The 246,564-nt window shown below is 41.6% G+C and overlaps 7 protein-coding genes and 1 long non-coding RNA gene across 10 annotated transcripts; 3 read left to right on the top strand and 5 right to left on the bottom strand.

The window, feature by feature from the left end:
- Positions 1–13,518: 13,518 nt before the first annotated feature.
- Positions 13,519–53,257, bottom strand: LOC128439063 (tyrosine-protein kinase CSK). Of its 2 annotated transcripts, none has more exons than XM_053421890.1 (13): positions 53,025–53,257; positions 29,069–29,152; positions 28,154–28,267; positions 27,454–27,566; positions 23,451–23,670; positions 19,326–19,419; positions 18,402–18,467; positions 18,171–18,270; positions 17,940–18,030; positions 17,070–17,143; positions 16,344–16,539; positions 15,440–15,526; positions 13,519–14,983 (listed from the first exon to the last, which is right to left on the bottom strand). In XM_053421890.1, the coding sequence occupies exons 2-13, from the start codon at positions 29,081–29,083 to the stop codon at positions 14,801–14,803; spliced, it is 1,353 nt and encodes a 450-aa protein (XP_053277865.1). In that variant the 5' UTR covers positions 29,084–29,152; positions 53,025–53,257; the 3' UTR covers positions 13,519–14,800. The 2 variants fall into 2 exon arrangements, with proteins under 2 accessions (XP_053277865.1, XP_053277873.1); XM_053421898.1 differs by lacking the exon at positions 53,025–53,257 and adding an exon at positions 31,167–31,190.
- Positions 53,258–56,147: 2,890 nt separating this feature from the next.
- Positions 56,148–75,721, bottom strand: LOC128441527 (enhancer of mRNA-decapping protein 3). Of its 2 annotated transcripts, none has more exons than XM_053423773.1 (7): positions 75,615–75,721; positions 74,137–74,316; positions 73,281–73,480; positions 66,958–67,320; positions 60,547–60,700; positions 58,065–58,282; positions 56,148–57,549 (listed from the first exon to the last, which is right to left on the bottom strand). In XM_053423773.1, the coding sequence occupies exons 2-7, from the start codon at positions 74,298–74,300 to the stop codon at positions 57,212–57,214; spliced, it is 1,437 nt and encodes a 478-aa protein (XP_053279748.1). In that variant the 5' UTR covers positions 74,301–74,316; positions 75,615–75,721; the 3' UTR covers positions 56,148–57,211. The 2 variants fall into 2 exon arrangements, with proteins under 2 accessions (XP_053279748.1, XP_053279749.1); XM_053423774.1 differs by lacking the exon at positions 75,615–75,721 and adding an exon at positions 75,451–75,608.
- Positions 75,722–75,871: 150 nt separating this feature from the next.
- On the bottom strand, positions 75,872–79,611 carry LOC128441420 (cytochrome P450 1A1-like). The gene is made up of 7 exons (XM_053423766.1): positions 79,412–79,611; positions 78,133–79,006; positions 77,915–78,041; positions 77,733–77,822; positions 77,470–77,593; positions 77,218–77,304; positions 75,872–76,936 (listed from the first exon to the last, which is right to left on the bottom strand). Exons 2-7 carry the CDS (start codon positions 78,970–78,972, stop codon positions 76,639–76,641), a joined length of 1,566 nt encoding a protein of 521 aa, XP_053279741.1. The 5' UTR covers positions 78,973–79,006; positions 79,412–79,611; the 3' UTR covers positions 75,872–76,638.
- Positions 79,612–92,197: 12,586 nt separating this feature from the next.
- LOC128441516 (uncharacterized) lies at positions 92,198–117,507 on the top strand. The gene is made up of 3 exons (XR_008338748.1): positions 92,198–92,326; positions 104,175–104,241; positions 117,236–117,507. It is a non-coding gene; the product is annotated as an uncharacterized LOC128441516 (long non-coding RNA).
- Positions 108,427–141,141, bottom strand: LOC128441500 (collagen and calcium-binding EGF domain-containing protein 1). Its single transcript, XM_053423771.1, has 11 exons — positions 140,524–141,141; positions 138,506–138,586; positions 114,316–114,368; positions 112,982–113,116; positions 112,288–112,425; positions 111,785–111,918; positions 111,504–111,618; positions 111,095–111,234; positions 110,452–110,487; positions 110,060–110,095; positions 108,427–109,642 (listed from the first exon to the last, which is right to left on the bottom strand). Exons 1-11 carry the CDS (start codon positions 140,634–140,636, stop codon positions 109,454–109,456), a joined length of 1,170 nt encoding a protein of 389 aa, XP_053279746.1. The 5' UTR covers positions 140,637–141,141; the 3' UTR covers positions 108,427–109,453.
- A 26,972-nt stretch (positions 141,142–168,113) lies between these two features.
- LOC128439559 (uncharacterized) lies at positions 168,114–173,727 on the top strand. The gene is made up of 3 exons (XM_053421937.1): positions 168,114–169,530; positions 169,930–171,372; positions 172,221–173,727. The coding sequence occupies exons 1-3, from the start codon at positions 168,114–168,116 to the stop codon at positions 172,796–172,798; spliced, it is 3,438 nt and encodes a 1,145-aa protein (XP_053277912.1). The 3' UTR covers positions 172,799–173,727.
- A 42,472-nt stretch (positions 173,728–216,199) lies between these two features.
- On the bottom strand, positions 216,200–227,304 carry LOC128440283 (synaptotagmin-5). Its single transcript, XM_053422956.1, has 5 exons — positions 227,193–227,304; positions 224,076–225,079; positions 219,699–219,870; positions 218,066–218,232; positions 216,200–217,951 (listed from the first exon to the last, which is right to left on the bottom strand). The coding sequence occupies exons 1-5, from the start codon at positions 227,212–227,214 to the stop codon at positions 217,802–217,804; spliced, it is 1,515 nt and encodes a 504-aa protein (XP_053278931.1). The 5' UTR covers positions 227,215–227,304; the 3' UTR covers positions 216,200–217,801.
- Positions 227,305–242,247: 14,943 nt separating this feature from the next.
- LOC128437926 (uncharacterized) lies at positions 242,248–246,124 on the top strand. Its single transcript, XM_053420223.1, has 7 exons — positions 242,248–242,835; positions 243,754–243,887; positions 244,002–244,046; positions 244,135–244,233; positions 244,513–244,621; positions 245,381–245,488; positions 245,916–246,124. Exons 1-7 carry the CDS (start codon positions 242,730–242,732, stop codon positions 246,107–246,109), a joined length of 795 nt encoding a protein of 264 aa, XP_053276198.1. The 5' UTR covers positions 242,248–242,729; the 3' UTR covers positions 246,110–246,124.
- Positions 246,125–246,564: the final 440 nt, after the last annotated feature.

Here is a 246,564-nt window from a genome sequence, read left to right as displayed (position 1 = left end):
CTAACTATGCAACCTGTCACGCTCCAACACGACACACCTGGCTGACACATCACACGACACACATCACAGGAGGACAAGCTTCAGAAATAAAGAGCACGATACAAACCATTTAAAACTGTGATAGAGACCCACTTTGATCAAGAATCAAGAAAACTAATGACATGTAAAGATGTAGCACATTACATGAACATGAACATATAGGTGGTAATCCATGAGAGCAGGTTTCACTTTGAAAATAACATTCTTCCTACCCCCTCCCGTCAGCTTGAATAAAAAGCGGTGTAGAAAGTAGATCCCCCCCAGATACCTATGATGTGGTCACTTTTCATTTAATGAATGAATACGAGTGTGTGGACGTTACAAACCAGAGCTGTGGAGTGGTCGGCTTTACCAGCTATTATTTAGTGGATATACATTTGCTGCAACATCTTGAAACCTAATGCATTCACACACAGTCACAAGCAGTAGCATCACAACATGAATAATTAGAATAGCAGTCAGTAGAGAGTAAACCTCAACCAACGCCCAACAGTGCCTTTAAATGAAATAGATTGAAATAAATGGAATCAGGCAGCACCGAATGGTACACAGCTACCTAAATGCGCCAGATTTTCTCAACAAAACAAACAAAACCCATGAATTATCCACACATAATTCAGTGAGTTCTTTCTTGACCCATGAGTAATCTTGCAACCAACAAACACACAAACCAACAAAGGGACAGGGGTGAAAAAATAACCTCCTATGCAGAGGTTATTAAAGTCAAGGGAAGGGGGAAATTCTTTATCACGATATATACTTCTACATCACATCTAGGACTTGTGTGTCTGTCCTCTGCACTGGTGTGTGTTTGTTGTATAATTTGTATGTTATTTTATCGAGCACATTTTACTTGTTCGTACCGGTGTAATGTGACTGACAGCAGCAGAGCTTTCACAGCCTTTCTATTCACATGTCAGTTAAGATGATAGACAGTCTCTCGTTCTTTTCCTCTCAGGGCTCCTCAGGTGTAAAGCTGATCCGCCCGCTGTCGTCCTCCTTCATTATACAAATTGTTCATAGGGCACAAAGCACAAAGGATGATGCACAGTTTGAAGGAAGAAGCAGGTACTTGATTTATCTACTGAGGCACCATTGAAAGGAACTCAACCACTTACAAGTGCATCGAGCTTGTATTTTTGTGGTAGACATCTGGTAGTTATTGCTGTGGAAAACAATGGGACACTGAAGAGGACATGATGCATTTTAAGGAAGCGTCCTGTAGTGAAGCAACAATTTTTTTTGTGTGAATTTACAGACAACATGCACTCAGTGAAAATGTTATGAAATTTTAATCTAATCTGGCTGAAAGCATGTGTTTTACCACTTAAAGGGATAGTTCACTGAAAAATGAAAATTCAATGATTATCTACTCACCACTATGCCATTGGAGGGGAGGGTGAAGTGATTGAGACCAAAAAACATTTTTGGAGTTTCAGCAGTAAACAGCGTTGCAGCCATATTCAATACAATTGAAGTAACTGGCAAACAATTATTCAGACAGAATTTATTTTCATACATACTGCTCATGTGGTGTCATGCAAGTGTCCTTAAGCCCTGACAATTAAACTATCCATTTAAAAACCTCCCTGGTGGTGCTGTTATGTGCCCACTCGAGAGGAGGTCAATATGTTGTATTGGGTTACTGTCATTGTTGATGTATGAGTGTGTTTAGGTGTTGCTGTACATCTGTGGTGGCTTAGATGAATCTAACTCATATACTTACCAAGTGACTGAATGCATCAGGTCAAGGGATTCACCTTTAATGCCTCCCCGGTTCACTCAGGAGTCTTTTCTAAGTCACAAACATCTTTCATTCACCTCTAAGTTTTTCCCCTCGGCCACAGCTAATGCCAACGCCTCTTTTTTAAGCGGTGCGGTGCTAAAATCAACACTCTGAAGAGCCGTGTGAGTCACGCTCCACGTCGCTGCCCACGTCTGTGTGTGGGCACTGATGAGTAATCCAGCTTGGACTGAGGCAGGAAGCTTTGAAGCTGAGGCTCAGCAGAAAGGGGGAAATGCTTAAGCACAGGCTAAACATGGCGCTAATATAAATCTGAAGCCAGTGACATTGAGGCAGTCACCTCCGTCAAAAATTCCACCGTGCTGTGTAGATTTGATCCTGTTTAGGTTTCACAGCTCACTGTCTCAGTCTCAGTGAGCTAATGTCTTAATTATATATTAATGGGACAGTAGTTTCTTCATTACATCAGGCTGAGCAGGGGAATGAAGTCCTGACTCTTGACTCACTGAACCAGACGTCAGAGTTGTGCAGGAATGATCCGGCGCAGAGCAGCTGCAGGAACACGGCAGCAGTGATGTCAAGTTGGCCCCTGGCTGCATGAACAACAAAGGTTTGCACGTAAGTCTTACATAAAGTGTATCAGCGCACTGAGCTCGCTGCTATCAGCTGATCCAGGGTCAGACGGCAGTCGGGTCCAAACCACTCAACCATCTGACATCCCACAGCAGCAGCGGGCATCACTTAGCACAGGTTTGGATGTGACAGTTAATAAAATACAGCAGAGGTGAAATGATACTGGGGGTTTGGGTTGGGGTCTTGAGAATCGGTCACAGTAGAGCCCGACCATTTAAATGAAGTGTCTGCGTTCGTTTGCTGTTATCCATCGCTATAAATACTTTTATTTTCAGAATAAGCAGCGCAGATGTTAAAGACAAATTTATACTAGTTCTATTTGGTTGTATTTGTCTTTTATTTCTATTTATTAACTGTAAAATGTGACATTACATTTCTTTGCCATAAGTCTCTGATTATGACATATTATAGGAATCATAATCTATAATTATATTGACCGATATATCAGCCCTTTAGATTTTTTATCCTCAGACATTATTATTGAATTTGGCCCCCAAAATCCAGATTAGTCAGATTATAATTCCTCATAAACACAGGCTCCAGCCACTGAGAAAAATGAAGAACAGTACGACAGACGGAGATCTTTTGTTTTTGTTAGCAGATTAGATTATATAGATTCATCAATAATAATTGGAACAGTAGTTATTTTAATTGTAAGGAGACGGTTTCTTTCTGCCTATGTGCTGCTGACTGGGCGTGGCCCTGGTTAGTTGTCTCGTCTCAACCAATCCACTCACACACCTTATCCTTCAAGATCACCAGCCACTGCAGTGTTTGAGCACCAGCTGAACATGTGTTCTAAATATTAATTAATTATTATTTTTCTGAATGTCAAAACAGCTCTCAGCTCCTGTGTTCTACTATCAGACTCCTGCCATATTTCCAGTCCTAACATGTATCAGAATGTAGTCGCCTTTCATATCTGCTTAATCAGGATTTCAATAGAATATTCTCAAATCTCAAATCTCAATGTAAAAGTGCAGTTAATAATCAATCCTATGAGGATAGTTATAATCATGCAATTACCCAACATTTACCTGTAAACACACACTCACACACATTTGCAGTGAGGGTGGCACGCCCTAATGATCAGCATCATGATTTGAAATAGTTCATTTATTATGGTCACAACATCACAGTTTCCACACAATAAAACAGCACCAAGGCCCAGGAAGCAGCACAGAAACGCATCAGCATCAGGAGCCACTGAGGCAGTGATCCGTTAACATGGGAACACAAAGGGACAGAGTGAAAGGGTCAAGCTCTGCCCTGAGTGGATAGTGGATAGTTCATGTCAGACCCACACAGCAGCGTCATCTGTGTCAACACGAGCTTTCTTAAGCTCCCCGTCCAAACGTCGGTGCTGTGTGCCGCCTTGTTCCCCGGCCATGACGGAGAACGCGTGCGCTTGCTAACAGCTTGCTTTGCTGCGGCTATGTGATTATACATGTCTGCTCACATGTGAGTTGCCACAATGCATCAACTTAATTAATGTGAATGTGCTCGGAGCAGCCCGGGGTCATTCCTGCCCACGGTAGAGAGGCTGTTACATCACTCACACACACACACAGCTATTTTGGGACATGCTTTCCTGCCTATATATCTGTAATCATGTTCTCCGAGACAAACCTCGGCCGTGTTCGTTGTACCCAGTGAGCCATGAGCCACTCCTTCCCCTTTTCAGTTTATTACTTTTTCTTGGCTAGCCTCGGTGGGGTGGTCTGAGCCGTGGAGCTGCAGCTGCTCAGCCACACACTGACTTCTGGCTGCACTCATTAGCTCCTGTGTTTTGAAGAGGGGCTGGTAACCAGGCCTGCACAGCCTTCTAGCCCTGACCTGTGTCTCCATCTCCTCCCCCTCACCCCCGTGCCAGGCTACAAGATACATCTCACAGGGCTCGACCCGAGCTCTCTGGGTAGGCAGATGGAGGCTCTGTTTTTCTCAAAGCCATCAAAGCTCTCAACAAATCAGGTTACCTAGTTAACTTAGGCTCAGGAGCAGGGCCACGCCTCAACCACACCTCCAGCCGACATCTACCTGCTCAACCCATCACCCTCTCCCCACCCTTCATCCTCCTTCCCTCATCTCTCATCCCTGTACCCCTTTCTCCTTTATCACTACCCTAGTCCCTTCATCCATCTTACCTCATCCCTTTATCCTTCCTTCCCTCGTCCCTTCATCTTCTCCTCCCACATCCATCCATGCTCGTTCCCTGGTTTCTCCCCTCATCCTTTCATCCTCCCTCCCTCATCCCTACCTTCATCCCTACACATATCACTTTATCCCTCATCCCTACCCACATCCTTTCATCCTCTCTTCCCTCCGTCCCTCACCCATCCCATCGTATTCAGTTTGGTGTGTACACCTGCATGTCGATATCTTGGTACTGTCTGGCGAAGGAGTGTGTGTGTGTGTGTGTGTGTGTGTGTGGGGGGGGGGGGGGGGTGTAAAGTCTGACACTGAACCCTCACACTGAGTATCCCTCTGCCCTGTCATCGGTGCATCCTCGCACACCAGCCGATCAGAGACATCTTCACCTCAACATCCATTCATTTCTCCTCGATATGCAATATATCAATCTCCATTCAAACCTTTAAATCACATATAGTTGTGGCGTGGTCCTTGCTTTTTAAAGGAGAAACCACTCTTGTTCCATTGTTATTGTGATATATATTTTCTGCTGAAGGCTAATATATTTTTGGTTACCTTAATGAGACTAAATCTCCCAGACCTGAAGAAATGTTGCTGCGGGGGTGTGATAATGTGCTCTCAGGCAAACCTTCAATTACCCACATCTCCCCCCCCAAAAAACACCACAGTTTCAGAATGTGGCCGTGAACGTGTCGTTGTGACAAGCCTTTGACTGCACGGGTTCTTATTTGGAGTCTACAAGGCATTTCATGAACCTCAACATTACTCACGGTCGGCTGCAGCTCCTCATGTGTCACAACAGTTTAGAGTCTGTCCTCTGCGGATGCTCGCTCTGCGCCGCCGAAAACAAAGCCCGGCTCATTTGTGAGACGGAACATTCATTTTTGTTTCCCGAGACAGGAACTGTTCAGACGCCTCCTCCTCTTCAGTTAATCATTACATCTCTACAACTGTCACACCGGGCATGTCAGAAGGGACACTGAGTCTCCGTGGCTGTTCCCACTTCCGCCTGTGAAGGCTGACACCCCTGTATACGAGGACTTATAGAAAGTTCTGCATGCTCTTAGCAGGTTCGATTATGGTGCGGTGTTTAGCACTCTCGGAATAAATGGTATACAAGGACGCCATCCGCTCACACAGCCTGTCACACAGCCTGTCGCTCCTCTATAAAAAAGTGATAACAAACTCCTACTGCTGATTGACAGCATGACAAGTGTTCAGTGTCACACTGTTGCTCATACAACGTTATAAAACCTCACATCATCTGTCAGGCCCGTCGGGGGGAAAGACATTTTCAAGCTTTGCACAGTTGAGTCTCCACAAATTGAGTCGCCCTTGGGAAAAAAACTTTTTTTAGTTTCAAAACCCTGGTTTGGCAAAATGCTACTTTTTATTTTAGCTCTGCTTTTGTCTCCTATTTATTTCGAGAAATGTCTGTATCTTCAGCCGCTAAATTATCCAATATGTTCATCAGCACTGGTTGTTAACGTCGGCTGTTATTTACCGTGCAGCAGGTTGATCAGAGATTTTTCAGTGAAGCAGCTGTGCCCAGAAAACCAGGTCAATAAGAGAAGGCTGGCTGAAGGAAACCGCTGCAGCCTCTGAGACTACAACATCACAGGTTGCTACAGATCTCCATAGAGAGATTATCTAGAACACTTAGATTGGATGACATCAAATTCTTGGCCGATGAAGAGAATTCAGGTCACGTAAAAGGAATAGAAATCTCAGCTTTTGGGAATAAAGTTACGTTAAGACATTTTAAGTTGTAATTTTACGGGGATAAAGTTGCAAATATACGAGAATTAAGAAAAAAAATCATAAATTGACAATAAAGTCATTATTCTAGAATAAATATTGAAGAGGGAATCCTTGAATTTGAAGTAGATTGTGCTAGAAAGAGTCTAATATGAGTATATTTTCTTATATGCAATTAAAGCATGACCTTATACTCTCGTAATATAACAATACTTTGTTCTGGAAATCTTAGAATTTTGTTTTTTAATATGCCCCTAATACTGTAAAGCAATTTTTTTCTACTGGTGCAGATTTACAGTTTCTTCCTCTCTTAATTTTCTACCATATTTCTTTTTTTTTAGACAGTGAAGAGGATAATGTGCACAGGAAAGTTCCTACATGGAGAGCAGTGGTATCATAATGGTGGCTCCCAGGGGCCGCGGGGCCCTTCACCCTCTCCTCATTGGAATGTGTGTTGGCACAGTTCCCCCCCCCGCTAGTGACCAGTAGGCCAGGGGCAGGGGGGAGGTGAAATGTCAAAAGCAAAATACAAATTCATGCGGCCAATAAGAGAAGGCTGGCTGAAGGAAACCGCTGCAGCCTCTGGGACCAAAACAGTCAAAGCTGCTGCAGATCTCAATAGAGATGAGCGGAAAACCACAGTTACAAATATTAGCAGCACATCTCATATGTGAACATGTTCCATTGTTAATATGAAGTTACTGATTAAAGCAGCTTTAAAGAGATCATCTAGAACACTTAGATTGGATGACATCAAATTTGTGTCCGATGCAGAGAATTCAGGTCACGTAAAAGGAATAGAAATCTCAGCTTTCGAGAATAAAGTTACGTTAAGATATTTTGAGTTGTAATTTTACGGGGATAAAGTTGTAAATATACGAGAATTAAGAAAAAAAAATCATAAATTGACAATAAAGTCATTATTCTAGGCTAAATACTGAAGAGGGAAACTTTGACTGTGAAGTAGATCGTGCTAAAAATAGTCTAGTATGAGTCTTTTTTCTTTTATGCCATAATATTATAATATAACAACACTTTGTTCACGATATCTTAGAATTTAGTTTTTTAATATGGCCCTTATACTGTAAAGCAATTTTTTTCTACTGGTGCAGATTTACAGTTTCTTCCTCTCTTAAGTTTCTACCGTCCTCCTTTTTTTTAGACAGTGAAGAGGATAATGTGCACAGGAAAGTTCCTACATGGAGAGCAGTGGTATCATAATGGTGGCTCCCAGGGGCCGCGGGGCCCTTCACCCTCTCCTCATTGGAATGTGTGTTGGCACAGTTCCCCCCCGCCGGTGACCAGTAGGCCAGGGGCCCGGGGCAGGGGGGAGGTGAAATGTCAAAAGCAAAATGCAAATTCATGCTGACAAGCGGTGCAGAAAACATGTTCTCTGCGACTCAGGGAACCTTGATATTTCACAAAGTCAAATGAACATGTCCGCCAACACTGCAGGGCAACTTTTGGGTTATTTAAAGAGGAGGTTCAGAAAGCCGGCTGGTGTTACGTCACAGGCAGCGGGGACTGTTTGTGTGCAGCTCAGCGGACAAGACTCGCCTTTGTTGTGGTTGTTATCCTCCTTCTCCAGCCTCCCTCTGTCTGTGAGCCACCACCGCCTCTCAGAGTGAGACGCAGCGAGGCTGGGCCAGTGGAGGAGACACATACCGGGTCACATTACGTTTCATCATGGCATCACTGCTGCACACTCTCATCTGCCAGCTCCGCGGTAGGACCCAACCCGTGTGTTGTCTGCCTCCAGCTCGCCAAACCCGCTGTGAGGCCCACAGCTGGAGCTCTGATTGGCAGCAGGACACCACGGATTCTTAAGAACCACATTCAACCTCCAGCTTTAATAATTCAAATTACTTTCTGACTACAACATGTCATTGTGTGAGCATGCTCAAAATGTACAGCTCTTGTTGCTGTGCTGATTGCTAGCCCTTGGGCAGTTTGCTCCTGACGTCCTGCAGTGTTTCCAGGGGGTTTGGACGGAAAAAATAGTGCAGCATGTATTACTGCTATTTATAAATATAGTCCATTTATCATTTGCCATAATGAAACTCTGATTAGCATTGTACATGTGTTGTACTTTGGTCCGGACTGAAAATATCCCCAACTGCAGAACTCAGCATGCCTCCGCCAAGGCCCAGCAGTCCCTGTGGTGTTAGAGAAAGTAAAACATATTTCCTGGATCTATCTTGGTCCAAACCATACACAATGAGTTATTCCATGACTCACACCACATCCTTCCACCAAGTTTCATGGTAACCTGTGCAGTAGTTTTTGTGTAGTGCCACTAACTGTCAAACAAGCAAATGCTTATGAAAACATAACATCCTTGGTAGAAGTAGCAATTGTAGAGACATTCATGGTCCTCAGAAGATGAAGAACACCACTGACTCTCCCCTGACTTTTCACTCAACATAACCATGAGCCTGACATTTCTAGTCTATCAGCAAACAAACAATATGCTGATGTTCGCATTTAGCTCAATGCACTGCTGTGCTTGAGAACAGCCTCACAGAGCTGCTAGCGTGCCGTTGCACCTTTAGTATGTGGTGTCATCACGTGTTTGTGTCCGGTTTGTGTGTGTGTGTGTGTGTGTGCTCCTCTCCCTCGGCTGCAGCTCAGTCAGGAGCCACACTCCATGAAAACACAAAGTGCTAATAAAGAGAGGATTTTGGAAGATTTCCATCTAGTTTGTTGAACAAAGGCTGAAGCTGAAGCCTCACATTGGGTTTGGCTGCAGAACCAAAGACTGTAGATTTGTCCCTCTTCCATTTCACAAAGCTGGGAGGAAGTGATCTCTATACACAGATAATATGGAGAGGAGAAATTATAACAAGCTTTAAAAACTGTTTCACTGCACATGTAGACATACTGTATATGTACAATATAGTTTTGACCGAAAAAAATCTCAATCTCTCCTATAATTGAATAGAATCAGAATCAGAATCAGGTTTTATTGGCCAAGTAAGTTTGCACAAACAAGGAATTCAACTTGGTAACGCACCAAATGTAAAATAAAATATGTGTATGAAAAAAAAAGTAGAAAATCCATACATGTAATCAGTAGCTTCATATTCATTCCCTCTGCTGTACAGGATGACGCCCTCTGTCTCTCTGACGCTCTGTGGATCTGTCGCTCTGCGGAGGAGGAGCTCAGCGTACGAGGTCACGCCTCCTGCAGTCTGACATTAAAACACACGCTGAGCTGTTGGTACAACTGAAAGTCATTTGCTTCATTATATCACTTAAATATCAGAAACTCAAACACAAAACAGTGACTGTTCACATAGGTGGAATAAGCTCTGTATGTGTATGACAGATGGGGGCGTGATTCAGGCGCCTACATCTCTTCACTGCACCATTAGGCCTGACTGCAAATGACAGAGGACAAAAGAGTGTTTTCCATGACTGACAAACATCTATGCGGATATTCCCAAACACAAGCTACCTGCAGCAGGAAACAGCTCATTCATGGTTTGTTCAGCGAGATGTTGAGTGACATATCCAGCAAGAAAACAGCCCCTCGTCTCACAGGGCTTGACAAGGCACGACATCCTCTGTCCTTGACCCCCCACCAAACCCTATTAGCAGGGGAACAAAACGTAGAGCCCTCCGAGAGAACCACATGTGAGCCATCCCTCTCCCAGGACGGACAGAAGTGCGATAGATGTCTTGTGTAACTGCAACACAGCAACAAAATTACACAATGTGTCCTTGTGAAAGGATCTCTGTCACCGAGGCTGCGTGCACGTTGGCCTGATAACGTCAATGCTATTTTCCTTCGGCTCCACGGCTGCTCCCTGTCAGCGCAATGGCCTGAAAAAACGGAGAAGACCCTCGGTCACTCAGTAAGAGTGGTGGGGCTGAACAAACAAACCCCTCAGTGTGCGTCAGTAGCTCCCTCCGCCTGGTCACCAGTGCATCCTTCATGACCAGCCTACAACACACAGCTTCACCTAAACCTCTTCCCTCATAGTCCAGTCAATTCCCTCAACATCCACTATATCCACTTCAATTCAAACCTTTAAATCACATACTGTCGAGAGGTGAATCTTGCTGGTGAATAATCACCCTGAATTGCAATGAAAATCTTTCGTGAACACGTTGGGTGCGAAACATGGAGTTGGTTTCTTTGATTTACATATTTGTCAGAAATGTAAAATGCCAAAATGACTCACTGGTGTTATCATGCACTGAGGTACTTTTGAACATTTATTGTATGATCCAGTTTCTGCGGGGAAACTGGCTTTAATGACGAGTTTTCTATCGGTGTGAACACAAAGCAGGGTGCTGCCGAGATGATTCCGCTATGCTTGGGGGAAAAAGAATGTCCCTCAAATAAAACTAAGGTAAATGCTGGTTGATGAAGGCCTGACGTAGCTCACAGATGAGTCATGTGGAGTCGAGAAAATAAGCCATCACATTACCCAGCAACAGCACATGAAGCCAGGGCCGAAGGTAAAGAAATAAAGAAATAAAAATATAAACTGAATCCCCCCCCTTACCCTCATTCTGTCACACATGTACTTCTGTCAGGTCTGGCTTGATGTGCAGGGGGACAATGGTACATGTCAACTCCATAAAAATGTGCATCGCCCTTCGTCTTCCTCGGACTTACCCCCCAAAAATATTGTGTTGGCATAATCACATTAATACGTGCCTGGCTGCCGTCAGTAGCACAGATTCATAACTCATCAAAAGCTGATTAACACATCAATCCTCCCGCTGAGAATGTGGAGCTGTGTGGTTGTCAGGATTAGTTAAGTGTGAGCGGAGGAGCGAGCCGTCCAGACGTGGGAGCTGTGCATTAACTCTCCCTCCTCTCACCACAAGCCTCAACTAGGGCTTTACATTTTGAAATGTACTATCATAATTCCTCATATTTCATGACATTATAATGGTTTAATGTTCTGTAAATGTGAAAAATAAAGGAGGGACTGCAGTGAGGTGGAGGCAGAGGATCTTCAAAGCATCTTTAAACCTTGATGCCACGACCTTTGACCTCTGCCTTCAAAAGTCCCCATGTCCAGATATAAGCTGTGTTGCACTTCAGGGGGTGCATCTGAAGACCGATCACGTCACGGGCCAACCTATCCCATGGACCACTGCACTTCAGTGACAAACCAGTATTCAGAGAGGTAATGGCGCCGGTAGCTGGTGAGATGTCCAATGCTTGAATGTCAAAAAACCCAGTCTTCTCCAATTTTCTCGCTTTTTCTGACGTCAGCTCTTTTATGCAACAGCAGTACAGGTAGGACAAGCTGGTGACGCAGATCACGCAAATCCTCTGTAGATCAGATTGGTGAATTGGTTCGGCTTTCGTTGTCTATGTGGTCCATCAAGGAGGCTTCCTACGTGGGCTAAGTAGACCTCGTCCTTGGAAGGATGTCCTCTGAAGAATGCAGCCCCTGAATGCAGATACAACTTTAATGTCTTGTAAAACGTTCCAATTTAAATCTAACTCGAAGCTCCCCTTGGAACCTTGAAAAAGTGGTGTCATTTGGCCGCCAGGCGACATCCAGAAATGTTCCCCAGAACACCCAATGAGCTGTACTTTTTCCAGTGAGCCAAAGAGACACAGACTGTGTGCGTGTGTGTGTTTGTGTGTGTGTGTGTGTGTGAGGGGTGGGAGGTGGTCTCTGTGCAGCAGGCCGCTCTCGTGCAGCCATGGCGGGATGGTAAATCGGCGCTGGCATGATAGGTCCTGACAGCAGCACAGTCTTGGCCATGAGCACAAACTGCCTTGCTTATGTAACCAGGCCCAGTGCCGCCGCCCTGTCACTGCCATTACGATCCATAGGAATCTCATTGTGATTATGCCCCTTACAACCGAGGTGCTGCAGCGGCAGCAGACACAGACAGGACAGGGTTTCTATAAAGTCTAACAGATGAGAGTAGAATGAGTTTAAATTGAATCAGAGGGATCAGATTCAGGATCCCTCTCAGCCTGTAAGTCACTGCACAGGGAGGAAAGTGGACAGACTTTACCAGAGCAAAGGTGGGTGAAGCCATCTCTCTGCTGAGAACAGTTTAAAAAAGACCTAACACTAAAAGAGCTCTTCACGCCTATGAGGCTCCGCTGACACTTCCCCACCTGTTCACAGCACTCGTGTTCTCCAAAGATGATCACAGCAGATCATAGTCTGTGAAGAGATTAGGAGACAGATGCAGGACGCACGTCTTTAAATCAACGGTTGACTGTCAGTTCATGATTCTTGTCACAAGATGATGATGTAGTGTTACATAGTTAAATCAGGTTGCTTGGTGGTTTTCTACAATGATCTTTCATAACACTGAACACTTAGTTTGAGAGCTATAGAGGGGGCTAAAAAACAGTTTTTATTGAATACTTAAGTAAACATATAAAGTAGAATTACCTCCCTGCAGTTCTATGCCACCAAAAACCAGCAGTAAGAATGGGACGGACAATCCAAAAACACAATGTCTTCAGCCACTGGCTATCACAGAGGCATACAACTTTCATATCTCCATTCTGTTCAAGAATAATGTCACCTGTGGGATATGGTCTCTATTTAAAACCATGGACGGGCCAGAAACATCTGGTGGGAGGGAATGAACCGTTCCCATGATATGATGGATGATAAGGAAGGGAACATCCATCATATCATGGTGCTCTTGAACACGTTGAGCTGCTCCAGTGGATCTGCAGTGACCTGTGGTTCTGACCGGCAGCTGTCGAGCTGCAGAGTGGATGTGAGGAATAATGTGAGTATATTAAAATCAAACATAGAAACATAAGTGTTTCATTTAAGCCAAGTATTTAGTGTTCTACTGTCGCTTTTCAGTGGTGTGCATGTATGTAGTGATTTCAAAATCAAAAAATTGCCGTTATTTTTATTATTAGTATTTATCATAAAAGCGTCATCTTTTTAATTAAAATGCCACAGAAGAGGCCTTGGATTTCAGAAGAAGAGTCTTTTGAACCTTCTCTTATGCAGTTATCTTATTAACTTATTTATCATTTATTTTCTTTTTTGGTGGGGTAGGGTCAGAAAACTGTTCCCAGTTGCCACGTGCCAGTGCTCCTGATAGCACTGTCCTCACTGTCAAGTTCCTCACTCCACAAGCTCAAAATGATCGTCCCAGTACAAATACACACATGCACGAACACACGCACACACACACACACACAATCATACCCACACACACAATCCCACACACAGTTCAGATGGAATGATTTATTCATAATCATGATAGCATAATAAAACAATTAACATTGAAAGCACTGACAGTTGAACCCAAGGCCTCTCACACTCAGCATGCACCACCCTGACCCCAGCATTCACAGAGACACTGAACATTCCTAACGCCAAGAGACTCCTGGCTTCTTAAAGTCCTCCTCGTCTTAACTCTCTGCCCCAGTCAGTTTTTTCTTGTTCTTTTTTTAATCCTTTAAATATATTTTGATATAAAAACAAGCCCAAGTATGATGAATTGACCATGTTTGAGAACTGCCTTCCCCCCTTCTCCTCCTGGCATTGTCCTGCTGCCCCACCGCCGGCTCCTCTGGACTGTCTCGACCGGAGGACAAACATGATACTGGTCCCCACATCCTCCCTCCTACTGTCCAGACTCTCTCTTTTTGGACATTTGAAAAAAAATGCATACAGTCTGATGGGGACATGTTGGAGGTGGGGGAGAAAGCACTAAAATTGGTTTGATAACCTCCCTGAAAAAAAAAAAAAAAAAGCAATAAAAAAAGTTCTCTTAAAAAAAGTAATTAAAAAAAGCAAACCACAAAAAGTCCATTGAAAGAAGTGCTGGGGGAAGTCTGGAGCTCTGTAGACTGGAGGCACTTTGGCACAGAGCGAAGGCCCCACACCTGACACCACGCCGACGGGGGGAGAGATTGAGGGGAAGGATGGAATGACAAGAGAGATGGGCTGAAATGGCATGCAGAGCCACATGGTGACACGGAGAACCAGGAATGAAAGAGGGATGAGGGGAGGAAGAGAGAGCACCTGACAAACATGGAGGAAAAGGCCAGCCTCCCCTCCAGTTAATGCCATGTTCAGGAGAGGAGGAGGAAACAATAAAGAAAGAGGGATCTTCAAGAGGAGAAACCATGAGAGAGAGAGAGAGAGAGAGAGAGAGAGAGAGAGAGAGAGAGAGAGAGAGAGTGAGGTGGGAGGTAAAGCAGGAGGGAAGAGTGCTGGCCCATCGAGAGAAGAGGAAACTGGCCAAAGCTATACAACACAAACAGGAAACAGTCCGTGTGTGGATGTAGAGGAAGGCTGGTGGAAGTCCGAGGTCGAGGGAGGGTAGGGGGCACGGTGCGGCAGTCCCACAGGTCGACAGGCTGGGCGGGCAGGAGGAAGGCGCTGTGGTCCCTCTTCATCTCCTCCTCCCCCTCCTCCTCCTCCTCCTGCTGCCTTACAGCTGTGCTCGGCTGCGTCTCACGCCACCCCCCCTCCTCTCTCCCCCACCCTCTCTCGTGCCTCCTCTTCACAGGTAGAGCTCCTTGGTTCTGATATGCAGCAGCTTCTCCCTCAGCATGCGGAAGGAGGGCCGCACCACGGCGTCCAGGGTCCAGCACTGCTTCATCAGGTCATACACGACGGGCGGGCAGCCGTCCGGGGCGTCCATCTTGTAGCCCTTCTCCACCCGGGGCACCACCTCCTTCAGCGGCTGACACACAGAGACGGAGCGAAAGTACACGTCAGATTCTCAGCGGGAGCATTTCGGGGGCTGATGCAAAAGAATGACTCAACAGAAGGTTATAATAAGTATGCTAATGAGAATGTATAAAGTGGTGAGGCATGGAGAAATAATTTAATTCATAATTTACAGAACGCAACGCATCACATTTTCATCATGAGCTCCAGCAGTTAAAGGGCAGAAATCTAATTATTTTGAGGTCATCTCTGACGCACGAGACTTCATTTCATTCATCTTCTACTCAAATAAATTTTATAAAAAAAATTCTAAAACGGTCTCAGCAAATGAAGCCTGCCATCTGCTGGTACACCTAAAGCCTGCTACATCCAGAGAGACCTGGTGCTCAGGTACCTGTAAAGTAATACGAGTGGTCATCAAGACTAGAAAAGCGCTATATAAATACAGAGCATTTACCATTTTACTTACAATTCTAGGGTAAGGCACACGCCCAAACGAGTAAATCTCCCAAAGTAGGATCCCGTAACTCCACACGTCCGACTTGGTGGAAAACCTCTGTGGGACAAGAAAAAGATTAGTTGAATCCCTTAAAATCAGGCCTGTTCTCAGGCTCCTGCTCGAAAAATACATGCCCAAAATGAGTAGATTATATCTCTGCAACTACAGGGTCTATATGAATAATATTGGTATTTATATAATGGTAACTCTTATGAGATTTCTGCAGATGTGTGAGCATCAGTATAGATGCTACACCAGAGTAAATGAAGATTGGTCATAAGTATAGAAGATAAAGATGTCATGTCCCAAAACATCTGAACAGTACTGTGTGCCAGATTCTACTCAAACAAAGTGAGGCGGAGCTAAGTAACAGAGGTTTTACTGGGGATATGTAAAGATGCAATCTCCAAATGAGTTACACTGCCTTCATAACAGAGTAGAGTCAGCTGAGTCCACCTGAACATGCCAGGAGCAGAATATTGGCTAAAAGCAGTTAAATGTATTTTATATTGAGCCTCATGAAAGAACCAGTAATACCAAGTGATCCTCCCTTTATTGGCAAACATGACTGATTCAAGAGAGTTTTCATTTGCCAAGTCTTTCATACTTAATTTCTTCTTAAGTACAAACAAAATTATAAAACCTGTTTTATGAGTCCTGCACTGATAGTCTCCTCCTCTACATGATAAAACAAGAACCATAATACCTTAATCTGAAGTAAATTAAACACAATAAACATGCTTTATTAAACCACTTTATTTCTGTCACCGTATTTCTGTTACCTGCCCGGTGCTCAAGTTAAAATAGTCGAAAACAAATGCAACAAAAGCAAGATCACTTAAGTGTGATACTTGCCCAGCCTCCGTCCTCTCACCTTCTCTCTTAGTGCTTCGGGGGAGGTCCACTTGACAGGCAGCTTGGCAGTGTCCTGAATGGAGGAAGCCTCCTTGGTGAGGCCGAAGTCGCTGACCTTGGCGATGTTGTCGTCGGACACCAGCACGTTACGAGCTGCCAGGTCTCTGTGGACGAAGTTGTTGGCCTCCAGGTACTCCATGGCATCACACACGTCACTGACAGGGGAGATAAAGAGTGAGACAACTGATGACAGCCCATAGGTCGATGTCTACTTCTTAATCTACATGGACGTATCTGTGGCTACAATAGGAGGGGAAAAAACTGACTCGGATCTTCTTTGTTTGTTTCATGTTTCTATTTCTTTAATCTTTCATGATTCTCTAAAATCATGCTGAAATGAATCATGAAACTTCCCTGTGAATTCATGATTTCACGCCTACTGATCTGAGAGTAATGGTCATAATAGTTTCAACTTGTGCGACACTTCAGCTCTGAGCTCCATGACTGTTAAATACAAAATAAAAAAACACTTTAAGGCACTTGACTCGCAGATAAAGCAGCCATTTGTCCCAGCACGATGCTGCTTGTGTAAACAAATGGGTCTTTTATGTTGCCAGTCAAGTGCATTGACACTGTTCTTTTGAAATTCATTTGAAATCCTGGCAGCTAAAGAGCAGCCGTTAAGCTGTAGACCCTGATCTGTGCTGACTCAAGTCTTCTGAACAAACAAACAGAGAGGACTCACAGTGAGAACTTGAGTAAGCAGTCTCCGCCGAGCACGGTCCGTCCTCGAGAGCGCAGGTAGTCCACCAGGCTGCCCTGTGACACAGTTCACATCATCAACACATCATGTGGAGGACACAACTAAACCATGTGTGGCTGCAGTAAAGAACAAATCCCCGAGCCTCAAAGTGTGAATGTGCTCTCAAACCCAGCTACATGGGACCACGTTAGTTTTTTTAATTCACAAATTCAAGCAGGTTGGGTTCAGAAACAAATTTAGAAAGTATTTCCCGGTTTGGGCCAGGCTGGGCTGATTCTTTACACTTTACATAACTGTTATCGGGATAAACAAGCAACGACCTGTGAAGGACACGGTGACACAAAGTCAGCGCTGCTTATATCGACTGCATCGGGTCGGGTTTGGACCAAATACATATTGACTGAAGGGTTTGGATGCGACCTGAGCCTCACTCCACTTAAAATATATTCTGTGGACATTTGTCATCTTCTTTCATGTCATCTATTTTATTGATAGGACAATGGACAGCGAGCTTGAAATGGGGAGACACAACAGAGGTCGACACACAGCTAAGGGCTGGAGCAGAACCAAACCTGCTGGAGGACTCAAGCATCTGTAAGAGAGCAGTACAAAGAGGTCATGTTCTCATCTGCATTTGTTTGCTAGTTAACAGGATTACACAAGAACTGTTGAACCTATTGTCAATTTTGTGAAGCGGTCGGGCGTGATCCAAGAAAGACACCATCCAATTTTGGAGCAGATCCCGATAAACTTGTGGAATGTGGATCAATTCTTTTCCACCGCTTTCTGTAATATGACGGTGCGTTACTGTTGGGGGAAATTCAAGGAATGTTTTAAACTAATGGGACTGACCCTTGCCATGTACTCTGTGACGATGTAGAGACTGCCCCTCTCCTCGACAATTACGCCTAACAACTGCACCAGGTTGTTGTGCCTCAGTTGCCTGAAAAACACAGAAACAGAATGATGTAGAGGGTTTACCCACAAGAGCCCAATTATAAGACTGCATAGACACATGAAAGAGGACAGACGTATTTTATAGGTAGTGTGAAGGACGAAGACAGAAGAGCTGGAGGATCTTACGTCATGACAGACGCCTCAGCAATGAAAGCCTGCGCTGTGGCATCATTTTTGATACACTTGACTGCCACCTTGGTCCCTCTGTAGTCTCCCACCATCACATCTGTGAAGGACACAAACAGTGTAAGTTTCAGGACAACGTGTGCGACGACCTTGGTCCGTGTTATTAAGGCTCCCGTATATGAAATTAAATGCTGTGAATGTGATTGATCGTTGAGAAGCTCAATTGCTCACCTCCAAACTCCCCTTTGCCGATGGTCTGGATCAGTTTCAGCTCCTTTCTGTTCAAGGCCCAGCCGCCTGTCGAGAGAAGACAGAAGACGCCGTGAGCAGACGTCACAGACGAAAAATAAGATTGTCTGGTTCATTATCAACCTGTAAATGCCCTTTTTTCACTGGTCAGAAAACCATTAACACCAGCTAACTTATGGTTTGTGTCTGCAACGGGAATGGCTACAATCAGCTTTCACACCCGGGTCAAATGAATCTGCTGGAGACACGGCACAGAGATTTTAAATCGGCTCTGGCTCCGAAGCCGCAGTGATGGAAACATGACACCCAGGTGAACAAGCTATTTTGTTAAGACAGCGACCAGAGATAATTTGGGTGTAAAAGAGTTATTGTTCGATCCAGGGAAAGGCTTTTTTGTAAAAAACTAAATTCATGATTTATATTGTTATCAGAAGAAGTAGTTAAACATATTAGTTTGACAGTCGCCTTCCGGTCAGAGTAGAGGTCCCACTATTTGAATGAGGAATCTCTCATGTTGAAAAAAGTTTTAATCATTTATTGCAACATTTATCTTTTTTAATTTGTTTAGGAAAGGAATTAACCGGGTCAAACTGGTACATGTGGAGATATGAAGAGAGACAGGGGTGGATGAAGACTTGGATTGACCTTGAGAGCTGGTGAAGCCCAGCAGACGTCCCCAGACACAAAGATTAATTACCCTCTGTTGATTAATGCTATTAGGACTGGGATGATAGCAGAGACTTGAAGGAGATGAAGTATACAGTCTGTATACTGTGGGTGTATGTAAACATCTACAATCCTCTTAGTGTTTGAGAGGTTAGCGTGACATTATACACACAGACACAGTAATGCCCCTGTGTGCCAGTGTCCCTGTAGAGCAGTGTAGTGAGCTCAGTGTGTCCTTACTCCTAGAGAACTCGTCCTGCGCTGCCACTGTTCCCTCCATCAACTTGGGTTTAATCAGCCTGGTGCAAAGGCCATCAGCATCTTTGGTGTAATGCTGGAGACAGAGGGAGAGAAGATCAAACATAAACATTTAATGCAAACAATGACAATTCATATTTGAGTCATGTTACGTTTGAATACAAATTTCAATGTCTGATTTTAAAAGAATCTTAAGTGTAATAGTTTGAATTATGAAGTCGTTCCCTCTACCATCTTTAAACTGTGATGAGTGATCAGGACTGACATTCATGAATGAATTCGGATTGGTGAGACCGTACACAAGCTTTTGAAATATAAAACAAAAGCCTGGCTACTGTTTTGAGGCGCATGCGACAGCGGAACACGAAGGTAGAGATGAAAAGAAGCTTCAGACTGTGCTGGGAGTTAGATGCGAGGAGGTCCCCCTGCTTAATATGTACGAGATATCAGTGGTGCTTGCTTCCGACAAAGAGATGAAGCACAGCAGGTTTAACTTTTATCAAAACGCATCAACGTTAACAGGGATGTAGGGTTGTCCTGAGGGAAAACAGAATCCCTGCCTCGTTTCCATACAAGAGATGCGAGGGAACCAGGAGGAGGAGCAAGGCTTTGCTTTACCGTCATGTGGTGAACACCAAAATGAATATATATTTTAAAAAAGCATCTTTACAGCAAGTGCATAAGATGTTTATTCCAATATATGTTCCTGCGAAGAAAAAAAATAGTAAATAAAATATCCTCGTGGTTTGGAATGATGGACTGAACTAGGAAAACTGATTTTTGTAAATGGAATATAACTTTTAACACATTGTAAGGCCTTCAATTGAGAAAAAAACGATCTCAAGCAAACGTATCCAGTCTTTGTGTTCTTATCATAATCTCAGATTGCGAACATGACGATTAGATCCCAACATGGAGTGAACCTCACCATTCTAACATAATTCACCTGAAACGTGGAATAACCGTGAAATACTTCTACCATCAAAATGTGAATGAAAACTAACCATGAAGAGATTAAATGCAGGCACCTGCAGCACAGTCATACAGCAGTAGTGGAGACAGGATCAAACATATGAAGCTTACTTCTGCTGGAGACTAACAGTATTAATGTCATTATGTCATCCTAGACTTAAAGCTTCTGAAGAAAAGCTTGTGGAGTAACTCCCCTGCTGGGAGGTGTGGAGCTGGTGAGCATTTACTGTGGGAACCGACAGCAGAGGACGAGTGTGTGGGTGTGGGAGAGGGCAAAGCGTTTGACCTTTCACCCCAAGAATCACAAGGAACCATATAAGACCTAGTTGATATGTGCTCATTATAAAACCAGGTTAGATCCCAGCAACAATCAGGCAGATGTCTTGCGTCAGGGACATTCTCGTACATGGAAATAAATCGAAATATTAAAATAATACAAGAGACAAATATTGAATATAATAACAATAAAAAAATTCTCTCATCAACTAAACGATGGTAAAAATTGACCAGAGTGTAGGTTGCCATTACAACCACCAGGGAGCAGCATAATGCAAGAGGGGGGTCAGCTTCTTCTCCATTATTGAGCACAGCAACTGATAAATGAAGCAACAAATGTAGAATAACAACAAATAAACAAAAGAAGTGTCAGCTTGTGTCAGTGTTGAGGTAAAAGATCATTTGTTATCAAACCTGCGAGGTTTTGATATCATATCTGAACACCTTGGAGGATGTTGACCACTTAATGCACGTAAATCAATATTTTAAGGAGACAATGGAAATAGATGAATCAGGATCTTGCCTTATGTAATTAACATAGAAAGCTGTAAGCACAGAGTAAAAATACAAAACAGGCATATTAACTGACACCACATTCACTGTGCTGTTACACCCTCTAAATACCACATGGAGCCATCTTTGTTTCACTGCACGCATGTGACAGACAAAGGGGGCCTGGGTCTGTGAGTCTACATATATGCATATTGTGTGTGTGTGTGTCTATATGAAGGTATATGTGAAGCTGCTGAACAAGCAGTGGAAGAGAGAGCGAGACGGAAAACACACAAGAATGTGAGGAATCCTTCTCTCATAGGCTATTATATAGAGAGAGAGAGAGACGTAGGGAGAGAGAGACAGAGTGGGGACACGGGGGAATGCATATGGAGGAGAAGAGGGAAGACGGAAAGAGAGAGAGAGACACACAGAGAGGGACGCAAAGTAAGAGGTTGAAATGGATAACAAAGAGAGGAGGAGAATGAGCTATATGCCAGGTATCCACGAGGAAAAAAGAGAGAGAGGGCGAGGTATGGACGGAGGTGGAGAGAGGAAGTGGAGGCAGATCCATGCCTCGAGGGTGTGAACAAGAGAGAGAGAGAGGGATAGAGAGACAGAGATAGTGGGTGGCTGAAGATAAGAAGAATGCACCGGGGACCTAGATGCTCTCGGTGCCAGTTGGCACTTTCCTGTCGTCCACTTCCAACGCCCCACGAGGCAAAGAGATGAAGTCCAATTAAAAGTGTGATAGCTGCCAATCCATCTCTTTATCTGAGAGGATGAGCACCCCAGCCCCCCCTCTCTTCTTCCCTCTGCTATCGTGTCTTCCCCTGTACACACTCTGTGAACTGGCCTTCAGATAACAGGCAGGGAGTTCGAGGATCAGACGGCTTGGTGAAGAATGTACTTGATTTCGGTTTTTTTGGAAACTCACCGGGGGACGCTGAATGTGTTTGTGTTCTATTTGTGTTTATGGAGTTATGTAATCATGCTAGCAGCACAGTTAAATCACATAAATTACAGTTAATACTTAAATAAAATAATTGGAAGATGGATCCTAATGAGATACCGTATTTAGTTTATCAAGAATAAGACTGATGATTATTTACAGTATAGCCTGGTGATGGATAAGTGGGCTGATGAATACAATACATAAACAGTTGACCTGCAACAAAGTCAGAAAATCACATTCACATTGGAATGAGTTTTTACTACTTGTCTGTTAGAATTGTTACACTGTATTTTCTTGCTTCATCATTTGATCTATAGAATATTGAAATAGTGAAAAATGCACCACTGTTTTGTCCGTTAAAATATATTCAGTTTAGGATCAGATATCGCAGCAAATACCTTAACATTTGAAAGCGTATCTAGTATTTTTGCTAAATTAAAAAAATGTATTAAAGAAATAACAAAAACATATAGTTGCCAGTTGTTTTCTGCGAAACCATTTCAACTCTATTTGCACTCTGATGGGAAATAAAGTTGGTGGAAAAGCCACACTTTGGCAACCTGCCAAAGCTGCAGTTTTAGGACAGAATGTATTACCAGCATCTGGGAATCTCACGATACCAGTTAGTAGTCGATACGGATACACAATATATTAAATGTTTGTTGTGTATAAAATGTGTATGTTTGTACTTCTATCTTTGTGAGGACACTCATTGACATTAAACATTCCCTAGCCCCTTGCCCTAACCTCAACCCTCCAAACCAAATGCCCATTCCTAACATAAACCCACACCTAATTCTAACCCAAAAACTAAGTCTTTACCCTCAAACAGCCCGCTAAAAAAGTGACCTCACTTTCCAAAAATGTCCTCAGTTTGTACGGCCTATGCTTAAAATGGTCCTCACAAAGGTATAAGTACATGTGCACACACACACACTTGAGTGCAACCCCTAACCACTGCACTGGTCCCAAGAATCTGTATTTTTTTCTCTTTATTTAACATTGTGAGATGTATGAATCAAGATTTTCACAGATTTCTTAGAGAATAATTCATGGATGTTGACGAAAAGAAATCAGGCATATTTAGGGGACATTTGGTGCAGATCTAAATTAAAATCTGGATCTGGGGAATTTAAATGTGTTTTCATAAGAGGTCTGTTGGGCCTTGGCAGAGGTATGAAGTCTTCGGATTGCCATTCTAGTTCTATAATTGGGTTGTTGTAAAACCCCAATTTTCCCCATGGGAAATCAATAAAAGGACGACCTTATCTTATTTGGCACTGATAATAACAGCTGATCAGCCTTTTCAGCTGCCACGGTAGAAACCAGGGTTATTATTCGTATAAGTATTATAACGTAAAGAATAGAAAACAGGAGCTTGAATGGCAGCTATGCTCAGTTCCGTCCCTCACCTCCACCAGCTGCATGAGGTTCTCAAAGTACTCCTCTTCGTCGATGGTGAGCTTGCCGTTGTGGTAGATGATGCGGTAGTGCTCCACTTTGCCATCACAGCTGACGCACAGGGTGTAATCGCCGGGGTAGTTGGTACTCTCCCTCACCAAGTACAAGCCCGTCTCCGGAGGGTAGAGGAGCCGCTCGGCCTGCTCCCGAGTTATCTTCCCATGAAACCAGCTGCAGGGACGGAAGAGAGGCAGGCAGAGAGGGACAGGACAAAAGGGAGGGAGGAAAGAAGAGGACAGAGAGCCAAAACAGGTAATGAGTTGGTGTTTGATACAAAAACAAACTGCACATAAAAGTGAATGCTACATTGGTGGTGTGCAGCAGGAGACCAGTTTGATCCATGTATGGAATTTTCACATGTGCCTTTTTTTTGTGGAGACTGAACTTTCTCATTTCTTTTGTGTCGGTGAAAACAGCATCAGATTATTCAACAGCTCCTGCAGCGGATCACACATCCTTTTCTTCTCCTGAATCTCATTTGCAACTTCAACCCCATAAATGGATCCACTTCCACATATTAGAGACATGCAGCCTGCTCTGAAATGAGAAGTAAAAAAACAACAACAGCGGAGTGGTAATAGGAAGGTGGGAGAGGCATTTCCAGTCTGCTCAACTGAAGCAGAGCAGGGCTGTTGGGCAGCCTCGCCTTGAGGAGTCACCGAGAAAGTACCTGAACCCAAACAACAGGAAGCATGGTGCTCCAAAAAACACACACAGACACACACACACAAGAAGCCTGGGATCAGAGTCGGAAACTGACACACAGGCACTCTGCAATAACAGGAAAATGCAAAGAGTGCTCAGACAAGGTGGAGTGTAGGACAGAACCAAGTCACCCACTGACTCAGGGAGACCAACAGATGAGCTCACCATTAAAAAGATATAGCACACTTAAATCGGAGCTGTAGACGGAATTACATGACTGATCTTTGATAAAAAACATTAATGCTGGTTTTAATAGTTCTGCTGATTTTAACTGAGAACTATAAAAAGCTCCTGCCTCCTGATCTAGAAGTTCACTCTCTATCCCTGCTTCACCCTAACCATATGGCCTGGTGGTTACGTCTATAGACCACTAATGGATGGATTATACTGTCATCTCCTGCTCCATAGTTTACACAATCTCTTCTATGCCAACATAAATATTTCTGTGTCTTTAAAAGAAATAAAACAGCACATTAATAGTTACCAGTAACATGAAACTGTTTAAAAGGAATGTAGCCTCTTACTTTAAAATACAGTGTAAAATTATGAGACTTCTTTCTCATGATTCAGAATTGTGATATCACTTCTCTTCTATCTCTGTGGACCTGTGAGCTTTAAAAAAACTACCATCCAAGCAACCTCAATCCCAAAACACTGCACCACATCCCATTGATTCATGTCACTCCTTGTGTGAAAGGCTGTATTAGCTGCAAACAGTAGCAGCCCACAGGGTCTCTCTATCCATCTTGGCTGGTGCATGGGTGGTAATCAACAGCCATAATTGATTTAGCTCATTTTCCCGTGGCGGCCTCCGTCACTCCGTCCTCCAACTCCTCCCCCTCCTCCTCATCCTCAGACAGCGCAACCCTTGTGGTAAAGCAGCTTAATATGGGTTGAGTTGATTAGATCAGTGCGGGCTGCTTCTCCGATGGACAGCAGCTCCTTAACTCCCACTAATCCGAGAACAGGCGCCAAGCGCGGATGGCCAGAGAGATGCATTCCCCTCTTGGTTGACACACTGGCTGTTCAGTCCATAGAAATTAAGTGCAGTATTTTGTGTAAAAGACAGACTTAAAGAAGAGAGAGAGGGGGGGGGGGGGTGTGGCCACCAGCCTCGGTGGACACAACAGTGAACGAGGAAGAAGGACAGCAGGGTTCAACACCCCAGCTCTCGAGGGTGGTGCTGTAAACTGATGAAGATGTCTGCCACAGGGGGGCGGCAGAGAGAGCAGGCTGTTATCTGCGAATGAGGCCGGTTATGTTTGTAGCTAGTGGTCAGGATCAGTCAGTCAGAGTGACCGTGGGGACAGAGGACTACGACTGAACTCTCATGTGAACCAGAGGAGAGGGAGAGGTCTCTGAAACATCTGTTAGTCATTCATAACAGAGTCAACAAGTCACTGAGGGCTACAGCTCATTCCTCCACAGAAACAACTTGTGATGGCGGCTTTAACATTTTGAAGGCCAGGAAATCAGCAAGAGAGTCTTGTGTTATAGGATATAACATAGCATTCAGTCCTTAAAAGTGAAATGTAAAGTCAAATTCATGACAGAAGTAAGCAGGTGCTAAACGTTGTTTCTGAAGTATATCAACTGTTGATGTCAGTTAAAAGTATTTTTAAATCGGTGCTATGGCAAAGTTGTAGCTGGCATTGAACCGGAGTAATTCATCCTGTTATAGAAAGCGTGTGACACATGGTGTGGAGAGGTCGGCTGAACGGTAGAGGGACAGAGAGTTAAAGCTTTGAGCAGCAGGGGATGAAGCGAGACAAAGAGGGTCAAAGGTCCTCTTAAACGATTCCTGCTGACAAGATATTAATACAGAATGCCATACCACCAACTACTGTGAGCTCCATTCACAGTGTCATTGTCAATTAGACTGTCATACTTATCACTATTCATTCATGGGAAAATGTTTCCTATGATGACTGTTCAGGGATTTCATACATACACCATGTCCAAATGACCATTTAATAACATATTAACAAGCCTTAAAACTATATTACATGATCATGTTTACTGAGCATGCATGTGCCATGTCTTCTACGTATGTAAGTTTTGACATTGTAAAATGCAGAATTGAACTGCACAGCATCTGTTAGCAAGACCCACATGGTCAGCAGCGCTTGTAATAGATTATCCATGTAGCGTTCTAAACTGGTATCCGAGGCTACTGCTAATGTTTTGGTCATGTGATAGGAACGTGACGAATCATCGAAGGCTACGTCATAACCAAAAAGACCCAATCAGCAAGAGGTTGTGAGTGTCTACGTCATTGTTTCTGTCCTGACTAAAACGCAGCCCTGGAGCTTTCAAAACTGAAACGGGGCCAGCAGCGTTTTAGTTCACCCTAACCTTAACCCATCTCTTTTAGGAGCTCTAAAAAACAGTTTTAAAATGAAGCACCTCATTGTATTTCAATGTAATATAGATGCAGCATATCCCATAATGTTTTCAAAGTCACACACTGACTGGGAAAACAAATGGAAAAAACACAACACAATATTCAATAAAAAACACATTAACACTTGAATAAATGTGCAAATCCAGCTCAGGTCAATGAATGCAGTCCATCCTCTAACTTCACATCATCTGACATTTACCACTAGAGTTAAAAACTTTATACTAAACTGTCAAATCTGAACCCTGGAGAAGCCAGTACGCTCTCAGCTTCCCTGTCTCTGTTCATTTGCATATGCTTACATTTTCCTTTTTTTATAGCAGCACTTTCAAAATGCCTGTTTCAAAAGGAAGTGCACAGCTGGTCCTGGCCTCTGTGGCAGCAACACACTGACAAGAGGAGGCAACACAGTAAAAACCAGAAGATTTGAAGAGATGGAATTTCCTTCTTTTGAAGCTTCTGAATCAGATGTAAGTGAAGCGGTGGCACATGATCTTGTTCAGAGGGATGGAGAGCACACGTGGAAGTGATAAGAGGCACATGTCTTTATCTACAGTTCTTTTTTCTATTCCTGATGCATACTGTCACATTCTGTAATGCACTTCACTTAAGTGTCACCATGTTCATACAATGTTCTCTCTTAATACCTTTTCATCAAAGACACTATGTATTACACCTTTATTTACTCTTCTTGTGTATTTAGTCAGGACTTACAGTATATAAAACATTACATAGATTTAAACAATACCAGAACATTTCTCAGCTTTACATAAACACTATTGACGGTGACATACACAAAACTTTCAACATACTGTTTGAGCCTCCCCTGTTGCCCCTCTGGTACTTACGGCATAAGACTGAGTTTGCCTCCAGACTTGACTCCTTCCCTTTTCTGGACATAGTTGGCTGGGATGGTGCCCTCTCTGCCCGACGTGTTCCTCGCTCTGTACCAGTTTGGATCCTGAAACAGTCAAACACACCATATGCTGTCATCTCTACATAAATCAGAGTCATTCTGGAGAAACCCACAGAACACAGTGTGGAATGGATGCTGCAGTCCACTTCAACACCACTGGCTCAATCAGATATGAGTGGGAATAAGCTACTGCAAACAGTGAGCTCTGCTGTATTATCTAAAGCACCGATGGGAGCCGGAGCGGGCCTCCAGCTAAAAGAGAAGGATACTGACTGGTGCTACAAAGCTGTTTGATGGACTCACATCGCGCTCACATACTTTGTTTTGTACTGGGCTCGATTTGATAGTTTGCAGCATGTCAGGATATTTATCTATTTGAATCCCAACATGAGGAGGTGAGCTTTTCTTTCTTTTGTCTTTTAGCATCTCACTTTCGCTGTGAACGGCTTCAGAGGTGAAATGTTGAAGTATCAAAGACATGAATAGCAACATTAAAATTATGACAGGGGTCACATATTAGCATTTACAATTCAGCCAAATTCAAAAACATTGAGCAGGATAACAGTTTGGTGTGTTTATCTAGTATAATGTCCATAATTTACAGATATGCACTCAGCCACTGGCTTGCTTACCCTGGTGACTCCGATGATGGTCAGCACGTCTCCTTTACAGAAGGGCAGGTCCTGTTCATTGGCAGTTTGGAAGTTGTATTTGGCTACACACTCTGCGCCAGTCGACCATGGTGCCTGCATCACAAAGAGAGAAGGAGGAACCAGCATTTAATCACAGAGATGTAACTTAGTTCAGGACAAGGAGCTGAACTGAGTAATTTGTGAGAAAACACATAATGCTGATGGGTGCATATAAGTTATTACTCCATCTTTAACCTTTTAGTTGTAAGTTGGTAACACTACCAATAGATTACATTGCTGCCCCTTAAAATCCTGGGTTGAAAGTACCCATTGCCTTATGCCATTGTCACAGAAACCCATTGTTTGATTTTAGAACCACACTGCCATCAATGGGTGACCAGAACCACACTAAACTTACAATAGATTTATGTTGCAACAAGCCACAGGGTTTAATGTCTCAACCATCCTGATCAATCAAAATGTAACTTGTAGCATAGATTTATAGTTAAAACATCATGGAAACTCCAGAAATCAGGCAGAATGCAACCAAAGAGAAGAATGAATTCCATGTTTGAATCGCAGTCAACACAAACAGCTTCAAAGAATTCAGTGCGATCACAGCCTCTTTCTAAATTCCTAAAAATGTTTCTTTTAGACTTTCACCTGACTGTAGTGAAGTGCTGTGGTGTGACAGATGAAAACACCCTGGATCAATACGAACATGTGGAGGAAGAGGATACAGGAGAGACAGTAATCCTACCATGAGGCATTAGTCAAACCCCTGAGTCAACCTTGAAATGTGACACCACCAAAACTGAGCTGGGCAAGATTGAAGCCTACTATTTAGCAAGTGAACTGACTTCCCATATTAAACAACATTTACATGAGACGCATGACACTAAAATATGCACTTACGTGAATCCCAGACATGATGAAGGGAGTTCGGCAGCAGGTTTCCTCAGGCGGGAAGCGGTCACTGTTCAACTCGTACCATCAGAGCTGTAAAAAAAAGAAGTAAGGCATTAGAAATACCCCCAATAATGTTAATGTAAAGGAATTTACGTTATAATCTTAAACAAATACATAACAGATATGTCTTTGCAAAATATGTATGCAAGAACCGAGCTGTTGTTTAAGAAACATATAGGACCAAGACAGCAGTGGATTTCATTTACATTAAAACGTGTAAAGCTACTAATATACACAAAGAACAAATCAACACAAAGCAAGTCAGAGATAAACAAACTGAACTAAACATTTCCTCTTGCACAGGCAGTAGAATGAACATTAGAAACGACTTTACAGCATATTAAAAGTATACACTTCCTCTATATAAATGAAACATGCCTGAACTGTACATAATAGTATGATATGATATGATAATAAAAAACTGTATTTATATAGAGCTTCTCTTAACAAAGAGAAGCTCTATATAAATACTAAATTGAACATTTAGTATGACACATGAAATCGTATAAATTAAGAAATAGGAATAGTCAGTGTAAATAAGAGACAATATCAATCATTTGTAAAATCTTTCACAATAAAAGGTTTTAAGAAGAGAATGACACATGGAGATCCACGTGCGTCTTCCTTTCAAATTCATTCTAACAAAAAGAAAAAACAGAGCTGCTAATAAAACATGCATGTCTAGTTAAAAGTAGGCGTTCTAACTTTTTAATTATGCTTTTAGGGATTAATATAGTCACTGAAATAACGTAACAGTAAATTAGCAGAAGGCTTCTCTCTGTAAAAAGCTGAGTCTGTTGAGCCTCTCATTTCCGCAGCCAATTACCCGTGTTTTAGATGTGACCTTGATCCAGTGACAAGGAGACAGAAGGAGATGAAGAGGAAGAGAAAGGAAGAGGAGGGAGACATATGTGTAGTTGGGTGTGTCAACATGTGTGTGGGTGAAAGTGTGTGCCTTTTGCGGGTGTGTCTCTCCATGCTTGCCTACATTAACCTTCATCTGTGTATCTATTGTCTCTTCCTGCAGATGGTAACTGAATATGCATGTGGCCTTTTTGTGTCTCCCAACTGCTACACAGACCTAAAAACGCCTATGTGATTGTTTAAGTCATGAGAAATAACGTTTCTGTATAACATTGCTCTTGCACATATCAGTCTTTTCCTCAAGAGACACTTTACAACACACCTTGGATGTGTGAATATCTCCCATTAATAAATAACGATAGCTGTCTCCGAGCAGTCACACCATTGCTATCCAAATAGCTTTATTTTTCTGTTTGGCGAGCTCCACGCCGATGGCTTGAAACATGGTCCCACAGCTTAAACAGGGCTCTAGCCTAACTGTTTACATTGGTCAAACTGGTGCGCCCTTTCATTTAGGTGCACAGCACATAATTTAGGTAGTCCTAAAATGTTTCCCTGCTCAAAAATACCTATTATACCTTTTCTTGACAGTTCACATATACATTGGTGATTTCTTAGCTGAGGCTGGGTATCGCCACGAATTTACCAAAATGATTTGATTCAGATACACAAGGTCTAGATTTGATTTCCAATTTGATTCAATTTCGATTCAGTTAAGGATATTTCATTGTACAATACAAAATATATCAAGCATTTGGCACAGGATATATGAAACCTGCTCAGAAAACAGGATTGGATGGTTAAGATTTACGTGGTTTTAGAGGTTTGTATTGTATTAGGTTCGGGTTCCAATGAATCAATCGTTGCTATAAATATTTTTGACTCCATCCTACATCTTTCACCCAAGCTTCTCCATCTTGGTACATTCGATGTTTAGGTGACCCTGAGGACATGTTTGATTGGAGGCATCAAGTATATTGTGGAGCCTTCACTGTGCTATGTCCTCTCTCCTCCTCTGCCTTTCGTTGAAACCCTACCAGCCGGGGAGACTGCTGCCCTTCAATGAGCTGGGATCGGTTCAAGGTTTCTACAATATGAAGGAATGTGAGTCTCTCTAAATAATATTGTATAAGTACAGTCAAGACCTGCTGTGTAGGACACCTGCCCTTAGATTACTTACTTGGACTTGGTTTGAATTGACAACATCTTGATATTGTAACCGAAGGAAAATAAGGCGCCCTGCTGAAGACTCCATTAACAGGATCTCACTTCCGACCAGCTCAGAGAACAGGAAGTTGAAATGGGCAGGGAGGTGAGCGAGAAGGAGGAAGTAGCTGAAGCACATTTTCCAGTGCTTTGTATGAGGATAGGAGGGGCTGTAGCTGGAGGTCTAGTGTGATCCTAGCTTCACTCGTCACTGCTTCCCTGACTGACTGCAGCTTAATGGAGTCCGGTCAGAATAGAATCAATAAACATGGAGGATAAAAGAGCAACAAACAACCAGAGTATAATTCATAGCTCAATTATCCCATCTGAAAAGCCTCTTTTAAACTCAGTTTGATTTGCCCTGCATGTCTAAACTGTATTCTATCAATAAGAGCCTATAGATCTTAACAGAAAGTACTTCACATTAGATCCAGTATGCAAACGCTAGTTGTTTCCCACCAGCACTCTCAAAGAAACTTGTTGCACTGTGTAATTTTAGATCCATGAAAATGAAGCATCTCCTTCAGAGGGCCTGGCTACTGGCTGGCATGCTCTCTGAGAGCATCTATGGCCAAGCTCCACTGCACTTCCATATCCTGTGTTCAAACAGGAAACGGCATAATTGTAGACTATTGCAGATCTGCATTCAAACTGGCAGGGACAAATATATCTAAGGCCAGGCTGTTCTGGTGCACCCGGAGGGCACTCGCTTATTTTCTCTAAGACACTCTTTAGGTCTAAGGCAGTGCTGCTGAAACAGAGCAGCCCCACGCTCACAAGCCTACAGGCACTAGCCGGACAATAGGAGAGAGACAAGCGGAGCTATTCTTAGCGCTCTCCAGTGCTGACGGATGCCTACCAGCTACTCAAGAGCTTCAGCACCATGCTGCTCACATCACTCTTCTTAAGTTAGTCAAGTGGTACTCAGCAGGGCTAGTATTTTTTTGCACATTCAAATTAATTTGAACAAACTGCACGTCATTCAAACTTTGTTTTGAACTTGAAGACCTTGCAAAGTAAATAAGTTGACTGAAGAGTTCGTCTTCAAGTCAATGTTCCATCGCAGACTGTGGAGCAATGACACAAGGCACAAGACTTCACTGATTTCTCACAGAGAAGAATATAGTTGCAACGCCCACACTGAAATGAATATACGGTGTGTTGTCTGAGAAAGAAGGTGTGGTGCTCCTGCACTGGGTGTTATCCTACTGTATGCATCAACATAACTCCTGCTGAACATCTATGTAGAAGCCCAGGGCTCAGTTCAGTGATAATGGTACTGCTACAAAAAATAAATAAACAAGAGTGTGTTTGGGCGTGCTGCTGGAGTTGCATGCTGAAAGATGGAATCTGAAGCAGTGAGTCAGTTTTGAAAGGATTATCCGTTTATATCCCCTTTGAGACGGGATTTTACAACTTGGGAAAGTTATCATAGCAATGATATTTTACCTCAACATCATTCTTCTCAGTGCAGGGTATACTAGCTGGTGTGTGTGCTGGCATAGACTGGATTTGAGAGAATGCTCTGCTGGCTTATTTTGCCCCAGCGCTGTGGGATATGTGGAGCCAGACTCCACTCTTTTGTCAGACTATACTTTTTACTTTATTTTATCCCAAGCTGTGTTCAGAGGTACTCCTACTGCATGAATGCAATGGCCTCAATTAGATGAGCCAGGAGCTTGTATTCTCGATACAAAGCTATTACGAGTCTGAACACGGCCGTATTATTTGTATTCGAACCAAGATCAAGGACTTGCTGAGCACTTGACACCAGCACTTGATTCTTTATAATAAAAAGTAACTTCCCAGCTCTTCATGTGTTATGGTCACACATCAAAGTCTACAGCTACCAGATGTTCCATGCACAAGTGAAAGTCACTTCCTTCTCCGCTCGGCTCCTACTTGTCTCTGTGTGACAGGAGCTGCTGGTGACACTGTCATGGCAACACACCCAGTGATCTAACAGTCGTCTTTTGATATAGCGCCTCCCAGAGTGCAGCACTGCCTTGTCCTCTGCTATGCCAGATGACAGTGATATCACCACTGTTTGTGTCTTATGTGCCATTTTTCACCATCACTGTGTGCAAAATCATGTGGAACTTGACATGTTAATGTTGTGAATCTGTAAAAATCCACCATCCATCTTCCTGAGCCTGAATGTTGCTGTTTTCATTACAAATCAGTGAAAACGCGCCATATGGAAAGGAAGTTATGCGTCTTTTCTATAAGCCATCTGGGTTCCCTTTGAAAGCTACGCTGGAGTCTGATTCATGCCAGTACTCATCATATCTATTCATTCATTAATCATTTTATTTTTACACCATGCACTGATGGACTTGAACCAGGGACAGTACAGAAGATTGCTTTAAATGTCAAATTATATGTTACTTAAATTTTTCTCAAAGATAGTTTTTATTTGGTTACTGTTGGAAAACAGGGTGAAACATCATGATTGACAGCTGGGACTGACACGCGATTGCTTGTTCAATCATTATCGTACAATGGGAAGAATTAAGAGACATGTCGTCCATCTTTATTCATAATATAGGGGAATAACTCAAAGATTTGTGACTTGATGGATTAAAGCCTCTGCTCTCCATATTTCTGCGCGAGTACTAAATTACAGTTTGACATTTAGCTTCAACTCAAATCCAAGTTTGATTATCTCACAGTCAATCTAAGAATCACAGTGCTGTTAGTACTGGACTTCTACCGTGTGAATGTTCAGCTGCTTGTTGCTCTGTCAGCTTCCCCTGCATCAAAATAGCTTCAAAAGAGTTCAACTGAGACTGTTGTTGTCAGTTTCTAAAACTACTGACAAAGCTTTGAGTTATGTAAAAAGACTTCTCTGAGGCAAACCCGGTGGCCATTCACAAATTACAATGCCACTAGCACAATGTCTACTAGTGAAAGGTCTACACTGAACTCTAAAACTTCACAACTAGGCTTGTCCCAGATATATGTCTGTTTACATCAGGATGTCATCATCAGCCCTCGAGAAAATTCAAATTACCGAACCAGCATTGGAAAACAGCTGCAATCCCACTTCACCGGACAGCGCTAACTAGTAAACAACATTCCCATCAAATTCCAAGGATGGTTGGTCAAGCAATGCCACACATTAGTACTTTGTATGCTGCAGAGAGAGCACTTTACATTGCGCTTACGTTTTTTTTACACAGCAACTTTGTGTTGGTTCCTTGAGAATGATATTTGTGACTTATGTCATCACATTCAACCCCAGTTAGGCATCAGTACAAAGTTTGTATTGTAGAGTGAACTGGCAGTTAAAAGAAACGAGGGAAATATGGAAATGTGACCTACTGGGTATGCAAATATACAGTATTAGCTCACAAAAACGCTCACAGGCCTGCATGCTGTGCAAAGAGGACAGCATGGAACTGTCAACAACAGATGACTTGGGACTGCATATAATTTCCCATATGCAAAGTAGTTGAGCGCAAACACAATTTGCAACAGCATATTGACTATTATGACCATATACAGCATGACGGTTTATCAGGTGGTCGTCATGGCACAATGAAACCCTGTTGGCAAATATGCAAATACAGATGTGTGCTAAAGACTGAGGTAAGACATATTAGTGTTGCTATTCTGCACAATTTGCATTTTAGCCGTCACTGTCTCACAATTATATCAGACGTTCAGCTGAGGCTGAACCTGAGCTGCATTGAGCCAAAAAAGTGGAGGTATCAATTTTTTTTACATAACACAATCAGCCAAATCAATGATTCAACTGACAATAGTCTATTGTTTTTTCCTTCTCTTATTAGAGACCAATGATGATGATGAGCTCTAATCCTTTAGTGAAAGTAATGAATTAAAAGCTCTCCTCTTTCTGCCAATTCTAAGTGTTGTGCCCATTCTGACAAAATCCCTGCTTCTCTCTTCTCTATACAACTTCTCTCCGATCTCTACGGCATATGGCAACATCATGTTTCTGCTCAGCTGCAGCTGCCGGAGACGATCCCCTGCCATTTAACTGGGGTATGTGTACATTTGTATCCATTGGGTCTGTGAACCACACGTGACCCTGGCTCTTTTCACCACTCCCACATCTGTAGGCGTTCGGTCTATTTTTGCTTACCCAGTTTCCATTCATTATCTATACCTAGAAGGGAAGCGTGAGGCTGATATTGGCTGAGTGGAAGGACTGGTCGCCTGCCTGTCACAATGCCAACAGACAAAATAACAGTCTTGTGTAGTCAGCCGCAAAGATTCCTTTATGGTGAAAGCCTATGAGACCACCTTCATTTGTGCTCAAATAACTACTACTACTACTAACAGCAAGGAGGCTGGTGCATCACAACCGTCCGTGCAGCTCCAGATTTCACTTGGGATCACAAGATTATAGCGGGTAAAGGGTCAAGTCCAGTATGGAGCCTTTCGGGTAAGGATTGGTGAAAATTGACCCATTTGGTATTTTGCTACGATCAACAAAGAGTCTTCTATTAACCAAACCCATCGCTGCATATCCTGTGGAAGGAAACCGGAGTACCTGGTCAAATCCCACACAACACACATAGGTAGAGCAGGCAAACTACTGCACAACTGTGGAACTGCAATTGTTGTAAATTCACTTAAGAGTTTTTAAATGATACGTTTCATTTGTAACTGGCCTTTTCTCTTACACACAAATAGTAAAGCAAATCTAACATTCAAACGACATTATAATGCGATTGCGTGACCCGAACAGTCACATGTTTACATCTAAGGCCACAAGCAGACATGGCAGCCTTTGCGTGCACCATGTCTCAAGCCAACCCCGCATCAAGGAACCAAGCAGGAAGTAAGCTTCAATTGAATGCAAATGCAGAAGGATAGTGTGCCCAGAGATGGAGGCAGTTTCCCTAGACATTATTAATAAGCCTCGGTGTCCTCATGTCCTTTTCATGTGGATGAGCTGTCTCCTTGCACAGCAGCTAGCCGCTCCTGGAGCCTCCACATGCTTCAGTGATCACGTGATAAAGCAAAAACGACCACACAACACCTTTTCTCCACCACAACAAACTGAGAGATCACAATACAGTGTTTCAAAGAGATTTGTAGGAGGTGAAGTGATACTTAACAACTAAATCGTGCCCCCTGGTCGTTCATATCTACAGACACTATTGTTTAATTTAAACCACGTTCCAGAGGATTAAATATATACTCCATTAATGTTTGTATGAGAGTGCTGTTTGCTTCTTAATAGATTACAGCTGTTATACAATATTATAAAAATATGCTGCAGTATTTTTTTTCCACTGTAAAAATGTGTGGACATGCTGCGCTGGTAATTTAGACATCAGATACAACTTAATACAAATGGCATTACCTACAAGAAAAATAAAAAAGTAAAACACTTTAAGTATGGACTGATTCTTCCACCTGAAAGATATTTTTAGGATAGTACCAGAGGAAAGTTGAAGTAGGAAACTAAAGTTTGTTTAAGTACCCTGGTACGAACAGGAGCATGGAGGGGACACTGAAACCTCGAGCAGAGAGACGGGAGAGAGCTGCAAGGGATGGTAAATAATAAAGAAGATGGTAATGGCATGAACGAAGTTAAGGGAGTCTGAAGCTTACCAAGGCAGCACAACCGTGTGATTCTGCTTCTGCCATCTGCCACATGAAACATTTCTCCTGAGCTGCACCTTATTTTAAAGCTGTGGTGCCGCTTTCACTGTCCCACTGAAACTCGTCTCCCCGTTTGGCTTTTCTCTTCAACAGAGAGACAGATGGAAGCAGTCTCCTGGGTTGAGGTTTTTCAGCGGTCTTTTAAACAATTATTTAAACATTTAGTACACTAAAACTCTGCCCAGCACAACCATAGAGTTCTAGCATCCACCAGCCGCTGCACTAGAGGGTGTCATGTTGTTAATTGTTGCGGAAGGAGAGGAGTGAGAGTTTCCTTTACACAGATTAAGCAGGTGGATCAGAGGTTTTAACGAATAACCTTCAAAGTATAATTCTACAATCCTAAGACTAAAGATGGAACCAGGTATTCATTTTTCCTGCTCTTTCTCTCTAACGATTATAAGACATGATGGCTGCACAGTATGAGAATCTGCTTGAATAAATCAATCATTATCCACAGAGATGATCCCATTCTGGCATAGGTTGAAGGAATAAGGTAAAGTAGTTGTCAGAATTGGTATTGGGTCGGGAAACGGTATCGGAACATTTTGAATCATCAATGCTAGGAAGTGACAAATTAACTGCAACAAAAAACACCTAAGAGGCCTAATGATTAATAATAATAAAATATAAATGTTAATTCCTATGTTTACAGGATAAAAGACTGTTTATGCAACATTGTATAAGCAGACAAACAAAAACACACACAAGGCTGCAAACATTATCCTCGTGCAGGCCAAATGTCTGCACTACACTGAAGGTTTAAAATGATGCCAGACAACAAAAATACAAATGAGATACACTGAAATTCTGAATAGAACACAAGAGGGGGGAATAAACCCACAATGGCACCCTTTCTTTGGGGTGGAGCAGAGGAGTCATGTGCATGTCTACAGCAGTTGTGCCCTATTTTTATCTAAGTAAATGAAAAATAGAGTTGCGTGACAGATATACGTCTCGCACGCAGTCAGACAGACAGGCAGACAGGCAGACAGGTGGGTAGACAGCCATTCTTCCTCTCTCCTGCTTCTCTGACGTAACAAGTGACGGACTTGGGCTCGCCACTGATGAAAGATTACAAAACCAGGGAGGCAGGAAGTGGAAAAAAAAAGAAAGGAAGAGAGAGAGAGAGAGAGAGAGAGAGAGAAGTGCTCCCCCCTCTTGAGCTCTGGGAGGCTGCTGGACTGGAGAAAGCAGAGGGGAGGAAGGGTTGTGGTGAAGCTTATTGTTTGAGCTCTGTGTGCTGTGGTTCCAGTTTCAGCGCACACTCATCCAGCCCCGGCTATTTATATCCTCTCAATATCCGTGCAGGCGGAGGCAGGCTGCAGTCGTTTTTATCATTGCATATATTATGGAGACGCTGCATAAAAGAGTCTGCTTACTGGGGATCTTCCTGCTTCCATTACTTTCCCTACACAATTTCACCATTCATATTTGCAAAACGATGGGTGCCTATTACACATCTGTACACTGTGCTTTTTAATATAAAGTAAAGACAAATGAATCTTCTAAAAAAAGTCTAGTTGAAATCCCTTATTTTTCTGTAATCTTAGTGCTACTCAAAAATATAGGAGTAGCTTAGGAGTGGCAGTGGTTAATCCGAGCACAAGCAATATATCATTGATTTTTGCAAGTTCTTGGCCTTGTCAAGACAGATCAAAGAAAGAAAGCAGCAGAGACTGAGAAATACAGGATTTTAATCCCTCGTAGGGGTCAAGCTCAAAAGACATGGAATCCTGAATCCTGAAGCTACCATGACCTTTAGGTTTTGTTTGAGTGGCTAACTCCACAGAAGTCCTCATGGAAAATAAAGCTTTGAAAATCTACAGACTTGACCGTTACAAAACATGGTCTTTTATATTAATTCCACACAGCTCATGGAACTAGCGGTGCAGTGTAACATGGCCAATATGGGGCTGCTGCCTGGTGCTGATGACGATTAAAAGATAAAAAAAGAGCACTGGTTTGTGTCCTTCTAGGGTTATAATACAGAAATAGCTGGTTAATCTATCCGAGCACATTAGCTTATGATTAACAGAAAATTAGACCCATGTCTTGAATAGTAGGATATGAAGCTCGTCACACAAGCTTATGATGAACGTTTACTGGCGAGGGTAAAGTAATTAACAGAGAAACTGACTCATTCTCAAATGTACTGTAAATGCTGGTGTGCGTGTAGCTGCACAGACATGGCTCCATTTATCCTTTAGCTATTACAAGCGAGATGAAGAGGAAGTCTGGCTGCTGATATAGGTATGCAGGGGTGTGTGTTGCAATGCTGAATGAAACAGAGGGATAGAATAAATGAAGACGACTGTGGTTTACGTACAAAATGGTATGTTGAGGCAGACACACTCAAAAAAAAAAAAGTGGTGACACGGTGGGAGGAGGGGATGCAGGCTTGGAGCCGGAGTGTTGGGGATTCTGGGAAGCTCCGTGCTCTTCTGACAGGATATCTGCCTGGATGTCCACGCGCACAGTCGCACACACAAACACACTATCAGCCCCAGCTTATCCTGTCAATGTCACTGAACTCTCCCTGAACCACAGAGGCCCACACAACATGCCCTCATGTATATACCGTCACTTTCATACATATGCATGTACACTCTTCAACCGTGGCCTGATATGTATGCCGTCCAACAACTACTGAACTGGCTTCAAACATCCCATGGGCAAGCGAGAATGAGTGAGGAGGAAAAGGAGAAGCTGTCTGCTGTCCCTTTCATGGCCTCTCCTCCTCTTCCTCCCCCTCCTCCTTTGAAGGCCACACATGAAAACTCCTCTTTTCAGACCGGAGGAGGAAGAGGATGCAGGGAGGCAATGAACTGGGATGGAGACACAAAGAATGTCATTAGCAGCAGCCACAGCAGGGTGCTGGTACAATATGGCAGCGGCATTAGTGGTGACTGGTGCTCCAAATCTCTTTAATAAAAGAAGCATGCAGAGGCAGCAGCACTGACACCATGGAGAACATTCACACTAAAAAGAGAAGCAAGAGAGGCTCAAGGCAAAATCTAAATTTCAAATGGCACTGAAAAATATGTTTTGCTCAAAATAGAGATTATAGAGATTACCTGAGCAGTAAGTAATCCCAAACTAAGATATAAATGGCCTCTGTGCTGACTAAGCGGTTGTAGACATGGACAAAACTGAAACAGAGCTGCACTTTTTGGGGGGAAACCGAGACATTCCAGTGTTTGGTCTTATCAACCAGACCAAAGTTTTAGCAGATCACTCCATTAAATATTGGGTTGGTAATCCAGGAAAAACTATCAAGAGCAGGCTTCACTATATATATGAAAATATGCAACCGTTACATCCCAGCCCCTCAGTTCAGCCCTCTCGTCAAAGCTGTGCCCCCCCAAAAAAACATGAACGTGCACTGACTGACAACTGCTAGAAGACGACTTATCCACGACTCTAATCATGAGCAGTGAGAGCGAGGACAGGCCGGTCGCTCACTGACAGGTACACCAGCCAATCATTTCATTTGGTCCAATGGAATTGACTAGTAATGGTTATTACAGTTTGGCAATGGCCACAGAAACTGTCTTTCTTTTTCTCTCCAGATGACTATTTATTGATGACTATCGGGATATGAAAAGTATTTCTACAAATTCAATTAAAAGGTGTTATAACAAATGACGCGCTCCACCTTTCATTATTGCACATTCATTATCGTCTTTGAGTTAAATTTCAGCCCCTGCTGAATGTCTTTGCTGTTACATAACATTTTCTAACTGCAAATTATCCCCATCATTTCGGTGTTTTGTTCAACCTTGTAGGAGACCTCTTGTTCTAAAGGAAGCACATTTGAATTTCAATCAAGACTTCACAGGGAGATGGAATGAAAAGGAGATGCGAGATAGACACGGTGAGACAGAGGCATGCAGGGGGATGGAGAGACAGATATGTAGATGAGACGAAGTGAGGGAGAACGAGATGCTATAGAGGAGTGAAGGGGAGTGGTGGGTGTAGTGGCTGGAGGATGGAGACACAGACATGGAAGTGTTGAAGACTTCTTGGGTTCTTTGGCTGAAGACTGTATCTGCTGGTCCTTAATATTAACAGCAGTCATCTGTCAGTTCTAATGCCAAGCATGAATAATAGAGGCTCAACCCAACTATGCCAGCTCTCTGAATTATTAATTCACAACCACAGACTTGCATTAGCACTCGGTGTGGGGCACTTTCCACTGTGGGCTGAACGCCCGCTTAGAGGGATCCACATGTGCATCCTCACCCACAGGAAGTGACCATGCGTGTGTCTACAGAACATGAACAAAGCCATTTAACACGAGGAGATTCCTCTTTGCACGAATACTAACTGACGGGAACTGAAATTGTTCAATGACAGTATCAGATATTATAAATACAGTGATATAAAATACAAGTAGTAAAGTATTTGCTTCCCCAAATTTATATGAGATCAGAGTGATTAACTCCTGTCCTCTCAATATGTAGCAATACAATTTGTTAATCATCATTACCATTTCCACCACAATAGTAAATCCCTTGAGACAATGTTAACTAGGTCAATAGTTTCTTTTAATAGGCTACGTGAAGAATTGTAGCCTAATTAGCTGAGAGGAGATCTGCCTGACACTGCTTTGACATGTTTCACACTGTATCAGTCAAAGTGAAAATGTGAAGGCCGGGTGTCTTTGTCTAAAGCCATTTTCAGACATGACCTACGGGTAAAGTCCGGAGAACTGGGTCCGGAATTTACCCAGAGTTTTTTTTTCACACATGCACAACACAGAGGGAGGTTCTCTGCACAGACGCCTTCCCAACAGCATCAGATCCTCTGCATTATTCAGCTGAGAGGTGGAGCAGCCGGGTACAGCACGTGTTAACTCCGCTGCCAAGATGACATGATTTTCTTGACAACACACAAACATTTGACATCTTCATCTGTGCGCTTTCTAAATGAATTACGCTGCTTTCTCACCGGGAGATTTTTGTTTTCCTTTTTATGCATCTGTTGCATTTCTACAGACTTTGTACGACTAGGCCAGGCGGAGGAAGTCTGCAAATAATCCGGAGCCTCTCACTTTTACGTTCACACATGCTCCTCCTACTCCTCCGAAGAAAATATGGAAGATCTGTGGCGTTCAGAGCATGTCTGAAAGATTCTTTTAATATGTGAGAGTCAAACATACGCAGACAAAACACTGAGGCATGTATATTTAATCCTCAACAGCCTACAATAGTGGTTTGAGTTACAGGTGAGCTAAGAGGATCTTGACTCCCTTGAAAAGGACATGACCTTTTTAGAGGGAACTCCGAAACATCATTTTTGTTACAGGTTACAGACCCAGATTTTCTGTACAGTGAGGTTCAAAATCGAATGGCACTCAGAGTACATACCAGTCACTTTATTAAACAACAATTATATTCAGTAAATGCACATTTTTATTTGGATCTGCACCAAATTTCACATTCACAAAATACAAGTCCTCTAAATACTTTTTTCATCAGGACCCATGAATTATTCAATGAGAAATTAAAAAATGTTTTCAAATGCCGAAATAAAAGAAAAGTGAAAAAGAAGCATCCTGAATTCGCCCCCATCCAGATCTGCACCAACGACTTCCTCCACAAAATTTCATGATAATTGGTTTCATAGTTTTTTTAATAATCCTGCTAACAAACAAACATAGATGAATACTGTCCTTGCCAAAACTAAAAGATTTGTCCTTGTGTTTTATCAAATGTCTCCACTAATTAACACAAAGTTGTGCCTTTTCCTGCATGGCCATCCAATCACATTACACTGCCTCTTATACTTCTTTTCAACAAGTTGGGTCGGATTTGTTTGTTGCATGCAGGTCGCACAGACCGACAGATGCTCACCAGAAAATAGGTCTCCCCTGAAATCCACTGTGTAATTCAAACACTGCCTACAATGTACAAATGCACATCAACCAAAAGAACATTCTGCTGTGTTCAAGTGTAGGTTGAAAAACAGCAAATCCAGAGCCTGTGCTCACCTGTGGATGAGGACGTTGGGTGATAAGGTGATGGTAATGGCGTGGGTGAGAAACCCCATGTGGACACTGAGGCACACGTGAGGCATCACAGAGGAGAGTATCTGTGAATGCAGAGGCAGTGTTTGCAGAGGCAGTTCCTGCAAATCTTGCCTGCGGAGAACACGGCTTCGGGATTTCTTCAGTAAATTCACAGAAGCCTCACACACACACGCGCAAACTTGCACACCAGACACACAGTGCGTGCAGGGATAAGCCTCGGCCACTCTCGCAGCCCAGGGAAGGCAGCTTTAAAGAAAGTGCTGTGCAAATGGAACTAAGCAGAATGATTTTGAATTCACATTACAGTTCATTTTCAATATTTGTTAATAATAAAATAGCATACTTCATGAGAGGCAACTATGGAACTAAACAGTGTAGAATGGGACATACTGCAGAAAACATACTTTAACTGAATGAACCTCTCCCTAGGGCTGAGCAGTACGATGATTTATATCATGCCATCACAGAAATAAAAAACAACCATGGTTTCATATTATTCTATATCGTTTATTTCCTAGTGCAACAAATCACACTCTGTGATAATAACTTCTGCTATACTGTCGAGACACAATGAGGAGGTGGTAGACGGGGTTAGTGCCTTAACACAAACGTGGTTTGTTTGACACAGACAAGGAAACTGTGGTTTGAAAATAATGTTGCAGCCTGGTCCCCACACCAGACTATGAATCTCATTTACGACCTACACAAGAACCATGTCAAAACATACAGAGTCTATGAGTGAGAGCCACAACTGCAGTTGAGGGCTCAGAACAAACACAGATGTTGCAAGAAGCTTTTACCTTTGACACAACATCTGGCCAAGAACCCTGAAGACAGGAGGAGACCGTAACATCTGCAAAGACCTTTCCTCAATCTTGATATAACCTCTATCGAGATGAGATCATATTGCACCAGGCTACCTCTCCCTACTCACTCTGCCTAAATTTGCATGGTCACCTGTTTTGTAATATTTAAGGACCATTGCCGGGTCACGTGGTAGCATCAGTACGGCTAACACAGCAAAGACATACAAAAATAAAAGCAGGCCTCCAAGACAGGTTTGGTTTGTCTATCACCTGACCTGAATACTGTGCACTGATTCGCCTAAAGAAAAAACATGAACTTCCAGTGATTGGAAGAAAGAATAAAAAAATGTTTGTGTGTTTAATTACCGATTACTGCAATGACATCTCAGTGACAACATTAAGAGGCTCGTCTGCCAATATCAACACAGTCCTCTGGTTGCCCAACCAAGCTGAATGGAGGAGGTCATTTGGCACCAACCATGAAAATAATCTAAAACCCAATTTATATACAATCTCTGCCCATTACTTGACACAATGAGGTTAACAGTGAAACAAGGCGAGGGATATGCAGGGAGGGGTCCTCGTATCCTAAATGGTTGGTACATTCTTACGTTCCCAGGAGACTCAAGATGGAGTTTTGCTGAAACTTGAGACGGGTGGTTGTATTTTCCTCCGTCACTGACCCCGTCGTGGTCTACTCAGATGCTTGGACATCGCCACGAATAGCAGATAATCTCTGTGTGGGTTTGTATGTGAGTGAGTGACCAAGTAATAGTATATGGATCTGAATGGGTGTGGGTGACTGGACATGTGTGTGCATAACTCAGAGCGGTTAGAGAGCTGAATGAGACATGTTGTGTGAAAGTCAGATGTGAATGTAGAGCGAGTGGGAGAAAACAAGCTAAAGTCAGGAGGTTAGCAAAGCGCTATCAACTATAATCACCACAAAACACTCGACTGCAATAATTTCACTTCCTCATTGGGAACTGAACTAAGAAGTTTCTGAGAGGCAAAGAGAGATGCTTCAAACGGGGATGTGTATCTGGGTTTTTTCACATACAAATTCGGTTCAGTCTCGTTTATTTGGGTCCACTGAAGATTTGTTTAAAAGAAAATAAGCGATAATTTTGCAAAAATTAAGAAGAGGACATACAACTTTTTGTTACTTGTTAAAAGTATAAATAACTTAAATATAAAAATAAGTACAAAAATTTACAAAACAAACTAATATTATATATTAAACCTAACCCAACTACAATAATGTAATATTAAATAATTGTGTCAGAGCAAATAGCTCCCAATTTGTCATCAACCGTCTTTCCACATGGATGCCACTACTCCCAGATGATGTGCTCTGCATCTGAGGAGGAGACATTCCTCGATTCTAAGTTGCGGACGTGGAGGATTCTGCATCGATGCAGACAGAACATAATTTAATTATGTTTTCCTCTACGTTCATTGTTTTAGCGATGTCCCCCTACTGAAGAATTAATAACCAGAGCTGCTTCAGGATTATACAGACATACATTAAAAAGGCCTGGTGGTCCGGTGTCAGAGTCTCTGTACTCGTCACTCCCCCGCTGACCTGACCAGTCAGGACTTAAGGGTTAAGGTGATGTCATGATCCGACTTCATTCATTTATAACCAAATACATGTGGTTATCGGTTTTGTGTGTGAAGAGGGACAGAGACACACGCTATTTCAGCACAGAGCTCACCACAATGAGGTACCGAAATCTGCATTGAGATCTGGTTCCGTAGATACCAGTCGTATAGGAACCAGTGCCTGATTGGCACCGGATTTCGGTAGCCAACCAAAGCCTCACATCTCACATATTAAGCATGTGTGTTATTTAGGCGGTCACCTGACATCTAAATTCATCATGAAATGAGATGTATTGAGTTCCACCTTGATATAAAAAGTAAAGACAGTATCAGGTGGCAATTCGATAATGATATTTGTTCAAGGCGTACACTAAGCAGAGGATAGAGAGAGTCAGTGTTTACATGCACACTAATATTCACAAAAGGAGCTCTCTTCTGGATAAGGTCTTTACTGGTTGTTTCATGGATTTCCTGTTCCTAGTAAACAGTTTGTTTCAGGGAGCTGTTCAGATGGAGGTTGTTGCTCAATAGTCCTGCCGAGTTCATCGATGGCATGTTACTTAAATACTCGCAACTCGATGGAAACAGCACTTGCCCTCAATCAGCTGTAATGATTCTCATTGATTAGCACAGAATGCACAGCTTCTTCAGTGTGAGCAAAACACTTGACATTCTAGCAGCAACTCTGCCTCAAAGTGTTAAGTGCAAAAAGAAGATATAGACAATATCTCTAAATTCCCATGCCATGTAAAGAGGTTTGGGCCACAATAATCAGACAAGATTCAGGTGCTAATAGGATTTCTGTGTGCAATAAAATTCTAGATGGCCTAAAGAGGAGCACATCTGTGTACCTCTAAATCAATCATTCTGCAGCTATCTATGCATTCATATCCAGCCACATACCTCTCAGTAAATCTGGGTTCATTAACTGGTGTATGAGAAATATGCGCAGATGTAGGACACAGTCAACAATAAACATCTCTACACTGCGTAGATCTTCTGCCTTAATCTCTCATCTGAAAAACAGCAGGGGGGGAAAGTTGCCTTTATGAAAAAGACAGCCTGAGGGGAGTTCTATGCATAGATATGATCAAACAGAATTGTGCTTTAAAAAGGAAAACCCAGTGTTAAAGTAAACCTAATTCAGGTCACCCTCTGTGACGTCATCAGAGCAGACACGTTTGCTGTCACCGTATCTTTGAAGTCGATCTGACAGCTCAATTGCACAAAAATATTCCCCCCCCCCCCCCCCCCCCCCCCCCCCCCCCCCCCCCCGCTGAGACGGAATTCATTGTCACCAACATCATCATCAGTGATTCCTTCTGTATTCTTTTTAGGACCGTCACGATCATGGCAAGAGGCTTTTGTTTCTCTACAAACGGAGATATATTCCATCAACATCACACTGTGCACTTCAGTGAACTAGGAATAGGTGATCAGACAGTGGGGGTAAGCAGGGGATGTCCCAAATACAAATGACATGTTGACACAGGTCTACGGTACTTTCTACTTCCTGCTCGGCTAATGAACATTTGTCTAAAATTCAGAAATACTTGATCCTCCATATACTGTATGTACCTGACAGTGTGTATGTGACACACTCTCCACAAATAATGCAATAAAATGATCTGATGTTACAAGGTGGTCTTTGTCGTGGATGAAGCACAGATGTGTCTTTTACTGTGTGTGAGTGTGTGTATATATGCATGTAATTATATAGGAGGTAGTTGTAGAGTAGTCCAGCTCTTTTCCTAAACTGAAAATGTATCCTTCTGCTTGTTATTTCCAGTCAGCTCTTGCACAGCGCTAAAACACAGACTGATGTAATTCATCGGGCTGTAACGATTCTCAAGCCGAAATCCAAATCACGATCCAAATGTACACGGTTTTGGTTCACGATACACAAAGTCAGAACCGCAAGAGGCGCCCAATCCCAATCACTGCCCCAGCAGGTGCAGCTTGTTGTGCATGTGTGTGTGTGTGTCCAATCACACTCCGATCAAATCACAACCCCATGTAATCTCAACCAACACACAGAAGTGACTATAGTAGATTCTGAGCAGCGAGGTCAAAGAGGATCATCAGTTTTACCTTTACAAAAGCGTGTTGTCAACACTCAGGAGCAGATTCTTAATTTAATATTGTCTTAGTTATTTTTGTTGTATCGTTTTTTTGTGATTGAACTGAACTATGTTGGGCTTGTGGGACAGATGTGGAGACTCTGGGAGACACACACCCTCACCTCTTTCTTATTCTTTTGGCAATTTTTGTTTATGTAGTTTAATGGGAATTCAAGTCCAACATGTTCTTTTGTGTTCTTCTCTTTACTGTGCCACACATGTTGGTGTTTTAATAAAAGCCACAAATTTCCCCCGCTTTTTCTTAAGCACCCACTACACTGAGAATCCTGCTAATCTGTCATTCAAATAAGAATCCATTGTGTGGTGCTGGTTCGCACAGTGGGGGGCTCTGGGAATAGAGGCGGGTTGGTTAGTGAAGGACAAGCAGGGACCAATAAGCTATAACGAAGCTGCATGGTGACTTGGCAGTTTTGGGTGATTTATGATATGGGCCTGAGGAATTCTTCACTATGCCATTTCTAAATTATTACCTCAGGTAGAACATGGTTATGTGGATAATAAACCATTTCAGCTGGTTACAGGAGCTTGTGGGGGTTGTCTGGCTGTTGCCTGACAGATCAGACGTTGTTATTATTACAGCAGGCACGCTGCCACACCAAGGGATTTTAAGGGGTAAAAAAACCTACTTTGACTTTAGTCATTCACTTTTGTGGACAGTTGCATCATCCTTAAAAAGTTTATGCAAAGTGTTCAAAACAAGAACATTTCTCCTTGATGCAGGGATGAAGTCCCTACAGTTTAAACTCCAACACAGTTTCACCAGCATCAAACAGTTTAAAAAAGGAAACAAAAACAAGACATGAATTTGTCTGAAAGGCACATTCTCGTATTGCCAAATTCTTGAGTTAACAATGTCGCTGTGTGAAGCCCTTCTCAGTGAGGAAGCTTTTGGATGCTGTGGGTGTAGTGCAAGACCAGGCATGTGTCAGGCCTCGAGCTCTGCTCATTGCCTACATTGTGCAGCCAGCCAGCAGGCGTGGCGGCAGACGCCTCCCGGCCTTCAAGGGGCTGCCTAACTGACCACTCGCTGACCAGATGGAGAGGCCACACTGAGTTTGCGAGCAAGATGGCAGCTACAATGCCACTATTCTACTGAGAAGCATGATCACCAGGATGGAGGGTGTGAAGGGGGGGGGGGGGGCTATATCACAGCTCAGCGGGCGCCGCACAGAAACAAAGAAGTTGGAATGACACTTTAAGAAAGAAACAAATGAGGAACACTGATGATCTGATGTACACTTTTCCACTATTATTACAAGTGTTTGCTTGGATTACTGCTACAGTGTAGAAAGTGGTCAATGTAGTTAAAAGAGGGCAAAAACAAAACGTCAAACAGGCATGCACTAAATATGTTTGTCAAATTATATAATTCCAATGGAAACCTCAGTGATGCCCCAAATGAACTCAAGCCAAACTGTGAGAGACTTAAAGATCATAAACTTTGTTGAAATGGCCGAACAGAAACAATGAGTTGGTTAGAAGATTAGACAACCATTCATTTAAATAAACGATTAATTAATAACTTCATTTAAGCTATATCACTCAATTTTACTGGTTCCAACTTCTCTCATGTGAGTATTTACAGTTTTTAGCAGAGTTTTGAGCTGGAATGTGAGCAAAACAGGCAATTTAAACACATCAATTATGGGAAAGTGTAGCCGGCATTTGTAATTACTTTGACGTTTCATGTTATAAACAAGTCATTGACTAATAAAGACAGTAAATAAGCAGATTAATAATCATTTAGTAGCATTACTGACAATAATCTGGTTAGGAGTAGGCCTATTAGGCTTCTCCCTAACAGGAAAGAGAGAGACAGTGGTGTCTGGTATACGCAAATTACAAAAACCGCTTTGATCATCACTCAGCTGACACAATGCAACTGTTGTACAGTCCACAACAAGTGTGTACGGTGCTACTGATGCACCTACTCTGTCTCTACAGTGGTGTAAAAAGAGGAAGCAGTGCAGGTGCAGTGCAGATCTGCTGTCAGTTCCACTTTCCATCACCCTTCCTAAATAAGTAGACCGTGGCAGTGCTTGCGACTTTGCATCGTGCAATGTCTAGAATGAACTTGCATAGCTCAGAGTGGGGCACATATCTATCATACACAGTGACAGATACGATATAGTGCAAAATAATTATTAATAATAATAAAATAATAATACCTTTTACAGGTATTAAACACAGTGACCCAGGCTGCTGAAATGCAGACGATCATGTAGTGACTGACCTGAATGCCTCTACGCAGAGGGACACTGCCTACAGTGCAGAGTATAAGTCTCGCACCATCTGTGATGTCCTGTTGCTCATGAGCGTCAATATACTGTTAATCTCTGCACCAAAGGCACCATGATAAATCTCCACACTGTTGTTGTGCTGGCTGATTAAAGAGACAGTGGGCATTGGAGGAAAAAGGGCTGGAGGGGAAAAATGAACTAAATGCCGGCATTGTGTTGAGATCAGCAGGGCCTTGGACGGGCTTCAAATGTGCAATGAGATGGTCAGTGTACAGACAGAGGAACCAGCACTTCCCAGCTGAGTACATTTGACACACTCAGAGCTTAGCTTGAGACAGTAGCAGCTTAAAGGATCGACCGGACAGCGATTTGATTTTTCTCCCCCACCTCAACACAACTCATCACTGAAAAGGAAGAGAGTGGACATGAAGCCAGGCCTTCAGACTTGTCCTGTCCCTTCTAGTCCACGCCAGGCTTCATCTCGATTAGACTACTCCGATCGAGTCAGTCAGTGAAACGGAGAGAGCTATTGACAAACAGGGGACAGGTGGAGAAAGAACTGACTTCACAGATGGAGGGGTGTATGGTCTCACTACATAGAGCTGAGTCACATGGTGTTTACAACACTGGGACAGTGTGCTGAAATAAAACAATTAGAGCTATTTCTTTCTGCATAGAAAAGACGTTTAATCATACAAAGGGCCTTAATTGCCACCTATCTCATTAAAAGACCCTTCAGGCATTATGTTGGACATCCTAGCGTGACGACAGCAGGTTAGACCCGACAGACGCAGCATATGGATCTCTAACACGTTGCAGTCTAGTTCCCCATATTCTTTAGGGGATAATGAATGCAAAGCTCTCACAAACCCCACTTTGCCCCAGTCAGATTTCTCTGATGGAAAACCCAAATCCACCTTGCTGCTTCATCAGCACTCACTGGGATCCACATGGCATTTAAGACCGATAGGCTGCAATACAAGATCTATTTAGTAACAACTTGTATAGCTGATTGTTGGATGGGTTTTTAATCAACCGAAAAAAATTATATACAATCTAGATGCAATTCTGAGGACAAATTTGTGCAAGTGAGACAGAAAATAATATATCACAATTATCTATCATAACATCCCTTCCAATTGTTTCTTCATCCAAGCAAAGAAAATCCAGTTGCTTATCAGCCTCAAACTGACGGCAGTAATCAGAGATATATAATAGCTACAGGATCTGATGTGTTGGTATTTTAGATTTTGAGCAGTAACATGTCACACAGCATGTAAAGCCACGGTTTAATAACTAAATGATGAGATTTGCTCCCTTGAAACAACCCAGGAGTGAGACTGAAAGTGATTAGGTGCGTCCCTATGTAACCATACACTGCAGACCCCACTTGGCTTGGTAAGTCATGCCACAGCTTGTAAAGGTATGCACATTTCAGCATTTCACTCAGACATTTACCTTCAAACACTGGCGGAGAACATAAACAAGGCCTGAAAAACATTTGACAAAAATAACATTTGATAATAACACACGCTAGCTTTCATACAAGCACTGGACTCCGTGGTTTGTCTGTATCTTGTCTAGTATACAGTCCGTCGAAATCGAAATCCAGGAGAAGTCGATGTGTGAACCCAGCAGGGAATGCCCCACTGGATTCACCAAAGGTATATTGAAAAATATACAGAATGGATATTCTCCCAGTGAGAAAGCAGCGACACAAACACAGAAGACAGCGATGAAGATGCCATGAGAGTTTGTCGGGAGTTACATCACTGATACGCTAGTGGCGGTAGAGTTTCTATGTTGGTGTGGAGTTCCCCCAGTTTCTGGTCCACTCATTACAAATTCTCTGACGTCCCTGTTTACTTCGGAACAATGGCAAGTGTAACTAAGTGGATCGTGATGAAGTTGGACCTTATAGATATTGAAGAGCTATTTCTTTTTCTTAAAGAACTGCACTGAAAAAAAGAAAGACGTCATCCATGTTCGTTCCTTCAACTAAATTCAAAAGTGGCGCACAGTCTGCTGGAAATAGAATGCTACCAAGTGGGCCAATCACAGCTCTTGTGGACTGCTTGACGGTAGTTACATTGTTGGGGAGGTGCACATGAGAGTACGGCGTAGCTCTGCGTAGGATACAAGTATAAGCGTGGCTTCAACGCAGAGTAACGAAGTGGGCTTTACACAGAGGATTTGATGCTGTTGTGAACGTGACCCTCCCGCTGTGTTGTGCATGTGTGGTAGGCAACTCCGAGGCCAATTCTCTGAATTTTAGCCTCAGGTCATGTCTGAAAATAGATGTAGTATTTTTTCATGTCCCTTAACCTGAATACCTCTTTGTTTGCAGGCATACACCCGGCCTAGGTCTCCTTAAGCAAGACTATGGAGCTCTACCTGCTCCAGGATGGTGTTCCATAGTTTAACCTGACCTCCATGGAGCGGTGTAGGAGAAAAACTATTTCTCTTTGGAGTCAAAACATAACATGGCAGTATGATCAGCTGTTTTCATCAACAGCTACAACTTGTGTGTAGCACTTTCATAAATACTGACACACATTCTCCAGCGACCAAGATCAATGCGAAGGCTGAACCTCAGCTCCAGCCCGGTGTTTATTTTCGGACGGGACTGTCCTCAGTTCCCAGTAAAAATCCAAACCCATGAACAAGGCCACACAAAAGCAGTGCCACAACTCTACCATGCACATGGCTCTGACTTTGATGATATGCTATCCGCCTCTCTAAAGCCAGCTCCGCGAGCTTTTACTAAGACCCCGAAACGGTGCATCCGCCTGGGACACAAGGCTGCAAGGTTTCCTGTTCTATTGACTCCCAGCTCCATGGCTGCACATCCCTTCAACCCCAGACCCACTGTGGATAGAGAGGGGAGTCACAGTGGGAGGTCAAGACCAAAAGGCGTTAGCCACCATCGAGGTGTCCGATTATGGAACCAGGCGAACGGATGGGGGCTTTTGTGCAAAAAATCTCCCAAGAATATATGAGAACATGAAAGCGAACAGGAAAAAGGTGGATGAGCTACAGCCGCGTTCACTTTGTGTTTCCTGAATAAACGGGCTACAGCCTACAGGGAGTTGGGAATAAACACTCCGATGATGGATCTAGTTGCATTGTATGTTACCTAGCAGCTAAGGCTAACGCTCTCGAACAGGTTTCACGTTATCTCTGTGAAGAAAAGCCCCAGAGGACCCGGAGACCAGTTCCCCGCGGCGAGTGGCGCTGATGTAAACACCGTGTCCACACGAACAGAGACACCCGGCCGCTGGGTTCTCCACCGTCCGGCTCCGCGGGCTACAGAGAGCAGCAAAACAACAGAGACACAACAGTGGCTCTGCGCTGTGGCCAACTCACCCGAAACACAGCGGAGAGCAGCGGGGAGCAGCGGGGCAGATGTGGCTGGAGACTAGCGGCGAAGGCCCATCAGGGAGAGTCGGGCGCTGCGGGCGCATCCAGCTCGGGCAGCGGGGAGATAACACAATCCAGGACGTGGCTTCGCTTCGACGGTCGTCCGGTTGTCTGCATCTGTGTGTGAGCGTGTGACTGTGTGTGTGTTTGCAGCTCGGGCCTGCTTGCTGGAGGAAATGGTCTCCGCTCCGTCACCGCACCGCGCCTGCGCAGTGCAGCAGGCAGAGCCACGGGGGCGAGCTGTGTGTGAGCGCAGCCGTGTGGCCAACAGGTGGAGGACTGGTTACTGCTGCAGGACATGTACATAGAGTATTCTGCATTATAACATGTTGACAGTGTGTTTTATCATACCAGGTATACAGTATTCTGTAAAATAACTGGTATGCAGATGTTGTATTATACCAGGTATACAGTATTCTGTATTATAACAGGTATACAGTATTGTCGATTACACCAGGTATACAGTGTATTGTTTTATACCAGGTATACAGTGTGTTGTACTATACCAGGTATACAGTATGTTCTACTATAACAGGTATATACAGTATTCTATATTATACTAGGTATACAGCACCCTCTATTATACCAGGTATACAGTATGTTCTATTGTACCAGGTATATACAGTATTCTATATTATACTAGGTATACAGCACCCTCTATTATACCAGGTATACAGTATGTTCTATTGTACCAGGTATAAACAGTATTCTATATTATACTAGGTATACAGCATCCTGTATTATACCAGGTAGACAGTATCCTCGATTACACCAGGTATACAGTATGTTCTATTATAACATGATTAAAGTATGTTGTATTATATCAGGTATATAGGATGTTTTAATATACCAAGTATACAGTATCCTCTCGATTATACCAGCTGTACAGTATGTTTTATTGTACCAGGAATACATTGTGTTGTTTTATACCAGGACATCCAGTATTACTGTTACCAAGTGGGGATGTGGTTTTACACTGACCTATTCTTTTGTCACATATTTTGTATTGGTGGGTGTTTTTGTGTCCTAATCAGATTTCAATGCTTGGCCTTAATTAGATGATGCAAGTGTTTAGTTTGAATATATTGCAATGTGTCCTTGGGTATCCAGAGATGTCCTGAGAAATAACTTTGTTAAATAATCATTAGTATTATTAATTGGTAGCTCTTTCAGCAGCAGAATCCATTCAGAATGAAAAGTAAAATACTGGGCAGTTGTTTAGAGTTACTCTTTTAGTCATGACTCTAAATATTTCTCAGGAAAAAGTAATTTAGCAAGTTAGTGTACTTATACCTTTCATTGTGATTTCACATCCAATTATATATATATTTATACTTGCATACCTTTAAATGTAATACTAAATTGCATACTATTTTGATCGATGTTTTACCTCCAACTAAACTGAATTTGCGTTATTCTTGTTCCATGTGTGTCTCATATATGTTTGAATAATTGACTTAACTAGTCTTATTGTTCCATACATTGCATGTCAGCTATTTCAGAGATCTGAAAAGCAATCGACTCATATTCAGACCCAACTTAAGTTAAAAGCTTTGTAATTCACCTTGTAGCATTCCAGTAATGCACGTAAAAGAGGAAGTGATAGCGGAATTATTATTATTATTATTAGTATTGTTATTATTATTATTGCATGTTATATCGTGTTCTTTTCAAGTAATAGTAAAAGCACTAAATTTACCTTTGTAGTGAAGTAGAAGTAAGAAGTTTCTTTTAAATATACTCAAAGCAGTTGTGGATCTAGGATTTTTCTTAATAGGGGGCCATTCAGAGGTCCCAATTTAAACCATGTCCTGCATTGTAGAAAAGAAATATAAAAGTGGTTAGTAGTAGAAGCTGTAATCTTTTGGCCTGTTTCGCCTTAAAGGTCCAGTGTGTAAGATTTAGGTGAAAGGGAACTATTGACAGAAATGATATTTAAAATAATCCAAGTGATTTTTCAACAGTGTGTTTCATCTAAATTATACAAATTGTTGTTTTATTTACCTTAGAATGGGCCCTTTATTATTGAAATACTTAATATTTGCATCAAGGGGTCCTCTCTATGGGGGCCTCCATGTTTCTTGCCATGTAGCAGCCACGACTGGACAAACTAAACACCCTTTGAGTTTTTATGAATACTGAAGGTTACCACAGGTTCTGTTTCATGTTTGGAAGGGGAGGATGAGGTGAGGGATATTCAGCTGCCACATGCAACCTCACCACTAGATGTCACAAAATTATACACACTGCAACTTTAAGGGCAGGCTTTCCAGCTAATGTAAATATAATTTACATTTAAGGGATAGTTCACCCAAAAACGTTTTAATTAACTCTGTTCTATCCATCAATCTACTCTCCAATGGAGGAGTGGGTGAAGTGTTTGAGTCCTCAAGACTTTGAGTTTCAGGGGTAAAGAGTGTTTCAGCTAAATCCAATACAATTGAAGTAACTGCTGACCGATTCTTCAAACATATAAAAACGATTCAAAGTGGCGTAGAGAAGACTTGAAATGGCATCATTTACACCATGTTTCTATCTTAAATGTCCTTTGATATCCTCCTTGGAGCCGCATTCACGTTCGCACGCACACACGGTGCACAAGCTCATGCCCAAGGTCAAAACAGGTAAATCAGAGGAGGGCTGTTTTAGACAGGGTAAAAAGGGTGCTGTTTTAAATGATCCTTGTGGTATTTTGACCAAAATATGTTAGACATTTCATTAAGACCCCAAGGAACCATATCAACTGTGGTAAAATGGGCATAATATGTGCCCTTTACGTTAAATCTGTTCTTCCCCCCTCTGTCAGCTTTTCACATCTGGTTTTAGGCAGTTTCTGTTTTTTTCAGGAAGCTCAAGAGATAATTGAGGACATTTCATGAGCAGTCGTCGTCTAGTTTGACTCAAATAGTTTGTGCCGGTACAACCACTGGCCGTTGTTTCACTAAATCTGACCATCACACATTAACAGTGTGAACAGCAGTGTGTCCAGAAACTGCTGTTTGGTGAAGGAGGTCGACAAGTGTGAACCCTGCAAAGTGGATGAGAGCTGTCATTCATAATTGACGACAGTTTTGTTTTCAGGCGTTTAATGAAAGTAGTGATAAGAAAAAGAAAGTACATGACACAAAGATGTAACAGCCCTCAAAAATCCCTACCAGTGTAATTTAGTGAATAGCTGCCATTCTAGAAATAAGCCTGCTTCATTTGTCCTTATGAACTTGACATTGTGGTGATAAGTTTTCACACAAATGCAAAGCTGACCAGAAAAGAGGAAGTTGGTTGGAGTGGTTTTGTCACTTGATGGCTCTGAATCTCACATGTTAAAGATGTTTAATAATTAGGTTTCCCTACTCATAACAACCTTTAATCTCTGGAGAGGAACCTAGGCCGAGATGTTTTTTTGGTGCTTGGAGTTTGAGCCTCAAATTCTCATTCTTATACAGTAAATAAATCCTCCAAGATATCTGCTGCCACTTCTAATTTTCAGTGTCAGTGGCTATTCATTCTAAATGACCAGCAGAGCAGGAAGAGGACATTCTAATGCAAATATAAAGAATTCAAAGCAATAGCCCTGAGGTACATTCAAAAAAATACAAATATAAATTCTGTATAATACCATATCTTCAGTGAAATGCTACAAACGCATCCGTTTGTGATTATTAAAAAGAGAAAATCTGTTAAATTGAAAGACGTGGACGTGGAGATCAACTGTGGGGCTCATGACTGGCAGATTTAGTCTGAGCTTTGTTTCAGTTACCCGGGTCAGCACCAGACTCCACATGCAATTTAAAGGAGGAAACAGGAACTGAGTCTCTGCTGCTGTGTCAGGGGGTCAGATGTCACAGACAGACCCACAGTGGTCAGCATTTTGTAAACATAATCACATAGTCACAGAGCCCTTATCAAAACACCACAAAGAACAGGAAACCTTTCCCCTTTCAAAAACAAGGTGTCGCACGCAACATGCGGCAACACAGTAAGAGGACAAACACAGAGCACAAGCACAGATCTGTTTTTCACATGAGGCCCCTCACCGTCTTGTGAAGTCGAAAAAACGTATAATTGTAAATTGTTTTGGTCATATACTTATTTACACAATTGTATCTAGGTGTAACAAGAAGAAAGAGGGTATTCTAGTATGCTCGGTGCAGAGGAATGACAAATTTACATCCAAAGGGCGAGAGGTAGCGGATTCCAACTTCCTGGAACACCAGTTTAGGGATGCCAATGTCACAGAGGTAGACTCTGCTGTCCGTCTCGGCTAAAGGAAGAGGAAGACCTAAAGAGAGAGTCCACTTCGCCTCGACCGACTGATGCTGCTCGCCAACAGGAGGGTCGATGCTGAGGACCGGAGCCCGGTTCTGGTTGGCCCATTCAGCTGCTGATTGGTACCAGGACTTTTCTTTCAGCAGTGGCTTCTCGTGACAGTCCAGGCAGTTGATGAGCAGGTCGACTGGGCTAGCAGGAAGTTCTGAGACACAGCGTAAAGAGAGGGGGAAATAGAACAAAAACAAATGATGAACAAAGTGTTTCAAAGTGCCTCACAAAACCACAAAATAGTGTATTTTTGGTCAAAGTTAGTCTTTTCTATCTAATTACATAAGTGTCAAAGAAATTCACACATCATAAGAGGATGAAGTCTAAAAGTATGTCATATCCAAACCATATTGATATAACAAATCATAAATCACGATCAGCTTTTCTCACATTTCTTAATATCACTCAACATTCTGCAAAGATGTTAAAAACATGCTTCCAACATATCTGTATTTTTTAGCTATTTTGTATTTTTGCTTTGTTTTTTGAGGCAAAAAGCTGTTACTCCACTAGAGGGCAACATTTGCCTGTGCTAGTCTGTTCCAACAGGACAAAATGAATTCATTCTGTCTCAGTTTCTAAGACAAACTTGGTTCTTTCTTTCTGTGTCACTGAATCCTGAGTAGACAGGGATTTAATAATCTAAGTGTCCTCTGTTGCGTGTTGCACCTTTAATGCTTGCCACTTGCTGGCCACTGGTCCTGCTGTAGAGGTTGACCTCACTGGTTACCGCCTCCTGGATCTTGACAAAATTGGGCAGGAAAAGAATGACCTCCACTCCGTGGTTGGCCAAGTGTCTGCCACAGCTGATGCCCTGGGCTCCCTGGAGGTGTGGCCCGCACAGGAGAACCACAGTGGGCCGCTGGTGGACGTTTTTTGGGGTGAGTCTGGGGACATTTTAGAGAATACATACATGCTCAGCCACAAGAGCCCAACTAAAGGCAACAACAAATGCACAGTTCTACATAATCTGTATCAAATTAGACATAGAACCTTTCTATCGAAAGCCTTTGGGAACATTTTTGCAAACATTAACAATGGTGATGTGTGTTGAACGATCTGTCACAACAAGTCCTTGGGTCTTTCCTTCTTTGAGAAGCCCAGGTACTTAGGAATGTACAATGGACATCATTAAAAGACTTATAAACCTTGAATGTCCATGTCTTGTTAAAGCTGTTGCAGGATAATAAAGCTGAGAAACTATTAAAAAGAATGAACTTTTGCATGAAAAGAAAATACTTGAAACACATTTGAAAATAATTGCAATCCTATGATTGATTATTTGTCGGTAGTTCTGGTTTTAGCCACCTTCTAACCAAACTCAAATAGAGAGTCTCCAATTTAACTAATGGTATAGATTTGAAACCTTTCATTGGCTCCCAAAACAATCTCCTGTCCTAATTTACTGCTCTTGGTTGGAATAATGAGTCTTTGTTATTAGAGGTAAAACATATTTTCAGGTTACCACAGGCAAAACAGAGGTCAGATAAAAAAAGAAAATGTTGTTCCTAAAAACTATCAGAGCTACATCAGACAGTCGTGGGAAATAATAAACTTCTAGTTAACAGTAAAAAGCGGTTGATATATTGAAGATTGAAGATTGATCAGGAATTAGTTTTAGATTGGTTCAGAGTGATTCAAATAAACACTTGTCTGACTGCCGTGATATATTCAACAAGGAGCCATGCAATGTCAGAGACTAAACTAGTTGTATTGCAGAACCTTGCTGTAACTGCCAGGCCAGTTGGAGATCTTCCTAATCTCCTCCTGTTTAGTTATTTTACCATGACATTTTCTTTTACAAATTACTAAGATTATCATCTTAACACATGAACCTTTGCTATAAAAGGTGCATCCTACCAGAAAGTTCTTCAAAGAGATTATGGGCAATTTAGTAATGAAGATGGCACTTTGCTAAAGCTCATAAACTATGGTCACCATCCTATTCACCATCAGTTTTAGAACATCCCATTAGACATGAATAACTGCACATACTGTATGAGCAAAACTTTTTTGGATGCCTGATTTGAGGATTGAGTGTCTGTAGACGTAACAGGGGAAATACAAATAGAGGAACACCATTGTGGTGTCTCTGATCCTAGCATTACAATACAAAGTTAAACCCGATCTGAACTCCTGGTAGATCCAGAGAGTAAACTTGAGACTCGTAAGTATTACAGTGGTAAACTGGAGAAAAGGGATGTGAGGAAAACGAACCAGTTTGTTATATGAGCCCCTGCACTGGGGCTCTTTGATCTGAAAAGGAGACTCCACTGCTCACAAAGGTGCAGATCAACAACACCACAGGTAGCACGGGAGTCGTCAGTCTGTGAGGGCGTTCTCGACCTGACCGGTCACAGTACTGCCTCTATAAACCCTGGGGGGGAGGTCAAGGTTTACATCACCTAACGCATGTAGATACATGGTAGTAAAGCAGATTGCCATGTAAACTGGAAAACATTACACGACAACAATCAGTTGGACAGACAAGCTCAGGGATTTTTGGCACACTGTTGAAAATACTTCTTCTTCTTCTATTTATACCAGTAGCTATGCTGCTAATATTGGAGATTTCGAGAATAAAGTTGTAATATTCCAAAATAAGTTCTAAACTTCCAAGGAGAAAGTTGTAATGCTACAATAAAAGTTATACATTTACAATAATTAACTTGTAATGCTATGAGATAAAAGTTATAAATATATGATAATGAAGCCATAAGCTACATGTCATTTTAGAAGGTGTATATCAAAAGATCTGCCTCTCGCCTTATACTTCAGTGTAGGTTTCACATGTAGTGATCCATTGGCACAACAGCACCACACTGTCATGAAGTATCAGGACTTTGAAAAGATTGTGTAAGAAACTGTGTCTATTCCAAGAAAAAGAAACAAAGATTTTGGATACAGAAGAATGGAAAGTCTGTCGAGCACAAGTTCTCCTGGCTGCTTATTTGCTAAAGATTTTTTTTCTTTATTCTCGTAATATTATGACTTTTCTCATTAAATTAAACTGGACTCTCGTAATATTCTGACTTCATTCTCGTAATATTACAGAAATAGTCAAACTAGAGTTTTTTTCCTTTTTTTGCTATGGCACTTATCCTCCTTCGTTCTCCACAGCCATACCACTTTCCCGATGGGTACTCCTTACCTGTTGGGTCCACCCAGCAATGTGAGAGCCATCTGACTGGAGCAGACACCGATCATCTCTAGCCTTCGCTCAAGAGTGAGGCCCCAACGCTCTGCAGTAGCTAGTAGATGCTGATGAAATTCATAGGTCACACTGGGAACCACCAGGCCCGAGTCTGCAGAGGGAAAACATGGGGTCAGACAGAGGGAAAACATGGGGTCAGACAGAGAATAAGGTGTCTTTACTTTGTGTAATTTCGGATGTTAGCCGAACACTTGTGAGACATTGGGGTGTAGTGGTTACTACAAACATCACGTGGCAAAACATCTGCCCAAATGAGGTGTGGATAATTAAGAAAGACACAAGGCAAAGACAGAGAGTTTCACCATGACTAATTAATTAGTCATCAACATTCCTCAGTAGCTATCAATGTCACGTCACAGTCCATGCCAAAACCAGGCAGCTGAGCTTTGCCTTGCTTATTGGTAAATGTAGTCCACTTCGGACTTTCTGCATAACTGCACACTATTACTGACATCATGACACAGTGACAAGTAGGTTGGTACAGTCCTGTTCAAAATTATTGGCAGCCCTGGATTTCATGTCCACGATTCAACAAAACTTGAATTATACAAACACATAAAATGTTCCGCGGAGAACTCATCCACTGCTATGTGTTCTATCTCTTCGAAGTTTGGAGGACTTCTTTTTGCAATGACTTTGGCTCTCTCCTCAAAGGATTCCATATTTGTGTTAGGAGTTACTTTCCATCCTTTCCTTTATAACCATTCGTTTAAATTTACTCGCTCCATAGATCAGTCCTTGATCGTCTATGAGCAATCGAAAATGCTGGACTAGACTTCTCACTAGGTCAAACAGGTGGTCCCATATCACATCAGTTCTCACTCTTACATATCAATCACTGCACCTTGGAACCCCTACATATCTAACAGATCTACTCCACCCTCAGTCATCTGCTCGCTCTCTCAGATCTGACAATCAATAACTGTTAAATATCCCAGGCACTCGTCTTAAGACTTGTGTTGACAGGGCTTTTGAGACAAAAGAACCAAAGTTGTGGAATGTCCTACCGACATCTTTCAGGTTTGCTGATTTGGTGTATTCATTCAAAAACTAGTTAAAAACGTACTTGTTTAAACAGGCATTGAAGTGATTTATATGTTTCTCTATGAACTTTACTGGACTCCTTTATGTGTGTGTGTGTGTGTGTGTGTGTGTGTGTGTGTGTGTGTGTGTGTGTGTGTGTGTTTGTGTGTGTGTGTGTGTTTCATAACTTTTTACATTTGTATGGTGGAACTATGGTGTGCTAAGGATCCTAGACCTTTTTCTCGAATCTAGTTTTCTGATACTGGGTAACACATTTCCCCTTCTAATGCATAGGTTACTTTCTGATTTCATCATTCATTTGATTAAGTCAAAGCCCTACAGCATGAGTTTGCACCATGTTGTACTATGGGCCGGGTGCTCCTTTCCTTAAGGGCTTCATTTGAGATCCATTAGATTTTCTATAAGAATATGGCTTATCTATGGAATTATTCTTTTGCAAACACAAGTCTGGCCTTTTTGTGTCTTTGTCCTTGGCCCATGAAGCATTTCTTATTATAGTGTGTCATATGGTTCAGGATTGAAACCACCAAACCCAATTGCTCCAGGTCTGTCTGAAGCTCTTGTGTGGTGTGTTTTACACAACGTGTGCCAGCCTTCACAGAGAGCTCTCATTGAGTTTCTTCTTAGTAACTCACCCAAGAACATTAACAGTTCTATGATTATCATATGTCTTGATAACATAACAAACTGTTGAGGCATGGATTACAAGATCTTTGGGGATTGTTTTAGCCAGTTTCCTGTTGAACAGGAAACCTGCATCCAAATAACATCTCTGATGCGCTCAAGTCTTTGCTAATGTGAAAAAGAAATAAGATACAACCAGTTCCTTTTTTAACAGGATAACCATCATCCCTTGATTAACTCAGGTGATACAAACAGTGACAAAAGTACAGGTGAATCAATTTGTTCTGTTTTGTTTGTGAAATTAATTTAAATTCATCCATGAGATTCCAATAATTGTGTTTCCTATGTTATTCAAATCCAAAAAGCATGTTTTTCTAAATACAGTTAGTTAAGATTCAGAGTGGCAATAGGTTGGATCAGTGGTATACCGTCAGGACAAGGTAATATTTGCATAAATTCCATACTCTCGCTCTGAAACACAGAAAGGCAGAGGAGCAGGTATTGAATTTAGGGGAAAGGTTTGAATTAAAAAGCTGAATAATATTCATACACATATTTCTACTCTCATATTGTTACATTGACTACAATGGCCCGACAGATTCCAGAAAAACAATTGCATGCTGGTTTGCATTTCTAAACTAAAAGGGCACTCAGTAGAGTGCATGCCTTCGCCGAGGCCCATGCAACATTCCCTAGATACAGATTTTGATTTGGATCTGAAGCATATTGCACAAATCATATGTATCTATCTTCACCTGTGCAGCTTGAAACACAATAGCTTGACTAGAAGTAAAACCCATAACCTGACCTCGGAGATGAGGACAAACATTGGTCTAAAGATAAGAACGCTCCTAGGTTCTAAGGGGCTGGCAGTTATGTGGAAGTAACACAGATCCTCATGTGAGGAATCCATTCCTCAGGGAAAAGCCCTTCCTCCTCCTCATGACCTGATCTTGTTCCCATCACGGAAGATTCTCCATTTCCTCTCCTGTTTGTCACTGCTGTCTGCTGCAACAAAGGGAAGATTGGCAGCCTTTACAAAACATGACAAACATGAGGCAGCTCGAGTGAGACGCCTATTCCCCACCGGGGCGTGAGTTCACACGCACCATCACATGCTTTCTGACCATTCTCCAACCCCTAGCTCCGAGACAGGGCTGAACTGGGCTGGACCCCCCACACTGGCTGCCGTCTCAGTCAAAACACGCATGCAGCGGGTTAGCGTGACAGGAAACGGGGACAAACATCATATACATACGAACACCTGCACCTGTATCCCAACGGTTCATGGTGAGAGATTGGGGAGGACTAAACATGGGGGAGGTATGGAGGTGAGCGGGAGAAACTATGGGTTCAACTCAGTTTCTGAAAATAGAATGTTGACTCATCCTCCAATGACAAACAAAAGAAAACGTTCTAACTAACCATAGTCATTCTTGAACTGTCTAATTTTAGTTGGGACATGTCACCCGACCTTTTGTGTAAAGCATCTAAAAGGAACGCACTACTTTTTTTTAATTTGTCATTTATAGAGCATGTGCAGGATTTACACTCCAACCAAAATAATAGTTTTGGGATTAATGTTGATATTATCTTGTATCTTGTTGAAAACACAAACGATATCTATATTTTTTAAATAATCTATTCAATATATTATGCGTATATATCCCTCATTATTAGAGTTTTATTGTAGGATGCCTGACATCCTTAGTGTCAAAGGCCAATTTTAAGCCAGATGTTTAGCTTTCGTACAGATAATGTTGTAAGCAGGTGAGATGTAATGTATTTTTACAACAACATCTTTGATGAAAACAAATTACATTTCTACTCACTTCCAACATTTGACCCCTCATTTTCCAAGAATAGATCTCTCAGAGTTCACCTCATCTTTTGTCTTCATCTTTCTTTCAAGGAAAATGCTTAAATCCCTTTGTTAGTAAGTAACCTAACCTTTGTCGGAATTGTTCTCTTTTGTGTAGCTGTTGTATTGTTCTATTACATAATGACAATTCAGCCTTTTTAACACAGCGCAAACTAAAGTGTGCGTAAACTCTTAAAGAGCCATGTGCTAATCTCTGGCTTGTATATCGCCTGTGGCACATTAGAGGGGTAATGAAAGTCAAGCTGGGGGTACTGCGCGGCTCAGGATCCCTTTGATAAATAAAGCTACTGGGAGGCAGTTAAGTCCTTAATGGCCTCCAACAGATCTCTGGCCTGGTAGCTAACAACTTAGAGGCCTCTTTGGCATGCACAAATTCATACTGACACACACACCCATGCTAAAAAACACCTCATCCTACATCACACTCACGACATCGCAAGGTACAAACGAATATCCACCCACCCAACTTTTACAGTGGCATGCAACACGGACAGATTGACACGCACACACACACGCCCTCACAAGATATATAAACACAGAGACTTATGCCGTGCCTTATTAAAATTCTGGCTTATATAAAGGTTGACCCATCACCCCTCCCACTATTCGTTTATCGATACCGCACAAAGAACTGTTAATATGTTTCAGTGAGCAACAGAAGTTTGGAACGTGCCAATCCTCATGTGAGGTGTAAGCACAGTGAAGTTAACTGCCTCCTGTCATGCAAACGATTGCCTTGACTGCTTCGCTCAGAGGAAGTGGGTGTTGCACTAGTATGCACTAATTGCTTTTCAAGCATCCCACCAGGTGCACCTCTTAATAACCCTCTCGCTGAAGACTGCCGCTACAAGAACAAACCACTTTCCGCACACACTCACGCCATCTCTTCCCTTCTGACAGTCTCACACATGCAATGATTTACGCGCACACGCACACCCACTCACGATGTGGTGTGAAAACAAACTCAAGAGTCAACTGACTAAGCCGGGTAGCTTCGAGTATGCATCTAAAATAAACTGAGCTGGAAGCAATCCTTCAAGCATGACAAGGAAACCGATGGGACTGAAAGCAATACATGCTGGCTGGATGCAGGCCATGTGTGACTAAGAGTCGCGCCAGGGTAGGGAGAGTGAGACGAGGAGCTTCCATTCCTCTCTGCTGCACCGCAGGAGCTGCAGAGGGAGCAAGATGGGATACCGAATCCTTAGGGCATAGAAAATTTGCTCAATGCGGTGACCTGTCCGAATCCTGAGCTGGTAATAGTTGGTAATCTCATTGTTGTGGCTTTCTGCACAAATCACTTATCAATTAATCTAGGTGGCAATATTGACACTGTGTGTTCAGCCACAGTGAGTACCACTGCTGATGTCCAAACAACCTATGACTGGTATTGCTGGAAAAGTCTTACAAAGATTTTATAAACCGCAAAATCTCTTTAGCAGGTGCATCAGTTCCCGGGCTATTGACTGGGAAGAAACCAAGAATCTTGCACATAGATGATGACTTTTACTCCATTTTATAATGATTTCTTCATTAGGGTAAAGAGTACTGCAATTACAAAAATGAATTTGTATCTAGTATTGAGACATTGGAAATAAGCATTGTCTTGGTTCTTCCACAGGAAAGACAGTTTTGTAAGCGAGGCCTCCATCAAGGTGAAAAACAGAAACTTGAAATGCATCACTTTCCCATGTCTCCTGTGGTCCAAGATCGGTTGAAATGTTTTATGAGGACACAATTTTTTAAGTTTGCGTTCTGCAAAGCGATAAAGCCTAAGAATGACCAGCTGACAGTTGGCATGTTTGCGATATTTGTGTTGTGGCCCGGCTTGTTAGCATTGTAGACTGCACATCTGGAATCAATCCCCCCGCAGGAGAGCGAGACAATAACAGAACTAAACTTACACAGATTGCAACCTACACAATAAACAATGCTCTATAGAAACAGGCCTGTCAAACTTCCAATATGCCTGTGCGTTATGGCAACCCAAACATATAGTCAGGCACTTTGTTTTCATTTCTATATTCTTGTGTGGTGGATTTATCAGTTGACTGGCAAAGATTCAAGGTCATGAGTGCTGCAGTTTGTTCCTGTTTTGGAGGTGCTGTTTATGTAAGGCTGTACAGCGGCATGCTAATTACAGAGTGCAGAGGATGGGGATTATGATGACAGCCCTGGGAAGCAGATCTGCCCGCATGGTAAGAAAAGGAGGCTCTGCTTGGCAGCTGTCTGCTGATTGGTTGACTACTGCTGCTGCTCCCCCCCCCCCCCCCCCCCCCCCCAGGATTTCAAATCCTTGAAACACCGCAACCTGCCACTAACCTACTATAGAGTCTAGCTAGATTTTCATCGACTGTCATCCTTGACCTAGTCTTCACCTGCTTTTCCGACATGCACTGAAGTTCACACAAATTCCCAAAGTTCTCTGCAAGGGCTGTATGTGACAATGCACATGTCTGAGTAAGTTGCTCTGGACTTTTTATCTAACTTTTTCCTACCAGCCCCTTTGAAAGGTCCTGAGACGTAGCTTCGACGAGAGGGCTGATGGGAGGGGGTGGGCGGTATCTGTTGCATTTTGTGAGCGGTTCCAGGATTACCAACCCTATCTTTAAGTGTGCAACAAAATCCTTTTGTGGCAAACTGTAGCTGAGTGTAAAATAAAAAAAACTTGTGATTCACCGACTGTTGCTTTGCTTCCATAAAAGCTGTCAGCACCATATCAAAGACTTGCATGTAAATGTGCGTGTGTGTTTGTGTGTGTGTGTGTGTGTCCCGGTGCGGATGCATCTTGCTCTCACCGGTACAGTACTCTTTACCCCCATGCTGGGGCACTGTTATCTGTCGGTATATGACAGGCTTCACCTCCAGGACATTCTCATCATGGCGATAGGACGGTGAATGCTGGTGGGCCTGTGTGCTGTTAGGCTGCGTCCTGCTGCCATGGCTACCGGTCCCATTGACCTGGGAGAAGAAAGCGGCTTTGTTGAACAAGGCCAAATTTCCCTCGAAGTCAAAGTCAGCTTCCAGATCCTCATCGGTCCCACCTCCGAAGCACTCGTCATCCTTTGACCTCGCCAACCCAGACGTGCTTCCATTTCTTGCACTGTTCTTCTTGGGTGTGGCCTGTGTCACCCCTCTATTTTTGGACGAGCCTGTAGAGGCTGAAAAACACAAAGATTAATTTCACAAGAGCTGAAAGTTTCTGTACGTAAGGTCCAAAAACACATATCGTAAGTTTCTTCTTCATTTTGGTGACTGCTCATGTAAAACATTTCACATAATGTGGACCTTGTATTATCTCCTTACAAATAATAAACACTTCTACAGTAGATGACTTTGCATATTAACCAAAAGACCGATCTGACTAGAGATGGACATAAAAGTTGTTTCCATCATTATTTATATCCTGCTTTTTTTTCATAATCTAGAAAATGGGATATTCCTACTGACATTATTTTATAATAAAATAATGAACAGTCCATAGAATCATGAAATCAGTTTAGTTAAGGTTTACCAGCAGCTGAAAAACTTACCTTCAACTTATTGAGGATTTGGTGTATAAATAGATATGAAGGATATTATAATTAAACAAGTAATGGAAAAGTAAGAATTGTTCTTAAATAACTGTTGATTAACAAACCCTCAAATCTTTAGAGAAGGATACAATCACATTCAAGTGTGTTATTAATCGTATATCAAATGTTTCTATATCGCTAATAGAAGATTTAGATATAAACCAGAGTACAAGATGTGACAACACACAAAGAGCTTATTTATTTTTGTTCAAGCCATAATATATCGAATGTAAAAGGACAGTGAAAAGCAGGGAAAGTGTTCCCATTGAAAATGTTTTCACTCCAAATTTAATTAAAAAATATATATCTACACTACAGTTTGAGAAACATAATCATACAGTACATCCAGCTATATACATACTAAATTAATTAAACATAATCTTAGTATGAGTCTCTGGGACAAAGTTATATAAACTGAGGGTCCAAGACAGAGAGTGGGAAACTCTGCTCTGCATGGACTAATAAGACTATCCACCCCTCAAGCCCAAAATGCATGGATTACCCAGAAATCCTCTCATCTCTCAGCTCTGCTCACATCCTAATCACCAATGAGCAATGAGCTGTCACACTATACATCATGGCGTTGTAAACGCAGTATTCCATACACAGAAAGTTCCTGCACTCAGTACCAGCCGTCTCCAATTGCGACGGGATGCTCGCAACTGCTTTTATCTCGTGGAACTCTGACTAGCAACTCCTCTCACAGTTAGTTACTATAACCTGCTGAGAACAAAACGCAGCTGACACACTAAACATGAATTGGCCGCCTGAGCAGCGCTGAATAAAGTTTACATACATGTAGGCACAAACAGAAATTAAAATGAACCATGAATGAAGATAGAAAAAAAAGAAAAACCGGAAAAACCTGGCCTTCAACCCCAATCATCCTGAGCTCTCACGCTAACCTGGAGACAGAGAGGCACAGTCACACGCTACTGTCAGTGTGACAGCTAAGGTGCTTTGGACTCTCACGCAAAACAGTGGGAGGCTCAGTCATAGTACACAACCACCAGACAGCTATGAGTCTATTTGAGATCTGACTCAACACCACACCACGGCCGTACAACCACCACTCAGAGACACAAGTCATGATTTTGTTATATATTTCCTAGCTTCATTCAGCAGTTGAGCTGGTGTGTCAACAAGACATTCAGTAATATTAATGAGCCTAATTTCCCTCCGTCACAGACAATAGTTCTACTGAATATATAATTGATTTGATTTTGTAATTTCACTTCATTATGATTAAACAAAAATAATAAATATTGTAAAATCTGGTTCAACAAATCAGGCAGAAACGTGGTGGATTAGTGTGTGAACTCAGCTGTGTCAACAGGGATAAGACAACATACCTATAACCACAAGGCAGCTATGTCTTTATTAACAGGAAAGTGATTCGCTATGATTGAAAAATCTGAATGAACTGGGCAGTACTCCAAGACAAACAAGCTAATGAAAATACACCAGGAACTTCACTGATTTTAGTTTACACAGAGTAACCTGGAATGAGTAGCTCTGTGGGGCCACAAACTACGGCATATAAACAGGATGGGAATATTTCACCTGATATAAAAGGTGATGGTAAAATTCTCCCATGATCACATGGCGAAGTAATTTATTAAGAACACCATGCTAACGCTGGGTAGGGCCTCAATTTGTTTTGTGTCCTGGATTCCACAAGATGCTGGAAATGTTGCTCTGAGATTCTGCTCTATGTTCACACGACTGCACGGCATCGTCTCTGCAGATTTATCAGCTGCATGTGCACGCTGCCAAACTCCTGTTCTACTTCACACAGGTGTTCTACTGGTGGGTCCTCGGAAAGTCCCAGTTCTAATGTTAAGAATCCGTTCTGACTTTGGTGTGTCAATGAATATAGATGCTACAAAAAACATGTGTTGTTTTTTTATGTTTAGATTGAGTTACATTACACAATGACACCTATTTCCAATAACTGCATAATAATGAAGACCGAAGAAAGAAGGATCAGTTGTGACGGACATGTTTCTAAATCATAGCTCATATCAGTCGTCTGTATTGGCTAAAAAGGGCTATGTGGCTGTGAGAAATGGTTATACAGTTCAATTTAAAAGCTACGATTTAGAGCTAATTGTCAAATTAGGTTTATATGTATACAACTGCTGACGTCAGTAATTGTTCAGACTAGAGATGGTGTTCATGGGATTTTTTTTCAGTCAGTGGATAATGGATTCTGGTCTGGTGACTGGGGAGACCAACTGAGGTAACTGAACTGAAGATCCAGTTCATGAAACCAGTTTAAGATGACATTTGCTTTGTGACTTGGAGCACTACCATGCTGGAAGTAGCCATTAGAGGGTTCTTAACCTTGGCCACAACGGGCAGCACCTGGTCAACAGTAATATCAGATCACTCCACATACAGAGGTATAATACTGGGTATGGGAACAGTGTCTTCAAAAATGCCCTTCTATTGAGATCTGATTGAAATCTGGCAGAATCTAGATGCCTCTGCATTATTTACAAGATCAGCCCTTTTCTGAATTCCCATTCTACTCTCCCAGAAAGATCAGTGCAGATATTCAGAAACCATTTCTGGAATCCGTGATCTTGTATAAGCAATGGGCCACCCTGTTTTCCCTTCATTGTGGCCGAGGGGTAGTTGGTGGGGGGGGAGTGGGACCTTCTTGGAAGCATGGCATTGCGTGTGAATGGACCAGCCCTGCCCAAGCCACTCAGCACTCTGCCCCTGTGCAATTTGGGCATTAGCTCCCAGGCCGCCAGCCTGCGCGCAGGAGATTAAAATAAAAACTGCAAAGGTAAACATTGCTTCCACAATTGATATCGCTTTTGGCCTTCTGAGCTCACTGGGACGACATGGCTTCCTGTCGAGGGTGAGAAGGGGGGGCGGGGGGTTTCCTGTACTGAGCAAGAGCGAGGGAGGCAGTGGAGATGGGGGGAGTGGGAGAGAGAGAGAGGGAGGACAGGAGGGTACTGAGACACGAAAGCCAGGCTTTGCACAACCTTCTCTTTAGGAGCAGACACGGAGAGGGCGGAGGGAATGTTTATTGATCTTAGTCACACACATATTGTAAAGAGGAACTTTGGTACAGGCCTTTAGCACGCTATGGGAATCTCTGGGGGAGTCACGGCAAGACAGTGCTTGGTCCCTTGCTCAAGCTTCTCAATATGAACTAGTTGTCACAGGAAAGAGCAACAGACAGTGTTAGACGAGCCTTACTGACATGATGAAATATGCAGACTCATTTCGGAACATATTTTTTTTAATAGCGGAGTTTTTTTTCTTGTAAGATAAAACCAAAAACATGTGGTTTCCTATTGTGCAAGTTTCAACTTCCATGCACAGGAAAAGGCACTGAGGCAGAGGTCATTTTTACAACCAGGCTGAAGACTATGATCCAGTGTCCATTAGCCAAGTCTATTGGCCTCTGACTTTACCATTGTTCAGCTATCCGCGGTGTGAAAGTGAATAGACTTTAAGTGATTCCTGCAAAGGCCAGAGAGCTGTTCGAGCAGACTTCCTGCTGACTGGATGTTGATGAGAGGAAATGCCGCTTTTAACCCTTATCTAATCAGGAAGGTTGAGTGACATTCTCATTTTTACAGCTTCATGTGCGAGTTAATACAGGAGAGTGCAGAGGTGCTTGACCTCTGTGAGCTCATCTCATCACTGATTCTCAATGATCTTATTCGGTTGTTATTCGTCACCATGTTTTCATCAAATCACATTTCGGGTAAAGGGGCTCAATCATTTAAACCCTAACCCTAAAATGATTTTAAAAATTTGAGTAAAAATAAAATAAAAAGCAAAACTATATCTGTTCGGGTGCAGAGCCCTAATTATCAAAAGTATTTATAAGATAGAGAATATGAAGTATGTGAGGTACAGTTTCAATTACAGTTAGAGATGAATGAAAATGTCTCTCCGCTGCCATAGATTAAGATTTGTCACATTCACTAAAAAATGTAAGACACCAGACCAGACACCTTTGTATGACCAACACCATAATCAATGGCATCACATGTAATATATGATTATTCATATAATATATATATATATATATATACGCATATATATGGACAGTAATATATAAAATATATGTTTTTAGTTATGATATATTAGTAATATATTAGTTATTTCATCTGTTCTCTGAAAGAATAAACTGATATTGATTGATACGATTGATATTGACATATATTTATCTTGAGGATGTAACGCTTACCACCAAGTCTGGTGTTCCACTGAATTTCTTACTTACGGAATATGTAACATGTTTTTATGTGACACAGTCTTATATTTATTTATTTTATATGACCACTACTTAGTTTTAAACCATCTAAACTTTGTTGCCTGCCTTTTTTCTTTAATCCTGGCAATTGTTAATTATTTTGTTATCTCTCTTTGCCTTTTTACCTTGCTGTCAAAGCACTCTAATAAACTCAGTTTTTTTAACTTGCTGTATGAATAAAGTTAAATATACTATTATTACTGGGCATACAGCTAAGAGCCATTTACACTGCTCTTGCTTAAAATAACAAAAGCCTAAAATTCTGACAGCCTTATTGATTAAAGAAAAGCTTTATTGTCTGAAACATTCTTTTGGCGGCAGCAGAGTACTGTGGTTTGATGCAGTGTCAACTTTTTGTGGTATAAAAAACATTGCACATTTTTACTTCAGAAAAATCTTAAAAAGTGATGTTGAGTGACTTCTGTTATCTACCTTTATGCTTTGTGCCTCGTGGTGCATACGTACTTTGACAACAATCTGGGGATTAGAATGGAGTTTTGTAATATGTCACACTTTCGAGTCATACTTCCTTAGAATGGCAGAACAATATCTATTTTCTGCTCTTTAACAGAGGAGTACTGTATGAACATTGCAGTGGTTAATGAACTCAACATGAAAATATAAAATCTACAACCACAGCTTTGTTCTGTGATATGAAACTAAGGGAAAGCAGTTTCACAATGAATAAGCACAAGCCTTAAATAAACTGGACTTTCCCTACTTACAAATATCATGTGTTCATATTTCGTGACAATTGTAAAAGGTTGAGTCAGTCTTCCTCTTTTCCACTGCACAATCATAGTGTGTTTTTGAAGCTTGATTAGCACTTGCCATGTAGAGTGTAAAGGTCTTGGACTTCAGTACAGAACAGAGGTATCAGCTGCAGATGCACATAGCCAACTTAACTCATTGTTGAGAGAGCACAGTTTACATGGCTAAATGAACCGATAGTTGTAAATCACGTTCCAGATATTCCTTGTTGTATTTGTGTTTATGGAACAGTACAGTTATGCCTGTCTTAAATTAAATTGATTATAATTCAGTGGGTTCTCACTTCTTTAGCCAGAAAAAAATGACACATTGACAAACTGTTTTCAACTCATGACGAATACTCGTACAACATTCTAAAACATCACATGTTATTAGGTCTTATAACTAACTATTAGTCATAATCAACCATTATGACAGTTGTGACTCTAAACACTGTAAATACTTTTCAGTCCGGGGTGAATAAACCCGAGGCCAGCCGTCTACCTACCTCTGTGTAGGATGGTGATTGGAGGAATGTCGGAGTGAGTGCTGCTGCTGCTTGTCACAGGAGGGCGAGTGGTTCTGTTGCTTTGGCCACGCTGACCTGCTGATGTGAGGCTGGGTCCTCTTGCAGCCCCCTGACCAGAACTGGGCTTGTTGACTGTATTCTGGATATCTAGGAACTTCAGCTCCTTGATATCCATGGAACTAGAAAAAAAATATGTTGCTAATCTTTTGCAGAAATAGTGAATCAGATTTTACATGTATCAAAGTAACCCATATTCACAAATCACAATTTGCCTCATAGGGCTTAACAAAGAGTGAAATCCTCTGTCCTTAAACCATGATTAGAATGATTAAAAAAACATAAACACCTCATAGAGAGTCCCAAGTGAGGGATCCCTCTCCCAGGATGGACAGTTTCCTCTGTATAAATTGAGGTTGTATCAATGTTTAAAGTATTTATACAAAGCGAAACTATATGCCTAAAATTGGTTATATTGAAATTATTTGATTCTGATATGAATAAAAACAAAAATAACAGCAGGCAAGAGCTCCAAATATTTTTGCTGGGTTTTTCTGATCCTCATAAGTGTAATGGCCAGTCTCATATGGGAAATACTGAAGCTTTGCACACCTGGATCCAACTTCCCACCAAATGTCACTTAGACCTACAAAGTACGAGGCTGACGTGATCATTTCAAGGCCTCTGGCTTTTTATGGGAACTTTTAGAGGAAAAGTTAAAAACAAATATCCACTAGCAGCGACGTCTTAAAACACTGCATGGGGGGGATGAAAACAAAACTAGTGAAAGTGGCTGTGTTGGATGAAAACATTTGATGAAATCTTTCTTCTTTCTTACCTGAACGTGACCTCAGCGACAGGACACTTGGTGCCATTATGATAAGGCTGTTTGAGGGAGATGGTCTGGCTGGCGTGATTGACAGATGACACTTCTCCCTGATAAACCCCCAACGTCAGCCCACAGTTTATAGACACAACGCTCCCCAACCAGTCGGTGGCCATTCTGCTCACTGTGATCCTGTGATTTAAAAGACACAAACAAGACTAGTTACAATTCAATGTATCAATGTTATGTCAAACGCTATACATATGTGTTACAACTGGTTTAGGTATATTTCAGCCATGATTGTAGTTATTAGAGCTGGGAACTAAAACAATATTAACAATTATCTCTATATAATTTTCATTATTTTCATTTAAGTCCAATATATATATATATATATATATACAATGGCTTAAGCATTACGTAGCACAGTGAGGAGGTCTAAAACATAACTGATCTACCTCTGATTGGTCAAATACTTTTTGCTCTTTATCAAGTCAAATTAAAGAACAGTTTAAAAGCACAACATTCAAATAGGAGCAAAAATCCTAAATACAAAATAATATGACGTTTATAGTGATAATTATCGATATCACCAAATATGAAAATGTATATCTTGCTATAGGTCTTATATATTTTGCTCAGCCCGAGTAGCTTCACTGGTTGACAACATGGATTTAAATGGATCTGGCTACTTCTACACATTACACAGGTTTATTGAGGCAATTTAGACTCATATTCAACTGTGAATACTTGTATAAACATACATAAATACAAGTTGATGAGAGGTTAGGGTTGTTTGAGGAGGATTTGAGAAGAACAGAGTATGTCTGTGTTCATGTCCACAGCTAAGATCATCTTTCCTCCCTGACGTGAAGCTTAAAACCAAACTCTGTGCCAGTTCACTGTTGCTAAGACGTGTTTACAATGAATGTCGCGTTCTGCTACACTCGGTAAGTTGTCGTTATACAACACGTGGTTTCTTTTCAGGCTGTTGCGTGATGTTCACGTTTCTACCACCGGTTGATAAAAGAAACAGAATTAATTAAAAGGTGTTATTTCATTAGGACAGGAGTTAATGTTATGAACGGTTGGCGTAATACAATTGGATCATTTCATTATAGGGTCTTCGTTTATGTTTCCAACGCGAGCCTAATGAAAATACAAGCTAAAGCTAACTTGGCTAATAGCTAGGTTAGAGATGACTGTGTTTTTATTGTTTGGATTATTATCATTGGTTTATTCGAGTGGTTTACTTCAATTGTAAAGTGAATATGAAGGCGAGCGTTTCAGAAACACGAGGTAAATATCAAAGGTTAGCTTTACAACCAGTAAACAGTGTTGTTAGCTTCACAGCTAACGCTAGCTTCGCTCCTGTCCGCCCGGTTTGTTTCGATTTGATCTCAGCGGAGAGTTGTGAGCGTGTTCAGAGAGTCTGCTCCACAGCCCCAACACACAACCGGAGTATACTAATCGACAATGGATAGAAATACCTTGTCGATAAGTCAGTAGCGAGGTGTCAAGAAGGCCAAAGCTGCAGCTCTTATTGTCTGGGCTGCTTTCCGGGTTGCTGCGTGACGTCAGTTCCCTCATCTCCCACGTGGGTTTGTTGTGATTTTGTTCACTTCATGCGGATCATTGTGACCTGGTCCTCTTTGTGGTTTGGTGAGAAGCAAATCAATGACTGTAATGCACGGGGATGTTTTTTGTTTTTTTAAATTAAGCAAAAGAATACGAGGAAGAAGATTAATTCAAACATTAGTTTTACTTTATTTGTATTGCTGATTAAAGAATGCTCCATCCTTACATCATAGACAATCATCAATACATTAGAGAGAGAAATACAAAAATGTGTAGCATACTAATATATTTCAAACATCACTGGAACTCTTTTGGTATTCTCATAAATCATATAGATGCACAGAAAAACACTTTCACCTCAAATATATACAAACACTGGGCACAAAAAATAGTTATTTTCCAAAAATACGAAAGAACTTGATATACACACAAAATCACATTCTGGGATACAAATATATCTTCAGTGTCTTACGTCGACATTATAATGGAATTAAAAAATTGTAGCTTACAAGTATAAATGCTGTCATAAGGTGATATTTGTTCTCAATAGAAAAAAATATGTTGCGATGATAATGCCTATCAATTAAACCGTATACTGTCTATCCCAAAATTGAACAAGACAACTTCTGAATGGAAGCAGATTAGTGGACAACACAACAGAAGAACCAAGGATCTCCTTATACTTCACTGAGAAGAATCTGCCTCGTGCAGGAATATCTCTTCGACTTAAATCATAGCAGAGATATGTTCACAAAAACCCAGACACCTCTGACACTCCGCAACAGACACATGTCACTTATATGCTTCAATGCCACACGCTCTGAACATCAAATCTGGAATCAGGCCTTTTACATTCAGAGAGAGATTATTCTTCCTCCACTGACTCTTAATCTGACTGTGACCTGCTGAGTCAAAAATTGTACATGGCGATGAGCTTCAATGCTCGTTCCTCGCTCGCATCGTGGCTTTCAGGTGGCAGCGTTTGTGCTTCATTGTGAGACCGTATTCAGGTGTCATGTCTAGCTTCTCGCCTGGGATCGGGAGGAAGTGCAGCTTCTGAATGATGATCGCCAAGAAGAGGTAGACTTCATTCCGTGCGATGACCTCGCCGATGCAGCGCCGCTTTCCCATGCCAAAGGCCATCACCTTCTCGCCATCCAGCTTGTTGACCTCGGAGCCGTCGGCGCTCAGGAAGCGATCTGGGTTGAAGGAAGATGGATCTTTCCACAGCTCTCTGAAAATTGCAGCGGATGAAGAAAAACACAATTTAAAAAAGGTGTATGCATGCCCCCGAAAGAATGATGAATTAGAGGCTTGTTTTCTTGATTCAGTCAGGACAAGTGGGGAAATTAATGAAGGCTGCTATGTCTCTTCCTTTACCTCTACTAATATGGTGCCCTTGAGCAAGACTTGTAACCGTTCACAGCTTTAGTATCTCACTCTATCTCTGTCTCTCTAACAGCAATGTTCATCATATTTTAATAAAATAAATTTAATGTAACTTTTAGTACTTACGGATCATGGTTGATCTGCCACTGATTGATGAAGACACATGTGTCTTTGGGAATAAAGTAGCCATTCAGAGATGTGTCTTTAGTGGTGCTGTAAAGAAAACAAAGCGTATTGTGTATTTACAAGTTTGAACTGTGTATGTTATCGTACTGGTGAACACCATGTCTTTGTGTCTTGCCTGTGTGGTTCCATGATAACATGTCATTAATATATCATTTTTGGTAGAGTCAATCATCTAAAAGAGATGAACCTCACCAGTGTGGAATGGTGAAGGGCAGGAATGAAGAGTGGCGAAGGATCTCCAGGATAAAGGCTTCCAGGAAAGGCAGATTGGGTTTATCAGAGAGAAGAGGCATGCGATCCAGACCCACTTTGTCCTCTGAAAAGTAAAAAAATCCATTGAATACAGTTCAGGATGAGGACAGAGGCTGCAGTCCTATCTCGTAATCGTTTGCACCCTTGAATCAAGCAAGATTGAAAATCCAAGGAAGTATCTTGCCTAAAACAACAGTACTTACCTATTTCTTGATAAAGTCTCTCCTGTATCTCTGGGTGCGCCACAAGGTACATGACCGACCATGACAGGGCAGTAGAGACGGTATCGAAACCTAGATAGAGAAATATAACCTCTGTTAGGACTTTTTCATTCATTTTTGCAGAGGTCACTTATGATATACATCATTAAACATATATGGCTTACCAGCTCCAAACAGGTCATTGACAATTCCTACAATTTTCTCGTCTGACATCTGGACATTCGAGTTCTCATCCAGCTTCCTGTCCTCACAGTGATCAATAAGGGAGTCTGTGATGTCTCGAATGTTGTCCTGAAAGAATGGTTGGACAATCTCAATAAAGCTTGAATACACATTGAGTGAAAAAAATATGATTTCATGAATGTTACACCGAGTGGTGTACCTTGTTAAAAGTGGTGTAGTGCTCGGTGACGATCTTTTGCACGAATTCGGTGAAGTGCTCATTGATGCGCAAAAAGTTCTTCATTTCTGCGCTGGGCAGGTACTGAAGGATGGGGATGAAATCTGCAGGGTTTCCACTGCCCACCACCCGGCCAAACTCATCGCTGAGGGTCACCAAGCTGACCAGCTCCTGATCGTCGTGGTCGTAGCGTCGGCCAAAGCACATACCGCAGATCACATTGGCCACAGACACAACAATGTGGCGGAATGGGTCAAAGCTGCCATCGGCCTTCATGACAGTGTTGAGCTGTTTGATGAGATACTCTCCCTCTTTGCAGATGTGTTCCTCCAGAACACAGGAGTATTCTGGAGTTGTCCCCTCCAGGGTGGAGAAGGAGCGGAGGGCACTGTAGGCCAGCTTTCTGCGGGCACGCCAGACGCCGGCCTGGTCTGTGCTGAAGGCCAGACTCTTGCCGGCATTGATGAAGCGGAAGCTGTACAGGTCGGGTCTGCCTGCAAACTCGTCCCCTTGCTTGATGAGCGCCTGTCGAACCGTTTCGCTGCCGCTCAGCACCACCACAGGACGCATGCCGATCTGGATCTGGAAGACGTGGCCGTATCGCTTGCTCATGGCAGTGAGGCTCAGGTAAGGTTTGCTGCCCAATCCAAGCACATTGCCAATGATAGGCAGGGGCTTCGGCCCAGGAAGCCGACGGAGCCCTTCAGGAATCTCAGTTTGGAAAAACTTAAGAATCAGGTAGACCAGACACATCGTTGTCATGGCCACCAAACTCTCGGATACAGACACAGATCCAATGAACGGCAGCATCATTAGCATCATGATGACGACTTTTTTTTTCTGCCTTCAACACAATCTGGAAATGAAAAAGGTGGGGCATTAAAGTAGTGCAGGCAGGGAGGAGAAAAGGTGTTGTGCAACATGTTGACTATATGCACCATGAAGTTTAAAGTTACTAGAGACTCTGTCACAAACCATTTGCTTGTTATTAACCTGACTCCATGAGCTTACATGCAACACTTCTCTAAAGGTGACGGACCATGCAAAGTGATTCAGTTTATGACCGACACAATGACGCACGGAGAACCAATGAATAAAACACAACATTTTAAAATAACGAGCAAATTCAAAGCTGCAACTGCAAAGACCAAACTCCTATTCTGACACGTTTCTCTTGCAGAGCTTAACTAAGCACTTCTGCTCCTTTCTCTGACATTATGACTCTGCAGTCCGTCTTCATTTCTGCGCGTAATGAGCTTACCTCGGTGAAACGGTCAGTGAGGAGCGATGACGTGATCCCCCAAAAGTGGTTTGCAGAAAAATATAAATAGTTCAGTTGAGTAATTGTCTGAGCTTACTCTCTTAATGTTTCAAAACAGAGAATGGGCTCTGGCTTTATAGTGCGCTCCACAGCTTCATTGGCTGCTGCACATGACGTAATCTCTCTCCTTCTGTCTGTCTCTCTCTCCCTCTGTTGTCATGAATGAAGTTTAGTGCCGGGGAAAAGTGTAGGTGTGAGTGTGTGCGTGTGTGCGTGTGTGTCTGTGTGGCGTGTGTGTACGTGCGTAGGTGAGTGCTGGAATAGTTTGAAACTACCGTCTCGCGCACAATTTGTACATTTCCGAGTTGTTAAGGCAAAGTTTGAAACCACCAGGACTCAATAGCTCTTTGGTGTATATGTGTCATTTTTATAGACAGATAAGACGTAATAACCATAAAGGGCAAGTATAACCTCGACCACTATAAAACCGTTTGAAATCAGCGATAGAACTGTTTACTTTGATGCTCCGGCGGCACTCGTGCCGTCTGTGTTTTACGCCGTGTTTAGACTATTAAATAAAATATGGCTTATATATTATTTTAATTATGCGCTGTCCATATTAAAACTAGCGCTTTGACCGAGGCAAGAATCTCCTTTCAGCCAACTTTCTCATATATAATAAAATTGGCAGAGTAACGTGTGTATTGCAAATATTTTTTTCCCCATAATATTGATTAATGATCTTTTATTGATGTATAAATAAATGCAAAGGAGATTTCATTAGTGCATTGCAACGAATCAATGCTAACATGCGGCATGGTTTTTAAATAGTAAACAGTAACGTGGATATTTTGTCTTAAAAGGAAATTAATGTCAATATCAGGGAACATATGTATTAATTTAGTGCAGTTTAAGACGAGAAATAGGGAGATGATTCAAAATAATTTAATTTAAAAAATCACGCACAACTTATATTTATAACTTTATATAGCTTTAACCTCTTTAAGAGTCTTTGGGGTTTTACTTTCTGACCTCAGTCACACAACGTTTGTCCTCATGCAACAGGTTTGGTGTGAAAATGTGAGATTGTGACAACCTGCCACACGCAGCAGCCACCCGGACAACTCAGTCCTTATAAATCAGTCAAATGCCATTGCGTGCTTGTACCTGTTGGTTCTCCGCTGGAGTTAAAGATTGACCAGTTGCGTGAGAGCGCAGTGATCAAACCCTCACCTCCCCTTTGAGGGGGATGCTGGGGAGGGAGGGGGTGCACTGCTGGAGATAAAGGTTAGATTAGTTCATTACCATTCCTCCGTCTTGTCTTCTTTCTTTTTTTTCACCCTTTTGAACCTTTTAGACCGACAGATCAGTTTCTGACTTTCAAGCCACAGCACTTCCTCACATAGAAGTGAAATATGTGCCATTGCTCTGGTTTGATTCGTGGGGCTTAACATTTCTGATCGAAAAGAAAAGACAGGTTTTGATTTTCAGTAGAAAATCAGCATCATAATAAAAGTATATGACAATTTGATTTAAAATATTGAAATTGTGGCGGTATTGACTTTTCAAACTCCTACATAAATCCCACATCTGTCAAACCACTGTGTTGTGGAGACTTCACAACACATGGGAGACAGTCGGTCCTAGTTGGATTGTGCAACGGTATCTGTGGTCTGTTTCAGATTGTAGGGACGAGCAGGAAAAGAGTGATGGCTCTAAAAACAGGATTACGCACCACACTGGCCAAGTTTCCGCCATCCCTGCTGTCAAAATGCGCTACTGTTCGGGCTCGGGTGATAGTGTCTTTGACCCCAAATATATATTCGAGTAAAATACAATATTAGCGTAAACCTGCTTCTCTAATCTGCACTGTTTTTTGTGTGGTATTTGTCCAGGTTCACCAGGCCTCAGCGACAAATTTAAAACATGACAACGTTTCTTTGTAGGATTTTCAACAACTATAAGAATGTTATTTTGAAATGTTTTATCATTCTTAAAACTTGTCTCATCTTTGCTAGACTACTGGTTAATGTTTTCTCTTCAGATAAGATCGGAGGTGCTTCAGGTTAAGTTGTTCGATTTTTTATTTTACCTTTAAAAATGTTGACACTTGGGATACTGGGTTTTTATTGGACTTGAACACTCTACAATTCGGAAGATCACAGACATATGACAATTGAATACAATGGAGCAGACAGCAGGCCACTGGACACTAGTCACTTTCAATATCTTAAAAAAATGATATTTATTCATTAACAGTTGATGTAACTTTATATCTATGACAAAATGTCACAGTTCTTTTACAATAAAACGAATAAAGCATGGTCCATGTTCTACTGTTTGTCAGATAGATTGTGGTAATGGGGGCAAAATGCACAGGAGTTAATGTATAGATAAATTCAAATTTACACATGAGCTTTAAAAAATATCCAGCAGGTGTGGTTGGACTGTGCTTGAATTGTACATTTTATTTTCATGATGTAGAATTTGAGGGAGCCACAAATATCTTTGTGTCTCCTTAAATTATAAAAACTGTCCCTCACAGCCTTAATCAGAAAATACACCCAATACACTGGCCGGTGATTGGCGAATGTAAACAATGAACATTTTTTATTTTCAATAAATACAAATATAAGATAATGTGTGTCCAAGATAGATGTTTGCATTATGACTTTTGATTTTTTAAGATACAATAACAGCAGCCAGTTAGATAGAGGAGTAGTTCTAAAATTGATCAATAACAAGTTCTTCTTTTTTTGTTACCATTTTCATCTTTGGGGTTAAATGACTGTTGGCACAGTATTGGTTATCATTAATGTTGCTGGACTTAAAATAAAATTTGATTACAAAATTCAAAAACAAAGCTAATGTAGAAATGCGTAAAAGGCACATACTGTGGCGCCAGACGCGTCTTTTACCACAGCTCAACAATGTACCAGAAAAGAGAGAAGCTGTGCAGCCAAGATAAGTTTCATAACAAAAAAGTCCGACAGGTAACGTTTTGGTTGCTCATTTATTATGCGTAATCCGCACTGATCCTGCAGCACAGTGTGTGGACTCCGGGGACTCTCGACGTGCGCCGAGGCGCTGCGCCTCTGGTGCTGCAGGTTGCGTGAGAAGCGGAGCTTCAGTCCAGAGGGGAGGGTCTCGGTCTTCTGGACAATCCTAAATCTGCTTGGTCAAGTCACGCGAAGGCAGCAGCCTCTGGAAAAGACACAAGGGTCTTAAACTCCCAGAACAAAGAGCGCAGGACGCGAGAGTCCCTTTCCCCCACCGCTTGGGCACGAAGGTGCACATATTTGCGCGCTATAGCTTCTGTAAATGCGAGGATCTTGGGGCTTTGGAGTCATGCAATCTGCCACTCAGGCTTCATTCTTTGCAGTCATGCAACACGGTGGGGCAGACTGAGCAGCCACACATGCGAGAACCCACCAATCGGCAAAACAAGTTACAAAACTGAAAGTTATAAAACAAGGTGAACCAGCCCCCCTGACTCTCACCGTCCCACACAATGGAACATGAGTTTGGAGAGGGTGCAGAGGGTCATTAATTAACATTGTTTTAATACAAGACTATGTTACGTTTTTAATACAACTTCTCAGGGCAGTGGCAACAATGACCCATGGCTTCACCTTCTGAACTGTTTGTTCTCTCTATATAAAACATCTATTATACATATATGTTGAGAATCCCATTATGGGAAACAAAGCCCAGCTCCTTATCCAATCTGTTTAACAGGCTATCAGAGGTATGATAAAGTAGGCTGTAGCTCAGAGAACTTGGGTCAAATTATTATTACTGTGAATTTAAAAATATTGTTTCTCCTGTTAGTACATATGTCATATTTCTTCATCAGTGATATAATACATTGTTGTTCATACATAAGATTACTTGTTAGATGGATACATGGGAAGTGTCTTTGTATTCTATATGACATCCTATTGTTCTTGTGGTTCAGTAAGGGCAAACCCATGTTGCAGATATATGAATGAACTGAGCACACAGTAAGCAGAACAAGTGCATTGTATTGAACCTGGATAAACTGGAAACCTAGAGCATCATGTTTAAATAAACACCGGCTACTGTATTCAGCAAAAGGATTGTGAATCACATTGCTCAGTTTGTAGCATTGTGTGTGTGTGTGTGTGTGTGTGTGTGTGTGTGTGTGTGTGTGTGTGTGTGTGTGTGTGCCTGTGTGTGTACGTGCTCCCCGGGGATGAAACTGAACCTGATTAAAGATGAACGTGCCCTGTGATCGTGTGTGGACTGCCTGAGGCGGGAGCATGGCTGCATTCTCAGCGAGCGTTCAGGCTGCAGGAGTGTGTGTGTCAGATCCCTGCAGGTGAGCAGCACCCACAGCTTGAGATGGAGTAACTGTAAATGTCACCCACAAAGGACTGAAAACCATACCCCCCACCCTTTAAATTTAAAGTTCTAGGCATTTAGCAATTATTCCTCTGATCAGCCAGAGTCAACCTGACTCCTGCAAGTCGAACAATAGATAAAAAACCCTCAAAACTGAAGTGATAGTCATCTTTTGTTTCGACTGAGGAGGAAATATGTGAAGAATCGGATGTGAGTCAGTGGGGAGATTCTTTGGTGAAGTAGTCTACTAACTTCTTAAAACGATTAAAGAGATTAAAGGCTACTACAGGGAGCGAAGAGAAGTGCTGCTGCACAGATCCAAAGCCGTGTGTAAAGACTGGACCACATTAAGAGCTGGGCACTGGCCTGGGGGTCTGTTGGCTTTTGCCCTTGTCCATTTTTAACAGGAGGGAAGAAAAAAAAGTGGAAAATATGTTTTGCCCAGAGCCATATACCGCTTAAAGAATTCTTGGACATAAAAGCAGGTGTAATCACTGAGAAAGTTGTTCTACTCACGCAAAGGCTGACACGCACACACCTTCAGAGCAGGTGTGTACCTCTGCTCCACTGTGTGAATAGCTCTCTTTGCATACCGCTGCTGTCCGAGGCTGGCATTTTCTTTGTGATGGTTTTCATGATTTAGTAATAGCGGAATTTTCCTTCCGAGTTTTCATAGAGCAATAAAACCCTTAAAAATATCTAAAATTCCCAGGCCCAAAAAAACAAACAGAAGAGGCTCATTGTATTTTGCATCATTTTACACATAGTCAGTGTTGCTTTATCTGTGTTTATACATATAAACATACTTTTGCTGTTGCTTTTGAAAGGTCAAAATCAAGAATTTGCCTGATAAAGATGTACTCCAGAGTCTGCTTGGCAAAGATTACACTTTCTTTACGACTCTTTTTGAAGTGTCTACTTCATAAAAGCACTATCACCTCCTTCCTGAGGGAACACCATATTGAAACAGTACAGTTTAACCTGATCCAGGACGGCTGACCTATAAAACTGAAGGAAGTAGGAAAGAAAACATGTACAAACAGAAAACCTTCAATTATCTGTCACGTATCACATTACATTTACTGCTCCTGCAATGTGGTGCGGTGTCCCTGGTAACCAATGGCAACAATAGGCCTCTTTTGTAAGTTACACGGACATGATTCCAGGTAAAGCATCCTCATTTCTCATGTTACTTTAGACGGCAAAATCTGGTGAAACAAGGCTTTGACCTTTGACCCGTTTTACTTACTGGTTACCTGTAGGGGTCACTCTACCTGGGTAACATAGCAATTAATGGGCTACACCAGCAAATCCCTATTACACTTTGATATAATGGGGGAATTCATAAGAAGTGCATGGCAAGTTACTTTAAAACTTTAATCAATTAATCATTCCACATTTCTATTATAAAGGGTAATAACCTTAGTCTATAGAGGTCAGAAGCATGGTTCCAGAAGTAAAAATTCCATACATTTCATTATTAGCCATAATATTGTAATCATCCGATGTAGACTTACGAAAAGCTACGAAAATGGTTAACAATGTTATACACTTTTGTAGAAGCCAAAACTTCAAATTATTTCAACTGTGTTTTTAGATGAATGTTTTTTATTCACAATGTCAAGGACAAGTACACTACTCTCAATCCTCAGATGTAATGAAGACGTCTTAGATTGGTGGAGCGCACCATTACCGTAGAAGTGCTAGCACAACATCAGAAGTCATGTTGCCTATGTTTGGATGGTTAAGCATTACATTATTTACATCACAGATTATATAGATAGTGATGAGGAAAAGGGTCAAAAGGATGAAAATCACTACAACAAGTAGCAGGTAGAAGTGCTGCAAGTCGTTGGTAAGCTGGGATCATCAAGGCTTATGTGATGCATAGTTCCTTTAATCTTAAAACAATTATGTAGACAGTCTTATACTTTTCCCTTTTTTTCATTTTGCCAAATTTTTTTTCCCCTCTGAAATGTATTTGATTAATGCAAACAGATCCAGTCCCTTTATTCCCCTATATGACACTAAGGTCTGCGCTGAGACAAACTTCCTTCTTTCAACATCAGGTACCTGTGAAACCACAGAATCAACTTCCAAGGAAGCTGACCTGTAAGAAAACCTGCTTGCCTACATGTGCATTCAATTTACCAGAACCCCCCTGAACCAGCAGAGACGCCAGGTCAGCTGAGGGGTTAAGAGACATAGGAACACTAAATTGTCCTAAAATCCTAAATTGCATTCACCTTTTGTCTTCACGCAGACCCTTTTGTGTTGTTGTAGAATTACCTTTGATGTGATGGTCTAAACTCTCTTCTGACTGTTAACCAGTAGACAGACTTGTGTTGCCTTGCTGTGACGCTGTCTCCACTCTGCAGGGAGTAGCGGCCACCAGCCACAGAATTTGGACCTTAAGGAATTTTGATTCTTCCAAACTGCCTAAACCTGCGTGCAAAGCTGGTTAAAAAACAATTTGCCAAAGTTGAAGCAGCAGAGGAAGAAACACTAGAATGGGCCAAGCTCTCGGCCCCTACATTTCCCATAATGCAACTCTTCATAATTCTTCTCAGGACCCTCCCTGCTTCAACTCCTGGGCAAACTTTGCAAAGCTCCCTACACAGACACAGCGTGACTGCTGTTGTCTACTGATGCATTAATTCTGAACCTTTGTGAAATTTAAAAATAAGAATACGTAGAGTGGTTGGAAAACAATGGCTTGACCAGTAGGACATCGGTGAACAGCCTCCTGCCTGAGCCCAATCGAGCAAACCCTAATGGGATTATTTTGGACTGCAGGTCATGACACTCATGAATGTTGCCGATGACTTAATGCAAATTTACAGAATATCCAATTCACTGAATTGTAATTGGTGTATTCCTAAGAAAACCCAAGAAAACTACTTCATCAATTGGACGACATGCAAATGCAGAAAATGTGTAATAGTGTCAATCAAACCGGAAATGTTTCCAGGCGACCCAAAAAAAGTGATGAACCTAGCTGTAGTTCAATGCTTTGTGAAGTTCCATAACTATTGACCTGTAGCAAGACTTCACAAAGAATATTAGGTATTTACTGTTTCAGTCCTCTCCTGACCTAGGAGTTGCTTCTTTCTCTTCTCCCTGTCATGCTCCAGGGGCAGCACAGTGGTGCACTAGTTACTGTTGCCTTCCAATAACATTGATCTTGGCTTGAACCTGAGGGCCATATGAAGAATGGATGCAATCCTCCACCATTAAGTCAGACATAAATCAACTCAGACTAGAACAAAAAGCTGTTTCTGTCATCACCAGTTAAAATATGAAGAAATAAACAGAATAAGCAGCTCAGTGAGGGAATAATGGTGTCATTTCAATTCATTACTAAATACACTATGTAATACACATAGATTTTTATATTGTCTTTTCAGTACAACGATATTAAGTTGAGCATGACAAATTCATTCTGCTGCCACAGTATCCAGGTTTCATTCAGTCATTCCATTCATTTTTAGGCTCACAACCACTATTTTCGATGTTGTCAATTTGGTCAATAATGTTTATTTCATATTGAATTAATCTTATTCTCTGAGTTACCTTTAGTCTATTGTTTTTGTGTTGTTGTTTCTAGCTATAAATCAGTATCAAAATTATGTGGAAGATATAAGCTTGAGCTTTCAAAAAGTCAAAAAGCAATAAACCGCTTGATGTTCATTCTCTTTTTAATTGATCTCAGAATAAATAATACTGTATGATTTGAAAACACCAGTGGCTGCTGCAATAGGTGATTGCATTAAATTAAAGGACAGAGTTAAATGGATGTTAGATCAGTTAAGGTCAGAATACAAGGTACGATCAATAGATAACAGGGTCAGGATGGGTCGCCACACAAGAGTCAAAATCAGCTGAACCACCAACGAGTACACACAGACACACCATGCAGCACTATGTGTGTGTGTTTGTGTGTATGTTGTGTGTATATGTGTGTGTGTTTGTGTGTATGTGTGTATTTGTGTGTGTGTGTATGTGTGTGTACATGTGTGTGTGTATTTGTCTGTGTGCGTGTGTGTGTTTGTGTGAATGTAATGGTGGGTGGGGGTGTTGGATCACCTTCCCTTCCTGACCAGGCGTGAATACCAGATTAGTAACTGAGCTAATGGTTTCCCCTCCCTCCTCCCATCCCCACAGCCCTGCTCTGTCCTTATGCAAGCCATGTATCCGAGCTGCGCTGCAATAACAATAGTTGCGTGCAAAAATATCTCGGTCATCAATCTTTCTGTCACCTCTCCCTATCCACCGGAGCACGAAGGTGTCATAGCCGGGTGTAAATAGTCCGGGCCGGGGAGGGCCAGATCATAAAGGGGAACCCCTGAGGATGCGTGTCTGCGCAGAGTCATGACCCACACGCTGTGCGTGTGTGAACATTTTACTCATTACCAGCTTAACACGGAGAATGAATATCAATCAAGTGATGGAGCTCAGAGCATCAGTGAGACATCAACTCAAGGGACTCTGCTGCTTGTACATTGAAACCAATGGTTTGGCTGATCATCAGTGTAGAGGCCACACAGATCCACTGTAGCTACTATATATATACTATGTTTATAAATGCAAGCACAAAAATAGAGACCATTGCAGGATGATCAGTTTCTCGGTCTTATATAATAAAAATGTTTGTTCTATTCTTTTAACAACTGACAATATTTTACCTAAATTCCAAATTCAACAAACAGTGGAAAGAAACATAAATGCATGAGAGCAGATTTAAGACAAATCTGGAGTGGTGCCTCTTATAAAGCAGTGCAGATGACTGGTGATTTGTTCTTCTGCTATCTGGTTATATTGATTAATGAGGCAAATCCTTGTACAGTTTTCTTTTTAACATATAAGTTATGTTAACATCATGTATCATCGAGGTGTAACAAACGTATAATATGTTCATTTTCTTCCTCATTCAATACTTGCAGCCTTCTTCTTCTTAACACCCTGGTGTGTTAAAACCACCTGTACATTTGAGAAATTGTGCCAAATGTTAGTGAGATTCATCACCCGCATGCATGTGCACATGGTGAGGCTCTGATCGGAAAACAGCTACACGTAGTCTGACTATGTGTCAAAAACTTTTACATAAAAAACATATGATTCTCTGGAAACGTAAAGATAAAAATAAAGCATATTCATTTGGTCAAAACTTCATCGGTAGTTGCAGTTTGATTGCCTTTGTCAGCAGTAATAACAACTTCTGCTGTTCATCCATATGAGCAGTGAGTCGTTGCATCAGTTCACTGACATGCCTGTTGCCTCATGTCCTATTTACTCTCTATAGAATAAATACCAGTGTATAGTTCTGCGCCGCTATACAATCCTTTTTTTCTTTTGGGAAATAAGATATGGATAAGCTTGGCACGCAAAAGAAGTCATGCATGAATCAAGTTAACCCCTCGTGCCCCCTGAACACACACACGCACGCACGAACGCAAACACACATATATACACACACACACACACACACACACACACACACACACACACACACACACACACACACACACACACACACACACTGCCCCCACAACAACCTTCATTCTCTCTGTAAGGCAAACCAACGGGCTGTCAACCAGCCTATCATCTACGGGTTAATCCACAGGGAATGATTTCAGCAAAGAGGTCTCACTCTGACACGTTTTTTTGGAGACTATAAAGAGCGGAACACGTTATACTATTTGATTGCAGGGGATTTCCATTAATGGAAAACGTTTATTAATCACTTGAATTTATCAATTGAGGAACTCAATTGATGAATCATCAATTATATATTCATATCAAAATGGACCCAGATCGTTTTGTTAAGGCAGAAGTTATTAAGGTCACATTAGCTTTGAAACCAATACAGAGTGATGCAATTGTCAGGTGTATAATTGGAGCATGTGCAATCTAATTGTCCCAGAAAAATCAGTTTACACATTTCAGATAAAAAATTTAAAACAATAAATGCGGGAAAATTTGCAAGGGTAGATAAAGAAAGAGAGAGAGAGAGAGAGAGAGAGAGAGAGAGAGAGAGAGAGAGAGAGAGAGAGAGAGAGAGAGAGAGAGAGACTAGCAGCAGTGTGCGTGCGTGCTGTGCTCAGACGAAAGGCTCTTGTTCTGCCCACCGAGTGACTCCTCCGTCACTAGACGATCTGCGGGTTAATCATTGTGCATTGCGTGCAGACTGTGTTTGCTCGGACAGAGCCAAGGGTCGGGAGGTTGTGTACAGAAAGAGCAGAGGGAGGTATCGGGCACCCTTTTCTATCAAAACAATCAGCAGCCGTTTTTTTAGACAGCACGCTAAGTTGAGCAAAAAAAAAAAAAAAAAAGGCCAACAGCTCATTTGTTCTAAATCAACTGGATGTGCCTCGGAGCCTATACACTGCATGTTTCTATAGGTTTCCAGGCTGTCTTGTGTTTTCTCCATGTCCGTCAATGGGTTTTTAATGCATTCTATGTAAAACAAAAACAGTGTAATGCTATGGAAGAAATGAAAGCCTCCTTCAATGCAGCTCATCACAAACAAATGACAGAGTAAGGTTTAGTATTGCAAGATACCCATCCTTTTATGATTTCAAACCTCCTCATTAAGTGGTGACGAGATTTAGGCTGGTCAAAGGTTAATGAACAGTTTTGCATCTGACTTTAGGCACTCGACGGAAGGCATTGACACGTGTCACACATCCATACACCATGCTTGTTACTGCTTCCTGCCTGACAAACTACTGGTAAGTATTTAGTTTAGAGAGCTTGATGTGATTGGAGTGTGCGTGTACATTTGCAGGCTATCTTGGTTTCAGAAACTTGCAGACAACTTGGTTTTGACCATTATATTTGCAGGAGAATTTCAATAGGATTCTGTGGCCAGACACCTCTGTTGGCATTAGGGAGATGAATAATCAGCTTATTCATATTTTAGTACAAACCCAATGGAATTTTGACCCAGACAATACCAGGAATACAGCTCCAGTCAAATTAAATTGTATTGCCCTCATTCACAAACCACAATTAGCCTCCTGGAACTTAATCATCTGTTCAAGGTGTGACGTCCTCTGTCGCACCTTGAACTAAAAACTCTTTCCACAGAGCAGAAGCACAGTAACCTCAGGGAGAGTCACAGGAGAGCGATCCCTCTCTCAGGACAAACAGAAGTGCAATAGATGTCTCATGTAACAGAGCACATCAACATCAACAATACAAATATTTACAACAGTCCTATATATCTAGTACAACATGGTTGGTCAGCGGAAGGGTCAGTAAACACAATTACTTTATGAATAGATAATCATGCGGAACGTTTTGTAGATTAAGAAGATCACACATAATTTAGATAATAACACAGATATAAGAAAATCTGGTGTGAGTAAAAAGAAGATTGAAAGACCTAGATTGAGAATAAAAAGAGAAAAGGGTGAGCTATAAAAAGGGAGTTAAAAAATAAATCAAAGCTTAAAAACGTGCTGATGCGTATGAAGCTACAGAACAAATGTCCGAATTTTTGGGTGATGAGACCGACAGATGTGTGCTGGTTACAGACTCTCAACATATGAGATAGAAGTGTGTGCTTTGTTAAGGAAAATTAAATAAGCAGAAAATAAAGGGGAAAGATGGCTTCAGCTTAAAGAGATGGGATGCTTTCTTAGGGAGGATGAGCTGAGCTGAAAATGACAACAAGACAACTGCACTGCTCAGGCATCCATTAGTGTTACACTTGTACACTGAGCGTCTAGGGAGCAGGCACCTGTTTGAAGCAGAGAAACTCTCAACAATCGTGTGAACAAGAATAGCAGCAATAAGCATTACAATTATATATTTATGTCCTTACACTATTTATATATTCATCTATTCATTAGATTATTTAATTAATCACAACCCGTCCCGCTGTTAGTGATTCCTTGGCTGCTCTTCCCCCTGATTTCAACCAACTGCCTTACTGTTGGTATATTTTATGTGTGAGCTACTGAATAATGGAATTTCTTCTAGGGCATGAAATGAGTATTTTCCTATCTTCATTAATCTAGAATTAGAATTACAATACCGGGACTTTTCTGAACCTGATAGCACCATGTTACTGGTGGAGACTAAGGCTCCAAACTTCCGCTCTTTGAGTCCACAACCACCATCAAGCTGATACAACCACCACCATATTTAAGCTGCGGTATAATTATACTTGCGACTGCATCATAATAAAGAAAGAGTAGTATAAATGAAGGTGGTCTGGACTCTCCTCTCTTGTTACCGATCTTACATTGTGACAGAGAGTTCAGCTTTTTAAGGAGATGAGAGAAGCCCCTGTGAATGTCAGTGATTATAGCCAGCTGTGAACAGACCCACTGATAATGTATGATAATGGTTTCTTCCTAGGCCCAACTCGTTTCCATGTCGCCCACGGGTGCACCACACAGCCCCAGCCACACAGCTACCAGAAGTGAGCTGCACATTGTACTTTGTCCGCTTCACTGTGGTCTATGCTCTGATTGACTAAAAATAATTTTTACTGGTGAACACTACCAGGTTTGGTCTGGAGAACATAGTGTAAGGACTCATGTGAGTATTGCGTGTCAAACTGTGTATATTGACTTTAGTACGTGTTTGCAAAATAATTTAAATTTTTACATTTTCTGGTTTCATTGTCTCTTTAGTGTAACATAAACATTTTCCCTAACTTTCTATGGATATAATCCTATTCTTCTCAAATGTTGAATTTTAACAATAACGTAACATACAATGTAACAGTTTGAAGTTACTACAATACATAGTAGATCTTAGTGAATAAGAGAGCTGGCCACATTTATCTCAGTGTCCACATTTTCTGTCCTCTACATTCAAGGAATCTCTGGTGTACAGGGTGTAAGAATCCGACAAGAAAGATTGGCAGAGATGAATAATTCCCTTGCGTGAGGAAGCTCTAGTTATGCAGGTACACGTGGAGCACTGAGGCGGTTGTGTGCCAAGCTTTATCTCCTTAATCAGTTCTCTTTGCCACCAGTTAATCATTTGTGCATGCCAGGGCTCAGACACACTGGATTCATTACACGCAGTGGGAGAACAGGGGCAGGATGATGACACCATGCCTGATAATGCTGACTTAGCCGCTGGACAGTGGCGTAATGTACAGTTGCCGGCCCCATTTTCGTAACTGTGGGAATAGAGTTGAATGTGTGCATAGTGGAGCAAATGTGGACCTCTTTGTCTCAACGTGCTCTTTTTATGACAATAAGTGAATAAAAACACACAAAAAAACTTTTGAAGGATGATACATGTGGCCTTTAGGTTTGTGTGTGTTGCAAGGATCTGTGGATGTGTGTTTGTGCAGTTTCACATATTATTTTAGATCAGGAGAAGTGATCTTATATGTACAATGCACTTAAATGTAATGCAGTCCAGACAGAAGCAGATAGAAGGTGAGGAGGTAACGTAACTCCGCTGGTTGCTGTCCCGGCATGTGTGATAAGTAAAGGCAGTAATCCAGCAGCTTGCTAGCTCTCAGACCCTCACGCAGCAGGAGATTAAACATGTTGATCATGATACAGGAATGTTAAAGGATAAATCTGGTATTTTTAAACCTGGGCTCCCGGTTCCTCGTCTTTTACTTCTCAGGTTTTATTAGGGACAAAATTGGGAACATGTGCAATATTGAGAGAGAGAGAGAGTGAGAGAGAGAGAGAGAGAGAGAGAGAGAGAGAGAGAGAGAGAGAGAGAGAGAGAGAGAGAGAGAGAGAGAGAGAGAGCACTATAACCAGCAACTGAGAAATGGTTGCGTTATAATCCCATGAAGCATTTTTCTGTGTCAAGTACTGATGCCAGGTCAACAACATCAATAACTTTTCCTAATAGCATTAGCTGCGCTCCGTCTGCAGCAGTTTTTTTTTCCTGCATGAATAAAATACTTTGGTGAAGGATTTCTTCTCCTTTTTTCCAAAACCGGTCTTCATCCTGTTCAGTATAGTCAAAATAGTCATCAAGGTGCAGTGTAACAATTAAATGTGTTTCTAATCTGAAAACGGTCATCTGTGAGAGCTTTGTGTCCTGGGTCACTGTGCCACCACAAAATGAACAAACATGAACCTTTTTTTTCACGATGTATTAGACCATTATGGAATAGGCTTCTCTCAGCAAGCACTTTTACATTAAGCAAGTATTACTTACGTTTACTTGAGAACAAAATTTAATTCGGTATTTTTACGGACTTTTATTTGAGTACATTTTGTATGTTTATCTGTACTTTTACTTCCCCTTTACTTTTACCCATTAACAGGTACAGACCCATGGAAAATTAAGGTTTAAAAATACAGGAGTTATTCATGAGGAACTGCCACACCTGACATGTATATGTCGCAATACTCGTCTGTGTGTGTGTGTGTGTGTGTGTGATGGTCTATGTAGATATGTGTGGAGGTATAGATACGTGTAAAAAGCAGACCTGAGTGTGTTTGACACCGATGGGTGTAACCGTGCTTAAATAAATTTTGCTCTTCGCCAGGCAGCCCTGCTTGTCATCCACCCCTCTCTGGGATGTGAACATCTCCTAGTCATCGAAACAAAGAAATATTCTTCTTGCCTACTTTTAAGCTCCTCCTCCAAATTCACTCCTTGTACGTCTATACTCTGCAGGCCTTCTCCATTCAAGCGAATGTGCTTCACAGAAACTTATGAATGATATGGAAATCCTGTGTGATAAGTTGTATCCGTCTTATAGTTTAGATTGGGGGAAGAGAAGATCATCACTCGAGGAAAGGCTGCTTATGTCATTTTTACGTGTGGTGACAGGCGAAGAGTTCACACAGTCTAATCTCCAGTGCCACATCAAATGAAGTTACAAATAGATCTGCCAACAGCCCATTACCCTGCCAGTCAAGTGAGAAATTATTGTGATTTGATCTCAAGCCAGTTCTCAACTTTCAAATATAATTTATGAGCAATCATAATTGTAGCAGTTACAAAAAAAAAAAAAAGTTTTCTGCCTGGCCTCAGGTGAATGTACTGTAGCGTTTTACTGTCGGACTCAGTGCCTCTGATGTTTTTGATGATAATGTTTTCTGCTCACTGACACAATCTGGATACCTCTACAAACTCCCTGCTGCATTAAAAAAGTACAATATGTCATCTAAACCCATACATGTTGTACATGTAGCTTTGTTCAAAGATCATTTGTCATTCAATCAATGCTTTCTTTGTCATGTTAACCATTTAAATCGTGAAGAGGTTCTAGTATCAGCTGTTGTGTGTCATTTGATGTGTCAAATAAACACTAGACCTTTTGTTGACCCAGTGCTGACATCAGCTGAAAAGGTGAATACTATAGCCGCTGTGATAGTGAGATAAGTAGAGAAGTCACAAGCTTCAGCCTGTGTAAATATTTGCTCGGGGTCAAGAATGGGTTTCCTGTTTTGATGCGAGCTCCTGGACGGCTCTGGCAAACTGGACCTTTTTTCAAACTATGACCTTAATCGGACAATATGAGCCATGTGGCCTTAATGCAGTTTCCTTTGGAAATGGAGAGGTTGTTCATTTAAGAGCATTACCCAGTTCTGTGCTGGTGCATATGTATCCTCATATTTGCAGTGACTTTGTATTAAATCTCATCACATGGCTGAGTAGATGGTGCAGATGGTTTTGTCCGTCTTTTTCCTTAGATGTTGTACTAAATGTGAGTTTATGCCTGTGCTTACAAATGAAAAACTATTTTTATTCTTTCTTTGTTTTGCTGTGTTTTGTTGCATGTCAATATTCTCATTGTTTTATCTGTGCTCTGCTGCAAGCCAAATTTGAACTTGAACTTAATCAAACAAATTACATTCACAATTAAGATTCCCGGCTCACATTGCAGCCATGACATCATATCCTTTATATACTGAGGACAGTCTCTGTGACCTGTGAGCTCAATCTCTGCGTGTGATCGCACCACAAGTAGCAAACGTTGTTTCCCACATGATTATAATTAGTGTCTATAGTCTCAGTGACTGCACTTTCTGTCACGCCACAATGACACAACATGACCCAGTGTGTAATAGTCCAACCAACAATCACACAGCACATCCAACTATAGTATGGAGCGACAAAGTGACTGTACACGTAGACATAACACAATCATGTGTGAGTTACAGTAAAGTGTTCGACTGAAACCTGCAAGACTCCTTTCCTAAAAGGCCAGCGATTGTTTCAAAGGATAACATCGGCTCTTCCGTGTTTCCTGGGAAAATACTGGAAACCTCCCTTTAAATTTGTATCCACATATTACAACAAATCATTTCCAGTAAAAATGGCTTGTATATGTGTAAACCCCCAGAGGATCGGAGACCGGTAATTGCAGGATGACACAGTGAAAAACTACTTTCGGTCAGTCATCTTTCTCAATAGTAGAAAATATTTGTTTGCAATTCCCTACCTTAACTTTCCCCCTACCTACATACATATATACGAAAACAAACTGATCTGAGCACAAAAAAAGAGTTAAACGCTGAAACTACATCAAGCCTGCAGTCACTGATCATGCATCCGTTGATCTTTTGAATGGAAAAGTCCTGACATGGGCCACTTAAGTCCTTCTTGTGTCCCAGGATAAAATGGATGTGAGCCTAAAGTGTACCACATGTAAAATAGCAAATGTTGCTCAAATATCCTCAAACCAATGTGGGCCTTTTTCTGGCATGCACGCGGTTATCTAGGCAAGTTGTAAGCTGGATGTGAACCTAATGTGTGGCTCACGTGGAACACGGTGAATATGGCCCAAATTGCAAATATGGGATACCTTTGGTTGACATGCAGGCTTACTTGTGGCCCAGATCTGGCAATCAGGTTTCTCTGCATTGTCCCTGTCAAAAAAACTAACTATATAAGTTGATAAAATAAAGGCCAAGACAACTGTTAGGAGTTATCCTTGAAATAATTTCAAATATTTGTGATTGTAATTCAAAATATCTGTAAATATAGTGAGGTTAGTGAGGGCAATACAGGAAAGTCATAAGGAGGAATTATGTAAAAGCATAGGTGTGGCACCAACTATGTCCTTGCTAAGCATACGCCTCAGTTTCTTGTATATGCACAAAGACATGTGAGTCAATGTGTAGGTATGCCATTTCACCGTCCAGTTGCCACAGTGTAACTCATACGTACACTTTCAAGCAATCGGAACAAATGCTCCCCACTTGCAAACAGCACTTTGATATCAGGGAAACAGGTAACTTATGAAGAGAGGTGGTAGCGGCTGCAACAAAAGCTCTGTAAAATGTAGTATGATAACTTGCATAGAGACTAATGATCTGGTTAACAAAGATATGTCGACCTGGTAAAATGCACAATATATTATGTCCGTGTTTTTATTTTGATCAAAGCAAAATAAATTAAGCATCGAACAGAACAGTCGACTTGTAATTTCGGTGTTCCAAGCGCCGCAGTGAGCATGTAAACAATCGTAGAGCCACTCCCAGGAACAGATGAATGAAAAAGCTTTTTGTGAATGACAGCAGCAGCTTGACAAAGTGTTCTCTCTGTCTGTCATTCAGGATCTTTCGCACTGTTTACAAGCTGTTTTATTTGGCAGTTGTAGGGCAGAGGAGAACTCTGCCAGTAAAGACATGGGAGCTGTTTACCATTGTTATTGTCTTAACCACTCGAGTAGGTTAATTCAGTTCAACTGGTTCTCCTTGCACAAGGAACGATAAAACAATGTACTCACAGGTTTGGTAATGTTGGTCTGGATCCTCGCAGGTACAATGTAGGAACAAATAAATAGATAACTCTCCATTTTGCTTCCTCACTGATGACCAGAAGACAATAAAGATTGGGACCACTTTGAAATATGGCCTTTGATTAACAATGTAATTATTTTTGTTTGAAAGGATCTGTGTGTAAGATATAGGTGAAATGGATCTATTGGCAGAAATTAAATATAAAACAAGCCTAATGATGTTTTCACTGGTGTGTAATCATCAACATTATTTGAGTTGTTGTTTTCTTTACTCTTGAATGGGCCCTTTATATTAAAACATTTAATATTTACATTGGGAGCGGGGGCCGCCATGTTTTTATGAGAAATGGCTACCAGAGGTTCTCCTTCATGATTGGAAGGGGAGGGTGAGGGGAGGGGTATTTAGCTGCAACATGCAACTTCACCACTAGGTGTCACGAAATTCTACACAGTGGACCTTTAATCAGGTACCAATGAAATACTTGGTGATTCTTACTGGCACTCTGGTAAATATTCTGGAGTTAAGTATTATACTATACTTTGACGGATGCACACTCAATATACTATACTATGCTATAGTACACTGTAGAAAAAATATAAAATAAAGCACCATATTAAGAGTACTTTTGTAGTTACCCGGGGAACAAAACTGCAGTTTGGGGATAATTGTGATTGGAATGACAATGTATTAAAAAGGATAATAATCCTGGGAGAGGAAAGGTGACGTGTAACTGTAAGGTACTGACATCATCTCTTCATGTCAGTGTTGAGGTCATTGCCCAAATAAGCCAATGAATAATCTCATGCATGACTTTACATTCTACATATTGACATTGTCCAACATGCTGAATTACAACGTCTCCTTTCTTTAGTCTTTGGCAGTCTGTCAAAGACTTGTGCCCACATTTTTTTTCTGATTTTTCGACCACAGTCATTTTCCGAACTGTATACAACTACTATAGCAGTCTTTTCCTTGCGTTTATCCATGTGAATTCACCTGGCCAATGCTAAGTGTTTGCATGTTTGCTACGCAGTGGAGAGTGACTGGTGCAACAAAAACACTATCTCTTATGGGCCTGCCTGCAATAAAAACCACCAGTTGTACTCAGTGGAGCTGGAGGCACTGCAGACCAGACTGAACCCAGATCTCGTGTTGCATTAAAAAAAACTAATTGTAACATACTTGATTGAACAAGTCGTGTTTATATGGTGTAATTATCAGACGAGGGAAGCAAAACAAGCAAAGTAAAATCAATTTTCGCTGCAGAAAATGTACTAAAAGTTGATTGAGCCTGACAGATGATGTGTCCAGCTGTGACAGTCCAATGTGTGATATGATGGTAAGAATCAAATATATTAAAGTATTGTCTGCCCCGACCAACTGAATGTATGAATATCACATATTAAAGAGGTGACAACCTTGCCAGAATCCAGTGCCCATTCCCGACATGCCCCACTTCCTGCCAAGAATGTAAACATACAGCTCTGACTTTCAACACCCAGTTAATGAATGTATTGCTAAAGCAACCTTAGTATACGCCGGTAAATCCCACACTTCAACCACCTCTGTCCAAACTGAAATATCTCAACACCTAATGAATGTGAATATGAAATTAGCTACAGCTATTACTACTCATATGTTCAGTATCTACAATCAAACATAGGTCATCAATCACACAGGTAAATAATACATAAATACATCTTTATTTTTTTTTAACCTATGTCTGATGACCTATATTTGACTTTATAATGTTGATCTTGATGTTTTTAGTGGCCTCTGCCCCTCTCATAGTGGCGTGCTCTGTCCCTCATGTGGGAGTATAGGACAGTGTTGTCCATCTCTGCTCTGATTGGTCCAGCCTGAGAGTTAATTGTTTACCAGTCATGCACATTCCAAACACGTGAGTGATGAATGTGTCTGCATCTATACGTACCGCCTCATTCTGCATTTGATGGATGGTGATTCGATACCGCCTGATGAAAATGTCTGGTAGATCGAAAAGATGCTCAATTAAAATTGTTTGAAGCTATTAGCACAGTCTGTGAACCTTTTGTTTGATTCTTGCCGTCAGTAAATCTTTGTTTCCTGTGTCTAAGTACATCCTCACATGGCCACTGGCGTGTCTGTAAACGCTAATTTCACCGTCTTCTTTGCAAATCTGAGGCCACTGTCCCACAAATATGTGTCATCCGTGACATAACAACAACAATGAAAGCGGTCAGCCTCTATTGGCCTGTTAATACTGGGTACAAGGTGTTCTTGAATCATCCCATCTGGTTCGTCAACTGGGACTCATTTGCCTTGGTTCACCTTGACAGAAGATTCAGGTTCCAAGAACATGGTACCCAGAACAGACGAGTAACAGAGACCTGGAATATTTCAAAGGTGAAAAGGACCAGATTTTACATTATTCAGGGGACAGGACAGCGACAATTGTCTATTTCCTCGCAACGAAAACAAAAAACGTATTATAATTATCACCTTCACTGCATGAGTCAACAGCAAGTGTGTATGAATCACAGTTATGCAACAGAGATGATTAATGTATCCTGTTGCTGTCAATGGCATTCATGTTTTGTACTTAACCCTCAGTCACTGCTCTACACCTCATTGTGGCTAATCGCAGTATAACTGTAAGCACAAATCAAAAATACCATTGAGAGCTGCGCCAGGCTTATTATATAGTCATGTTTTATTAACAAACATGACCCAGCAGGCACTCCTCTGTTTTACCTTAATAGACAAATAGGAAAGGCATGATCTCTCTCTTTCAATGTGTGTGTGTTTGTTTGTGTGTTAACTTTTGAGTATGTGTGAAACCATGTATGAATAAGAAAAGAAAGAAAGACAGAAATGAAACATTATTCTTTAAACAACCTCTTCAGTGTCACTGTAGCAAAACCATTAAGATCTAAAAGACCAGCAACATTAATTACTTTTATATGCTTGGATTAATTTCATTAGTCATAGGTTTCACAGAGCAAACTGTCAAGGGGATGCCAATGTGCCCCCAGAAAGAATCCATCAAGACAGACTCGAGGAAGTGCACCCACAGCCTGTTAATGTAGCCTGTTTACACGATGGCCTGTAAATCAAAACATCTTTCTAACTGTCACAAAACATTTTTATAAGAGGACAGTATCCTGCAGGACTATTCACAGATGAAAAGCTCCACCTTCAGTATGCACACGTGTTGATAGATGAACATCAGCACCCAAGCACAGGCACCAACATACAAACATCTACCTACCTACCCACCCAATGAAAGACCTACCTACCAATGTACCCATCTACCCACCCACCTAGCTACCTACCTGCTACTTACCTACTTACCCAATGAATGACCTACCAACTTACCTACCTACCAACCTACCTATACATTTAAATGAAACTGAAGGTGTTTGGTGTTGAGTTCTTTATTGGCTCTTATATTGTTGGTATTTTGTTCTCATTAAACATTTCAGTGTTAATCACGTGGTAGCGCTGCTTTTTGTCTCCAAGGACCTGTCATATTTTTATTCACATCTTCATTATTGCATGTTTTAATTATTGTGTCAGTAAGGCAAGTTTAGTGAAAATTTAAACAAGATAGGAAGTCCTAGATTAACCCGAAGGCAAGTCTCTGCAAGTTGATTCATAAGAAAACCACTGCCTGGCAGGTAAAAGAAGCCGTCAACAACCTTTAACACTACTGCATAACAAGAGGGAGCATTGGCAGTATGGATAAATAACGATTCAAAGAGAGGCAGGGGAGTCGTTTCGTAATGCTACTAGTGACTGCACATTGGTTGCCAAGTTCAAATTGAATTATCAGCCTGTCTTCCAAAAGGAGGCCACTTGGAACTTCCATTATTATAGATACCCATATCATGCCAAAAATCCCAGCTTGCTGGAGCCAAAAACAACAGTCAGGGACGTTGCGCTGTGTGTGGGGGGTCTGTATATATGTGTGTGTGTGTGTGTGTGTTTTGTGTCCATTTGTCCGCACTGTCAGCAGGATGAATGACGGTGGATGTATCAGTTTTGACAATCAAGGTGATTTCTATTTGAGATTGAACGCTTCAGGTGTCTTAAACAGATAATTTGTTTTGCCTCCATGTGTGCGATGGGTTGATTTAGGGATTTGTCAGCATGCCACTGCAGTTATCTAGCTGTGGTTTGGCCCAAGCACATCAACACGTCCTCAAATTCACAGAACAACTAACTGGGAAGAACACAGAAGATTAACTGCCATTGCAAAGCGAAACACTGTTGACAGGAGATGTTACAACTTGCATTTGTTTTGAAGAATGTGAAGACTGTAGGAACAGACGTCATCAAAGCAACATTGCTATTTTCATAATCATAAAACAAGCCAGCGTAAAATACTCCTATTATGTTGCTGACAGCAAAATGACTGACAGACTGCAAAGAGTGGCTGCGGCTGTGGGAAAACTGTTGATCTCTAAACATTAATCAGTGTTCATCATGTGCACAAGACACTGGTGACATTGTGAAATAGGCTAATAGATGTTTTTGATGGATTGAAGTGGAAGAGAAGCAAGTTTCCATTTAACTAATTGCAGATAGGTGATATGTGCAAAAATTGGCTATGTATTCCTGCATCCAACAAAAACAAGTTCAGAGTGTAAATGTGAGGGTAAAGGCCTCCCTCAGCTACCTTCTGATTGGATTAAGTAACAATCTGTCTATACAACCGAGTCACAGTCACTCCTCTATCCTGGGACTGACCTTGCAGCAAAGGTCACATATGACAAAGTTAGTGCAAGGGACAAGATGTTTGGCAGAAAGCTGAAAGTTTCCATTTCTAGTTTGACCAATCACGTTTGAGCAGGCTTTAGTTGGTTTGGTAGTCCATGTAAGGCGAGCAAGGGAGGCTGGACCATTAGAGATTAGCCAAAATGTTGCATGGATCTAAAACATTTACAGAAAACATCAGTTTTTGTGTTTTGTGTAAACAGAACTAATCGGATAGTTAAAAGTGTACGACAAACAGAGTCTTGGACTGGTTTTCTACACCAGGAGCCCTAAAACATTGTCTGTTGTCCCCAGAGGCTAATTCGTTGTCAGACACTAGCTCATATGGCCTCTGAGCTTGGCTAATCATGAAACTGTTTGGTTAGCTTAAATGCCTGCATGTTGTGTCCGGAAACATGTTAACAATAGTAAATAGCAGTCTAATGGCCCATGAAATCAAAACAATTGTTAAAAGTCACTAAAGCTGTTTGTGCAGCAGAGGGCAACAGCAGACTTCATGTCTGTGCAGCTTTTTTAGGATGCAAGCCTGGTTCTTCTCATAACTGAGTAGTGTCCCTACTGTTTTGAGGAAGGCTGTCCTGGGACCTAATTTGTTTTAACACCCTCAATAAGGGCCCTGAGGGCCTATTGTAAACTTTTGACCAGGTTCAGACATTGAATAACTCCTCCACAGTTTTGTTGAATGGATTGCTGCTCACATGACAAACGTGCATCTGTCAACGTGTAACTGAAATACATGCACGTTAACACCTGTCATTGAGAATATGTATGCCTCTGAGCCTTCAAAAAGAAGAAAAGCAAGGTGTAAACGTGCTGCTGCCACGGGCCAGGTCAGGAGGTCTAAATTGATGAAGCTGTTGTCCTCACGCAAGCATGCAACTCTTTAACCAGAGGCAACGCTCTCCTTCTTCCCAAAAGACAAGAGACCTGTGGACTTGCTCATCCGGTTTTTTCACACTCTTGGCTCTGCTACGCGCATGAAAACAGCTTGTTAATGACAGAGGAAGCCAAGGTGTATAAAGACCAAGTGCCTCGGGCAAGGGGAGTTTACACAGCGTGTTGCCATTAATCCGCCCTCTCAGATTCTTCTTTCCTATTCTGCCATAACGATGCCAATCAAGTGCAACTGTCCTGTGAAGCAAAGTGAAACCTCTTGGCAATTCTTTGCTATGCATTATTAAACTTATATGGTATAGTACTTATGTTAAATCTGGAGAATCAAGTCATACGTGTTATTCACATGATATATAAATCTGGCTTTTCAAACTGTGAGAAAATGTGGGAAGCTTGCGGTTTGGCAGCCACAACCACACACATTTTTACATTGAAACAATGTGTCTTTTAACTATTTGTTTGCACACTGAGCTTCAATGAGCTTCAGAGGGACATGCAAAGAAATCCTCCAAGGCACCACCAATGACACTGGGGCGGCTAAGTTCAGCCACCGCTGGTCAGGTCTTGACTGATGTATCAATGCTTCTGACAGAGTCTCATCTAGTAGCTTCTTGAAGAGACACCTGCAGGACAACAGATAATACATACTGATCATGGGATTGGTGGCATGCTTTTGACACAGCTAATAAGGCCATTACTCATCAGACGAGCTCATATTCTCAGGCCTCTTAGCCGCTCCATTATGAGCAGAGTGACAGAAGTTAGCCTACAATCGGAAGAGGGTGTGCCCAGAGACACGGACTGGAAGAGGAACAGGCTTCAGAGAGTAAACTAGGATTCTCAGTACTCTGCCTCAGGCATGTAACTCAGATTTAAGAATGAGTTAGCGTGTCAAGATAGCGTGTCTCGCAGCAGACCACGCCTGCACCTGTCAGGTGTTCTGCTGCATGCCTGTGTTTCGTGCGGGAGATCATGTGTGTGTGTGCGAGGCTGCATGTTAGATAGTAAGACATGTTTTCATATGTGTGTGCTTCTTTTCTTGTTGCACGCAGCTGCATACCCCAGTGATGATGGACACCTGTGATTTACCTAACGCCCGCGATGGCTGCGGACCCTCAGGTATTTACAAAAGATGTGGAGAGCTTCCCCTGCTGGGCCAGGCAACTTCCTCGCCCTTTTGCTGACTCATTAAATCTGACTACATACACGTTTAGGTTGTCACCTCTGAATATTACAATAGCCGATTATCACAATATCTTTAGTTTTCCAATCTTAGTCATGGAGTCAGACTGAAGCTGCACCAACCAGTACTGTCTGCAGCTGTTGTTAGTTGCTGGTTTTCCTTATGTAACTTGAACTTGTTATAGTACATGTATGTTACATATATTACACATATATTCAATGATAAAATTATTTGGCCTACACATTATAATTTGATCCTTTATAATGCAAAAAATATTAATTACTGCAGCTTTGAACGTGTACAATATGTAACTTCAGCTGCTATGGGTCTCTCAATCAGGACAAAGACCTGTTTGATGATGAGGATTTGTTGTCTTCACCACCATTGCGGATGAAAATCTACCTTATGTGACTCGGGCACAAATAATGTTTGCTGATGAGGTAATATATTAAATGTTACTCAGCAAATAATAGGGATCCATTCAAGCGACAAATTCAAATAGTGGAAGGAAAAAGCCGCTGACTGGCTATTTGGCTAATTGGCTAGCAGTGTGATATTCCTTTGTCATACTTTGTTTGCTACGAAGGTTACAGCAGAAATGGCCAGAGCTAATATGACTCAAATAAAAGTCAAACAAAATAACACACAAACTAAACTTCACTACTGTTGAGGTCCTATAACTTAAAGTGTAAAATGAGCGCAGGTCAATGGGTGATTGGCGAGGTGTGTGTTTCCTCGGCGACAGGCCACTGCTGCAAACTGAGCATAGTGGAAACCTTGCCTACCTAAATTTGGACAAAGTACGCTTTAAAAAGACATATTAATGAGAATTATTTAATATTTTCCCAAAGCCCACAGAATGTTGCTGTTAAGGCTTTCAGGGGGTCTCAAGTGTCAATCAAGCAGTCACGTAGACGTCCTGAGACCCCCTGTATATAGTAAAATAGTAGATTTTAACTGTAACATTGTTATGTGTGTTGGACCTTTGATGAGTGGGAACCTGACCTTGATGTGCCTGATACATTTGTGGTATTTCCTCGAAAGATCAGCACAATTTCCATCTATCTTTTCTTTCTCTCACTAGGCGTTGCCTTCACGTATTACAAAGAAACGATTGATGATAAACTTGCAGCTCTGCTGACTTGCTACTGAAGCCTGCAATCATTCTGAAAACAATTTTGATAATTCTCACGTAGGCTCACATATGACAGGATAACCAATAGTACTGTGAGGCTTTAATATAACAGTGCCAGGAGCTTTCAGGAAGCCCACACATAGATATTAACATGACCTCATCTGATTTTGAGCATTAAGTGAAGAGGAATGATCAACCAGTGTTTATAGAAAAACTAAATCATTATTGTACAATGTAGACATTTTCAAGATTATTTTTGAATATGATTATATTTTTTATGCGTATTATATAATTAACAGTAGTGAAATGACAGGACAGCCACATTTTAAATGTGTTTTCTAAGGAAGGCAAGAATTACTTTGTAATTCGGCAAAAAGTATAACTGACTTGAACGGCTTGAAATAGATTACATTGTTATTGTGGCGTAAAAAATATATACAAATATACATTTAAAAATATCACTACGGTAGATTATCTATAACAATCTATTACACAGGTTCTCAGTGTCAATTTTGTGTGTTGATTATATTTAGTAGCTTACTACTGCTGACAACAGTTCTCACCTGGAATCAATAAATGTAAATCCCATAATTTGTACTATGGGTGATTCATAGTATATTTTAAATTTGCTCTTTTACAGTAATAATAACTGGTGCACAGTGAGATGGAGAAAAATAAACAATGCACATTAACTGAAAGCAGCCCAAAAAGACTCAGACACAGATCAGCAGAGGAGCCCATAACAACTGCATTAATTGAGCTGAGTGTGTACTTAAATGCCCTCAATTGTATTTCCGATAACACTACAGTACACACACACACCCACTCACAGACACGCTAACTCGTTCGCTCCCATAAGCTGCTTCCCACATAAACACACACGCACACACACACAGTGAGGCCCAGACTGTTTGAAGTGACAGCCCTGTCGTGCATGAGGTGTATTTATGGTTGGCCATTGTGTGCCAGTGCGGAAATTCCCCTCATACTCGGAAATATCTGGCCAAATTTGATCTGTTGTGTGTTTATTCTCATCTGAAGATGCCAGCAAATAGTTGCACAACTCTGCTCGCAGTGCAACATCAGTGAGGCTTGTAACTGACAGTCACAGATATGATCATATGAGGAGCAAAACGAAAATACATCTACATTAACTCTATAGATAATAAAAGACAATGACTCTTACAAGCTGACGTGAGATATTAGTTCTACGTGTGCGGTACGTCTGCCTCACTGACAGTAAGACAGCCCCTGCTCTGAGTGCTGATCTGATAATGAACAGCTACTTTGACGCGGGTGAACTTTTTGCTTCCACTTGGACTCTGGTGACCTCCTCTCTGCTGTCCCCTACAGGCTGAGCGCAGCGCCTCCAGTTGCATGACAAGTGGTGAAGGAAATAAGATAATCTCTTTCTCTCACTGACATGGTTCTTAAATTGTTTCATGTTGTTTTTCCTGATCCTGGTTGCCCTGGCAACGACTGCACTGTGAGCAGTGACCGCACGACAGGGGGCGGAGCTGTTAGGTGAGAAGCCTGTCAAGTAAAACACAGACACACACACATACACTTACAGACACACACACACACACACACACACACACACACACAGTTTCGCTGAGATCTGTGCGTCAGGATCAAAGAATCAAAGGCATCAGAAAGGCCAGAGAGAGTGAACTCAGCCACAGCAGATCAAACATGTGTGTGTGTTCTCCTTTTCTGAACACCCTCTGCTTGGTGGTGGGTACGAGCCCAGACAGGCCCACTTCAGAAAGCCCGCGGCCTATAATTATCCCTCCAGCTGTTTATGCCCAGGCATTTGACCTGTGATCTCTGACCTCTGATTCTTACACCTATAATGACACCTAGCCACGCTACAGTCCCACAGTTAGTGGCAGTCAAATGAGGAGGGGGCATGAGCCTCGCACATAAATGCTAGGATGATTTACTTATTTTCTATAAGTTGCATGATTGGGATGCATTGGATATTTTTAGGATGTTTTATGGATAGTTACTATAATTACTCATAAGGGAAATAGTGCTGTGAGAACACTTACCTTGCTTGTGTTCAGAGAGATTAACTTTAGAAGGGGGGATTATCTGTGTATTAGTTCCCTCTGCTGGTGGCACTGAGTAAAAAATCATTTAGGTAACAGGGATAAGGTAGAACAGCTCGTGGTTGAGAACTCTACACAAATTCTGCATCAGGGCTTATCAACAGCACATTGTTGCTCATCCACTCGTCTTGGGTTTTGAATCCGTTCAGATTTTGTGGATCTGTTGCCCGCTTTTGATATTCAAGGTTTGATTTCTCATTCTGCTTTGAAAAAGAAGAGAATCCAGCAGTTATCATCTGAAACGGGCAGCTAAGTTGGCTCTGACTACATGTTTATAACTCAGCTCCTCTGAGGCTGAGTAATGACATTAAATCTCCTTTATTGTACAGACGCCTGCTTTCAGTCTTCATGCAAAGCTTGTTTAATTGGTGCAGATGATAACTTCATATTTCATTGACATGAGTCGTAGAAATCTTCGCTTGATGATGCAAATAATCACATTTCCCTAAAACGTTGAACTGCTACTATGTCTCTCTCTTTGTAAATATAATTTCCTAGAAAAAGCATCTAGTACAGCTACAAACATTAATTACATCCGCCGAGGACGTTATGTTTTCATCTGCATTTTTTTGTTTGTTATTCAGCGGTATTACCTACTGGACAGATTATCAGGGAAGATGCCATTAGATTTTGGTGTAGATTAAGATCAGGGGGGATACAGGATTTTTATTTTTTATTTGAACCAATTAAAAATCTGGATCATGTGAATTTATTTCATGAGAAGTCTGCTGGGCCTTGGTGGAGGTATGCTCTCTACTGACATTCTAGTTTTTGATGCAATAACTAGATCTTAAATCTTGATCATTTGCAATTTGACGATCAACGTAACATAATAACTCTGAACATTATGAATAAAAATCCACATTAAACAGTTAAAATCTATATTAGGCAAAACCTTTATTGAGCAATGGGTTGATCCTTCTTGGCAGCTGCTGCTTCACAGTAAGAAACTTTAAAGTTGCCTTCCTTCTTCATGTCGAACATGTTTCTGACAAACTACTGACAGAAAGATGTGTACAGTATGGAAACATGGAAACCAAATTCCATGAAACTTTTCCTTTTAGACAATTTCAGTTATTGTATGTTCATTCATTATAGTTTTAAAGCTTTTTTTGTGTCTTTTTCATAAGAAGCAGATTCTGCTTATGTGAACAAGTCACAAGATTGACTCTGTTGTATATGTGACATTTATATTATTTTTAAATGAATGTATTGCTCCATTAAATGTTTCTTTAATCATACTTGAATTGAGATGTTAATGGCATTATCAACATTACATCAGGCGTTACTGTTACTGTCAACATTACGGTTGTCTGCATTGAGTTTGTGTCTGAAGTCTGTGCCTCGGAGTGGAAAGTATCTCTGACTCGAGGGCTGAATGCTTCAGTTAGGTGCAGGGGAGGCTCAGGGCGCGGGTCCTGGGTCTTTGTACCAGTGCCCTGCAGGCACACTGTCAGCGGCTGCACAGCTTCCACGGACAGACTCAGGAACAGGAAGAGATGTAGACGATAAAGTTCATCGTTTGAAGTGGTTCAGCTCAGAGGCACAGCTCAGAGACTCAGACATGAAGGCTCACACTGTCTTTCTCACTCTATGTCCCGCACGCAATTCCCTCACTCACACATATGAGCATATGAGCGGCAGCGAGGAGACTCACTCGCTTGCAGAGAGAATGCGTTTTATTTCGTAATCCTTGGATCTCCCCGTGTTACAGACTGTGGCAACGTTGAGGGTGTAACCGCTGAGGCTCCCTGCCCACTTCATCCCAGCTGTGATTTTAAGAATTATTTACATTTTGGCTCTTTGACCACCAATGTCCTTTATCAGTGAAGAAAAGAGTCAAGTTTGGGGATTTTGTTGCTGGGCTTTTGTAACCGCTACTGAGACCGAGGTCAAAGGTCAAGTATTGACCGTCAGATCTCCTTGGCCTGAGCCCCAATCTACAAAATCCACATCCCCGCTGGACTGAGGAGGACTGTCCAGAGAGATGCCTCGCCGCTCGCCAAACACCTTCTCCTGCAGTTCAATGATGTCATTACGGATGTCCGCCATCATCAGCAGCAGGAAGTCAAAGGAGCCGGGAGGTCCCTGGAGACAGACGGGAAGTTCAGGAATCGAAGCCGCACATTTTCAAAAAAATTATTTTTTCTTTTAGAGGTTTAGAAGTACAATATATAGGAGTAGTAACAATGATAATAATTTAAACAATAGAGCACAGAACAAGGTGCTTCACAATGAGAAAACAAATGGTTAAAATAAAGAAAGAAGATAATAAATAATAGTAATATTAATGATAAAAATAGAGATAGGAAACCAAGATACCTTCTGAGAAAATATGTTTTAGGCGCGCCTTAAAAGAAGACTGTCTCAGACAGCCTTATCTACTCAGGCAATTTATTCCAGAGTCTTGAAGCCCTGATGGCAGACACACTGTCCCTCCTAGTTTTCTAACTAGATTCAGAAAGTAAAATATGAATACATGTTTTTACTACAGCATAAACTCACAGGTGGGCCTCTCAGACCTGGAACTCCTCTTTCACCCTGTAGATGACAAACAGCACAAATTATCCCTAGTTCAACATGAAGAGCTTCCCAAGAGCCAGAACCATTCAAATACTTTCAGGACACAAGCACACATATTAAACTATATTATTATATATTGTCCTGAACACAGTTACTCAGGTTCAATTGAACGTCAGTATATATTTGCAGCAATTGTCAATGAATCCTCTGGAAGGGAAGAAGCAAACAGGACAAAGTTACTTTAGATATAGAGACACTAAATGATGCATGTTAAAATGACTTCTGACACTAGATGGCAACAGTGGAGCTTGCACAGACACACGGAGAGACAAGAAGTCCAACACATGTAGAAAATAAAACTTTGTTATAATGACCTTTAATCCATCTCTTCCTGCTGCTCCAGGTGGTCCCTGTAGAAATGACAGGAATGAGGACATGGGTAATAAGCTGTGACAGTGGCTCAATGAGGAGAAATGAGCCGTCATGCTGCAGACTAATAAGTACACTTGTTTACACATTCATGTATGATGTTACACGTGTAGAGCCGTGGATGTGTTTGTAATTAGAGCAACATTTGTTCATGCCCATTATTATAAAGTCATTATTATGGCATATGGGATGACTTCACACACATAAAATGAGCTTTTCCAGAGGTTTTACAATTATAAAACCTTTATGGTTTACAAATTCATAATAGTTGTATTTGACCTTGTTGGCTGTTTGATTTAGTTACAGATGCTTCTTTGAAAATGGCTGTTTACAGACAAAATGGTTTTTGGGCTGTAAGGAATTTGTTTTCAGTTTGTACTGCAACTGCAGCTGGTTACAAAGCAGGTAGGAGAATGCAATGAGTAATCTACCTGGTGACAATATGATTTTAGTGTTGGGTAAATCTCTCAAAAATGATTATATACAATTATAATTTGACATATTGTATTAAAGAGGTTTTGGGGAGATTTGTCTTTATGTCACTTTGAGAGTGTGAACTAAGTCTTGTTACAACTCATTCCTTCTTACCACTGCCCCTCTGCGGCCTCTTTTGATATGTTTCAAATCAGGCTCTGGACCCATGGGGCCCATGTCCCCTCGAGGACCCAGAGGGCCAAGCGGGCCCCTGTCCCCTGGGTCGCCTTGCTTTCCTGGTTCACCTGGGTGTCCTGGTGAGGACAGGTGGTTAAAGAGATAAGTAGGGAGGAAACTTTAGATAATTATTAAAATAACAGCAATGTCATAATAGAAAACCGTAATATCTTCTTGGATGGGTCATATGTTACACTGCTCACATTAAAACTTTGGTTTTTCGAAATCAATAGTCTAAAGGAGACTAAAGCTCTGTAAAGTGGATTAACCAGTAACTCTCCCTCTTCATACTTCGGGACCAGTAGATTTGATTCTGTGTCTCCTATTACTGTTATCCTAACCTTACCTGGGACCCCAGGAGCTCCTGGAGGACCGGGTAGACCAGGATGACAAGGACTATCAGGACTTTTTCCTGCCCTCCCCAGAGACGGCTTGTCACTTCTGTTAGCCAGGCCTGGCACCTGCAAACATAAAAAATGTTATAAATAAACTTTAGATAGATGGATAGATGAATAGATGAATAGATGAATAGATGAATAGATAGATGTTTAAGGACGGTCTGCTCTGTCTTTACTGGTCAAAAGTGGGAAACATAGATTAAATATTGCTCTAAAGTGAACATGTTACCTGGTTCGGTGACTGCGTGTTGCCCAGTCTCAGTTTCAGCTGCAGCAAACTGTTTTTCATGTTCATAAAATCCTGACAGGTGAATGAACAAGAACCAGCACTCATCAAGGTGTCTGACTTCCCAGATGAGCTCACTGCAAGACAAAACATTCACATAAAACTATATTTACATACAAATTCAGGAAGGGCAACAAATGCTCTTCTTTAAAAGTCACTGCTTAACAATTACACTGAAAAAATATAAATTGGTAGTTGTCATTATGAGCTGATCAATTAACATCTTCGTTTTGACATGTAACAGTTTGACATCTAGTTATGCTTAAACAATATTTTACTGACTTTAAGCAGGTGGAAGGAAAAAACGAATAAATAAGCTCACAATTTGCAAGAATTTTATCCATATTATCTTGTATCAGCCAAACACCTTCACAGATCAAAGAACCATAATGCTGGATCCTGACTCGGTTTCCTATCCAGACTTATTAATCCCAACAAGAACTTACAGTTGTGTACAGGGATGCAGGAGCGTTGGTCCGGGGCCAGTATGTAGCCACTGCGACAGCGACACAGGAAGCTTCCCGCTGTGTTCACACAGTCGTGGTCACACACACTGCTGCCTGGGTGCTCACACTCATCAATGTCTGCATGAGATGATCCATCCAATTAAAATCCAGTCGTTGTTATGATATAAATACTATTCATTCATTGACACAAATTGAAATGACAGACAGGCAGAAAGAGAGCAAGCATCTTTTCATGTGGAACTCAGTTGTAATCCTCCCTTGGACATTCAGTAGGTGCAGGAATATTTTATTGTATATATCTTAGGAGCTGATAAACCCTAGAGCAATAAGAGCCTTGCTGAGACATCACATAGTATGACTGCAGGTCAATAGCATTTACATAATGTAAATACAGGGTGCAGATTTGGAAGGAAATCTGCTGATTTGCTTTATGCTGCATCAAACAGGAGAAGGCCACTGTTTCACAGCTATGGAAAATCAATGTGTGTTGATGCTATTTGAAGAAACACCTATGAGGTTATTCTTTTGAAGAATGTCCACTTAATCTTTGTTTTAAGTTTAAAAAAGCCCTGTGGGGTGCTGGGATAAGTGAGACATACTCTCTCTACCACACCAGTAGTAGACATGGCAGTCAGGATCATTAACTGAGAGATGGGTGTGGTGCAGTACTGACCCAGACAGTAAGGGGATTTGTGGCTGCGGTGTCTTTCCCGGTCAAAGCGATAGCCGGGGTAACACGTGCAGACAACTCGTCCAAAGTTGTCAGTGCACTGCTGCTCGCAGGGCGATGCATCACACATGTCTACACCTACAGAGACAGAGAGAAAAGGGAGAGTGTGCGTGAACTAAGTATTATAAAGTTATTCAGGATCAAATCATAACTGTAATCCCCTGCAACTGCTTTTTTATTACCACCTCCTTACATTCAGAAAGTTCCACATTAACATGGAAACTGACCAATACAGCCTCTACTGTGCTTTGGTGAAGAGACATATTGACGTGTCAGAGTAGAAACAGCACAAGTGTAAATAACTAAATGAAATGTTCATTTCAGCAGCTTCAGGTGCTGGTTTCTGGGTCATTCTCACATAGTCCTGGCTCACAGGGACACTCACGCTTCCATAATAAAACAAAGCCATTGTTTAGGTGCTTTTCTTATAATGACACATTATAAAAAAACCTCTGTTAACTGCTACCTTTGACGAGTTTATTGTCACAGGACTGTAATTTGTTTTTCTCAACTATGAAATGCTTTCCACATGTCTGTACCCAAATCTTTATAGGGGGAAGTTTTACAATGGTTTCTGTCTCTCAATCATATAGCCAACATGTATGGTTTGAAATAGGACTATTAGAATGATTTAAGCGTTTAATTATTGGTTGATTAAAAGAAAACGAAAAATAGTCTTGCATCATAAAACATTCAATTCATTCATGAATCCAGGGCCTCGATTAAAGCCTCGGACTATAGTTATTTTGAAATCAAACGGAAAACACATATTTAAAATATTTGTTTTTATTGTATGTGAGCCTATTTATACTGTATACTGAAAAAATGCTTTGTGGTTTAACCGTTTTTACTTTATACTAGAAGCATCAGCTGACGCTCTTTGAACATCCAGCTTAAACAAGGTGGGGTACAGTGCCTTCTAGTGGTCAGAGTAAGTCACTGTTACTCTGTATTGGCATGTTCACAGTTGATCATGGAAAGTCCAATGATCACAATAACAAGATGCTTTTATATCGATGACCAGAACACCATGTAGCAGCTGTTTGTGTCAAAACTATGGGAGATTATTTTTTGGCTCAGTGAATCGCGGAAATGTGCAAGGGCTCCTTAAACATAATTACTTCAAACTGACAAAGATCAGTCCTAAGAACAAAAACATTATCTCTGTAGATACACATGGACCAATTTTTTTCATATCGTATTGCAGACTGTTGTAATCAACCACTGTCAGATTAAGAGCATATGAAGTCAAGAGTCACTGTGTATGGTTTACCTACTTTCAGGTATGCACTGGCCCATCACAAACCTGAAACCTTCACAGCATTTCTTCCTGAAAAAAAAGAGAGAGTGTATTCAGATGTTTGTAGCGCCATTTTCTTTCAGTGTTTGTAAATATGCTTAGATTAGAGTTAGAGGAGGAGATTGATATCACTCTCTGACCAGTTGGGAGGCTCGGAACAGTTGATCTGGCTCAGGTAAGACAAGTAACATCCAGCAACTCGAAAGCTTACTAATCAATAATGCTACTGATAATTATATCATTATTTGTATAATACCTTTCAAAACAGCCATTAAAAGTGGTAACACAAATTCATAACCCCAAAGACAGCACACACAATAATCCATTAAAACATTCAAATCAAAGACAGCAAATTATATAATACAATATATTTAAAATCAATGACAAAAGAATAGCATAGGTAACAGAAACATAATAATAATTAATGGTGATTTGAATGATTGTTTACATTTTTCTGTAGTTGCAGTTTAAACTGAACTTGTTCTAATTTCTCTTCTGGTTCCCGGCACAGTATTTGCTCTCTGACCAAATAAACAAGAAAGTAACTATCAGTAAAAGTTATTAGTTACTGCTTTTGTGATGTAACACATTGGTGGATGTATTTTTATTTTTCAAGTACAGAATTGTGCAACAAAAACTGGGCAATGATTCCTCCCAGAATTGATTCATGGTGTTTGGCAGCAACACTTATCCAACCATCCCACAACAATTCACCACATGTTACACACATCACAGATGGAAAAACAGAGAGGAAATGGCTCAGAAACTGGAGCGGCACAGCCACGCAACAAATATCACACACACACTCTCAGACAGACAGACACACAAACATGCACAAGAAATGCAAATGTCCTAAAAATGGCATGCTGTTACGGGAGGGTGATGTAGCATGCTGCCTCATTCACGGCCCCCTCGAGGCAACTAGTTGCTTTTATTCTCCTCCAGCCTCCATGCATCGAAACCCTAAATCACTCTATGATCCCTCCTCCTCCTGCTGAATGAAAAATAACCTGTAAAATGTCGAGCTTGGCCTAAACTGATGAGATCCAGATGAGAGCTGCTTTAATCTGCAGCCTGTTAGCTGAGAGTGTTGAGAAAGGGCAGCGCACGGAGCTGAGGTGCAGACAGGAGGGTGAAGACTGAGACGAACACCGTCAGTCTGTCAGTCAGATGATCAATCAATCAATCCATCAGTCATCTAGCAAGGGGATAATGAGTTGCAGATGCAGGTCTTTCCTGCGGAGGTGCTCCTTACGCTCATACCTTTGCTGCCACATTGATGTGTCAGCAGTATCAGCCATGATGTGGTGTCTCTTTGTTTCTTTGTCAATGACATCATCAAACTGAGAGTTGTAGCATAGACAGGTAGACGGGGCACAGGCAGCCACAGCACATCAGTGGCCCAACACTTGATCTAAACTAGCTACACACATTGTGATGAACTGATTTTAACAACAGGGAAAATTAGCATTGATGTCACATCAGCATCCCCATTAAAAGCATGTGCTTTATTGTGAGATGATCTAATTACATGTTGGGTGGATTAAGTTTTTTGAGGAACAGAGATTGATTTCCTGGCAATCCCAGTATAAATGTGTTGCAGCTGAGCATTCTTGAGAACAGTTAGGCCATGAGAGACATGTGACAAATGTGGACTGATGTCTGTTTTCTTCTAATGATCAACAAATGATCCTGTAAGAAAGTGGAACCAGCTTTAAAGCAATGATTGGTAAAGAGTGTGAACTTTAGGGGACTGTTGCTGTTTCTTTTCATTTGACAAGGTGCATCACTATGAACTCTTACAGGAGAGACTGAAAATGTCGCTCCTTCCTCCTTTTCTTGAGACATCTTTACTGTCCATCTTTAGGTGTGGCTGTTCACAACAGTTATGAACACATTGGGCCTTGTAAGTAGTCACGCTTCATCCTGTATCAATTAAATCTTCTTTTTTTAGCATGACCTAACCCTGTGCTCTACGGCCATGCTAGGTCTTATAACAGTCCCTCCTGAGTCCCAATTATATCTCCAAATAAACAAAATAGTCCTGGTGGCACAAAGTCAGAGGATCATCAAAGTCAGCTTCCCTTGAGCACCATGACCATCCATCCAGTAGAGAAATTTCAGTCCAGATGTTTCCATCCCACAAGCTAAGCTGCTAGTGTGGCTTACAATCCTGCACACTGCTGCAGAGGGTAACAGCCTTTAGTATTTAAAGAACAGAAGATCCACGTACATCGACAGGTCAGTCAGTCAGAAATGCGGCGGCCTCAGCAGCTCTCCCCTGGGTGTCCCTGAAGGGCATGGGAGGACGAGCGGACGAGGGTGAAGGGAGAAGTGACCCGTGTGTTTTTGTTTTGGAATGTGAAAGTATGTTGGTCAGATAGGCAACAGGCCCGGTCAACATGACACTAAAACACACACCATTACACCCAGTGAATCTAGAATGTGTGTGTGCTAGCACATTGTAGATTGAAAATGCCATCAACCTGCCTTCAAAAACCCAAAACTATGTAGCTGTGTGTGTGTGTGTGAGTGTGTGTGTGTGTGTGTGTCTGTGTGTTTGTGTGTGTGTGTGTGTGTGTGTGTGTGCGTGTGTGTGTCAGGGAGTCTGTGTGAGGGCTGGGACAGCTTCCAGTAATTTGGTACAGCCTTTTAATGTCAGTCATGGTTTATTAGTGAGAGCGATGCATGACGCTAGCAAGCTCCCTCACCTCCTCTCTCCTTTTTCATGTCCTCTCTGTGCACTTTGCTTCACTCGCCGTACACTGTGCATCTGATTTGAAAACATGTCGATTCATATTCAGGTCGTCCTATTGACCCCTTGTTTTACTGCGGATGTCATTGGTTCACAGTTTGTTGACATAATCTCTGTCCTTCTCTCGCTCTCTTCTCCGCAGACGGACATGTTGTCGGCCTCAGTGTTGCCCCCTGTCCATGAAACTCCACGAGGTGTTGGCCATTTCCATCTTTATTTCGTTCACAGGGATAGTTTTCTGTCCTCTGAAGGTTTGCTGAGGCCAAAAAGCTGCAAGCCGCAAACAGCCGTGTTTACACTAAACAGGGGTATCTATCTGCAAGGCTTCAAATGTCGACCCCCCCCCACGATCAAAAGTTCTTCTTTTATTTACAAATGCTGTCAATAAAATTTTGCAGAGGGAGAACAAATCTCACTACCTGAGGAATTTCACTTTATGTTGCGTTTAATGCACTTTACAGATGTGTACATGTTCCACAGGGGACAAATTGCTAGGACATTGATATCTTGTTATTTCCCTAATCACCATCTACACACCAGGACACATTGTTAAAATACAGGTAGCGTTGTGAGAATGTTAGAATGTCGATATGAGCATTTTGCCTATAAACTGATGGACCACACATCTTAACTTCCTCCCACAGCCTTTAAATGAAGACAAAAAATCCAAAATAGGACTGTTGCCATTTTTGAGGTGCTGCCGATACCACGCTCGACCAATCACTAGTCAGTCTCAGCTTTCAATCATGATGTTTCACTACACTTTTATAGCAACAAATAACAAAAACAATCTTTGGAAAGAAATGCATTTTGTATTCTGCTTAAATTTTTAGAAAGGTCCATGTTCCATCAACTAACATGGAGGAAGCCGGATTCATGACCTAAACTGCATCAAGCCACCAGGGGGCAATCAAGATGTTTTGGCTTCACCTTTTGCCTCACAGAGATGCATAGCTGTAAAGTCTTGGTAATACAGTGACCATTCCAAATTTGTCTTAAAATCTGAGGATTTTGACCAAAATAACACAGTTCACAGTTCAGACATGTAACAGGATAATTATCTCTTATGTTGTTGGCAGTTTATCTGTTTTTTTTCTGTTCAGCTCATGTCAGCTATGGTTCAGACTAAAAGTGCTACTTTTTAATAGGCTGTCCCACTCTATCGACTTTTCTGGCTTCGTAAGTCCACATTAAAATCCATGTGTGTAGTAATTTGCACATTTCAGTGCTGATTAGCTGCAGACTTAGATAATGCATGATGATAGAAAGGTTTGGACAGGGGTTGAACGGCCCGTCTTGGCTTTGGCTAACACTCTGTCAGTGTGGATATCACAAAATGTGACAGCTGGCTGCTGTTTTTGACAGCTCCTGTACCCAGTGTAATAGATTATAATTTACAAAGAAGTGGAAATGTTTTGGACTTTACTGATCCACTACAAAGGCCTTGATTGACACTGATGTAGAGCCTGATGGGGACTTCAATAAAACTTTAGCAACCAGTGAATGGTCTTTTTCGTACCACTGCCGAAATTATTAAAAAAATGTTAACAGTGGAATGACTCGGAATCTTATTGCTGTTCAAAAGAAATAAAGAAGACGATACAAAGGATCCTTACATGGACCCATTAATCAAAGCATCATATACCTCAACCCTGCTCATCCTCCTCTCTGAACATACGGTACCAATTTTCACCAACCAGTCAATTGTTGTGCTGGTGGATGACCAAGCAGCTTCCTGCTCATTCAGGGGTGCAGGCAGGATCACACACAACCCCAGTCTGCTGCTGCAGCTGCTTCCAAAATCAGCACAGAGGCACTGGGAGGAAACGCAGAGATGGTGTCCAGAGGCAGGCCTGGGCCTGGATCGCCTTACACTGAAGATTATATTCTTAAGCAAGGGGTCTCAATCCAGAGGGGGAATGCTCACTCTTAAGGTTCCCCATTCAGTGTGTCTGGGATTTATTTGTGCATTTGCAGGCAGGAATAAGAAGATGGGATAACCCCACCAACCCCCAATACATCCTCAGTCCTCAACCTAGACAGTGCTCCTCCAGTGAACAGGGCAAAGCATGGATGATGCATTATACTGCAGGCACTCTGCATTATGAATCCAGCTCACATTACATATCTACACTCTAGAAATGAAAGCACTTAGTAGAACCATAGAGGGTTCTTTAGCTTGTCCCCATCTGGGTACCCTTTTTGGTTCCCAGTATAACCTTATTATTAAGGTTTGATCGGGAACCCTTTCAAATGGTTCTAACAACAACCCATCACAAAGGTTTACACCGACAAGCAACTGTGAAAGGTTCCGCCCAGAACCGCCTGTGTGAGGTTTTAAAGATAACCCTTTCAGGATGTAATGGTTCCACCAAGAACCTTCCTTGGGGTTTCTATCAAGAACCGTTCCACCTTATAGGGTTTTCATGTCACATCTACCCAAGGCATGAAATTATGGGAATGATGTCAAATATGACAGAACCCAAGTTCAACTGATTGACAGTAGGGATTCCAGATACTGTACATATAAATTTAAAACTTCTCAAACATGGGTAAATCTTGAATATTCAAGTTCAGAGTGTTACAACCCCTATGATTTTGACAATTCGTTTTTTTTAAAGGTTCCTTTAAAAGCAAATAGTTGTGGATTGAAGTACTCTTTGGGTTAGGTCTCTTGTCAAATCCCTCTTTTTCGGTGCATCGTCTTCACAGCAAAAATGTTGGATGATGGGAGGGGGTGAAGAGGGAGGAAATACCACAAGTAAGAAATGAGGGAGGACACTGAAAGGAGGAAGAGGAGAATGGTTTGAAGACAGGGATGAAGGTTGCTGTCAGCTCAGACTGTTTCCTCTTGGGCATCTCTGGTAAGAGGAACACAGGAAGTGAAGCCTGGTGGGGGTCAATGGCCTATTGACACGCCAAGACAGGAGAGTGGCCATGTGTGCGTGTACGTTCCGTCATTTTGATGGATGCTTCTCACTGAAGTGGCTTATACATGTTACAACTACAGCATGCTGCATTCATCAACCATGCTGTAATTGATTTATTTGCTCTGCAGAGCTCACAGTTGAAAGCAGTTTAGAGAAACATGGCTGGTCGTGTTGTATATGATGGTGTGATGATGGATTAGACCGAAACACATTAGTTTGATGAATCCAACACTAAAACTTTGCTATAACACATGTTAATTTATTGCATATTTTCTTATGGGAGTAAGCCCGGTTATTTCTGATGTTGAATTTATTGCTGCTGCTTGAACTAGAGGGAGTTTTATACAGTTTTTCATAAGGCGTTCTATCCATTCACCGTTTGTGTTTCTTTTTTAATCCTCAGTGAAAGTCTATTCATAAACAAGTTAAACGAATTATTACCTTCCAACCATTTCTCCCACAATACTACCAAGAAACACAACACATTCCTACTTTGACCTGTATCAAAATATCCTAAATTAACAACAATCCACAGAAAACCAATCAGCTTCCCTCGAAAAGCTGCGAAAGTGCAGTGTACAGCCATATGATAAACCCTTCTGGTGTTGCCGTGCAATAGCGTTAATGTGTGTGTTCGTTTTAACTTGTGTGAGTATACATATGTAAAGGTGTTAGTGTGGCGAGTGTGAGCACCTCCCCTCTGTTTATTTGCTCAGCTATATCCCACTTCCAGGTCTCAGGCCTCAGGGGAAACATCAGAGCTCTGGTCTAACAGAGAAAGCTTTGACTGGGAACACAGGAGGTCTGAACCACTTCCACCAGAACACAGGCTGACCTGAACCCTTCCTCCGCCTCCTCCATGTTATGCCTCACCTCTCGCCTCGTCTTTCCATTACTTCTCCTACCATTCTCTCGTTCTGATCGCCTCTTTGAAAACACCCTTTAACCTTGGATCCCTTGGGGGGGGGATTTTGTTTTGTAAAACCAAATCAAGTTATCTTAAGGTTTAAAGGTATAGTTTAGTATTATAGGTGATTCATCATTTGCTGTCTTGCAGAGAGTTACATTTTAATGAATTTATGGTTACTGGAGCCAGGTGGTGATTAGCTTAGCTTAGCATAAAGACTGAAAACATTAGGAAAGAGTAACCCTGAAAAATCTTATCACATCAATTTGTGGGTTATATTTCTAGCTGTTAATTTGTCAAAAAACAATCCAGCGTTATAACTCAAATTTGTATTTCACTTATTTAGAATATCCCTTTTTTCTATGATTATAAGGACTTTTTAAAGATCACTAAAGGAGTAGTTAAATATTTTGGGAAATACGCTAATCTCAAAAGGAGCTAGAAAATCGCTTACCTCCACCAAGACTAAGTAGTGTTAATTACCTCCATATTCCAATTTGTCCTGCCACGGTTTCATGATGAACCGATTTTTTATTTTACACTTTTCATAATTACATAAGAGATCTCTAATTTGGCCATGTGATCGTTCATGACCAAAGGTAGAACCTGTTCCATTTTATAGAACATCAGAATAAATGGGCAGAAGCAGGAATTTAGTTTCACTTTCTTTACAGTGTTTTGCACAGAATGACCGTTGCTTGAGAGAGAAAACTGCATTGGATGCCATTGACTAGTACCTTGAAACTAAGGTTTGACAGTCTGCATTAATGATAAAAACATTACGGACAATGGCCCCTCAGCAAAATTTCATGGAAATCAGCTCAGCAGAGTTTGTGTTATCCTGCACAGACTAAAACAAAAAAAATAATCCTATTGGCAGATTATATGACAAACAACAGTCTCCATCCATCACTTTTGTGTAGCATTCTGGAGAAAGTCCAAGATTCCAGGTAGAGTTTGTTAGATTAGTAAGTGGTACCAGATCTGTCAACCATATGATAACACGACTTCAGTCCCAGAACAAAGCAGAAAAACATCCTGACTGCTCTTCCTCTAAAAAGCTGGTGGAACCTTACAAATGTAAACCTTAAAATAAGATGAATAACAAGCAAAACAAGTGAAATCATCTCATTGGAATGGTTGTTTGAGGAGTGAGAGTGAGACCAGGCCTCTTTCTTCCTGCTCGTCCAGGAAACCTCAGACACCACAGACCAGATTTCCATCTAAACTTGATGATGGAGGATGATGCAGCATCTCACCACATCACCGTGACATTTTGTAAATGATCCTGCCTCGTTTCGTCAGGCACGATTTCCCGGTAAAAGCTAAGCAGAGTTTAATGAACCAGAGGCGAAAGCTGCAATTTCACACTTTTAAGTACTATTGTTTCAGGTCAAAGTGTTCTGCAGCTATGGGACTGGAACTTGAATGTTTACTGCTGTCTGTGTTTTACTTGCTTTGAGGAGATTCTGATGATTTTGTGATGCTGTGTGCGTGCGTGTGTGTGTGTTTGTGTTTCTCTGTGTGTGTCTCTGTCTGACAGAGTCTCTCCCAGTGGTCTCTGGCCTCTGTGACCTGTCTCGGCTCAGTGTCACTGCAGGAATGTGGCATCTCTGACCCTCTGAGCTGCTTTCTGTGACAGGCACACACGTGTTTTCCTCTTTTTGCAGAGATCTGGAGATTTAGTATCATACATGACACATACAAATCTGTTTACATAATCATGAACAACCTAACGAGAAAACACATTAACCTCATGATTATTGTTATCTATTAATTAGTATTGATCTTTCGGGTCAGCAAAACTCGTTGGCAGATGTTTTCAGAGGCATTGTTTTGTCTAGGACCAGATGTTAGGGTCCTCTGCTTATATTGTGACGATAGCTGCAACATCACTATTTACCACACCAATCTGCAACATCTGTATAACTGCTTTCAGACATACACTGAACGCTGAAGGACATTTTCGGAGGGGCCGAATGTGAGAACGAAAATGTCTGATTGAGTTGCTCTGGCGAAGATGTCAACTTGGAAAGACAACGAGATTCGAGGGGTTTTGGTGATAAGGATAATCGCCAGTGTTGTTACACTGCTGTGCTCTTCATGTGTCAGAGGCAACCACCAGATCATTTCCAGATTCCATTGTCTGGACATTATTTAGAGTTAATGTCTGCAAAAGGACGTGCGTGTAACACAGAAAAACACTTGGAAAATGATATTTACATGTAATGCAAATGAAACACACCAAACTGGATGAATTGAGCAAGAGACAGTGACGGATGGTCCGATGTGGCGATAAGGAAACAGAGGGGAGGCCAAAGAGGGACTGAAGTGTGACGGGTAAGTGCCAGATAACAGTGAGTGAAAGCAGCTAAGCCGTGAGTTCAAGCTAACGACAGATCCCTCATAATGACGCGTCTGGTTAAGTTTTCATGCCAGACAGGAAGGCTGTTTCAAGACAAAGAAGGTCTTCCAAGTCTTCGTAATGGCTCCGGGAGTGCCTTGATGTCGGAAAATCCTGGAGGTGAGACATTCATAACTGTTTTCAGTTGTGGAGCCCCAGCTGTTACACTGCGCACACTTCCTCCATATTCTCCGTTTTCAGTTTTGCAACATGAGCCAATGCTTCATAAAGGCAAACACATACGTCTCGCCGGGCTCGTCGACTTTAAACAAGGGCGCAACAACGATGTCGTTCCGGTCTGTTATCAATTGGCCAGTGATTTGTTTTGTTGAGGTATTAACAGTGACAGAGCAGCCATAAAAAAAGGCGCTGGAAAAAAAAGCTCCCACTAATCTATCGCAGACTTTATGCAAAAAAAACAGCCATTGTGTTTGTCCAGAGGGCCGTTCAGGTGCACGCTAATCAGTAAAAGGTGGAAGATGATGACTGGAATTTTTTTGGGGAGGTCCGTCTCTGCTCTATACTGCTCTACGAAGACAATTATACATCCATTAAACGCAGGAAGCGAAGGACTCATAAAGTCCTCTCTGAGAAAATGAAGATGGGGACAGCGGTAAGTGCTTCTCAGTGTAATGAAAGAGCAGAACGAGCGGTATAGCTTTGCTGAAAGAATCTTGTGGCTGATCCAGTGTGAGAAAAATGAACAGGTTACTGTTCCCACAGCTTGAGCTTTGTTGATCACCATCCAAAGTACACAGAGGGAAATCGCTGCGGGGAGAAAAGAGAGCGATAGTTTGAACAGGACGCCCGAGAGGACTCCTGGGTGCAATGCAAACAATCCACGAGCTGAGCACGTTCATTTCGAATGTGCTGAACTTAAAGTGCGAGTTGACTATTAGTTTCTCCCTTGGCGACATTTCTGAGATCTCACTGAGCATTTTATGATCCCAGCTCGTGAGCTGGAGGTGAAAAATGACTTTATCCACCGTGTTAATGACGAGGACTGAGCTGAAGACAGAGCTGTCAGTAAGTCAGCTAAATCCTTAGATGATAAACAGAAGAATGCAGGCAGTGCACATGTGAGTTTAAAAAACACAGGCACCAGGCATCTAAAAAGTGAAGAAAGTTTAGCAAGCTTAACACACACACACGCACACACCCGATTGCCTGTCCTTTCCTTTTTAGGACTTCACATTGAAATCGAATTATTGGTGACAGCCTATAGTCTAAACCTCATCCATAGCCTTAACCATGAGTAATTCATTCCTAACCTTTATCCATCGAATAATTCACATCTCGCCCTTAACCAGGACTTCAGAGATGAAGTTTTGCCACATGAGGACGAGGCTTTGGTCCCTCTGAGGTCTACTGTTTCTGATGAATTCAGATTTTATTCTGGAAAAGGTTCTAATGAGGAAACAAAAACAAGAACACACTTAGATACCCTTAATTACCTGAGAGTTGACATAGACTAACTTCCTGGGGACCTACACTTATCTGAACCTAACATTGGCTTATGCAATGACATTACGTTAAAAGTTGTTCCATAAGGAGTAATACCTAGACCACACACAAATAAATAAATAAATACAAACACACACTAACAGGAATAAGGATGATGTCGGCCATGTGCACCTGTGTTTGCGTGCACACAAAGACAGACACACATTAAAGTATCACAGGTTGTGCTATTTAGTCCAGACATCTACAAAACATTAACATATACACGTGGACACTTTCACAAACATATTCCCATACTACTCATAAACACGTGTCCAAACACACGACACACACAGTGACGGAGGCATCTGGTCCTTGTTATCCATTTCAGAGCAAAGTCAAATCACCTCCTATTCTTTAGACAGAGGTTTCTTACTGTTTCACCTAAACCTAATTTCTCTGTTTTCTGTTTGATTATTTCTGTATTTTACACCCACACCGAGTCAAATATGAAGTCAAGCGGGTTTACAAGCAACAGATTTGTCAGGAGGGGAGACAGGGCATTTATGGACTGTGAGAGACGATGAAATTCACGCAACACGTGGATAAAACTGCACATTTTCATTCATAGTCAGAAAAACTGAAACCTTGTTCTTGCAGCAGGATTGTTTTTCCAGCAACAGCACCGTTACAATAGCTTGTTTTATGGCTCGTAAGAGGGGGACCACCGACTGCAGATCCCAGCAGGCCCTGATTGTCCAGCTCGGCAGTGAACGAGCTACGCAAACACAACCTACAGAACATGTGGACACGCATACGCCTGCCTCTCATCACCTGCTATAGAAAACAGCCCTCTGTGTCCTCAGCCAGATACAGATGAACAGCTCTTCAGCCATGTGATACGTTCTGCCTGTTTCCCACTTCCTAACTGCATCTGTCTGTTACACACATCTGTCCACTGCATGAAAGCGACTCTGCTAACAATCCCACAGTGTCATGCTCTTCCTGTAGATCTGAAAATAACATGTGTGGATTAATACAAATACATGCAATCTCAATTTACCGCACAATGTAGTGTAGATACTTAGTGTATATTACAAAGAGAGTCGTGAGTAATTTTTGATATATCCTTGGTAAAATGGAGACATTAATGATACCCTATTAATGATAGGTTTCTTACCATGACAAGTCTAAATAGCTGCAATGGAAAATGGCCTATCATAGATCTGCCTTCTGGGTAATGTAGTTTTACATTACCCATGTACTTATCAAAGTGGGACGCCAATTAAAGTAGAGTGGGTGAACAAAAGAACTCATCAGTTTCTCTAATTTCCCCTTCCTGCTTTTTTTATAGACCTTCACATGGTTTTCCAGGCAAACCCCCCGCTGAGAGCAGCACTCAGCCAGGGAGCAGCTTTATTTCGTTTGGATCAAATAAAATACCTCCATTTCCAACTGCGCCCCCACTGCCCCGCCTCACTTTATTTCCTTGCCACCTTCCTGCTGTTCTCCCTGCTGTGAATATTTTTGTATTTTTTTTTTATTATATTTTTGTTTTAATCTCCCTATGCTGTTTGTTAATGGCCCAGGAGCTTCCATGTGCTAACTAAAAGATGGGTGATTATGCAACAAAGTAAATCAGATGGAATAACATTTACTTTCTTCAAACTGCTCAGTCTTTTTGTGCTTATGAGAGATAAAATATCAAAGAATAGAGGGGAGGACAAGAAAGACACCTGCTGGGTAAAAAAAATTATAAATAGTTTCTGGTAGAGGATCCTATTCTTAAATTCCAAAGTTTTAGTCGCCAACAATTCATGAGATGTCACAACCCTTTTCTAAACAGATACACAGTACTTCAACATGAGCCATGTCCCAATTCAGGGGCTGCCGCCTTTGGAGGATGCAGTGCTAAACTCAAAATGAAATAGTTTAGTCTACTCTATGGAGGACTTTTGGGATTGGTATCCCCAGCTTGTAGTGACCTTACTGTTGACATTAAGCAACAGAGCTATTTTATTTTTTTTATGTGTAACGTTAGCGGTTTGGCTGAGTTTAACTTTGATACTAAAGCATCGGACATCTCGTTACCTCCTGGTGCCAATACCTCGTTGTTATGGAACATCTCCAAGGCCAATAAACCTGGGATAGGTTGGAGCCTCTGTTTCTCTGGGATGAAAGTACACATTTGTCAGTCGCATTTGAAGGAGCCTTCGAAATGGGACGGTATAGTTTTGCCGCTGTGATGCAATCTCTGTTTGAATGCAGCCTCCAAAGGATGCAGACCTTACCTATTCTAGAAACATAGATAACACAAATGTAAAAGTACAGTAAAGCTGTGATAAATGAGGAGCATAGAAATTAAAGAACAAAGAATATAATGTGATTATTGTTAATGTAAAAATATAGAAAAAGAAAAACTGAGGTTTTAGAGGTTATTTAAAAGCTGCTACAGAGTTCACTCTAGTCTGAGACATTATCAATCTTGTGTCTCATCTGCATCACCCCACAGCGCCTAGTGTTTGAGGAACTGTCAAAAGTATGTATCAACTTTGCTTATGGAGTCAAATCTGAACTGGCCAGTGCCAACTGTATTCTGGATTGAAGACTGAGTTAACAGAGTTATTCTTTCATCCGTGTCTCCTGCAGCTCCCTCAGTTTCTAATTTTCTGTGTTGCAAGTGTCAGATTACTCTCAAAGATTAATGCGTCTGCACTTTGCTGGTCTTGAATTCCTGAAATAACTGTTATGCATGCTTTGTGTCGAGTAAATGAGTAATTCGCTGGTGAGTGCATTAACAGCAGACATGGTGTTTGTGGTTCACCCCTATACAGCAGTTTACCATGTTGTGTCTTTCGTATTTCTATGGGATGATGTCTCTGGCTTTCATCTTTGTATCTATGCTTTCCATCTGTGTGCTGTGTCACCCTCAGGGACTGTCAGCATTCTCTTAGCTGGATAACTTCACTTTATTTCCAACTTTCTGGATTTTTCCTCTTCTCTGATCTGAACAAGGTTTTTGGCTCTTTTCTCTGCAAACTTTTGTTTGGCCTGTATTACCTTCTTTTACACTGACTAATGTGCAATTTTATGAAGCTTGAACAACAATTTTGAGGCTTGGCTGAGAGCGTAATAATGTGTATATGTGTGAGTGTGTGGGGCAAAGTTTAGCAGCTTTGAAAGTACGTACAAAGAATATGTAAGATCTAGATATAAGGTAGGAACCAAGTGTACTGCCATAACTCCAGAAGGAAACAAAGGAGATGAGAGGAAATTTAACAATCTGATATACTCCGGCTTTATCTGTGGTCCTGCACTGAAGGTGTCAATGAGCAAAGTTCACATGCACACATTCATCACATACCTGGATCCCAGCTAACAGCTGTCAGTGAGTTAATGAGTCATCAAACCAGTCAATCAGTCCGTTTGTTCATTCATTAAAATGGTCAATCATGTAGTGTGTGAGGGATTGAAGCCATGGTGTCATTCACCTTGAAGCCAGACTCTCTGTCTCCCAGCTGAGTGTTATTGTAGAGGTTTAACTGCTGAGAGTCTACACATCCTCATCTCTCAGGGGGACCATGACGCGAGAAACGATCCCCTGTGGTCTCTTCCTTCTGTCCCATCCCTGGGCACCACTTTCCCAGGGGGAGGGATAAACAGGTCATGTAATGGCTGCTGGTGCTCAGCTCAAATCAAGACTGACACTAATGTTTCATGTCATTCAGATTTATTTTGCCCTGAAACAACCTGACACGATCACACATGATTACTTATGACAAGGATAAGGACAGGATCAATTTCTCAACACTGACCTTGTTGACCTTATCTGGATAACACAGCGCTGTCAAAGTTCACTTCAAAAAACATTTAACGTGTAAGAACCATGTTTATTCCACTCGACCTGACCTCAACCCTCAGCATTAATACTCAGGCTACTAGACAGAGGCCTGGCTTCTGTCTCTGCAGAGCTAAATACAGAGGCTCAAGAAAACAAGAGAGGAGGAGGAAGCTGTGGAGTGGAGGTGGAGATGGTGTGCAGGCCCGCATCTGAGTCAGTCTCAGTAATGACCACTTTAAATGTTTCTGGGTGACATACGGGGCAAGTTTGGTTTGGGTGAGTCGGTTGGTGGAGGGGTTTGTGAAGGATTCTACAACACTCACAAGGTAATTTACAGTTATTCCTCATCCTTTCCGACCAAACAGCAAAACCAGAATAACACTCAGTAGAGCACATACCTTCGTCAAGGCCCAACAGGCCCTTTAAAATCAATCAAGCTGCACCAAATCTTTCACACACGTAGATATCAGTTTCCTGACTGTGCCTGATTTCTTTTCACCAAGATCCATGAATTATTCTCAGAGAAAACATTGAAAACCTTAAAAATTATTAGGAAAGTGCATAAAATTATTGGATCTGGAATAAAATTGCATAGCTTCTCGCTGACTCTTAACACATCCCCAAGCATTTTTTATAATCTTCATGTACAAACCTAACCTAAGTAACACAATTATTCTGAACTTTTGTTTGGCAAAATATTCTAAACCTGCTATAATCATGCACAGTGGCATGACCTTCAAAATTGCTGGTAACCCTCTCCAGGTCTTTATGTCCGTGACAGAACACGATTACATGTGCTGTCATGGTCTGTGTCATCAGTTCGTGCTTTATTGGAAGAAAGGGAGTGACAACAAATGGGTAACCTTCAGTAACCCCTCTGAGGAAGTCCGAGTGCATGAAACACAAAACAAAGACCAGAGCTGTGGACCACTAACTCAACCCAGCAGAGACCCACACTGTGGTTCACTTGGTGGAACAAACAGATCCCATCTGTTCAGTTAACAACTCAAACCAGCCACGATTTCAGGTCCCTGAGTCAAGACCACAACAATGTTCATAGGCTAAAAGCAACCAAATGCAAGACTGATATTTATATGATCTTTACAGAGTTATGGCTACGCATGTTAAACAAGAAGGATGATACTAGTGAAGTATCTGTTCTCAACCTGCCGGTTTGGAATGGGCTGTTTGCTTGGCCTGTGGTAAAAGTTGCACTGTTTTTTCAAAGTTTGTTAATTTTGAACATACCAAGAGTGAAAATTGCACCAAATTCCACATTGCAATTCCTTTGGCCCTTAACAATTCACATTGTAAGTCTGAAACCAGTAAGATGAACAGTTCTCTAGATATACAGTACGTTACACATACAGGCAGAGATTTCTAGAATCATTAGACAGATAGCATACCTCAGAATCACATTGTCATTTTGTTAATCACTTCCTCTTTTAAGTGCCATGTTTTTCAAATAGATTTTTTACATTTCAATAAAAGGGAATAATTATTCCAGATAATTGTTCCTTGTGTTTGGTTGAAGTTGTTGGGGACAACAGGTGGGAACCAGATTTTATCCTCAGGGATCAGCTTTAGTTGATTTTAAATGAGCTACAATTAAGCTCACAAATGATGTGAAGATTTTTTCATTTTTTTTTCATTCCTGAGGCGACTGAATGAGTATTCAGACCACATACAGACAATACATACTGCAGATAGACACAAACAAAATTATCCACATCCAGCAGAGCAGCACAGACAAACAAGAGTAAGAACCACATAGAAGATTTTTAAGCTTGATGGTTTTAGCTAAAAGCCAAAATAAACAGGTCAACATGTACAAAATGACATGCTAATGGGTTACAGGCATAATGTTCACAATCATTTGCTAATTAGCATTAAACACAAAGCATATGGGAATGTAATTCGTTCTGCAAGTATTTGGTCATAAACCAAAGAATTGGAAGAAACAAATTTGGCACAAGGGTGTCAGGAGAGAAAAGATACCAAAGATACAACAGTTCATCCTGTGGGTCACATCACTGTGTGTAGACATGTCCAAAAGATGTCAAAACATTCCACTCAAAACAACATATGTAAACCTCATTAGGTTTTGTGGTATGAGAACCATTACTCTCTTCAGTGAATACTGTCGTACCAATCTTCAGTGGACGAATATACATGGGAAGAGAAGTTACATTTTGGCCTGATGGTGGCGCTAAAGGAAAATTCAGTGCATTATCCTCTGGGAACCATAAATTAAATACCAAATTTCATGGTGGTCAATCAGATACCTGCTGAATAATAGGAGCAGAGTTGTTGCCAATCCACAGGCCAACACTGTCGTCCCAGTAGAGCCACGCTACTACTGTGACTGAACACAACTTGGATGGATTGCTACTTAGTGTATTTTCAGGATACATGTGTATCGATTTAAAGTACGAAAATCAAAAAGGAAACCCCAGTTCAAACTGCATTTGTTCAAAGGAAAGAGGAAATTAATGCAATAAATCTGCACTGAACACAATACACATGTAAGAGGCATGTGAATGCCAGGTGTGAAGAGGCCTTCCTGCCTGACCACCAGTCAGCATGTGATCACACGTCTGCAGAGTTAAAGCCTACATGAGTAGTATAATGAGTCAAGACAGGAGGTGGTTGTAGTTATAATCTAAGGTTGACTGAAACCAAACACATACATTGTTAAAGGTTGCATTATGTCTTTGACCAGCGGGGCTCTTTTGTACTGTTACAGTTGTTGGTCATAATACACAGCATGTATGGGGAAGAGTTTAATGTATATATTTATATGTTTTTTTTCCTATCTTTATTAAAGAGAATGGTCTTTCAGTGTGAGGGCTGGACTATTTTCTGTCTGATTTCAAATTCAGATTTGGCAATGCTTTCACTCAAAGGTGAAATCAATAAGGCCAGCTCTCCAACCTGAAAGACCAAACTCCTGAATAAAGATAGGGGGAAAAAAACATGGCCTCCATGCCAACTATAAAGTGTTGGCTACTATCAATTGAAGGCAAAATGTAAATCGTTAGATCTGTCGATGTGGACAGCTGGTGAACGAGAATCTCTGGAAGTTTTCTCAGGCTAATAAATCAGCAGATATGGAGCCAACGGTGAAGTAATATCAGAGACTCCCACAAAGATGCTTCTGAGACAAGAACTCTGTCAAAATGACCAAAGCATGTTTGATTCGGCCTTGACATATTCGTGCAAAGTCCAGAAACACTGATTGTAAGCATTCATATTATTGTCTCCCTCTAAAATGTATAGCCCTGTTTTCATCCAACCACTGCTCTGCTCTTTGTTGTACTGGAGGTGTGTGTTTGTGATTTTTAAATATGAAATGGAAGGGTGCAGCCCAGAAGTTGGACACATGACCCCACTTTCCCTGTCTTATCATTTGTTCATAATCTTGTGAAGGCAAACTGACTGGACCAGCACAGAGAGAAGACTCCTATGAACACAAATGTCTGCAGCACACTCAGTTAGGGATGATGTTACACAATAAGTCAGCCGGATGTCACGTGACAGAGTATTACATGGAGTGTTACAGAAATCTGGATTTCATCAGTGCAGAGCAGCAGATTGGAAATGACTTGGATGTAACCCCTGGTAAACATTAGGTGTAAAATCAGATACGTCTCCTTTGATGGGGAATTACATTGAAAAAAATAAATGTGAGGATAGAGAGTAGAAGAGAAGCAAACAGGTAAAGGGCTAGATCAGCAGACACTTGACAAAGGATAAGCTCATTAGCAGATAGCTACATATGGTGACATTTAGTTACTTTTCAAGCAGAGTGTAATTACTTTCCAATAAAATCAGCTGTTTACATGAGAGTTTCACAATAGTTCTTCACTACATTCTCAATTTCACAAACCCATATCGGTCCAGCCATGGGTTTTGAATTTGTGGTAGATAGATTGATTGATGCTCTCACGTTTTCTGCTATGTGTTTACAGTTTACAGTAATTACCTCGACATAGAGGTTTCTATTGGTTGTGGTGGAGTCTGTCAGTCCTGCATTCAGATTCCCTGCCTCAGCATGTGGGATTCACTGGAAACGATTCAGTGTGTAATCCAGTCCAATTTTATGTCAGTGATAATAGCCTCACTGTTCAGTGTTTACTCTTGTCACATTGTGTCAAGTCGTATTAAGTTTCTGTTAATGTAAACTGAACATCCTACTGCTGCTGCTTCATATTAAATTCGTATGTCGAAGTTCAACAGTGTTTTGACATTTGGGTTACATACCATCATTAAGATTTCAAAGCAGTAATACATAGCATTTGGTTTTTACACCAGAATATTTAAAATATTTAATGGAGGTGTGAGAATAACTAAAAATCAGCTTGACCATGAACACTGAGGACTGGTTTCAGTGAGCACTGCTGTTCAGTGATACCATTAAGAAACCAGAACAGTCAGTGGGTTCCAGTGTGGCTGTGCTGCTGCTAAATGTTTGCATGTGATGTATGCCTTTCATTGGTTGAGTGTGAATTACAGTTATCAGCTAGAGCCATAGCCATTTCTAAGTTCAGTCTCTCAAACAATGAATATATTCTCTGCAATATCAACCACTTGTGTTCACTCCATCACTCTGCCAGCAGACACCACTAATATACCCTGACCACTGCCTCTGTAGAAATAGATCAGCTTGGATCATTGGGCACAAACCAGAACCTTAAGCCAATCGAGTGAAAGGTTTGTTCCTAGATTACTGGAGCCCACAGGTCCTGTCAGACTCTACAGCTGAGAGTGTTTAGAGGCCTAAGAAAGGATCAGAAAATCCACTGCTCTAACTTCCTGCACAGACAATACAGAGACATTTCATACTGATGCATAAATAAACATGCAAGCTCACGCACACACATCACACAGATACTCGATACAAGCTATGTATATTTTGCTTGGCACGGACTGAAATCCGACCTCCAGCAAAGACAGAATAAGAAACACAAAACAAGCAAAACAATAGAAATTGCGCTGATTCAACGTCATCATTGTGAGAGCCACAGCAGAGGGGGTGGGAGACCTGCGGCTCGCCGGGCCTGTGTTTAGATGGTGAGATCAGCAAAAGGTTTACGTCTGCACAACGCCCCCAAAACCATCTGAGACAGACACACAATCATGTTGCAGGCATTTAACAAACAACTCTTCTCCACCAAAAAGCATTTTGATTTGAGCATGAAAAGACATTGGGAAGATCAGCAAAGACAAAAGCGACTGAGGGCAAGAAGTGAAGAGAGTTAAGAGTCGTAGTGCGCTGGCAACAGGTTTGGGGAATCTGGATTCATTTCTAAACGGCAGTTTCTACTTTGACAAAGTCAACATCATTAGAAATTCAGTATATATATCATCTATAATAGGATTGCTAGGCTTTTCTATAAAAGGATCACTTTCCTGGAATTTCACAGAGAAAAGCAACTTCAATGTTAAGTGTTACAATAATTTAAGAACCATCATTTGCTTCAGTGTTTTCATTGCAACTGAACCCACTTTCTTTGGGAAGGTGTGAACTTTTCCAAATCGTTAAAATGCCACATTCAATCAAAACTCTATAGATATATGCAGGGTATTTCTTTTCCCAGATTATTTGAATATGAGAACATAGTGCCAGGTGCAGAAATAAGAGAAGATAATCAGTTATTATTGGAAAATGCAGCCTGTCGACATGGCAGCCCTGTGGTTAGAGCGACCAGTTCTGGGTCAACTACAGTTTACGAACTTCAATTGTCCAATCCAAATTTAGCAGCCATAATGGCAGTCATCTTAACCCTTGGATTTCTTCACATGTAGCAAAAACAACACTACATATGTCGGGAGGATGGTGTTTTTTTAATCTCTCCTCCAAAACCATAATCAAATCACTTGTTAACCTGTCAGGTTAAGAAGCTTTTATACCTTAATGTTACCTCTACGGCCAAGGACCACATCCACTGTGTGGATGCAACCCACTGATGCAGTCAGTGTTATTGACAACTGGAAGTACTGTTCATTGCTTTATTCTATTCAGCCCCAGTGTACAAGTACATTGCTTTATTATCTGACCTACCACCGGAGCGGATACTTTTACCTCTTTCATAAAATACTTGAAATGAGATACGTAGTTCTTCTTGAAATAGTGCTTTCAACCGATTCAGCTTCAGCCTAATTAGATGGTTGGCCGCATGTGATCAAATTTGACAGAGATCATTGCTGGAGCAACTAAAACTATTGTACACCAACTAGAAATGAGAAGCCTGTTTTATTTACATCTGCATGAAATTGAGGACCCATTGCTTAAAAAAGCACATTTCCTGTTGTCCTGAGGGTCAACGTTTGCATGCGCAGCTAAGAGTCAACAGTGATAACAGACCTCATCAGGCGCCACACTTGCTAGAGTGTCAAGAACTAAATAAAAAAAGGGAAATGGGAAAATCGTTGTGAAAGAAGAAGAGAAAAAAGAAAAAGGGAAAATGGAGCAGAGAAAAGGAAATATAAAATATAGGCTCTTTGTCATAGATGCAGCTATATGATGCAAAAAACTAAATATTTGCTAATAAGAGACCTGGTCAGTCATTGTTATGACCTCACTCTACTAACAATGGCTCAGTTTGAGACTGACACATATGAGAAAGGACACCAAGACAATGGAAGTGCCATTAAAAAAAGCAAAACAATAATCAAACTCAAATCACAACAAAATCAAGAAACCAAATGGGTTGGAGATGTCAACCAAAAGGAACAAAGAGGGGAAAACACTGAGCCAGCCACACATTGGCCCATGGCACACAGCTCATCCTCCTCAATAACCTAAAGAAAGGTCTGGACTGCTGAAGACCTCCAGCCCTCACTAGTCCTCTTCAATGCAGTCTCCTACATGGGCCTGCTTTTCATCAAGACACATTAATTATTCTCTGGGAAATCAATAAAAATGTTTAAAAAAAGCACTATGTTAGAAACAAAGGGCATTAAAGTGTAGGCAGGCTCAAACGAAAACAGTCATAAACACCAGCTAAACTCACATCGTTGAGAGCTCGATGTTCAGTGATCTGAAGTATCAAATCCTATGGTTTCTTTATGTTTGAATATAAAGTTAATACTTTAAACAATACAGATAACACCATCTCATAGTCTTTGTATATATACATATAGATTTATATTAGCTTTGATTAATGTATTCCTGAGGGTTTTTGAGGTTTGATGAATAGCTATAGTATACATTGAAACCATAGTACGCTACTCGTTGGTCTGTCCCAAATGTTTGCATTTTGGAATCTGGATAATGTTCCACCCAGATGAACATTAGCTGCCAGATTTATAACTGGTCTGGTATAAAATCAACATACAAAGTTGGCTTATAAATTAGTGGTCTGGTGGTTTGCATGAACATGGCGGCCTGGGATTGAGTAAAATTCCCTGCCAGTATTAATCTTTCAGTCCGCTGTTGACAGACAGGATGAATTATCAAGAAAACCTAGAACAACATGGTCAGTAAGAATCCAATCCAGTTAACTATGTAAGCATTATTCTTCGATAGGCCTTAGGGCAACCTGTTTAAAAAATACACATCAATCCTTATAAATGACAACTTTCAACTAGTTCAAATGAAAAAATGCGATGGCCTCTTCAACGTGCTCCTCTCTGACTTGAATGTAATATTCACGTACATATCGACATATTAGATCAATCTGTTTTTCCCTGTAGTTAAATGCAAACACTCTAACTGATCCAGATCTTTGCTTAACCACCTTGAGAAACATGTAAAAGGAAAATACCCATCTCCTCGAGCACCGCACATCTCTTATATAGCCAGAAATTCAACAAGACACAGAGCCTGTTCCAGTCTAACTTTGAAGGTAAACAGATCAGATGGTCTGGCCTCACACCAGACCTGGTGAATCATGTATTAAAGGATCTTCTCATGACAAAAAACAACTCCAGGCCAGGCAAGTTTGGATTATAAAGAAAGTTATGTCAAAATGAGGGATTTACGTGGAATTTCTCCTGTTGTGTGTGATGTATCTCCGGCTCAAAGTCTTACAGCCTGCCATCGCATCTGCATCGGATCCATCACTTACCTTTAACATATGTTGACCTCCACAAGCTCATATGATATAATGGAGTAGCGATATGATACACCCCTTGAGACTGTTAATGTTTCAAAGAAGAGCAAGAAGAAACCAATTTCTTCAAGTAATATGTCACACCTTTCAAACCCTGGCCCCAGATTCCCTTTTTAAGGCTCATTTAGGCTCATGGTCAGATATGGACTTTGAGAATTGGTAAGAAACTAGAGGCGTCATTACGATGTAACTTAGTTAACAATGCAGATCATTTGCCTCTTTATAAAAGTTGTTTTTTATACCTTCAAATTATAATGGTGTACCGTCTAGGAACAACCTGTTTTGAGCCAGAGCTAGCAGCTAGAGACAGCTAGCTGCCATGCTCAATACGGACATCCCGGTAGTGCCACCAAAGAAACTGAAGTTTGCTTTGACTTGTGCTTTTCTGCTCGATGATGGGCAGTGTAACTGAAGACAAAAGCCAAGTAAACTTATTTTGAAATTAGCCAAACAATTCACTCTGATTTGATACACTTGCTCAAGCATCGATAACTGTGTCAGCTACTTGCTGCTTAAGCTTGTTACCTTGTGAGCTACTGTTCTACTCTGATTCTCGGCAAACACCCCGAAAAACCTTTTCAGTCGATGTGGTTCTTTGTCTTCTGAGGTCCCCTGTTTAATCTCTGTCGGCTTGTTAAAAAACGCACCCGTGTAGAGCTGTGTGCATCAGAAGGCTCGGAAAGCAACTTGTAATTACGACAATGAAGTCGGATCCCACCTGTAGGGGAAGCCCGAGTGTAGCCGAGAGAGAATCTCGCATTGTGTAGCTTTAAGAGGTAAATTATCTCAACCTCCTCCACCATCGACATGTTTGTTACTATCAGACAATCACAATTTATGCTCTGTTGCCCTCTAGTGGATTTGTAGATAAGCATTGGAACTATGGGTAGTGATGTTTCCATGGTTTGAAATGGACCTATTTCTTTTCAAACAGACGGCAGCATGAATTAACCTTTAGATTTTCTACTCTCTAATGTCTGTAAATGTATATATGAACACAATTCTCTGTGAGCCTATAGTTAAAACAGCCTTGCTGCTGATAATCACTTCTGGAAATGACTATAAACAGTCCGATGTCCATAGCTTCCCCTGGATGGATGCAATGGAATAAAAATAACTGATCACATCCTCTCCTGTCAGACTACTTCTACTTTTTAGGTTACGATGCAGGCCTGTCTCCCTGGGGGGGGGACTCCTTCCCTCAACGTTTGAGCTCTGGTCCCAAGCTGAGAAAGTTCAAGTTCAAGTTTTGTTTCACTGTCACAGAGCCAGGCTGGTTGGATTCAGTTCAGCACAGATGGAAACTGCAGTCCAAGGGAAAGTTATAAGTCTTCATAAAAGTGACCATGCTGCACACTACAAAGGGAGGTTAGAATAAATGGTTCTACAATGAATGTGTCTTTGGCCATGTTCAGACTGTGGTTTGGTTATTAAAAAAGAGTTAGCAATAAAAGATAAGGGGAAAAGGGGGGAGTAGCTGCTGTGGGTGGACAAATTATGGTGGTTATACCAAGTGCATCTTCCCTCTATGAATAATGGTTCACAGAAAATTACTATTTTCTCTATGAAGAGGATATTTCAGTTTCCCAGAGTGGGATTTACAGTGTGGAGTTCTGGAAATGACTTTGCGGGGTGGTTAAGTGGTTAAAGAAATCTTCCCATAATCCCAGAATGTTTCAGGTTAAATTCTCCTCAGTATCAAATTGTAAATACATACATAAAGTACAGTGACTGTGGATTCAATCAGTGGCTCAAGGAGAGCTAGTGTCCTACCTGAAACAAGTGCTGTTCTTCCCTCCTGCTCTGACACAGGGATACTCCACAGTCAGGATCTTACTCTCTGGACACTCCGCTCTGAGAAAACAAAGACACACGGAAACAGATGTAATTGATCTGCTCTTTTACACAGTTGCTACACAGTTTGCCTCCAACTGGAAGGGGACAGAGTGAGATGGGGAATGACACTGAACAGAGGTCGTGGGCTGGCGGCTCATGGTCGGCACGTTAACCTCTAATCCAGCAGGGCTCCCCCCCTGCTCGTAGTTTAAACACTTTCACCTGGTGGGTGATGAGTGCCTCATGAAGATTAACACCAAAAGTGGTTTGACCTAAATGTCCCTGGACATTGCAAAATATTATATATACATAGTGTTATAGTGGAGCCCTGCTGATACTGCAGTTGTCAGGCCAATATCGACATTGATAGAGAAATGAAAGATCATAGCCCATTGATGAAATAAAATGTTCGCAACATCCTTCACAATCTGTTCAATATTTTTAAACGTACAATATATAACTTTGGCCTTGACAATAACAAATGATGTTGAAGCAGTGTGTGATCATGGGAGTGGTCTTCACCACCACTGCTCAGGCAACAGCTTGTGCTGGTATTGGCTTTAGCCATTTAAAAAAGTCACACGGTCCTTGAGTAGTATACATGGTATAGGTAATCGATGGCTCTTCACCATGATGATAGATTTCCCTATTTAATACTTTATAATTTAATATCAGGATATGGGTTTTATTGAACAGTTTTTTAGACCCAGCAAGAAATGTAATGGCGTATCTTGGCCTCTGTCAAATTGTGACATGCATTGATCCCTATTTTGTGACATTTTATGGCCAAATTGTTAATCAATTCATGAGGAAATTAACAGATACCTCAAATAATTGTTAAAGACAATAACAGTTAGAATTAAGATTTATTACAGGTAAAGAATCGGGATGAAATTGGTCGGGGCTCAAACTGGTTAGGCTTATAATGTAGCACAAAGAAAATGAGGAAAACTAGAAGTGATTTATTGATCTAGCTGAAGAACTTATGTCATACAGATTTCAAGATGTAAACCCAGCTAACAACATACAAGCTCCTCATATGATTTGCGTTACAGTGCAGTGGTAGCCTACACATTTGTTTCAACTAAACCATGTCCAGGCTCTTGAAGATATTAACTTCTGTATGGTTGTATTTGACTGGGGGCATCAGTGGATGATTTCATCCCACCGCAACAAAACCCAGTGAGTTTAAACTGAAGCTCTACAAAAATAAACCTGATGTGGCTCCTTGTAATTGGAAAAGCCGAAAAAGAATAACTATAGGAATAAAAAAATGATAGGCTACTGTTGGTTTATTATCTGAGGTTTAAGCTGCTGCTCAGCAGTTTGCACCTCAGTGGTTCCTCGGTATATTGGGCGCATGTGCTGCTCCCCTGACAACCCCTGACACTGACCTCCTCTCTCCAGGCACGTTGATAGCGTCTGTCATGTTGTGTCTGAGCATAAGCAACATTTGGCTCTGCTCAGCGACTCAAACCATTTGGAGTCCCCCTGTTGCCTTTTTGCATTTCCTTGAAGATCACATTAGATTAGACGCGCACCAGAGGTTCATCTAGGGGTCTCCTCTTTGACAGTCAGCTCACAGTGTATCGTAGAAAAAGCAGGGTCCAATTAAACACAGACTAAACTCTATTATGGATTTTGGCACCATGCGTAAATCAGACAGAGAAGTCCTTGTTTAGGGTTTAAATAAACAGTAGAAACCAACTTTGCGATGTGAGTGAGGAGCAGGTTTACATAGTTTTACTGTCACTTTAATATTATATTCACAAGTAAACCAATTCAATTATTGTGACGAAATACCTACACATGGATGTAACTTCTGAAGCGTTTTGTTGAGAGTTGTGCGTCATGATTAAAAAAAAAGACATTATCCCTGGATCAGTTTGCCCTGATATTACAGCTCATTCACAAATACCACAGATATATTTTAGTATCCACTTATCAGGACTCACCTCGATGTGTCCACTGCGAGCGTCGTCCTGATAGAGCTGGCACCGGACTCCCACAGGAAAACCACACAGATTGCGCCAAACGGTAAAAGAGTCGCACCATAAAGCTGACCCATGTCCCCTTCTGCGCTCCGGGACAGGCGATCTGCTCAAGTTAAAAAACGCCCTCACATCAACAGGACGCCTCTGTTTTCAGCTGTCATTGACCCAAGAAGGTGGTGGCACCGAATCCTCAGAAATCCTCGTCAAGTGTCCCGCGGAGTTGATGCTCGTGGAGCCTGTGTGGACAGTGAGAGCTGCGCTGCGCATCCGGAGCCCAACTTTACGCACTGAGGCAGGGGCAGACCCCTTGGAGAGCTACTGAGGGGTTTACGGCTCAGTTTGTTACCGCTCACTAATCCCTCTGGATTTGCATTCCAGCTTCCAAAGAAGAGACCGCAACTGAGTAGACAGCCTCGCTGCCCAATGCTGTGATGACGTATAACAACATGCCTAATCCAACATAATAATAAAAACAACAACAGCCATAATAATAATAATAAACTCAATCCCAGGATCACCACCGAGCTCTTATGATATGTTGAAAGTCAAAAACACTTTTCTAACTTCAGTTTCATAACATGAGCTGGAAAGAATTCGGGAACTGGGGAGGTAGGGGGCTGCAACATGTAATAAATTAAGGTAATTATATTCAAGTTGGGAATAAAAAAAACTTCAGTTCCAAAAGTAGAAGGAATGCAGTGTCCCTGGAGTGCAATCACAGCGACAAATGGGAAAACACAACAACAAATTACAAAACACAGCAAATGAACAACTACAAAACACAACAAATGGAGAAAAAAAACTGTCATTAGCCAAATATGACTGATTTAACTAAGGTATCTACTGTTTTGAATGCACTGCCCCTATAAATATATACCTTTGGTACCAGGCTGCGTACTGAGCTGATTAATCCTAAATCACAAAAATCCCAACAGTACAGTACAGAATGCCAAACAGACCGTTTTACTTGATGCACTGACCCTGTAACAATGATAATGGCTCTCATTAAAATGTATACCTCTTCCACGGACCTTCCTCCCATTAAAATTAAATCAAGCTGCACCGAATTTCACACACTCAGAGATATCTGTTCACTAAATCTGATTTTTTTCATTAAGATCCATGAAATATTCCTAGGGAAAACATTGAAAAACATCCTATCTGGCAATGTTAAAGGAATTTTCATGGAAATCCATCCACAAACCAACCAACAGACAAATGGACAGGGGTGAAAACACAACCTCCTTGGTGGAGGTTATACAAACAAAGCATGACAAACAGATAGTTTTTTTTTGTTTGAGTTAAGTCACAGATCTTCTAGGTTCCATATATGTGCAGCTAAAAGCAGTTTCTCCATGTTTGGATTTAATTTTGTGAACGGCCAGACCAGTGCCAACCTCTAGTCTACTGTGCAGTTGCTGAAGCAGAGGATCCAAGATGTTTTTTTTGGCCATGAACTAGAGTGTGATTTATAAAGATGCAGGATTAGTTCTTTGGCAGAATGAAAATTCAGGGCAGAGCTTTGACAGTCGCGGTGGGATGGTCCTTGTTAGGACTTGGGCAGTGATCAGTTAACTGGAGCTGTCTGAAAGAACAGTATTAAGGCATAGACAAACTAATGACTTATGTTAAACTGTTAAAGTGGAAATCCAATATGATTCAGTGGCAGACAGTTAAATGACGACTGACTTTCCATCAGTCATCTCCATCCATCCATCGTCTATACCGCTTATCCTTTGATGGTTGCACGGACAGGAGCCAATCCATGCTGACATCAGGTAAAGGTGGGTACATCCAGGTCAAGTCTCTTTGGCCACCTTAATGTTTTAACTTATCTATCCATTTATATTGATGGAGATGTTGGCACTCAGGTCACTGCACTTAAACATGAGAGCCATCTGCATCATTAAAGCGATGTTGATTTATCTGTATTTTGATCACTGTGTGTACTTTATCATGAGACAACTTCCACAATGCTAGTGGAGCGACGAGGGCGCAGATAAGCGAAGAAAAGGTTAAGGACATGATAATCACTGGATCACCCAAGAGCTGCTCAATGCAGATGCTTCTGGTGTCACAGCTGAAGAAATAACATTTTCATTTATCGCATGTCATAGCATCCAGATCTGCTCTGTTTCATGCACATTAGACAGAAAACATGACACTCTTACACAAATACAGTTTCCCTTTCATTGAATTTACTGCCGACAATCTATTCACCATGTGTCATTGCATTTGCTCTTTTGCCAGTTTGGATTCCGTTTCATATAAAGCAAATGAAAAATTTTGGACATAAACAAAACACTGGAAAGTTGTAAGTCCTTTAGGGGAGAAAAAAGGCTACACGTGAAAGGAGGAGGACCTAAAACAGAAGAAGAGAGGACAGAAGGATTCATAAAAGCAGCCTCCATACCGAGGTTACTTTTCTATAAATAATACTCGCTCATTATTCATGTGGATTTTTGTTTTTTATCGTACTTGCAATCACAACATCATTACCGGAGCTGTAAGTTTGCCATGGACTCTAGGAATTGGACCGCTCCTACAGCTATCTGATTAACTGTTTACATAATGTGTATTTTATTTACAATATAGTGATGAAGTCAAATATTTATGTTAATATAAAAAAACAACCACATTAAAGTTTTGTTAACTTTATATTTTTGTTTGTTTTTACCAACACTGAAGAGAATGTGCCTCATTTCTTAAAGATTTCTGTAAAACAAGATTCTACAACTTTATTCCTCTGCTTGACATACAATCTATAGAAAATAATACTAATAAAAAATACCATTAATAAAAATTAGAACCGCCCTGGAAGAGTAATGGGGTGAAAACGGAGCCAAATGGTTTCATATTGCTTAATATTTTCTCTATAAGAACCTGATGAGGCAACAAATCCTCTAAAAGATATTTGTGGTGTATTACACATACATCACTACAAAACAGTGGATGTATTAAGTATTATAAAGAACACTAATGACACAATACAGCGTAAAGTAGCGTGAGGTCATAATTTTACAGCAAGTATCTCACACGTAACACAAGTCTTTATCAGAATAACGACATTCTGTGGGATTTCTTTCAGTCTTGTATCTGATATAATTCTTAGGGAGGGTTAGTACATGAATATGACTGTTATTTACGACCCCTATGATGAATTTAAGGGTTATTCCATTATTGTGAGAGCACTGGTCTGACCAATAGTCACCTCTGTGGAAAGCACGGCAAAGTGGTCAGATGCTGGTCAGGCGATGCTGGTCTCTTACACATCTATTCCCCCTGGTGCATGGAGTTCTTGGCCACTGCTCAATAGAAACAGCTGGTTTTATTCACCATAAATGAATCATGCAAGAAATACACTTGCACTCACTTACACATAGGCTGCGTACACGCACTGAGACTGTGTCAAATTAAATACTACAGTCTCCTTTGGCTCACTCCCCACAGGATCAAATAAATTCATAAAATACATAAAGCAACATTATTAGAGAACCGCAGGAAAAGGTGGCTGTTGAAAAGGAGGTCTCTGCTCCGTTATTACGACCACACAGGCCACGGCTCCTCTTGTTCCCACGAAGGATAGCGTCTCCTGTCTTGGTTTACTTAGGTTGTGGTTTTTATTTGGTGTTTGGCTATCTGCTTATGAGCACACTGGAAGAAATGTGGTTTTCATTGAGGGCTGGGGCCAAATTCTTCATCGTTACCAACTGCTTGTCATTCATGGATGAAAGTTGTGAAACATAAAAGGGAAGACATAATGCTCAACTTCCCAAAGGAGTCAGAGGGGATTTTGAAGTTGTAGCACAAAAAGGAACACAGAGTATTGCTCATCACCTTTAGCCACTGGGAATACACTTACTTCTTTACCACCAAGTCCTCAGCATTATATGGAATTCATCATTAAATAATCATTTTTTAAAGGCACACAAACTATTCACTGGTAGTAATAGGATAAAGATCCTATTGCCCCACAAAGAATACATTTGCATACTATATATCGGAAGCTATGTTTATTAGAAGATACGAATTTGATGAAAACATCGACGCATGACACACATGCATGTATGTTAACACTTGGTTGGTTGATGCTGACGTGATCTTCATAACGACAACAATCTGTTTCATGGAAATACAACACGTTTCCTGCCAACATGCCAAGCTGTGCTTACAGAGAAGTACACTTAAAATCCACAACCAGATGAGCACACCAATTTCACCAGCTGCCTCATCCTCCTCTTACACATTAGAGTGATTTGATTGGCTGGCGCCTGTGCTTGAGTATCTAATTAAACACAATTTGATTGGCAAATTCCTTGGCTGTACAACAAGCAGAACCACAACGTAGTTCAACAACGCATGACATCATCCTGGTCTAAGTAAATGAGCAGCATTTCCATTGAAGCCACTGATGCATTCGTGTGAGTCCTAATCAGTAAAGTATGCAAGTGTTTAATTTGAGATTGAGTAATAATGAATGGGACCTCCCATAAAAGTACCCTGTAGAGCTTTAAACCAGAGCAGTAGAGCACTAGTTTGGTAATTAGACCCAGTTCTGTTAATATTTCATGTAAAAATTATTATTCTTAAATCTTTTCACAGAATCTTTGCAAATACTTTATGAGGGAGGAAATGTATTTTAAAAACTGTGCACTTAAATAAATACAATCCAGTTCTTTCTGATGGTAACCACCAATGTCATCATCATTTTTATCTGCCTCACAGCCAAGTTGTCACAGCACTGCTGACAGACAGGCTTCCGAAAGAGCTGACCACACTATTCTACTGATTCTACTCAGACTTTAAAGTTCCTTCCCTTCAAAGACCCAAAATGTTGTTCTCATCAACACACCATCACTCAATTCTCATCAGGAGTCCTTCCCTACATTGGCTTTGTCCATGATACCATCTATATGGGGGACATTGGCATCTCTAGATTCAGGTCGCCTCTTTCAGACATTTCTATACAAGTGGAGGCTCAGCATCTGAACATGAAGGAATCACAGATTTCTCACATTATCATCATATTGACTTGTTTACTGGGATAAATTAAGTAAAACAAGGCCTCTTCATCTTTAAGATAGGGGGAAAAATACATAATGAAAGGGATTGTATTGAAAAATGCAGCAAACAGGAACTACTTGTGTTTCTTACCTGAGATGCAGCCAACAAATGATAATTCCCAACAGCTCACGTCAGATGAATCAGAGCATCAGAGCATCCTGCAGGAAGTGAGGCAGACAACCTTTCACAACTTTCATCTTATTTGGATGATTCACAGATATATTGCCACACAAATTCTCTTCAACTCAGGTCAATGTATGAGAGAAACTTGCAGACTGCATTTTGTAGGCAAAAAAAAAAACATTAATTAATTAATTCCCTTATGTCTGGTCTGAACTGAGAAAGGCCATCAAGATAAAATGAACCTGCATAATTAAGGCTCAGAAGTAAATACTCAATGAGAGAGTGAGGCAGCATTTCAGAATTGACGCTGACCAGATACATGGAGAACTTTCATCACATCTTTCCAGTGAAGTCCTGAAGGAAGTATCAAAGTTCCTGGAAATGATTAAGTCTTCACACAAGCAAGCCTAGATGCTTTGTAAACATGTACAAACTCCTGAAGATACTGGAACCGGGATGATTGAAAACCTTCACAGATAAACCCAAAGGAAAACAAACTCTGGTGATAAATCTAATTTACCCGCTGACTGACCTTCACTTGTATGGAAATGAGAACATATTCTCCTCATCAGAACAAAGCATGTCCACGGGTCATTCTTCCATATTCACTCTTAAACGGATAAAGATGCTTTTCTTCTTTTTCAAAAAGTTTATAGTTTATGTATTAGATTTGTATTTAAAACTGTGTCCTGAATAAACTCTCTTACTCTCTCTCACACATCACTTTTGAAAACCATTACCTTTTTTCGATTATGTGTCAGTCATTTTAAGAGCTGGTTTCCCCTTCGTAGAATTAAATAAAAGGTCTTATACACTGTGGATACTACACAACATTATTAGATATAATGCTGCACAGACATTTTTGGCATTAAATTATATTTAATTTGGTGAAACAACTGCAGATCAGCTCTGAAGAAAGGGAACACCAGAGACATATATGTAAACTTCTTTAAGTACAAAAACACACGTTTAGAGAACTACTCTGACCAATGTTATGTTTTTATCCCTCACAGTCCATCATGACATCCACACTAAATAAGAAACATTTACCAGCCCCTGCAAAAAATGAAAATCTCTCTTGCTGATGACATCGTTGAAAGTATGGTGACCTAATGTCACAGAGCTGCACGGACATAACTTATTTTTACAAGTGTGCTCGGAAGACAAATAGATATTTACAGTCTCTCTATACCAGGCTCTTCATGTTTCTATATGATTTATTCATAATCGTAGTCCTCCATTGCCATAAGCCATATAGTCCCATTGAATGTTGTCATAAAATACTGACAAGACGTATGAGGCAGACCCGGCCTCAGCTGGAACTTCCTCTACTCAAATATGCTGTGATTCTGTTTTTATTATTGTCTCGACTCCTGTTGCTTGGAAACTGAGGGAGTTTCAGAAATGTGAGTGTTGCATGTCTCTCTTATCGCAGTAAACACCTGGCTGTTCGAGCCAAATCACACAGAAGCTATCCATCAATGTCACCTGGCCTCTAATATGGATTTACATTGCACAATGTTTCACTATTGGTTTGTGTGCAGCAGAGGCAAAAGTTGATAAATTGACATTTTGGCTCACCTTTGGAAAAATACTTTGGCTGGTTTGATTTCTTGAGCTCACTATTTCTGGCAATTAGTTGGTTCTATTACAGCAGTAGATTTAGTCGAACATGTTTTTTAACAATCACTTAAACGTCTCTTTATTGAGTCTCATTACATTTCTGCAGGAGTTGAGATCAGGATGTCATGGAGTAAATGCCTTATTCCACTGGTCTCACACGAACATGGACCTGCAGGGGTCTTTTCTCCAGTGGGACCAAGTATGAACTTGTAAAAACAGTGCGGTATCACCTCTTATTGTTTCATGAAACTCAAGCTGGAAAACGTAGGTTTCTTTCCTGCTTATAAAAAGCTCTAGAGATGTGGAGCGGCCAGTGGAAAATTATTTTTAGGTTTACTTTACAAGGTTTGGTCCCCCCCCCCCCCTTCAAACTGCTGCTCAACGTCTGACCTTCAGCTTGAGAACCACGCAGGGCTCTTCTGGAAATTACATTTTAAATATTCATTAGTTTGCTGGGTTCATGAATCAAAATCATTGTTATATTCAAACTATATCAATTTCTAGTGAAGAAGAAATACAGGTTTACTGGTGAGACAGCTCACTATCTCTGCATGTGTATGGCTGCTGGTTGACTAGTGCAGACATTTGTCGGGCTCGTTGTGATTAGTGTAAATGTTGGTGACAGTTGAAGGAGGTGCAGACTTTTGGCTTTCTATCGAGAACATATCATGTTCCTGCCATTGTTACCTTATTTTTAAATAACATTAGTTGTAGCCAGAACAAATTGCATTAATTAAGAACTGGTTTCCGGCAAAAAGTTTTGTTTAAACTTCCATTTTTGCTCTTTTTGAGTTCTGCCATCAGTACCGTACCTGCACAAGCTCTACATGATTTATAGTTTGTAAAGAGCTTTGAAGGGGAGAGTTTCTCTCGCTCTCACAGGTGCACCCAGCAGTCAGCAGCTGAAAACACAGACTCTCTGGCTTTAGCACGTCTCAGACCTTAACACCTCACCCAGTGCAGCAGCGACCATGTGTGAATCTTTGTCAACTTTGATAGATTTGGCTCAGCTCGCCGGATAATGATATGATCAAGGAGCTTATATAAAAGGAGAAAAGGACAACAAAAAAGTTTATAAGAAGAAAATAAGGCGACAAATTAAACAGGACCATTTGCGAATAATGCCTTTTTAGTAACACAGAGACATAAGTAACACGAACAGTATACATCAGGACATTTTCAGAAAGGATACCACTCTCAAATCAGTTAAGGGAGATGTTACTACCAGAAGATGCTTATTTTTTCTTACAGACCAGGGAAAAAATCTGGCCTTTCACTTTCCAGCAGAAAAGCAAAATCCACATTTGTTTAATCCATACTTAATAATAGTAGAAAAAAAATCTAGTAATTGGCCAGAATCATTCTTGGACATAAACATGGATCTTCCTTATCTGTGTTATCATGGATATGATAAGGTTTTGTGACCTTCCGGAAGAGCTTTAGATTGATTTTTACAGTCTTTACGTTAAGCTAAGCTAACCAAGAACTGTCTGTAACTTCTTAGTACTTATACATGGAGGATATCAATTACATCATTCAACTCTTGCAAGAAAAAGAGGAAACACATTCCCTAAAATGTAAACTATTCTTAAAGCATGAACAATATTCACCTAGCCTGAATGAACAAATGAAAAGAGCATTACCTGCAGAAATCCAAACTGTGGTACAATACGTCCATTTTCTCAATGAGCTGCAGAGCAGAAACATCACAGCAATGAAAGACCACTAAGGTAAGAAAAACAATGAGGAAAAAGACTATAACTCCTAGTGAGAGGATTTTACCTAAGCACTTTGTAGATAAGACAATAAATAATCGAGGTGAGCCACTTTCCCCAAATGCTGCAAAAGCACAAACGCTTCCTGATGAAGAATAAAGAATTATTTCTTCTTATCTTTTAATTTCTAAAAATTTACAAATAAAAATGAAAAAATCCCCGTCTGATGTGTGACCTCCATAAATCAAAGAAGTGCTACTGTAACTTAACGTAAATATAAATAAAAGCTGTTGTATTTGATGTAAGTAGATTTATGTTTAGCTATATCCTAATCCGTCACACTGAGCTACCCAGCCGGGCAGCGAGGGCTGACAGTGATTGGTTTAATGGGGTACAAATGGTGGCTATGTCTGGAATGCCTCACAACATACATGGCCATGACCTCCTCGGGCGGGAGGGATTAACACGCTGTGTGGGAGAGGACAGAGCCTCTTCCCTCACACAGAGGGCAGATCTGAGCGGTCAGACCCGCTGGTTAGCAACATTACAAGGCCACAAAGGGGAAGGGTCTATGGTTTGGAGGTGCTGCCCTCGACAAGCTTCTGCACATGCAGGTTTCAGAAGGTTTACAAGACCCCCAGGGTGACGCTGGTCCGACTGTGTGACCATGCAAATACTGTGGATTAGGAGGGTGTAAAAACTTCAGCTTATATTTCCGTGCATGAGGGTCTTTATAATGTAGTCCTCCTTCAGAGAAAAGGTTAAATACATGCAAAAGCATTACAGAGCATTCAGAAATCTAAAACCCACTATAAGACATTGCTTTGAATTTCTTACATGCATCATCACAGTATTGGAATCAGAGCCCTACCCCTGGCAGGGATCGACCCCTTTAGCTAAATGGGGACCACATGCACACAAAAGTCAGACATATACGACAGGGAAAAAGTGTTGGAGCTCCATTTCCCTGGCTGACTTGGAATTTACACCCTGCCTGCACCATACTGTACCTTAGTGCAGCTGTGTGGCCTGGGACAAACATTCCTGCATGCAGTAAGTCACAAAACAGAGGTGGTGGTAGAACACACACAATGGAAAAGACAGGATTATTCATCATTGTAGTCGCACTCGTGGGAAAAATTTTACGTCCGAACTTCCTTTGGAGGTGACGCTGTCCCAAAGGGAGCAGAGACATGGCGACTAACGGGGCATGGGCCCAATTTTTCCCTCAGTAATGACACACTGAGCCAAAGCAGACGTCTGCTCACTGTCCACCCAGCACCAGGCTTCACAAGCCAAATGCCACACTTAGAAACCCAGAGCCAATCAAATCGACTGGGTGAAGAATGATGACAGCTCTTTTATTAAAGACGTACAGTAAATCTTACTGTATGCCCTGTATGTGAGGTCTATACCACACAGTGTCAGCACATGTGTTTTATGTGTGCGGGGGGAGGTTTATTAGACCAACCAGGTGAAATACTGCAAGGGCTTTAAAACTGCACAAAGAAAAATAACTGGCACTCACAGCATCAATTATAGACAGCTGCACAATGTATGGATCGCCTGCAAGAGCTGCAGTCCCAGCAACAAACTCCTTCTGAGGTATTAGGTCCACTCAAAGGTATTTGTTTTAATTACAGTGTGTAAGTGTGTCAAAGGCCTCACACAATCACAGACAGAAATAAAGGGAATAATGAAAACATAACATTTTCTAACATCTGTATATTCACCAACGTCTGCCTGTAGAAAGTAGATCTCGACACGCCTTCTGTCTGCGGGCCAAGTTGGGCATGTCTTCCTCTACATCAACATGCAATGTATGGCAAAATAAGAGCAATTCAATTAATCATTCAAACTCATACAAAGCACGTACATGAGCAATAATAAAGAAAATTCATTTTAAACATTGACCATAAAATCTGTGAATCGCCGCACAACAGCGTTCATTGCTAACTAAGAACAGGGGGTCACAGGGAAACAGACTAACGAGAACTAGGACGTTTGCCAAAGCGTCAAAGCCACACTGGTCTACAGAATGATGAGGAGAAGACGAGAGGGATGAGATGGGGGAGATGGATGAGGAGTAGTAGCTGAGTAGGTGAATTGATGGAAGAGGTTCAGTTACACACACACACACACACACACACACACACACACACACACACACACACACACACACACACACTCACACACATATTTTATTTCAGTCTTTTACTTTCCTGCATTTCAAAGTAAAAGCATTGCAGCTACATTTTGCTCTGGTAGATAGAGGTACTTTACTTTTACATAACAAACTTTGATCATCTATCAACAATAATCTACCAAAGCTCAGTTGCTTAATGGGCATCATGTTTCATGTCCATGTGTTGATCCACTATAGAGATATTTCCTTTAAATTTCTCAGAGGGATTCATATGAATAATTAAAGCCCCAAGAAGTAAACTGAGTAATAACTGAAGTGACTGTTAATAAAGCTCTTTTCCACTGTAAACCTCTCAAAGCTCAGTTTGATAGTTCAAGTAAATTTCACCCATGCACACATTGCTTCTAAATGCAGTATCACACAGTGGTCATGCACAGCCATCAGGGTTCAAGCTTCTTACCCAACACACACACAGGAGCCCGAGATCAAACCACTGAACCTCTGCTTAGTGGACGACCCTCTCTGACCCCTGATCCACAGAAGCATAGTCCACAGTTTGATGGTAATGCTTCTAAAAATGGACTTTGAATATTGCTAATGAAGCCTCTCCACATTGTGGAAATGCAACTCCCACCCAGTGGTGGGCATCATAGCAACTATATAACGTCCCTCGCACATAAAGGTGCAGTCACAACTATAAACAATAGGGTGTCTTTCTAAAACGCACTGTCATCTCATAATAAAACCATCTTGTTTTGTTTTGGATTTTTCAGCCCAGATCTCTGCCAGCTCTGACCTGACAGGCTCAGATGTGTCCCAGTGCATCATGACAGTGTGACAGAGAGCCGGCATGAACAGATCTTTAAATACAGGATATGCTTTTCAATCTACAGCTGTTATTGTTCTATTTATAATAGAGTCGCACAGAACCTAATTCTCTTTTTTCCCCAGCAACAATTTTAACGTGAAATACAAAAAACAAAGTAGTTACTGACCACACACATTATGGCTCTTACTGAACCTTCATTTATGTTTTCAGTATCACCCATGTTTACACGTTGAAATGTCCAGAGCATCAAGAGAGACACACAAGGAAAAAGTTTCAAATAAATCAGGAAACAAAGAATTAAACTTGATCAACTTGAGTTTTGTCAGCTGTTTTCAGAACAATGGATTAAATTTGCTTGTTAGCGACGTTTGGTGCATCTACATCTCCACTTCCCTGGAGTGTTGCTGTGTCCGACCTGATTCTATCGCTTCCAGCCAGAGGATAGGCTCTTTTAGCCTGAAAAAATCTTACTCCACCCTTACAAGCTACCTGGCTCGGTAACACTTTCTTCTTACTTCATCAGGAGAAGATAAAGTTCACACCTTCATGATCAGAAGACTCTTTTTTACGAATTGTGGCGAACTTATTTCTAAAATCTGTCTGTAAAACCTCATCAGGACTTTTAAGACCTACTCCCTTTTCAGCTTAGTTTGACCAGGTGTGTCCAGATGTCTAAACGTTTGGCATTTCTGTCAGATTATTGAACACTGTGGTAACTATCTAGCTTAACATTGGCTTAATGTGAAAAATAAATTATTTGATTAGATAATTTATTCATCTTTATATTTTTTGGAGTGGATGCAGGCTTGGGGTTTGTTTCATTGGATTAGTGTGTTTTTCTGTTCTGTGTATGTAATTAGAAAAGCTCTTGATGCTATGTACTTCTGCAGTACTACGTGTGATATCTCTTGTAGACTCCACTCTCATAAAAAAAGTGTTGCTATTAAACAGTAAAACACCATTTTACTGGCTATTTCTCAATCCTGCTTCTAATTCCAAACATCTATTGCCACACCTTGCTTACTAATTTACCTTTTGTCTCATCAAAGTCTGTGGTCATGGTTTAATGAAATGAAACTGTTTGCAGGCAACAGATACTAGTGAGCCAAAACATGGCTCACACTTTGTTGGCCTTAACCACACAGCATCATAATGACGACATGCTCAATTCACCAAATAGCTTCTGAGAAAGAACAATCATGTTTGTGCACTGACTCAAGAGCTCCCTGGTAAAGTCCAGCTGCTTCATCAGACCAGGAGAGAGGAAAAACTAACTGATATCGCAACAGAAACCTGCAGCCTCAGTGTAGTTGAATCTCATTCAGCGAGGAAGCTGACTCAAACCCTGTGATATTCCAAGTTCAATCAGGACGACTTTCTCTCTGTGCCGTTCATACACATCTGTCCCCCCCCCCCCTTCTAATCCCCTGACAGGTGTTTACAGTAATCCAATCAGAGTTTGCCATGATCTCAATCAGGTTGACACACGAGGGGTTTCCTATACTCTGCAGCCACACCCCCTTTCAATCTTGATGACAGCACAAGGGGTCCACGCACAAAATAGACTCATTTATATCACATCCCTTTCAATTCCTACCAAATATGTTGATTTTTCAAATAAAGTCTCTCCTGATTGTGCATCAACCACAAGAGTTAACATAATTTCGTCATTATACATTCAGTTAAAAAGTGCCTCTCTGATCACGACAGGCCGGCTGATCTAAGTTTGGATTAACAGTCCACAGTAAAATCAACACAGGTGTCATGGTTGCCTCACCCTGGATCCCCTTTCTTGTTCATAAGGCAACACTAGTTCTGTTTATGAGGAATTAGCAGTGCGACTGGAACAATTCTCCGGCCCATCAAGCTGCTTGGTTGAAGCTACCTGTTGTTTTACAGTTTCCGTTTACTCGCCTTGCTTTCAGAATACAAGCTGCACATATAAGACGGAGCTGCAGTGTTCCCATGGTCGCTGACCCTTATAAAAAGTCCCCAACCACAATTTCCTTTATGGGGACGACCAGGCACTTGTACAGGTCAAAGCTGTGTGACCCAACATAGATATGTGAGATATAATATAAACAAAACGCTGACAAATTGGACTCCAGGCAACAAATAAATTCTTCTCTTCAACAAGGTGGGCTTTATTCTATAGAACAAGCGGCTTGGAAAGGTTGGGCCAGTGCAGATGTTAAACTGTAAAGGTACCAGTAACCAGGAGCAGATGGGGACAGTGGGCAACCCTCCTGTGGTAAAGGCCTCAAATTACTCTGTGTAAATGTTTGGTTTCATTATTTAGTGCTCTTGACTGTTCCTTGTAAATTTGGAGCTTTTGAACGTTGTCCGTCATCGTGGTGAAATGCAGAATGCGACCGCCGACTGAGTTGCGTCATTAGCAAACAATGATTTGAACAAAGAGGGATGAATGGACGCATTTGATCTTGTTAATGTGAAACATGTGGTGATGAGCGAGAGTTGGTCTACTGCAGAGGCAGATGACGAGGTAGCCGTCTGCTGTTGAAAGCCAAAAGTCTGTCACACAAATATAATTATCTTCTTTAGTATTTTCTTTTCAAGTGAGGAAGGCAAGAAAAAAATGGATACTCCTCTGAATACGCTGGTTTACTGTAAGAAGTCATTAAGTCACAATCTTCAATAACTCCCTGGAGCAACAATTGAGGAGTTTTGAAACTGACCTTTTTAGGTTGCTCTAATGAGGCTTCCATTCATGAAAACTGAGACAGACCATCCTTGGATAAAAGCTTAGAGGTTATAGTAATGGACCAGAACTGTGTATCCAAGAGTTATATATTACAGAATATTATATATTGACAAAAGATAGTGTTCATTTTCTGACTGACTTGTTATATAAGCGATCACAACATGATCATGCTTTTTGTCGAGCTTGTGACAAGAGCCCAAAACTAAGCAAGTACTAGATCAGTGTGTATGTGCCTAAGCATATATCATATTATTGCTCTTTTGTTTGAAGCGATGCTTTAGTAGAAATGCTGATCATTTGTTCATAAAGCTTTGTCATCCCCCAAGATTTGAAACATCTACACCTCCTGCTTCAGCTTGTTGATGTTTTCTCTTATACTGATTCTCTGTGGTGACGATTGAGATTAAGATAATTCATGCTTGAGTAGTTCAGGAGAAGTTGCTTGAAAAAATGACAAATGACAAATCTTTCAGTTTCATTTTCCACCTGTTGCTGGCTTCTACACACTTGTCGCCTTACCAGAAGGTTCTGTATCTAGTAGCAGAGAAGGGGGAAGCGAGAAGATGGGATTTTCCCTCTGCCAACTGAGACAGCCATTCACACATGTAGATTGATTTCGTGTGAAGTCGATTAAATAAACATCACAGAAGGTGGTTTTGAGAGTTTGGCACCACTTATGAGAAACCGGCAGGAGTTAGTGTGTGTGTGTGTGGTACAGGACTGTGAATGGATAGACACATCTGTGTGGTCTGCCTGACGTTCACCTCCCACGGTGGTGTGGAGCGCAGGCAGAGGAGGAGAGGGGTGAATAAGCAGCAAAGGGGTTAATAGGATGTGAGACGGTCTCTTTAAGCTCTACAAGTACAGAGTCATGACAACAAACACAAAGTATGTCGCACAAAGGGCCTGACTTACCCAGGACAATTGAAAGCGGCTTTTTTATAATTGGCTGAAGATATTTGTCACATCATCTGTGGTCACGCTGCCATGACTCTGATCTGAGAATCCTCACTAAGAGGATTGAGATTGGCCCAAACACATAATTAGCTGGGATCTTTGTTTAGTTCAAAACAACCTCCTGCCAGAAGAAGGCTGCAAATAATAATAAAGTCCTCACAGGCCTAATAATGTCTGGTTTGGAGATATTAAATGATATTTAAAGCTTTAAATCAGTGTGTAAAACTTGGGGAACTCTCACAGATTGCTTTCTGTGTATCACATGTGGAGGCTGAAATGTTTCCCGTAACATCATTGTCACATAATCATCTGACTTCCATTACTGGTTTACTCCTATTTATTTATTTCCTCTGGCAGGCGAACAGAGGCGAGGTGATGCAGAGTCGACGTAGCCGGCTGGCTGCCTGGGAGTGGTGCGTACGTTCATGCAGCAGGCTGTTGGGACTGGGGACAAATGCCAGGCAGAGGAGAAAAATCATGGCTCAAGCTGTAGTCATTGAAGAAGTAGTGTAGAAACGTGGTGTAAGAATAAGTGAGAGAGAACTTCAAAGCACTATTCCCAGGTCTGATGCCCCTTTCGATTTTAGGTTTGCTACTTCTTGAGTGTACTATGCTGAACAACTACATTTCTGACACATAACCTATCAATAAAGGAAAGTGAGGACATTAATGTATTTATCTAATTGTACCATGGTGAACAAAGTATTTCAGCCAAATTGTCAATGTTTTCACCCATGTTTGTTTATTTGTTTGTTTGAAAGCAAGATTATGGAGAAATTACTGGACGGAAAGCCGTGGAAATTGAATCAGGAAAGAACCCATTAAATCTTGGTGCAGATCTGAATCAGAGGGCGGATCTAGTACTTTCATTTCACTTTCTTTAACAGTGATGTAGGGCGTTTTTCAAAATGTTGTTGATTTCTCGAGGAATAATTTACGTATCTTGATTAAAAACACATCATGAAATATTTAGAGTGTGTGTAATTTGGTTCAGATCCATATGACTGTCTGGATCTAGTGAATTTAGATTTGGGTTTCAAAAAGGGATTGTTGGACTTTGACAGAGGTGCGCTGTCTGCTGAGTGAGATTCAGTTTTTATCTATGTTACACTGTAGTCTATATAACACATGTTCGACCTTCACATATTTGCCTGAAATCCTGTGTGAAACTACCCATGCAGAGTAAAAAATAAGAGAGAGAGAACTACAAAGAAAGGTTTTGCAGTAACTGTGCTTTTCTCCACTCAGAATATATTGTATGGGAAAACTGTGTCCCTTCTATGAACGTCGAGGGAAAATACTTTCTTTAATTTTGATGATTTTCAACATCAAAGTGCCTCTGCGATGTTCAGACAATAGCTATAATCTGGACTGAACTAGGAATGTGCCCACTTTCTTTTTTATTTCCTCCTTAAGAAAGCACAGAACATAAAATGTGGACCTTGAGAGCTCTGAAATCCTCCAGGGTTGACACACCACTAATAGCAGCCTTCACAGCATCCTCAAACTCTCCCGACATTTTTATGGAGTTCAAAAACAAATGTGTTTTGTGCAGAAAGGCTTGTCAGCAAACACAACAATGGCGATAGTTTGAATAGGAACGAGTGTTATGTGTTTTTGCTTAGCGTGGCCTGGCTCATTGTTTACGCGGAGAAGAGAGAGGCACACTGAGTACAGCTGCTCTGGAGTATTTGGGCCTCGCGATTTTTAGCACATCTTCATTGTAGCTCTCACTGGTCCTCCCTGCAGCTGCAGCCATGCGCCATGCTGTCCCTGCAAATGCACAGCAGGGACAGCGTGTTGGAGAGCACCTCTGTGTGTCATGATACGCTGCGAGTTCAATTCGTATTGTGCTTTCTTAGGGCCATGGTCACACATGCACAAATGAAAAGCGATTATCACGGGTCAAAGTTGACCAAAGCTGAACTCTCCATGCAAAGTCTCTCTGCGATTTGCTTCGCCACAAGAAGGGTATGTTTTTCTTCACCTCCCCTCTCCAATGATTGGAATTTAACCGGGACGCCACTGATGCGTTCATATATGTGTTAAAGGGACCTTATGAAATTAGCATCACTTGCTTGAGTTTAAATATGGGCACTGTCACACAAAACTGTTGGCTGTGTCTGAAATCACTCACTTATTACTGTAAGAGTCTATATTGTGAGTTTTCCATTTTGTAGTGGTGGTCCTAAAGTTTAGTGAATTTCTTAAAACCCTATACAATGCACTCACTGTTTCCCATAATGCATCATGAAAAATCGTTTACAACAGATGGTCACTAACCAAGCAATATTTACCATCATGCAGTGGGCTCAGCAGGAACAGACCGATGTGATATAAATGTGAATATGAGCAGGGCAGCACAAACTGAGGCAATCAAGTTCATTTCTACATGTAAACATATTCAATCAACAGGGTTTTACATACATTTCTGGATGGAGGTCTTGTGGGCAGTCTTAACTTCACTAATTTAAAAACACAAAAAGTAGATTTTATGTTGAGCTGCTCTGTAAAAATCAAAGTGAAGTTTCAGCTCCCTCAAAAATAATATTAAATTACATTTTTTCTCTGCCTGTGTCCCTCCTTACTTGCTCCTGCAGCCTGATCGTGATCCCTGTCCGTTTCCATCCAGCAGCCATTTGATCTGGTGATGACGGACTCGAGACCTCTGACCATGCTGTGATTTCAGGGCCCGGAGCAACTCGAGATGGATGGGCTGAAGTTCTGAGCTGGCACAAGGAGGCGTGGAAGCTGGTCAAACCGAGACGGAGCATTCATTAATCATGGTCACAGAGAACTCTAATAAAGAGAAAGAGGCAGATCTGATCTCAGCTCTGGTTCTCTGATCCTTCACCAGGATTGGGCTCCAGATGTGAGCGCTGACAGTCTCACATGCACACGCACACGCACACACACAGCTCCATGTACACACATTGTCTTGCATGTAACATCACAATCATGTGGGATTTTGCCAGATGTCAGATGTCTTTTGACATAATGTAGCTAAAATGTGGTTTTATTGTATTAGTGCTGTGGAGATGGCAGCTTCCACCTGGAGACTCTGAGCGACAGCCAGATCTTTGAGGCTATTTACTTCAAAGACATCTGCAGGTTATGTGTGTGTGTGTGTGTGTGTGTGTGTGTGTGTGTGTGTGTGTGTGTGTGTGTGTGTGTGTGTGCGTGTGTGTGTGTGTCTGAGGTTATAGGAAACCAGAAATTGAGACCAGTTTTCCTCTCTCAGATGAATCAGTTGTGTTAATTGTGTCCACACACACACACATACACACTAGAGTTGAATCAGACTTGTGCTATTGTGACCCGGCTGCTTCAGAAATGTCTGTGTTGAAAATGTTTTCCATGTGCATTGCTCCAGAAATCCACAAGAGGGAAACATTTGAGCAGTTATAATAAGAGTCATTGAGAATTTTTTATCAGATTCTGATCATATGTCTTGTCAGGAGATCAAAAACCTCTGAATAAATCATTTGAAATACTGTAAAATTGAAAAACAATTGTGTGTTTTGTTTTGCTTGAAGTATATTCATGAGAGTATATAAATAAAAAAAAAAAAAACTATAGAATCTATCATTCACTTGCTCATTAGGTGTTTAACAGTAAAACATATTTTCCTGTGCACATCAATATCACCAATGTATACCACCAGCACGAGTATAGCCAGTAACATTAAGTCTCTACACTTATAGATCTTCTATACCTCACAACTGCATATATCCACACAAACACGTTTAAGGGACTTTGGGGGCCGAAGGCAAAAGGGACCTCAGTGTGCCCTGTTGGTGCAAGGTTTACTGGTTGGCCAAATAAAATCATCTGATATGAGTCTTTCACAGACACATCAGTATATTTTTTGTTTAAACATTGCAGGAAATATGTTTAGGGGAGAGCGGGGTAATTAGGGACATCGGGTGATGTGAAACACCCCCTGTATCTAGGCCACGGAACACATTTGTGGTCATGTGACTATTATGTTTAAAAGCCCCTCCCATTCCCCCCTTGCAATGAAGGATAAGGTGGTGCAGGTGCTGTGGAAAGTTAGTTTTTTCACAAAAATTTGTTTTTTGTAAAAGTAAATTGTCTTGCTTTGAACTTAATCAACTGTTGTGTCAAAACAAATTGATTCAGGTAGAAAAACTTATATCATACATGTTGGTGAACATCCAACATATAAAACCATGTGATTGATGCTAGCTGAAGATTAGCCTGAATTGATAAAAGATGTTGTTTTTCAAAAATTTTGGCTTCGGGGTAAAGTGGGACAAATGCTGTGACCACCACGAAGCACAAGTTAAGTTTAGTCTTAAATATATTTTAGTGTTATATTTAGGGATGCACCGATATGGAAATTCTTGGCCGATACCGATATTTAAAATAACAATCTGGCCGATAGCCGATACCGATATTTGTTTATTTTCTTTTTGTTGTTATTCATTCACCCTTTTGTGCCAGAAAAATAATTAAATCATTATTAAAAAAGCACTATTCATCACTCTTATCTTTTAATGAGCACAAATTGAATCAGATTTATGAAACAATCTCTGATTTAACTAAACTTTATTTAACAGAGACATATTAGGCCCATTTTACCACAAGTTGAAATGGTTCCTTGGGATCTTAATGAAATGTCTGTAACATATTTTGGTCAAAATACCACAAGGATAATTTAAAACAGCACCTTTTTACCCTGTCTAAAACAGCCCTGTTAAAGTATCATTATAGAGAACGCTCTTCTCATTGATTTACGGTAGCAGTATTGCCCGTTTATTAGATGTGTTACGGCTTCTGTGTGTATGACGTATGTTGTCAGTTCCCTCGTTACCTGTGCATGAGACGGATGAATAGAGCCGGTGCACATGAGAATAAAGTACTTAAACAGACACTACGCTCATACTTTTTACGCCAAGTTACACTGCGTGAGTCAAGATAACTTAACAAGCCCTCCTCAGTTTTACCTGTTTTGAGTGTCGGGCAGAAATCACATCGCGTCAACACCCACCGTGGCCCTTCGCGATGCTTGTTTTAATTAAACAGTCGGATTCCCCTGGTCCGCACCAGTTCTCAGTCAGCTGCTAGGCGCCAGCCGGAGGGTTCCCCCAGCGGTCGCCGTAGCTGAGGTGATCCGCGAGAAGGGCCCGACACGCGTCCAGAGTGGCCGCCGCTGACCGCGTACCCGGTCCCCTCCCTTCCGCGCCGGCACTGTGAGGTGCCACCGGATGAGGACCTCCCGGTGCCGCACACTGAGCCTCCGGCGGCGCGGAGAGGAGGGCGACGGAGGGACAGCCGCGGCACGTGCCCAGCGGTTTTACCACAAATATGAACATCGGCCAATGATATCGGTGAAAGTCAAGTTTATTACCGATAAGCCGATATCAGTAAACGAGGCGAATATCGGCCGCTACCGATGTTCGGCCGATATATCGGTGCATCCCTAGTTATATTACATTATATATGTTTTATTTTTAATGTGATAAACATTGCAGAAAAGCCATCATGCCAAGAAACTACACCAGGAAGACAACCTGGGGCCAAACACCCCTCGCAGAGATGGAGAGTGCAGCCGCTGAGGTCATGAAAGGAAAGAAGTCCTTAAGAAAAGATGGAAGGGATAGAAATATTGATAAGACAACCCTCAAAAGATTCATAAAGAAAAAAGAGAAAGGGAAAGTAAAATCAGTAGCTTGGGGTGCAGTAGCTGAGGTAAAGAGAATATTCACAGATGAGATGGAGGAGGAGCCAAACACTTGAAACAACTAGCTGACCAGTTCCATGGCCTTGCTCCAGTTAAGTGCCGTGAACTGGCATTTGAATACGCAGAGAAAAACAATATCCCTGTCCCTACCAATTGGACAGAGAAACAATGTGCAGGTAAGCTAGGGTGTGCAAGAGATCACATGAATCATAAATGTGCTTAATTGACCAATCCCCATGATTCTGTTACTAGTCTGATATTAGTGGTTGTCAATCTAGCTGTCAGGATTTTAACTATTACAACATGTGTTGTTATGGTAGTTTACCCCGTAGCCGGGGTAAAGTGGGACACAAGACCACTTTTTTTAAAACAATCATATTTTCACTGCCCTTTGTCCTGAAGACATTCTGATCCTTTCCATTGCTAGAAAACATCCTGAATTAATTGGAAATGTGTACATTTTACTGATATATCATTTTAGCTCGAGGGGAACAAATGTAAAAAATGTCCCACATTACCCCGCTCTCCCCTATTTGTGTTTTACAGTAAAAAAAGTATACATTTTCTATAAGTTTTTACATTTATTTGTCATAAGGGTTTGATAATAACATCTGAGGAATCATTACCGATAAATATATGGGCCTCAGGCTCTACTTGAGAATTGAGCAGAAATACAGGATCCCATCTGAGTTTAATGCTAAACACCACCTTTCTAATGGAGCAATGCTAAAATACACTGGGGAGGATATTGAGTTACACAGTTGTCAGCATGGAGAAACGCTGACGGACCACCAATATACTCTGCTCAGGTCAATTTGTTTCTGACGTAGGAGAGTAGCAGTAAAGATGAAGCCTTTTTTTTCCTTCAGCCTGAAGGTTTGGGGAATCTGAACAAGCAGATTTTTAAAAGTGGCCAAAAATGATATCTTAAATCTCTGGTCGGTATTCAGGGACAATTTATATATTTAAAAGAAATGCTTTGAAAAAGTTTTCATAGTATGGTGTTTAACCACTTCTAAGAGGGGTCACAGAATGTTGACTATTTTTGTAAACCGGTATGACAGGATTGGTTACTAACGGCCGCTGCACTCCTGAGGTACAGCTTTCCTATTGACCTGGCTGCTGGCAGGAGGAAGAACACAATCGATATGCGTGGCCAAGAGCTGGTGAGACACACTGAGGTGAATCAGCGTCTAGGTGGAAGAAATTTCTGACATAGTATGTACAGCTCTGAAGATGATTCATGTATCTCTTATTTCTGCACTCAAAAAATAAATCAGTTAGACCAACTTAATTGAATTACTTCAATTGGTAACACCCGATTCAATTAAGTTTAAATAAAATCTTTCAGCTGTTGAGTCCTACAGATGGGTCAGTCTAAAAAGTGGATTTGAGTAATAGTTGAAGTAATGTAAAGTTTTGAGTGAATCTCACTTCGTTTTCTGCTTTAGTGGTGGCAGTCCACATTTGTGTAATTTATCAACTTAATAAAACAGCTTGTTCCTTTAATGCACATTTCTTATTGGAGTCAAAGCGCCTCATTTAAGTTAACCATTTTGCGTCTGACGTCATGACGTCAACTTCTGTTTTCTCCGGCGGAATTTCTTCGCCTGGTTGCCGCCATCTTTCTTTTCAAACAAGCAGGTAAGTTAAGTGCAGGATTTTTCTCAAATTAGATTTTTATCAAATGATATATCATGTAAGGCAGAGGTCTTCAACAGGGGGTCCGCGACCCCTAGGGGGTCCGCGGAGGTACTGCAGGGGGGTCACGAAATCTTTGATTGATTAGACAATTTTTTAAATTTTTTATTAAAAAAAAAAAATTGTTATTATTTTCGAACCAATTTCCCCCCCACAAATTTAAATGTCTTTAAATACACATTTACATGCATCCAACATATTGGGAGGCTGATATGACCCTCTGCCTGACAACCTCCATCCGTCCAAGATTAGATAAGTTGTGTGCTACTCATCAGGGTCCGACATCTCACTAATGTGGGCGTATGTGTGCCATCCAAAGATGGCTTGGGGATTCACTGTCTCTTCTACATGCATGTTTAAAATAAAACATGAATCTGTGAATTACTTTAATAGCTCAGATGCAAGATGCAAGATGTATGTTTATAAATGGCAGTGGCATGGCCACCATGTTTTCAATGAATTTTCCATGAAGGAGAAGTTGGTGCTGGTGCTGTGGAAAGTATGTTTTTTCACCAAAAATTGTTTTTTGCATGCAAAAACAAATTTTCCTGCTTTGAACTTAATCAACTGTTGTGTCAAAACAAATTGAATCAGGTAAAAAAACGTATATCATACATGTTGGTGAACTTCCAACATATAAAACCATGTGATTGATGCTAGCTGAAGATTAGCCTGAATTGCTAAGAGATGTTTTTTCTAAAACGGTGGCTGTTGGGTAAAGTGGGACACTGTCTCACTTTACCCCACCATGAAGCACAAGTTAAGTTTAGTCTTAAAAATATTCTAGTGTTATATTAAATTATATATGTTTTATTTTTAATGTCATAAACATTGTAGAAAAGCCATCATGCCAAGAAACTATACACCAGGAAGACAACCTGGGGCCAAACACCCCTCGCAGAGATGGAGAGTGCAGCCGCTGAGGTCATGCAAGGAAAGAAGTCCCTAAGAAAAGCTGGAAGGGATAGAAATATTGATAAGACAACCCTCAAAAGATTCATAAAGAAAAAAGAGAAAGGGAAAGTAAAATCAGTAGCCTGGGGTGCAGTAGCTGAGGTAAATATATAAGAATATTCACAGATGAGATGGAGGAGGAGCTGGCCAAACACTTGAAACAACTAGCTGACCAGTTCCATGGCCTTGCTCCAGTTAAGTGCCGTGAACTGGCATTTGAATACTCAGTCTTATTTAAATAAATGACATAGCCTTTTTTCAGGTTAACTTAGTGTTAAATACTTCTGCATTGCCTCTGACTTGATGTATTATATATCACACATAACATGTTTTTTTTTCTCCAGGAGGAACCTGAGGAACTCTCCGATAGTGACCTTGAAAGTCCTGTGTGCCGGAGAAGGAAAGGTGGGTCTGAGAATTTGAAATGTTGTTTCGCAACAGGTTGTTAGCACAGTCAACAGTTATTTTCTCACTGCATTGACTTTATCATTTATTTATAAAAAAAAATGTTCTAATTCGGCTCATCCCAAAATTCAGATATGGGTAATTAGAAATGTTAAGTACTTTGTTTCCAATTACTGATATATATTTTCCCCTCTTTTGTCCATAACATCATGTAATTTAGTTCATACAGTGTCACCTTCCACAAGAGAAAGTGAGCTCATCAGTCAAGGGAATGAAAATGACAGACTGCAAGAAAGTCCACCGCGTCAAAGAAGAAGTAGGTTAAAACACTTTTCAAATCTGGACTTGGTTCCCGGGCATTGTGCTATGGTTGCCCTCTGCTCCTCTGCTCACAACACCCCTGAGTACAAGACAGTCGTGTAGTGTGAACAGTACAGTGATCTTAAGACTTTGAAAGTCATGTAGTGTGACCAAAGCTTAACGTTAAATGCCAACCTGGCAGAATTTAAGCACCAGTTTGTTTTTTGTTTTTGTTTTGTCAGCCTCAATTGGATCACTGTAAGCAACCTGTAAACTGTATTTGGATTGGATGTCTTGATTCATCTACCTACAAGTCATTATAAGAGGTGTAGACTGAGCTTAGTAGCACAATTCAGTCATTTGTACTGAAAGGGAGAGGCAACTCTCAAACCTAGCTCATCTCATTCAGTTTTGCTTCACCCTAAATCCTTAAAGGCTGCCTTTTAAAGGAAACACACTTAAAAAGATGGAATTAGGGTTAAGTTGCACTTAGATAAAATTAGATTAACATCATTACAAAAATATTTCCCTTTGACCTCCTTTCTTTATGCAGTGCGGAGTACAATGCCTTCACCACCGAGGGACAGTGAGGCCAGATGTCAGGAGACAGAGAGCAGCACTCGAGAGAGTGAAAATCAGGGCCAGGCAGGGGACCCGAGACAATTGTTTCCTTATAATGTGGCAGAATTTGTGTAAGATATTGTTTGGGCTTCATAGAAATACAGCAGTGTCAATGTTGGTCTATTTACATTTTGAACCTCTGATATAAGTCTCTCTCGCTCTCTCGCTCTCTCTGGGCTTTCTGCTGAATTTTCTGTTGTCCCTGTTTATCTTTGTTTGCTCAGCCCTGTTTATCTGGAGGAAGATGAGGCTCTTGAAGAGGCAATTCAGCGTGTGAAGAGTGTGATGGACCTGCTGTCAATATTTTAAAGTAAGCGTTACAAGTAATTTTTTATTATGGTCAATATCTTGTTTACACCAGTGTAAACATCGCAAACAACATGGAACAGTTATATCATCATGCACTGAAGGTGATAGTGGAGTAAATGCAGAGATAGCCAAAGGTCTGTTTATCTTTGTCATTGTCTTTTTTAATATAGGTCATCTAAAATGCTGAGCAAAGAAGAAATTGCAGGCCTTCTACAAGCTCACAGTGAGAGAGTTATTACATCGGGAACAAGACAGATCTATATCAGTCGAGCCAATGTTTGGACCACAGCCTTACGTGTGTTTAAGAGAACCAGTTTAGCAGAAAGCTGTGACATGCTCTATGTCACATTTGCAAGCGATGAACATGATGCTGAGGAAGATGCTGCTGACCTTGGAGGTCCCAGACGAGAGTTTTTCCGATTACTGGTGAAGGCTATCTTCCAAGACAGTGGAGCTTTTGAAGGTTTATTATAAATATATATATATATAATATATTTTGTGTTTACCTGGCCACAAATATTGGTTTGGAAATGCCAGAGTACATAATACAGAATGTAGTGTTAATTTATTTAATCTTTCAGGCACACCAAAAGGATGCACACCAAGACTGAACATTCTCCACTTGCAAAATGGACTGTATCGAACCATTGGCAGGATGATGTCTACAATAATAATACAAGGGGGTGAACCACATGCATTCCTGTCCCCGAGTGTAGTGGACTACATTGTGTCTGGGGACATCCTTCAAGTTCATGTGACACCTGATAATATAGGTGACCCTGATTTAAGGGAGAACCTCATAAAGGTAATGCGCAATATTCTGATCTGAAGACTATTGTAGTAAGCATTTGCTTTTTTTTTACTATTCCACAGCAGTACAGTTACTTTTATTTTGGTGGAATGCATTATCTAAATAATTTTGGTTTCATATTACCAAATTATAACTAAAAATTCAAACTTTTCTTGTCATAGGTAAGTAACTAAGTGTAAGTGTAAGTAAGTGAAATGCACAGTCTACATAGTACTTCTGTAAATGTTGATTAAATGCAGTCATTTGATAAAATAAGATTTTAAGATTTGATCTGTAATATTTAGGTTCAACAGGCAACCTTGCAGGACGATTTGGAGAAAGCAGTCAGCTGCTGTGACTCATGGCGATATCAACTTGAGGGTCTTCCACTCGTAGTCACCATGCAGTTCTATACCATACTGTTGTGCAATGGCAGAGCTGTCTTGATCAACTCATTGATGGCTTGTCCCACTATGGAGTAAGATTTACCTCACAGTTCTGTATTATATTTGCTCCGTGCTGTGGTAAAATTACTTAAAAAATGCCATATTTAACCATAACTACTCATTTTTATGGCCTTTCATTTATGGTGTTGAATTTCCCTCCAGGTTTTATCACTCCTGAGAGAGAACCCCAGCTTGCGTGTGCTGTTTGACATACCAGGAGAGGACAAAGGTCTAGAAGCTGATTTTGTAGCTGGTATTCTCAAACCAAGCTACTCTGTACTGGGGAGCAACAGAAGAGCTAGGGAGGAGTTGATGGTGGTAAAATTTAGGGAGTTTCTCCAATGTGTTGAAAGTAAGTTTGTATGTGTAATTCAGTATATTATACAATAAGGCAATCCAGGAAATTTACAGATTCATTTTATTCTTTACAACTCATGAAGCTGTGCCTATCTAATGTTTATGTACCATGTAACAAGAATACCGTTGTAATCTGATTGCTTGTAAGAATAACATTGCTTTTTCACCAAAATACCTATACAGTAAACCATTAGTCACTCAATTAGTCATTGATTCAGTCTTTCTTAAACCTGAGTATTTTCCAGTCTCCAAGTCAACACTGGTTCTCTTTCTTAGCATTCGTTTCGATGTCTCACTATGGGATACGCCCCTCGCGCGTATTCACAGAAGCACTTATTCCAATTCGCCAGCCCTGATAGGCTGGCAGTCGTGACGTCCGCGTCAAGGTGCAGCACCTTAAATACGGTGGACGCGGCGTCACACGTCATTCAAACACCTCTTCTCGCTTCACGAACAAGCATTTTTCTAATCGGCGTTGATGCTAACTAGCTGCTGTCCACAGACCGGAGCTAACACCTCCATCGCCGGACGCTAGTGGAATAAACGCCGATCCGACTGCCTTCACCATAGGTAGTTGCTTCTATTTGAATAGCTAAACGGCACCGGGAGCCTGCGGTCACAACACTGCCTGCCACCGGAGCTAGCTAACAGCGACTATCATCCCAGATAATTCGCTCCCCTTTAGCACACCAAGCTAAATGGATCAAGCTGCAAAGCTTCCTTCCACCTCGCAACCAGGCGATGCACATCGCCTGTGCACCTGTGGAAATAAAATATCGAGCATGGACACTCACCAGGTCTGCTCCGCGTGTCTCGGGCTGGAACATGCCCGCGCCGCTGTCAGCAACGCGAGCTCGTGCGCCGACTGCGCCCGCTTCACAGCGAAGAGTCTCCGCCGACGACTAGCACGCCAAGCTAGCGTCTCTGAGAGGGACCCGATCCTTTCCAGTGCCAATACCGAGGAACCCCAACCCGGTGTGGACGAGGAGGACGCTCCCGAATCAGAGATTCGGCACTGGGGCTCCACGCTGGATTTGCTTGACCCGCTAACAGAGCCACCCCTCATGTTGGATTATGAGGAGGAGGATGAGTTCGACGGCGGGGATTGTCTGGTGTCGGACGGTGACGACGAGGATTATGAATCCTGCTTTGTCCCACCTTCACAGGCTCTCAGCTCTCCAAGCCCTGCAAAGGGCTCGGTTGGGACAATTACGCCCCAGCCCAGTGGCGACATGCACGATGTGTGTAAACGCGCCGCAGAGAGACTGAAGATTCCATGGCCCGCGGTCGTGGCGGAGGCCTCAAGGTCCCGCTACGAGGGGAAGAAATTACCCCAAGCAAAGAGGGCTGCGAGACAACTTCTCCCGGTGTTCCCGGAACTCCTGGAGGAAGTTACCGCCTCATGGAAGCAGAACCCTTACTCCAGCAAAACCACCATTCAAGGTGCGTCTTCCTTGGATATTGAGGGGATGGATAAGCATGCCATGGCCCGCATGCCTCCCATGGAGCCCCTGGTGGCAGCACACCTTCATCCACGGCTGTCAGCTGCCTCATCCAGGGCCCCCACACTTCCCACGAAAGCCGATCGCTTCCAATCTGCCATGACTGAGCGAGCTTATAAAGCAGCGGCTTTGATGGTGAGGGCTCTCAACGTCACCTCCATGTTGTCAGCTTACCAAGCGGAGTTTTTTGACGACATAGCCGACATGCCCGAAAGTTCCGCGTGGGACGAGATCACCACAATCGCGGATATCTGCCTACGCGTCCAGCGATGCGCTGTACAGGCGGCAGGCAAGTGCATGTCGATGTTGGTGTTACAAGAGAGGACGAGATGGCTGAATCTGACCAATCTGTCCGATAGAGAGAAGGAGGACATCCTGGACATGCCTATTGTCCCCGAGGGTGTCTTCGGCTCCGCCCTCGCCTCAATGCAAAAGCGCTGTGAGGCGAAGAAAAAGGAGGATGAGGCGCTACAGCTCTGCCTTCCGAGGAAAACACCTGCCGCGGCGCCTCCGCCCCCCCGGCAGACTTTCGCTCAGGTTGACTCTAGGAGCGCCGCTCCTGCTTTTCGCATCCCGAAGCGCCCCAGGGCTCAACCGGGTGCGAACACCAACGGCCCCACGGAAACGAAGCCCGCTTGGCCGAGAAAGCCCTTCTATTCCCCGTCAACCCAGACTGCTCAACCGGGCCCGACACCCAGTCAGCAGGCCAGGCGGAAGAAGAAGGCGACTTAGCGGTTAACCCAACCGCGAGCGGAGCTGCCACCCGTTCCCTGTTCACTGGCAGCCCAGCTATCCCGTGTGTTAGGGGAGAAATTACCCAGTGCCACCCATCCCTCTCGGCGACGCGTGGGCCCAGAGCTCAGTTCGTGCGTCCCAGTGAAGAGGCGAAGAGACATGTTTCAGATGTGGGATTGTTCAACGCCACATCAATGTCTCACAAGCACGCACACAGAGTTTGTGTTAATAAAAAGTTTTCCACTGACGTATCCAGGCTCACAGCCGAGGGCGCAGGGTTGCAAAATCATAAAAACACAAAAACAAAAACAAAGAAACACAGAGGTGCAGAGCACACTGTTGTTCCCCATAACACCACAAGGGGGAAACAGCGTCCCACCTGTGGTGAAACATCCCGTTCCGCTCGCTCCGATCCTATCAGACCGCGCATGCGTAGTGATACTCGGAAGAGCGCAGCTGGTATGGGCCCCCAAAGATCGTCTGTGTCAGACAGAGCTTCACTCACCCCTAACTTTGAGGCTAGAGAGTTGGAAAGCATGCACAGCGTCAGAATGGGTATTGAGAACACTGGCCAAAGGCTACAGGCTTCAATTCGCCACAATGCCCCCCCGTTTTCCCGGCCTCGTCTCTTCCCGTGCGCAGGGAGAGTCGGCCCGGGTGTTACGGGAAGAAATATCAGCTCTATTAAACAAAAGAGCCATACGAATAGTGCCACACAGTCAGGGACTGGAGGGTTTCTATTCGAGGTATTTCCTGGTCCCAAAGAAAGGGGGGACCTCATTACGTCCCATCCTGGACCTTCGCATTTTGAACTCGTATCTCAGGAGATACAAGTTTCGCATGCTGACACACTCAACGCTGATACGTTTGATCCGACCGGGGGACTGGTTCACATCAATCGATCTGAAAGACGCGTATTTTCACATTCCCATTTATCCTCCGCACAGGAAATATCTGAGGTTCGCTTTTCAGGACACAGTGTACGAGTACCTGGTACTCCCATTTGGCCTGTCACTGAGCCCGAGGGTCTTTGTAAAATGTGTCGACGCCGCTATAGCCCCCCTCAGGGAGCGGGGTATACGCGTGGCCACTTATCTGGACGACTGGCTGCTGCTGGCGCGCTCAGAGCAAGAGGCTGCGGCGCACACGAGCATTGTACTGACACACCTGGCCGATCTCGGTTTTGTGGTGAACAGGGAAAAGAGTGTGTTAACGCCGAGTCAGGAAATTGCCTTTCTGGGTCTCACGTTAAATTCACTAACCTACACGGCTCGCCTGTCAGCCGAGAGAGTGCACACTTTCAGGTCCACTCTCTCTCATTTTGCCATAACACGTCGGGTCACGTACGGACTGTGCCTCAGGTTATTGGGACTGATGGCCTCAACAATATTGGTGGTGAGGCTGGGCAGACTGTACATGAGAGATTTTCAGCGCTGGGTGGCTTCTCTCAGACTGGATCCTGTGCGCCACAGACGCCGCAGTGTGACGGCTTGCGCGTCCTGCGCCCTCGCGCTGCTACCATGGCAACGCCCGTCTATGTTGACAGCGGGGGTGCGCATGGGCGCAATATCTGCCAGAAAAGTGGTCACAACGGACGCCAGCCTGTCAGGCTGGGGCGGTCTGTTCGAGGGCAGATCCGCGAATGGGATGTGGAGCACGGATCTCAAACATGCCCATATAAATTATCTGGAGTTGATGGCAGTGTTTCTGACGCTGAAACATTTTCTGCCGTTCCTCCGGGGACATCATGTGTTAGTGAGGACGGACAATACGACCACGGTGGCGTATATCAATCGTCAGGGGGGTCTACGTTACCTACAGTTACACCAGTGTTAATTTCGTTGACGAAGACGATGACGAAATATATTCGTTAACGACCTTTTTTCCATGACGAAGACGAGACGAAGACGTAACGAAAACGAATCTTTGAAAATAAAAACTATGACGAAATCTATTTTAATTTTCGTTGACAAGACGAGACGAGACGAAAATGTTGGTGGTTGACTAAGTCACAATAATTTTTAAAACATCATCGTATCAGGCCGTCATGAAGTATCAGGAGCGGGCGAGTGAATCTGTGTGTGTGTGTGTGTGTGTGTGTGCCTGTGCGCTCCCAGATAGCGCTCCGGTCCGTAGCTCCGCCCCCCGCCTCGCGCACTCGCTCAGAGAGACACAGTGAAAGCAGAGCGCGTTCTCGTGGAGCAGCCTCTCAGTGACCGACTGCTTCTTAACTATGGAAACAGTGAAAACCAGAGTTTCTATGGTCTCAGCTGCTCAGAGATCAGCGCAGCAGCTTCTTCATCAGAGCAGAAGCTGCAGTTGGTTTGTACCGATGTTCAGTTTCTGTGTCCGGCTCCAGTCTGACCTGCTCTCCCTTTTTGTTTTCACATTTAAAATTAAATATATATTTTTAAGCTATTAGGCTGCAGCTATATGTTTTTATAGAAAAGGAGTTTAATGTGGCTATTAAATGTGACTAAAACTAGACTAAAATGGAATTAGTTTTCGTCGACTAAAACTAGACTAAAATGTAATTTGTTTTCGTCGACTAAAACTAGACTAAAACTAAGAAGGATTAAAATGACTAAAAGGTGACTAAAACTAATATGCATTTTCGTCAAAAGACTAAGACTAAGACTAAATCAAAAATAGCTGCCAAAATTAACACTGAGTTACACACTCTTGCACGCAGACTGATATTATGGGGCGAGGAGCATCTCCTCTCAGTGAGAGTGACCCACGTTCCCGGAATTCAGAATGTGGGTGCGGACCTTTTGTCCAGGGGAAATCCTCTCTATGCGGAGTGGAAACTTCACCCGGCTGTAGTAGATCAGATTTGGTCACATTTCGGCCGCGCAACAGTGGATCTGTTTGCGTCGAGGGGGAACACACAGTGCCCACTGTTCTTCTCCCTGCACGACCAGAGCGCACCGCTGGGGCTGGATGCGTTCGCTCACGAGTGGCCGCGCGTCCTGCTTTACGCTTTTCCACCTCTGGCTCTGATTCCCCCGACACTGCTCAGGGTGCGGGAGAATCGTCTGTCACTAATTTTGATCGCTCCTCACTGGCCGTCCATGCACTGGCTGGCGGAAGTGAGACAGCTCCTCCACGGTCACCCATGGCCTCTCCCGCTGCGCAGGGACCTGCTCTCCCAGGCGTGCGGACAGATATTTCACCCTCATCCGGAGCGCCTCGCCCTGTGGGCTTGGCCCGTGAGTGGTTTAATTTGAGCCTGACTGGATTATCACAGAATGTTGTTAACACAATTCAGAATGCCAGAGCATCATCCACTAGGTCTCTTTATGACTGTAAGTGGAGATTGTTTGAGGATTGGTGTGCTAAGGCACAGGAAATCCCTTTTCAATGTCCAGTTGGTACAGTCCTGTCCTTCCTGCAGGACTTGATTGATCAAAAGAGGGCATTTTCTACTGTCAAAGTTTACTTGGCAGCTATTTCTGCTTGCCATGTTGGATTTGATGGGAAACCAGTGGGCCAACACCCCCTGGTTTGTCGTTTTATGAAGGGTGCACGGAGGTTGCTGCCCGTCTCTAAGACTATGTCACCATCATGGGATCTAACAGTGGTGCTTGGAGCCCTCTCTAGTCATCCTTTTGAACCATTGGATAACGTGGACATGAAAACGTTATCCTTGAAGGTGGCTCTGTTATTGGCTTTGGCTACAGCTAAACGTGTAAGTGATATTCACGCTTTATCTGTACATCCAGCATGTATGCGGTTCACCCCGGGGAACCTTGGGGTGACGCTGAGACCGAATCCTGCATTTGTTCCAAAGGTTGTTAAACCATGCTCCCCAGTGGAACTGTCAGCTTTTCAGCCACCTCCCTATGGTTCTGCAGAACAGCAGCGGTTACACATGCTGTGCCCTGTCCGTGCCTTACACACATATGTGGAAAGGACAAGGAGCTTTAGAAAAGGGGATCAGTTGTTTGTGTCCTGGGCTAAGCCCCACTGGGGCAAACCTGTCACCAAACAAAGACTCTCTCACTGGATAGTGGACGCCATTGCATTGGCCTACTCCAGCTCAGGCCTTCAGGTTCCGACTGGTTTACGGGCACATTCTACTAGAGGTCTCGCGACCTCTTGGGCCCTGTTCAAGGGAGTCTCTATCCAAGACATCTGCGCTGCAGCTAGCTGGTCTTCTCCCCTCACATTTGCGAGGTACTACAGGTTGGATGTCACATCCCCTGGCAGTGGCGGACTCAGACTGTTTGAAGGGCAGGGGCGAAAAAATTAAAAGGGCACATTCTGCCCAACACGGGCCCCCACCAGCGTGCAAAAGCTATGATGCATCATGTATGATGAAATAGTCCTCATCCTTGATTAAGATAAGCATTAAATTATAAGGAGATCTAGATAAAAGTAATTAATGATGTGGTACTGACAATTACAATTATAACTACACCTCTATGATAAAACCACACAGGAAACTATAAAACATTTACAATATTTATTCAACAAACACAGCAAAACACAGCAAAACACAGAGGGAACTATAAACATGTATTTCACAAACAGATGTGATAATGACAATGAAAGCTATGATTTGGGAGCTTAGTTGTCAGGGGACGGAGATGGTGGGTGGTGGAGTCATAGGAGAATTCTTCTTTTGGCCATGTGTTTGTAGATGTCAATGACCTCGTTATAATCAATTGGAATATCCCTTTCGATGGAAAGCAGCAGAAGATCCGAGAGCCTACTTTCCCCACATCGGTTTCTGAGCTGGGTTTTTATTAGCTTCAGTTTAGAGAATGATCGCTCTACTGAAGCAGTTGTCACCGGGATTGTTGCATATGTTTTTAGTAGCAAAGTCAGACCAGGGAAAACTGATTGCACATCATTGTCTTTCAGGCACTTTAACAAAGCTTTCACATTGCTGGGGGGAAGAGCATATGATGAGTGGAACACCTTGAGCTCGGTGACAACATTTTCTTCCTCCACATCATAAAATCTGCATACATCTTTGACAGATCGAGCAACTCTGTCATTTGTCATGCCTTTCCAGTGACTTGGGATGGTAAGGCAGTGAAGGCCTGAAAGAATTAACCCAGTTGGTGTCTCATCCTTCCCCTTGAACCTCCGGTGTAGCTCCTAGGAGTGTATCAAGGAAGGTAAAGAAAACCTTTCCCCGGTAGTGCTCCTCCAGGTCTTGGGCTTGGTAGTCCTCCGTAGCAGATTTGGTGCTGTATTTGTACTTTTGGGGTACCTTTCTGCGTCTCGCTTGTGCAGGAATTTCATCTGGAACCTCAATTCCTGCTGCCTCTGAGTTCCCTTTTGCCTTTGAAAAAAGGACCTTGAACTCCTCATCCTTCCTCATTGCTTTTACTCTCTGTATAACTCCCTCCACAATGGTGTATGATGTTGTCAAGTCAAGGTCTTTCTTCTGCAGTGAAGCAGATGCGATGGCAGTCTCATTGAAAATGGGTGTGGTAATCTCCATGCATAGAATGAACTCAAAATCTATGCTACGCAGGAGCATCCGGGCATCACCTGCTGCAGCGTCTGGTGGATCACTGTCAGCCATGTTCCGAAGCAGCTTAACGACGGCAGAAAGAACCTTCTTCAGGGACCTCAGAGCGTCTTCTCTGCATGCCCACCTTGTGTCAGACAGCCTTTTCAATTCACAGACCCTTTGGTCAGGGTACATGGACTGTTGCATTTTAACAAGCGCAGCATGGCGTTTTGTAGATCCGGCAAAAAATGTGTATAGACTTTCCACTAAGTTGAAAAACCTAACAAAATGCTGGTTTGATTTGGCACTCTCAACCAAGACCAGGTTCAGACAGTGGGCATGGCAGTGCACGTATAAAGCTTTGTCATTATGGCTCTGAATTCGCGACTGCAGACCCTTGTAGCTTCCATTCATATTTGCAGCTCCATCGTAGCCTTGGCCCCTGACATCTTCCAACTACAGTCCATTCTCCTCAAGGAGTGTCATTACAACATTCTCCAATTCCTTTCCTGTTGTTCCCGTCACATCGCAAACTTGTAAGAATCTCTCCTTGATTTCCATCTGATGGACAAAGCGAACAACGAAGGACACTTGTTCGACATGGGAAACATCAGTGGTCTCATCCAAGAGAATGGAGAATAACTTTGACTCATCTATTTCTTTGAGAATGACTCTTCTGACATAGGTGGCAAGGGCCTTGATAATGTCATTCTGTGTCTTATAGGACAACAGCGACATCTGTGGTTTTTTCTGTTGAGACTGGATATGGTTTATGTCATCAAGGTGCCTTTTGAGGGTGGAATCATATTTTGCAAGTAGCTGAACAAGTTCAAGGAAATGTCCTTCGTTCAAAGATGTTCTACTTTCATCATGACCCCTGAACGCCCCATCTTGCCGTGCAAGATACAGTGTGATGTCTACCAGCCTTGTCATTAATTCCCTGTTTCGTTGTCGCTCCTGTTCTTTTTTGGCTTTTTCTTCTATGTCTGCCCTCCTGAAAGCTTCTTCCAGTGGTCTTTGTCTGAGGTTGCTCCACCTTACCATGCTTACCATATGTGCTTCTGTTTGTTTATGTTCCTTTATTTTTTCTGTTCCTTTTTTCCAATTGTTAACTCCTACAGTTCTCCAGTTTGTTTTATTCTCATACTTTTCCTCTTTCAAGAAAAGGCGGCAACTAAAACAAAACATAGAATCATTTTCCACAGAATATTCTAGCCAGGGATTATCTTGATACCACCCCCTGTGGAATGAACGGCTGAACGAATCTGTCTTTGGGTAATTTACAGCTGGTTGACAAGGTCCAATAGAGCAACAGAACTCAACAAATCTCCCAGAGTGGTGGTCTATGCTGTGCTTTTGAACATGAGCTGGATCAGTGGGAAATTGTAAGGACGACAGAAGAGCAGTATTCATGTTATTTGATGCTGTGTCCATTGAATCATGTCCCTCCCTGTCATCATTTTCATCCTAGCTTGGCTTAACTTCATCATTTTCGTCGTCATCATCTCTCTCCCTGGTATCATCTTCATCATTTCCCTCTCTAATATCTTCATCTTTGTGATCCTCTATCTGCCTTGCATCTCCTGGCTCTCTGATATCTCTGTCTTCACTGCCTGTGCTGTCACCATCATCTTCTTCATTTCTCTCCCTAGCGTCACCTGCATCCTCTCTGTCCTTAATATCTTCATCATCATCATCTTCATAATCATCATCTTCATCATGTCTCTCTCTTATATCTTCATCTTCATTATCATCTATCTGCCTTGCATCTCCTGCCTCTCTGATATCTCTGTCTTCATTGTCGGTGCTTTCTTTATCTAACGTGGAGCAAATAACAATATTTGTATTATAATAATTGAATATAATTGACTATATTGTAAAATAATTGTAGATAGAGTAGGGGGCTTAATATTTTCAAAAAGTATAGTTATGGGCAAAAACGGAATGCACTATAGCTAGCAATGAGATGACTTGGCATACCTTTCTCCTTATCTCCTCCCTGGCTGTTGCAGCTCTGGATCCATCCCTTCAAAGAAGAGCTACCTCTTGCAGCATTTTTCAACTCCTTCTTTATGTCTTTCAGCTTTCTTTCTCTCCTTGGCATTCTGTAATAATAGGGGTAGCCCAATGCTAACCCCACTCTTAAATTAGCTTTAGTTAGCTAGTTCCTTTGCTAGGAATCCAGGCAATGTGTACAGCTATCCTATAAAAGCACTTGCAGTGTACATTAGTATTTAGTGATGAATCATTGGTGTATATCAATCTTTACAACTTTAAAGAAAACTTGCTGTATCACCTGCCTCACACACTGTAGGATGCCAGAGAGTAGCAACTCTGTCTGTATTCAGCATAGATATTAAGCCCCCTCTGAGACCTGAACATTCTAAATGGGGTGTGGCTAAAACTGAAAAGGTAAATGAAGGGAATAGATTGTTTTTAACAATGGAAATTAGTATTTTATTGTACTTTATTGTGTCATTGTTGGCAACCATTTGCGTTGTCGTTTACTAACGTAACATAATCTAGCCAAAAGGGTGCATTGGAAAAACAGGGACAGTGCAGATGAGATTACTTTATCGTGTTTCAAACTTGGCATCTAATTGCGCTTTTCCACTATGGGCCATGGTACGGGCATACTCTTAATATTATTATTATAATTTTTTTTTTAAAGATTTTTTTGGGCATTTTTATGCTTTATTGATAGCGTAGAGACAGAGTTGAAATGGGGCAGAGAGGGGAGTGACATGCAGAGAACGACCGCGGGCTGGAATCGAACCCGGGTCCGCTGCTGGCCGAGGCCCATGGGGGGGACGCCCTACCAACTGAGCTAAGGGCGCCCCCTTAATATTCTTTTTGCTTCGTTATCCAATGCAGATTTCAGGACCACTCGATGTTACAGTTCGTTATAGCGACGCACGCCACATGAAAGCAACGCCTCTTTCTCATTCCCCTTTCGTCAGCTACCAAAGAGTGGAACGTCTGCACCTCATTATCTTACCACAACATGTTTTTTCGTTTTGCCATATTCTTGCTCTAGAGGGCACATCATCATAATTAATTGTATGAAGGGGCACCATAGAGGGCACCCAATACTTTTTGTCCTATGTAAAGGGCAGCCAATAAGGCACTTTCTCTCGTATTCACCACTCTAGAGGGCATTTTTACAACCATGTAGGCACTATAAGGACATTAGAAGGGCACTCATTGAGCACGTTATCGGAGTTTCTTGTTCTAGATCGGATTTTCTTGCTCTAGAGGGCACATCATCATAATTCATTGTATGAAGGGTTACCATAGAGGGCACTCAATAATTGTTTTCCTATGTAAAGGGCAGCCAATAAGGCACTTTCTCTCATATTCACCACTCTAGAGAGCAATTTTTCAACCATGTAGGCACTGTAAGGGCATTAGAAGGGCACTCATTGAGCACGTTATCGGATTTTCTCTCGTAATTCGCCACTCTTTACGGCACTTTAGCGCGCTTTTTCAACCAAGGAGGCACGAGGGGGGGCGGTCGCCACTGTCCCCTGGCCTGACCCACGCTGTCTTGAGCGTGGGCTCCAATGTGGATCTCACTTTTAAGTGATGGGGGGGCTGGCGGTCAGTCACCGAGATAAGCTTGTCTGGCAATACGGGAGTCTCCATATCCCATAGTGAGACATCGAAACAAATGCTAAGAAAGAGAACTTTAGGTTACTTTCGTAACCCCGGTTCTCTGAGTAGCATGAGTGAGATGTCTCACCAGACCGCCCTTCTTGCTACTGGGGTGAAGCGAGAAGAGGTGTGCTTGTTTTGAATGACGTGTGACGCCGCGTCCACCGTATTTAAGGTGCGGCACCTTGACGCGGACGTCACGACTGCCAGCCTATCAGGGCTGGCGAATTGGAATAAGTGCTTCTGTGAATACGCGCGAGGGGCGTATCCCATAGTGAGACATCTCACTCATGCTACTCAGAGAACCGGGGTTACGAAAGTAACCTAAAGTTTCCCTTTGCTTTTAGATAAAGAGCTGATGGACACATATGGGGACAGGACTCTAACCAAGGATGAGGAGGCATTCCTGAAGACTTTGAGCCCTGGTCACATCCTGGCGTTTGCTACAGGGAGCAGCAACGTCCCAGCCATTGGTTTTCATCCAACTCCTAAATTAATATTTATTCATGATGAAGACAGACATCTTCCCACTGCACACACATGTGCAAATGAGCTTCACCTTTTTGTGAACGCAACAACAATGGCTGATGATGATGAATTGAACCACTGCTTCCTAGTAGCACTAATGAATGGATCTTTATTCAGCACCATTTAAATAAATGTCAGGATTTCACTTTTTAGTTTCGGATATGTGGTGCTATTACTATTTTTGGTGTCTACAACTGGACTAAAGTATTGTTGTGTTTTGAGACATTTAACAGCTACCATTAAAAGTACAAGTAAAGGCTTCTTTTTAGTGCATGCACAACTGGAGCATAAATGTGCTGTCCTAGTTTTAATTTTTACTGTAAATCTACTAATTTGCTGAAATCAGTTAATTTGTAAAAGAACCCCTGCAGTGTAATATATCACTGTTTAGTACGGTGGCCCTGAAAGCTCAACGAACGGCAACACACACACACACACACACACTCGCCCGCTCCTGGTATTTCATGATGGCCTGATACGGTGATGATTTAAAAAATTAACGTGACGTTCACTCACGTTCATCGTTACGTTCACGTTAATAATATGAAAACTGATTCGTTAAGTTCAGCGTTCGCGAAACATATGCACAACATTGTACTGTACATCCACTGCAGAGGGGCCGAAGAGCCGCGGGTGGCCGAACCCTGTGTGGAACCGAATTTCTATGGTGTATTGGACATTTTTGTGGCAGCAGTGTCCATCACTTTTAGCTGTCCCCTGGAAACACTTCCGTTGTGTTGTGGCCTCTTCTTGCTGCGCGTTTGGCTTTTTGCAGCACGTTCCGATATTTGCAACGCGTTCCGGTATTTGCTGCGCGTTTCTCTATTTGCAGCTCGTTCCGGTATTTGCAGCGCTTTTCTCTTTTTGCAGCGCGTTGCGAAATTGATGAAGATGTTTTTTTACTTTGCTGGTGTTTTGTCAACTTGCATGTGTTTTCTTAAGTTGCCGTTCGTTGAGCTTTCAGGGCCACCGTAGTTTAGTGCAGGGCTCTCCATGTTTGTCAAACCAGGCTGCTGGTGTTCTATGTACCCTCTGCCCCTCTCATGGTAACAACCCTATAACTTTCCACTACAGTCCAGTGGTTGATTGTGTCCATGTGTAAGTGTATTTCATAGAGGACATAGTTTGTTCATATTATAAAGGAGTGGTTTCAATTGCAGTAAATAAGAAAGCTGAAAAAGAAAGACTATACTGTAGCTTGTGTTTTCCCATCTTGCTCCACATTCTTTTCATCTTGTGGTCAAATGTTCTGTTAAGAGCTCCTTTGCAATAAAAATGCAACATTATGTGAACAAATCTTTCACTTCCTGGTTTCTGTAAAGTTAAGCTGTACCTGAACAAGAGTTTTTGACTGTTCCAAAACTCTATTCCTGTTTGTGGATGTTAATTACAGTGTTAAGTGTTTACTTCCATGAGGAGTGTATCTGACCCTTCTTTATACTGTAAGATGTTGTACTGTATGATTGGAAGGATATGGAATCAGTCATCGGAGTAATAAATGACTTAATGTACATTTACTCAAGTAAGGTTCTCAAGTAGAAATTTGGAGTACTTTTCAGATAACATCTTTTAATTCCCCTCCTCAACATTGAAAGCCATGTATATTCAGATGTATTGATTTTGAATATTTTGTGATAAACTGAAGAATGTATTTGTTCATGCGTTGAAAAAAAAAATCTTTCTCCTATTCCTACTCCTCCTCAAGCTCTTTACAAAAGTGTACAAGTACAATGAGGCTCATGTTATGCTAAGATCACACATTTACAAGTTTATAAAAAATAAACTGTTGTGTTCTCTGAAACAATGTTTTGCCATTGTTGTTGTCATTTTGAAGAGGGTTAATGGCATAATTCAGTTCTTGCAAATCCCTGTCATTCAATGGGGAAAATCCTCTTTTAGAGTTTGGTGAGGAACAAAAAACTACCCCAGCTGTTGGGAGTTCTGGGTTGTGAAGATGAGGCAAATCATTGTCCAGAGTAAAAAGCTGAACTGGTGTTCTATTTCCTTCAGATGACAAGGAGTGATTGTTATATCCAGCTTTGAATTCCTCCAAAGTGCGATTGATTCTATGTGTCAGTCTGCTCATCTCCTGTCTGCTGCTATTTTTCCACTCACCTGTCTCTGCTCCACTCTGCCAGTCAGCCACACCTCCTCATCAGGGCAACTCTCCACACCTGTGTCAGCCCTGGCTGCATTTAAGCCTGCTCCTGTCTCTGCTTCAGTGCCAGATTGTTCTTGTGTCATGCCTGACTTTCCAGCGTTCTTTCCCCGGACTGATCACCTGTTGCCGACCTGCCTGCCTCGTCTCTGCCCTGGATATTACCTCAGCCTTCTGTCTTCGACCACGAGTTTCGCCTGTTCCCTCCGGATTACGCTCCTGCTCTGCTCTGTGGCTACACAGCTCAACACTGGACCTGTCTGCCAGCTAGGTAACCCATCAGCTGTTGACTTTACCTTCAGTCAGCGACACCAGGCTCGCTCCTGCTCAGATCTCGCAGATGATCACTATGAGCAAAGACTTTTCACCCTGCCACTGTTTGAACTGTTAAAAACTGCAGTGAACAATAAAGGTCATTACCGACTGGTATTTAGTCTGCTTGTGCTGCTTTTGGGTCCTCACCATATCCGTGACACTATGGACATAATGGAGACAAAATAGGTCTGTTGCATTGTCTATGTCTAGGATACCCAGGGATTCCAGTTCATAAAAAATGGGTGCATAAATATGGCTGCAGTTTTTGTTCAAGTCTCGGTTAAAACGCTCGATCCTCTGGTTGTGTACAGAACTTCCTGTTAAGACAGAGCCTTCACCCCTGCTTGCATGCATGTCCTCCCAAATCTGAGTGTTCTCTCCTCCGTGATCAGTCCTGATGTGCAGTGGTCTGCCAAACTGTCCAACAGCTGCAGTAAAGTGGTCTCTTACAGTTTCAGCACGATTATTGTTGGAGCAGTGAAGAAACATCAACATCCTAGTGTAGCGGTCTATGGCACCATGAACAACCAATTTCCACCTAATCAACTTATGATTTCCGTCTACATGCCATATGAAATTTGGATGTGGGACAGAGTATACTGGACGAACTATTGCTGTTCTTCTCCTGGCTAGGACACCAATTGGGTCCATCCTTCGCAGTGAATCTCTTACACATTGTGTTTGAACCACAATGTTTTTGGAGCGGAGATGCCCCATAAGCATCACCAACATTTGGGTGTTCAGTTTTTATTTGTGACACTTCAAGATCCAATTGTTGATCACTGATGCTCTTAAAATTTGACGTTGGGATATTATAGTCTTGCAGTAACATGTAGAAAGTTGGCCTCGAGATTGAAAGAATAGATGTATAGGTTGTTTTCAGTGAAAGAACATGTTCAAGCTCCTCTTTGGCAATCTGATGTCTTCCTTGGTAGTCATTCTAGAACACAGCAAAGAATATGACATTTAGCATGTTACTATAACAAACAAGGGTTATTCAAGAGAGAATTCTAGACATTATAACAGATGAGCATTCACATCCACTCATTATCTTTCTGACTGAAGAGAATTATAGATTGTACTGTACGTTTATTTAAGGAATGTTTAACTAAATACAATGGACATGCCTGCCGCTGGAGAGCTGAGATGTGTAGATGCTGCCATTGAGTCTGTTTTAGGAGACATAGACAGCGCATTCATTTTGAAAGAGGAACAGAGAAACGCGATCAAGGCATTTGTAGATCGAAAAGATGTTTTTGCCGTCCTTCCTACGGGATTCGGAAAAAGTTTAATCTATCAGCTGGCCCCGATGGTCGCGAAGAAGATGGGACACGGGAATGTCGCGTTCCAACCGTGTTATTAAGTTCTTACAGGACCGACAAATCGATACGATTTGTTTGATGTGTTGTGGAGCTGTAATCCTAAACGGAGAACTTGTTCGTACGTGCATTCACCTTTACTGTAACTGACTGCTACACCTGCCACTTTATGCATACTGTTTTATTCTGTTATTTTGTGTTGGGCTTATTTTGTTTTACATGTAGCGACTCCCCTCGCATAAATACCTGCAGTTTAAGGAGCGGACCTTGTTAATAGACGCACCAGATCCCTCGCTTGCGGACCAGTGCAATAAGACACCTGCCGTACAGTGCCGGCACAAGGATAGGAGCAGGAACAACGACCGGACGCGGGCTGTGCGGCATTTCTCAAAAACTATAGTTTAGCACCCCTCGCCAGCGGAACGAGGTAAGGAAGCTGGTCCCATTTACTTTGCTGCAGGTAGCGCGGAACGGGAGTCGCTGTCACGTTAACGCATCAGACTTGTCTCGTGGTGATTTGTTTGTTTATTGTATTTTAACGTTTGTGTTTGGTTTTATGGATTAAAATATCGTATACTTAATGTCATTCCAGTTTTACGGTGTATTTACGGCTACGATGAAGTGAACAATAAAGAGCCGTGTGACATCAGTAGAGAAACTCTGCTTCATGTTCGGGGGGGGGCTGTTACATTAACTGTTTCTCTCAAAAATGCTGATTGTGTTGGTAAGCTCTCCATGTATCCTTAAATTATTTTTAAAACCCCGGCAAAAATCTTTTTTACTGATCTTCTACATCTTCCAGCGTGTGTACAGCTGAGTTCTGTTGACAACAACTATGCGTCGCTTTTATTGAGCGAAGAGGAATTTTATTTCCTGGTTCGGTTGAAACACGCCCCATAATCACAGCCCAATGGAGCGGTATCAGACTCACATTCTGACTAGAATTCTGAGTATGACAACGTCAGGCTAAATTAAATGTACATGTGGCGTAAATATTTCATATTTGACATATCTTACATTCTTATATATTACACTGTGTCTTTTTGTTTGATTATTTCTGGAAATAGGCACAATAAGACATTTCACTGTGCATTGTACTATGTATAAAGATGTATCTGACAAGTAAATCTTATCTTGTCTTATCTTAATGCTAATATCTGTTGGTCTGTAGGCTGGGACAGTGACATGTCTGCTAACTTGCTGCTCCTCCATCTCCTACCACCATCTGCACAGGGAAGGAAGAGGCCGGGGAAGGTGTTGGCATGTCAGGCTGTGGAACACCTCATCAAATTCAAAAAGTATGTTGAACAGTTGTTAAAAATATAGTTTTCATCACCTAAATTTTTGGTTGGTCACGAAGTATTGCTGTAGAATGTTTGTTTGGTTGTAGGCTGGAACCAGTGTACAGCAGCACCTGGATAACATCAGCCAAAGCAGCCAGCCCTACCTCCTCGCTCAGGGGCCTGCAAGAAGCAGCATTCACACCTTCTTTATTGTGATTGACAAGTATGCGCTTCCATGTAAGGCAACAGGTTCAGTGGGAGCCCTAGACGAACTCTTTAAGTCTTTGGTACCTCTTACAGCTCTTCCTTGGCCAACTTTTTCACTTTTCTCCAAACAACCATTTACAACATTGATGTTGGGGAAACAAAGAAAACTCCCAGAGTTGCAGAGTTGCGAGCAAGAATTGTGCGTTAGTGTCAAATAATGAAGTGTTTTCTTTGCAAAAGGGACCATGGGAGGCCAAACAGCCTTATAAAGCACCATAAGGTAATTCATGGTCTCTGTACTGGCCGGACTCTTCATCTTAAATGTGGCCAAGTTGGATGTTCACGTTCTTTTGGTAGCTTTTCAGGCTTTAGAAAGCATCTGAACAAGTGCCATGTAAGTGGTTCATTTGATTCTGTAGAAGAAAGTGATTTTTCACCACACCAAAGTGTTGAGTGTAATGCCACTGATGTTGATGTTTCGTCTGAACATTTGGAGGGACAGTCTACCTTAACTTCAGCCCACCTTGTAAATAGTTGTGCAGCAGTAATTTCTGATTTAAAGGCAGCAGGTGTAAGCCAAAGTGTAGTGAACTCTGTTACGTCCATGGAAGAGATTGTTCAAGATATCCAGCAGCATGCTAAAGAAACTGTCATTAAGCATGTATTTGGTGATGAAAGAAACTGAAATGTGCAAGAAAGTTGAAGCATGTTTTGAGGAGTTAGAGAATCCTTTCACAGTTCTTAATTCTGAATACAAACGATCAACATTTTTATCAGGCAAGTGGGAAACAGTGGAACCCATTGAATGTGTAATTGCCTCAAGATTTGACACAAGGAGAAATAAAAAGACTGGAACATATGATCAGACAGTCGTTCAAGATAAATTCATGTATGTTCCCATTTTATCTACATTGGAGTCAATATTTAAAAGTCAGTATGTTGCAGAAATGTTGAAAAGTTCAGACACTGATGACTCAAGACTCAGAGATATTCATGAGGGATCTTTTTTTAAGACTCACCCTCTGTTTTCAACGGAAAAGCACACTGTGCAGATCCAAATGTTCCATGATGACTTCGAGGTTGCAAATCCTCTCAGTTCCAAGCGAGGTATTCATGAATTGGGTGCAATATATTTTACCTTAAGGAACTTCTCTCCAAAATGGAATTCTCTTTTGGCCAACATACACCTGTGTGCCTTATTTCATGCAAAAGATCTTAAACGGTACTGTTTTAGTGAAATTCTTGCTCCTGTTGTTCGAGATATTAAAGTTTTAGAGAATGATGGTATTGAGATTCCACTATATGGTGGTCGTGTTCGTGGCAGTGTGGTACAGGTTACTGGTGATAATTTAGGCTTATATAGCTTGTTTGGTCTGGTCGAGTCCTTCAGTGCCAGGTACTGTTGCAGATTTTGTTTAACTGAAAAAGAGAACTTTCAAACAGAATTCTCTGAAGATTCTTCCAAAATAGTGTTGTGCACAAAAGACACCTACACTGCTCAGTGTCAAGAAATGGCTGATAATCCATCTCTTCCTTATGTTTTTGGTGTGAAAAGGTCTTGTTCATTGAATTCATTGTCATATTTTCACACAACTGAGAACTTCTCAGTTGATGTGATGCATGACATTTTCGAAGGGGTGGCCCAGTACGAATTGAAGCTCTTGTTTTTGTATTTTAAAGAACAACATGTAACACAGGGGGAGCTGAATTCGAGAATACAAAGTTTTGATTATGGATTCATGGAAAGAAGCAATAGGCCTGTATCTGTGAATTTAGGTGGGGAGTCTAATGATCTGGACTGAATGCAATTCAGTCATGGTGCTTGTTAAGGAATGCACCACTCCTCTTTGGAGATTTGGTAACCTCTACTGACATTGGGGCTTTCTTCTTTTATTACTACAAATAATGAACATTGTATTTTCTCCCATGTTATCTCAAGGTCTGTGTGTATATTTAAAACATTTAATTGTGGAACACCACAAACTGTTCAAGATGTTGTATTCCCAGAAAAAACTTTTACCAAAGCACCATTTTCTTATCCATTATCTTCGCATTACCCAGAAAATAGGACCTGTACTTCATAGTTGGTGCATGCGGTATGAAGGCAAGCACAATTTTTTCAAACACAGCTCAAGTCATTCAAAAATATCACCAAAACGCTGGCCAAAAAACACCAGCATCATATGGCACATCTATGGCGATCTTACACAACTTTTAGTCGGTTAGACATTGGTCCTGGGAAAATGGTGCCTTTGGAAATGGTAAAAGGAGGTTCTGAAGTTGTCAAGGCAGTGCAAGTGCCTTCCACTGTTCAAGTTATGAAAGTGAATTGGGCTAAACACAATGGTTTTGTTTACCGCCCACATCTGGTTATTTGTAGCAAAGTTGAATCTGAAATGCCTGTCTTTTACCAGATTGAGTCAGTGCTGATAATGCTTGACAAATTGTTGCTGCTCACTTTGCCTATCTTTACAGTCACTTTTAAAGAACATAACCATGCATATGAGGTGACCAGGACAAAAAACAATTTTGTGGTCTTTCATGCTGACAGCCTGCATTATCCAAGGCCTTTTGACATACAAATGTCATATGGAGGGAATGACACAGCTCTCTTTGTTGTTCCATATTGCTTTACCTGTTGTGCAATAAAGCACACTGTACTGTCATCTTGTCTAAATGTGTTTTTTCCATTTGATAGGTTAGATCACACACACACACACACACACACGTATATACATATACACACATATGTATGTATATATATATATATATATATATATATATATATATAAAAATAACACTGTATGGAAATACAATGTTTATATTTTTACACATTAGTCATTTTAAAACTATTATGAGTAAAATTGGCTCTATAAAGTGTAATCGTATTACTCTGAACAGTGTGAATAAACCTCAGTGTTACATATTTTTACACATTTCATTGTTAATTTTGACATTAAATTGAGTAAAATTAACTCTGAAAAGTTGACACTGGCCATAGAATCAATTTAAGTCTAATTTTGAGTGGGACCAAATGTTATCTGAAACGGAGTTAATTTCAACTGAATTGACACTGATTTTTACTGTGAGTAGAAATTCGCACGGAAAGTTTACACATATTCAAAATATAAAATGCAGCTTAATACTCAGCCTCCAACGAAAGACTCCTTTGTCTTTATCCTCCGAGTCTTCACTGACACTTCAGGCATTTCCTGGTTTTAAACCAGAGTTGACGATGGTTGGCTACAGCTGTGCTGACCCCTCCCCCTGCTCATGAGCCAATCAGCCACCTGGTGTTAATGGCCCAGCAGCAGACTTGTCCCTTTAATCAGTGAGTTTCCCCAAATCTCCTATTTTGCCAGAAACTATTTCTGGACAAAGGCTTATTGACCTCAAGAGATAGAAAGTAAAATACAATTTAGTCCTTAACAGAATTGGAATAAAAAGCAAGTAATTTAACCTTAGCTGGATCCTATTTTAACTCTCAATCACCTGAGTGAAACTAGAAGCAGTGAACAGAATTAATAAACAAACAAGCTCCTGTCTCATACAATTTAAGGTGAGACCAAACAGTTGAAACTATCTAGTTAACATAAGACAGCAGACACAATAGTAATTTAGCAGAGAAGCTTATTTAAAGAATATACTTAGCTTGAATTCAAGAAGTCCAGTAGGAAGATAGCCCAGAAGTTTAAAATGCACACACTCATATTGGCATATATTGGACAGTATGTACACCACTGTGATAGGCCAATTATTGGCAGACCAATATCTCTATGCTCTCTAAGGCTTGTTTTAACTTGAGCTGAATTTTATACATTCAGTTTAGAATAGGTTGTATTTATTTTAGATTAAAGGATTGAGACCTTTTTGCAATCAACATTGACAGAGTAAACAATTGCAATAACCAATTATGCTTTGAATGTACATTTGAGATGTGTGTATTGGTTTCAGACAAACTTGACAAATGTCAGCATTAGGGATGGGCATTCGATTAAAATGTCTTAATAGATCGTCGGGAGAATTAATAATCGATTTTCGATTAATCATTAATATGTTTATATTAAAATTCACTATTTATAGGCTATATTAAAATGCAGTGAAAATAGAAAAAACACAGCGTGTTTCCTCATTGAGATCTTTATTACAAGATGATCAACTCATGTGGCAGTTAAACTTGAAAATATGAGCTGCTGTACTCTTAAAGGCTGAATTATAGTCCTGCGACTGCAACCGCGGAAGGCCACGCAGCTGCATCGACGGACTCGTTTTGGTTTATGCTTCTCTAACGTGCTGCGCGTGTTGCAACGCAATTCACCGCCAGAACACTAGGCGGAGTAATTTTTTTTTTTCGAAAACAAAACACACAAAGAAGAGACGTCTTCTTCTTCGTTGAATGTTTATTTACATCGCCACTCCGGCTCCTCATAGCCTATTTCTGGCGGACAAATCGGCCAGTCAGTGACGGGTTATACAAGTGGTCATACTTTCGGATCTCTTCTGCCAAGTGCTCTTCTATTTGGTCCATATTCGTTCTTCTAAATCTTCCGTGATTTCCGCGTATTGTGGGGCATGAAACTGGAAGCTAGACTCCGGACGGGATGTAGTAAGCAGACCAATCACAAGCCTTGCGGGCTGCGTGAGGCTCGCGTCGCTTTGTCGTGTAGTTAGAAAAATTGGCGGACGCACGCAAGCCCGCAGAGGGCACGAAAGGGGCGTGTTGCGTGTCTTGCGTGCATGCGTGCGTCCGTGCAACACGAGTATAATTCGGCCTTTAGCCCCGATGAGAGAGCAGTAGCTAGCCGCTGAGAGGTAGCTGCATTTGACGGTTCTCGACCTCTCAGTCCGGTTGTTGTCACGTCCTCACTCACGGAACCCCTCACCCAGACCCGGGTCTGTCCGGGTTCCCTTCCCCGTGGACTGGGGTCAGTGTGCAGACATGAAGACGAGCGAGCAGCGGAGGCTAGCTTCGGGATGCTTCCTCCAGCTACTAACATCCTCACTGTGCTGCGTTCAGGGCAACTCGGATATTTCGACCTCCTGCCACATAACGAAATCCAGTTTTTTCGTCGATGAAAAAATAATGTTATCGACGAAATTCTTAGTGATCAATAATCGATTGTCGATTAATTATGCCCATCCCTAACTACTACTACTTTCTCCAGTTGTTTCATTTTTGGAAATTTGTATTGCAATGACACTGTGACCCAAGAGTACTCAGCAGTCATTACTACATTATTACATGAGTACTCAGGAGTCATTACGGCATTATTACACGTGCACTCTGTAATCTACACTATTAAGAGAGTATGCAATACCCATCGGTTAGATCACAACCACCTTAAATCTTGAACCTCATTTTGATCCCAACTACACTCGTTTTGATCCCAACGACACAAGTTTATGTCTTGTGTGGTTGTTACTCTATACAGGGTTCATACACATTTTGACCAATGGATTTCCATCACTTTTCCATAACTTTAAACCAAATTTCCATGACCAAACAATTTGTGAAATCTCGGTGTATACATGAAAAAGGGACAAAATGTAAATTTAAACTAACAATGAGAATTCCAAGGCATACAGTATACCTTAAATGACACAAATGAATCAGAGACAATAGTTTGATTAAAAGAATAAACATTTATAAATATACTCTGGTTGACAGGCATTCATAACATGGCAAATCAGTAAGAACTTTAGTAGGTAGTAGCATCCAGCTAGTGCCAAGTGCCAACATTGCTTTCCCTTTTGTAGTGCAAAATTAAAACAAAACGTTGAGTCGGCAACTAACTCTTTGACCATAAATCGTCAAATAGCATTACATAGGCCTGTTGCTTCAACACTTTGGACAACGTCAGACTCTTGAAGAAGGGATCGAGCCTGAACGAGCAGAGATATACGCATTTTCTTTCGTATATTGTGTTGCAATCTGGCTATCGGGGAACATTCGTTGAAAGAGCAGGCTGGCATCTTCGGATGATTACAAAGAATAATGCAAATTGGCCCGAATTGGTTATCGACGCCTGCTTGGTAGCCGAAGAGAGAGATGTGCTGATCCGCCTAGCAGTTGGCGTCGCTGTGGCGAGAAAGCCCAAGATGGGGGTAGCTTTAGCTTCGCTAGCAGAAGCGCTCTGATGTTTGCTTCCTTTTGCATGGCTCGCTAATGCCGCCTCTCCCATGTTTGAGATATCGAAAGTTTTGCCACCACACAACCGGCATTTTGCTCGTCCCGGGTCTTTGTCTGGTGTTATCCATGACATTTATTTTCCATGTGAAGCCATGCATAGTTAAATCGACACTTCCCAGGCATCGTGCATTTATCCTGCCTGCTTATATTTTGAGTGTATTTCTTTAAAAGCATAAGAATTATTTAAAACTTAGCGTAAATGAACGACATGAAAATATGAATAGACGAATTTCCATGACTTTTCAAAAACTTTTGGGATTTTATCTTTTTCCATGACTTTTCCAGGCCTGGAAATACACATTTAAAAATGTCCATGACTTTTCTAGTTTTTTCCATGACCGTACGAACCCTGTTTATAGCACTGACAGACAGACAAGCAGACAGACCGGAAGACAGCTGTTGAACTTGTTGTTTAACATATTTTAAACAACAAAATTGTTTTGAATTGAACGTAGAGCAGTCTAGATCCGGTCCTGGCTGAAGAGAGCACTAGCTGTAATGTTGTTGGTTATCCTGCAGTCTCCAGACTCACAGCACTGGCCCAGGCTACAGTACCACTGGTGCAGCAGGCTGGTGTAGTCCTGAGGGAAACCTTTTCACAGGTCCCAGCTGGGAACTGTTCACACAAACAGAACAACGCAATAAATCAGCTTTTACTCCTGACGAGCTGATGGAGCCCGACGAGCACAAATACTGTTGTTATGTGGCAGCTGCAGATATGCTCCTGCCTCCCCTCTGCCTGTATCCTACCTGTAGGTCACATAGATATATATATATAAGGCTAGATGTCTCGTCCGCGTTGCCGGCCAACGGAGTCGAACGTCCGCTCATGGCGGCCATCTTGCCAGAGGTTGCTCGCCCACCAATAACATTGTGTTGGTAGTGGAACATGTACTTTTTAATTAACTATAACTTACTCAATTTTGAACCGATTTTTAAACGGTTTGGTTTGTTATAAACGTCAGAGATGTAGTTATGACACTGCATAGTTATGAATAATTATGTTTTGTTCTAAAAAATAGTATTATGTTCTAAAAATAGGTATAAGATTTCCCTTTACAAATATACATCAATAAATGCTGCATGTTGAAATCACCACCCTTTAGACTTATGAATAATTATAATTATAACCATGGGTTTTCATATGAAAATAACATTAAACAAAACAGATAGGTGCAATAAATACACACATGCACAAGGTATTTATTTCAAATCAATAAATAGGCTACTAAAACTCAACATACAGAATGGCAACATGAGATATATGTATACTTTTATAATAGGAATATTACTAATATAATAAAATAATTTGAATTATTACATGTTTAGTTTAAACCAATTAATTCAAATTATTGTATTATTTTAGTAATATTCTTTTTATCAAAGTGAAATTTATTTGCAGTAAAAAAAGGTGTAAGATTTCCATTTACAAATATACATAAAGAAATGCTGCATGTTGAAAATCCCCACCCTTTAGAGAGAACTAGACTACTGTTGAGGTATACACATGGAGGACAGACATAAAAAATGACCCAAAAAAGTGAAATCAATAAAAATCTATAATACTTATTAACCTCTTAAGAGTCGGGTGAGATTCGCCTAAAACGCTGATATGATATGATAATGATGATTCTTAGGTGAGTCTTTCTCCAGAAGAGCCTGCATGTTGTTCTTGGCCCTATTTTCTCTCCTCAAGGCATTACTCTTCTCCCGCTGCAGTTTCCTCACTCTTGCTGAGGCTTCTTCAAGTTTGGCCTTTATAGCCTTAGGGGAAGCAGGCAATGCATATAAGTGGTCAGTGTCCTGACACTTGCGCTCCAGTCTCTTCTCTCCAGTGGCTCCCTGGTGTTTTGGAAAAATATTCAAATATACAAATATATAAATTATAGTAATACGGATATTAATAACTTACTTTTTCAACAATTCAATCTTCACTTTTCAATTCTGTGAGCCTGAATACATTTTTAGGTTCTCAAATTCTCCAACAGAAAACACAACAGCATACTTTTAAGAAATTTGTATAGGCTCCTCCACTTATAAGGCAAAAATATGTTTTGTGGCTCTGGAAAAAAATGTAAAGGTTGTCTACCCCTGGGTGTAGTTTTAATGTTCACGTATGTTTATTCCATAGACTGTATATATAGATGGACGGAGGGTCCGTGACGTCACCCATTGGTTTCTGCAGAGTGAGAATGAGGCTAGTAGGAGGCGTTCCCCCGGCGCCATCTTGCCGGTGCTTACTCCTCCTCATTCCTGGCTAACGAATCAATGGGCAAGAGGAGGAGCGCGAGTGAAGACTGACAGCCGAGAGAGGCTCGCGGAGCTCAGCGTTTCCAGGTTAGCTAAGGAGCTAGGTTACATGCTACCCGACGCTGCTAACCGGTTAGCGCTGTGCTGTAGCTGGTCCGGCTGGTTGCGATCTTTACGAACTCACTAGAGCTAAGTAACCTTGAAACTACAACAACAACAAAACCTATTGCTTTATCTATCATCATAATCATATGCTTACAAGCCGCAAGTTGTTATAAAAATTACCGTTTATTTAACATACCTAATGAAAAGATTGAAGCAAGTTAACTACAGAGTTGTGTGTTTGGTTGTGACTTGATTTTAATAAGTTAATATCGATACACTACATGTGTAAGCTGCATGTGATAGTAACTATGTTTCACAAAAGTACTGATACAGACTGGTATATCCTCCATTCCCACCTCGTTTATTTAGCCTTTTATGGAATTTTAGAGTGAATTGGACAGATTAGATATGACTATAATCTCCACACACCAGTATTGTAAACAGTTCTCCTTAATTATATAATTATTTTTCCACAGAGGGAAGTTTAGAGACTTGAAGTGGACTGTTATCAACAGCTCTGTGGAAGATTATCACCTTGAATATTACTATGTTTTATTTCTTTCAGTACATTACATTTCATTTGGCTGACACTTTGATCCAAACCTACTTACAATATGTGCATTCAACTATGAGGGTACAAACCCAGAGCCCAGTACATCGGTTCTGTCTGAAATCTGTGCTGCTGAACACAGAATAAACTGTAAGAACCAGTCTTTGCTGGAACAAACACAACACAAAACATTATTTTATAGTGAGTTTCTTCTTTTCATTAGATGAAGCACTGCAGCACCTGATCTGTCCTCAGCAGCAACATGGTGGAGATCTGCAGCTTCAGGCTGGTCAACACGAGGACGACCTGCACAAGCTTCATCGGCCCAACACTTCACGTTTTCTCCCTCAACTAAAGATGGCCTGCAACTGTTTAGAGTTGGCAATCATTGCTATGTGTCACGGATAATAGATTTAATTTCTATATTCATTATGGTTGGTTAAAAAAAGTATTATCTTTTACAATCTGATTTGATACACTTTTTTCTAATTCCCCATAAGAGACAGAACACCGTCAGCACAGCTGAGTCCTTCAGGCTTGTCCGTCCCTAATAAAATGACATGAAACATAAAAGTATGGCATTATTGTATAGGAAGTGTTACTTATGAACAAAGTTTCTGTCCTAAAAATTATGTGGATATTCAACTCTGTATTTGAATTAAAAAGGGCACTACCAAGACAATGCAGTATGGAGTTCTTCCACATTATTTTTGCTTTGATTGTCTGTAAGGTATGAAAACAGGTCTGTTCCTGTCTCCTCATGTTGGACATCCACTGGTGCAGGCTGTCTGAGTAACCTGGAGGAAAACTCTAAAACAAACCGATATGTGATACACTGATTTACAAAATTCATTGTAAATAGAGTAGAAATGTACAGTACACAGTTCTTGCTAAAATTGTGGCTGCCATGTAACAATCAAGTTGCTTGATTTCTCAGAAGTTATTAAAAAATGTATGTGTACCCTTTTGTCAATGCTCAAGTGTTGTCTCTCAAGTGTTGACTGCAGAGACTCAGAATCCAGTTCTGTCTCTTCAAGTTGATCACCCACAGGGCTAGCCTCTCAGGATCACCTAGATGAAAACTACATGAACAAAAAATATGTAAAAAACAATATCTGTCAGGTTACCATCTTCATACTTATGTATATGCAAACGATAAAATGTCAATAACTTCAGTCTTTTTAGATATCCCAGTTCACATAATCCATCTGTTGCATTGCCTCTTTTTGTGTTATTATGGGCCTATTTGTTACACTTATATTTGAAGTTATTTCATATAGTTACCATTTCATGCCATATTCACGTTTCTAACACACAAGTGAGATAAGTTTAATAGAGTTTGAAAGCGGAAAATTATGGAACACAAACTAAGTATTCACTGAAACCACAGATGACACATCATCTAGTGAAACAAATATATATAAATATGATAATTATTATTATTATCATCTACCCTTGCCAGATGTATATAGCCTTAACATTAACAAATAGGGTTAGTCTCGATAAAAAAATCATGCTAATGAAATAATATAGCATCATTTAAGCTTTCACTCCTGTGACCAGGCTTACATATGTGCGCAGTAGTTTTATGTGACGTACTAACATTGATCGCTGTAACTAATAATCTCCATTTCTACATTGAAACTCTTCTCCACTATGTCTAGAATGCGCACCGGTTTACTGTGTCTAGCATTCACGCTCCATAATGTAGCATCAAGACCGCATCGGGCTGTGCTGCTCAGAGAGAAACCTACAGTCTATGCGGCGAACACAAGCTTAAACAACATTAGCTTAATCTCGACATAAGCTAACAAGCCATGCATCGTGAGCAATGCTACCTGCTAATTATTGCTACGGTTCTAATATATGAATTAAATAAAATCGATTTTCACTCACCGGAAGAACTTGACAACAGAGCTGTGAGACGGTCTGTTAGTACAATGAACGGCACAGCAAGCCATGGTTTGTGTCGAGTGCATCGACGGGGATCCGCCGACATGAACCGATGAGTGGACCGAGCAGCTAGCAGGTGGCTTGAGGGGAGCTAACGAGCGGCTAGTGACAAGCTGTGCCTGCATCGTAGCCTGTGCCCAGGTGTCACTCAATAGACCACGCCCCTAATTATGCGTAATTTTAAACCTCAATATCCCTTAAACGGGTGAGTTAGAAAAAAATTCACCCCCCTCAGAGTTGTCATGAATGAAGAACCTCGCGATTGAGACTAAAACCAAAGGTTGAACCATGCTGTAAACAGGTTTAATTCTGCTCTAAAGTTCGGCATTTTAACATTGGAGTCAATGAGACTTTCTGTTTCTTGGAGCCAGCCTCAAGTGGCCACCCAGTGAACTGCAGCTTTTTACACTTCCGTATCGGCCTCATCGCTCAGCCCAGGATGTTGCCCCTTGGTTTATTCATTCCAGTGTATGAGTCACAGAGAAATTGAGATAGCCAGTGGTTTTCAAACTTTTTACACTGAGTACCACCTCAAATAATATTGGGCTCTTAGACTACTAACACCATCATAGACCTTTCTGGGTACCACCAAGATAAAGGATTTAATATAACAAGCCATATGTGCTCTCATTAGTTTGTGTCACAAAATCAGGCATCAAGTCCTTTGGCAGGTTGTCATCCGCCCTTCTAGAAGTGGTTGTGGTTCTTGTTGCTACCGACTAAAAGTAAAGAAGTTTTGAATGTCTAAAATGTGCTGTAATAAACAACACATTATATGACTTGCAGAAACAAATAACTAAAATGTTACATTTAATCACATCTTTATATTGATACATCAATCTTATACACCTTAAATTATTGTTGGTCAATGATACACATACCCTTTGAAGATGAGCTGGAAAGTTGAAAATGGTTGGCACAACACCATCTTTAAACCGGACAGTCTGCCCCGTCCTGTCAAAGTCCTCTCTTCTGAAGTGCTCACTGCAGAGCAGTGTACTGTCAGAGGCAGCAAAACGGTCCCTTCTTAGGGCAACCATCCTCCTCCTCTCTCCGTTTTTGGGAAACCTTAAAAAAGTGAGAAATGTACCCAGATATATAAATTATTGTCAACATTTTCAATCCGTATTTCCATTTACATTAGGGGTAAGGACACAAATACACACCTAAATTATCATATTTTTGGGGTAATTGTATGTATATGTATGTATGTGTGCATGCATGTATGTACATTAAGAATAAGAACCACTCTAAAAACAATAAACAGGTGTCCAAAAGAAACATTCAGTGATTGTGTAAACAAACATATTCTAAAAAGCCTTGTGTCAACAACAATCTAGCAATACTATTATGTCATAGCCCCGCTGTTCCTGTACATACTTCCACTGAGTAACTAACGATTATCCTAAAAATAAATCATAATATTGTAATATCCTACAGGTGAAAGCTGATCCCATGGGTTCTCGTTTCGAGACAACGGCTATTGGAGCATCCGTAGGCTGCACAAAAGGCTGGCATCTTAATTGGCAATAAAGTCAGCAATTTCCTGTAGAAATCATAATGTAAGATGTTTTTAACAAACCAACCCGATTTGAAATCATGTGAAACTTCAGTTAAATCATGTGCAACTTAAGTTATATTGAAAAAAAAGAACAATTCTGCCTCTCCCATGAATGTAAAATTACTCGGTACTAGCCTAGCCTAGCCGTGATACACAACTAAGCTACACGATTAAGTCATTTTTCGTAGAGAAAAGCTGCGATTTCAACATGTTCAAGCATCCAGAATTCTAACCACGTTAATAATGTTTGTAAGGGGGGGGGGGGGCTGCTTCCTCCTCCCCCAGCTGGACAAGGGAAAGGGCAAGGGGCGCTCGATTAATCAATGTGTGCGTGCTCTCCAAACATATAAAACAGCACTTTACCACGCGCCCTTACGGATTTACTGAAGTGTAATGCGCATATTCGGCAGGAAGGCAACTTGCCTGAATGGTTCTGTTTTAGAGAGTAGAGCTCAATCAGCCTGGTTCCGGAACTAAAAATCCCATTCTGATTGTATAGTGTGGTATGGTGGCCAAGAGAGCGCAACACACTGCAATTCAACAAACATTTGCCAAAAAAACTTCATTAATTTGTTGAGGCTGCAAAAGAAAGTCCCAAAGGACGTAAATATAGAAAAGCGCTGCAAATAGCGAAAAGGACACCGGAAATGTTTCCTTGGGCCCGAAAAAGTGATGAACCTGACTGTAGTTCGGTGCTGTGTGAAGTTAATGAAGTGTGCAACTCGTCATTGGTGATGTAACTTCACAAAGAATCATATACATTATTTCAGTCAGACAACTCAAGATCGATCATGTAATATATTTATTACAACAGATTTAGTGTTTGGCGTCCAGGTTCCAACTTAATCATTCCCCCATATGATTACACAGGAATGATGGGAGTGATGAGCAAATACTTGTAACCCCCCGTTGAGCCTACAGGTGGATGCTGGGGTGGGGGAGGGGCTGAAGCAACTGGTGGCGATACTGCAGCAGCAGTGCGAGCAAGAGGGGTTGATGGGAAATGTCTCCCTGGTTAAATGGACCACCTGATAAGGTGGGTGTGTATTATAGATGGTCGTGGAGAGTGAGGTACGTCACATGATGTATGTAACATGATTGGCGCAGCTCGAGTTGCCTGCCAGAACTAGCTCGCCGGCTAGACATTTCAGTCAGACAACTCACAATCGATCATGTAATATATTTATTACTACAGATTTAGTGTTTGGCGTCTAGGCTCCAACTTAATCACTCCCCCATATGATTACACAGGAATGATGGGAGTGATGAGCAAATACTTGTAACCCCCCAAAACTGCACAAATTCGAAGAATGACGTACAGATCGGTATCTGCTATGTGTACACCATTCACCCCCGCGGTGTGGCCATTCTCCAAAGGCGCATTGGCTACCTAGTGAAACTGTTATGTGCGCCATTAACCGCAGCGGTGTGGTCATTCGCTGTAGGCGCAATGTCTGCGGGACAATATACTACCTACTGAGGTTCCCTATATGGGAATATATAGTGACTTGGCAAATGGCAACACACACACCAGAATTTAACACTTTAAGCCCAGCAAACCACCTGAAATGCAATAATATAACCAGGCTGCAAAGCACATACACATTATTCACACACAATTTATTTCATCAGGCCTAACGAGTGCGACATCCTGTTCTGCAGGAGAATATACTACCTAGTGAACTGTTTTGTTTTTCGATGTGCATAGCAGGGTTTAACCCTCATGAAATTAAGGCTACTAACCTCAGGAGTAGTAAAACTCCCCACCGCGTTTCGTTCAATGGAACTCCCCACGAACAAGAAACCCTTTTTCTCCTGAGATTTTCTCAATACACCTATAGGGAGAGAAGCTCCCAGATTTCTCTATGAAATAAGATAAAAACACTCGAAATATTACCATAAGTCTACATGTAATTATACTGATAAGGTTATTTCCCATCTAAACGTCCAACTTCAGAGTGTCATCCGAAGTTATTACATACAGTAATCTAATACTGGAAACTCCGGTGAGTCAGCACAGTTAGCTAGTCACTACTAGCATCATGCTAGGGAACTGGGTAAATTACTGATATGGATGTTAAGTTGCTGTTTGAAGGATTACCTGTTTAAAACCAATCGGAGTAATAATATAGTGATTATGAATGTTTCCAACGAACTTTAGCAGTCTGTTATAATAGTTAACACCATGTTTTAAAGTTATAGACACAATTCAGCCATGCAGCTTATGTTAGTAGTGAATAGCCAATGTATATCTTAAATGAAGTTCAAGTTACACTGTATATTATTTTCATGTTTAAGTCAAGTATAAGTGAAATTATATAATAATGATGTTATCATACAACATATTACTGAAAAAGGATGTGTAAAACCAGTAAGCCCTTTGTTTAGAGATGTGAAATTACTTATCAGGTGGTCTATTTGTACATAATTATTTAATGAAGCACACTGAAAATGCATCCAGGTAATGGTTACACATATAGAAAATAATTTAATGAGATCTTATGTTAGAAATAGAAGGGTTAGGGTCAGACACTGATTATTCTGCACTTTGTGCAGATTTTTTATGTTTATGCACATTAGAAGAATCTGAATGCTGACATGGCGAGCTAAACCCAGATCGTGGATGCGGTGTGGCCAACCGTATGATCCAGATCGAACCTGATCGTTTATCGAGAAGACATCAAACCCCAGTCCTGCCCGTCAGGTAGACAGGTAGTACTGAGTTTAGAGACATAAAGACCCGGACCAGAACGGAACCGTTGAATCTTCAAGCACACACTATCTCCGTTCAGTCCATGGATAGTGTGTGCTACAGTTCCCAGGATATAGCTATATCCTGGGAACTGTACATATACACACGGAAAGGACTGAATCATTTTACGAGAATTATATAATTTACTGTTCTTTTTATTTTATACTGTTTTATACTGTGATTGTTCAATGACTGATTGTGAGTCAATAAACAGGTTTTTTCTTTGTCATAAGCCTACCTCTCCTTCAAATTTAGGTAGCTATTTAGTGCTTTTTCTAATACTAGCCCCAGACAAGTGCTACACATGTTTGTCCAAAGAATGTTAAAAGTTTATGTGTATTCATTTATTCTAGTCCTCACAACAGCGCAACAAAATACCAGGCGTTCAAGCTGGGAAGGGGCTCGAGCGGCGTAGCTAGGCAACGTTTGTCTCAGAGCAAGAGGCCGCGGCACGAAAAGCACTTGTCGTTATCGTGTCTTCTGTATAGAGGATGGTTAGCTGCAAATATTGCACTAATAATTCTTTATAGGGCTGTAAAGGAGTAGGCAATTCGGAAGTGTAAATTCGCAGAGTCGTGGTTGAAAAACGAGCAGTTCAAGCCCTGGTTGAAGCCCGTCGCTGGGAATGACCGGGAGGCTTACAGTTCAGTCTGTAAAAAGAAAAATGACCGTAGCTTCAATGGAGATCAATGTTCTCCGGTCACATATGCAAGGCGCTAGCCACAAATCCTTCGTGGTTGTCCATTGAGCATTGGGCAACACCTTCCTCGCTAACGTTGTTACACCACCCAGTACGAGTGCGACAGCTGAAGCTAGTTATGTCAACGTTACTGCTAGTGTTGCTAACGTTAACTCATTTGCCACTGCTTCAACTTCTACAGACCTCATAGTTAAAATGGGAGCCATACCAACTAGGCTGCACAATTAAACACATTCAGTGATATTGACTTTTAAAATGCGTACTTTGCTACATATCAAATCAAGCCCTTCCTCAACTAACAGTCGCCAACAACCAGAGGGAGAACAAGATGGGAGCTGTCATGCGCGCACCCTGCAGTGGCAGCCTCAACAAAAGTTCTGTCTGCGTACGATTCTGTTATAAGTAGAAAAGTAGAGAGCAGACGGTCACCGGTGTCGTATGAAAGGTATATCAAATTTCAGGAGCAGAAGGCGAGGAGCTAGTCCTACCAAAAGGATCATCATCCGTTGTGTGGAAGTTTTGGGATTTAGTGATGTTAACCATTTGTTCTTGGTTAACCAAGTGATGTTAACCAAGAACAAATCAAATGCACAGAGTGCGTTAGAGTTGTGTCTGCGCCGCATAGCAATACAACTACCTTGTTCAACCACCTGAAAAATCACCACAAACCACAGTAGGACGAATGCATTAAGGCCAAAGCTTACGTTACCTCACTTAATCTCCGTCCATGTCCTACGTCAACTGAGAAATCATAAACGACCCTGCATATCGCGACAGCGTAACCATCCATCTTCCAAAGACACACTGAAATAACGGATGCAATCGCATTTCATTTGGCCAAAGACATGTGTCCAATAAATACTGTGAGCAATGAAGGCTTCAGAAAATGGTCAGGACTCAGGAGCCTCTTAAGAGGCGGGTGAGATCGCCTAAAACGCCTGTCTGAGGAATACCCAAGTAAATTGAAAGTTGTTCTTGAACCATTTGGAGTAACTGCATGGTCTTGATCTCTTTTGAAAGGTAACATTCTGAACTCCCCTCAGAATCGCTCTAACTGCTACTGGCATGGAGTAATAACAGTTGGAACCCAGTGAAGTAGAAGGTTTTTATTTCCACCTGAATATTTTTTGGTAAACAGATGCATGCAGATGACTTTAGCTGGGACTTATGAGCTGGAAAACACAATGGGACCCTAGCATGAAGCCTTGAATAGCCCAAGTTCAAAATTGATAACAATACCACAGAAAATTAATATTTTACAGATTTTTTCCTGAGCACATGTCTAGGCGTTTTCCACAAAGGCCATTTGGAGACTCCAAAGAACCCTTTGTAACCATAGTAACCAACTAGGCTAAAAAGGCTAATGTTACACTCAAAATGATACTTTTATATAAAGGAGAGAAAACCGGTCATATGGTTTAAAATTTATACAAATAAGAATCTTTCATGTTTATTGGTGACGAAACACGGACGCACGATGCACCAGTTGGACACTGTTGAGCAGTGACTTGCTTGGTGTCTCCTTACATTTTTCCCGTGAAGCAGCACATTTGCATGATGTAAATTTCATTGGCTAAACGATACGCCAGTCATCAGAACAATCGGTTGTAATTGGCTCAATCTTTACACTCAGAAGAGGGGCAAGATCTGTCCGTCAACAAGGTGGATTAATATGAAGCTTCTTAGGTGAGTGACGTCGACTTTTTGACTGTTTTGATTGTGTCGGTGGTCTGCCTTAGACGTTGATTGTACCGGTTTTGGTGATCGGATCTTGAAATGGTTTGCATCAGTCAAATCAAAAGAATTTTAGCTTTCTAACGATATGTTGCATCAGTACCTAGCTGTACGAAACAGTTGTTGATGCCGCAGAACAGGCAAGAGATACGTGATTCCCTCGCGCAATTATTTCTCCAAACAGGCCTTGCACTTCATGAAAAACGTCGGGGGAAATACAAAGGGATGTCACAGCTGTCGAGCATTTTGCGACTACGACTGACCTATGGTCAAGCACAACAATGGAGCCGTACATGTCCTTGACAATTCAATGCATCGATGGTAATTGCAATGAAAAGTCGATGCTTACAGATATAAATTCTTTTCCCAACAAGAACCCACAGGAGAGTCAATTGCCAAGGGACTGAGCAAAGACGTGTTGATTAGCTGGAATGTAGCACAACATGGAAGTGAAAGCAGTGTTCTTGTGCATTTAAAGTTATTTAAAGTATGGAGGAACAACGGTCACTTGGTCACTGCTGAGACGTTGAAGCAACTGGTGGCGATACTGCAGCAGCAGTGAGAGCAAGATGGGTTGATGGGAAAAGGCTCGCTGGTTAAATAGACCACCTGATAAGGTGGGTGTGTATTATAGATGTTTGTGGAGAGTGAGGTATGTCACATGATGTATGTAACATGATTGGCGCGGCGCAGCTCGAGTTGCCTGTCAGAACTAGCTTGCCGGCGTCGCCACATTTGATGACAACTAGAAATATTGTCCTATTTAAGATAGATTTATATCGCTAACATTAATCTTATGCCACTTGCCCCGCCTCTTTCTGGTACCCCCCCGTGAAATCATTTGAATTGACATGACCCAGTGTCAAGATACACCCAACTAAGAGAAATCGCAAACTAAATGTGGCAATTACGGTATAAGGAAGGAACAAAGAGGAAGCACTTAGGTGAAAGCAAATTAAGTATAATTAAGAAATATTTTTAAGAAGACAGAAATAAAACACTGAGCATTTGGAGGCGTAGTATGGTTTTCAGCAAGCTCTAGCTCTTCTAAGTTGGCTTGAGTTTCATCCAATAATACCGCAGTTTTTGATGTGGACAATCCCAAGATAAGACAAATTCTTTATTTCAATTGTATTAATTCACAATCGATCTGTTAATACGTTAATAAGGGGACGTTTCAAAAAGAAAACATCAATTAAAAAGAGCAGACAAAACACAAATTAAGATCTTGAAAGTCCAGTTCGGTCTCCTCATGCTAGTCTTTAGTTCATCAGCCTCTTTTAAACTGTTGTTTTTTAAAGGGCAAGTTCTACCCTCTTTCTCCCCATGAACCGGTTTTGTCCAACACTGTCTTCTCTCTCTCTCATCCTCTTGCGCCGGTTTGGGGCCGTTTTCCCACTTGTGATTTTTCTAATGGCTGCCAGTCGTTCACTCCTTCTGACCTTGGCTTGGGAGTCTTCTGGTCTGTGATGTAGATAAGGAAATGAATTAACTCTTGATCTTAAAGCAGTTATATTACATTTTTTTAAATGCACATTCTGAACTGCACATAGGTGCAGATCCATATGGGACTGCTCGGTTCTTCCCTCTGCTTCACCCCTTCTAATCCTGATGACATCACACAGGGGTATAAAATGCCAAAGACTATATCATTCACATTACTTCTGTGTACTTGTCAAATAAACAATGTAACAGTATACAAGGATCAAGACAAGAAGATATTTCAAACTCCGGTTCCAACACCCCACCTGTTTCCCATGTTTTTCTTCTTTGTTGAGGGGTTGCCATCGGATGTGGGCTCATGCCTGTCTCTCATCCTCTTGCACCGGTCTGGGCCTGTTTTCCCACTTGTGCCTTTTCGAGCGGCTGCCAGTCGTTCACTCCTTCTGACCTTGGCTTGGGAGTCTTCTGGTCTGAGATGTGGATAAGAAAATAATTTAACTCTTGATCTCAAAGCAGTTATTGGACATTTCTAAAAAATTCTCATTCTAAAATGCACCCGGCTCCTGATCCACAGTTAATGAGAGTTGTATCATTCTTCTGTAAAAAAAAAACAGAATATTTACCCAAATGTTGAACTATTGTTCTACAATATAAAATTATCCAACAGTAAGATATTTCAAACACTCACCTGTTACCAGACTTTGCATTCACTTTGCTGCCATCCTTGGCTGGGCTGGCAGTGCTGCTGGAGGAGACCTCATTCAGGGACATTTGCAGGATCACCTGGTCTCCATGTCCTCCATCCTCAGAGCTCTGATCCTGGCAGATGTCCATCAGATCCTCACATGACTTCACACTGGAAGACAAATTAAACTGCTGAGCCAAACACCTTAATCACTTTATATCTCTTATATTTTGCAACCATGTTCAACAGCACAGACTAAAACAGAACATCTAAGCACAGATTTACTAGAAGCTGTTTTTGTTGAAGGTGCCACCTTGAAGGTGGCTCATCGGGATGAACGGATGCTGAAGAATTCTGACGGGTGTAATTCTTTCATACTGGCTCATCATCAGCATCTGTGTCATTAGGTCGAAAAAGCATTGCAGGTCACAATATTCAGCTTGGACGTCTTCTACCCAGACAGGATGATTCCCCTTTAACAAGATGAGGAAAACCAACATGTTAGATGTCCTCATGTTTGGATTATGAAGACGTTGTGCTGTTATAAATTCATCCTGGCTGGTGATCTCAAACTAGAATTGAACCTATTTACTGAAATAAAGAATTGTTTTATTGAGATAGATTGCTCAAAAGGCAATGGATGGCACAGGGGAAAGAAACACAGACTGAAGGAAAGACACCATAGTTAGTGAGCTGGTGGAGCCAGCTAAATAGTTGTAAACTAGTTTGATAGCATAAATCTGCCTTCCATCCAATATCTTGGCCAGAACGCATGTGGTAGGAGGTTTTCGTCATGCTGTGGGTCTCTAATTGCAAATGCAATTTACCTGATCTGTGGAAAAAAACACAAAATTGTGAGAGTTAGTTAACTTCAAGTTTACATTGTTGATCATGTACATCAGGTTCACTTCTATTACTGAGACATATGGATGAAGTGTCTCTGGTTTGTCTCATTAGTAGAATAGTAAAAATCAGTGAACTTTTACCGGAAGCTTTCACTATAATAATCAAGAGTATGGATTTGAAAATACACAAACATCTCGGAAGAACTGTACGTGTTTGTTGTGTTTTAAGTGCAGATACTGAACAAATCAGTCTCATCATTGGCACGGAACAACAGTGTGCCCATTGACATCTCAGCAGCAATGCAGCCGAGAGACCATACGTCGATGTTCCCACTGAAAGGATCTTCATACAGAATCTCAGGAGACTTTAGGATGAGAAATACAAACATATTACTGAGGTTTAAAATTTGCTAAACTCCTTGTTACTGTCAGTTTCTGAGATATAAACCTGACATGCCAGCGTACAGGACTTGTCCGAATTATTTACAGCAAACACAGCTGTCCCCGGTATACAGATGTGCTGTCAGTTACTTACCTGTACCACAAGGTCTGGAGGGTTTCACCGATCATTTCCTCGGGATCATCGAAGGATATGCCAAAGTCAATGACTTTAACTTTGAGTGGCTGCCTGACATGATCCACCAACATGATGTTATCTGACTTCAAATCTGCATGAATGATCCCTGCGCTGTTCAGAAAGTCCAAGGCTGTAGCTAGCTGAAATCATGAAAAGCATAATAATAATCATGAGCTACAGAGTTCATTTCATCAACAACAACTGTAACAGTCACTTATTAGCGACCAAGTTTACCCTTCAGGCTACAAAGCAGTTACTGTAAGAGCTTGAGTTTAAAAAACAAACCTGCTGCAGAATGGGGCTGATCTGCTTCAGCTGAAGGTGTTGACCCGGGCTGATTTTTTTGAATTCATGCAGATCCATATCCAGGAGCTCAAACACAAGACAGTAATGTTCCTTGTAGAAGAATGACTCGTACATTCTGACGATGTAGAACCTATCTGAGTGGAGCTTCTTCATGGTTTAAAGGATGACCTCCTCTTCTTGGGCACAGTCAATGTTTTCGAGGCTTTGGATGATTTTTAAAGCCACTGTTTCAGCGGTGGTCACATTTCTGCATTGGATGACCATACCATAGGCGCCGTTGCCAAGGTATTTCTGTGCAATGTAATATGTAGTGGGGGAGGGGATCAGGTCTCCTTCAATGATATTAAACTCACTGTTTTGAGACATGGTGACGGAGTAGTTATGCTGTTGATGTTTCACACTTGTCAGGAGAATAGAAAAGAAGGAAGTTAGATGCAGCCAAGTATGCCAGTTCCTATCAGCCAGGTAGGTAGCATAAGAGTGTCTATCTTGCCACTTATATTCCATCTGAACAAATCAAGTTATATCAGTCTATCTTGATTGGGTTACTTGGTGGAATGTCATTTGAATATGTTCATTCAACTATTGTCCTTTTAATTGAATTAAGCAAAGTAAAAATTTAAAGTCATCATAATTTAATGTTTATAGACCTGAATTAAAAAAAAAAATGTTTAATACCTTTTGATTTACACTCAGAAGCAATTCCTTTTCAACACATTTATTGTTGAATGAACATTTTTTTCAACATAGACCCACCTTAACGGTCCTTCTCAACATTTTTTGTTTTACAAACAGCAACCAGGAAATGTCTGCATTTTCAGGTTAACAGAATTTTCTCAATCACTACATTTTTCACAAAAAATAGTCCTACCTTAAGAACAGTCCTTCTTAATGATACGTTTTTTTTCCTTCAAATACAGCAACCAGTATGAGTCTTCAACATCAGGTAAAAAAAAAAATTCACTACATTTTTTTCCTGTATTGTATTAACATAGAACAGTGCTCTCTCGACCATAACAGTTACTTTTCTCTCAAATACAAACGGTAATCAGGACATGCATTTTCAAGTGAACAAACAGCATTTGGGCACAACTTTTTCTCACTGAACAGTGAATGTGAACAGTGACCATTTGAGAATGGAATACAGTCAGAGAGGAATTATTCCTTAAAATAAAAAGTGATGTGCGTGAATGTCCTCAGTTCCATAACCTGCAAACGTGTGAGGTAGCTCCTGACCCTCTCTTGGTCTGAAAAATCTGCAATAAACAAACCAGTGCTCTCCAGGTTTCAGCACAATGCCCACTTGTGCCTGTGAAAATTTAGGCAGATTCTTTTGTCAATACTGCAGCAGAAATGCAGTTATGCAAGTGTAACTTTCAAACACCAACCCCAGATAAAAGGGTACAAAGTCTTGGTTGTAGAAATGCCATTAAATCAGGCCAGACAGTGGAACTCAACTGTGCCTACTCTTGGCTGCAAAGCTGGGTAGTCAGCCTATGCATTTTTGGGGACATCTTTTTTCCACCAAGCTCCATCAGGACTTTTTGCACAAACTCAAGGGTGTACTGCAGATTTGTTGGATATTTTATGTTGAGAGCGTAGGTTAGGGTGCATCAAATGCAATGCAAAAATTAATTCTCAAAATATCAATCCGTCTGGGACTGCATTTTGTTCGGACACAGATAAAAATGACTCATGCAAAGTTTTGGGAAAATTCATTGAGATTTAGTGGTAGAACACAGCATGTGAAAAATATATAAATGGGCCGTTTTGGGTGTTTTCCTAGGCAATTAAAAAAAACGCCCCCCCCTACGCATTTTTATTACATATGTGGTGTTCTTACTACATAAAGTGTTAAATTGTACATTTCAAGCACCTCTGCTCCCACATTCCTGCACATTTTACGTAAAAGTTCTCTGTTCTCAGTTTCTGCATTTCACAAGGATTCTGTGGATTCCCCTTTGGATTTGAAAATGCCAGCAAGGATAATAACCCCAAAGTAGGCAAATAAATGGGTTTGGTCCATCTCATTCCAGCTTTCTACGAAAACACGCTGTCCATCCAAATTAGTGCAGAATGATTTACGTAATGAAAAGTTCGTAAGAAGGCTTGATGTCCTGCACATGAGTCACTGCTATCCGACTATAAAATAGGTTGGAAGAACACAACAAATGGCAAGAATAGAATAAGGCCCATAGGACAGGCCAAAATGATCTCCAAAACCTTTAGCTAGCTAGCATTAGCTAACGATGAGGAAGCATAGCTAAGTTATGCGGCTGTGTGCGTTCCACCTCTACATCACCACGTATCGCAAACATATTTTGCATTTATTGTTTTTGCATGGATGGTAACACTTTGAGCACCCAGACAGATCAATATGCTGGAACTCTGGTTTTTTTATGCTCCCGAGCCCAAAGAACATAGCAACAGCCGGTGCTATTGTGGGCACCTCTCTGAGGACCTCTGTTCTGTCAATGACGATTTTAATGTCCTTGTTTCCACTGACGATTGCCATGGCTGCTTCATTTTCCTGCATATCCTGCAAAGACACAAAAACAACAAATGAGGACAATTAGAAAGAGCATTTCCTGAAGACAATGGATGTCAATGCTGACAACCACTGAAGAAACTGCTGAAGCAATGCTGATAAGGCTGACGCAACAGCTGAAAAGTATAACTTTGGGAAGCTAGGAGATGAATGGTGATGAATTTAAGTACTCAAGGCAGTTGAAATGTTAAAAATGCATGTTTAAGTGTAATAGTTGAGTAGTTTGAATAATTGTTTCCAGTGTAAAACAGTGGATTTAGATTCTTCAATCATATTTGCTGGAACTGTCACTATATTTTGATTTATTAAATGGGTAACTTAGGACAAAATCCATCTTCTCTGGCTCCACTTACATCCAATCACAGTTCTCCACCTTCACCCTCTTCCTTCAATCAGTCTTAAGATGTCGTATGTTGTGATGTTCTCTCTCTCTCTACCCTCATCCAGCACACAAAATATCCCGACCCACCTCCACCCCTTCACCACCTCAATCAAGATATAGACCATCTCCATCTCCAACCAGAGTTTTCCATGTCAGGAGGCATCATTAGTCTTCATTAGTAAGTTCTTCAGATGTTATATCATCATCAGATTGCTCGGTAGCACCGCTTTCAAAAGATTCTGCCACAGCAGAACTACCAACAGGTCCATTAACTATTCCTGGCTTAAAATCATTAATTGTGTGGGAGTTATGTCTTCGCACTTGTGAGTATTGAAAGCACCGTAAATATTTGTTCTATATGAACAATCATTAAAAATGCATTCAACAAGTTCACGATTTCTTAAATGTGTCCCAATGTGTTCAAAATAATCAGTCTCTGTAGAAAGTTGATTGTTGTTGCAGATATGGCACTTGAATTCTGAAAAGCTATCTTCCTGTGGGGATTTTTGAGTAGGATGGCGTTTGCTTAGATGAGTCAGCAGAGATTTCCATGTTTTGCAAGTGCATGGGCATTCTCATAAGTACAGGGGTAAGCACGGCCCCGCCCATAATGATGATGATCAAGTTCATAATGGTTCATCAGTTCAGATCTTCTTGAATATGAATTCTCACAGTCTTTACATTTCCACATACATGGATAACTCAGGAAAAATAAAAAGGCAGAGAAGAGGACAGTTTTAGGAGAGTGATCTAATTATCACAAATACCCTCATGATATTGTACTCAGAACTTTCCACAATAAGACGAGGGACTTCCAAACTGGTGGTGGCACAGCAGGAACACAGTGAATCTTGTGGCTGATCTTAAATTAAAAGAGAAAAAAACGTTTTAGTGTTGGATATTCTCAATGTTACATGAACTACATCTAATACAGTTCAAAATTGACAAAACATTATAATGCCTTCTGTTCTTTTTAAATCGGATTTACTATGCCTATGAAATAAAAAATACCTTACAAAACATAACTTATGTTTATTCATTATTACACAGTTCAGTTTAGCTTTACCAAAAAAAGAAAATACGGCACAGTAAGCAATAACACACAAACACAGCACAATAGCACAGTAAGCACCACAGTACCAGTAATATTTATTCCACTATCCATAAGTCAAACACAAGAACATTTGCTCAAAAATAAAATAGCTTATCTGCCTTTCTCCATCACGATCCTCTCTCCCCTTATCCCACTTTCTCCTGCCTGTCTGCTCCCACCCTCCCTCCTGTCCCGGCTCACCTCGCTCCTTCTCCCTCTATAACTTTGAGAAAATACCCGCTTCTGTATCTGCCGTCACACAACACAACGGTAGTTTCCTCTCCAGAGCTCCGGTGAAACCTCCGCTGGGCCTCGCCGACGGCGACGGCGAACCCCCTCCCCCCAGTGCAAATCCTAGCTGAAAAATTCATTGCCCACAAAAACACAAACTCACACAAACTTAAGACAGACTCTTTGTCTGGGGGCTAAAATTTACGCCCAGTCATCGTTACATTAACGTTACCACAATGCCGTAGGGACTGATATTTTTCACCACGTCGGAAGTAGGTTGCCGCCAGAACTTTTAAACTTTTAAAGAATGCACATGCACGAATCACTCAAATCAGTTCGGTGTCTCCCTGTCAGTTTACATTATAGTAAAGTAAAAAAATTGGATTAAACCATAAACATAAATAAGAAAGTTTAGTTTAATTGAGCAAGGTATTTTTTTTTATTCATTGGAATGAAAACAAACACATTAAATGAACAACAGCTTTGTTTCACTTTTTTGAGTGTGGGAGGAAGCCTGAGTATTCAGAGGAACTTCATGCAGACACGGTTAGAACGTGCAAACTCCACAGAGGAAGACCTCATCACAGCTTCGAACTGGGATCCCTCTTGCTGTGAGTCATGCATCACCATACCGCCCTGCTCTAAGATTTATGAATTGAAAAAAAGCTAGAGAAATGAAATGTTAATCTGTTTGTTCATCACCAAACCTTCATGACAGTGTAGTGGAAATTTATCTCGAGATGTGAAATAAAGAGTTTCTCAGACCATAGTTGGCTTTGAGTTTTAATTGTAAGCTCTGCAGAGGGTTACACAGTCATCATCAACGCTCGGAGTGCAACCTTGAATAGTTAGTTTTGTAGTTGTAGTTTTATACAGTGTGGTAAACAGCAAACATAACCGAAAGCAGACAGGAAACTTCTGCCTTCTGGCTTTGCTACTACAGAAAGAGGAAACAACCACAGCACCCGGTTACACAGATCAGGGTTAACAGGAGGTGACATGACCAAGTAAGGTCATGACCTCTGAAGTTGCATCCGCTAAGTGCACAGAAAACAGTAGTAAGACACTGATCAGTGGAATTCTCCATTCCAAGTCTGGAGGAAGGCAGTGGTAAATACAAAGTGATGGGAGCATGTGTGGGAAGTTGTTTTTAACGTCTCAAAAAGCTGCTGAAAAATAATTGGTCTGCATGTGTGGACGTTACGTCTCACTGAGGCCTCAGCATCCAATTTGGCCTGGTAATCACAGAGAAGCACAGAGAGGCTCTGCTGTCTCCTAAGGTGAAAGCAGGTGCACAGTGACAGGCAGTAAATGTCAGACCGTGGGCTTGGTGAGGGCAACCAAGCAGCATCAGTCTCGCAGAGTGAGTCATGATGCATCATGCAGGGTGGAGGACGTCAGTGCTCTGCAAGGCTGAAGATCATGACTTCCTGAATCATTCATCCACATTTAATGGTTAACACGAATAGTTTCCACGCTAATGTTCTACCGTCTGTAAACATCACAGGATATTCTCCCACACAAGTCGTCAGTGATGCCTCTGTCCTCCTATAAAAGATGTGACGGTGTTATTTGTACACTGTGTCTGGAGGTAATAATCACTGACTGCTTGCCAGGGGGCAGTCAGACAGGTTAATAGGCAGGTAGACAGGCAGGCACATGTGGATCAATAGTGCCAAAACTCAGTTGGCTGTCAGACCAGTGGAGGGGTTGTTCAGGGACCATGAGTCGGGTACTGCTGCTCACTGGACTGGACAGAGTTAGTTAGTTATATTTTTCTGTTTTTGCATGAGAATACTGGGTCTTCAGTCCAGTCAGTGTCCAGGTAGATTCATTTTGGATAACAGAGAAATCTGAAAAGAATTTTGTTTTACTGATTGTTATTAATACCCTACTAATTAAAACAGTCATTTATAAATTGGTGATCAAATATGTTAGTGAAGCCATTCATAAAAAGACCATACGTTTTTTACATTACAATACGTCATGTTCAAAACAACATTTATATTTTTTTTAAATCATGCTCCTAAATTAATTAAATAACCAGAAGGTCACTCAGCAAAGAGCATACCTCCGCTAAAGTTGAAATGTCCCATTGTGAAAACACATTCAAAATCACTAAATCCAGTTTTTATCTTTATCTGCATCATATTACATGCACTTCTAAAAACGAGTTCCATAAAAAAAAAAAATCATCAAAATCCATTAATTGTTCTTTGCGAAATCAACAAAAATGTTGAACAACGTCTTGTAATTTTTAAAGAAAGTGAAAGGAAATTGCTGGATCTGCCCCTGATCCAAATCCACCCCAGAGTTTTATGTGTTCTTCACTGACCCATACCTCACCTTTCCACTAAGTGTTGTGGTGATCCATCCAGTAATCCCTAATCTTGCTCATAAAAAAAAGGACAGGGGTGAAGACATATCCTCTAATCCACAAAACAAATTGGGGTTTTCTCCAAAGTACGATAGATCGGCCCTATGTTCCGCATTACATGGGTTCATTCTTGCGTCATGCCCAACCCCTCCAGAAAATAAAATAGACATCAATGGAGTTTTTTGTGTGTAATCCAGCTAGTGACAGACACACAAATGCAGGTGAAAACATAACCTCCTTGGTGGAGGTAATAAGAGTATTCATTGTTTTTCAACTCTATCTTCGGAAATATTTGTTCAAAGTTAATGATCTGCTCATATCTGAATAATCACCTCATATTTCTTTATACATATAAATGTTGAAGAAAAGATAATAAATGGATTTTGGTCATGATGCCAGAGGCCCTTTGCAGGGGTTTACTGGAATACCTGGTAATTCATTGACGTATCCTACTTCTCATCACCTTGAAACTTTGCCATTTTAAGAAATAGTTGCCAAATGATGTGTTTCTCACCAGCAGATGCTAGAAACCTGTTGTGGGAGCAGCAGAGTTGAATCAGGCCCACACACAGAGAAAACCACCCACTGCAGATAAATCCACAAAATCTCTTTTTACTTCACCTCCCCCGGGAGAGTGGGCAGATCTGAGGAATGAAGAAAGGGACGTGTGTCTGTATCAAATGCTTTGCAGCCTCGTGCCAGTATTTTTATTTCCTACCCTTTACACTCACAGAGTGAGCAGTATTTGTGCTTTCATGTGTAAAGGATTTAACCCCCACCCTTAAGAGAAGCCTTTTTTCAAGTGGATCTTTTCAGTTGATGGGTGAGGGATAGAACACACACACTTGACCACCTGCTCCTCTGCGATGACCTCAGGCCCATCTGGAGCTTCTCTGGATCTCACTTCATGGACAGAGGTGAGTGCTGAAGCCAGGAGACAAAAAAGCTGGATGGAAGAATGACTTAATATGATGAGTGCAATTAAGTGCAAGAATGTGTTTTCCATCCAACTGGGCCCATTTACAAATTTCCACATTTTCCACATTGCAACAACAACCGAGATGTGACTTTTTATGTGGGTGTGTGCATTAGTGTGTGCATTAGTGTGTGCATTATCACTATGTGTGCTTGTGTGGCGGTAGTCACATTTGTTTTGTGATCTGATATGACAAAGATCATCCAAGGAGTTAGATAACATCAGCATCGCGCTGCACATCCTATGGATATTTATAAGTAGCAGGAGAGATTCACCCACTGTGAACCGGAAGCAATCAGTCAGTCAATCAATCAAATTCTATTTATATAGACCAGGGGTCGGCAACCTTTTTGACAATAAGCACCAATGTGAAATCTTCTTGTTAATTAGTGTGCCATATAAACATTATTTATATTTTATTATTGAACCACATTAATATTTTCCACAGACATGTCATTTTAATTCCATCCATATTGGCTATATAAAGAACAAAACTCTAAAGAAACATGTTTATCTCATTATGATTGCAATAATTAGTTTGTCATTAACCCCACCAACCACACTCATATTCAGAATTGTGAAATTCAGTCGCATGGTTTTGGGCAGTGGTCAAGACTTTGAGAGAGTTGGCTTCTCCTGGTAACTGCACGTTTGATGGATTCTCCCTTGTCTCCCTGATCTTTAAAACTTCTTTCTTTCTTTTTCATAAACCTAACGTGCACACAGCACGGTCCTTATGAAAACAAAGCCATAGTCTTCTGCCAGTGAGGGCTGAAATACCCGTGTCTTTGTTTTTTAAGCTAGCGGACTTGCCATCACCAATACACCTGGAAGGAGATTCATGTGGGGAAATGCAAGCAGTGCTGGCTGGGAGGCTTCATCTTCTTATTATTTAATGGGGCTTGACATCCAGCCTATGGCGCATTACTGGCATCTAGTGGCTGGGAGTTGTTAACATTGATCAAGCTATCTAATACAGGCTGCGTGACAGCAAAACCTTTGAACATTTCTTTAATAAGAAATTGCCTGTGTGCCAAGGATTATAGCGCCGCATGCATTAGGTTGCTGACCCCTGATATAGACCATATTCACAAATGAAAATGTGTCTCATAGGGCTTACCAAGGTGCAACATGCACATGTGAGGGATCCGTCTGCCAGGATTGACAGAAGTCCAATACTCCTGAGCCCTACCACTTCGTTTTTGGACTCAGCCGTAAAGGGGCAGTATTATCCCATTTCGCTAGTGGGCATCTACACCTTTAAACACCCCTTCAGCCATAGTGTGTTAAGGACCCCCCTAAAAATTAAGGGGTAGACAAAATACTTTACGAAAGGAAGAAGCGAATCAACATGGTGACCACTGCCGGTAAAATGCTGTATGAAGTATGAAATCTTGCAAAATAACAATGAATACTGTTTAAATCCGGCTGAATATCCTTTTCTCCTTGTCACCGTGACTTGCATTTCAGGGAAATTGTTATTCACTGTGTCAAAATATCATGTATGCGCTCATTAATGTGCTCCTCATTGACGATCTTGACAGTTGAGAACAGATGTTTCTATGGACGGGACTGAAGTCACATTGAAATAACCGATGTAAACACACTGACTGAATGTGTATTAATCAATCTGTCCTGTCTGTCCTGCAATGTCCCTTGAAGAGTTTCTAGCCCTCTCCCCTGTTGCTCTGTTCGGAGGTGACAATCCCAGTGAAGGGCACTTCATATCACAGGGTTGGACCACAGGAGAGGAATTGGTACAGGGCATTAGTCTTCAGAGTAGCTATAGCTCGACCCTACTTTCGACATGCCCACTGCTACACTGACACATTATTGAGCCATTTTTGCTAACTACTAACTTATTATACATTGGCCCAGGCCAGATATTTATATTTAGAGGCTGTTCTTCCACTATTTCACTTCAGAGGATTCTGGGAACTCAAATACCATACAATGTGCTCCTCATTGACCTCGCTGTGGTTTTCGGTTACTGTGGTCACACAACAAGCTGTGATGTCAAGTTGGAACAGTTGAACCACCACCATTTAATTAAATGACTGGAGCTGTATAGCTGTTAGCAGGGTTTAAACTCAAAGCCAGTATATGAATCAGGCCTTGAAATTGTGAGTCATCATTTTCCTACTAAACATGTATTTGATATGTTATGGCTGTGTTTCATATGCAGTAAGTCTCCCATGACGACAGGTCATGATGGCGTGACAACGAGCCCAGCATTCAGAAACTGGACTCTTAAACATAACGGAAAAGCTAAATGGAATTCAGCCATCATTCGTCTACACCTATACCTTTTGTACTATTACATATCAATATAAAGATACCAAGTTCATTAGCGTGATTGAGAGCAATGTATCCAGTATATTAACTTGGATCAATATCTCTTATAAAATATAAATTGTCTCACACACTCGACAAAATATCATTTAATAATATAACTATTTATTTCAAATTCTCTGAAATGATTCTCTCATAAGCAAGGACATTCATGTACAGTTGAGACAATACATGCCACAGGCAGGCATCAACATGTTCAATATTCAATACATAGAAACACAGAAATGTCTTTCTAGAAACCCAAAATAATGTTAAGTGTTAGCATTAAAAAATATGTGACACCTGTCAAATAAATAAAACATGATATTTTTTAACCCAACCTTCTCATCTGGTTATGCTTGGAAGGGTGTCACATAGTAATGAAGAATGAATAATGAAGATATTTCCACATCTCAAGTGTGGGATCTCCTTTTAATGATTTAGGATACCAGACATACATCAATGTAGTGCTCTGAAGAAAACTCTTTATTTGTTTCAGGTCTAAAAAAGAACACAAAAAAGTAATATTTCTATTCTCATTGATGAAATAGAAACTTTTTCTGAGATGAAATGTGTCTATGTGTGTTGTTTTGGCATCAATTGACTGAATATGAGGGATCAATAGTTAGTTTTGACCCATTTATATCCCTTTTGTCGTGGCACAAAATAAAACATTGATTCTATATTGAATGAGAATGCAACATACTAGTAAGGAGAGGTGGACAAATACTGGCACATTAATACAACACATCAAACCACAGGCAGAGTGGCAACATAAATGCACCGTAACTCAACAAATGTCAGATTTGATTGTTTAACAACTTCTATTGCACACTAACATTTGTGTTGCCTCAGGACATAATATAAACATGACTACAACATTAGCACAGACTGCATCCAGTACATCCAGAACAGTATACTTCCTAGACTACAGTTTTAAGAAGTCACAGTGGAAATCATCACAAAGGCAATGCAGGGATGCAGAATACTGTTGATATGGAGGAAACTGCTGCTGATCCCTCCTCGCACCTTCTCGTGGTCAGTCCTTCTTTCACTACGGCCCTAAAGATACACATGGACCATCTGGATATAGTTTCTCCTGAAAACAGTAGTTATAGTAATACACTTCATATGTTTATAAATAACATTAAAAACAAAGCTAAACTAGAAAACGGACTAAAATAAGTACCTTGAAAACGGGGGGAAATTAGATCCAAGTCACATGTTAATACTACAATAGACTTTAAATAAAGATCGACGACATGTCTCCACTTTCACCCAATATCGTGAGCTGGAGCCACAGTAGCGAGGTCCCATTGCAACGCCCAATTGAAAATCTGTGTCAGCTGTAATTCATGCTTTTCAGCGCACTTTTACAGCATCATAGAACAAATTAAAGCCAAACTTTCTTAAAAAACATTTTTAAAAACATTTTAACATCAGTTTAATAAGAGCTAAAATGATAGAAATCATCTTTAAAAAAAAATATATCTTTCATTAATTTTGACTTTTTAGTTTGATCCATTCCCATCATTTAATATGGAGGACCTATACTGCAGTCAAACACCAGATGGCGATAGAGACGCTTTGGCTTCACTTTTGGGGAGATGCCATGTCGTCGATCTTTATATACAGTCTGATTCCTGTGTGCAAATAATTCCACCCTTGGGAAACTCACTAGGCAGCAGAAAAAAAGTCAGTTCATCGGCCCTACATCATATCTGATTGGATGGGGTGCCAGCGAGCTGTTTCTATTTGCCCCCGACTGCACATCTCCTTCCAGTGTCCCTGTCCCGCCTCTGAAGCATCGCTGCCAATCAGCACACAACCCAAAATGCTGCTCTTAGTGTAGAGGCGGCCCTGTGGATACACAGAGAGAACTGCATTCAAAATAACAGAAATAAGGAGATATTCCTTTGCAGCATATTAACACAGAGTCTGTTTTCTGTATGAAAAGGATGTAGACCGTGGTACCTGCATGATGATGAATTCAAGGATCAATGGCAACTGAGTGATGTCACCAGGGGGCAGGTCAAACAGAAACGGAGCGTTCCACACAGGGCTTGGACCACTGACTCCTTTGGTCTCCTTGGTAGCAATGACTTTCCCATCCTGCCGCAGGTTGATGACAACGTAGTGGTCTGTGGAAAACAATCACATCCTCAGTCATGATTTTATCTATTTATATAATTGTTTTTCTTTTTTAGGAATTAAATGGTCTACCCATCTTGATTTAAACCCTCATAAATCTCTGAAAACCTCTCCACTATCACTGTTGTAAATCAGGATTATCACTTGCAAAATATAATTTCCCCTGTAAATCCATTCTTGCATGTTAATTGGATTTGCAGAAATGAAAAAAACAATGTGTCCCTGTCAGATAAAAATCACGCCTCTGCAGACACCACTTGTTTACACAAGTTTTACGAACCATTGAAATTCACCAGGAACAAACAACAGACCACATGGCCTCAAACTGTCAGGTCAGAAGTGTGAAACTAAATCATCACAGTTGTTTTGTTTTTACAGGAGCTCCTGTTCCCTCCTCTCTTCAGCAGCATCATCACAGCTGAGCCTTAAATCAGACACAGTGAGATGTGATGCAGACAGGAGGGGAAATGACACCAGGCCGATCAGTTCCTGATCTGATTACACTACAAACCAATCACGGATCCGGTCGGAGTAACTGGTTCTGGAGAAACACAGGAGAATACAGACAAGCTGTTTACAAGTGGTTATGTGCAGTGCAACTTAAAGTACCAGCTTCCTAATCTTAAATATACTAATGCCAATACAATGTGTACTAATACATTAAAATAAATAACATAATAATATAATATAATAATATCCAAAAATTGAAGTTAAAGAACTTGTAACTGCTCGATGAATTATAATGTGACCTCATGTGGTAGTGTGAATAATGATAGATCTATCTCAGAGAAGCATACTCTTTAGTTTATTTGAAGAATAATTTTGTTTCTCAGACAAAAGCATAATCATTTGATGTTGTCTCACCAGAAAACCACATAGGGAGCTGCTCTAAGTGAAGGATTAAAGTTGTGTTCTACCACTTTTATACTATAATAACCAGTTAAATGCAGGTTTTCTAAACACGGGTAAATGCACTTAATAAGGCGATTGACTCCTTTCCCATGGTCAGTAGAGGAGTTTGTTTCGCTGTTTTTTTCCCTCCCTGCATCATAGTTGATGTCACAAATGCATTGAAAATGGAGAAACCCTCAGAGTCATTTGATCCCAGATTGAATGCTGATTGTATTCATCCCATTGCAGACAAAAGCCAGATGTTAGTGGGTGTTAATGGGCATTTTCAATAGTAGAAAAGGTGTCCAACTTTCACACATTGGCCTGGTGTTCACAGCCCATCTGCTTCCAATAGTCAACTTTGGTTCTTTCTCAACCATGACCACACTCTTTCCATAACAATATCAAAGCAATTTTAGCTTGATACTTAAACGTATCCATACACTGACCACAGAGGAGGAACCATTTAGCTCTAATGTGCCTTTTTAATCTGAGGAATGGTGCAGAATGTTGTCTTGTGGGTGAATCACATAAGAGCCTATTGTATTACGTATGAGGTGTTCACCTGGATTTCCTGGGATCCGTGTGAGCTTGGCCAGATTCTCAGCCTTTCGGACCATCACCTTGATGCGCTGGGCCAGTGTCTGGTACTGCAGCAGGATGAACAGTTGGCCCAAAGCCCGCGGCACACTCACTGAACTCTTCCTGTGGCCCAACCCCTCTAGAGAACTCGCACTCTGTGGGTGGGAAGGACACATACAAATGACAGAAACAGAAAGGAAATGTGAGAGATTAAGCAAGAGAGAGGGAAGTCTTCTTTCACAGAGCAGATCTTCCCATCATCCAGTGGGAAAAAGAACAAGAGAGTAGAGCAAGTAATGTCCGTAAAGTGCTTGTCAACATGTTTCTACAGTTCTGTAAAGTATTCTCAATTTTAAGGATTTTTCCACAATATCATCTATTTTTAATCACAAATTATCTTGGATTAATTTGCTGGATTTAATCTGAACTACAATTTCAATCCCATGAAGCTGATTTGTCATCATCAGGGTAAATATGTTTTGTCTCTGACGTGACCACCCGTCATACATAATAAACATTTATTATATCATATTTATATAGACAGAAATAGTAATTTCTGATTGAATGTCAGTTCTCATTAGCTTGCATTGCTTGGCGTCCGGTGAGTCACAGTCTGTCAGCTGGCTGAGTGTCGCCCGCCGGCTACTGGCTGAGGGTGTGAAGGCGATTTCACCCAACAAGTGAGTTCCGCTTCACTGACTGTCTGTCACTTGCTCTTCGCCTCAGAGACCATCACTCACACTTACACTGCCTTTTAAAGAAAAGGGGACGTTATTCTGTGAAAACACACACACACACATCTCTAAACAAACCTTAAAGCTTCAGATAGAGATTTGTTTTTGGGAAAGTTGAAGTTGCCTAATTTTGAGCCAGTACTTCTCACATACAGGCTGCTTATGGATAAAGCTTCCAAATTGCAATGAAACATTATATTGTTGAGGTCTATTTTGTATGCACTGTCTTATTTTTGGGGGCCTCTCTAAACAAGGATTGCAGTAAATTGAGAGGAGCTCACTTATTAAAGATAATTTGTCACATATGTGCTACGTGTCTCTTCAGCTCAATATAAAATAATGCATTAAAGCAACAGTAACAAGTCTGTTTTGAAGATTTAAGGATGACAATTACTTAAAATATTCAAATGTATGAGTATAAAATAAAAAGTCATCAGAACAATAAATATCCCAGTACTGATACTTCCCAGCTCTGAGTATTTGTAGAAACCAAGGCAGAGTTAGGAAACCAGATAACAACTGGAGGAAGGTACATAATATCTCTGTGAGAATACACCAACTGTCTTGGAGACAGACAGAGAAGATACATCACTGGTTTGGTGAGATGAGCCAATGTTTAGATATATTTTTCCAAAACAGTAGTGCCAATGGAAGAGTAATGGTATGTGGCCACTGTAGAATGGGCCATTTGTAATACTCTTTTTGCAAGGACAGCTCAGATTTGGTGCATACATTTAACATTGCTTACATTTAAGAAACTACAACCTTTCTGACCTCCTTTGAGGAGAAGGTACACATTAAGACATTTTCTCGCCATGCCGCCTCTTATCTTCACACAATGTACACCAGTGTTTTGTGGGAGACAGCAGAGATGGTGATTTGATATGATATTGCTGAAAATGAAAAAAGTCACGTATTTCCAAACTTGATACAGAACTGCAATGCATCCCTATAGCGCTACAATATTTTAGACTATAACATGGTATCTCGCTTTTCAAGCAGATCTTCTTTATATCAACTGTGAATATATAAAAATGGAAGAAACTGTCTAATACTGTGAGCTTATCCTCAGGCACGACACAGAGGGAAGGGAAACTTATTTGTAATGGGACTGTAGAAGTATGTTCTGCTGTTATTATCTGGTAACCCTGTTCCTTCTAGATATCTTGGGTTACATAACTGGACCCAGCAGACTGATTATGAGTCATCCAGTAATCTCCACAGGGGAATTATAATGCTGACAAAGTTCCTCCTGGGGTTTTACTTCATTTAACCTTCATTTATTTAGGAATCGCTGACTGAACATTCACACTGATTTATACGAGCTGCTCAATATACTGCTGCTCTTTTCTTATGCCCTCAGTCCCCGTCTATCAGGCACTGCAGCAGCTAAGCAGCTTAGCATCAGTGGTATAATGCATCCATTCAGATGTTCCTTTCAGACTTTCTCCAGATGCAAACGTTTCAGTCACAGATATAACAACTTCAAGGTTACTGCCACCTGCGTAAAAAAATAGTGATGGTGACTGAAAACTTTGTTTTCAGTCACCATCACCATCACTTTAAAATTCACTAAATCCAGAAATTAATTTTGATCTGCACCAAATTGCACGCACTCTTTTCCTATCAAAACCCATGAATTATTAGTGACCTATATCACAATGTTAACGAAAAATGTAAAGGGTTCTTCCCTGACCCAGGGAACATAAGACTACACTGATTCCCCTTTTCCTCATTCTATCGCCAGTCTAGATGAATTCCAGATTTTACAGTAATTTATATTTTTATGTGTTGCAAATGTTATTCACATTATCTTTGGCTCATAATAAAATGCTGAGTTGGTGGATAATTCAATGCCGAACGTTCTGACAATCAATAGCAGTGAGGTTGTGATCCAAGTAATGGCAACAGCCCCCCCCCCCCCCCCCCCCCCCCCCCCCCCGTTCCCATGAAATACTGAAATGAGACGTGACGCACATGAATAAACAGCAATACTCCAGCGGGTCCATTTACACCTTGTGTTGTCCTATGAATCGAGAAAGTGGCTATATATTAAAAGATGGAGTCACTACTGCACGGCCTCCGTACACTCACCCACTCTTTAAACAATTATCGGTTTGCTAAGCAACCCGCGCTCTTTCACAGAAAACCTCCTGCTCCACATCCACACAGTGACAGACTCTCACTGAGGATGAGGAAGGTGATGCTAGATGTGTGTGGAACGTTGGGTACATAGGGGTGGAGGTGTGTGCACTGGACAAAAATGTTCACATTACTGTCAAATCGTAGCCATAATACTGGCCCTCTCACCAAGCACAGATGAACGTTGTCTGACTGACCAATGTCTAGTGAAACATCAGGACTCCCTCCCTTTAAAGGCCTGTTATTAATGCCCTCTGGCAGTGTTTCAACAGAGCCGCAGAGGGCACAGAGTGGGCACGCTGCCAATTCGCTGCACTCTGCTTGTTTGCTCTGCAGCCACTAACAACCATGTCTCCATGACAAACATCAGTGGAAAAGTGGCTAATGGGAGAACTGATGAGATGCTACATTCCTTCATGGGTAAAACATGATGATGTGCTATTTATAGGCCTGCGTGCGTAGTTTATCTATCTGTTAAATCAACTGAAAATAGCAACTTTGTTCACAAGACTTTTTAAAGAAATAACATAGTGCACACATTAAGAACAGGAAGAGCGCTCAGTCGTCCAGAAGCGTAGCAATAGGAGTAATAATCCCAAAGACCCCCCCCCCCCCACCCCCCCACCCCCATCAGACACACAGAAAGTCCACAGTGCTTTAGTTTATTCTGGGACGCATGGAAAACTCAAGGACGTAACACGTCTTAGCTCTTTTTTTTTGTGTGTTTGTGTTTGACTTTGATGGCAATCAATCTAGTTTAACATAAGAAAACAGGCTTCAGGGAATTACTGTTCACAGCCAACTAATGTTCCAGCACATGTGTAAACACAAATAGGATTGAACAAGTGGGGCATGACATTATTTACTGAGGCTCATATGTGATGGTAGGCAGGTTCGATACCTTTGAACAGAACCAGGATGTTTCCCTGATTCCAGTCCGTATGCTAAGCTAAGCTAACCAGTTGCAGATGGGTGGTGCAGCAGTGGTCAGCAGTGTTGCCTCACAACAAGAAGGTTCAAACCTGTTGGTCCTCCAGGCTGCTTCTGTGTAGAGATGGGCCCTTTGAGGCTGAAGCTGTGCAGCTAATGGATGAAAATCAAACTCCTGCAAAGCATCTTGCATTTTGAGTTTCAACCCATGCTAATGAACTGTGTCTGGCCATCGCCGCAATGATTTCAAACTCTGAACACAAGTTGCCCATTAACTTTGGTCGAGTTGTATTTAATCGATTAGGCTTTGGTGTAGATCTGGCATCAAGTTATGTGGGTTTTTGGATTCTGCCCGTCAGCTCTTCTACCTGACTGTGCAGACACTGCAGAGGTTTGACAGCCCAGTTACTGATGGGGTGAGTTTGGGTATGAGTCAGAGGACCCTCACGCTGAAATCTGTCGCGGTTGGACTGTTTTTCATTGACCTTTTGATTGTTTGCTTATTTCACGCAGTTTTTAACTCATCAAATCATTAAATGCAATCACCATTTTACCTTTTTTAGCTTGGTTTTAGTCGGGCTGAGCTGCCTGGTGTGAGTGGAGGTGACGTTAGGCTCCCAGTCCATCTCCTCACAGGGCAGCTCCACCACCCCCAGGGCAGCCTCCCTTAGGCCTGAGAAGTCCCTGCTGTAGACGGCCAGTCTCAGGGTGCAGGTGCGCAGCTCCTCCACAGAGCCCACCTGCAGCACAAAGCTCTGACTGTGGAGGTCTGGGCTGAGGCTGCGGCGCCGAGAGGCTGTCTGCTGAGGGGAGGGGCAGAGGGGAGGGAGGCTGGCTCGAACAAACACCCCACTGCGCCTTCGACTGGCCCCTGAGAGCCCCAGGATGCTAATGACCAGGGTGCCGCCAGCGGAGGAGAAGAGCAGGGAGAAGTGCAGGAGGAGAGCCGGCTTTGTGGGGATGGAGAGAGAGTTAGAGCCGTACTGTGATGAACAATGCTGCCCCTGCAGGGTGGGGGCTGCGGCAGCTCCAGCTGTCAGTCCACTGCTCTCGCTGTAAAGAAAACTTTCACTGCTCACTGTGCTTCGCCGACCCATAGCCCGACAAGATTTGGACACCAGACTCAGCTTAGTGAGGGAGGGCAGGGAGGCTCTGCCGTGACTCTGAGGTTTTCTGGGTAAGCAGGGAACAGCCGGGGAGCTGAGGCGCCGTATTGGGTACGAAGATCCACGAGACTGCACCAGCTCAGTTGATCTGGTGGGGCTGGGTTCAAAGGGCAGGGCAGTGACGTCATCCTTAGAGGGAGAAGAGCTGCTCTTAGAGGAAGGATACTCCAACACGTCTCCATCCAGCTCCTCATACTGCTGCTTAACAGGCTGCGTGCATGGAGATGGAGTCAATGTTACAGTCACCCTCTCAGCAGGATGAGGAGACAGGAAAACTGCCTCCTTGTCCTCCGATGAAACACTCTTCCTCCTGCGACAGCAAAAGACGCAACTGAGAACCAGACAGTAGCAGAACACGGCCAGACCCACAGCCAGCAGAATCTGCAGGTGAACTATAGAGATAGACGAAAACAAGGAAAGAGAGATAAGGTGGTCAGATCATCACAAGCTGAGCAGAAAAAAGGCATTACAAAATATCTGAGGACATCTGACTCTAACCATTATCTTGTCGTGTCTACACTCTGCGTCCTTGATGAGATTAAAGAGGAAATGTCCTGGAGTCATAATCATAATTTTATAATTTATATTGTCAGAGTCGCTGTTTTGATCCAAGGCAGGAGCAGAGAATATGAAATGCCTTGGTATCAATTTCCTCGGAAATCAAATTGTGTGTGTGTGTGTGTGTGTGTGTGTGTGTGTGTGTGTGTGTGTGTGTGTGTGTGTGTGTGTGTGTGTGTGTGTGTGTGTGTGTGTGTGTGTGTGTGTGTGTGTGTGTGTGTGTGTGCGTACGCACACTGGTTTCTGTTGCCTTTGTACGGGCCAGCCTCAACATTAAACAAAGCTCTGCCTAATGAGGCAAAACTTCATTTCTGAGTGAATTGTGGTTAGGATAAAATTAGGCATTAATTGGTCATGGTTAAGGTTAAGAATTAAGCTTTGGTTAGGCTGTTCACAATGAATGGAAATCAATTCACTGTCCTTGTAAGGAGAGATGTGCAAATGTTTGTGTGTGCGTGTATGTTTCCTCCAAAATAGAACTGAACCTCCAAAAACATTAGAAGAAGCAGAACAGAAAGTTTGAGAAACTGCAGATTGTTTCGCCACTGTGTGTGTGTGTGTGTGTGTGTGTGTGTGTGTGTGTGTGTGTGTGTGTGTGTGTGTGTGTGTGTGGTCTAATCTCTGTTTTCGTTATCAGTAAAAGTTGGATAGACACTTAATTACACACCAACAATACACTTGCGTACTATTTTATTCCAATATCCTGACATACTGCTTTTAATTCTGCGTGATATCATGACGGAGGTACAGAGACTGAAGCTGTCGATGCTGGACGCTGATGCTCATGTAAAGTCAGACATTGAGGGTGTATTGAGATGACTCATCCATCACACACACTGGAGGACAGTGGTGAAAACAAGGTCAGAGATGCTGTGAGCTTCAGCCTGGGACCTTAGTGAGGCAAACAACCAACAATTAGAACCACAATCCTTTAATGAGAAAACCTATTGTTTTGAGACTTAAATAGTATACATCCATATATAGATAAGTAGATGAATGCTATTGTCTGTACTCATTAATAAGCCTAAGTTATAAGCTATATTCATTTGAGTGCATCACATCATTGATAAAAACTGATTTATTGAGCTAAACCCTGAGGATGCGACGTTAATAAAGGCCATATGTGAATCTGCACATCATCACAAGAGGCTCATCAGACAGTAAAAGCACACTGCAGGAGGTGCATCCTTAAATGATTAGATCACCATCAATGCAAGTGTTGCTGCTGTAACTGTCAGTGCAGATCCACCTCAGCCTCTTTAAACAGTGTGTGCAGGAGCAGGCAGCGCCTCAGCCTCCTCTAAGAGATGAAAGTACAGATGGGCTGACTGCTGCAGTGGATGTTAGAGGAGGAGAAAGAAGGGGGGGGTCACTCTAAAATATGAGTCAGACTGACCAGCCACTGGATTCTGATGATCGCAGGCCAAATGAGGTAACGATGAAACATGAGCGGAGCAAATTCAGCATCTAACACAGAGGGATGTGTCTGTTTTCTGTGCACACGGCTGATAAACTTTACTCATGCACGCAGTAATAACGACCTGAGAGAACACACTGTAGTGCGGAGCCGATTCTAACCTCGGGCGGAAATAATCTGTTCTGTTTGTCGACATAACTCTTGGTCCTTGTTCATACAAAGTTATCTAAAGCAAACAGGGCTGGGGACACCTTCCATGTGAGCCGCAAAAGCCTCACTTGACAGTGCATGTGCTTCTCTAACTACCCCCTGACACGTTTACAGGACAAGTTAGCACCATTAGGATTCCTTAATAAAATCTCTGCCAGGTATTAATAGCTGATTTTTTTTCCTGCAGTCAAATGCAGGCGCAGGCTTCACAATAAAAGTAACAATTTTAAACCAAACAAGGAAAATAAGAGATTACAGATGAAGACAAAAGGAGTAAAAGTAAGAAACACACAGGCACTAGAAGATTTAAGGCTTCCTACCTCCCAGAGTGTACTGCGACATGGCCCCTCACAGTTTGATGTGTTGTGTGGAGTTGAGTCGGTGTGAGTGCTGTTTATGAGAGCGCTCCACCGCCAGTGCGCAGGGACCTGAAGCCTTCCAGCCAATAGCTTCATCGGGTGACTGGGCTTTTGTTTCACAGTGGCAGGGAGGCAGAGAGGCTGCACTGCTCAACAGTTCAACCTACCAGCGCTGCATGTGGAGCCCCGTCACTTTATTACTGTAATTAGTTCTACAGGTCCTATATAAGAGTAATGGAAGATTGATTATTAACAAACTGAAATGCCAAACAACTGGTGGACATCTGTCACAAAATAGACAAAGATATATAGATTTTATAAATTAAATAAAATAACAAAATGAAATTTCTTCTCCAACAAATTGAAATGACACAGATACATTTAGGTAAAGCATTTGGCAAGAGGGCGACAGGAAAGGAAGGCTTTCAAGAACCTGCAAGGTGAGAGTCATGTGACAGACACGACAGATTAGCTAATCTGGTGGCACGTCTGACTGCAGTTGTTGTCAGCTGACCGCCTTGTCGGGGAGAGCTGCCTCCTCATTATCTCAGAGTACACACTTAGGTTTGCATTTTGATGTCTGTGACGTAGGTGGTTGCCTACAGGCAAAATACCACAATGTTGTTTCTGGTCACAGCAGCATCATTATAACTAAAGAGACGTTTCATTACAATAACAAACATCCTGCACCCCCTATCCAAATGGAAAATGGTCTATATTAATGTAGCACTTTTCTAGTCTTGATGACACAGTGCAGTTTTTCCATTCAAACATTGTGCAGCACTTTATCACAGAGCAATCACACATAGCCACCAGGGACAAATGGGGCTCAGTTAGAAAAGCAAGCGAGAGGTGACGCATACCCTGCTCATGTTGTACATAGGCTGCATACTCAGGCTACTATATACACACAATTTAGTTTTTTTTTTGTTGCTATTAACAACTCTGTGTCTCTGGGGCTTTATTTTCCCCGTTATGTGGATTTTACTCGTAGAAACATAGTGTCAGACTCTAGAGTGGACGAGGATCTTTAACGATTTCAACATTATGCAGTAAATCAAAAGACACCATCACTTTACCCTGCATCACGACAGAAAGTTGAATCTACAATAAGTAGTTAACAATTAAAAAAGCCCATTATGTAGTGCGCGCAGATCTAAATCACTGTCGTGGATCTGCCTCCTTCACATTCACCACAAGGTCCCACAATGGGGAAATTGGCAAAAATGTCAGCAGCAAGTCGTAAAGTAGGTCAGTAATAATAAGTAACATGCAATACTTAAGTGTAAGGAAATATACAAAATATGGAAATTTAAATGGAATAAAAATAATTATATACAGTGTTAAAAAAGAACAAAATATGTGCAGAATGTGGAGTTAATGGATTGCTCATGAGCCAATGTACTAGACAGACATAACGGATTTGCACAGTTGACAGAGAAACCAGAATTAAAGTGCAGTCCATAATGGGTGTGTGTAGTTATACTGGGAGCAGAGCTGATTGCACTGTGTTACTGCTGCAGAAGGGAACAACCTGCCTACAGGCGACTGTGGTTTACAGAGAGCCTCGGTCGAAAACAACTCATTTCTTTGTACTAGAGCCAATTTGAGCCAGTGGTTTATACGGAGCCAGAGCAGTCTCAAAAGAAATAAATGCACACAGAAATGAATACATGCGCAAAAAAGATCCACAAATGTATTTGGGGATTTATATATATATATATGTGACTCAAAACACAAATACATTTTCAATGCACACACAAATATGATTCATTCCATATATAAGTAAAAAAAATTCACATGTAAACATAAGATTCATAAACATATTTCCGATGCACACACAAATAGAAAAAAAATTCACAAATATATGCATGCAAAAGCATTTGCAATCTTCATCAAATACATATTTGGAGCTTGCTACATTCATATATAAACTGTTGGACCTGCATTTACAAAGTGCTTTTAATTTGTAAACTTCGCTGCATTTGTGTGTGAGACTTTTGAGACTCCCCTGACGGGACTCGGATCCACAAATGCGTTTTTTCTAAGAGGGTATCGTCTGTAGCCAATCAGATGTCTCACTCCTTTACAGCCAATCACGTGAGTGAGCCTCCACACGACGTCATTAAAACGCGCGCAGGCAGCCTGGAGGTTTTTACGCCGGGTTCACACCGGACGCGGAAGCGACGCCGAAGCGTGGCGTAAGCGCAGTGCCAAACCTTAAATAACAGCTGGCTCCCATGTTAAACCTTTGGTGGTTTAGACCTTGTGCTGGTCACACCGGAGGCTGAAGCGCCGCGCTGGCACCCGATCATGGTGTCAGCTGATCGCAGACTATAAAAGCAACAAACTGCCTGTCAATATACCTATTAATCGTGGCATCCATTGCCCTTCTGTCCGTTCTGGAAGAGGGATCCCTCGCATGTGGCTCTTCCTGAGGTTTCTACGTTTTTCCTTTTCAGAAGGTTTTTGTAGTTTTTCCTTACTCTTGTTGAGGGTAAAGGGCAGAGGATGTCACAATTGGCGAAGTTCAACAGAACAATTCTCACGATTATTGGCCATCCAAAACTATTTGACGGATGAACCACCACCAGTGTCTAGACCCCTGGGGGGTATTCCTGTTCGATGCTCTGCTCCACCCCCTTCTAATCCTGATGACATCTCACAGGGTTCTAAAATGCCAAACTGTAAAACATTCATATCTTCTGTGTTCGCAAAATAAATATTGTAATTGGAAAACAAGTCTCTCCTGATTGAAGTGAGAGTTGGGACCAGAGGTGGGGCAAAGTGAATACTGATTGGATCCTTGGATGGGTAGGGTGACAGTAGCTTTATCTTATAAATAAACAATAAGGAAATTAAACTGATTGAATGATCATAATTTCAAACCTGACTAATTTTGGTATTAATTATGGAATATTTATGGAGAAAATAATGAAAATTATAACTAATATTGTTATGTTGTTGTCATAGCCAAATTAAAAAAAAACTGAAGTACTAATCTACTGTCTTCGAGGAGTAAGAAAGCCAGGAAAAGATCTTTAACATATGTGTTTAACTCCAGACAATCCATATCGTCAAATGCCATTGAAAAACAATATGAAAAACATGAAATAAGACATGACTGAATACTTTTTTAATGAAAGGTAAAAAAGTCAAGATTAGAAATATAGAAATGGGTAAATAAATATGATCAAAACAAGATTAACAAGGGGAAATAATAGTCAAACAGTAAAGCACGGGAGTGTAGCCAACCTCTCTGGACGTGGATGCATCAGGAAAATGTATGGCTAAATGAAGAGACGGATAATACGAATGGTAACCAAAGAGTCCAGAACAACTTCCAAAGAGATTAGAGGTGAACTCCAAGGTCAAGGTCCATCAATCTCAGATCGCACCATCCGTCGCTATTTGAGCCACAGTGGACTTCATGAAAGACGACCATGGAGGACACCACTGTTGAAAGCAAATATAAAAAACGAGACTGGAATTTGCCAAAATGCATATGGACAAGCCACAAAGCTTCAGGGAGAATGTCCTTGGGACAGATGAGACAACACTGGAGCCTTTTGGCAAGTCAAATCAGCTACATGTTTACAGACACAAAAATTAAGCATGCAAAGAAAAGAACACTGTACCTACTGTGAAACATGGAGGAGGCTCGGTTATGTTCTGGGGCTGCTATGCTGCATCTGGCACAGGGTGTCTTGAATATGTGCAGGGTACAATGAAATATCAAGACTATCAAGGCATTCTGGAGCAAAATGTACTGCCCAGTGTCAGAAAGCTTGGTCTCAGTCGCAGGTCACGGGTCCTCCAACAGGATAATGACCCAAAACACACAGCTAAAAACACCCAAGAATGACTAAGAGCAAAACATTGGACTATTCTGATGTGGCCATCTATGAGCCCTGATCCAAATCCTATTGAACATCTGTGAAAGGAGCTGAAACAGGCAGTCTGGAGAAGACAACCTTCAAACCGACAGCTGGAGCAGTTTGCTCACGAGGAGTGGGCCAAAATACCTTTTGACAGGTGCAGAAGTCTCATTGAGAGTTACAGAAATCGCTTGATTGCATTGACTGCCTCAAAATATAAAGTTAAGGGTACCATCATTTTTTACCAGGCCATTTTCATTAGATTGTTTTTCTAAATAATTCTGTTTAACCACAATTCAAAAGCAATGTCTGATTTTCATTAGCTATTTTCAGTAAATTTTTATTTATTATTACTTTGTCAGTTTGAAGTTATTTCAGTGACCATTGTGGGTTTTTCTTTGGAAAGGTACCAACAATTTTGTCCATGTGTGTATATACACTACCGATCAAAGGTTTGGGGTCACTTAGAATTTTCCTTGTTTTTCACATTAAATTAATCAGAAATACACTCTATACATTGTTGATGTGGTTAATGACTATTCTAGGTGGAAACGTCTGGTTTTTAATGAAATATCTACATGGGTGGGTAGAGGCTCATTTCCAGCAACTATCATTCCAGTGTTCTAATGGTACATTGTGTTTGCTAATCGCCTTAGAAGACTAATTGATGATTAGAAAACCTTTGAAAACCCTTGAGCAATTAGGTTAGCACAGCTGAAAATTGTTTAGCTGCTGAGAGAAGCTATAAAACTGGCCTTCCTTTGAGCTAGTTGAGTATCTGGAGCATCACATTTGTGGGTTCCATTATACCCTCAAAATGGCCAGAAAATGAGAACTTTCATGTGAAACTCGCCAGTCTATACTTGTTCTTAGAAATGAAGGCTATTCTATGCGAGAAATTGCGAAGACACTGAACATTTTCTACAACGGTGTGTACTACTCCCTTCAGAGAACAGCACAAGCGGGCTCTGAAGGGAGTAGAAAGAGAAGTGGGAGGCCCCGATGCACAACTCAGCAAGACGAGAAGTATATTAGAGTCTCTAGTTTGAGAAATTGACACCTCACAGGTCCTCAACTGGCAGCTTCTTTAAATGGTACCCGCAAAACACCAGTGTCAACGTCTACAGTGAAGAGGCGACTCCGGGATGCTGGCCTTCTAGGCAGAGTGGCAAAGAAAAAGCCATATCTGAGACTGGCCAATAAAAAGAAAAGATTGATATGGGCAAAAGAACACAGACATTGGACAGAGGAAGATTGGAACAAAATGTTATGGACAAACGAATCAAAGTTTGAGGTGTTTGGATCACACAGAAGAACATTTGTGAGACGCAGAACTAGGGTTGCAAAGGGGCGGAAAATTTCCGGAAACTTTCCATGGGAATATTAAGCTCGGGAATTTTGGGGAATTTTGAAAAAAAAAAATACATAAATTAAACGCTGAGCAATAAAAAAGTCATTCAAAACTCTATTTTAGAGATGTATGGAATTTCAACCCTGCACTGTGCATTTCTCCATCACATGCACAGATAATTGCCAGCCTCCTGCACTCTACAGCAAGGCTATTGAGGCCTGCTGTAGTGTGCAGGACTAGTCAGGTAATTTTCGATGATATTACTGGGGGAAATATATTAGCATACTGATTGATGATTGTTCATTTGTTCATTTAGCCATTTTCTATTCATTTATCCATCAATTGTAAAATATTTTTAAAGACGATTCCAATTGGCCAACTATTTATATCTCTGTCATTGCTTTAGTGTTTTTTACAAGCTTTTTCTCATCTTATTCTACAGAACAATGCCACATGCACTATATCATGTGTGGACACATTTCAACCCAGCCAATGTAGAAGGAAAGGCTGTGTACATTTGCAAATAATGTGCAAAGACCTATGTTAAGAATGACACAAAGATAAAGAAGCATATAGTCAAGTGCCCAAAGTTTCCTCAGGGCTCAAATCAGCCTATGACAAAACAAAATGTTTATATTTATAGCTGTATATGACAAGGTAAATACAGTAAGTATAAATTATCAACACAATTTCCAGTTTATTCCCGTTAATTTCTGTTAATTCCTGTATATTCCCGTTAATTCCTGTTAATTCCCATTGAAAGTTTCCAACTTTGAATATTCCCGGAATATTGCAACCCTACGCAGAACAGGTGAAAAGAAGCTGGAGGACTGCCTGACGCCACCTGTCAAGCAGGGTGGAGGTAATGTGATGGTCTGGGGCTGCTTTGGTGCTGGTAAAGTGGGAGATTTGCACAAGGTAAAAGGGATTTTAATTAGGAAGGCTATCACTCCATTTTGCAACGCCATGCCATACCCTGTGGACAGCGCTTGATTGGAGCCAATTTCCTCCTACAACAGGACAATGACCCAAAGCACACCTCCAAATTATGCAAGAACTATTTAGGGAAGAAGCAGGCAGCTGGTTTGCTGTCTGTAATGGAATGGTCAGCGCAGTCACCAGATCTCAACCCCATTGAGCTGTAGTGGGAGCAGCTTGACCATATGGTACGCAAGAAGTGCCCATCAAGCCAATCCAACTTGTGGGAGGGGCTTCAGGAAGCGTGGGGTGAAATTTCTACAGATTACCTCAACAAATGAACAGCTAGAATGACAAAGGTCTGCAATGCTGTAATTGCTGCAAATGGAGCATTCTTTGACGAAAGCACAATTTGAAGAACAAATTAATATTTCAAATAAAAATCATTATTTCTAACCTTGTCAATGTCTTGACTATATTTTCTATTCACTTTGCAACTCATTTTATAAATAAAAGTGTGAGTTTTCATGGAAAAGACGAAATTGTGTGGGTGACCCCAAACTTTTGAACGGTAGTGTATATATGTATATTATCCATGCTGCTGTACAGCATGAGTCAACTGATAAGCATATTATATCATCTTATCGATGCTGTAAAGTATAAATGTGTTAATTTTCATTGAATGCTCTATCAAAGTATTATGTCTAATATTTTGTTTTAAACATGATGTACTAAAATAACAGAAATAATGTATTTGTTTAACTCGTCTAGGTTGAATACAGACTTTTAAACTTTTAATCAAACTTTACGTTTAGATTTATATTTCAAAAACAGTTGTATGGTGCTTGAAAATAAAATGTCCTGAGTTTCTTCCTGCACATCGTCAAAAATCTTCTTTTGTGAATTGTTGTTTTTGCTTCATGGAAGAGAAGAGGGCTGCACAAATGCTGCAAAAGTCTACCATCCAGTGGATCAAAGTGGTACTAATAAGGCAGGCATCTATGCAAGATTCAAGATTCAAGATTCAAGATTTTTATTGTCAAATGTACAACAATAACATTAAGCAGTCGCTGGCAGTGAAATGCTTGAGTCTCAGGCTCTCTTCTAACAATGCTCAAGTAATTACAACATATACAATAAAATAAAATAGAAATAGTATAAAATAGAATAAAATAGAATATCAAAATTTAAAATAGAAAATAAAGTATATATATCTAAATATGTATATAAACAGCTGAGGAGAAAATAAAACAACAATAGTGCAAATATGCAAATATGTCACGGAGAGTAGTTTAAAAGTCTTATGGCCTGGGGGATGAAACTGTCTCTGAGCCTGGTGGTGCGGGCCCGGATGCTGCGGTACCGTCGGCCAGATGGCAGCAGGATCAGGATCAGCATCACTGCCTGCCTTTCCCTTTAGTCTGTCAGAGCCTGTCTCTCAGTCTGGGTTGTGGTGGTTGTGATGCTCATAAGGCCTGGTCGTCTGAGCCGACTGATGATGGCGAGTGTGAGAGAGAGAGTTTTTCTTGTGACGAGGCACATCATCAAGATCACCTCCTTTTCTTTTCTGCCCGACAGAGTCTGACCCTCGGGACCGGCTGCTTCCTGAAGGACCCGTTTTGTGGTTGGGGCGGTAATCAGCAGGCCTGGTCCTATGATCCGACTGAGGATGTCCAGTGTGCCAACGATCATGTCGGCTGTTTGATGAGGGAACAGAGTTTTTCCTGTGAGGCGGCAAATCTTCATGCTCAATCTTCCTCTTTCTTGACCCCTCAGTTCCTCTGGTCTTGGTGGTGGTGGTGCAGGGATGTAGGTCGGTGCGGTGGGGCTGGCCGGTTTTTCTCCCCTCAGCAAGAGATGGAGGATTCTGCTGGACGGGGTTGGTAGCTGTGTACCGGGGCGGCTTCAGTGGCCCACACACAGCTGTGCCACTGCCAGAAGTCGGGATTCGCTTCTGACACATTTGCATCATTTTAAAACAGAAGCTGACACTGCAAGAAAATGAATCCTTTCATTAGATCATCCTTTCATGTATTAGACGTATTGTAAGCACCTGTACATGAACTGTCTCCGCAGTAACAAAGGTACGAGTGGGATATATATAGCAAAAGATAAATTGTACATTTAAAAACATTTAACCAGATCACATTGTTGACTTACTAGAGGCTTTTATGGTCCATGTTGGCGATGTGGCGCATGCTGAGGAATTTGTGCTCCAGCACCTGACGGGGTGTGATCCTTCTCTCGGGATCAAGCTGAAGCATCGCCTTCAGCATGTCCACAAACATGTGGGCGTCGGCCATCTCTGCAACTTTATCTGCAGAGTTGGCATTGCTGATGGGTCGGGTCTAAAACACAAACATGTCATCTGTTAGCTCCAGTACTGAATAAAAACCTCTCTAGGACATTCCGAGTGTTTTTCTTCTTATCTTAAAGGAACAAGCTCATGTTGAATGATCTTAAAGAAGACATACATGCAAGAGGCCGTCCAAGGAGGTGAACTTCCAAAACCTGTTCTCCATTGGCTGCTTCCCCGTCTCTTTGTGGTACTCCTCTGGTGTCTGTTCAGAAAGTGGTGGGGTTAGCAGAGTGCATCCGACTCGCACAAGCGTGTAGAGGGAACCCAATATGTTACAGCAAGGCAGACACGAGATGGAGATAGAGATATGTGAATATAACAAGCGGTTTCAGGTCGGCACCTTGAGTTTCCAGACGGAGGTGGTGGAGACGACGTTTCTCTTGAAGAATTTTGGAGTTTTACATCCATGGTTGAGCATGGTGTCGGGTAGCTGACCCTGAGTCTCCATGATGTATCTGATCTGAAAATACAACACAGCTTAAAATTCCACCACAGTCCAGGTGAAGTACTACTTATTTATCTTAATATTATGCACGTATGTATATGTACCATTTCATATTCACCCAATCCAGGGTAGAGCAGGGCCCCGAGGTACATCGCAGCAGCAATGCAGCCCAGCGACCACATGTCTATGGCCTCTGTGAAGGGATGCCCCAGCATGATCTCTGGGGATCTGACAGAGGAGCAACAACCACGATCACATAAACCATGCAAAATATGTGGGTTGTTTTGAAGGACACCTTAATAACTCTTACTGCTACATTTGTGTGAATGGATAAAGACTTGATGTTTTTATTCTCAGTTAAAATGTTTTCTTTTAGTTAATAATAATAAAGCCATTAAGATCCGTCATGGTTCCAGATGCTCACCGGTATGGAAGGGTCTGAATGTGGGAACCCAACTTGGCAGCTGACACGTCAAACGCCAGTCCGAAGTCGATCACTTTGACCCTGAAGGGCTCCCGTAGCTGATCGACCAACATGACGTTGTCCAACTTAAGGTCTGCGTGGACAATCCCTGCAGCCTTCAGGTGGTTGAGCGCAAGGGCAATCTGAAAAGTTAATTTCATAAAAATGTCAACAATGTTCCACCCGCATATATTTCCATACTGTTTGTTAGTGCACAAAGGAAAACAGGAGGACACACATACCTGCTGGACAATCGGTCTGACCTCTATCAAGGAGAGAGGTCTGAAACATCGTTGCCTCATGAAATCAAGGAGACTTTTGTCCAGGTGTTCAAACTCCAGGCAAATGTGTCCTCGGTCAAAGAATGACTGGTACCACTGGACAAGGTAGAACGATTCCAACGATCTCAATTTCTTCAGAGCAGCCACCTGGAGATACATGGCAGGCCACAGGAACATTGTATATCAGCTTGATGTAAACTTAAACAAGGAAGTATGTGAACATATGGATTTTAGATGGTATAATTCACACTGGGATCAGCGCACAGATTTGTTTCATACCTCTTGATTTACAACTTTAACATTACAGGCCCGCAGTTCAATCATTTTGATGGCCACAGTCTTGTTGTCGTCCAGTCTCTTGCACTTAACCACTTTTCCGAATGTGCCCTGTCCAAGAAAAGACTGCATCTCGTAGTAAGAGGGGCCGGAGGTTAGCAGGCTTCCTGGAACCACCTGGTTGTCCTGGGCAGTTAGCGTGGCAGCCATGTTGCCTCAATTAATCTGTAAAAATGAAGAAAAAGGCACAAAGTGTGTAGTAGGTTAGAGAGCAAAAGGTGAAATCCCGGGAATTCTGTCAAGCCTTGAAACAATGAACACGATTGTGAATGTTATAAAAGCTATGTTTTATCCTGAGTAGGTTGGTCTTTTTGTAATAACAGGATTACACAGACAACTCAACCGCTTTCCTCCAAGTCAAAAACCATAGGCAATGAGGGATGATGCAGAAAGAACCCTCAACTGAAACCTTTGAAGTCTTTCAAGCCTGGTAACCGTGGCAATTATTGTTGTTATGATTTATAAAAGTTGTATTTTATCCTGCGTATATTGGTTTATTTGTAATAACAGAATTACACGAACAACTAAACTGATTTCCTCCAAAATCAACTAAACCTATTTCTTCCAAATTATAAATTATTATAATAAAGGGAGGATGTAGATACAAGGTTCAATTGTATTCTGTGAAGCCAGGTAACTGTGGCTCCCCCCCCCCCCCCCCCCCCCCCCCTTCTCTCTCTCGCACTGCATGCTGGGAGTTTGGTAGTGTTGAGCGTGTGAGAATTTGTGTTTTCCCGCCAACTTCTATACTGTATTTCTAACTGTGTTTTTGTATGATTGTGTAGTTGTTAGTTGTTGTGTTGTTAGTGTGTCTGTGGTTGTTTGGCGGACTGTGAGCCGCTGTCCCTGTCTGTGAGACACGGAGTGAGGCTGGTACCGCAGCAGGACAGCCGGTGCATCAGGTGTTGGCGGTTCGAGAGCAGGTGGAACACGTGAACATCTCCTACAACTCACGGAGGAACGAAGCGTTGGTCGTGTTTCTGAGAGCGGCCTGGTGATCCGGGATCAGCTTGTCCAGGTGTGGAGATGTGGGTCACCAGCGGATCTCCTGTCCCCACAGCAGCCACAGCGGGCCGGGGGGAAGGAGGCTGTTCCTCCGGGGCTCGGCGAGGCAGGCGACTCCGCGCATGCTGTCGGTGCTGCCGGGGGCCCGGTGGTCGGGTCTGCTGGTGTCAGAGACTCGGTGGTCGGGTCGGCGGGGACCAGAGGCTCGTTGGCCGGTGTCATGGCTGCCGGTGGCTCTGTTGTAAAGTCCGCCGGGGATGGCGTGTCTAAAGATGGGTCAACTGGTGGTTGCAGCCCGGTTCTGTGGTTGTTAGCGGCCCTGTGGCCCTCTGGTCGGCCTGCGGGTCTTAGTGGCCCGGTGCCCGGTGGCCCTCTGGTCGGGCTGCGGGTCTTGGTGGCCCGGTGCCCGGTGGCCCTCTGGTCGGCCTGTGGGTCTTGGTGGCCCGGTGCCCGGTGGCTCTGATCGGTCCTGCTGAACAGGGACCTGCTGGTTGTCATGGTGATGACGTGACTCTGACTCTGAAAGTGTGTCAAGTGTTTTTCTCAAACTGTTTCCTCTGGAGGAGATTAACATTTAGATGAAACCTTCGGTAAAACAGTTCATGTGAAAGATCTGAAATTCGGTTTCATCAATAGCCATACACCCAATCAAGGCTCTGAGCGGGAAAGACTTCGTCACATTTTTAAAGAAACATTCAGTGGTTATTGACCAAGAAGAATGTAGTTTTGTGTGTGGAGACTGGAACTGCTGCACAGATTTTAATTTAGACTTTCAGTCATCTCTGTTTTTATCTGGTGGAAGGTTCACTGGTCCTCCATTTTTAAAGTGTGTGTGTGTGTGTGTGTGTGTGTGTGTGTGTGTGTGTGTGTGTGTCATGTAGTTTTCTTTTGTAAAATATCTGATTGAATAAATAATTATTATTTATTTAGATAATAAACTCTGACTGCAGTTCCAGTTATTTTTGGATTTATTACTCACACACAGTCTCTATTTGTTTCCCTCCTATGCTCTGCCCTTAGACACTTCACACCCCTTATGTGTGTGTTATGTAGCTTATAGTGATTGTATAATGCAGTCAGAGCAAAGAAAATGTTTTCCCACACGCGGCCCAAACAAATGTGTTTCTCCTCCTCAACACGTGTGCACAAGATGTGTGCATGCGTGTGACAGTATGTTACACACTGGCACAGAATCTGGGCTGCTGTGATTGTGTTGGTGATGGGACAGCAGAAAGAGACGTCCAGCTGCCACACAGGATGGTCGGGCTCCTCCTCCTCCGCAGCACAAGGCATCGTCCACTGTAGGAAAATATCTGTGGGAAGGTTGTGACCAAGTTAGGTGACAAAAATAACCCCTTTGTACATATAAGGTACATAAAGTTTGCCCTCATGAATAGCTTTTTATTTGGTTTTATAAATGTCAGAGTCTAAGATAAAACATAAATAAATTAAAAAAAACACAAAAAGTGCATCTTGACCATACACTTCTCAATATCAAGTTTGATAATAATACAAGTTATTCAAACTTATACCTGGAGCCACAAACAACTGGACTCTGGCCCCATTACTCTTCATTTGTCCAATCCCACTCCAAGTCCCAAATCTGTGAATAAGCAGAAAAAAATACTTGAATTGTTCCTCTCCTGTAAAATCTCAGGAGAGGAAATGATTGATCTGCAGGAATAAAGTATTTTCTGAATATCTTGCAGTTGCAATGGTTCACTAACATGATTTGCGCATCTTCACCCAGAGTCTGCATCCACTGCTGTGTTGGTCTGATTCAATCCTATCAGTAAGACTAGATAACTGGTATAATAAACTCCATTTGTTCTTGTCCATGGAGTGTCATGAGAGTTGGTGGACGCAGCTCTGTCACCTCTGATTATTTAGTGCAGTGAGCTTTCTGCCCATGTGCTGCAGCATCCACTGTATTCTGGATGATTTCCAGTCAGAGCTGCAGTGTAGTTCAGGCTGCTTGATGAAGGAACTCACACACACTCACACACACTCACACACACATGGAAAGATTTGAGGAACATACTCACTACGTTTTGGGCAAATCGTGCCACAAGCTCAAGAATACACAAGATCAGTGATCATGTTCTGATTTTAACTGAAGATATAATATCAGTATTTCCGCCAGGCCCATGAGAAGTGTCAACACTTATTTGTTGTTTTTCCCCTGAATGAACCCCAGAGATGGTTGAGATCCAAATACGCTAAATTACATCTTATAAATGGATTAAACAGAATGTTATAAACATGGGACTTTACAAACTGAGGGAATCAATGGGATGTCATGATAACAGTATATTGTGTATTTAAGTGAGGTGGAAAGTCTAACCACAAATTTGGTGTGAGCCTTCATCAGCATTATAAATATTTTTTCATGATTTCTTAGGTGACATTTTTAATCGGTCATATTAACAGAAACAGCAGATTTACTTCTTTAGCTGAGGTAAAGTGACTTTCCCCAATGAATCCACACTGCCCTCTGCTGGATTTCCCTGTTGAGCAGCCTATTCTAGGGTTAGGAAAACATCGATCACACACAGAGAGAAAGACAATATGCTTGTATAAAGTTAAAGGTGAATAATTCATGTTTTCAGTGTTGGATAAAGTATTTTTCTTATATGTCTGTATTAAAAATGATGTTCTTTAAAAGTGTATACGTTTACTGCAATGTAGGCGCACTGTCACAAAATAACACAGACGTTTGGCCGCGCAACACAGCGCCATTCTGAATCACGCAGCCCACGATTCTGCTTTCTCCACCTGTTGTTGTATGTAACCCGTTCATTGTAGGGGTTTGGGTATATATGATGATGGTCTTCATAGCCCCAGGTCACGGTGCTCCTGCTTCACACACACCCAAAACTGTGTGTGTGGATGTGGCAAACTTCATCTGGGGGCCACGGTTAGATGACACATCCAGGAGTTCTTCCTGATAAGATTAAGATTAAGATAAAGATGAATTTATTAGTCCCAAACACATGCACAGACATGCACAGGCACACTCATGATGGTAGTGAAATTTAACCTCTGCTTTTGACCCATCTGGTGCAGGACACACAGAGCAGTGAGCGACCATGTACGGCGCCCGGGTAGCAGATGTTGGGGGAGTAAGGTGCCTTGCTCAGGGGCACTAGACAGGGTAGGGAGAATCCTCTTGGTTTTTTGGACAGATCAATCCAGGTTCGTCTTTTTGTTGTTTCTCCGTGGAGTCGAACCAGAGACGAACCAGAGACCTTTTCTGCCCATAGTCCAAGTTTCTCCCACTAGGTAGCTTGTTTCCCTTTGCTTCGGGGAGGCTTTCCGTATCGTGTCTTGAGATGACCTGAATTCATAAGGTTTCCTCTTAAAAAACTCAGGTGGCTTACCAACATGACTTTCGTGTTTTGTCTGGAGATACCGCTGAAGATGTGCTGGCTTCATGCCACTGTTGGCTAATCTCTCCCACAGAAAAAACACAAAGTGTAAATAACTAAATTTATGTTATTGTTAATATTGTTGAAGTGTTTCTCTGCTATTTTATTGTGAAATATTTGCTCACTTTAAGGTCAGACAATTTCATTTCCATTTTTGTATTGCATGCTTTCATTTTGAAACTGTTCCAGTAGAGACGCGGACTTCCTGTTATGAATCTGTAACTTCACAACGGCAAAGTTTGATATTTTAGCGACCCTAAAATAGGGTTTAGCTCTTACGTGTTGTTTAGGGAAGGCGCAAAAAACCCTGAAAACTTCAGGGTTAAAGTCTTGACCATCTTTCGGGGGATATGCTTGGTGGGGTGGCAACTCGTGGACGTAAATCCCATTAAAACATATTCTTGTGAATAGGCTACTGACGGAATTTTGGCACTTGTCCCTCCGTGTTTCCAGCGGCATTGCTGCTATGCTTCAACCCCGACTCCATTGTTTGAGTTTCAAGGCGGCAGTGATGACAGGTGATGATGACAGGTGATGTGTTGGGTCAAACCATCCTGGTATGGGGTAGACTCAGGGTTTTTTAGGATAATGAAATTAAATAGCCTACTCTGAATATAAAATTTAGTTCGTGAACTTAAACTTATACTTTATTTGTTATTTATTAAATAACAATTTTCCAAGGATTTTTGAATGGATGCTAATTTTAAATATATTTAAAAGCTCACGTACCCCGCCTTCACTTAACCCCAGGGGTACGCGTACCCCCATTTGAGAACCACTGTTGTAGTGAATGGGCAGAGGGGGACATTTAATTATGTGATTGGGAATATTACAACAGAACAGAACAGGACAGGACAACAGAAGGGCCATACAAAGTATGGGATGCATATTGGATCATTTATATCATATTAAATATGTAATTTATATCGTTTAAAATAAACGAGGCGAAACTATCGGTTTACAGAAGTGTAGGGGGCGGAGAGGAAGCGCTTGGCACTGCGCTCCGCGGCGCTGTGTAAACTGGTGTCTTCAACATGTCGCTCCTCTTATTCCTAACCTCGTCTCTATTATTCTCATGTCTGGACAGTTTGACTGAAGCCCACCCAACGCATTTACCGAGGAGGGTGTTCACAGACAAAGGTATGGACTATGTCTTTTTTTTTGGTTTACAAACCTAACATAGTTTTAACATCGCGATAACGTTAAGCTGCAGTTAGAAGAGAACACGGTGTTTTACTATGTTTGAGTAAATACCAGAAAGGATGTGGTGTTTCTCCTGGTTTCCTATTCACAGGCTTTAAATTCTAATTGAAGTCATTTATAGTGTTTTGTACTGCAGAGGAATAGGAATCAGAAATAAAGTGTAAATGGTGGAAGGAAGTGGACTGTGATAGTGAAGCAGTTAACATCAGAGGGAAATAAACTGCAGTGCATTATATTCAGACTTTTTTAATTCTGAGAAACTTAGAAAACTAGCAGTCCTTCTCTAGTAAAATATAAGTTACTGCAAAGTGCTCATCTAACATCAGGCTTTAGGATTCAAGAATGTTTACATACATTTTGGTTGTGTGCCCAACGTATTCATATTTGCAGTAAAACAAATTGATTAAATACACTATTCCTTGCATTATAAAGAAGTAACTGATATTGACTTTAGGCAGATATTGGTGGTCCAGAGAACAACCTGCCGTTCAGCTGGACGTCCTAGATGAGTGCTAGGCTCTTCTGCAGAGACCCTGACAGCAGATATTAATTAATTAATTAATTTAATCGACAAAGTGCTCCTCTGGCTGCAACATTCTGGCAAATTCAAGATTCAAGAGTTTATTGTCATAACAATAACATTAAGCAGTTGCTAGCAATGAAATGCTTAGGCCACAGGCTCTCTTCTAGCAATGCTTAGAATATTATAGCAAAAAAAAATTGGAATAAAACAAATATAAAATAGAATATCATAAAAAAAAGGGACAAACTAAAGGACACGTTGACACACACAGCCACCATTATACAAAAAACAGAACAGTTTTATGTAAGTATGTATATTCTGTGTATTTGTAGAGATTGCAGTTAAAAGATCACCTGTACCTGGAAACCATGCACCTGTACTGATCCTCCTGAGAGGAGAGCCAGACTCTGTCACAGCCGCAGGACAAACCCACTTGTACACATACGACTTTCAGCAGCCCCAGAAGGTAGTGCACAGCTGTGTTGCTACAGGCGGATGTAAAACTGCCCTGAATGCACTGAACCTTTACTTTACAGTAACATGGAGCACAGTAATAGCCCCCCTCTATTTGTCTTCCCAGGCTCCCGTAGAAAGGAGGCTGGTGTGGGAGGAGTGCACTCCTGAGGTGAGCAGTGTGACATGACACAGCAGAGCAGTCTTGTTGCTAGGTATCCCTGAAAAAAAAAAAAAATCCTCTTCCCCTTGTACTTCAGGATTGCGGCTATAACATCACAGTGGTCCACGAGAGGCAGGAGCCTGACCAGGCGTTAGTGTGTGGAACCGACGGCAGAGAGACGCTGTGCTGTGACGTGGTAGGAGACAGCAGAGATGTGGATGTGTTACTGGGAGCGGTGATGGGGGTCCTCTGTTCTGCTTCATGTGATCAGTCGCTTTTCTTCCCTCCTACAACAATGATAACCATGAACACTGGAAGGATGCAATTAACATTTTGATGCAGATCTGGATCGGGGGGGGGGGGGGGGGGGGGGATGTTAAACATTGCAATATTCAACATTTTCTTGATGAAACGAGTCCTTAAATCACATAAGGAATGTATTTATTTCGACTTATGGTTTTTGTTTTCTTTGTAGAATGTCACTGCACAGTCACCCACATGCACCCCTTCAGATAAGTTGGGGGCCATAGAAAGTGGCATAAGGTCATTCATCGTGAAGGAAGGTGAACCATCGGCGCTTGTGGGTGAGTTGTTTATCCACACTGGATATTTTTTATCTGCCGAGTCGCTGCTGTCTGGTTTCCCAGGTTTCCTGATGCTAATACCTATGTTTTTCAATCTTGAAGGCTTAATTTATCTTTTTATCTGTCTTGTAGATATGTGCTGCTTCTCTTCAGTCCCACTAATCTGCTTTACTCGCCTTGCATTCACATGCTCCTCAGGAGCTTCCTTTTCCCGGGTTGTGAGGTAGCTGTTGCGACTTCAGTGTGCAAAATGGTAAATGGTCTGTTTTTGTATTGAGCTTTTCTAGTCTTGATGACCACTCCAAGCACTTTACTTTACAGTTTAACATTCACTCATTCACACACACATTCATACAGTGCATGTATGTGCAGCACTTTTATCTATTGGAACGGGCAACTTGGGGTTTAGTATCTTGCCCAAGGACACTTTGCATTGGAATGGGGAAGATTGGGGTCTAACCACTCACCTTCTGGTTAGAGGATGGCCGCTCATACCCCTGAGCCACAGCCTAAAAAAAACCTGTCTCCAATATGTACACATAATACATGGTTATAATTAAAATGTCTATACATTAAATATATAAAAACACATATTTTGGCTAAAAAGTGATGTAAGGTGCTTGTGAGAGATGGACATGCAGCTTCCTGCTCCAGCCTACTGGCATCAAACCCAGCTTTAGGAACTGTGAGCAGATTCTTGCACAGTGATGCATCTGTGAGAAACTTAAAATGTGTAATTGTTGCTTTTGTTCTTTCCAGAATCAGCAGAAAGTGCCGACCTCTACATCACCAACTCTGGATCTCAGGAGTATGTTGGCATCCACAAGTTTGGTAAAAACAGAGTTGGACCAGCGAGTCATAATAAAGGTATCTGTATGGAGAATGTTTCCCCTTCATTTAAATGTGTGTACCTTCATGCTTTGGTTCTTTTAAAAGTGGTTCTGGACTTATTCGCTAAAAGCTCTTGAATCTCTTGTATCTCTAAGTTGACGTCCTCTTTGGGTTCTTCCACATGTTTGACACCTCTTTTTCATCCTGAGATAATTGTATTCAGCTTTTTTCTCTTTTACGCCCACTAGCTCGCAGTGAATTCACCCAAGGGCTCAATCGGACATTTTGTGTGTATTTTACTAAGGGGCTGGCATGTTACATATATGTGTTAGGAACAGCTGAGTCGGACGTTTGCGTTCTTGCGTGCAGCTTCGCCCGAAATTGTCTGGAGTTCAGTGCATGACTGAAAGAGCTTCTGTCTCTAGGCTGTAATAACAAATGATAACTTTGTTTGTCTTTATAGAGCAACACTATGTGGGTTTGATGCTCAGCAGAGAAATAGATGCTCCCTTACAGGATAAGGTTTTTGCTTTCTACAAGGAGAAAAACAGAGGTACTGACTCGCGAGATGACATGTGGCTCCCGTACGTCACCCGGGTTTGCATGGTAAGGCCTTTAGGATCGATAACTTTCTCATTTATATTAGTTAGAATGTAAAACCATCGGAAGATATGTGTGCTTTTTAAAGTAGGGATTGATGTAAGTCGGGAGGGGGTTGTTAAAACAGTTGATGACACAGGAAAAGCAGCACTTCAAACATCTTCAAGCTCCTCCTAGAGAGGAACAAACTTATCGATCAGCCTCTTTGATATAAAGGAAATAGGTGACCGATATCCTGTCCCCTGCTCTCAGACCCCTGGAGTGTAGTGTCTACAACCACCACAAATCCCCCGTGCTGTAAGGTCTTTGTTAGGTGAATTTGTGGGTGAGAAAGTCATTATAATATCAGTTTGTCGAGCAACATCCTGACTTCTCAGGGATACGTTTGCTCGCAGTTCTAGACATCAAAGTAGTTCCTTACATCAACCATTTGCTTGAATAGTAAATTACTCTCACACTGTGTCCGGACTAATTAGATTACTGTGTCTGGAGTAATCAGGCCAACACTCATG

This window comes from Pleuronectes platessa, chromosome 1, assembly GCF_947347685.1.
Source record: "Pleuronectes platessa chromosome 1, fPlePla1.1, whole genome shotgun sequence".
Taxonomy (NCBI): Eukaryota; Metazoa; Chordata; class Actinopteri; order Pleuronectiformes; family Pleuronectidae; genus Pleuronectes; species Pleuronectes platessa.
The sequence above is the reverse complement of the archived record's forward strand: the minus strand, read 5'-3'. Positions and strand labels throughout refer to the sequence as shown.

Excerpts from the sequence above, each read along its gene's own strand:
- LOC128439063 (XM_053421890.1), bottom strand. Across the intron at positions 18,468-19,325 it reads GCAGGACGAGTTCTCTAGGA|GCGGCTGGGCCTTGAACAGA; the intron begins GTAAGGACACAC and ends TTCTCTCGACAG. Across the intron at positions 18,031-18,170 it reads GCTGAGGCGTCTGTCATGAC|GCAACTGAGGCACAACAACC; the intron begins GTAAGATCCTCC and ends TGTGTTTTTCAG.
- LOC128441527 (XM_053423773.1), bottom strand. The coding sequence starts at position 74,300 with ATGGCCACCGACTGGTTGGGGAGCGTTGTGTCTATAAACTGTGGGCTG. Across the intron at positions 73,481-74,136 it reads GTCGCTGAGGTCACGTTCAG|TTCCATGGATATCAAGGAGC; the intron begins GTAAGAAAGAAG and ends TTTTTTTTCTAG. Across the intron at positions 67,321-73,280 it reads AATCACCATCCTACACAGAG|CCTCTACAGGCTCGTCCAAA; the intron begins GTAGGTAGACGG and ends TGTGTTTTTCAG.
- LOC128441420 (XM_053423766.1), bottom strand. The coding sequence starts at position 78,972 with ATGATGCTAATGATGCTGCCGTTCATTGGATCTGTGTCTGTATCCGAG. Across the intron at positions 78,042-78,132 it reads ACTACACCACTTTTAACAAG|GACAACATTCGAGACATCAC; the intron begins GTACACCACTCG and ends CCATTCTTTCAG. Across the intron at positions 77,594-77,732 it reads GAGACTTTATCAAGAAATAG|AGGACAAAGTGGGTCTGGAT; the intron begins GTAAGTACTGTT and ends TTTACTTTTCAG.
- LOC128441500 (XM_053423771.1), bottom strand. The coding sequence starts at position 140,636 with ATGGGTCAGCTTTATGGTGCGACTCTTTTACCGTTTGGCGCAATCTGT. Across the intron at positions 114,369-138,505 it reads AAGAACAGCACTTGTTTCAG|GAAGAAATGCTGTGAAGGTT; the intron begins GTAGGACACTAG and ends CTTTTTTTTCAG. Across the intron at positions 112,426-112,981 it reads CAAATCCCCTTACTGTCTGG|ACATTGATGAGTGTGAGCAC; the intron begins GTCAGTACTGCA and ends CATCTCATGCAG.
- LOC128439559 (XM_053421937.1), top strand. The coding sequence starts at position 168,114 with ATGGACACTCACCAGGTCTGCTCCGCGTGTCTCGGGCTGGAACATGCC. Across the intron at positions 169,531-169,929 it reads TCAACCGGGCCCGACACCCA|GGGGAAACAGCGTCCCACCT; the intron begins GTCAGCAGGCCA and ends TAACACCACAAG. Across the intron at positions 171,373-172,220 it reads GTATATCAATCGTCAGGGGG|CTGCCAAAATTAACACTGAG; the intron begins GTCTACGTTACC and ends AATCAAAAATAG.
- LOC128440283 (XM_053422956.1), bottom strand. The coding sequence starts at position 227,214 with ATGTCGCAGTACACTCTGGGAG. Across the intron at positions 219,871-224,075 it reads CTAAAACCAAGCTAAAAAAG|AGTGCGAGTTCTCTAGAGGG; the intron begins GTAAAATGGTGA and ends TCCCACCCACAG. Across the intron at positions 218,233-219,698 it reads ACGGATCCCAGGAAATCCAG|ACCACTACGTTGTCATCAAC; the intron begins GTGAACACCTCA and ends TGTTTTCCACAG.
- LOC128437926 (XM_053420223.1), top strand. The coding sequence starts at position 242,730 with ATGTCGCTCCTCTTATTCCTAACCTCGTCTCTATTATTCTCATGTCTG. Across the intron at positions 243,888-244,001 it reads ACTTTCAGCAGCCCCAGAAG|GCTCCCGTAGAAAGGAGGCT; the intron begins GTAGTGCACAGC and ends TTGTCTTCCCAG. Across the intron at positions 244,047-244,134 it reads GGGAGGAGTGCACTCCTGAG|GATTGCGGCTATAACATCAC; the intron begins GTGAGCAGTGTG and ends CTTGTACTTCAG.